General features: G+C 39.7%; 3 protein-coding genes, 1 long non-coding RNA gene, 1 other non-coding gene and 1 pseudogene across 9 annotated transcripts; 5 read left to right on the forward strand and 1 right to left on the reverse strand.

Moving 5' to 3' along the window:
• Window positions 1-40,514: 40,514 nt before the first annotated feature.
• LEMD3 (LEM domain containing 3) lies at window positions 40,515-84,937 on the forward strand. Of its 2 annotated transcripts, XM_039358646.1 has the most exons (14): window positions 40,515-42,114; window positions 47,494-47,522; window positions 48,092-48,155; window positions 56,536-56,603; window positions 59,450-59,521; window positions 65,364-65,443; window positions 65,634-65,782; window positions 73,845-73,946; window positions 74,180-74,282; window positions 74,427-74,605; window positions 78,185-78,266; window positions 82,475-82,580; window positions 82,662-82,740; window positions 82,884-84,937. In XM_039358646.1, exons 1-14 carry the CDS (start codon window positions 40,596-40,598, stop codon window positions 83,045-83,047), a joined length of 2,796 nt encoding a protein of 931 aa, XP_039214580.1. In that variant the 5' UTR covers window positions 40,515-40,595; the 3' UTR covers window positions 83,048-84,937. The 2 variants fall into 2 exon arrangements, with proteins under 2 accessions (XP_039214580.1, XP_039214581.1); XM_039358647.1 differs by lacking the exon at window positions 59,450-59,521 and having other exon boundaries at window positions 40,516-42,114; window positions 82,884-83,047.
• A 2,316-nt stretch (window positions 84,938-87,253) lies between these two features.
• Window positions 87,254-181,515, forward strand: MSRB3 (methionine sulfoxide reductase B3). Of its 4 annotated transcripts, none has more exons than XM_039358653.1 (8): window positions 87,254-87,531; window positions 92,310-92,453; window positions 94,845-94,971; window positions 126,220-126,328; window positions 140,230-140,307; window positions 143,464-143,492; window positions 167,977-168,074; window positions 178,598-181,515. In XM_039358653.1, the coding sequence occupies exons 3-8, from the start codon at window positions 94,896-94,898 to the stop codon at window positions 178,760-178,762; spliced, it is 555 nt and encodes a 184-aa protein (XP_039214587.1). In that variant the 5' UTR covers window positions 87,254-87,531; window positions 92,310-92,453; window positions 94,845-94,895; the 3' UTR covers window positions 178,763-181,515. The 4 variants fall into 4 exon arrangements, with proteins under 4 accessions (XP_039214587.1, XP_039214586.1, XP_039214589.1 ...); XM_039358655.1 differs by lacking the exon at window positions 87,254-87,531 and adding an exon at window positions 87,545-87,926; XM_039358652.1 differs by lacking the exon at window positions 92,310-92,453 and having other exon boundaries at window positions 87,256-87,531.
• On the forward strand, window positions 110,383-125,443 carry LOC120315006. Its single transcript, XM_039358650.1, has 2 exons — window positions 110,383-114,648; window positions 125,213-125,443. Exon 1 carries the CDS (start codon window positions 111,038-111,040, stop codon window positions 113,441-113,443), a length of 2,406 nt encoding a protein of 801 aa, XP_039214584.1. The 5' UTR covers window positions 110,383-111,037; the 3' UTR covers window positions 113,444-114,648; window positions 125,213-125,443.
• Window positions 147,597-160,674, forward strand: LOC120315008. The gene is made up of 2 exons (XR_005558582.1): window positions 147,597-148,813; window positions 160,449-160,674. It is a non-coding gene; the product is annotated as an uncharacterized LOC120315008 (long non-coding RNA).
• Window positions 181,516-271,566: 90,051 nt separating the features above from the next.
• On the reverse strand, window positions 271,567-271,669 carry LOC120315010. Its single transcript, XR_005558583.1, has one exon. It is a non-coding gene; the product is annotated as a U6 spliceosomal RNA (small nuclear RNA).
• Window positions 271,670-273,979: 2,310 nt separating this feature from the next.
• Window positions 273,980-274,097, forward strand: LOC120315009 (annotated as a pseudogene).
• The last annotated feature ends 14,261 nt before the right edge of the window (window positions 274,098-288,358 follow it).

Raw genomic sequence — 288,358 nt, forward strand, 5'->3', positions numbered from 1 at the left:
CTCCTGGGTCTTTTCCAGGGGGGGAGGGGGACCCTTTGGAGCAAAGGGAAGGGCACGAGCTGCTGCCCATCTCCACTGATGGAGCCACAAACGGCCCATCCCAGGGTTCCGCGAGAGCTCCGAACAAGAATTCTATGAGCCTACCTAATTACCAGGCATCCACGCCTACTCCAGCCAGGGAGTCACCCCGGGGGCATACTCACTTTCCACACACATCACACAGCACTCCAGTCACGGAGGATACCCGGGGGCATCCCAACAAATCATTCCCCGCAAGAGAGCTGGCACACAATTCCCAAGGTTGGCCTGACCTTACCCCAAATCTACAGGGGGTCAAACATACAGGGAGGTGGTCGAGGAACCAAGTCCCGACTACAACACCTCTAGCCCAAATCAGGGAGTAACTGAGTTTTGGGAAAGTACAGAAACCCACACAAGCCCGGACACAGAACGGGGTTCAGGGAATGGACAGCCTCCTGACAGGTCTTGGACGGACCTAGGAGGTTCAACAGAGACGCCCAGCAGTGGCTATCACTTCAAGGGGCCCGAGGGTCTACAGCTAGGCAGGTCAACCAGGTCACAAAGTGACAGAAGCCCTGGCCTGACGAGCCCGGTGGGCAAGCAAGCAGGCCAGGCATCGGGGCACAGTCCTTGGAAGGCACCAAGGCAAAATAAGGAGAACAGGCTCACATCTCCCTCCAGTCAGGGAACTCATGCTAGTAACCCAGAGCTGAGAAGGTCACAGAGAGCAAAGAAGTCTCCTAAATACTTAGAGGATTACATAACATTGCTGGCTAAACAAAAGCCAGGTAACGATAGGAGCACTGAGAAGCAGAACACTGCATAAAATAAATGATTATATGTTGGTAGTAGTTTTAGCCCGGGGGAAAGGGGTGTTATGTCCCGAGCCTTGCAAACGGCTCGGGCGTTTGCAGGCAGTCCCGGGCAGGTGCAAAGCTGCCCGGGACCAGACAGGCTGTCGCCAGCGCCGTGCGCATGCGCGGGTGCTGGCGCGGGAAAAGTATCGCATTTACCCGGGAAATGTCTATATAAGAAGCTGGGAGGTTTTGGGAGCTGCTGAAGCCATCTACTTGTAAGCTGAACGCAGAATAAAGAAAACTGAGAACTTCAACTGCTTCTCGTGTCTGCTTCCCGCCAAGGACTCAACAGGTACCTTTCGCCCTCGAAGGCAAGATCGATGCTGAGCTGGACAAATTGCTCCAGCATGGCATTTTAGAACCTGTAGACTCAAGTCTATGGGAAACCCCCATAGTAACGCCTCTAAAGGCTAATGGGGACATACGTATATGTGCAGACTACAAGTGTACACTGAACAAGGTGCTGCAGCAGCATTCTTATCCAGTACCTGTAGTAAATCACATCCTGACCTCCCTTAAACGGGGGCGCATTTTTGCAAAGCTTGACCTGGCACAGGCCTATCAACAGGTATCTGTTAATGAGGCAGCTGCTGAGGCCCAGACTATTGTAATTCACAGAGGGGCCTTCAAGGTCAAGAGACTGCAATTTGAGGTAAATGTAGCCCCTGGCATATTCCAAAGTGTCATGGAGAGCACACTTCGGGGTATTCCTGGAATCTGTCCCTATTTTGATGATGTCCTCATTGCTGGAGAGTCATCTCAAAACTTAGCAGAGAGTGTAAGGGCTGTCTTGCTTCATTTTCGAAAAGCAGGCCTTAAACTAAAGAAGGATAAATGTAAGATAGGAGTCACTTCTACTGACTTCTTAGGATTCAGGATAGATGCTCAAGGCATTCACCCTGCTGAAACTAAATTGCAAGCTATTCAGCAGGTCCCAAGCCCTAAATCTAAGAGTGAGCTGCAAGCCTTTTTGGGGCTATTAATTTTTTATCATGCCTTTCTCCCACATAAGGCTGCTGTGGCAGAGCCTTTACACAGGCTCCTGGACAAGCAGGCTCCTTGGCAGTGGACTAAAGTCCATGACAAGAGTTTCAATGTGGTTAAGGCCTTGCTCACGTCTAATGCTGTTTTAGCACATTTCAATGAGCAACTGCCTGTTTGTATCTTCTGCGATGCATCTCCTTATGGGGTGGGAGCAGTATTTAGCCATCTGAAGGCTGATGGGACACAGGTCCCTGTGGCCTATTATCAAGGACTCTGTCTTCTGCAGAGCGTAATTACGCTCAAATCGACAGAGAAGCATTGGCTATAGTGGCTGGCGTTACGAAATTTCATGATTTCTTATACAGCCGCCATTTCACGGTCTATACTGACCATAAGCCTCTGCTGGGGTTGTTTACCACTAACAAACAGACCCCACATATAATTTCTCCTCGTTTGCTGAGATGGTCCGTTTTCCTGTCAGCATATGACTATACATTGGTTCACAAACCAGGAAAAGAAATGGGTCATGCTGATGGCCTGAGCAGATTGCCCTTGAACCAATTGGAGCCTGATTCTGCTCCAGCTGTTAATATTCTGTCCATTCAGGAATTGCCTGAGTCTCCCCTCAATGCTAGGGATGTGACTGCAGAAACTGCCACTGATCACACGCTTACACGCGTGCTGACATGGGTGTTGTCAGGATGGCCTGACAAGTGCCCAGATACTGAGTTCCAAAACTTCTGGCACAAGAAGCATGAGTTTTCCACTTTCAAGGGATGCCTGTTATGGGGTAGCAGGATAGTGATCCCAGCCTCACTGAGGTCTAGTATCTTGGTCTCTCTGCATGAGGGACCTCCTGGCATAATCAGGATGAAAGTGCTTGCACGCAGCCATCTTTGGTGGTCTGGACTCGATAAAGCCATCGAGGCCGAGGTGCATGGGTGCCAAGTGTGCCAACCGTCTCGGCCTGAAATGCCTCAGGCCCCAGTACATAAGTGGGAGGAAACTCAAACCCCATGGTCTAGGGTGCATATAGATTACGCTGGGCCCTTTCAGGGGCAATTCTTCCTGGTTGTTGTTGATAGCCTTTCCAAGTGGCTAGAGGTTGTTCCTGTGTCCTCCACTACTACTGCCAGGACCATCCAGGTGTTGAGAGGAATTTTTGCATCACACGGCCTTCCAGATGTTCTGGTTTCAGATAATGGTCCTCAATTTACCTCTTCTGAGTTCCAGGCTTTTCTTCAGGCCAACCTGATCCACCATGTGACTTTGGCTCTCTTCCATCCATCCTCCAACAGATTGGCAGAGAGAATGGTGTGCACCACCAAAGATGCCCTCAAGAAACTGACTTACGGTAACTGGCATCACAGGTTAGCAGATTTCCTTCTTACACACCGCACCACACCATACACTGCCACAGGGAAGAGCCCTGCTGAACTCCGCTGGGGTCACCGCCTCATCACTAAACTGGACAGGTTGCACCCCGACAGGGTGGCTTCACAGGTGTCACAACCGCGGGCACCTAGGAGACTCCAAGTGGGCAATCCGGTCTGGGCACAGAACTATGGGCCTGGTCATCTCTGGGTCACAGCTGTGGTCTGCAAGGTCTCCGGGCCGTTGTCATATGAAGTTGCCTTGGGAGATGGCCGTGTTCTGCGCAGACACATAGACCAACTGCGTTGGAGACTGGACTCTCACTCTTCCGCTCCTGACTCTGCTCTGGGGGGGGGAGGACAACCATAACATGCATTCTGAGGTTCAGTTTCACTGGCCCAACAGGCCATCACTAGCCGATACTGAGGCTACTTGGGATTCATCCCAAGATTCCGCAAGTGCTCCAAATAGGAATTCAATGGATAGGGGGTCATCCCACACATCCATAATTACTCCAGACAGGGAGTCACACCAGGGTATCCACAGTATTCATATATGTCGGATAGTGCTCCAGACAGGGAGACTGGCCGGGGGTATCTACACAACCCACAAACTACAAGAGAAAAAGAATGCCAGCAGGAACACTTGCCACATTCTGCAATTGCTCTAAAAGGAGGTCAACAGCAAGGGGGGTTGCCATGCAGGTGACTCCTGACTCTTGACACCTTGGGCATGTGCTTGGGGGCTATGGAGTATTGGTGCACCTCCGCTACCCAGCAATCTCCATCTGCTGGCCTGGGGTTTGAGGGACAGTGGTCCCAAGAAGGTTCCATTGTGGACCAGGGGAATGCCACCTCTCCTAGGTATGCTGGCCTGGACTTAGAGGGTCCAGCCAGCCAGCAGATGGGTGGGTCAACTGGGTATTTGGGGCCACAAAGTCCTGGCCTGCCGAGCCTGGTAGGCGGACAGGTAGGCCAGGCAACAGCACCACGGTCACCTGGGAATTTAGGGCAGCAACGCCTTGGCCCACCCAGCCTGGTAGGCGAGCAGGTGGGCCAAGCAATCTCTCCTGGTCCGAGGAGGTCACAGTGGGCCAAGTGCCCACCCAAAAAGCTTAGGGAATTTGTGAAGTTGCTGTCAAGTTCAAAGGGGACTACTCATAAGGGCCCTGAATAAAAGGGCATGGTCATTTTGTATTATTTCCTGATTTCGGATACATGTATTCCCAAAACAAAGTGGAGGGAGTTTTGCCTGAGGGTAGCCTCGAATATTCCACATTCCGTGCATTTGATTTATGGAACTATATATCACTTCCCCAATGTAGGACGTATATGTATGTGCGCAGAAATGTTCCATCTGGGGGGGAGGGGTGTTGTGTCCTGAGCCTGCAAAAGCAGGCTTGGGATGTTGCATTGCATTCCAAAAGCTGCCCGGGATCAGACTGAGTGGTGCCAGCCTTGCGCGCATGCGCAGGGCGCGAAAACGCTCCGCTACTTGTTGCCATTGTGTCTGGGTCTCTGGACAGATAAAGAGAGGCCTGCATGCCGATTGCATTGTTGGGGTGTTGCTGTTAAACGAATAAAGAGCTGTTAACTGCACAATGAGTCTTCGTCATTCGCCCACGATCAAAGGACTTAATACCTACCAAGGGAGAAAAAGGTACTGATGAGCTGACAGGATAATCAGGATAATCAGCTTACCTATGTTTTGTTTTGTCTTATTTATTTCTCTAACAGTTAAAAAAATAATGATGCAGAAAAACCAGAGCATTTTACAAAACTACCTTTCCAGGTTACCTAGTTCTTTTGCAGTTCAGAAGGATTGAGTGTTCTATGTCATTTGTTGGCAAATAGTTTTTCATTCTTACTCATTCATATTTTGCATCAGAGAAGATGTCTTCTTTCTCCCTAATTTTTGCATCAGGACATTGTGAAGCAGATGGTACCAGCAGCTGTTCTTTTTTTGCTTGTGGTTGTTCAAGTTTGAATAGACAAGATGTCTATTAGACTACAGATGTTCAAGCAAAGTAAGTATATGTGTAATATATATATAATATACATATTTTACATGCTATATTTATATGTAACATGAAGCAGACAAGCAAGAAAATGAAACATACAATAAATTATCCAAGCATTCCTCTTTTGAACATTATTGGGCTGTTGCTTAAGTTAGTTGTGTGACTCAAGTGTCTTCCAAGCCAGCAGTCATGCTTTCATGACCTGTATTGCACAATCACCTTGTATTATTCCCAAGATGTTATAATGGCATTAAATTACTTACATAATGTGAAACCTTTCTGTATTTTCCCATATTCCTGCCATCCCTCTAGGGCAGAAATGTCGAACACAAGGCCCATGGGCCGGATGCGGCCCGCAAAGTGATTTCATGTGGCCTGCGAAGCCATCCTGGAAACAGTGAGGGAGCGGCCCCGCTGCCTTGGCCTTGGCCCACAATTTTGTGGTGGCCATCTATGCTGAAATGTATTCAGTCTTAGCTCCACAAGGCCATCTAGAAACGGCTTGGTGCCGCAGGTGCTCGAGGGCCAGGCTGGGTGTTTGAGCTCTGCTGCCCAGGGCTCTGGGCAGCCCACACCACCATCCAGCCCCCCGTATGGCCTGAGAGGAACAATGAGGCTCCACCAGTGGACCACGCCTTGGCACTTGCCCTGGTCCCACCCCCTTCTGCCAGAGACCCTCAGATCTGTCCCACTCCTGCCCAGGCCCCCACAGGCACCCTTGATGTGAATGATGTAGAGCTGGCCACGCCCACCCAGTAGGCCACACCCACTCCATCCATGCCCCCCCAGTAGGCCGCACTCACCCTGGCCACACCTACCCGGCCCCCCGAGGGCAACCGCAATGCTGATGCGGCCCTCAATGAAATTGAGTTTGACACCCCTGCTCTAGGACATGGGTTGGCAACCTGTGGCTCTGGAGCCACATGTGGCTCTTTGGGTCTTCTCCTGCAACTCCCAGTCCTCCTCCGCCATTTGCGGACAGAGACAGAGAGAGGCACTTGCACTTCCCTTCTCTCTCTCTCTCTGTCTCTCTCTGTGTGTGTAAAACGAGAGTAGCCTCATGCTGTTCTCTGACAAGCTGACAAGCTTATTGGACGGGGCCCTTTGCTCCGTCTCTGTAGGAAGCAGGAAGCAGCATCTCTCTCTCTCTCTCTCTCTCTCTCTCACACACACACACACACACACACACACACACACACACACACACACTTTTACTTACTTAGTGGGGGAAGAGGACTGGCAGACCAAGGGCATGAGAGAACCAGCCCAATAAGAATGTGTGTCAGCTTGTCGGAGAACAGCGTCAGGCCAGCTGGCCAGGTGAGCAGAATATGAGAGAGAGGGGGGAAGAGAGTAAAGAGAGGGAGAGAGAGAGGGAGGGAGAGAGAGAACTCATGCACAGCAATTTTATTTCTTTTTAATTAAACTCTTCAATCAAGCTTCCTCCTCCAGCATGCGCGCATGTGCACACGAGTTTTGCAGCTCCCAGTATTTTCTTTTCTGTGGGAAATGTGTCCAAGTAGCTTTGAGTGTTTAAGGTTGCCGACCCCTGCTCTAGGGGCTATTCCTCACAGTTGACCAGGGGATGGCTTTATTATATGATAATTTGACAATATGTTCATTGAACATGAAAGTAAATCAAGTTTGCCTACAGTATTATAAGCAGTCATGTCTTCAAGTTACTGCCTTTTGACTTTTGATTTAAAGAATTTTTTTACACACAGACTTGCTATTAAAGCAGTGAGGCCCTCTGCTGGTTGATCCTCCTAACAAATTTTTAGTTTTACAAATAACTTGATTCGCATACCTCAATAAAACTAACCAATGCCATAATTAGATTCTGTAATTGGATAGATTTCACTATAAGTTTATCCTCATCCCTTTAAATTGTTTCTGCTAACTTTTATAAGTGCATTTTTGGTTTTGATCTTAATTCTGCTTTAGATAGAAATCCCTTAAGCTGAAAATTCTTTTGGCATAGAATAGTATATGCATGCACTCTAGAGCAAAATGTTATTTTGGTCAGGGTAATTATTCAGAAACTATCATTTTCCGAGTTTCGTTACCTCAATAAATATTAATGCAGGTGCAAAACATATTTTGATATTTTAGCAACTTCTCTCTATTAATCAAAACCGATTACACTTAATATATATCATAGGATTTTTTTAGCTTTAAAACAGAAGATGCTATCTGTAAGAAAAAAAGTATATGAAAAAAATATTGTAGAAAAAAATGTATCTGCAGAATACCTACAATTAAGTGCTAAAAAATATTCACCATTTGATAAAAGAAACAGTAATTTTGAATAAGTGCACAAAACCGGTTCTCAGTTTTAACCAAGATATTATAAAGGTAAAGGATATGTTGACAATTTTACAAATTAAAATTTGTTGTTTTTATTATTTTGTTTTCATATACTTACACAAAGCACAATTAAACATGTATAATTTATGTTGTAATACAGTATTTGTCTGTAAAGAAATGTATAGGAGCCACCCAGAATTGTGTTCTGTACAAGATGGGTGGCCATATCTTTTAAATAAATGAACAAATAAATAAATAAAGCCAGAGGCCATCTATCTTGAAGTGAGTCTTCCTGACACCAGGAAGGGGTAAAGGTCTATAGAAAATTGCATAAGGGAATTTATAGTATTTTTAAAATCATGATTAATTTTAATATTATAATAATTGATTAAACTTGTATGCCACCAGACTCTCAATGATTCTGGACGACTCACAACAAAGAAATTACAATTACACCAATACAACATAAAAGATATAGATGATAAAAGATGATATGTGCAAGTGACAGATGGAATGCAGCGAGGGAGACAGATATTATGGGAGAGAGGTAGTTCCTCAAGTAACTGGGCCTTATGCCATGTAGGGTTTTATAATGTAGAAAAAGCCCCCTCCCCAAAATAAAATACTGCACAGAATAAGAAAAAGAAGTAGAATAGAATATTTCCTCTAAAGGAGAAGAGGAGAAAGGTCTCATTAACAAAGGCAGAAAGCAGTCGTCCCCGTCCCCCCCCCCTGCTTTCCTCCACTAAAACAGCCTGCAGGCAAAGCTTAAAGAAACTAAGTTTCATTCATAAAACAATGTATATATTGTAAAACCAGACTTAGCTAAAGAGATCTCCAAATAGACCAGAATAGATCAGGAACTGAAACTGATTAGGCCAACAGGATTAAATCAAAACAACAAAACATCTTAAGATTTGCATCTTCCCTCACCTCTTCGGCCAGCCACAACCCCACATATCACAAAGGAAATTTCAAAATAGCAAGCAAAACACAAACAAATCCAGAAAAAACACATTTTCATATAGATTATGACATATAAATCACAAAAGGTCTAAACCATATAAAAACTAACACATAACCCCAATGTGCCAGCTGCCACCAGGAATGCATGTTGTTACTGTTGTTACTGGGCCAATATACAGAAACCTCCTTTCCAAATGCAGCCTGCCTCTAACTTATTTTTTCCTTTGCCTGCCTTTTCTCCCAGCTTGGAATAAGACATGGACCGGATTTAATTTCCAACAATAGGTAATAGCTTAAATCACACCCAAAATGATTAAGATTTAAGATTATGATTCTTTCCTATGTTCATTTCATTACTGAAATGGTAATAGCAGTTGACAAGTGTGAAATTGGTCATCACTGCACAAGTTCACAGCTTTCAAAAGCCTTGCTATCTCTTCACATAATCAAGGAAGAAAATTACCTCAATTTTAGCTCCAATACACACAGAAACATCCATACTCACAGGCAGACACAACCAAACAGAAAAAGAGGTGCTCAAGCTGGAAATGTTTGCATTTAAAAACAACCCCTGAATTTACAACAAATTGGGACCCAAATTCTTTGAACTATATCAAAGATGGTGTTTACAGTAAACAGTACCTTTAGAAGGCAATTTCATCTACTGGAGGCACTTTTCAGCAAGCTCATATATTTAGCTATGAGTCACTGATAACAAAGTCTATATGCATCAATCAGTCCACTGAGACAGTATTGTCACAGTATTGCTTAAAGGCGGAAACTGGAGATTCGTCTATACCAATTTCTCTTACATTAGGACTTGTAAAGTAGATTCCTCATCTTCAAATTTAAATGTTTCATGAAGCACACAGCCCCCTCACATTATAATTAAGAGTCTGAACAGCCTACGTGGAATTTTTCAGTGACTCACTCATAAAATACCAAGTAAATCCAAGAGCTCAAAGTATCTGCTATCAAAATGTAACCCGCACATGTTCACTTTAGGAACAATTTTTATACAGTATTTAGTCTGCTATTTAGAACATGATATTATGCATATATACTCAAATTTCAAACTGATATATGTTGTGAAAGGACCTATTCTAATTGTTTAGGGTTATTTAATATTTTGCTTACTAATATTATGAATGAAAACAGTAGTTATAAGTTATTATTTTTATTCCTACAATAATTGGCAGTTTGAAATGACTCTTGGTATATAAAAAAACTATAAAAAGTTTAAATGTCTTAGTTTTCAAAGGTGATTGCAAGATTGAGATAAACATGTCTACCTTTGTAAATAGACAATTTCTGATATTAATAGCAGCTGAGAATGTTCAGAAAATGCAATATGAGCAGAATAATCCATTTCTGAATGTAATAAAATATTGTTTTTATTTGGTTGAAAACATTACGTATCAAGAGGTTAGGTATGCTTCCTCCTTTTGACTGAGTAATATTCATATTTGGGAATATATTGACAACTGTAATCTTCAAACACTTGTGATTCTAAAGCTTGCCACTAATATAGTCCTGTTTTTATAACCAGATTTCATAATTCTCATAATTTACTTATATACTGAAGGTGCCTATAATATGTTAACAGAACAACAATCTTATTTTAACAATTAAATTAAAAAAAACCAAGATAAAGTTAGCAATTTTTCAAGACAATATGGATGCTCTTTTAAAAGTGCGGTTTGGTTCTGGCAATTATCCTATAAAAGCTTAGGTGAAGGAGCATACCTTTCGGCTAGCACATCTTTTACAGTCAATACCATAACTGGAGTGCTTCTCCTGAGAAGAGATTTACTCCTGATCACTGCACTGTGAGGAATTGGAAGGAAGTTACCCCCAGCTGATCTCAGGACTCAGGTTGGTGGTAGTGACAGCAATTACAGTTTGAATACTAATACTGCTTGTAACTTTATATAAAAATTTCCAATTTTTATTAACTAGAAGATTAGCACCTCTAACTTATACTACCGGTATCCTACTGTAGTTGTTAAGAAAACCAAATAATTCTTTTCCAGAAGAACTTGCTATTTTATAAAATAGATATTTGCAATCCTATTCAGTTCTTCTATTGTTCTTCATCAAAATTGTTTCACTGAGCTATTTATTAACTATTATTTATAAAATTTATATGCTACTCATTGCACCAATAAAGTGACTTTGGGTGGCTTACAAAATGGTAAAAAAGCTAAATTACGACACCAAGCTGGCAGGAATAGCCAACACTCCAGAAGACAGGCTTAGGATACAGGAGGATCTGGACAGACTTGAACACTGGGCGCTATCTAACAAAATGAAATTCAATGGTGAAAAAAGTAAGTGTCTACATTTAGGCAAGAAAAACCAAATGTACAGGTATAGTATAGGGGGTACCTTGCTCAATAGTAGTAACTGTGAGAGGGATCTCGATGTCCTAGTGGACAATCATTTAAATATGAGCCAGCAGTGTGTTGCAGCTGCCAAAAAAGCCAACACAGTGCTAGGCTGCATTAACAGAGGGACAGACTCAAGATCACGTGAAGTATTAATACCACTTTACAATGCCTTGGTAAGGCCACACTTGGAATACTGCATCCAGTTTTGGTCACCACGATGTAAAGAAGATGTTGAGACTCTAGAAAGAGTACAGAGAAGAGCAACAAAGTTGATTAGGGGACTGGAGGCTAAAATATATAAGGTACGGTTGCTGGAATTGGGTATGTCTAGTTTAATGAAGAGAAGGACAAGGGGGGACTTGATAGCAGTGTTCCAATATCTCAGGGGCTACCACAAAGAAGAGGGAGTCAAGCTATTTTCCAAAGCACCTGAAGGCAGGACAAGAAGCAATGGATGGAAACTAACCAAAAAGAGAAGCAACCTAGAACTAAGGAGAAACTTTCTGACAGTTAGAACAATTAACAAGTGGAACAACCTGCTTTCAGAAGCGGTGAATGCTCCAACACTGGAAGTTTTTAAGAAGAAACTGGACAGCCATTTGTCCAAAATGGTATAGGGTTACCTGCCTGAGCAGGGGATAGGACTGGATGACCTCCAAGGTCCCTTCCAGTTTTTCTTCTTCTTCTTCTTCTTCTTCTTCTTCTTCTTCTTCTTCTTCTTCTTCTTCTTCTTCTTCTTCTTCTTCTTCTTCTTCTTCTTCTTCCTCTTCTTCCTCTTCTTCTTATTATTATTATTATTATTATTAAATATAAAAACAGTTAAAATTAATAAGACTTAAATAAGAACTGATAATGAGAACTGATAATGCCCAACAGGCATTCCCTTTATTAACGAGCATCAGCTAAGGAACAGCTTCCACAAATATAATCTATGATCAGTAGTTCTGGAAACGTTCCCAGAAAAACGTAATGTCAAAACTGGGGAAAACTCTAAAGATGGGTGTTTGCCCTGTGTCCAAATTAATGGGGACCAAAATTTCAGGGATATAAAGTGCACATATGCCAACAGAATTTTCACCACTTTATAAGGAATTGAGGTTCACCATGATACAGCAGATACTACTTGTATCATAATGTTTAGTTAAAGCAGGGGTGTCAAACTCAATTTCATTGAGGGCTGCATCAGCATTGCGGTTGCCCTCGGCGGGACAGGTGGGTGTGGATGGAGTGGGTGTGGCCTACTGGGTAGGCATGGCCAGCTCTACATCGTTCGTGTCAAGGGTGCCTGTGGGGGCCTGGGCAGGAGTGGGACAGATCTGAGGGTCTCTGGCAGAAGGGGGTGGGACCGGGGCAAGCGCCAAGGCATGGTCCATTTCTTCATTCCTCACAAAGGATGACACCTCCCCAGCATGCACCCAGGGGGCGGGGCCGACACAGCAGGGGCTGGTTCCTCGCTGTTTCTAGACGGCCTTGTGGAGCTAAGACTGAATACGTTTCAGCATAGATGACCACCACAAAATTGTACATTGGCTCCCGGCCAGCCTGGGCCAGGGCCAAGGCAGTGGGGGCCATTCCCTTATTGTTTCCAGGATGGTTTCGCGAGCCACATGAAACCACTTCGCGGGCCACATCTGGTCCCTGGGCCTTGTGTTTGACATGTCTGTGCTAAAGGATAGAACATAAAAATATAGATATTTGGTTGAATGTATATAAAATTACTTAGCTTTGAGCTAACTGAAAGCTGAAAATGTCTTTATCCTGAAATATGTACTGATGTAAATGAATATTTAAACTCATTAAAATTATCTCATGCTAAATATTGTATTTTGTTAAATTATACCTTGTTCAAACTTGTTATAAAACTTATTTTGCTAACTAGTTTTAAGGGAGACTGAACTGGTGCCAAACAAATCTGTGAGTGAATGCTTTCATTCTTTTACTAATTTTAAGCTCTTCAAAAATGGTACAAAAGTCCAGACTTGCCTTATGTATTTGCTTTCAGGCTTTCTTTAAAAAGCTTATATGTAGTTTGGCTCTTTCTTTGGTCTATTTAACAAAGCATTTCCTTTAGACCAGGACATCTAATGTGTTTCATTGATTGCAAATCAATTGTGTAAGATAATGGGGCAGTTTCAGCTTTCAGTTTTGAGAGATAAGACCTTTTTAGATAAAAGTGCAAGAGAAATTTATATCCATCCTCCAGATGTGTTACTGAATGTGACTCACAATTATGACACTATACTATAAAATATTACTAAACAACCATATTGAGTGCGATGAAGGCAGACAAGGACTATTACAGTAGCCAGCTCAGATGGACTCATACTTCTTTCCTCTCTCCTACTCCCCCCAAGCCCTTATTATTTGCCCTGCCAGAAGAACTGTGTTTGTTATAAGATAATATTGGTTGTATTTGATATTGTTTGTAATTGTTACTATGTAAAACAAGATACAAATAATTAAAATACGTAATCCAGAGGGAAGGGACTCAAAAAGTTCTACCTCTTGTCACTGTTTAAGTACATATCTTAAGTACATATCTTTCTGCTCACCCCATTTAGTTTAAGTAGGCTGGTTAGAAAGCATCAGAGTCCTATTCGTGTTTCATTTTTTCTTCTGAAAAATGTCCAGGGACTGTATAGGATTCAGAGGGATTCAGACAAAAGAATGAACAAGACAACTTGGACATTAGGGCGTCCATCATTCAAGAATATGGATGGCTGAATATTTATTGAGAATACTTATTAAGGAACAATTTAGGGTTATGTCCTATCCAGGAATAGTGTTTCATCATTCCTAGTTCTGGATAATTGGTTTCATCCAAAAAGTCCTATTGCTCAGACCACACTGCTATTTAAGACGCTTACTAACAGATGGTAAATTAGAATTTGATCAGAAAGTATCTATTATGCTAAGAATCAAGATATATTTTTTTCAAACATATTTTACTGTATATTAATGTGCGGACTTCAGTTCCCAGAATTTCCCAGTCACCAATGCTGATTGGGGTATCTTAGGAGTCTATATATCAAAGTTTACAAGGTTGAGAAACACTATATTAATGTTTAATTTCTGAATCATAATGATAAGCTCATGATTTATTGGTTATCACAATACTGTGACTACATTCCTCAACTTTCTCCTTGCTTAAGATGCAGTATAAGTACTTTGTAGGCTTTCATTTCACATACAATAGCAACACACTTTTCTCACAGCAATGTCCTGCCAACTGAAGGAAAAGAATGGATGCTAAAGGATGTTAACCAATATATCAAGGTTTCTAACACAGCCTTTTAAAACTTTTTTATTTTGCAAGTATCCTTTAAATAATTTTCAGGGAACTCTCAGTGAACTCCAACATCAAATCACAAAAAGTACAAAAACTTCACATTACAATTAAAGTCTAACCTACACAATGAACACTTTACATTTACAACAACAGCAAAGCAGCATCTGAGTTGTGGCACTAACAATTCTCATCACTGCAAGTGCTTGCATTGCTCTTGTAGAAAAATGTAAGAGACTTTTACGAAGTCCAGAGGGTGTAGCAGAGAGATTTATTTGCGCAAGGTTCAGAAGTGATTAACAACCAGCAATTCTGAACAAAGGGGGCGGGTTCAGACTACAGTTTTATACTTTCCATTTTTCATTTTTTATTTTTTTTCTTTTTTAGTATATATTATTCATTTTAAAGTTTATGTTATGTATATTATTTCTATATATATTATTACTGTGATTTTTATTATTATTATTAATTATTTTATAAATTGCAAATGTTATTTTTAAAATATTTGTTAAATAATCCTATATTCAGTTCTGGGAAGTCGGGGGGGGGTGGGGTGGTTGGGGAGGGGGGGGTGGATTTTTATTTGTAAAACTTTTGAAAAATTTCAATAAAAAAAAAAAAAAAAGAACAAAGAACCAAACATAGATCTACATTGTATTTCCTTCGGTTAGTTTCTCACAGGCATACAATGAAGAGAGTTTTGCTTCATACAATGTTTCCAAATGTCCTGCTCATTTGGTTAGTCACAGATTGCTTACACAGCTTTATTCCAGTAACTATGCAGACACATCATTTTTCCTTTAGTGATTTTTCATTATCATTATTCCACTTTATTCTACTTTATTCTTTATTATTCCCCCCTTTGGAAGTTTTCCAGCTTAAACTTCCATTATTCTACCTCTGATTCAGGATCTTTAGTGGGCACCATTTTATATTCCCATCTGTTTTGTTCCAGGAACCAACTGCCATTCTTGACTGTGAGAGTCACCAAATTAGTTATCTGTTCCACAGGAATCTGCTTTTCTTTCATTCTTTTCAAACAAGATGTGGTCTATCTCCTTTGGGTCTTGGGTATGCCACTTAATACATGACCACCACTTACATTTGACTGCGGAGACTGCACATCCATCTGGTGGGCACAAATATTTATGGTTTGGGATATAGCTGTGAATATGACTGATCCCTCCGCAACCAATAATTAGCTGCTTTGCAAACATCAAAGGTGACACTAAAACTGGAGTGTGGGTTGGATTTCCATTGGGAGATCCCTAACAGTGCCTGGTCCTTATAGCTACTTCTTGTTCTATGTGTTCTGATTTGTAAGGCTCAGCTGTCAGGATCAGACTTCGGGTTATAACACTGATATTGGACCCCTTTTCTACAGACTTTATATGTAGTTCTATTGTATGTACAGGAGCCAGGGGGACTATCTTGGCATCCTTCTGGTTTCACTGTATGATAAATCAAAGTCTTGGTTATCTGGTTTCCTTGTTTTGTAGTCTTGATGCAGTTTTGACAACCTTGGTTTCCCTGTGTTTTTGTTCTTTCTTTGTGTGTGCTACTCAATAATTTTCTATTACAGGACTTCCGGTGGCGACTGCTGCGCCGTTGGCAGCTTTTCTTTAGCCGCCTGCCCTGGGATTGTGTGAAAGCACGCAGGGACGGCGAATATCAGCTGTTCCACAGCTTGAAACCTCTCTCCTCTGAAGAGGAGGAGGAGAGTTTTCCACGGGTAGAGGTCAAGCTCCCCTGGACTTCCTTAATTATTTGGAGGTTGGAGGGTGAGAGCTCCCTCGGAGCCTGAGGTTTTTCTCCGCATTCCAGGACGCCTTTGTCCTGAGTTTCAGGAACAAAGCAAGACGCCGCTTCCACATCTGCATCTTAAAGAGACTTGTGAGTAAATTAAAAGCAGATGGAGCTGACCAGGAGAGATTAGAATTGTCAATGTTGGGACTTTAACTCAGGAAAAGGGTTAAAAGAATCTTCTCCACCTTTCAATTTCACTAAAAGCAAGAGGAGAAAAATGGCGCTGGAGTGTTGTTTCTTTGTTTGAAAGGACAGTGTTAAGAAAGACTTATATTCAGCAACAAAGTTTAAATATGTAACAGATTTTGGCTATCTATTTAAAAAGCAAGAATCTTTCTTTTCTTTTCTCTTTTTTTGGAATTAGCCTACTCTTTCCCTTTTTTTCTTCTTTTTTTTGTAATTGCTGATTTTATAAGAAGTGGTTTTAAACAGATAGAAAATGGCTTCAAAGCATCTCGGAATCCCTGTTGTCCCTAAAGGTTCAATCTCCTCTCTGGTAACTCAGATTGTGTTGCAAACTAAGCCTAAGTCACCCCCACCCTCTCCTCCACCACTGGCATTTACACTTAAAGATATACAAGATGCTTTGAAAAAAACAGCGCAAGAGATTAAAGAAGAGGTGGCAGAGCTTCTTGAGAATAAAAACAGGGAAATGAGGGAAGACATAGTGCTTGCATTCCAAGGGCTAGCCGCCCATATTGAATGTATAGATGACAGGGTGGATGAAGTTGTGGAAAATACTGCGAGACTAGAAAACAGACTTGGTAAAGTTGAAAATAAGATTGATACAACACAGGATGAAGTTACCATATCACAATATAGAGATATGGAATTTGCTTTGCGAATAAGAGGATTGAAGGAGAATCCGTGAGAGGATCTGAGAGAGGAGGTGGCAAGAGATATTGCTCCTATTTTGGGATGTGAACTTGAGAAATATTGAGAGAAATAGACAAAATATTTAGAGTCAATTCATGGATTGCGAGGCAGAGAAATTTACCTAGAGATGTGGTTATTTATTTCTCTAGGAGATCACTTCGTAATGAAATTATACAGGCTTTTTATAAGCAGAGATTTCAAATTGCACCCAAAAATGTTATAATCTTAAAAGAAATACCTCCAAAAATCCTTAGAAAAAGAGAGGATTTCGCTTTTCTGGCTGAGGAGCTTAAAAATTGACAGATTCAGTTTAGATGGGAGATACCTGTTGGAATAGTGGTGAACTACGCTGGGACACGTTATAGATTTAATACAATCTCAAAAGCAAAAGATTTTTATACTTCTGTCCTGAAAGCAGGTTCGCCACCATCTCCACGACCTAAGAGAATAGAAGAAAGGCCGGAAGAACAGCCAGCTGAAGGTGCAATGTCTTTGGTTGTAGGAGATTTACAGGCTGGACCTATGGAACAGTGTTTGGAGGTAAAAGGTGATCCAAAGGAACAGAGGATGACTCGTGCTGCGCATAGACGTAAAGAAAAGGAACAGCAGAAGGCTGATGTTGGATCCATAATACAAGGTTTGATTACTACAGAGCCTGTGGGAGGGACAAGACCGAAGAGATCATCAACAGCTGATCTTCAAGTAGTGTTCCAGAGGCTTCAGGCCATTAAGGATAGCAAAGTTTCTGACATGGAATGTTAATGGCCTGAATTCACCACAGAAAAGAAAGGGAGCCACTTCCGGTGGATCTCCGTTGGGCGATGGCGGCTACTTGGTAGCCGTCCTCCTGGGTAAGTGTAATGAGCCGCTATGAACAGCAGACATCAGCTGTTCAGCGGTTCAAAATCCCCCTCCCGGGCAAAGGGGGGGGGCAGAGGGTAGTCTGAATAGTGGTAGAGCCTCTTATGTACCCCCAATTTTTCTTTTTTGGGGGTGATAGAGTGCTCCCACGGAGTTCAGACTGTCTCCGCTTCCCAGCTGCTTTTGTCCTTGGGACAAAACAAGCCCTCGCAGCCACCTCCGCGTTTAAAGTGATCTAGTGAGTTTTTTTTAAGAAGCGGACAGAGTTGTTTAGAGGATTTATTTTTTTTGCTTTCTTTGACTTTATATGTATTTTAAATTTAAAGGTTTATTCTTTTGTTATAGTCTTTCTTTCTATTTTTTGCTTTTTGCTGAAAGGGAAAGTAAAATGGCGATCGGCAGACTTTTTAGCGTTTTTTTTTTCGGGAAGCTAGAATGGCGATCGGCTTTTTTACCTTCTCTTTTTTTTCTTTCTTCTTTTTAAGGAATTTTTGTTGCTTAACTTTCTAAACATTATTGTTCTGGTCTGATTTTTGTTTTTGCTTTTTGTATTTTTAAAAGGCAGGTTTTGGTTTTTACCCCCCCCCCCCTTTTTTTTTTTACTTTAAGGATTGGAGTTTACATTCTAATTTTTTTTATTGATTTTTTGCCTTCTTTGATTTTATTTTAAATTTAAAGGTTTATTGTTTTGTTTATAGTCCTTTTTTTTCTACTACTTGCTTTTCTGTTGAAAGAGAAAGCAAATGGCGATCGGGAGAAGTTAGAGTGGCGATCGGCTTTTTTTACTTTCTCCTTTTTTTTTCTTTTTAATGATGGATTTTAGAAGTATTATTATTGTTTTGGTTTGATTTGTTGCTTTGTCTTTTGTATTTTTAAAGGGCAGGCATTTTGGTTTTGGTTTGATTTTTTGTTTTGCTTTTTGTATTTTTAAAAGGCAGGCATTTTGGTTTTCCCCCTCCCTTTTTTTTTTTTTTTCCCCACTTTAATGATTGGAGTGTATACTTTAACTTTTTGTTTTGGTTTGATTTGTGGTTTTGTCTCTTGTATTTTTAAAAGGTAGGCATTCTGGTTTTTTCCTTCCCCTTTTTCTTTTTTTTTTTTTTTTTCATTTTAATGATCTGAGTGTGTATCTTATTTTTTTATTTCTTTTTCTTCTTTTCTAACTCCCTTTTTTTATTCTTTTATTTTTCTTATTATTTTAAAGATTTTTCTTTGAGGGAGTTATGATTTTTTTTTGAAGGAATTTTTGTAATTTTCAAGAAGGAGTAAAGTTTTTTTTTTAAGATGGCTCCAAAGCGTCCAGTGAATCTCACAGTTCCTAAATCTTCTGTGGCTCAGCCAACAACTGTGAAGGATATGCAACAAATGATGGAAAATTTTACAATTCAAATTAGGGCAGAAATGAAAAAGATTTTGGAAGAAAATAATAAGATTTTGAGGCAAGACATAGCTTCGGCTCTAAAAGGAGTTGCTTCTGTTCTTGAAAAGTTGAATTCCCATGTGGAAGAAGTAGCTGAAAAAGTGGAATTAATGGAGGGGAAAATTGAAAGTATGGAAAGAGAAATGGAAAACGAGATTCTTACGCTTCAATATGGTCAAATGGAATACGCCTTAAGAATTAGGGGCTTGGAAGAGTCCTTGCAAGAAGATCTGAAAGAGATGGTTGCAAAGGACTTTGCCGTAATTTTGAATAAAGAAAAAGAAGGAATACTTAGTGAAATTGAAAAACTATTTAGAGTTAATTCTGCGGTGGCAGTACAAAAGAATTTGCCAAGAGATGTGGTAATTTACTTTGGGAAGAAATCTTTACGCAATGAAATCATACAAGCTTTTTATAAGAAGAGATTTCAAATTGCTTCACAAGATGTTATAATTTTAAAGGAGATCCCACCTAAAATTTTAAGAAGAAGAAAAGAGTTTGCCTTTTTAGCAAATGAACTTAAAATGAGACGAATTTCGTTTAGATGGGATGTTCCGATTGGAATGGTGGTGAATTACCTGGGAATATGTTATAGACTTAATACTGTTTTTCAAGCAAAAGAATTTTATACTTCTGTATTGGGGCTATGTTCATCTTCATCTATTAAGTTCAAGACTTTGGAAGAAATGGATGTAGAATTACAGCTTGAAGACTCTAAAATTGGGCAACCCCTGTTTAAGAGATTGCAACATGTTCAGATTGAGGAGCAGGAGACAACCTGTGTAGTACAAAACTGTAAAGAAAAGCAGCAACTGAAGAAGAGTAATGAAATTTCACACCTAGTGATTGCTGATTCTGTGGGAGAAGCAAGACCCATAAATCCTTTGGAGCAATCTTCAAGGATGGAAGGGTCATTTGAGATGAAAAAGGGGAAACTTCAGCCTGAGGGGCGTCAACAAGTTGAGAAGAAGGGGCAGAGGAAAATCTGTGCAACATATAATTGTAAAGAAAAAGACCAACAGAATAAGGAGCTTAAGGAATCCCCACATGTACTGGCTTCTGAGTCGTTGGGAGACTCAGAAAATTTGGAGCAGCTTTTGAGGACTGATCCTAAAGCATTTGTTTTAAGCTTTATGACGAAAATGGACAATCGAGGCTGACAATAATAATATCAGTATGATAATGATTGGAGAATGAAAATGGATAATTGAGACTGATAAGGACTGGGTTTTTTGTGGTTGTAACTTGTCATTGATGAAGATTTGAATATCTATTGTGTTTATGGTGGATGGAATTTGTTATAGTGTTTTTTTGTGGGTGGAATTTAATCTGATAAGATCTAAATGAGTATAAAGGTGTCTTGTTTCTTTTTTTCCTTTTTTAAGTTTTAAGTAATGTATAAATTTGTGTTTTGGGGGAGTTTATGAAAATGATAATAATATTTATGATATTAGAAGGATTGGAGTATATTACAATGTCTTTAGTGTTTGGGTGGGGTTTTAATGTTTAAAGTTTTAAGTAATGTTCAGATTTGTGTTTTTGATTGATTATAAATGTTTCAAGTTCTGATTGTTTAAATTTGTGTTTTAGAGGGACTATAACTTGTTTAACTAAATGTATTTAGATTTGCTTATGATTTATGTTAGACTTTATATTGTAGTTATAGATGTTTAAAGAAAGTAGTGCTTAAAATTGGTTTTGGAAGAAATTTATGTAGAAGGATGGATAATATTATAAGTAAGGTTAGAAGATTTTTAGAGTATATTATAATGTGTTTATTATTATTTTCTAGAAATAATTCATTTAATTTAAGGTATTTAGGATTGTTTAGGATTTATAGGTGTTTTAAGTTTTATATGTGTCTTAAGTTTCTTTTCTTTTTTTTTTTTCTTTTGAAATATTTTGGATAAGCCTGTAATCAACTCTGGGAGGTTCAGGGGAGGGTTAGGGAGGTTTGGGGTTGGGGGAGGGTATGGGTGGGTGGGTGGGCTTGGGGAGGGGATTTATTTTGTAAAATGTTAAAAATTTTCAATTAAAAAAAAAAAAAAAAGAAAAGAAAGGGAGTATTTCATTATTTGAAACAACATAAGAATGATGTTGTTTGCTTGCAGGAGACTCATATTGCTTTAAAGGATCAAAAGTATTTGATTAATTCCCAGTTGGGATCACATTTTATAGCTTCTGCTCTGGAAAAAAAGGGGGTGTAGTTATTTATGTAAGAAAAGACTTATCGGCTAAATTAATTGATTCTGATATACAAGGGAGATATGTTATCATTGATTTAGTATTACAAGGCAAGAAATTTCTTATTATTGGACTATACGCCCCTAATCAACAACAAAAACAGTTTTATAAGTTGTTACATCAGAAACTAACTCAATTGGATTATAAATCTGTTATTATGATGGGTGATTGGAATGGTGTTTTAGATTCAAGTAAGGACAAGAAGGGTTTTTTAAAATCTTCCAATCATGTTAAATTACCTAAAGCTTTTTTTTATTTGAAGGATGATTTGGAACTCAGAGACATTTGGCGAGAACGGAATATGGAGGACAGAGATTTTACTTTTTTTTCGGACAGGCATCAATCGTATTCCAGAATTGACTTTTTTCTAATCACCACTGATCTTTTTTCTAGGGTCAAGAATGCGAAGATTTTCCCTAGAATATTGTCAGACCATAGTCCTGTATGGTTGGAGTTATCTGTTGAAGACGGGAATAGAAGGATTTGGAGACTGAATGAAAATTTATTTAGATATGAGGGGATCTCACAGAAATATAGAGAATATTTGAAGGAATTTTTTCTTTTGAATATGTATAAGGGTACCTCGATGGCAATGGTTTGGGATGCTAGTAAAGCTTATATGAGAGGGGTTCTGATTCATATGAACAATGCGCATAGGCGTAAACAGATGCAAAAATGTAAAGAGTTGGAAGAAGAGATTAAACTGAAAGAGAAGGCTTTTATTTTGAATCCATTGGACAATAGGTTAAAGGCTTCTATAAATATGCTTAAGGAGCAATTTAATATGTTAATGACTGATCAAATTGCAATTAACTTGCGTTATATGAAACATAACATGTTTTGTAATGCAAATAAGCCTGGTAGGTGGTTGGCTTATCAATTACGGAAGAAACAGAAGTCAAGGATTATAGAGAAAATAGATTATAAAAGTAAAGAGGTATATCAACAAAATTTGATTAAAAGGAGTTTTTAGATTTTTACTCAAAGTTATATGCTAGTGAAAACATACAAGCTTCTGATATAGATAAGTATCTATAGGCAGCATATTTTCCTAGACTTTCAAATGATCAACGGAATGAGATGAATTGTTTAATTACTTCTGAGGAAATTATTTGGGCAATCAAACAGTTAAAGGTTGGTAAGGCACCTGGTACAGATGGATTAACAGCAATCTATTATAAAATGTTATCTGAAGAAATGATAGAACCATTAAAGGAACTTTTTAACAGTATTTTGTTGGGAGCAGAGGTACCTCCATCTTGGAGAAGGGCTTTTATATTGTTGATCCCAAAGGAGGATCAAGATTTGACCCAGCCTAAGAATTATAGACCTATATCTCTTTTGAACACAGATTATAAGACTTTTTCAAAAATATTGGCAAATAGATTAATGCATGTTTTGAAGCAATTGATCCATAGTGATCAATCTGGATTTATAACTGGGAGATATATGAAATATAATGTAAGACAAATTGTTAATTTAATTGAGTATTTGGACAAGAATAATCAAATCCCTGCGGCTTTGATATTTTTGGATGCTGAAAAAGCTTTTGATCAGTTAAATTGGCAATTTTTATTGAGAGTTGTAGAGAAAATGTATTTTGGGGATAAATTTTTATATGCTCTTAAGGCTATATATCAACAACAATCGGCACAAATTATAATTAATGGGGGATTAACAGAAGCATTTAAAATTGAAAAGGGTACAAGACAGGGATGTCCATTATCCCCATTGTTATTTGTTTTAACAATGGAGATTTTACTAATTAAAATTTGTGAATCAACTACAATAAAGGGAATAAAAATAAATAAGAATGATTATAGGTTGAGAGTTTTTCCTGATGATTTGGTTGTGACATTATCTCAACACTCGGTAAGGGATTTGGTGGAATCATAACCCAGTATGGGAAAGTCTCTGGTTTTAAGGTAAATAATAATAAGACTAAAATATTACCGAAAAATATGTCTATGAAGGAAAAGGATATGTTAGCTAAATTGACAGGTTTTGAAATAGTGAAAAAGGTTAAATATCTGGGAGTATACATTACAGCTTCTAATGTTAAATTGTATAAAAATAACTATGAGACACTATAAGTGCAAAAGGATTTAAATGATTGGAAAAAAACTACAATTATCTTTACTGGGGAGAATCTCAGCGGTTAAAATGAATGTTCTTCCAAAGTTTCTTTTTTTGTTTCAAATGATACTTATTTTGAAAAAAGATGCCAATTTGGATGAATGGCAGAAGGGTATTAATAAATTTATTTGGGCGGGGAAAAAACCAAGAGTTAAGTTCAAATTATACAAGATGTACGGGAAAGAAGAGGATTTAGGTGCCTAATCTGAAATTATATTATGATGCGGTGGCTTTAACATTGATTAATGATTGGCTTAAGTTAACAAATAAAAATATACTTTCTCTTGAGGGATGGGATTTACTATATGGATGACACGCATATCTAATTTATGATAAAAAGTAGATCAGGTTTTTAAATCCCATATTTTAAGAAGTGCTTTATTGCATGTCTGGAAGAAGTATTATTATAGGTTAAATTATAAAATACCAATTTGGGGGATTTCTGGACACGCGATAGAGGGGGTATCTAGGGGTGTGAACTTGGATAGGATTTCTTATAAGGAATTACTTAGATTGGTAGGGAAGGATTGGCAATTAAAATTTTTAGTTGAGTTAAAGCAAGAAAATATTGTACATTCTTGGTTTCAGTATAACCAATTGTTGGTTAGGTGGAGCTTAGATCAAAAGGTTGGTATTACTTTAGGGGACGAGAATTTGATAAAACAGATTAAAGATTCAAATCGAGCCCACATAAAGAGAATTTATAATGTTTTAATAGAATTGGATTCTGAAATGGATTTAGTTAAAGACTGTATGATAAAATAGGCTCAAAATATTCAAGAATCGATTTCATTGGATACATGGGAGGTAATTTGGGTTAGAAATGTAAAATTTACTCAGGCTCAAAATTTAAGAGAAAATTTTTATAAAATGTTTTATAGGTGGCATTTGGATCCCAAAAAGCTGTCTTATATGTATCCCAATTTACAGCCCAAATGCTGGAGATGTGGTAGCTTGGATGCAACCTATTTTCATATTTGGTGGAATTGTAGAAATATAAAAGCTTTTTGGATTAAGATTTGGTGGAACATTCAAAAGATTTTTAAAAGAAAGATAAAGTTCACGCCACAACTATTTTTGTTGGGTGTTATTGTAGATTGTGATGCTAAAGAAACTAATTTAATGTTGAATTTTATAACAGCTGCAAGGTTATTAGTAGGGCAATATTGGAAGAAAGATTCTTTGCCTACTATAGAACATTGGACACTTAAGGTGTCAAATTTAGCAGAAATGGCAAAAATTTCTGCTTACTTGAAGGATCACTCACAAGAAAGATACATTTCGGTTTGGAGAAGATGGATAGATTATATTCAGAATAAATATGGGATTAAAAAGTTTCATTTAGCCTATGAGTAAACTTTAGAGTATTATTAATAGTTTCTTTTTAATTTTTTATTAGTTTTAGTATGGTTTAACAATATTGATTTGTTTATATTATGTTTATTTTTAATTTGTTTATATTCATGTTATAAGGGAGTTAAAGTGCATTATGGACTTGGTTACTTGTATAGTTGGGTATTTTTTTTAGAGTTTGATTGTTTATTTGTAACCCTGTACTCAGCTCTGGGAAGTGGGGGAGGGGGGGAGGGGTGGGTGGGTCTTGGGATGCATATTGTATAAAACTTTTCAATAAAAAATTTCTATTAGAGGGTTTCTGCAGTATGACCTCTCGTGTAGCCATTGCACTGATTTGTGTAGGAATGTGTGTGTATATTCCCCATGTTAAATAACTAGCAAATATTACAAGCTGTAAAATCCTCATATCTTCCACCGTGCATAGAGAGACAGCTTCCGGGGTGTCTCAGCAAGGTTGTAGTTCACACCGTGTGTTGAGAACCTGTTGCCGGTAGGGTTCGACAGGGTGTATTTCTTTTAAATTTCAACACCAAAGACTTGTCAGTCTTCTCCACCTTGTAAGTTACTGGATCTGCAGGTGCAGCTGCTTTCAATCTACTCCAGTGGATCCAGGACTTTCCCTCCAAGGTTTTCACTGCCAAAGGAGAACACATGACAACAGTATACGGTCCTTTCCATCTTGGGCTAAAGGGGTCTGATTTCCAGTGCTTTACCCATACCCTATATCCTACTTTGAACCCACGTGTTGCCGTGACCACTGGAGGGGGTTGTTGTTACATCATATAATGGCGCAAATTTGAAACGGCCAAATTATGAAGCTGTAACTGATGTAACAATTTCTGTTGATCTATTCCCCCTTATGAGCCAAGTTCGGCCAGCCTTGACTGTCAGATTTAAATAGACAAGGGGGATGGCCAAACATGAGCTCATAAGGACTAAGTTGTAATTTAGGGGGGGGGGCAGTCTGATTGCATACAAAACCATAGGCAAAACATCTGGCCAATGGAGATGAGTTTCCAAACAAAATTTGATAATGAAGAAGGTTTTAATTGTGTGATTACCATGTTCCACCCTACCAGCCGATTGGGGGTGGAAGGCACAATTAAATCTCCACTTAATTCCTAATGCTTGGGCTAAAGCTTTATTAATTTGGTGTACAAATTCAGGGCCATTATCTGATGAAATCCTAGAAGGGCAACCAAATTTAGGAATAATTTTTTTTAGAAATATTCTGGCAACCTGTATAGCTTTCTTATTTACAGTTGGAAGGCTTCAATCCACCCTGAATAGGTATCAATTATTACTAACAGGGCTACATATTTCTTACTCCTAGGCATATCAGTGAAATCAACAACGACATAGTCCATTGGAAAATAAGCGATTGGTTGTCTACCAGGTGGTACTACTGGTCCTTGGCGTGCATTGGTTTGGGCACAAATGGAACATTGAGAACATACTTGTGCTGTTAGCGAAGAAGCAAAGGAAAGATAGAAAAATCGTTCAAGCTGTTGTAATAATGCAGTTTTTCCCAAATGATGTTGCTTGTGGGCTTGAAAAATAAGTGGGCGAGCAAGCGCCAGAGGAACAGCAATGAGTCCATCGGGAAGGGTGTACCAGCCTTTAACTAGTTCGGCTTGTACATTTTGCTTCAACTTTTGGGTTTCCTCCTTTGTATATGTAGGATCAAGTTGTTCTAAGTAAGTGTCTCAATACATGAACCTAGTGACATCTGACTGGAGAGGGGGAGCAGCTCTTTTGGCTTCTTTGTCTGCCTTCTTATTGCCCTGGGTAATAAGGCTTGAGTCTTTTTGATGTCCAGGACAATGGATTATTGCAACTTTGGATGGCAATTGTGCTGCCTTAATAAGTCTTTTAATTAAAGTTGCATATTGGATAATCTTGCCTGTGGAGTCCAAATATCCTCTCTCTTTGTAGATTGCTGCATGTGTGTGGATAGTCAGAAATGAATATTTACTATCTGTATATACATTTAAAGTCATTCCTGCAGCTATTTCTAATGCTCTGGTTAGGGCATACAATTCTGCAAACTGTGCACCTGCTTGGCTAGGTAACTGCAGATTCTATAGTAGCAGTTTGAGAAACTATTGCGTAACCAGAGTATCTAATTCCTTGATCCATAAAGCTGGATCCATCAGTAAACCACTGAAAGTTTGGATTATGCAAGGGTTGGTCCATAAGGTCAGGTCTGCAAGAATATTGTAGTTCTGTTGTTTGCATGCAGTTATGTACAGGCATAGTTGAATCTGAAATTGGCATGAGAGTGGCAGGATTGAGAGTTGAGCACTGTTGCAGTGTAACTTGTGGATTTTCTAATAAAAGGGCCTGTATTTTATGCATCCTTTGATTGCTGATCCATAAATGTCCCTTATTGTCAATAATTGTCTGCAGGGCATGACTAGTATAAACAGTCACTGGAGCTGAAAAGGTTAACTTGTTTGCCTCTTGTAGTAACAGTACAACTGCTGCTAGAATTTTTAAACATTGTGGCCAACCCTGCAAGGCAATATCCAGTTGTTTTGACAGATAAGTGACTGGGCGGTTCCAACTTCCCTGTTTTTGGGTAAGAACTCCTAAAGCCACATTCTGTCTCACATTGACATAAAGTGAGAACAGCCTAGATATATCAGGTAGACCTAGAGCTGGTGCTGTGGTAAGAGCCTGTTGAAGATGTCTCATTGCTAGGGTCTGTTCCTGTTGCCACAAAAGAGGTTCCTTTTCTGGTCCCCTTAAAACTTGGTACAATGGTTTAGCTGTGTGAGAGAAGTTAGGAATCCAAATTCTACAGAAGCCTGTAATTCCCAAAAAGGCTCTAACTTCCTGTTTTGTTTGGGGTATGGGAATCTGTAACACAGCTTGCTTTCTCTGGGGGCCCAAAGTTCTTTGTCCCTGTGATAGTTCATAGCCTAAATACATTACAGTCTTTTAACTAATTGTGCTTTCTTTCTGGGTGTTCTGTAGCCACAGTCTTGTAACAATTGGAGCAGTCTGGATGTGTTTTCAAAGCAATCTTCCCTGCTTTGTCCAGTTATCAGAAGGTCATCTACATATTGAAGGCAACAGTCCTCTTTTCTGATTAACTTCAGATATGCCAGATCTTGGGCTAGAGCTTGACCGAAGCACGTGGGTGAATTCTTAAAGCCTTGTGGTAGCCTGGTTCAGGTGGATTGAGTTTAACCTGTGTTTTTGGATTAGCCCATTCAAATGCAAAGATTGGCTGACAACTCTCAGCTAAGGGTATTGTAAAAAATGCATCTTTTAAGTCTACAACTGAAAACCATTTAGCAGATGCAGGTATTGTGCTCAAAAGAATATATGGATTAGGAACAGGGTTAGGGTCAAATTATTCACAGGGCGTAAATCCTGTGCTGGTATCTACTGTCCATCAGGCTTATGAACAGGTAGAATTGCAGTATTCCAGGGTGACTGAATTTTTCTAATGATTTTTGCTACCAAGTATTTTTGGATTAATTCTTGAATGGCCATTGCAGCCTCTGAAGTACAATATCGTTGGGGCACTCTAACAGGATATGCCTGTGGCTTTAGTTCCACCATAACGGGCGTGGCATATTTTGCAAATCCAGGGGGATTGTTTTCTGCCCACAGGAGTGGAACATTAAATTGTTGCCAATTAGAATTTCCTGTTTCTTTTTCTGTCATTATCATCATGCACCATATATCTTCCACTGGGTGGCGCACTTGCATTGTTTTCCATGGTCAAAAGATATGGTCGCTTTCAACTTAGTAAGCAAATCTCTCCCCAATAACGGAATGGGGCATTCTGGGGCATATAGGAACTGATGTTTAATGATTCCTTGTCCCACTTGGCATGTTAGGGGTTCCAGGAGTGGTCTGGATTGAGTTTCTCCAGATACTCCCTGAATTTGGATGTTCTGTTTTGATTGCTTGCCAATAGATTTATTTAGGACAGATCTGGTGGCTCCCGTGTCAACTAACATCGGGACAATCTGTCCTCCCACCTGTATTTTAACAATAGGCTCCGGGGGTGGGGCCATAGAACCCTGTCCTCTTCAGTCTCCACATTCCATGTCGGCTAAGCCGATCATGTTTTCTTCTCTTTCTTTTGTCTGATTGGGATAGGCTGGATGCCCTCTTCCTTTGAAGCTTCCCTTGTAGCCTCTCTGGAAAGTCCCTCTAAATCCTCTTCCTTGTCCTCTTCCATGCTGGCGAGCTTGTCCCCTTGGTTGGCCATTCCTCTGAGGGCACTCCCTTTGCCAGTGTCCTTCCTGTCTACAGATGGCACATTGGTTGGGTCCAATATGCATTCCCCCCAATGCCACTGCTAACATTTCAACTTTCTTTTTCTCTTGCTGATCTGATTTACGCTCTTCCTCCTCACGGTTACGGAACACCTTTTGTGCTATTTCCATAATCTCTGCTATATTCTTCCCTAAGGCCCCTTCTGTACGTTGTAACTTTCTCTTTATGTCCGGGGCACTCTGGGTAATCAATTTTTCAATTAGGAGTGGGTGATTTTGTGCCAACTCCATATCAAGACCTATGTTTACTTTATAAGCCTCTGTCAGTCGGCTGAGAAAAGCAGTTGGTGATTCATTTTTTTCTTGCCAAATGCTAGTTACAGCAGCATAATTAACTGGACGGATGGCTGCTTCTCTCAGGGCTTCTAAACACAAAAGCCTGTAATTTTGCAACAAAATTACATATCGTTAGCATTCCAGTCTGGTCTCTGCTCTAAAGCTTCAGAATCTCTTTTCGCCTGATAATTTATTTATCTGTCGGAGTGTCGACAGATCAGTACTTTCAATTTTCCTAATCTATATTTTTCTCTGCCTTCCACATCAAGTAAAGTAGAGATAAGCTGTTGCATATCGTCCCAGGTGGGGTTATGCATCTGAATAATAGTTGAGAATAAATCAATTATCGCTTGAGGTTTTTCTGAAAATGGCCCAAATTGCTGTTTCCAATTAAGTAAATCAGTGGTCGTAAAGGGAACATATTGGAGTATTGGAATATTGGTGTTATTTGGTCCAGGGACCAAAACTTCTCTTAGAGGGGCTATAATGTCTTCTGTTTTGACCCCTGTTTTACTTCTAGTTCGACTAGAAACTGATGTTTTGCTTTCATCGCTATCCAAGTCCTGTTCTTTCTTTAGAACTGTTTTATCTTCTTTTATCTTTCTTTCCACTCCGGCTTCTGGTTGAAGATGGACTTCATTTCTTTCAACCAAAAGCGGGGGAATTTGCTGATGTATTCCCCCTTCTTCTCTTCTAGGAACATGGGGGGGGGGGTCTGGCAATTTCCTCCCTGTCTTCCTGGCTGAAAATCTTAGCTTTTGTCTGAGGCTTGGCTTTTTGGCTTGCCAAATATATTTTAGCACATTCTATCTGACACTTTCAGAAAGTGAAGAGGAACTAAAGAGCTTCTTGATGTGGGTGAAGAAGGAGAGTGCAAAAGTTGGCTTGAAACTCAACATTAGGAAAACCAAAATCATGGCATCCAGCCCTCTCAATTCCTGGCAAATAGATGGGGAAGAAATGGAGGTAGTGACAGATTTTATTTTTCTGGGCTACAAGATCACCTCAGATGGGGACTGCAGCCAAGAAATTAAAAGACGCTTGCTCCTGGGGAGGAAAGCTATGGCAAATCTAGACAGCATACTAAAAAGCCGAGACATCACCCTGCCAACAAAAGTGCGTATAGTCCAGGCCATGGTTTTCCCAGTTGCAATGTATGGCTGTGAAAGTTGGACCATAAGAAAGGCTGAGCACCAAATAATTGAGGCCTTTGAACTATGGTGCTGGAGAAGACTCCTGCGAGTCCCTTGGACTGCAAGGCGTTCAAACTGGTCAGTCCTAGAAGAGATCAACCCCGACTGCTCTTTAGAAGGCCAGATCCTGAAGTTGAAACTCAAATACTTTGGCCACCTAATGAGAAGGAAGGACTCACTGGAGAAGGGCCTAATGTTGGGAAAGATTGAGGGCAATAGAAGAAGGGGACAACAGATAATGAGATGGCTGGATGGAGTCACTGAAGCAGTAGGTGTGAACTTAAATGGACTCCAGAAGATGGTAGAGGACAGGAAGACTTGGAGGAATGTTGTCCATGGGGTCGCGATGGGTCGGACACGACTTCACAATTAACAACAATCTGACACTTTGCTAACCATCGAGGCTTTTCTGCAATATTGATCTGCCACTTGTCAATGTAGGGGTATTGGTCCCAATGACCACTTCCAGTCACAATTTGATGAACCCATGCCACAAGTTCGGGATTCGCCGATCCCTCCTTGGGCCACCTTATGCCAAAGGTGGTCCATTGAGATTCACAGAATCTTTTTAACATGGCTGGATTTGGTCTTGGGTTTCCATAATCCCTAGAAAAACCCTTTTTGAAATTTTCTAACATGCACTGAAGCGGCGTCTGGCCAACACCCTTCTTTGACTGTTTACCTCCCATTTCTCTCTAATACACTACCATCGACTTGAGGCGCTGGACGTTCCAACGGTCACTCTGCTGGAACTGCGATGGTTTAGCCACCCACACAATCCTACCTATTGAAGACTTAAGGACGCCACCTTTGCCTTCTAGGGGGTGATCAGTCCCCTTTTCTGATCCAAAAGGGATCAGGTTTCCCCTTTTACAATACTTGCCTGCAGGCGTTCCCAGACTCTTCTGTTGATTAAAGATCCGTCTGCTAACCTCGGTGGATCCTTGACTGAAATGCTTCGCTGGTGGGTGTGTTCCCTCCTTTCCCGTCGAGGTCTCCCCGTAGGCAAAAGCCAGGGAGCAGGCTTGAAGTCGTCATCGTTAAGAGAGGGGCTCTCCACCAGGGCAGTCCGTCAGGAAGGTCAACAGCCTATTCCTAAAAGTCCCGTTTGGGGGTGCCAGAATTCTTGTAGAAAAACGTAAGAGACTTTTACGAAGTCCAGAGGGTGTAGCAGAGAGATTTATTTGCACAAGGTTCAGAAGCGATTAACAACCAGCAATTCTGAACAAAGGGGGCGGGTTCAGACTACAGTTTTATACTTTCCATTTCTCAGGAACAAAGAACCATACATAGATCTACATTGTATTTCCTTCGGTTAGAGTCTCACAGGCATACAATGAAGAGAGTTCTGCTTCATACAATGTTTCCAAATGTCCTGCGCATTTGGTTAGTCAGATTGCTTACACAGTTTTATTCCAGTAACTATGCAGACACATCATTTTTCCTTTAGTGATTTTTCATTATTATTATTCCACTTTATTCTACTTTATTCTTTATTATTCCACTTTATTGCAGTGTGTGAAGGTTAAAAAAAGGTTTTCTTTTAATCATCTCTCTCACAGAACACTAGTCCCAATTGCTAGTGCATCATAATTACCATCTATTGACAATGCTCAGCACTGAGGCATTTTGTTTCATTCAGCCTTTAAGATGGGATGGGATGAGGTGGTGCATTCATCCTTATCGCCTTGGTCATTCTGCTGGTTTGGAAACAGACAGAAGCACTATATTGGACTGGTTCTGTACAGTTCAAATATGGGGTACCATTTTATAGTGGTTCTCTTCTCTGGAACTGGCTTCAGTGGGTGTTGGTTGGGGGAGAGGAGATAACTCCCAAGGCCCACCGTTTGTGCTGCAGGATATACTGTCTCCTCTTATTCAAACTTCTATATGAAAGCAGTGGGTGAGGTCATTTGTCACTCTGAGGTCCTGTACCATCAATTTTCTGATTTTACCCAATTTTATCTTTTGACTCCAAACTACCAGTTGTGCCTATCCTAGACTGGGAAGCCCTTCAGTAGTCACTCATGCTCTAATAATCTCAGCTCCATTATTGCCACAGAATCTGCAAGGGACTATTCTTGAAGACCACCAAGAAACGTCCATTGCCCAGGGAAAAAAAAGTTTCCATAAATATTTTTTTTGCAATTTTTTTTGATGTAATAGAGTAACAACATTCATAATATCACGTTAGATCCAAGATGTAAAGGCTACCTATTAATATGCCTTTTTCTTTAACGGAAGCCGATAGTGTTCAGGAACATTTGGTTGCGTAAATTCTCTATTTATAGTCACCGGCAAACCTTTTTTTGCTGCAGCAATTGTAAAGCTGAATACTTTGATTCCACCTGCCTAATAACACCATTATACAATCGGTTTCCCAAACCATCCCTTCCTTATCTCCATGAATTGCGTGTGCAACTGCTTTTTTTTCTTTTTTTTTTATTAAAAAGTTTTATAAGTTTTACAAAAAGAACAAACAATACAAAAACAAAAAACAACATATACAAAGAAAAAACTAAACATTACACAACAAAACTCCCCTTCCCCAACCCCCGCCCAAACACCCTCCCTTCCCCCCCGAGCTTCCCAGAGCAGAATATAGGCTTAATTAAAAAACAATTAAAAATTATGTTTATAAAAAAAAGAAAATATAACATTAAGATATATATATATATATATATATATATATATATATATATATATATAAATAAAAATTATGAAAAGGCTATATAATATTTTTTTTATATCCAGTTTAAATTGTATAAATTTTATCCACTTATCCCAAACAGCAAGAAATTTCTCTTGCGTTTGTTCCTTTAAAAAAGCCGAAATCTTTGCCATTTCCGCCAAATAAGACACTTTAAGAAACCATTCCTGCAATGTAGGCAAAGATTCCTTCTTCCAATATTGTCCTACTAACAGCCTCGCGGCTGTAATCAAATTTAACATCAATATAACCTCCTTTGTATCACAATCAGTAACTATACCCAACAAAAATAATTGCGGAGTAAATTTTACCCTCCTTCTAAAAATTCTCTGGATATTCCACCATATCTTAATCCAAAATGCTTTTATCTCTCTGCACGACCACCAAATATGATAATAAGTAGCGTCCATACAACCACATCTCCAACATTTAGGTTGTAAGTCAGGGTACATAAGAGACATTTTTTGTGGATCAAGGTGCCATCTATAAAACATTTTATAAAAATTCTCCCTTAAGTTCTGTGCTTGTGTAAATTTGACATTTCTCACCCAGATGGTTTCCCAGGTGTCCAATGGAACTGGCTCACCAAAGTTCTGCGCCCATCTGATCATACAATCTTTAATTAGTTCCGTTTCTGAATCCAATTCAACTAAAACCCCATAAATCCTCTTAATGTGGGTTTGTCTTTGATCCTTCACTTGCTTAATAAAATTTTCATCTTCTCTAAGAAAACCCACCTTACAATCCACCTTCCATCTATCTACTATTTGCCTATATTGGAACCAAGAATAAATAATATTTTCTTGTGCTAACTCTTCCCGTGATTTAAACTGCCAGTTTTGTCCATCCCATCTAAGTAGCTGTCTATAAGACACCATATCCATTTTAGCACCTCTTTTTATTCCTTCTATCGCATGCCAAGGTATAGCCCATAATGGTACTTTAAAATCACTTTTATAATATTTTCTCCAAGTCCTAAGTAAAGAAATTCTTAAAATATGAGCTTTAAAGACCCAATCCATTTTTTATTAAATATTAAATAGGCATGCCACCCAAAAAGTAAATCCCATCCCTCTAGATGGAGTATCTCAGGATTTGTCAAATTTACCCAATCACTAATTAGTGTTAGAACCACCGCATCATAGTATAATTTCAAATTCGGTACCTTGAGTCCACCCCTCTCACGGAAGTCTTGCATAATTTTAAACTTAACCCTTGGCTTTTTCCCTGCCCAAATGAATTTATTAAGGCCTTTCTGCCATTCACTTAGATTAATCTCATTCTTCAAAATCGGTAACATTTGAAACAAAAAGAGAAACTTGGGTAGAATATTCATTTTTATCACTGCAATTCTTCCCATGAGGGATAATTGCAACTTCTCCCAATTCTTCAAGTCTTTCTGTACCCTAACCCACAATCTTTCATAGTTATGTTTAAATAGTTTTGCATTAGAAACACATAACATCACCCCCAAATATTTTACCTTAACAATTTCAAAACCCGTCAAATTAACCAAAGTCTGCTTCTCCTGATTAGTCATATTTTTAGGTAGAATTTTAGTCTTATTAACATTAATCCTGAAACCCGAGACCAAACCATAATAATGAATCAGTTGTAATAACTTTACTGCAGAATAAGTAGGTTGCGACAAAGTAACCACCAAGTCATCCGCAAAAGCTCTTAACTTGTATTCTTTTTTGTTAACTTCTATTCCTTTAATTTCCTGCGACTCTCAAATTTTGATCAACAATATTTCCAATGTTAAAACAAACAACAACGGTGATAGTGGACATCCCTGCCTAGTACCTTTCTCTATTGTAAAAACCTCTGACAAACCTCCATTAACAATAAGTTGTGCCGTTTGTTTTTGATATATTACCGTAAGGGCTTGTACTATCTTTTCACCAAAATTCATCTCTTCCATTACTCTTAACATAAAATGCCAATTCAGTTGATCAAAAGCTTTTTCAGCATCTAAAAATATCAGCCCTGCAGGAACTTGGTTGTTCTTATCTAAATATTCTAATAAATTGATAATTTGTCTAACATTATTTTTCATATACCTTCCAGTTATAAACCCAGATTGATCTTTATGCACAAGGTGATGCACAACCCTCATAAGCCTATTTACTAGAATTTTTACAAATATCTTATAATCCACATTTAAAAGAGATATAGGCCTATAATTCTTTGGTAAAGTAAGATCTTGATCCTCCTTTGGAATCAATGATATAAAAGCACTACGCCATGAAGGAGGAATCTCTAGACCCTGTAAAATATCATTAAAAAGATCACCTAATGGTTGAATCATCTCCTCCATTAAAGCTTTATAATAAACAACTGTTAACCCATCCGTGCCCGGTGCTTTCCCTGGTTTCAATTGTTGAATTGCTAACGCAATCTCCTCCTTAGTAATTAAGCCATTAATTTCCTGTTTCTGATCCTCTGTCAATTTAGGGAAACTAGCCTCACTTAAATATTTATTTATATCTAAAATTTGCACATTGGTAGATTTATATAATTTTTGGTAGTAGTCCAAAAAAGATTTCTTAATCATTATTATTATTCCACTTTATTATACTTTATTCTTTATTATTCCACTTTATTGCAGTGTGTGAAGGTTAAAAAAAGGTTTTCTTTTAATCATCTCTCTCACAAAACACTAGTCCCAATTGCTAGTGCATCATAATTACCATCTATTGACAATGCTCAGCACTGAGGCATTTTGTTTCATTCAGCCTTTAAGATGGGATGAGGTGGTGCATTCATCCTTATCGCCTTGGTCATTCTGCTGGTTTGGAAACAGACAGAAGCACTATATTGGACTGGTTCTGTACAGTTCAAATATGGGGTACCATTTTATAGTGGTTCTCTTCTCTGGAACTGGCTTCAGTGGGTGTTGGTTGGGGGAGAGGAGATAACTCCCAAGGCCCACCGTTTGTGCTGCAGGATATACTGTCTCCTCTTATTCAAACTTCTATATGAAAGCAGTGGGTGAGGTCATTTGTCACTCTGAGGTCCTGTACCATCAATTTTCTGATTTTACCCAATTTTATCTTTTGACCCCAAACTACCAGTTGTGCCTATCCTAGACTGGGAAGCCCTTCAGTAGTCACTCATGCTCTAATAATCTCAGCTCCATTATTGCCACAGAATCTGCAAGGGACTATTCTTGAAGACCACCAAGAAACGTCCATTGCCCAGGGAAAAAAAAGTTTCCATAAATATTTTTTTTGCAATTTTTTTTGATGTAATAGAGTAACAACATTCATAATATCACGTTAGATCCAAGATGTAAAGGCTACCTATTAATATGCCTTTTTCTTTAACGGAAGCCGATAGTGTTCAGGAACATTTGGTTGCGTAAATTCTCTATTTATAGTCACCGGCAAACCTTTTTTTGCTGCAGCAATTGTAAAGCTGAATACTTTGATTCCACCTGCCTAATAACACCATTATACAATCGGTTTCCCAAACCATCCCTTCCTTATCTCCATGAATTGCGTGTGCAACTTCTTTTTTTTTCTTCACTTTGTTAACTGGCATCAGGTGAGAATTACAACCCCCCCCCCCCGAAGTACCGCACGAGCTGAACTTTCAGCGATTTCAGTAAGGAAACGACCCCTTTCTGCATGGGTTTCCAATTCCTACCAATCTCCGATCAGCATTTAAATTTGCCATGTCCTTTTTTGCCGCAGATGTCTGAATTTCGGATTAAAACGTCGCAAATAAACTACGCACTAGATTCAAAGAATCAATACGTTTCATTTGTTCCAATGGAGAGTGCGAAAGCCCTTAAGAAACCAAAGTGAATTTTAAAGGGTGCGTTCCGATGTTAATAACTAAACTCTTGTCTCTTTCTTTTTTTTTTTTTTTTTTTATTGAAATTTTTCAAAAGTTTTACAAATAAAAATCCACCCCCCCCTCCCCAACCACCCCACTCCCCCCCCGACTTCCCAGAACTGAATATAGGATTATTTAACAAATATTTTAAAAATAACATTTGCAATTTATAAAATAATTAATAATAATAATAAAAATCACAGTAATAATATATATAGAAATAATATACATAACATAAACTTTAAAATGAATAATATATACTAAAAAAGAAAAAAAAATAAAAAATAAAAAGAGAAGAGAGAGAGAGAAAGAAGAAAGAAGAAAGTAGACGAAAAATAAAGCATATATATATATAAAAAAAAAAATATATGAATAATAATACATTAAAAATGTATATATATAAAAAAGAAAAAGAAGAAAGAAAGAAAAAAAAACAATCATTACAAATTATAAAAAGGCTAAATAATATTTTTCCATATCCAAATTATGTTGTATAAAATTTATCCATTTTTCCCATACCGCAAAAAATTTTTCTTGAGATTGCTCCTTTAAGAAAGCCGAAATCTTTGCCATTTCTGCCAAATACGAAACTTTATGAAACCATTCTTGTAAAGTAGGCAAAGATTCCTTCTTCCAATATTGTCCTATTAACAACCTAGCGGCTGTAATCAAATTTAACATCAATATAACCTCCTTAGCATCACAGTCAATAACAATACCTAGTAAAAATAATTGCGGAGTAAATTTTACCCTCCTTTTAAAAATTCTTTGAATATTCCACCATATCTTAATCCAAAAAGCTTTTATATGCTTACACGTCCACCAAATATGGTAATAGGTAGCATCCAAATATCCACATCTCCAGCATTTCGGCTGTAGATTAGGGTACATAATGGACATTTTCTTTGGGTCAAGGTGCCATCTATAAAACATCTTATAAAAATTCTCTCTTAAATTTTGCGCTTGTGTGAATTTAACATTTCTTATCCAAATAAGTTCCCAAGTATCCATTGAAATCGTTTCACCAATATTCTGTGCCCATTTAATCATACAATCTTTAACTAGTTCAAGTTCTGAATCTAATTCCACTAAAACCCCATAAACTCTCTTAATATGGGTTGGCCTTTGATCTCTTACTTGTTTTAAAAAAATTCCATCTTCTCTAAGCCAGCCCATTTTACAATCCATCTTCCATCTATCCACTATTTGTCTATATTGGAACCATGAATAAGTTAAGTTTTCATGTGTTAATTCTTCCAAAGATTTTAACTGCCAGTCTTGGCCATCCCAACTTAATAACTGTACGTAAGAGACCTTGTCCATATTTACCCCTTTCCTTATACCTTCTATGGCATGCCGAGGTATAGCCCATAATGGTATTTTGAAGTCACTTTTATAATACTTTCTCCACACTCTTAGCAAAGAGTTTCTTATAATATGAGACTTAAAAACCCAATCCACTTTTTTATTAAATATTAAATAGGCATGCCATCCAAAAAATAGGTCCCAGCCTTCCAAATGAAGTATTTCTGTATTTGTTAAATTCACCCAATCGCTAATCAATGTCAATACTACAGCATCATAATACAATTTCATATTTGGTACCTTGAGTCCACCTCTCTCACGAAAATCTTGCATTATTTTAAGTTTCACCCTTGGTTTTTTCCCTGCCCAAACAAATTTATTAATACCTTTTTGCCATTCATCTAAATTACGTTCGTTCTTTAAGATAGGTAACATTTGGAACAAAAAAATAAACTTTGGCAGGACATTCATTTTAATAACTGCAATTCTGCCCATAAGGGATAACTGTAAATTATTCCAGTTTTTTAAATCCTTCTGTACCTCCATCCACAGCTTTTCATAATTATTTTTATACAATTTTACATTAGAAGCAGATAATGTAACCCCCAAATATTTTACCTTATCAACAATTTCAAAGTCTGTTAAGTTAACTAGAGCCTGTTTATCACCATTAGTCATGTTTTTAGCTAATATTTTGGTCTTATTATTATTAATTTTAAAGCCAGAAACACGTCCATATTGTTGAATCAATTGTAATAATTTCACCACCGAAGAAACAGGTTGAGACAAAGTAACAACCAAGTCATCTGCAAAGGCTCTTAATTTATATTCTTTTTTATTAATTTCTATTCCTTTTATTTCTTGAGACTCCCGAATTTTAATCAACAAAATTTCCAGTGTTAAAACAAACAATAACGGAGACAACGGGCATCCCTGTCTTGTTCCTTTTTCTATTACAAAAGCCTCTGACAAACCCCCATTTACAATAATTTGAGCAGTCTGTTTTTGATATATATTGGATAATACTTGTAATATATTTTGTCCAAAATTCATCTCCTTGATTAAACACAGCATAAACTGCCAATTCACTTGATCAAAGGCTTTTTCAGCATCCAAAAATATCAAGCCTGCAGAGACTTGGTTATTCTTTTCTAAATACTCTAATAAATTAATAATTTGTCTAACGTTATTCTTCATATACCTTCCAGTTATAAAACCCGATTGATCCCTATGTATAAACTGCTGCAAGATCCCCATAAGCCTGTTAGCTAAAATTTTTGCAAAAATTTTATAATCCACATTTAAAAGAGATATAGGCCTATAATTTTTAGGCAAAGTAAGATCTTGACTATCTTTTGGAATCAATGATATAAATGCATTACGCCAGGATGGAGGGATCTCTAACCCCTGTAATAAATTATTAAACAGTTCACACAACGGTTGGATCATCTCTTCTACTAAAGCTTTATAAACTCTTGTCTCTTTCGTTCCTCCTCTCCCCTTGCTTTGGGTGGTCCTAGGCCACGGTCTAGTGCGCACGCGTCAGTTCCTCCCGGCGGAAATCAAAGAGATAAGGAACATGGACAGCCATTACTCCCTGATTTCAGTAGACACCAGAATATGCATGGCAAATGAAAATGGGGAAATCTGTCCTTTCTGAAAAAATAAAAATGGATAGATTAAAAACTTTCTCTTTGACAATTTTTGAAGCAATGTTTACTACTGTGACGAACTACTCTGCAGTTCAAACTAAATTGAATGTCTGATATTAGTAATTTGAATGTCAATGAAAAATTCAGGAAGCGAAGTATACTATCATTATGATGCATTTAAACTCATGCTAATTATGTTAGGGGAAGGAGAAAGTTTTGAATCCTGTAAGATGGGCAATCCACATTTCTAATACATTCTTATGCATTTGCGGCCCCCAACATGGAGGTAATTGCCAACTGCAGTCGCGGAGCCAGAATTCTATTCAGGGAACGGTTAAGACTATATCCCCTGGGCGGGGACAGGAGCTCGGCGCGTGGGTAGGAAGCGGCCACGGCGGGTGTTGGAGAAGGAAAATGGCGGCGGCCACTGCCGCGCAGCTCACCGATGAGGAGCTTTTCTCTGAACTGAAGCGATTCGGTTTCTCGCCTGGACCGGTGACGGAAAGCACCAGGCCAGTCTACATTAAAAAGCTAAAAAAGCTGCGAGAGGAAGAGCGGACGTCCGGGGCCCACAGCGTTGTAGCCAACAAGACCCGGAACAGTAATAACAATACACCGGGTGCAGGCAGCGACAACGGCTTGGGAGCTCGGTTGGGCAGCCCCGAACTCTTGTCTTTGTCCGGAGTATTTGGCGGGGGTGGCGTCCGGGCCCGCGCAACTCCCTTCGGTGGAAGCGGTGGCAAAGTCCTGCTGGGCTTCAGTTCTGACGAATCGGATGTGGAGGCCAGTCCCAGGGGCCAGGCTGGCGCCGCTGCCAGCCGGAGGGAACGGGGTTCAACCTCACGTCGGGACCCGAGGCCTGCAGGCGCGTCTGGCGCCGCCTGCCTCAATCGTAGTGCCTTGTCAGAATCGCCGGCCCGCAGGAAGCCCAATGCCTGGTGGGGAGCGACGACTAGACGGGCTACGGTCACGGCAGAGGCTTGGAAGCAGACGGAGAGCGGGAGAGCGATCGGCGACGAGGAAGACGCCCAGAAAGAGAAAGAGGAGACCGAGCCCAAGCGGGAGCGATGCAAGACCCGAGCAGTGAACGGGAACAGGTTGCTCGCCTCCGGCAGCTCAAATATGAAGGGAAAGTATTCGGACTCGGAGGAAGAAGATGAGGTCGCTACCCAGCTGGGGCTAACAGAGGAATCCTTTACTCGCCACTATGTCTGCAGGAAGAATCTTTGTAAATCGGTCAGCCCCTTCTCCGCTCGCAAAGGTATTGCAGCAGGCGACGGCTTGCTGGAGGCGGGTCAAGGGCAAAGCTCTGCGGTTGGCAGTAGCTTTGCGGGGAATGTCAGGGTTGCCGGCTGTAGTAAAAACGCCGAAAGAGCGGACAGGCGAGAGGATGAGGAGGAGAAAGAAACACTAACAGCCGGAGAAGATGGCGATTATGTGGACTCGAATCCAATTGCTCCCCGTTACCGCGGCAGTTCTTCCAAGAAAACCAATCAGCTGTTATTGCCGCCACTGTTACCTGACATAGACCATAGCAAAATAACTGACTCCTTAAGCAGTAGTAGGAAACCAGCCAACAATCATATTCTCTCTGATGCAATTGGTGGCTATAATATTGAACCAAGCATTTACAGTGCTACCAGCACTCTGGCTTTAGGTGCTACCACCTTAACATCCACTGGAATTAATCACTCCAATCACACAGGTTCCAATCATACATATTTGAAAAATTCTTACAACCCAAAGCTTTTGGAACCTGAAGAGGATCTGTTACAGCAGTTTAAGAGAGAAGAAATATCCACCACAGGAAGTTTTAGTGCTCATTATTTGTCGATGTTCCTCTTGACCGCTGCATGTTTGTTCTTTCTGGTGTTGGGATTCACTTACCTGAGAATGAGAGGTTCTGGAGTAGCTGAGAATATGAGAATTGAGAGTAAGTATTAGGATGAAGAGCAATGTGACATTTGAATAAATAAGTGCTAAATTTTAATTGAGAAGCCTTATTGTACTCAAGTTATATATTATACTGATGTTGACTTTTAAAGTATATATATATTTAATGTTGATAAAGGGCTGCTTGTAAGTTAATTTTATTTGGTTACATCTTTGGATTGTGTTTGACACTCAAAATATGATATTGGTTAATGTCATTTAGAAAACTGTTTTAGTCATAAGATTTTCAAATGAAATATTTTAATTTATAAATGTATGAAAGAATTATATAGTATACATGTTTACATTGCAGCTGTATAATCAAAATACACAACTCCCTGTACTCCTTATGTAGTAGTTTGTAATGCATTATCAGGCACGTCAAACTCCAGACATCACACATGCGTGCGGTTTCATAGGGGGGGAGCAGAGGGGCTGGCAGAGGGGCTGGCAGCGGCCATGCGGCACCAGCCCCCACCGTGGCGCCATCGGATGGGTGGAGGGCAAGGCCGGGCAGTACGGAGTCCCGGCTGGGACGGCGGCAGCGGTTTTCTCGCCCTTCTCCTCTCTCTCCTGCTGCCCCCCAAGCGGCTCATGCGGGCGCTGGGGCAAGAGGGGTGCCTGGGGGGAGCAGAGGGGCTGGCAGGGGCCACGTGGTACCAGCCCCCACCACGGCTCCATCGGATGGGTGGAGGATGAGGCTGGGCAGTGCAGAGTCCCGGCTGGGATGGCGGCAGCGGTTTTCTCGCCCTTCTCTCCTTCCTCCTGCTGCCCCCCAGGCGGCTCGCGCGGGCGCCGGGGCAAGAGGGGTGCCTGGGGGGGAGCAGCCAGGCTGGCGGAGGAGCTGGCGGGCTGCACGGCACTAGCCCCCACCACGGCTCCATCAATGTACAGAGGACGAGGCCGGGCAGCGTGAGGGTGCTGCCCGGGCCGGGGGCGACGGGACCCCCGACAATGTAGCAGTGGCTGCCTCCCATCCTGCTCCCCCTCCCTGCTGGTTCAGCTGAGGACGCGGCGGAGGCCGGGCTGGGCGTGGCTGGGACCCCCGACGATGCTTCTGTAAGGGAGAGAGAGAAAGAGAGGAAATAGAGAGAAACAGGAAAAGAGAGAGGAAAGAAAGAGAAAGAGAGGAGAAATAGAAAGGGAGGAAACAGAAAGCGTGAGAGAGAAAGAGAGAAAAGAGAAAAAGAGGAAAGAGAGAGGAAAGAGAAACAGGGAGAGGAAAGAAAAAGAGGAAAGAGAGAGAAGAGGAAAGAGAAGAGAGGAAAAAAGAAGAGAGGAAAGAGAAAGGAGAAAGAGAAAGGGAGGAAACAGAAAGGAAAGAGAAAAAGGAAAGAGAGAGGAAAGAGAAATGGGGAGAGGAAAGAAAAAGGAAAGAGTGAAAGGAAAAAGGGAGAGAGAAGAGAGGAAAGAAAAAAAGAGAGGAAAGAAAGAAAGGAAAGAGAAGGAGAGAGGAAAGAGAAACAGGAAAAGAGAGGAAAGAGAAAGGGAGGAAAGAAAGAGGAAAGAAAAAAGAAAGAGGAAAGAAAGAGGAAAGAGAGAAAGAAAAAGAGAGGAAAGAAAGAGAAAGAGGGAGAGGAATGGCGCTTCTCCAACCAGGCTGGGCGGAGCGACCTTCCTGCCCCCTTTCCTGGCCAGCTGGATGGGGGATTGGGGGTCACCACAACATGAGGAACTGTAGTAAAGGGTCGCGGCATTAGGAAGGTTGAGAACCACTGCTTTAAGGGGTTTTAACAATTGAAGTTCTTGAGCAAAATGAACTAGTTAACTTAAAACAGTACTAATATGTTTTTGATAAAGTACAGTTGACTTCAGTATATCTGCGCAAAAAAGGAACTTTATGCAGCCTTTTCCTTTTTCCCAACTCAAGACAAAGTAGCATTTTCAAGTAAATTCTTACAATTGAATATTAATGGTATAATTCTTGGTTTTGAAAATATTAGTTTACCTTTGTTGCTTTATTATTTCAAATTTTTAAATGTTGCTTCCTGATAAGGGAAACATGTTGCTTCATTTTTTAAAATTTATGATTAGCATAGTAGAAAGATGACTTAAAAGTTTAAACCACAGTTTTTAATTTGCTGTTTGAGTCTTCAGGTGCATAATTATTTACAGAGATGAAATTATATTTGGATTTTGCATTGCTATATGCACTCATTTTAAATTATTACATATATCTTCTCTTAATCTAGAATTGTCTGTCCAAAGTATTTGGCTTAATAAATGAGATTTTAGAACTGTAATTGAATCTGTCTTCTAGTTCCATTTGAGAACATGAAAAAAATGTCTAATGCAGTAATGGATATTTATTACTTTCCTCCATGAGATCTCCTCTGTTGCACTTCTTTTCTTCGGTCTGCATTTGAATTTGTTTCTGTTTCAAAATGAGATATCCCCATATCACCACCTCCTTTCTCCCCTTTCCTTTCTCTTATCTCTTTTCTTATATTATCTTCATCTCTGGTGAATTGTTCTTTATCCACTGGCGGTTTCCCAGACTATTTTAATCTCATTCTTTTTCATGATTTCTTGAGAGAAATGTTCCTGGATCCCTCTATAACTTAATTGTGCTCTTCCCCCATTTTATCCAGAGCTCTTAAGGTAGTTGCCCTTCACAATTGATTTCTTATTTATCTTCCAGTGGCCTTCTTCTGTCATGTTAGTCATGGGTTGGAGCAAGTTATTTAACTGAAAGTGGTTTTTCAAGTTCTTAATGAAGTTCTGATGGCTGAGAGCAAACACCTTACAATGGCCCTAATCCTTTTGGATTTCATTCACTTAAGCATCAGATATTGATGCCTAGTTCCTTGGAAACAATTGGCTAAGCACTTGATTAGTTTGCCTTTGTCTTGCCATTTTTATTTTTTGCAGTACTGGATGGAGGATTAAATTGGACATTCCAAATATCAATCTTGGTTGCTATTTCAATTATTTTTTATACCCTTGTTTTGATTGTCCTGATTCATGATAAGGATTTTCAGTCACTGTTACAATGAGACTGTAATGCTGTTCCATTATGGTCAACCATGATGGACTATTTCAGCTTGGTGCTCTTTCTTATTGCCTCCAGTTAAATATGGAAAATATAGAGATTGTTGTCTTTCAACTCTTTCTCATCCTTTGCTGTGTCCTCAGTTTCTCCAAAACTCCTGGATTGCCCAGTTTCTTTTAACTGAGGTCTTAATAATCAGCTGACATTGAAAGAATAACCATTCAACTGAACAAAACCATTCAACTGAACATACATATTCTTAACCCTCTCAAGTTGTCCATTCCTGCATCCCCAAGGCCTAGAGGAAAAATCATGCTTTTTTAAAAAATAGACATTTGCAGTTAGGTAATGTGAGCAGTATGCTAATCTCCAGAGAGATGTTATTTTAAGGAGTAGGTTCAGCATCAGGGTAGGCCTTTTCCTGGATTCCAATAGATAACATTTCGTCAGTGATGGGACCCAAAACAGGCCAATCTTATTTGAATATATAGGATGGATAGTGCTGTGAGCCATAGTAAGTCATTCAGTAACTTAGCCCTATGCCGTGTAAAGCTTTCTACATTATAACCAGCATTCTGAAGTCAAATGGTAACCACTGTAATGCATATAGCAGTGGTATTGACATATAAATAGTCTTCATTTATTGACGACATTTGGGAGCAGCAATTCAATCACTAAGTGACAGGGTTGTAAAGTGAAAAGTCACTTGACCATGGCTGACATACATCAATTCCATCAGCAATTGCTAAGCAAATCACCGTGGTCATTAAGTGTGATGTCTTGTGACTACAACTTGTGACTTCCCCCTGGCTTTCTCATTGACTTTGTCAGAAATCAGCTGTGAAAGTTGCAAAAGGTGAACACATGACCATGGGATGCTGTAACAGCTGCAAGTTCAAGGACTGGTTGTAATATCCCTGTTACTACTGTTATAGTAAGCAAGGGCTACCTGCAGTGGGACTGCTAATGCTATAATATTTTTACTGTTTGTCTCTTTTGAGTGGTTTTCAAAGGCAGTCCCACTTACAGGATATTGCAGTAACCCACCAATGGTTGATCAAGACATGAGTGACCATGAGGAAGCCCTTAGTGCCAGAATGAGCATAATTGATAGAAAAGATGTACCTTTACAAGGCCTCCCTGGAGTCCAGGAAGTTGTCAAATAGAGTCCCAATTCAGCATCAGAGATGAAAGACTGCGAGCATTGGGAGAGCTAAATCAGTGTGGCAGGGATTTAATCTGAGCCTGTTCCTTCCCATTCAGACACTGGGACAAGACTTTAATTGCACTTCTCCCTATAATCCTGCTTTATTTTATATTTTATTGGGCAAAGTTTTCCCCTTTCCAAGATCACAGACTCCAGGATTTCAGGAACTTGCCCCATTAATACTAAGTTGACTTCTTTCCTTTGATACAATAAGTATCTGGTGGCCTTTATAAATGCTTTAAATATTTTTTATTTGGCTAGTAATGTGAGGCTTGGTTATTTCATTGTTTTATCACGACAATTGGTAATTTTCACATAAATGTTTATTTTGTGTGATGGAGTATTATAGGACATTTTTAAAATATGTGTGGTGGTGTTTCATTTGTTTTTGTTGAAAGTGTTGGTTTTATTGATTAGCTGATATAAATAATTTAATTGGGAAACATACTTATTGTGTTCTCTTTTTGATTTGTACTGAGTCTTGGTAAAAGTGCATAATAAATTATTACTAAATAAGATGTTTAACTGTAGGCTAGACTGAGAAAACAAAAATATTTTGGAAGAAGGCAATAACAGTGCTGTTGCCAAGAAAATAGAACGGGTGTGTTTATGAAATCACTAGCAGTCAAGTATGTTTTTAAGGTGATTTTAAATGTATGTTAATAGTTTAACATTTTTAGTTCAAATTGTAGAAATTATGATTTTGCCAAATAGACAACTTGCATACAAAACTCAACAGAAGAAGCCTAACTTGTTATAATATCTGATAATTGCATTTTATGTTCACTTTCTAAATTTGTCTACATTAGAATAATCAAATATGACTGTTACTAATTTATTAATTTAGACATCAAGAGTGAGAATTTGTATTGTCCTTGAGAATTATATCTGTGCAACTCTATATATGGTTATATTTTGCATGTTTTTAAAAATTTTGACTTGTATGAGAACTTTTATTTACTAGCAATACATATTTTGTTATTGAAATAAGGACTACATAATGGAGATTACCAAGATATGCTACAGAGATGCAGGATATCATTGAGACATCGACCTGTTCTGAATTCTATCATTCTGCTGCAAAATGTGATGATACATTTAGGAGCTAGTTGAATACTTCTGTAATATAATTACAATAATTGACTGGCATATTTAGTATATCAATTGTTTTTCATTTATAGATAATAATCCAACCATTGGGGAACCAAAAGTAAGTATGAATTAATAACTTTGGTAAGCTTTATTACAACTCTTATTTAAATTACATGGATTATTGACTTTAAAATTAAGTAAATTTACCCTACAAATTTTGCTGGTTGTATGATATATCACTTATAAGGAATTTATATTTTTTGAAATTATTAGTGATTGTGAAGAAGCCTACAGAAGTTAATATGTCTCTGATAACAGAGAATGCACATCAGAACATCACTTAAGTCATTTTATCTGGAATTTATGAAAATTCTGTATTTCAGAAATTAAGGTACATCTCTTTAGCAGTCTGCTGCAATATAGAACACATGAAGATTATATATTTATTTAACTTTTATTCTGGGTGTCTCACAGCAAAGAAATTAAAATCAATAAAAGATAAAAATAAAAGATGGCAAGTGTTACGTAGCGAGAATTCTCACACATCATTAAAGGCCTGGGTGAATTGCTCACCCATCATATGCTATAAAAATCCTAGTTGAAAAATACCATTTTGGATATAAATAGTCATAAAATTATGAATGATTTCAGAACAAAACATGTTAATTCATTTTTTTAATTTTCAAGGTAGACAAACCAATTCTCATGAACTGTTTATATAGACTTCATGAAAAGTTGGCTCAAATGGCAGGTAAGTCTTTAAAATTAATATATAGTTTAATTAAAAGCATTCAAATGTAAAGTATTTTGATACTTTCAGGAACAAAATATGAGACTAAACAATATGAATTTCTTACCTTTAAAAAAATATTTTTATTAAAAATAATTGCAATAGTAACAATACAAGCTAAAGAAAAAATAGAAAGTAAAAAGTCAAAGCAGAAAAGAATAGAAAAAAGTATAAACAATTTTAATAACTTCACTTCCTCTTAATTGACAACTAATGATCTCTTCATCCTATCTCCCATCACATTTCAGACCTGGGGTCAGCAAAAGTCCATTAAGCGTTGCCAGAAATAACAATATTATCTGTTTTAATCTTGATCAAATAAACCAACTTAGTATTACTTTCTTTTACTTCTAACAATCTTAATTTTTAGTCCATTCAAGTAATGTCATAGAACTTGATTTCTTTTTTACCCCTTCTCATGAGATTAATTCAAGCTTTAACAAACCTTTCATAAATCCAATATAAAAAAATTATCCAGATTTATTATTTGTAATTCTCTTTTGATTTTTAAAGCATCAACCAATTTCTTTTGTATATCGAATTAAACATCTTTTTCCTTGTTATTCTTGTAGCTGATCACTTGTAGAACCACATTCAATGTCAACACTGTCTCAGTCTTGACAGATAAACTTGTTCCTTTTCTTCTAAAACAGTTTTGGACCTAATCTACCCAGAGAAGCAAACATCACACTATTTATTGATATTAACTTCTAATTCTATTTTTTCAAAAGTATCTTCTAATATTTCCATTGTTTCCATATTTTGTATCATTATGTAGTTTTTAATTATATTTATATATTTTTCTCCTTTAATTAAAATCTTTTTTTCTAGTGTTCATTTTTTAAAAAAGTGTTTATTTCTTTTATGCCTTAGAATAAATTCAAAAGCTGATTTTCCCATGGGAAGGATTCTTTATAATTAATTCCAAAATCTTAATTTCAAACTTATGTGGGCTCTTAATCCATATATAACTTTTTAACATTAGTCTTAATTGATTTTTTGCTGTTTATTTCACAATTTTTAAGTTCTTACTACCATATGTAGTTAACGTTTTCATATAAGATTGAAGGCAGGTTTGGTGGTTAGACTTGTCAGTCTAAAGTTTTCTAATAGCTGAAAAGTAATTATAAGCAATATCTGTATGTTATTAGAAAAGAAAGTATACGAACTCAGTGTCATTTTAAAGTCACTGACTGCAGTTTGAGTAAGATGGCTATTCTCTCCTCTCCCAGGGCTCAGAACCCACTGTCTTATTGTCTCCTCATGAGGAGCAACTGTCTGGAGTACTTGTGCTGATTTCCCATCCTCTCTTTGTCGGTCCTCTCTTTGTCTGCAGAGGTTCAAAGAGCCCATCAGTTTGCCAGCAATTCATTCTTTGCAGTGATCTCCAGCTCCATTTTTTGTTATACTATCTTCAAAAGTCAAATTTCTTACTAAATTTTTGATGTACCGGTAATACAAGACACATTTTTGTTAATTATATTGTGAAAATATAATTTAAATGAAAATTAAATTAGAGAATAAGGTGTACATGTTGGATGGAGATGACTATAGAAAGCTCAGTCCTTAGTAAAGCACTCTCTTTATTACAACCACTTATCAGTCCTTTTAGAGACTTAATACCACTGATTTTGAGGAAGAGCAACTTATCTTGTGAATGTAATATTATTTAGTTTATGAGATTTGTTTGAATACTAGTAGCTCAGGTTGATAGCTGGGCTATTAGTTTGATCTCTGGGCTTGGTAATTAGCTTGCAAATGTTTCATGTCCGTTCAAGGGGACATTTTCAGTGCGGTTTGAATTGTGTTCAAACAACATCTTCATAGACATCCGATTCATGATAGAAACCGAGAACAACAATGAACTGCCATTCCTGGACATCCTTGTAACCAGTACCACCAATTTCTAACATCTGTATACCGAAAGACAACACACACAGACTAAATCCTCAACTTCCACAGCAACCACTCCAAATGCTACAAACAAAGCTGTGTCAGAACACTTTTCAGAAGAGCAGAATCCCATTGCAACACCACAGAAGCCAGATCAGCAGAACAGAAACACTTATACAGAGTCTTTGAGAGAAACGGATATCCACCAAACTTCATCTGGCGATCCCTAGACACAAACAACACAAACGCCCCAAACAACACAACAACTACAACAGGAACGGCAACAACCAAACGAATCACAATTCCTTACATACAGAACATTTCAGAGATAACAACAAGACGACTATGCCAACATGACCTCATAGTAGCCTTCAAACCAGTTGCAAGATGGACGCTATCAAAACCTAAGGAGCCAACAGAAAGAAATCAAAGATCAGGCATCATATACCAAGTCCAGTGCAACTACTGTGAAAAGAACGATGTGGGCCAAACAGGAAAAAAGCTGTTTACCAGACTACATGTGCACTCCCTGGCTATCAAAAGATACGACCCATTGTCCCTCATGTCTGTTCACGAAGACTCGGAAGAACACAAGTTTGATCTAACCGGGACCACAATTATAACCCAAGCAAAGTCAAGGAGAAAAAGAGAATTCCTCGAGGCCTGGTTCTCCACCAACCAATCAGTGAACAGACACATTGACATTGACTCCGCCTACCAACCACTGATAGCGAGAGAGCTGCTTCAACTGAAATACCAGAAGCAACATTCCAAACAAACCGAACACAATTCAAACTGCACTGAAGATGTCCCCCTGAATGGAGACGAAACATTTGCAACCTATTTATGAAGCCCAGAGATTAAACCAACAGCCCCTATTTAGTTCATTTATTACTATTTAGTTTATTTATATATTATTTAGTTTATTATTTATTTTTCTTGTTAAAGAAAAATACTTTTTTCAGTTTTTTTTTGAAGTTGCTGGTTCTACAGACATGAATCCCATTTTTAAAAAAATTGTGTTACCTTGTTTTTTTTAATTAACTGAAAACATTTATATTATAGTAATTGACTAATCTGTAGATGAAAAATGATTATAGTTATCTGCTTTTGAGTGAGAGATTGTGGAAGATTGGTAAAAGAATGAAAGAGAGTATACATAAACAATTGAGATAGCAGATACAAGTCAGATTGCAGTTATCTCATAAATGCAACATAGCCCAAGTGGAATGTCTATGGAGATTCTCTATCATCCATTTTGAAAAAGCACTTTTAGGACAAATCAAGTGGAAAGAAATCTGGAAAGAAGCATTTCAAATAATTTGAAGAAATTTCTCCTTAAACAAATTTGGATAGCCTTTGCTTCTTTGATCTTAGATGATTGCTGGGGGCTTGACAACATGTTTTATTATTCAGTTAGAATAGTTAAAAATACATCTTGTAGATATTTTGAGAGAATTAAGTTTCCCTTTGCTTTTGTAACCAGATTAGCATGCTTTTATATTAATATCCTAAAAGACTATTGTTAGAGAATTTTAATTTCTCTATTGGTAAAAAAATAAATCAGAAGCTCTCACAGTTGACTGCATTTAGCTGATTCAAAATAACTTCTTTATATCAAAATATTTACATTATCATATATTCTTCTTTATAGCAACATAGCTTAATTGAAGACTTCTTACAGAGACAGACCAGAGACAAAACTTGAGACTGGAAATCCAGCTCCTAACTCAATACTCTTTTGCACAGACTCAGTAGCACTTTCTTTACATTGGCTGACTGAGTTACCACATGACTCTTCCTGTTCATGAATATTCCAGCACTCCTCCCTTCATGACAGGAAGAGACATCAGACCTATAGATTTAATACATTTTCCATGGTGAACATTTCCCAATGGTTTAGTCATCATGTCTGCCAAATTATCCTCAGAAGAACAATGATGTAAACTAATCAATTTTCCTTTTACAGCTTCCCTGACATTACAGTACTTAATGTCTACATGTTTACTTCTGTTCTTCACCCTGTCACCAGTTGCCATTTTTATAAAGGCAGCATTGTCTTCAAATATCTTTACAGATTCTTTTACATTAATATTTAAATCTTGCAACAACTGTACATACCATGTTACTTCAGAACACAATTCAGATAAAGCAATAAACTCTGCTTCCGTTGTTGAAATAGCAACGTTTGTTTTCTGGACTTCCATCCAATCAGAGTCCCTCCAAACAATATTATAATCCCAGAATTTGATTTCCTTGTGTTTATGTCATTTGCATAGTCACTATCGACATAACACTTTAATTTCAATTCCTCAGTAATCTGTATTTGAAGACCCAAATTTATAGTTCCCTTTAAATATCTGAGAACCATTTTTACATCCATCCAATGTAACTTTGTAGGTGCAGCAGTAAAACGACTCAAAATGCTTACTGCGCAAGCTATGTCTGCTCTGGACCATTGTGATAGATATAACAAACTCCCTATTGCTGAGTGATATATCTCTTGATCACAGTTTTCACCTTTGTCCACACTTTAACTATTATAAAAATCCGCACTCATGGATGTGTGAGCAGTATTGCAATCTTTCATACTATATTTCTCCAATAACTGCTCGATTTTTCTCCTTTGACTGAGAATATAACCACCTTTTTCATTTTTCTGTATCTCTACACCGAGATAATTTTTTATTTATCCCAAATTCCTTAATTCAATTTTTTTTCCTAATTTATCAGCAAATTCTTTGACTTGTGATGCATCCTTTGCGATGAAGCAAAGATCATCCACAAATGATAACAGTAGACAATTCCCTCCTTGTAACTGTCCAGTATATATACAATTATCAGCTTTGCAACTTTTAAATCCAAGATGCTTTAAAGCAGTATCTAAACAGATATTCCAGTTTTTGGCTGACTGCTTCAGCCCATAAATAGCCTTGTTTAATTTATATACCATGTTAGGTTTTGCAATTTCATATCCTGGTGCTTGGATCATATAAATTTCTTCCTCTAACTCAGCATTGAGGAATGCAGTTGTGATATCAAAGTGCCAGATTTTATGCTTATATGCCGCTGCTAACGCCAGTGCTAATCTTATACTCTCACTTTTCACAGTTGGCGCAAATACTTCATCGTAGTGCACATTCTTTAATTGTGAAAAACCTTGTGCCACTAACCTGGCCTTATACTGTATATCATTATTTGGCAATACCTTTTCCTTATATACCCACTTACAACCCACAGCTTTGGTTCCCTGTGGCAAAGTCACTGATTTAAATACTTCATGGTCTCCCATGGATTTCATCTCTTTATCCATGGCTTCCTTCCATCTTTCTTGTTCAGCTTTTGATAATGCTAATATGTCTTTATAACTTCTTGGCTCATACCACACATTGCAAACCTTTACCTTGCTGGCAGAATACCTGTCAGGCGGAATTCCTGTATTACATCGCTCTGACCTACGTGGTATTAACTGCTCCTGTGTCTCAAGCCCTTCTGGCTTCATGTCTTGTTCAGCCTCTCCTCCCTGAACATGGACATCTTCAATCATCATTTTTTATCATTAGATGAGTTATTATTAAACAGATCACCGTCATTAAGTGAGACATACCCAGAATTTGCATTAATTCTGTCCCAATTTTGTTCTGCAAAATTAGCAGACCTTGAAATTAACAATTCTTTTACTTCCATCGCTAAAGCGATATCCTTTTGACCCTGGCTCATAGCCCACAAACCTGAGCTTTCTTGCCTTTTGCTGTCCTTTTCTTCTGATTACTTTCGGAATATGTACCCATGCGGTACTTCCAAAAATTCTCAAATGTGCCAGTGATGGCTTTCTCCCATATAGAATGGCATATGGAGTATTATTAATGGAGGAACTCCACAGCCTGTTAACTATATAATTTGCAGTCAATATGGCTTCTCCCCAATATGACCTGCTCATACCAGAATCCTCTAATAATGAATCTTTCATTGTTTGCAAAACACCATTCCTTCTTTCAGCTACACCGTTCTCTGCTGCTGTGTAAGGATTTGTACGTCTGTGTCTTATCCCCAACTGCCCCAACCATTGTTGGAATTTAGTTGACATAAATTCAGTACCTCTGTCAGTTTGCAACTGACACACTGTTGTCTGTACCTTCTCTCTACAAAACTTACCCACTGTTTGAATTGTTGTAGCACCTCTGTCTTACCTCTAAGCAAGTAGCAAAACGAATACCTGCTATAATCATCAACAATTACCAGTGCATATTTTGCTCCTCCCAAACTGGCTTGCATAGGTCCCACCAGATCTGCATGGACCAGCTCTAAAACTCTTTTTGTTTGTCTTGTGCTACATTTACTAACTGGGAATGCCTTTAACTTCGATGCTTTGCATACTGCACAGCCCAAATATGTTTTGCATCCCTTCAAATTTAGCCCTTCTGCAAAATCTTGCATTTGCTGCAAAACTTTAAAGCTTGCAAGTCTTCTATGCAGAAGATGAACACATGAATCATGCTCTGCAACATTCTTAAATATATGGGAACATTGAACCTTTTGTCCCTGCAATACATATAGATTATCTTCCTTTATGCCTTCTGCACAAATATTCCCATTCCTCTTGATGAGACACACCCCATTTACAAAAACGACCTCAAAACCTTGTTTGTCTAAATTAGACACACTTAACAAATTATGTTCCATCTCAGGTACACAAAGCACATTGGTAAACTTTGATTCCAAATATGGAATTTTTACATCACCTTTTCCAATGACTTTTCCTTTCTGGCCATTTGCCAAAGCCACAGCTTCTTGTGCTACTGGAACAAACCTGCAAAATAATTCAGAATCATTAACAATTGTTTGACTTGCCCCACTATCTATTAGCCACTTGTCTTTGTTGTTGCTATAGCAAACGTTTGTAACACCAAAATGTTCCTTTTGCAAAGCAATCCTTTTTGGTTGCACAAATGTCCTTTGCTGCAAACAGTTCCTTTGCAAATGTGTCTTTTCTCCACAAATGTAGCAATTCTTTTCTAGCTTAGCAGCTCTCTGCTTGCAAAATCTCTCCTTTGTTGCAATTTGATCCAGGTCCGATCTGCTTGTTTCTTCTTCTCTGGAGACTTGCAGTCTGGACCACCTCCTCAGGAATTTCTCCTCCTGATGGCTGCATCTAAAATGGTGTTTTTCTTCTTCATTAAGCAAACATGCCTTTAAAGTCTCAAACTTTTAAGTCTTGCTCTTCTTTACACTCAAATATCTTAGAAACTGTGTCCCAGCTTTTATCTAAACTGTTCAACACCAATAAAACCTTCTGGGACTCAGGGAATTTAATCCCACGTTGTTCTAAGTCCAAAAATAAACTTTGCATTTTACTTAAATACTGTTCCACAGATTCACCTGGTTGCAAGCAGGCCCTGTAAAGTTTTCTTGACAATTGCACTATATTGCATGCAGAAACATTCACGTGCACAGCTCTCAACTTCAACCAAATCTCCTTTGCAGTCTTTAAATTTGCGATATTTAGAAATTGTTCATCATCTAAATTCAAGATGAGATAAGCCATTGCTCGATCATGACTTTTCTGATCAACTGCTGCAAACACTTGTGGTGGATTTTCTACAATATACCACAGCTCTTTTGCTTTGAGCAAACGTTCCATTTTAACAACCCCCACAATGTAATTCTTCTGGCCCAAACGAGGCACACAGCTTTCCTTACATTCCATTGCAGCCATTCTGCTAATTCTGCCTTGTTTTTATCTTTCTAAACACAGGCAATTTCTTCCAGCTTTAAATTACAATGCAGTCCTTAGTAAGCTCTGGGCCCATAACCTGTTAAAGAATTTTAATTTCTCTATTGGTAAAAAAATAAATCAGTAGCTCTCACAGTTGACTGCATTTAGCTGATTCAAAATAACTTCTTTATATCAAAATATTTACATTACCATACATTCTTCTTTACAGCAACATAGCTTAATTGAAGACTTCTTACAGAGATAGACCAGAGACAAAACTTGAGACTGGAAATCCAGCTCCTAACTCAATACTCTTTTGCACAGACTCAGTAGCACTTTCTTCACATTGGCTGACTGAGTTACCACATGACTCTTCCTGTTCATGAATATTCCAACAATTATGAACAATACAGTATTACAGAACTACATTCAGATTTTATGCACTGCAGGTAGAATTTGTAAACAGATATAGATATATGCAGTATGATTTTCCCAATTACTCTCTCATCAATTCCAACATGTAGCCTAAATTTGCTCTGCTAAGGTGCCCTACCCATTCTGTCACTATTAGATGGAATACCATTTTTCATTTTTATAAGATTGATTTTGTTCCTACATACCTATATGTAATATAAAGTGCTCTCTCTCTGTCTCCCCCTCCCTCCCTCCCTCCCCCTCTCTGTGTAATATATATATATATATATTACAGTAAATAAAATGTATTTTTCCCAGGTGATCATGAATGTGGAAATTCTGTAAAGAAGGGTCTTTCCATCCAAGAAGCTGCTACTTATTTAAAAGTAAGTAACATTAATTTTAAAATGTATTGTTTACTTTTTAAAAATTATTTTAAAAACCGACAGTTAAAAATACTGATAGTATATTGCATGTATATATTTGCTTGTAAGAAATCATTTTGAATTTTTAAGTATTCATATTTAAGCAAAAGAAATATCAAATGTATAGGCTTTTTTAAAAAATTGTGTGTTCTTGTCTGATCAATTTATTCATTATAATCTATTTGGTATGGTGATAAATTAATAGGCCTAAATTCTGCAATACTTTAATCTGTAACTCTCTCTATATATTAAGTATATGCAAGTAACCTTCATTTTAAAGAAATATTTATTTATTACATTTCTATGCCACTCATCTGACTGTTACATTGATTCTAGGTGGCTTATAATAAAAATTAAAAGATGCTAAAAACAAAATTAGAATAAAATATTAAAAGTTAAGACCCACAATGATGGACAATCTGGGGATGAGAATCTTCTCTACCCCATTAACCACCCTCAATGTAGAAGGCCAAGCAACAGAACCAAGTTTTAGGCTCTTCTGGAAGGCCAGGATTGTGGGATGGATCTCAACTGTGATGGGAGATTATTCCAGAGGCTAGGGCCGTATATCTCCTTATTATAATTTCATTATCCAGATGAAGATAGGGACGGGATATACCAGGGGTAGGCAACCTCGGCTCCATGAGTCATAAAAGAGCCGGGGTTGCCTATCCCTGGGATATACAAAATGTTTTATTGTATTTTGAGTGCAAAGTTTCACAGAACACCTGCTCTGAGTACAAAGTCCTGTTTTAAGTACAAAGTAACTATTTCAAATGTTCTGGAAACATTTTGGCCTGCTGTCCTTCCAGTTTGAAATACTTCCCAAAAGTTTGAAATAGCACTTCTATCTGCTTTGCCCTATAATGAGCAATTCCACCTTTAAAATATGATATTTTGTAAAAATCCATTTGCCATACATTTAAAAGTGAAATAGTTTACACATCTTTACCAGAAACTATAAAATCAAAGTCCATAATATTTTGCAATAAAAGCTGTCTGTCAACCTCCAGGTGAAAAGCCCAACTAAGAAAAAAATCAGAGCCATTAAGTTTTATAATGTAATCTTTATTGAGCAGAATCATTTAGGTAGGTTCAAAGTGAAAGCTAGCTCTGAAGAAAAAGCGGGAAAGGAGCAATTCAAAGAATGAATATTCTCCTCTCCTCTCTGACAGTTCAAGTCACATTGCCCAATACATCTGTTTAATTGTTACAGTGAGGAAAAAAATTATTTGATTCTTTGCTGATTTTGTACGTTTGCCTACTGACAAAGAAATGATCAGTCTATAATTTGAATGGTAGGTTTATTTTAACAGAGACAGAATGACAACAACAAAAAATCCAGAAAAATGCATTTCAAAAAAGTTATAAATTGATTTGGGTTTTAATGAGTGAAATAAGTATTTGATCTCCTATCAGTCAGCAAGATTTCTGGCTCTCAGGTGTCTTTTATACAGGTAACAAGCTGAGATTAGGAGCAGTCTCTTCAAGGGAGTGCTCCTAATCTCAGCTTGTTACCTGTATAAAAGACACCTGTCCACAGAAGCAATCAATCAATCAGATCCCAAACTCTCCACCATGGCCAAGACCAAAGAGCTGTCCAAGGATGTCAGGGACAAGATTGTAGACCTACACAAGGCTGAATGGGCTACAAGACTATCACCAAGCAGCTTGGTGAGAATTATTCGCAAATGGAAGAAACACAAAATAACTGTCAATTTCCCTCAGTTTGGGGCTCCATGCAAGATCTCACCTTGTGGAGTTTCAATGGTCATGAATCAGCCCAGAGCTACACAGAAGGATCTTATCAATGATCTCAAGGCAGCTGGAACCATAGTCACCAAGAAAACAATTGGTAACACACTACGCCGTGAAGGACTGAAATCCTGCAGTGCCTGCAAGGTTCTCCTGCTTAAGAAAGCACATGTACAGGCCCGTCTGAAGCTTGCCAATGACCATCTGAACAATTCAGAGGAAAACTGGGTGAAAGTGTTGTGGTCAGATGAGACCAAAATCGAGCTCTTTGGCATCAAGTCAGCTTGCTGTGTTTGTAGGAGGAGGAATGCTGCCAATGTCCCCAAGAACACCATCCCCACCTGTCAAACATGGAGGTGGAAGCATTATGCTTTGGGGGTGTTTTTCTGCTAAGGGGATAGGACAACTTCACCAGATCAAAGGGACGATGGACAGGGCCATGTACTGTCAAATCTTGGGTGAGAACATCCTTCCCTCAGCCAGGACATTGAAAATGGGTCATGGATGGGTATTCCAGCATGACAATGACCTACAACACACAGCCAAGGCAACAAAGGAGTGGCTCAAGAAGAAGCACATTAAGGTCCTGGAGTGGCCTAGCCAGTCTCCAGACCTTAATCCCATAGAAAATCTGTGGAGGGAGCTGAAGGTTCGAGCTGCCAAACATCAGCCTTGAAAACATAATGACTTGGAGAGGATCTGCAAAGTGGAGTGGGACAAAATCCTTCCTTAGATGTGTGCAAACCTGGAGGCCAACTACAAGAAACGTCTAACCTCTGTGATTGTCAACAAGGGTTTTGCCACCAAATACTAAGTCATGTTTTGCAAAGGGGTCAAATACTTCTTTCACTCATTAAAATGCAAATTAATGTATAACTTTTTTGAAATGTGTTTTTCTGGATTATTTTGCTCTTATTCTGTCTCTGTTAAAATAAACTTATCATTAAAATTATAGACTGACCATTTCTTTGTCAGCAAAATCAGCATAAATAATTCCCCCCCCCCCACTGCATGAGAAGAAACTTTGGTTCACTAAAAGAACTCTTCCACAGCTCCAGCTTTCTCATGATGATAAGAACACCTGTGGATCCAAAGCTCTCCTCTTCTTCCTCCCCACTCTGTTGGTAAGCTAGAAGAATGCAGTGGTCCTAAAAGCAGTACGGTTCATTGCTTGACAGGTTGCCCCCCTAGAAAGGAAAGGGAACCTAGAAAACAAAAGAATACAGATCAAAACTTGCTAATCTTTTGCTCGCATCGGCCCCAGCTTCTGAGTTTCTTTGCGTGGAATCGCTTTACCAAACAATCTGCGCTTACGTGCTGTGCTTTCACCCATCTAGATTCTGACATTGGGTAACCCTCCCATTGAATTAAATACTGCAGTTTCCCCTTGTGGATTCTGGAGTCCAGGAGTCGCTTAACTTCATAATGTGTTTCCCTCTCCACCATTATTGGGGCTGGTGCTGCCTTCCCGACTGGTCTTAACGTGAATTCCTTCTATGGCCTTAGCAAATTGCAATGGAATACAGGATGCACTTTTCCCAACCACCTTGTCAACTTCAGTTCAACTGTCACTTGATTAATAGCTTTCACTATGGGGAAGTTTCAGATATTTTGTAGACAGATACACTTTATCCCCTACATGGAATGCTTCCTGGAGAGCCTGCTTCTTATCTGCCTACTTTTTCTGACTTTCGGCTGCCTTAACTAGAGCCTTCTTTGCGTCGCTCCAAACTCGTTGGAACGAAGTCATCAAATAGCTTAGGGTGCTCGAAGATGGAGGCTCTTGGGGGCATTCTGGCATTGGCACAAGCTCCATCCCTGTGGCCAGCTTAAATGGAGTGAAACCAGTGCTACTGTGCACTGCGTTGTTCTATGCCATTTCTGCAAATGGCAGCAACTCTGCCCAATTTGTTTGCTGGTAGTTGACATAGCAACGCAGATACTGCTCCACTATAGTATTGGTGCATTCCACAGATCCGTTAGTACTCAGATGGAAAGCAGAATAGCGCCCCTGGGATGATCCAATCATTCTCACAAACTCCCTCCAGAATTTGGCAATGAATCGGACCCCCCGATCTGAAATAATTTCTTGGGTGCTCTGTGCAGTCAGTAGATGTGTTGCAAGAACACCTTCACTAGCTTCTGGGATGAGGGAGACCGGCACAGGTGATGAAATGGGTTTGCTTCAAGAACAGATCTATCACAGTCCAAATCACGGTGCTCCCCCCCACTTTCTGGCAACTCTATGATAAAGTCCATTGCTATCTCCTCCCAAGGTCTGGTTGGGTCGGCTACCTGTTGTAATAGCCCTGGATTCTTCCCTGGCAGTCTTTTGCTGGCAGCACAGACCGCACATCTCCCACATAGTTTTCAATGTCCTTCATCTTTGGCCACCAGAATTGATGGTTAGTGAGGTGTAGAGTTTTCAGGAAGCCAAAATGCCTGCCTGCTTGGCATCATGGCTGCGTTGCAAAACTTGCAACCACAGGTGGTCAGGAACATACAGCTTATCCTCCTTCCACGCCAATTCATCCCTCATAGTCAATTCTGCCTGGTGAGCCATGAACCATGGGTGGGTCGGCAACTCTTCAGCTGCTGGACAAACGTATTGGGGGGGGGGGCGAGCTTCTCTCTCTTTCCGCCTAGTTGCTTGTGCTGCTTGCTGTCTATCGGGGACGACCGAACTCACCACCTCCTGCCAGGTGCTTTTGTACTGAGGCATGTGGGACAGGGCATAAGCTAGGAAGTCCCCCCCCCCAGGATGTACTTCAGCTCAAAATCAAATCTTTTGAAGTACTACACCCATCTGACTTGTTTAGAGGAAGGCTTGCAGTGGGTTTTCAAAGCCTCTAAGTTTTTGTGATCAGTCCAAACATCAAAGGAGTTTTTACTTACTTCCAGGAACTGACTCAGAATCAGCAACAGCCATCTTGCCGCAAAAGCCTCTTTCTCCCACACTGCCCATCTCTGTTCTATTTCATTCAATTTGCGGGATGTGTACGTGCACCGCTGTAAATCCCCCTTGTCATTCCGTTGAAGGAGGACAGCTCCCATGGCCACATCGCTGGCATCCGCCTGGATCACAAAAGGTTCTTCAGGGTTTGGGTGTTTTAACACAAGTTTGGCGATGAACAGCCCCTTCAATTTCTCGAACACCGCTTGGCATTCCATTGTCCAGCTCAAAGGCTGATTCGGCTGAGGTTTCTTTCCCCCCTTCCCAATCTTTAACAGCTCAGGCACGGCAATTTTGGCAAAAGAGGGGATGAATTGCCTGTAGAAGTTTGCAAACCCCAGAAAACTTTGCAGCTGCTTGCAGGTGCAAGGGGCTTGCCACTCCAAGATGTATTTCACCTTCCCCGGGTCCATCTCTATTCCATCGCACAACACGTGATAGCCCAAGTAGTCCAGTTTAGATTTGTGAAATTCGTATTTAGACAGCTTGGCATACAGCTTAGTGTCCAATAGCTTTTTTAGAACTTGCCGCTCAAGCAATGTAAATGTGGATATTGTCAAGATACACTAAGACCCCCTTGTAAAGATGTTCATGTAGCACCTCATTTATGAGTTGCATGAATACTGCGGGAAGCCCCTGTAGTCCAAATGGCATTACTTTAATCTGGTAACTCCTCAGGGGACAATTGAAAGCTGTCTTCCACTCATCGCCTTCTTTAATTCTCACTCGATAGAATGCCTCCTTTAGGTCTACTTTTGTGAATTTCTTCCCCTTGGCTAAGTGGCCTAGCATGTCCTTCATGAGGGAGGGGGGTACATGTTTTCCATGCACGCTGTTAATTCCTCGAAAATCCACACATATCTAAGCCAGTGATGGCAAACCTTTTAGAGGCCAAGTGCCCAAACTGCAACCTAAAACCCACTTATTTATCACAAAGTGCCAGGGCCGCATCAACATTGTGGTGCCGTCGGGGTGGGTGCACATGGCCACTGAATGGGTGTGGCTGAGGTGTGTGGCCATCTCGATGTTGCTTGTAGGGGGACGCCTGTGGGGGCCAGGCAGGATTGGGGGTGATCCAGGAGGTCTCTGGCAGGTGGGGCGGTGAGCAGGAGGCTCGTCCTGTGGGGTGAGGCAGAGCAGAGCGGGGTGCCATTGCTGTGGGGCAAGGTAAGGTGAGGCAGGGGCCGGAGTGGCTGCTGCCTGACACCATTGGTCTCCACACACAAAGGCCAGCAAGTCGGGGGCCGACACCATCCATCAGCAGCCCAGCCTGCCGGTCCCTTGAGCAGTGCATTCTGGGGCTCACAGCCTGTTGCCAATACTGGGCCAGCCCTCCAGCAGCAGGCGGAGTAGGGAAGGGGTGAGGCACATGATGCAGACAGCCAGACGCACCTACTCCATCCCATCTGTTTTTGCTTGCGGTTGGAGAGCAGGTTACTGCTGGTCATCTAGGCCCCCTCGCAGATCTTGCCCTTGGCCCACGCATGGAGCCTGTTTCTCTCGCGCACCCAACACACCTTGGCCCTGCCTCAGGCAGCCGCCGTCAACAGCTCGCGCAGGTCCATTAGGCTGCTGCCACCACCCAGAACAGCAGCCCCACCCAGCACAAAGGAGGCAAAGTGGCCGACTAGCAAGCTCGAGTACAGGTGGTAGAGCACGGCCACACCCAGCAAACCAAAGGCCACCGCGAGATGGGAAAGCTGAATCCCCATCGGTGCCATGGCCCCCCAATCCCAGCTAGGATTACGTGCCTCCCCCCAATCTCTGCTGGGCCTGGGTGGCCATGATGCTGATGGGGATCCGGCTTTCCCCAGTCAGGGTGGCCTTTTGCCTGCTGGCCCTGGGTGTGCTCTACTACCTTTATGCGGGGCTTCCTAGCTGACCATTTTGCCTCCTTCATGCTGGGCAGGCCTGTAGCTCTGGGCAGTAGCCTAATGGACTTGTGTGAGCAGCTAGTGGCCACGACGTGTGTGCCTACAGAGAGGGCTATGAGTGCCACCACTGGCATGCGTGCCACAGGTTCGCCACCACTGATCTAAGCGACCTGTCTTTTCTTTAGCGTACTGGGGCCGTGACTCGAGATTTCATGGTTTGAATAAACCCCCTCGCTAAGTTCTTGTCAATGTACTCCCTCAGCTCCTTCATCTCCTTTGGAATCATGGAATACATCTTTGGCTTGGGGAGTTTTACCTTGGCAGGATCTCTATGGCACAGTCCGTGGGGCAATGGGGGGGGGCAGGACGTCCCACTCCTCACTGAACGCTTCCAGGAATTCTTGGTACTCCCTCAGGATTGATTACAGTCCCTCCCTCCTCTTCCTCTGACACTCCCTTGCTGTGCTCAGGAGTTCTCTTCACCCACACCTTCTTGGGCTGGTTCCCCCATGATCTAGCTCACGGCTCTCTCCCAGTAGATTCATGGTCGCCATTAGCCACAGTAGGCCCAGGATCATGTCCTATGCCATCTTTGGGGAGCCCAGGAAGCAAACGGTCTCCTGGTGCTCTCCTAGTTGCAGTTGCACTGGCTCAGTCAGATGGGAAGCAGCTTTGCCCTCTATCAGTGAGCCATCAACCTGTTTGAACTTCCTGGATATTTTAAGCTTCCTCATGTGCAACCCCAACTTTTGCACTACCGCTTGACTAATTAAGCAAAGAGAGCAACCTGAGTCCACGAGGGCTTTAACCAATCCCCTTGCCCCTGAGCGGGATGCCTTGATGCCCACGCTAACCTCAAGGTGGTTAACTGGTCCACTCACCTTCGGGTCATCTTCTCCCTCGAAATCATTTTATCCCATGCCATATTAACAATAATTCTTAGCAAAAATTTGTTGGTCAGGAATGTTCTTCAGTCAAAATCTTTTGAGTCTGAAGTAGTTAGAGATAATACAGTCTCCAGCCCATGAAACTGCATTGTTACATTTTTGTCATCTTTTTCTATTTATAGTTTTCTTTTTTAATTGCTTATGTTAGATCGCAGTTTCAGTTAGCACAGCACATGTGAGCTCACGGTAACTACAGCCAGGTCCTAGTCACTTTTGTCAGCTTTTATAACTGTAATACTCACATTGATACCTTTGTGCTTCATTGAACCAATTTTCAGTTACTGATCTTGACTGAATGGTGATGAGCACAAAGAGATTGGGGCTTTGAGTAGACCGTGGTGATTGATAGTGAATATAGGAAGCTGAATTGGTCTCAGATTGGTGATTTATGCCTAGGTCAGACTAGATAAGGTTCAATGGCATTCAAAGGGGATCATATTTGCCCTCTTGTGCCCACATAGAGATTCCAGACTAATTTCCCATTTGACTTGTCCACTTGGCTCAGGCAGAATCTCTCCGACACGGGCAGGGCTGTGCCAAAATTTTTAATAGGATAGCCAGTGAAAGGAAACAGGGAAAGAAAGATTAAAAAAGTCCCTTTCAGTATTAAAGTAAACCTGACTGAAAAACAGCTAATTGCATACTCATTATTCACTTAGATCAGGCCTCTCAAACTTGCGATGTCATGTGACATCGTGCGACGTATTGTGACTTTTCCCCATTGCCAGCAATGGGGTGGGTGCGGTTTTGGCGTGACACATCTGGCCCATGGGCTGGCAGTTTGACATGCCTGACTTAGATCATCACCAAGTTTAGCTATGACTCTAGTTCATCACTAAATTATCAGATGGAATGGGTACATAGTGTTTCCTATTTCTTATAGGTTTCATTGTCTCCTTCTAAAGCCCATGTCCAAATCATAATCTGTAGCATTTGTGCACTGTTTTGCTCCTTCCTATATTTATGATGAAATATCTAGACATTAATGACAAAGTAACATGAAATATAAATGAATTTTGTATGTGTGTACATATTTATAGTTTTATTAAAATGCTTTATGTAGCATTGTTACATTATACCAGAATTTATTTATTTTGGAAATTTGCAACAGCTCTCACTACTGAATGTTTTGTATACAATGACTAGCGAATTCATGGTCTTTATTTTTATTTGATTTCCTTGCTTCTCTTAGAATTTAGGTCCAGACTATGAAAATGCATTTAATGAATCGTTGCAATGGTTATTAAATAGTGGAGAAGATGTTGGTATAAAGTAAGTCATTTTATTTCATATTTTTTCTAGAAATAGTTTAATTATGGATTGTCTTTCAAATCATAATACAATAAGATTATTATTAAAATTATTATTATAAAGCCATAGAAAGAAGAGGGAATGTACATCTCTGCAGCTTGTTTATGATCTGAATCATAAGTATAAGAAAAGGTTGAATTATCTTTTATAGGTATGTTGGTAACAGCTCAGATGAAGAGTCCATAACCAATACAACTGATATAAAATATCTAGTGTCAACTAAGCCACAGATGACCCTTACATGCCGTTTTCGACGTGCATTTATTACTGCAACCTGTAGATCATTCATTCTGCTGTTAGGTGAGTATTATTCAGTATTTTTATTCTTAAAGTTTAATTTATACTTGTGTGACTTAACGTTTCTTAAGTGTGATGGTAATTGACAATTCAATTTTTTGCAGTAGATTTCGTACCCTTTATATGAAAATAGAGGAAATTGGTAAGCATTGTGTTGAAACTTTATAGTGCAGAGGTCCCCAACCTTCTGGGCATCAGGGACCGGTGCTATGGAGCAAGGTTTTTCCACGGACCAGAGGGGGTGTGGTTTTGAATACTGCCTGCATCCTGAGGATGGAGCTTTCCTTGTTTGTGCGGCCCACTTGTTGCCATGCTGTGGACTGGTGCTGGCCCACAGATCGGAGGTTGGGGACCCCTGTTATAGTGTATAATGTGATAATTTAGATCCAAATACTAATATAAAAGAAAGGAATTATAAGGAAATAACCACATAAACACCTTTTTAGTAGTTTGTAAAATAGCACATATAGTGATTGCTGCCTGCATAGTTCAATGGAAATTAATCTAAGTGTGTTCTGTACACTTAAAAATACAGGTAGTCCTTGACTTGACTACTTGAGCCCAAAATTTCTGTTGCTAAGTGAGACACTTTTTAAGCGAATTTTGTCCCATTTTACAACCTTTCTTCACGCAATTGTTAAGTGAATCACTACAGTTGTTAAGTTAGTAACATGGTTATTAAGTGAATCTGGCTTCCCCATTGACTTTGCTTGTCAGAAGGTGATCATATATAATACCGGGACGCTGCAATCATCATGAATATGAGTCAGTTGCCAAATGTCTGAATTTTGATCATGTGACCATGGATGCTGCAACAGTCATAATTGTGAAAAACAGTCATAAGTCACTTTTTTCAATGCTGTTGTAATTTTGAACGGTCATTAAATGAACTATTGCAAATTGAGGACTACCTGTACTAATACTGAAGAAATTTAATATTTTTAAAATTTAAAATGTGATATTTAATGCCTATAATTCTTGAAATATATTTATAATTTGTGCTGTTGTATGTAAAATACTTTCTAATGGAGTATGCACGAAGTGGGGGAACTTGTTTTGAACTTGGGACATAATATCTTAACTAAAAACGTTCCATTAGAACATTTTAGTTGTAACAAAAAACTTGAAAACAGTTTGAATATTTGTTTTACTTCCTTGGTTTTCACTTGACAATCACATCAGTAGGCTGAAAGAATGGAAAAATTGGCAAAAGGGATGATGTAAAAAAAAAAGGGAAAAAAATCAAGTAGCTCTTACTGACAGAATAGAAATTAGTATTCCTCCCAGGAAGAGGCAATTCTCTCATATTCATCAATCAGCATGAATCAGTATCTCCCACCTTGAACATTCCACCCATTATTATGCTTTGGTTTTCTTTAATTGTTCGCTGCCATTATCATTTACTGCTAGTGCCTAACTGTGTGACTCGTGTTACTACCATGTTTCCCCAAAAAGAAGACCTGGTCTTGTATATATATATGAGTAATAATATTAAAAATATGAACCCTGGGTATATTCATGTTTAAAATAAAATGAGCACCAAGGTAGTTAAAACTATAAAAGTTTAATTTAAAAACGCCAAGCTTTCACCGTCACCTGCCGGCATCATCAGGGCTTAAAACACCAGAGAGTGGGAGAGTCTCTTATAAGCAAGCCAGAGTCTGCGCCCGGCTCCTTGATCTCGTTATCGGACCTAATTGGATAGATTGTACTCCGGTGATCCGTTTCTTCCTGCACCCCTTATCTACGTGTATGTCCTCATTTGCCTTCTTTTCCTTGGATTCTAGGGTGGGTGGGGCAACCTCCCTATCTCCCTGGTTGCCCCCCTCCTTTGATCCATTCTCTCCCTCAGGTTTGTGTAGTGGTTTGCATTTCTCTTTCCTCTTTTTCCAATCCACATCCATGCAGCTATTCTCTTTACGAGTGCTTTCCCTTTCTTCCCCAATGCCTCCCCCTCGTGCCCAGTTGTTACTAAGATGGTCATGTGTAACATTCTGGGCTGCCTGGGTTACAGCAGTAAATTGGGATAGTTCGGTAAGCTGTTTATCCATGTGATAAGCCTCGTAAGTATGGTCATGCACAGTCATCATGCACCTCCCCCCCTTTTTTGGTCTTCTGCATCCTTCCTCCACACGTTACAATCGGGATCACCGATGCGGCGGGAGGTGGGATTATGATCTCCTCGAACGTCGTGACGTTCTTCTGCTCCCCTCCTCCCTCCAATGCTTCTCGTTCTTGCATGCGTGTGGTACAGGTCTTTAGAGTCAATGGGTGCTGCCGATACGGGGTGCGGCAAGATGATTTCACAAGCCCTCCCCACGTGTTCTTCCATCCGGGTTCACTCTTCTCCCTACTCCTCGGGATATCCACCCACTCGTCATTACACTCAGTGCCGTATGCTCCATGCGTTCCTGATTCGGTTGGTGTTGCTGGTCGGGGGAGTCGTCCCGTCTTCTTTGGATCGGTCAGCTGCTTTCTCTCAAGCTGTAAGTGAGGTGTCAATCCTGATAATCTCCTCCCATCTCCATCTGCGATGTTTTCCTGCGCACCAATTGGGATGTCCCCGGTGTCCATAATACGGGGATTCTGGGCTTTGATTTTCGCCGCCCTCCTAGCCTTTTGGAAGCGCGTCAGTACTGTGGGGGTGGTGGGGGTTTTCGGATGTTGCTCTTTCCCCTCTAGGTTATCCACAATTTGTCGGGGGATTGGCATATCTTCCTTGGTTTCTCTACTGAATATGCCATTGAGCCGTCGGTAACGGGTGGGCAACTGGCCGCACTCCATGATCTTAATGCCAAATGTGCCGAGCGGAGGTCAATGTGCCGGTTAATGGAGTCACTATTGGAGAGCCATGCTTCTTTAAGCAGCCGGCCTCCCTTTGTATTGTCACTTGCCAAGACGCATACGTCGTTAAAATTAAAGCGGTGGCCCAATTCCGCCATATGTACCCATATCTGGGAGTGCTGTTCACCCTTTTCACTGCCAGTTTGTGTTCATGGACCCTGGTCTTCACTCGTTTGGAAGTCTCCCCAACATAGTTGCATGGGCAGTCCATACAATCAATTTTATATATGGCTGCCGACCTTTCCATGCTGGGGAGCGGGTCCTTGGGGCGCATAATAGTAGCATGTAGCATTTGATTAGGTCTGTGTGCTACTTTTATGTTATATGGAGCTAGGATTCTTGCTGTTGCCTCTGAGACATTGCAGATATAGGGGAGGGTGACACGTGTTGTCTGTGGCACTGGTTCGTCAGGTGGTGGGTTACTCTAGGATTCAGATGGTATACTATGCCGATTGATGAATCTTACCAGGTACCCATTGCGCTTGCATATCTGGAAAAGGTGGTTTCTTTCCTCCTTCTTTGCTCTGGCAGTGCTACAATGTGACTCCACTCGTTTGAATAAGGTTCTAACACAACTGACTTTATGGGCTGTCGGATGGTTACTCTTATAATGGAGAATCCTATCCGTACAAGTTGCCTTTCGGTATACCCTGGTGGTCAAAGATCCATCCAGTTGGCGTTGAACTAATACATCTAAGAATGCCAACGAGCCCTGATTTTCTTCCTCCATGGTGAATTGGATGTCTGGGTATACCGAATTCAAAATGCCCATAAAGTCAGTCTTGTGCTGCTTCTTGATGACTGCCCATGCAACTATGTTGGGGAGACTTCCAAACGAGTGAAGACCAGGGTCCATGAACACAAACTGGCAGTGAAAAGGGGCGAACAGCACTCCCAGATATGGGTACATATGGCAGAATTGGGCCACCGCTTTAATTTTAACAATGTATGCGTCTTGGCAAGTGACAATACAAAGGGAGGCCGGCTGCTTAAAGAAGCATGGCTCTCCAATAGTGACTCCATTAACCGGCACATTGACCTCCGCTCGGCACATTTGGCATTAAGATCATGGAGTGCGACCAGTTGCCCATCCCGTTACTGACGGCTCAATGGCATGTTCAGTAGAGAAACCAAGGAAGATATGCCAATCCCCCGACAAATTGTGGATAACCTAGAGGGGAAAGAGCAACATCCGAAAACCCCCACCACCCCCACAGTACTGACGCGCTTCCAAAAGGCTAGGAGGGCGGCGAAAATCAAAGCCCAGAATCCCCGTATTATGGACACCGGGGACATCCCAATTGGTGCGCAGGAAAACATCGCAGATGGAGATGGGAGGAGATAATCAGGATTGACACCTCACTTACAGCTTGAGAGAAAGCAGCTGACCGATCCAAAGAAGACGGGACGACTCCCCCGACCAGCAACACCAACCGGAGCATACGGCGCTGAGTGTAATGACGAGTGGGTGGATATCCCGAGGAGTAGGGAGAAGAGTGAACCCGGATGGAAGAACACGGGGGGTGGGGCTTGTGAAATCATCTTGCCGCACCCCGTATCGGCAGCACCCATTGACTCTAAAGACCTGTACCACACGCATGCAAGAACGAGAAGCATTGGAGGGAGGAGGGGAGCAGAAGAGGAACGTCATGACGTTCGAGGAGACCATAATCCCACCTCCCCCCCGCATCGGTGATCCCGATTGTAACGTGTGGAGGAAGGATGCAGAAGACAAAAAAGGGGGGGAGGTGCATGATGACTGTGCATGACCATACTTACGAGGCTTATCACATGGATAAACAGCTTACCGAACTATCCCAATTTACTGCTGTAACCCAGGCAGCCCAGAATGTTACACATGACCATCTTAGTAACAACTGGGCACGAGGGGGAGGCGTTGGGGAAGAAAGGGAAAGCACTCGTAAAGAGAATAGCTGCATGGATGTGGATTGGAAAAAGAGGAAAGAGAAATGCAAACCACTACACAAACCTAAGGGAGAGAATGGATCAAAGGAGGGGGGCAACCAGGGAGATAGGGAGGTTGCCCCACCCACCCTAGAATCCAAGGAAAAGAAGGCAAATGAGGACATACACGTAGATAAGGGGTGCAGGAAGAAACGGATCACCGGAGTACAATCTATCCAATTAGGTCCGATAACGAGATCAAGGAGCCGGGCGCAGACTCTGGCTTGCTTATAAGAGACTCTCCCACTCTCTGGTGTTTTAAGCCCTGATGATGCCGGCAGGTGACGGCGAAAGCTTGGCGTTTTTAAATTAAACTTTTATAGTTTTAACTACCTTGGTGCTCATTTTATTTTAAACATACATACATACATACATACATACATACATACATACATACGTAGCCTCCAAAAGAGGCACCAGGTCTTATTTTCGAGAGATGTCTTACTGCTTACCTTAGACCGCTGCAACCAGACCTGCCATGCCCCAACATTTGTTGCACTGCTGCCTGACTTCTGCGGCTGCTTGCGGCTGGATACCATGTGGCACATTGCATTGGTGCCACCACTCGTGGCAGGAGGCTGCATGGCTCATTGTGCTGGTGCCACCACTCATGCCATCACAGTGCAACACACTATCTGGCTTCCTCCCATGACCAGTGGTATCGGTGCAAAGCACCATGTGGCGTCATACAAGTGGCGGCACTGGTGCGAATGGCCACATGGCCTCCTGCGAATGGCAGCATCAGCACAATGCATCATGTGGTATCCTGCTGTGAGCGGCCACAGAAGAAATTGGGCAGCGGTGTGACGGGTGTCGGTATGTGTGAGGCATGCAGCGGTCCAAATGTAAGCTGGTGCGGGATGTGTGGGGCAGCTCCACCCGCATCCATATCCTAACTTAATTTTTATGTATGCATCTCGTCCCAAAACTAGGGCTTAATTTAGAAGGTACGGCTTGTATTAGGCGCATGTGTAAAAAATCAAGCTAGGGCTCATTTTTGAGATAGGTCTTATTTCGGGGAAACATGGTAAGTATTACATCAGCATAAAAATCAATGCCACCTACTCCCACTGCTAATATATTTTCAGACTTTGCTGATGCTAGTATATTAACATTCACAGCCCTTCATAAAAATAAATAAAACTATGCTCTATTTTCAGCTAGCAACTAAACCAATACAATTCCTTTTAGTTTCTAAAATTGACACTTTTCTCTACAGTAATAAAGCACAATAGCACGCAGAGAGTTCATGCCCAAAATGCAAGTATTTCATTTTTAAATGCACTCTGAAAGTTTCACATCAGCAGGCACAAGAACGTATACAAGTGTATGCAAAGGACTCTCAAAACAAATCAATTTTATCAGTATGGTCCTTTTGCCATTTTAAAATCCATTGTGACATTATATTAGAACACTAACAAAATCCATAGCTATCTAAAACCAGTATAATTAATGCTTTTTTGTGGGGAGGGGGACCACTACGTTGACTTTCCATAATATAAAATTGAAATTTTGTGAAGGTGAGCTTACCGGGTGAGAATATTCTGGGGAATCAAGTGTTAGAAAAGTGGAATTCAGTGTTCCCTCTTTTCATAGACTGGTGGAAGGAGCCAGCATAGTATTTCTCCATATAGCACCATTGACAACTTTAGTGCCTCCTGGGAGGATCTTGGCCTAGTCATTTTCAGATCAGATCATTTTGAACAACCAGCTTAAGTAGGCAATCCATAGGTGTTCCTAGAAATTGTATTTCACAATCTGCTTTTTTTATCTTGGTGCCACAGTGAAGATCTGGCCATCTAGATGTTTTAATTAACTTGATTTGCTGTGTGAGCCAGATTCTTATAGTATATATAAGTAGTTCTGGCCCACATTCTTCATCTGTGGGGTTCAGTAAGGGACTGTCTTGACTTGTGCCTGTATCAAGTGTGAATTAAATTTATCAGGTAGAAACATGTGATAGAATTTATTATTATAGTTTTCATGACACTTTTCACTTGGTGAGATAAGGGATGTACCCCTGCCTGATAGGAGTAGTAAGGTGGCTTTAGAGCAATCAGCTAGAGAAGACACTGGATTCTAAAATTTTCCATCTTAAAAAGGAATACACAGCCACAATCTCTGTGATCATTTATATGATGCACTCAATAACTACTTTAACTACTGTGCTGGTGCTCTGCTGTCCTTGAGACCAAGTATCTTGCTCTTAACTGCTAGTATAATATTATCTACTACCATTAGTTGCATTAAGATACTTTGGTGAGGACAGTTAAGCATGGTAAATAGTTCAGCAATAGTATAATGGCTAGTTCTCACACAAACTCTTGGTTGAAGAATTCCCTCAAATAGATAAATTGAATATATATTTGGAAGGAGAGGCGTTGGAGGCAGCAGAGAAAAAAAAATGTCTTTTTAAATTTTAAAGAGAATCTTTTCTCTGTGTCTATGTTGATATTTAATCATCCAGGTCATGGTTGTCCCAAAGGTGCTGGACTTTCTTGGTTTTTCCTTGGTTTTTCTCTGTACATTAAATTGCTTTAAAAAATATATATATAAACTCCAAAATTAAAATTCCATAGGATAGACCCTCAGGCAGCCAGACATGCATACAATTCAGCACAATAGTGAATCTAAGTGACAGATTGCTGGCAGCTGTTCTCATGATAGGTCTAAATCTTTCATTAACAAGAATTATATTCAGAGTGGTATTGATCATTTGCTGTTTATACGGCTTCTTTCATCTACCTGTTCCCTAGCACACTACCTCTTAATTATCCCACTCACCCTCAGTGAACAAGGCCAATGGATTTTTTTAAACATTACAAAATGCAAGGCTACAGTCCAATCAATAGAGGAGGGAAATATTCAAATTTAAATGGGGAGAACATTTTGGATTCAGGGTAGGTGCATTTGCTGTTACTCTTGGATGTTCTTTAAAGAACTTTTTCTTGGGTATCTATATGCTGCCAGCAGGTATAACAAGAGGATTTACATTGGATCCAAAGTGCTTTTTTCACTTTGGATCTAAATAATGACCAACTTTAGTAATCCTTTTTTTCCAAAACAGAATGGAATCCTCAAGCATTGGCACTCAGACTAACAGTGGTTTGTTCTAAGTAGGTGTTTTGACAATGGAATGCCAGAAATATTTGTTTCAAGCTAAACATGTCATTGAATCCACATATGTTCTAAGCTAAAAACTGGCATCATAATATTTGAACTGTTAGTTAGATGTTTCTGTTTTTATTTGGCACAGGTATTGGAATGATTTGGGGAGTCATAAAATATACGAAATATAGATGGTACAAAGAAGAAGAGGAGACTAGGGAGATGTATGACATGATTGTAAAAATTATAGGTAAGTTTTAACTAAGTTCTCAATTAATAGTGTGCTTCACTATTGGCACCATGTTGTATAAATAATTCTTGAGACTTTTCAGAAGTTGGACTGTGATAGTTTGTTCCATCCATACAGAAGATAATATGCATTTTGAGTGTCAGAAGTTAGTTTAAATACTTAAATACTTTTCATTAGATAACTTGTTGTGATGCCAATTTGATGTAGAAGTTAGTTAACACAATATTTTTCAGATGTTCTAAGAACTCACAATGAAGCATGTGAGGAAAACAAAGAATTACAACCATATATCCCTATTCCCCATGTACGAGATTCTTTGATTGCACCAAAAGACAGGTATGTACAAAGAGTTAAAAATATTTAACATATTAGTTTATTCAGAGTACCTCAAAGATGAATGTTGGAGAAAGATTCTTAATATGTGTTAATACTTAAATAAGTATTTTACCAAAATAACTTCTTTTTTATTTCATGTTTCAGGAAGAAAATGGAAAAAGTATGGAAAAGATCTGTTGATTTCCTTGCTGCTAATGAATCTAGAGTTCGCACAGAAACACAAAGAATGGGTGGTGCCGATTTTCTGGTATGGAAGTGGATACAGTCATCTGCATCATGTGATAAAATGCTAATCATGCCATCTAAAGTGTGGCAAGGTCAAGGTATGCAATACTGTATATTTATATTTTGTGAAGTGTTTTCTCTTTATTATAACCTTTAGTTAATACTAACTCTAGTTTATCAGTTGTAATGATATTGATATAATTTTGTATTTTTATATTCATTGTGTATGTTTCTTGAGTAGCCAGAAATGTAAATAGCCATGGTGTGTATGCGTTTTGAAAAATGATTTTTGTTTTCTTTGTTAGGTAAGTTATGTAGGTATGAAAACTGCCTGGCTCCCTGGGTTACTTCAGTAGATATCTATGTCTAACTCCCATTCGAGTTGTTATTCATCTATCCAACAATATATTGTCAAGCCACTGCTAAGAATCTTTCTAAGAATAAGCTAATTACAATTTATTAATTAACTTATTCCCTTTAAAGCCACTATTTTTCCTACCAATGCATTGAATCTTAAGACCAAGCTTAGGCTATAGTGATTGTAGTTTTTAATTAGATTAGCTGAGAATATTTATTATAATAGAGAAAAATAATATTGCATCCTTTTAAAATATCATTTGTTTTCACCACAAAATATGTCATATATATCATATCATATTTGACAAAGGTAGAACTCAAGGCCCCCACCTATTTGAAAAAGTGTACTTTCTGCCTGTCTATTTTCTTTTAAGTTCTTCCACTTCTAACAGTTCTGTTTTGGTTCAAGTCATTTATAATAATATTTTATAATTATTATTTGCAATTATAAAGGATTGTTTCATATGCCAGGATATATGGGAGGAAAGCTAATGTATACAGTACTACAGCCACATTTCTATTGTATCAATTTCATTAAATCACAACAATGCTGTCTAATAGTGTTACTGAAAATGTAATAGTATAGTTTTGTGGTGGCGAACTTATGGTACGCATGCCACAGGTGGCATGGAGAGCCCTCTCTGTGGGCGCATGTGCCGTCACCCCAGTCCTAAGCCTTCAGTCCTGTCCGTGAGCAACCTGCATCAATACTTGCACAGGGTAAGGTTGCTGCGTCCGCCCCTGCCTCCCCCAAGCATTTTTTTACTAACCTGCCTTTCAGCTGCATTCCATTTCTCTGTTCACTTCTCAGTTTTGCTACGTGTTTGTGGGACTATTGGTAAAAAAAAAAAAAAGCTCTATCAGACTTTCTAACTTCTTGCGAGATCTCAAGAAGTTAGAAAGTCTGATGGAACTATTTTTTTTTACTGATAGTCCCACAAACACGCAGCGAAGGCTGAGAAGCGAACGGAGAAACAGAATGCATCTGAGCAGGGGCAGGCACAGCAACCTTACCCTGCATGGTGGCAGGAGGGTGGGGCATGTGGCCTTCCCATGCCAGGCCAGCCCCTGCAATCCTGGTGCGGCCGTGCTGGGCGGCGGTGGGCAGGGCGTTGAGGTGGGGACTGGCAGACTGACCAAAGCAGCAGGTGGAGTGTGGAGGCTCGGGGAGGGAGGGTGCTGAAAGATTGCGAAGTTGTAATTGATTGACCTTTTTCCCCCCCAAAAAAACTTCCTTTGTTTTCCTTGCACGTGGCAGCGGGGCAGATTGCGAAGGAGAAATGGCACAGGGCTAGGAGTCAGGTAAGGAAAGAAAGGCATTCTGGGGAGAGCAAGGATTTCTTTCCTTACCTGCCCCACTTGTTCTGAGGCCGTTTTCTGCTCAGACGTGTTGCTCTTGCCAGTGGCCCGACCACCCACTTCAGCACCTTCCCTCCCCGAGCCTCCAGTGTTCCACCTGCTGCTTTGGCGGCTCTGACAGAGAAGAGAACTTCACAGCTCTGCCTACCGAGCCACCAAAGCTGTAGCTCAGGGGTCCTCAAATTATGGCCTGACCTGTCTTTTTATCTGGCCTGCCTCAACCTCCTGGGCAAGCCGTCCAATCGCGAGGAGAATGTGGGTGGATGGTGGCGAGAGCCCCAGCCAGTGGCAGGACGGTGAATTGGGAGATTTTTTCCCAGTTTCTCTCGCACGTGCCAAAGGGCGCGCTTGGGCTTTGGCCACATCTCCTTCCTCTCCTTCCTCTCCTCCTCTGACCTATTCACATTTTTACCTCAGGGCCGGGCTGAGAGGCTTAGGCCTCGGTTGCAGCCTCAGCCTCACTTAGGGCAGCCAAGCCTGGTGATGACAATGCCATTGCTGCTGCTGCTACTGAGGCAGGTCCCTCACTAGGCACTACAGAAAGCGAGGCCCAGCCTCCACCACCGCTGCCACCATGCCGGCCAAAAGGAAACTGGTGCCGCCAGCCCTCAACATCACCCCCACCATCGCCAAGGGACCCAGCCCCACTAGCAGTTGGAGTGGGGCTGCTGGAGTGGGGCGCCGGTTATGGGTCTTTGAGGGAAGTGGGCGAAGGGCGAGGTATTTGTGAGGGGCGGCCGGGGTGAGCGAGAAAAAAGGAGGAGAATTTGCTCCTGGAGGGTTATTTCGGGGTTGTGAGGGGTTGGAGCTGAGGCGATGAAAGATCGGGGAAGCCGCTGGGAGGGAGGATGCGGTTGGCCTTTGGAGGAGCATCCTGATCCATGAATGGGGTTGGTGGTGCCGCATCCAGGTGAAACCTTGAGAGGTAGGCAAAGCTGGAGGTGGTGGAGATGATGGAGCAGCTCAGAGGAACCGGGAGTGCCGGTGCTGGTGGTTGAGAGAAACTTCATTGGGCTTTAGGGTCCAGGAAATGATGGAGGAAGGATGGGGGCATTGGGATGTGCCCCATGGGAAAGAGAAATGAGGCCCTGCCAGGCAGGTTCTTCTGCCCTGAGACAATCCGGAATGCCAATCAAGGAGAGTATTTCTGGCTCAGAGTTCAAATTAAGGATCCTTGGGGGGGGGGTGTCTCTGACGGTGGTGGTTTTCTTGCAAACGTTTCAGGACTAAAAGTAGGATAATAAGTGAACTAATGATGTTACCTAGTTTGGGTCATGAGACGTCTACAAGAAAGACACAAAGCTCAGAGAGGACCAATCTACAACCGTCCTCCTCTTCTTTTCTTCTCCTCCACTCCACAAACCCCATTCTCTTCTGCCACTCCTGATGTTACCTAGTTTGGGTCATGAGATGTTTGCAAGAAATGCTGAATGGAAATGGCACCCCTGCCATACCCCCTGCCTCGCCCCGCAGGATGAGCCTCCTGTCCACCGTCTCACCTGCCGGAGACCCCCTGGATCTCCGCCAACCATGCCCGACTCCCACAGGCGTCCCTCCCCACGAGCAACATCGAGGTGGCCACCCCCACCCCGGCCACACCCACTCAGTCTGCCATGACCATTGCAGCCACGCCCACCCAGTGGCCTTGCCCACCCTGTGGGCCATGCTCACCCAGCACCCGACGATAAGTGGGCTGTGGGTTTCAGTTTGGGCACTCGGTCTCTAAACGGTTCGTCATCATTAGTATAGTTAGTAACATATGCATTGTATTGAAGATAGTGGTATCTCTAACAGTAATCTGAAATATGTGCTATGGTAGTGAATTTATATAGTTTCATTAATTTACTCTGCATTGTGCATTAGTCGTCTTATAATTTATGTAACCAGTAGGGACTAGATTGGTTTTAAAATATTTGATATGGAATAATACGATTTATTGCTAACATATGTATATTTGGTAGCATTTCATTTAGATAGAAGAAATTCACCACCAAACAGTTTGACCCCTTGCTTAAAGATTCGCAATATGTTTGATCCAGTAATGTAAGTATACTTTTTTCTTTACATATATAATATTTTCATGTTTATACAAATAGAATATCTATTTAAATATAGAATAAATTGTTTAGGAAAGGAGAGATAGAACAGAATTGTATTTTGATACTCTGCATTCGTTTTTTTTACTGAACATCATACAATGGCAAAAAGTTTGTGAATCCGTTAGAACCATCAGTAATTCTGCAGTTCTGTGACCTACAATGTAAGCTGAATTTCATCTCAGTCCTAGATGAGAAATTTCTAGTTAAATAAACAAAACTAATACAGACTAATATGTGAATACAGTACAGATTCAATATTAGTCGACTTGTTGAAAAATGTATACAAAGCTTTAGATTTAACAAACTTTATCTAAACCAAATCTTTCCTGGCTCTGGATCACTCCTGCACATTGGCTTGGAGGAATTTTGGATTTGGAGGTATTTTGGCCCATTGCTCTTTAAGTAAATTTTTTTAGTTCATGGGTATGTTGCAGTTCTCTTACATACAGAGTTCTTATCAAGGTATGCGACATCATTGCAGTAGGACTTAAGGGTAGAGCTTTGTCAGTTTTCTTTGAGCGTATGTATGAATATGCACATTTGTACTTGCGCAGATGAGACTTGACTGTGTGTTCACCAACATGCTTCCAATATAGCTTTCGAGAAGACACGTTTGTTTTTCTTGTTGGAGCGTCACTCCTACAATTCCCTGATATGCCAGGCTGGGGGGTTTCAGAGAAAGATATTGGGGATGTTTTTTTCCCACTTTTAGCTAGATATGAAACACCCATTTTGTTACCCCCTTCCAGATATACTATTGTATTCCCCAAGTATTGGCCTTAACTGACACAACCAATCTTAAAATCAATACAGCAATATCTCATAAAGTTTGTATAGTCTTTACGTGTAGCTTTTATAATCCAATATGTTAGAGAATTTTAATTTCTCTATTGGTGAAAAAATAAATCAGAAGCTCTCACAGTTGACTGCATTTAGCTGATTCAAAATAACTTCTTTATATATATATCAAAATATTTACAATACCATACATTCTTCTTTACAGCAACATAGCTCAATTGAAGACTTCTTACAGAGAGATACAGAGACAAACCTGAGACTGGAAATCCAGCTCCTAACTCAATACTCTTTTGCACAAACTCAGTAGCACTTTCTTCACATTGGCTGACAGAGTTACCACATGACTCTTCCTGCTCATGAATATTCCAACACAATAGGTCCCCCTATAGCCATGGTGGTGAACTTATGGCACACATGCCACAGGCGGCATGCAGAGCCGTCCCTGTGGGCACGTGCGCCATTGCTCCTCTCCACGCATGCGGAGTCCGGGAACAGCTGCAAGAGCTGGGCGGGGTGAGGGAACCTATAATAGGAGCAGTTTTGGCGGGAGAGTGAGTGAGGGGCCTTTGGAAGCAACCAGTGATGGGTTTAAAATCATTTAACAACCAGTTCTCTGCCTCACCTTCCCTCCGTCTTGGTTGGGTTGGGCTGCTCGGGGAGTCTGCTGGGCTGGGGGCAGGAGGGTGGCGGTCATCAGGTCCTGGCTGGGGGAACGTGAGGGTCTGGCTGGGGGGGGGGTGGAGTGCCAGGATGCCTCCACAGAGGAAAGCTGCCCCCCTGCCGGCCGAGCCTCTCATCCACACTGCAGTCACGTAGGATTGCATAGAATGGGCAGCGGCTGGGGGGGCAGCTGGCAGCGGGGAATCAGAGCTGCCATCTCCCTTCCGCAGTGCAGCCCCATAGACATGGGTGGAGACAGCCCCGGGATAGCCGGAAAGGAGCCCTCACCTGGTGTGGGCCCTGTCTACACGGTGGCTCTGAAGGGGATGGCGGTTGCTGCTCCTCCTGCTGCTCTGAGCCCCTTGACTCAGAGCGGCGGCGGTGATCCCTGCATTGCCAAGCCCGGCCAGCTACAGATGTGGAAGCAAAGCTGTGCCGACCAACCTCACGTTGGTGGGGGCAGTGGAAGGGGAAGGTGAGCTGTGGCACACACCCACCCTCTCCGCTGCCGCCCTGTTCTGTCCCAGCCTACGTCCGTCCTTGTTACTTCACAAGAACAAACCCCTCTTAAACAGTAGGCTGGGAAAACCAACTTCTTTTTATTTCCAAAACAGTCCTGATAAGTTTTTCTCCAAAACAAAAAACACAGAATACTTTCCTAACAGATAATTGGTTACAAAAGCAAATAGAGCAGAAGTTTAAACAGGAAATTCACTGATAAAACAAAACAGACCATGATCCTTGGAAGTTCTTTACAAATGGCTGCCTTCAGCAACCAGCACTGCCCACACCTTCCCTTTTTATAAAGCAGTCCCAAGGCGTGGCTTCTCAATGCCTTCTCCTCCCCTGGAGTTGTCGTATTGACTGCTGCTGATCTGCTCTAGCTAATCATCTGTGTCTACGAGCATCAATCATGTCCATAAGCTGTGAATCCTCCAAATCCGACTCTCTCTCCCCACACAGCTGAGCTTCATCCATAACACGAGTGGAGGGGCCAGGCTCTTCATCAGACCATGAGTCTTGTAATTCATCAGAGCCTCCCTCTGACCCTGATGGCCCTCCAAATGCCTCCTCCACCTCCTCCTCAGATTCCCCAGACTCAGCTGTTGGGAACACAGGCTGGCACGGATTCATGACACACCCCACATCGTCCCGCACTCAGAGCCTGGAGGCGCACCGGGACAATGTGGGGCAGCAGCGGCAAAGAGTGGGCGCATGCCAGATCCTGCTTTCCCCCTCGCCCCCACCAGCGCGAGGATGGTCAGCAGAGCTTCGCTTCCGGATCTGCTGCCTGACACTATCAGCTCCTGCACAGAGGCAGCGAGCACATGGGGGCCGATGGTGTGCGTCAGCAGCCACAGTATGCTGGCTGTCCTACATAATAGCAGACTGGCCACAGAGCCTCATCAGCATGGGCGGAAACGGCTCCGGGACAGCCGGAAGGAAGCCCTTGCCTGGCCTGGGCCCATCCACTCGAAGGCTCTGGCGGGGGTGGCTTCTACTGGTGCTCCAACCGGTCAACCATGCAGGGAAGCAGGAGGAGATGGAGGGGCTAGCCGGGGGTCTGGAGCCGCCTTGGCTGCTTGCTAGTAGCCCAACACAGCGGATTCGTGCACCTCCTGCTTTGATGGGGCTCTATGGCCATTCCATTATGCAGGACAGCCAGCATGCTGTGGCTGCTGACACATACCATCGGCCCCCATGCGCTATCTGGCCTCTGTGCAGGGGCCGATAGTGTCAGGCAGCAGCTGCTCCGGCCCCTGCTTCGCCTTGCTTTGTCCTGCAGTAGTTGGCACACCCGCCCTGCCTTGCCTCACCTCACCCCGCAGGACAAGCCTCTGCTTCATCACCCCACCCCCCAGAGACCCCCTGGATCTCCCAATCCTGCCTGGCCCCCACAGGCGTCCCTCCCCACAAGCATCATTGAGGTGGCCACACCCACCCAGTGGGCCACGCCCACCCAGGACCCGGTAATAAATAAATGGGTTTTGGGGTTTGGTTTCGGCATTTGGTCTCTAAAAGGTTCGCCACCATTACCCCATAGCTTTGTATTACTTCCATTTTAATGTTATGTATTTCTGTCCCCCATAAAGAATTAAAATGCCGCTTCCGTTTCTTTGGAAGAGTGAAGCAGCAATCTCCTTCCTTCTCACGTTTAGGTTTTTTTGCTTCTTGGGAATTTGTCTTTTCCAGGAAATTCAGTTGTAAACTAATAAAGAAAGGATCAGTATTCTCACCCAGTTACAAGCACGCTGTTTACGATCTGCTAATTAGTGCTTTCTTTTTTCGGTTATCAGTAGCTTGGACTGGCCACAGAATGTGATTTGGAGGGCTTTCCTCAGATCAAATGGATCTAATTTCATCTCTCTGTGATCAATGAGAGTCCCCTCCTTCTTCATTGCCTCTCCTGGGCCACTTTAGACCCCTTTAGGATCCTTTGGCAGGATGAAACCAGCTGTGGGGGAGCAGAACTCCATTTTCCCTCAGCTGCAGCACCACGACGCAAGCCGGAAGTTTACCCTTTTCTTAATACTGCTCATTAAATGCTGCAGATCTATGTGAAGGCTATTTTTGAATGCTACTTTATCTTTTTACCTTCTTAATTACTATTGATTTCTATTTTAGTTTGCTGTAATATTTTGAATACGTTAAGATACAAGCATTAATAAACTTTTGTGTGTCATGTGTTTTTAGGGAAATCGGTGATTATTGGCATGTGGCTATTCAAGAAGCAATCTTGGAAAAGTGCAGTGATAATGAGGGAATAGTTCACATAGCAGTGGACAAAAATTCACGGGAGGTAAAAAGTGACTTAAGACAGTTAACTCGTATATTTAGTTTCTTTGCTGGATGTCAACCAAACTTTTATTTTTTCTTCTAGGGCTGTGTGTATGTCAAGTGTTTATCTCCAGAATATGCTGGAAAAGCTTTTAAAGCATTGCATGGATCTTGGTTTGATGGTAAGAAGTTCAACAGGAAGCATCAGTAATCGTTTAATAAAAATATTTCAGATGAAAGTGTTTTTATAATGCTTGTAAAATTAATTTTATTCACATTGTATTTTTAAAATGATATTAATGTTTTAAATTATATTTTGCTACAGGCAAGTTGGTAACAGTAAAGTATCTACGATTAGATCGGTATCATCATCGTTTTCCGCAGGCTATTGCTTGCAGTGCTCCTCTGAAGCCATCAAATAAACATATGAACTCAATGTCTCATCTTCGTCTCCGGACAAGCACAGCCAACAACCAAGGAAACTCCTGAGACACTTATTGTACTAGAACTGTTGATTTGCAGCAGGAGGTTTTCCTGTCTGGCCTTGTCTTCCACTTTTACTACTTTTTGTATGTTAACATCTACATTAATCATTTTTCAGTCTCATTTTTTAGAATGTCTGAGTAATGGGTAGTACTGAATTAAAAGAAAATTGGCTATAGAATATTTTAGACCCCAAGCAAATCAACATATTATGTTTTGCATGACAAATGTTGAGTTTATTAAGCATTTTCAGATGTGGCTGAATTTTTGCATCAACAAGTGTATGATAACAGTCCAAAAGCATGGAGATGTATTGTATTTCCATAATTTCCTGTGAAATAATCTTGTGGGTATTTTATAACAAAAGCCACCTACAATTTCTGATGGAAGATGAATAGATGTGTTAATTTCTGTCCAGGAATTAGTTTTTGTTGCTGCAAAGTTTTATTTGTGTCAGTCTGGAGACGGGAAAAATGCTGGCTTTAGTAGTTTTGGAGCAGAAAACAACTGAATGCAGATGTGCTGGTTTTGTATATAAATATTGGTGGTGGCAGCACCAGCAAGTAACTTGTAAAGATGTCTGCTTCAAAGCAGTGAATAAGCTCCCTATTTTATTCATAACCAATGTTTTATTTAATTTGGCTGTATTATTATCCAAGGGCCAAATACCTTGAAGTATTAGATACAAGTTAAATATCTTTTGTAGGTTTTATATTAAAATATATGGTTATGATTTTTGAATGGTCTAATATTGTTACTGTGATAATGGATTCAAAATCATGTGAGCAATAAGTAATTGGCAGGTACTCACTTTGTGAAAAGTTATTTACTACAAAAGAAAATTTCTTACAATATAATAATGGGGAGTATTTCTCAATTAAAATTTGCTGCCTAAATGTGCCCAAATAAAAAAAAATGCACATAAATTCTTGTTAGAAATGCAGTACATAAAGATTTTTATATGTTCTATATTAAATGTAAGCATTGTTTACACCTTTAAAATTATACAAAAATATGAAACATTTTGAAACATAACCTGAAAATATAAAATAATTTGATATAGTAATTCCTGTTGAAGCAACATAATGTGTTGATCCAGTTGAATATCATATAGGTGAAGGGATGGAAAACCATTTAAAAAAAAAAAACAAAAAAAACCCATAGTCCAGTTTTTATTGTAGATATGACCCTGCAGCATGAACTTGCACAAATAATGCACGTTTTCTTATGGCTAAATCAACATGACACACATTTGTGTAATGAAAAATCCTATTGTGCCTTATCCTTGTGCTTTTTTTGTGGGCAACATATTTAATAATGGACTGTTTCTTATCTAGAAAAAAAGGTTGTTTTTTGTCTAGGATGCTAACAAATATATGTAATATAATCGGCCACACAAAGTTCTGCTCTCAAAGAACAAGTACATATTTTTGACATGAGAGTAGATTTTGACAGGCCTGTTAGATTTTTCATGAACTTACTATATACATATACAAATATGTATAATATACATGTATATGTATTTATGTGTATATAATCAGGTTTTGCTGTATTTGTGCATCATAGTGATTTATTGTTCTGATCTTAGTAATCATTTTGTGACCTATTGCAAGTGTGAATGTAAAATTAAATTGTGGTAGTTTAAAATGTTGCCTTTTGATGCAGATGCATCTTTCTTCTTCTAAACAATGTTTAAACTCTGTACATTGATTATAGTAAACTGTACCATTATGTAGCCTATTTTACCATTAAAATGTTGACCAGTTTTTGTCCCTGCAAGTCAGGTGGGAATGTGTATCATACCATGGACACTTCGGAAAGTCAAATGTTTGTAATTTGTCCTGTAAAAACATAAAAGCAAAACAAAACCAATTAAAGATTTATTAGGGCTTTTTACAACCGTGTCAGTTCTTTGGATCTTTTAACATCTAAGGACGATAATAGTTAAAATAAATTTCTTCAACTTTTGCACTGGTTGGATGATTGTTACACACAAAATGACAACTACATTTTATGTGTATTTTAAGTGTGAACATCTACTCTATTATTATATCTTCTAATTACTAATAGCCAATTCTGAAAAGTAGAATAATGTGAGAGAATCTCAAGTTGATACCTTTAAGATCACATTGCTATAACTTATTCTTCATTCGCAGAAATTAATTTTTACATCTAAAATATGTTTACAAGATGTTTAGAAGATTTCTATTCATGCTAATTTTGGAATTCCTTATGTGAAATATTCAATAGATTTTTTTCTAGATTTCAAGCATTCCTAGATTTCCATCCTAATATTAATGGAGGATGTGGATAAATAAGTTGAAAGGTTGATGTGGAATGACTTCTTGCATACAAGTCCAATCGGATTTATAAAAGTTAATAGATTGAATTGGATGATGGAACTTAAAATTATGTATTATATAATTACAAGAGGTCACTTTAAAAACAACCATAGTAACAACCTTTCAAACTGGTTTCAAATCTGATTTTGGTTTTGAAAGATCCTTCATAGATTTGTTATAATGAGAATTGAATAGGTGGCTCTGGAGGCCTATGCTGTAATCATAGCATGGTTGCACTGAATGTTGTGGGACTTCTAGGATTAAGTTAGATTGTTAGGGATTGAGAGTCTCTTTTTCATTAATTGCCAAACAAAATTCCAATTCTTGAATCATTTCCTGGACATATTTTCCATTTGTTTCAAGTTGATTACTCATATTTGATAATCAACCTAACAAGCCTTAAATTGGGTGTCAAACTGCCGGCCTGCAGCCCGGATGCCTCACGCAGAAGCCGCGCCCACCCCATTGCCGGCAATGGCAACGTCGCGAGTTTGACATGTCTGCCTTAAATGGTTTGGAACTAGAATATCAGAAGGACTATTTCTTCCATGTGAATCTATTATGGGAGACCCATAGCCATCTAGAGTGATTGTATCCAAGTGGTGTTGCTGTTTTATAAGGTTTTATCTTGAAAACTTACTGATAGAGCTCCAATGAAAATTGGCTTTATTTTGCTTTTTTATGATGGCATTTAATTTACCTTGATCATGTCAAAAAAAGCTAAACCTTGGAAGGATAGCAATTTGAGTGACAAGTTAGTAGGAAATCCCAGAGCTGAGGGCTAGACTGGGACATTGGAAAAAAAATACCAGAAGAATGCAATGACAAAGCATTTGGATATTGTGAAAAAAAAACAGGAATTGAAACTTTTAACTTTGTTTTAAACTAGGGATATATGAGTGTGGGGTGGATTGCAGTTAACCTGTGATACGTTGGGAAATAAGAGTGTAGGATCAAGAGAAAAACACTGGTTTAATGTAAAATTAATTAAAATTAAATATTTAAATATGCAGAAACTTCTGCTTTTAAAAGAAACAGGTGTTTATGTTTTTGTCCTAAAATCTTACATGATAACCACAAACCAGCCAACCATGTTATGATTCATCACTGCTAGAAACCCCGGTCATGAATAAATTATGGTTAAGTGTAGCCATAGTCTAGTCAGAGTAGATTAGGATGTGATTACAGGTAGTCCTGGACTAAATACCACAATTGAGTTGAAAATGCATGTTGTTAAAGTGAGACATTTGTTAAGTGAATTTTGCCCCATTTTACCACCTTTCTTGCAACCTTAAGTGAATCACTGGAGTTGATTAGTTATAACATGGTTATTAAGTGCATCTAGCTTTCTCATTGACTGGTCAGGTCACATAAGGTGATCATATGACCTTGGGACACAGCAATGGTCATAAATATGAACCAGTTGCCAAGCATCCGAATTTTGATCACATGATCATAGGGATGCTACAAAGGTCATAACTGAAATGGTAATGTCACATTTTCCAGTGCCATTGTAATTTTGAACTTTCACTAAAGGAACTGTTGTTAAGTCGAGCACTACCTGTATCACACCACTGAATTGGCAACAGATCTCTGAATTAAATGGACTTTGGTCAAATATTGGCAAAGTATCAGGAATTCGTGTGTTACATTTAGATGGAATCATACTTGGACCTAACATTAGGTGGGGGGAGAATTGATTCTACTAAAGTTCTCTATAAATTTACATACGGGTTCTATGGGTTCTAAATTGCGGCAACTGAAAACAAACCGAAAGCCGGAAGTAAAGTTTTGCTGACCGACATGGATTTGTAAAGCCCTGGAAACACGTGCAACCCCCCCCCCCTTCGCACCGTTGCAGTCTCTTTCGGCTCTATGCTCATATTTGGAGCTGACTGAGCAGCTGCTGTCCAAGGAATTTCCCGTCATGCCTTTTGGAGAGGCTGCCTGTGCTGTCCTTTTGCTGGACCGTGGGGGTGGAAGGTGCCTTTGACCCGAAGCGGCTGAGGAAACAGTAGCTATCTTTTTTCCTGCCAAAGCTCTGTTGCTTTATTTTTCTGCCTCGCCTCTCCATGCGCGCCGAGCTTCCCTTGCTCCTGAATTTATTCTGCTTGGCGGCGGCGGCGGTGGCTTTTACGTAGATACCAGGTAAGGTAGCCGTAGTCCTTCGCAAAGGCAACGTTACCTTCCTGTGTACTCGGATTTCTAGATTGTTCGATCCGGCCTGCGGCGAATTAAAATTAAAGGGCGGTGGCTTGGTGGAAGCGCTTTGTGGCGAGGATGAGCAAGGAAAAGAAAAGGTGGAGGAGTCCTTCTACTGCCGTGAGAGATGTATTCCGTCCAGCAGCTGTCCAAATAATCTGCTTCCGAGAACCCTGTCAATATCCACAGGACATATTTCTGATTAGACAAACATAGGATTGAGATGGTACAAGCCTCCAATCTGTATTTTGGATGTATGTAATCAAACCCCGGAGTACCTGTATTGCATGTAAAGAGAATTAGGCTGAATCTGTATGGATGGTGGCTGCAGCTAAATTCAGGTATTATATGATGGTGTTCAATATGTAACCAATGTAGAAATCTTGACTGCTTTTTATATTCGGCTTGGGAATGGGGGGCGTTTCTTAAGATTTTTTTTCTAAATTAGTTTGCTTTGGGAAGCCAGCCACCTTTTTTTTTTTTTTAAATCAATTTCTTCTGGATGGGGTTGGAGATGTTGCATCACTTTTAAAGCAAATAATCTCCTTGAAGGTCCATATAAAGTATTAGCATTTGACACACAGAAATAAGGTCACTGACAGTTTGCCAGATTTGAGGGTGTGATGAGGGTATGTTCCAACTAGCCATGCAATGTTGGAATGCTAGATATAAATCATGCTATTTTTTTCAGAAACTTTTGCTGCAAAAAGTTTGTTACTAATTCAGCAACTTTTGCTTGTCTGTAGGGAAGAGATTAAAGTAACTGTCTAGAGTTCACAATGAATGCTAGAGTTCTGAGTTGATGCAAGTTAACAAAGGGGATTTCTGTGTAACAGAATCAACTTTTAATATAATCTAAATATGTTTAAGGTAGTTGGACCACCTTAAATAGTGCTTTCCAGTTCTCATACTAACTATCTGTTTTCTTCTGATGCCTTAGGTTCACCAGAGATAATAGTTTATAATTAGCTGATTATTTATAGCCATGTTTTTGCTGGTTAAACCACAATTGACTGAGTTTGTGCCATACAAATAAACCATAATTTACAAACAGTAATAGATTCATTTAATGTGGTACGGTGAAACCAAACAAGCCACATGATGTCTTATTACAGGGTTAGCCACAAGTTTTGGGCCAGGATCTTATTTGAATTTTTATAAATATTCAAATAACCATAGAAAGTATGTTCTCCATATGAATATCATGGTAGGCACAATCAATTTCAGAGCAGTTGATTTCTAGAATTCCATTTTTTTCTCAGGCTGTTCTGTTTAGTGTCAATGGATCTTTGCAAGGACAACATGCATTCCTGCAGCATGACAACTTTCTATTTTTTAGTTAATATTTTAGTTAAAAATAGTTAAAGTATTTTTTTTAAGAAATCAAGGTTGGAGAAGAAGAGAGCCAAGTGATTATAAAGGCAGCTTTCTGAATGCACATTAATATCTATGATCAACATGTTGTTTATCTTTTGATTTAATACTCCTATGCAAACTGAGTTATTTTGCTTTTGAAAAATGTTTTCTATAATTATGTCATGCTGCCTCAAATGTATTTGGGAGAAAGTAGTTCCAAAATTACTCTTTGATGCTTGATAGTTTAAGCAAAACATTGTTCTCATGTTATTTTAAAAATCTAATTATCTTTTATTGAATTATATTTCAATATAAATATAAATGTATCAGAAGGCTTTTGATAATTGGATAATTTATTATTAAATTTATATGCCACCAATCTCACTATCGAGCAATTCTGGGCAGCTTACAGTAGCACAAATCCATTAAATTTTGAAAAATTGGGGAAATAATATATTCCTCAAACAGAGATTTTTTGCTATAATTAAGAGAATACTAGATTTTTTTATATAAGTTCTTCAAACACCATATTCATTGTTAACTTCTTAAAGATATGTTGTTTTCCTGGATCTGAAGGAAAAGATTATGTTTTTTGCTCTAAACTGACAAACCAATGCAAAGCTATTTATTTTTCCTGTTTGGAGGTGAAGGTCAGAGTTATAAATGCAAAGTTTTATGGCAGGCAACAATTAATATGAAATAAATTAACCAGTCTGCTTTCTACTACTGGTTTCTCAAAACTGTTAAAACTAACATCTGTTTACATTTGAATAAAGTTCTTATTTATTTATTTAAAATAAAAAGTTATTTTAGTTTTTGCTATATTTCAAATCTTGTAGTTTTTTGCCTGTATGTCTTCTGCCAGGCAGAAAACTAACCACTTTTTAAATTATTTTAGTTAAATTGAGGCTGTAACAGTTGCTGTTGGACAGACAGTTGGTTCATGCAGTGAGTGTAAAAAAGCAGATAGTAAAACAGTAGAAAACAACTTGCTTGGCAAGGATGTCTCCCCCCATTGTGCCATCTATGTGGAAAGCTGTGAGCTTTCCAAACTACTAGTTTGCACTGTCTAAAAATATTCAGTTGGACATTTGCTTTGGTGTTCAGAGCAATGAAAGAGCTATTCCTATGATCTGACTTGTTTATCAGCATCCAGCTCCTAAATGTCTCTACTCCTCTTTCTCCTCTTTTGGGAAGAGAAAATCTATACTATAGCATCCATCATCAGCAACAGAAGTTTGTTGTTAATGCCTGAGATCCCAATTTAGCGCTTTAGAATTGTAATTATAAATTGTTCTGTGATTCCATTTTAGATAAAAGATATAAATAAGATACTGTCTTGCGTGGTACACTATGCTTGTGTACACAGGTATTTACATCAGGCCACCACTTGATATTATTGAATCTGCCAATCTTGGATCCTGCTTGAAAACAGGATGTAGTATGAAAAAGTAGCCCTTCTCAATAATAGTCCCCACTTTATGGAATGCTCTACCTCCAGAAGTACATGTAAGCCCCTCTTGCTACAGTTCCATAAACAAGTTGAAACTTTTGGACTGCAGGTGCCTATCTGGGGGGTTTCTCTTTGCTTTTTCTATGGTTACTTTTGAGTTTTGACTCAAATTTATAAATGATTTATTTATAGTTACCATATTTTTGGTTTTCTTGACGAAGTCCTTTGCAATTGACACAATTGTATGGTAAGAATAAATAACTGCTGCACATGGTTTGGTATATAGTTAATATTTATTTATTTATTTATTTATTTATTTATTTATTTATTTATGAGACTTATATACCGCTTTAAGTGCAAGCACTCTCTAAGCGGTGTACACCAGTAAGCAATGTATATATATATATTTACATTGCCCCCAACAATCTGGGTCCTCATTTTACCTACCTCGGAAGGATGGAAGGCTGCGTCAACCTTGAGCCGGTGAGATTTGAACCGCTGACCTGCTGAACACAGTCAGCTAAAGTGGCCTGCAGTACTGCACTCTAACTGCACTTCTAAATCTCTGATTTAGAATAGGTTTAATGCAGGAGATACCAATGATATCAAGTATCCAATAAGGTGCTTAAAATAATACATTTGACACTGTCACCATATTGGGCCTTTAGAATAAGGTTTAATGCAAGAGATGCCAAAGAAGTTAATTCAGAGGTTTTTTTAAATCATCTGGCTGCCTATGAGCTTTTTGCCTTTACTACCCTTTGTACAAGGAAGAAAAGTATTTTATTTGCCATATGAAATAAAAGTGATAAGTTATAACTAAATCATTTTGTCAGTTTTTAAAGCACTGCTTGATCTTCTAGTGTTTATTATTCTTAGGTTATAGTTATCCTGACACACAGTATCAATTCTCATTCTAGCTGCTGGTTGAAATAAGGCTTTCTGTAACTGTGCCAAGAATAGGCCGTATGTCAGCTCTTACCCTTTGATGGAATGAGTGAATTTTGAAAGGGAATGCAGGATGAAACACACAAGACAGTTTTAAAAGTTTCAAACAAAAGTTTTACAATTAAATTTTCTTGCAGAATGAATTTTTAGAAGGTCCCATCACTCAGGTTAAAAATACTTAGTGATTAGAAAAAGTAGTTCTATTTGACTCAGTGAACATGAATGATTTTTCTTGCAAATATCTAGGAGGAAATCTGTGTTAGTCAATGTGGCAGAATATCAGATCTGGTGTATATTTTCAGATTTAATAATTTTTTCTAAAAGACATAAGCTCTAATGAGGGAATGTTATTTTGTAGACTGCAATTTATGCATTTGATATGCAGTTATGCAGTTCATGAAAGTTTATACTTTTAACAAAATTTCTTAGTTGGAAAAGGTGCAACCAGATTTCTGATTTTTTTTCTTGCAGTAATACCTAGTAGTAGTTGCATGTAACATTGTAGCACAGAGCAACTAATCTATTTTAAAACTAGGTGTGGGATTATTTTTAGGTGGGGAAGGATTTAAAACATTATCATCCACGTACAATTTGAAGTGGTATTACCTCATTAAAATGTTCAGTTATCTTTCATCACAGGATGTATTCTATTTTTGAAACATTTAATTTTTTTTTCCATGGGCAAGTCAATCAACACTTTATTTTTTTGTTTTGCATTAACTTGCAAAAGCTGTTTTATTTAGCTTTAGCAACACAAACTTGCTATTTGCACTTTTTTGCCTGCTAATCACTAGGAGGTGATCTGTTTCTGGTTTAATGAAGAGAACAGCTTTAGTCCTATATTGCTAAGTAAAAGTGTCCTAGAAACTCCTTCTGGGGCACCCAGCTTTTTAGAGGTAGAATTCATCCTTGTTCTTTTCCTGACCTGAAGAGTGATATCACTGCCTTTTTCCCTGTTGCACTGTAGTTGCTTGAGTCACAGGCTTTGACACAAGCCAAATGGCTGCAATTGGTAGGCGTGCAGGCTGCCTGGTGCTACAGTTGATGAAACAGAATAGGAAGACCTTTTATGATCAGCTGCTGGAGCCCAGTAAGACTACAGCTTTGCTAGGTAATTTCATTTTCACTGCACACTTCTCTTTCTCAAAGTGAAAATACATTTTTATTTGCTTACTTGGAATGCGTAGACCTTTTTTATTAGCTGATTTTCTTCTCCAAGAGAATGGTCTGTGTGCATGATTAGGAAACAAAAAATCATTGTGCAAGTTGTTCATGCAAATGACATGTTTATTTAATCCTTTTTTTCAGGCTATTGGTTGTAATGTTTATCTTTTCTTGCTCATTATTATCTGTACTTCTGCTTCTATAAACATTTGGCTCTTGTCCTTTGAAGTAATTTAATCCAAGTAATATTTTATTCAGATACACTCTAAAGAAAATTAGTAATTCAAGATATAATGAAGAAATTATCGCATGAAAGAAATTGAGGGATGGGGATAGCACTCCATGTACCCATCCAATATAGAGATTTGGACCTAAGGTTGTATAACAAGAAGGCCATTTATGCAATAGATTTTTGCTATTTCTTCCCCAGAAATCTTGCCCAGAAGTTTTTGAGTAAACTTCCCAAACAGCTTGTGGAGAGCATAGGCTTCTGTACTATAGTCAATATATTGATTTCTGGGAAATTTTTAAAAAGTCAAATCAGAGAGCAACAAAATAAGGAAATAAAATAATGCTTTAATTATTCCTTGGCAGCAAAAAAGATTCCAGCAGCTTGAGCCAGTCTGTTCACAGCCAGTCATAGACAGTTGCCAACAGAAAACAAACTGGTTGGGCTGGCCCAAATCAAATCAAATCAAATCAACCTTTATTGTCAAAGTACAACATGTGTACAAGACGTGCTTTCAAAATGTATGGGCACACACAGTGATGTTGCTATGAATACTCCACCTTTGATCAATATCATATTGCAGACACGGGTTTCTGCTATGATGTCATGCCAGGTATAGCTTTGTTGCTGACCCCTCTGGGCAGATGATCTACAGTTGGAATGTGATCTCATTTGCTACTGTTGGCATTTATTGATACCATTCTATTGGGTTTTTTTTAAAAATAGTCTAAGGCTGATTATTGCATAGCAAGTTCAAGCTGAAGATACTCAGCTCAAAGAACAGTGCAAATGCAAGGTAAAAAAAAGTTAGCTGCTTAGCTGGTACAAGGCAGCTGCTGATCCCTTATCGACCACAGCTTGATAATGGATGATTTTGGAATATCTGTTAATGCACAGAAGGAAAAGAGTAAGAAAAGTAAGAATATAATAAGGAAACAAAGTAAACACATAGACACCTGACTTCATAACAAGCATAAACAATTTTAGTATCTCTTCACCCCTCATAGTTTTAAGTCAATGAAAGTCCATTGAGGTTTACCAGAAATAACTTATCTTAACCTTGATCAGATAAACCAATTTTATATTCCTTGCTTTTAGTTCCAACAGTCTTACTCTTGAACTTATTTAAACAATATTGTAGAATTTGATTTCATTTTTTCTTTGTCCCTTCTTACAAGATTCCTCAAAACTTTAACAAGCTTCTTTTATAAATCCAGACTAAAAAACATTCAGCTCACTCTTGATATATTATTGGTTTATAACAGCTTTCCTGTTTACAGCCTACAAATCACATTTCTGTACTGATCTGGCTTGGCCAATTATCTAATAGAAAATAAGCAAGAGAAATAGGTAGCACTTTCAAATAAGAATTATCAGTTTTTGATATAAATATATTTGAAACTTTGTAGTGCATTCTATTATGAACAAACATAAAATAGATGGCTGCAGCACAAGAAATTGTGTATGATTCTTATACAATGTACTTGTCCACTAGATGTTTCTGATGGGTTTTCATCTTTGTTACCTTTATTATTATAAATTGTTTTTAAAAATATGTTAACTCAGCAAGTGATCATTATATATAACAGTTTTAATATGGGGCCTTCATATAACTTTTGTTAGGCTGATTTTATCCATTCTTCTGAGGAGTTCAGTCCAGTGCACATGGGTTTCTTTTTTCATGTATAAAGAAAGCTCTTGCTGCATGCACAGTTGAAGAAAGTATTATTAAAAAATGGAACTACTTTAAGGTACTAATTGTTTGTGTAATAGTAAGTTCCCTATTTTGAAAACTTTTAAAACTTAGATACAAACTAGCTATAAATAATAAATGAACAAAATACCATGTTTATTTCTGAACATTTTATGCCATCATTTTCAAATCATTTTCTTAAAATTGTGTATATATGTTTGTAAATTGCTTTATTTCTTGGGAATAATTGCTAGATTGTTGTGCAAGAAATGAGAGGAACTCATTTAATATATGTGTATTTGTATTAAGCTTGTATGTTTCCTTTCAGAAAAAAATCATAACCATCATTTTTGCTATGAATCTATCTAACTTGTTGAAGTTTTAATTTTATTTTCATCTTTTTTCCCCTTACTCAGCTCTTGCCCCTGTTCTTTGCCTCTGGTTGTGTTGGTGACGATATTACAGTGATGTCTGCATTCAACCTACTGCATTTGGTGACAAAGAGCCAGCCAGTGGCCCTGCAAGCCTGTGGGCTTCCCTCAGGTTGACTGGGTGCTACTTGTGGTTATGCATATGGAGGTTCTTTCTACTAGAGTAGGCATCTCTGCTACAGGAAATAATAGGCTGTGGTTTGCTAAGGAATCAGCTTTTTAAAGACAACTGAAAGTCTTTCAAACTATATTGTACATCACAGCTTTTTTAAAACAATAATTGGTAACAAGGGTTAGCATTTTAGCTTCTATATAGAGTTTGATAGTATTCTTTAGTTCATAAACAAATAGGCACTTTGCTTTTTTAAAATATAACAGTAGCCTTAAATAGTCTAGCATTATATTTTTATCAAGAGTTACTACAATCATGTTTGCTCTCAGGAAATGTTCAGTGCCATTTTAAAAAGAATAATAAATCAATTGAAAGCAAACTTTATACTATCTATCTATCTATCTATCAGACCTATCAGCCTGACCTCAATACCTGGGAAGATCCTGGAAAAGATAATCAAACAACGAATCAACGAACACCTAGAGGCAAACAAAGTCATTACTAAAAGCCAACATGGGTTTGTCAAAAATAGATCATGCCAGACAAATCTTATTGCATTCTTTGACCAAGTGACAAAAGTAGTGGATCAGAGGAATGCTGTGGACATAATTTACTTGGACTTCAGTAAGGCATTTGATAAAGTAGATCACAACCTACTACTTGACAAGATAGAAAAATGTGGGGTAGACAGAACCACCACCAGATGGATCCGTAGCTGGCTGACCGGCCGTACTCAGCGAGTGGTCCTCAATGGAACTGCATCTATATGTAGGGAAGTGTGTAGTGGGGTGCCCCAGGGCTCTGTTCTGGGCCCAGTACTCTTCAACATCTTCATCAACGATTTGGATGAAGGGATAGATGGGGAACTCATCAAATTTGCAGATGACACCAAGCTGGCAGGAATAGCCAACACTCCAGAAGACAGGCTTCAGGTACAGAAGGATCTGGACAGACTTGAACACTGGGCACTAAATAACAAAATGAAATTCAATGGTGAAAAAAGCAAGGTTCTACATTTAGGCAAGAAAAACCAAATGCACAAGTACAGCATAGGTGGCACCATGCTCAATAGTAGTAACTGTGAGAGGGACCTCGGAGTCCTAGTAGACAATCACTTAAATATGAGCCAGCAGTGTGCTGCAGCTGCCAAAAAGGCCAACACATTGCTAGGCTGCATTAACAGAGGGATAGAATCAAGATCACGTGAAGTATTAATGCCACTCTACAATGCCTTGGTAAGGCCACACTTGGAATACTGCATCCAGTTTTGGTCACCACGATGTAAAAAAGATGTTGAGACTCTAGAAAGAGTACAGAGAAGAGCAACAAAGATGATTAGGGGACTGGAGGCTAAAACATATAAGGAACGGTTGCTAGAATTGGTATGTCTAGTTTAACGAAGAGAAGGACAAGGGGGGACATGATAGCAGTATTCCAATATCTCAGGGTCTGCCATAAAGAAGATGGAATTAAGCTATTTTCCAAAGCACCTGAAGGCAGGACAAGAAGCAACGGGTGGAAACTAATCAAGGAGAGAAGCAACCTAGAACTAAGGCGAAACTTCCTGACAGTGAGAACAATTAATCAGTGGAACAGCCTGCCTCCAGAAGCAGTAAATGCTCCAACACTGGAAGTTTTTAAGAAGAGACTGGACAGCCATTTGTCCGAAATGGTGTAGGGTTTCCTGCCCGAGCAGGGGGTTGGACTAGATGACCTCCAAGGTCCCTTCCAACTTTACTATTATTATTATTATTATACTTGAAAATTTTCTTGTAAAATTATGTTCTAGCCCACTATTTTGCTCTATTTCTTCAGTTTTTGGTCATAACTTTATCTTTGTATTTGTTAGTTCTGCAAATCAAGCATAAACCTCCTTGAAATGCACAAGATAAGGATAAATAATAGTGCTGTTCAACACATTCATAAAAGGTAATCCACACAGCACATTGATGCATGTGAAGAATCACTCTTCAAAATGTTGGTGCAGCCTTATTCTCTGGAAGGACTGTCATGGTTTTGGAAGCTTCCCCTCAATTTGCATGTCTGTGAACATATATAGGCAACATTTCCACTTGGGCTACCAGTGAAGTAGCTAATAACACTTTTCTACCATGGTATCGTGTTGGATGTTCCAGATAAAAGTATGGATGTAAGAGCTCATTAATGGTAGAAGGAGAACAAGCAGTGGCCAAGCACATTTCATAGCAGCTTTCTCAGTAGAGAAAGTTCTCTTCCGTTTTATTTATTGATCAAATCTTTATACTGCCCATCTTCCCTTCAAGGCGACTCTGGGTTGCTTATAAGTTATAAACCAAGTAAAAATAATTAAAATATTAAAACATTAAAATCTACAAAGATTAAAATATTATTAAAACTGCTAAAACTGAAACTGTGAGAGTAAGAGACGATCGGGATAGGGAATGACGTCTTTTTATCCCATCAGTCACCTTCAGTAGTGAACACTCCCTCAGGGCCCCAGGCCAACCGGCAAAGTCAGGTGTTAATACTCTTACAGAATGCCAAAAGAGAAGGGGCAATTCTCACCTATTGAGATAGAATGTTCGACAATGATTGGGCCAAAGCGAAAAGGCTCTTCTGCTTGAACCTGCTTGCTTCAATTCCTTAGCAGACAGGATCCATAGCAGACCTCGTCTACTGCCACAAGTGGAATGGACTTGTCCCATTGGGGAAAGATGGCTTCTCAGATACCCTGCATCTGTTCTTTATGATATAAATAGTTATAAAGACAGATTATTCTGAGAGATTGGAACTGATAAATGACATGGCCAAGAAATTGGCTTAGATAAGCACAATATATATTATTCATATATTTACAGTTTTTGAACTAAGAAATTAAGAGTACATTTAACCATTTCATTTTAAATACTATGTATACATATATATACTTTTAGGTAGCTTTAGAATTATTCATGTAATACAGTATATCTTTTTTTTTTAAAAAAAAAAAAGATAACCCCTTCATATAAATAAATACATTTATTTTGTCCCAGGTTCACCGTAATCTACACATTTTGTTTTCTTCCAAATGTTATTTAAAGTGCAAACTATTTTTATGTCATGCACCTATTTTTTAAAAAATCTTAAATTTTTAATTGCTGAAATTTGAACATATATTTTACTAATGAGGTAGAGAAATTTCAGTTTAAAAGACCAATAGTTCTCAAATTCCAGTAGAGGGCACTAATTAGGTATTCTTTTTCATATTACCGAAATACTGTTCTGTAATACCCAAATCTTAAGTCTAAAGATTTAAGTCTGAATGCATTTTTTTGTATTTTAGCTAGAATATATTTAATTTAGTAGTTTTAAAGATCTTGAAAAACAGCAAATTAATAAGTAGCATTACTATTGTAGTGCTGTGCCTTTAAAATAATTTTTAACAATTCTAGTAAATTATTGTTTTGAGTTCCAGTGTTTGTTAACTTTGTAATTTGGAAGGTAAAAATCAAACATTTCTTTCTGTGATTTTGTCTTCCAGTAAACCTTTACAAATTTTGAATTTATGCATAAACCTACAAACATTTTCTGTAGCAGAGTGCCACATGTATAGGGGAGAAAAACTTAACTTTGCTTTGCTGTGAGTTTGTATTGTATGAGCTGATTCATCTCTAAAACTATACCTTTTCCCCCTTTTAACACTGTTCTTTGCTTTCATCACTTTTTGCATGCAGTAGAATGCTTTCTTTATCTGCTCTTTAAAACCTGTAAAAAGTAATTACATAATTTTAATTAAATTAATGCTGAATATGTTTTGAAAGACACAAGTGCTTTCTAACTCCAAAGTAATTGATTTCTAAATAAATATTTAGATACAGTGTTGTGTATTTAATTGGCGGAATATTTATGTGCTGTTTGTAAAACAATGTTCACAGTTAGAATTGCAGTACATCTATAGGAAGGTACTGGGCATATCACGTTAATTGTTTGATATTGTATATGTATTTAATATTAAATTTTGTATCTATGCAACTTAATTATATTTCATCTATACAGTGTCCTTATCTATGGCTTTAAAATATGCTATTATTTATTTTTAAATTATTAATTGCATTTATGTCCATCTTTTATTAATATACCTCATGACATTTACAACAATATTATACTGAACACTAATAAAACAAAAATAACTGGAATATTATCTCCCCCCCCCTTCCGCCTGGATTGGCCTTCTGGAAGGCCCTCAAAACATCAGACTTGGGGACTCCAAGGAAGCCCATTAAATGGTTACAGTATATTGTATATAGTTAGAGTGCATTCTCCTCTGTCTTTTTATTGTTGTGTTTTAAATGAAGGGTTTAATTTTTAATTGTTTTAATAGTAGAAAACTATGGTTTTATTATACCACCCTAGAGTTCCATGCAAGTGAGATGGCAGCCATATAAATATAATAAAATAAATAAATTAACAGAAACAAAAAAAGATGAAAAACCAGACTTTTTACCATACTTACAGAACCCATTATCCCTTCTTGAATAAACCCATCTTTATATGCTGAAATGTCAGTAGTGATACAGATAATAACTAAAATACATTTTAGTGGATTTACCAGAGAATTATGACATGGTTAATATTAACACTAACTCCATATTATGTTAGGATATTTCAAATTTTTATTCATTTATCAACAGAACCTTCTGTTATGTGCTCCTGGCTACTTTCCTTCGTGACCAGAGGCAAGCTCGCCCGACCAATAACCAGCCAAGACACAGTGAAGGGCTTTTGTTTCGTTTATTGCAATAAGCGGGGAGAGAAGCTATCAAAGCTTGGTTCTCTCCAAAGTTTTAACCCAAAATATCTCCTTCTTTTATTCATCCCTATCACCGGCCGCTACAGCCCTCCTCTTTCCCCATTGGCTGAGGTTACACTCTTTCCGTCCGCCTATACACATTTCCTGATAACATACTAAATCATATTCACTTATACAATAAGAATAAGAAAAATTAGACATGTAAATGGTTATTTTAAACTTAGTATATATTTATATCTCCATTTTAAACAATAAGTTCTTTTCCTGCTTTTCAATTCAGTGTGCCTCTCTTCTTATCTTATTCAGCTTATTTTCCTATTCTCCATTCAACCTTCCTGGCTAGCCATTTCCTATATATTTTTATAGCTTCTCTTCTTCCTTTCTCAGACCCAACTATTTTTGCCTATATGGTTTATCTTACTTCCTTAATGTTATCTCTTTCTGACTCTCACTATCTGTATTTTTCTTATTCAATTAGTTTCCATTGTATTGTAGATTTAACTGTCTCTGAAGATTTATCATATTGATGTATATTTATCAATCCCCCCTGTATTTCTGTATACTCTGATGAATCTTCATTTTTGGCTATATTAGATAACATAAATTGAATCTGTACATCTTCTCCAGAGATGTTTTTCGCCACTGACCCTAATGTTTTGGTGCAAAATGAAACACAGCAAGGTAAACTTTGGAGACAAACACAACACATAATACCTATCACAACTATAAACACTAGTCCTATAAATATTTGTTTTAACCACCCAAAATTGGGAAGCCAATTTGTTAACCAACTCCAATCACCCCACATATTTTCATACTTTTGTTCAGGAGCTTTGGCCACATTCCTGATTCCTTTTGCAATATCCATTCTGCTTCATGATTATCATCTACCTTTAAATCCCACAAACAAATTTTTACCTTTATTTCCCAGGCTGTTCTGGTGTGTTGTCTTCAGTAATATTAGAAGTAGAATCCACCCTTCATGATTATTACACAGTATTTCACACCCACAAATTGATCCACAATTAAAACAATAACAATAATCACTAGCTATTACAGAGGTAACACATCTACCACCTAATTCTTACAATGTACAATTCTACATTTTCAGTTTCTAATGGTATGACGTCTGTCTCAGTTATTCATTTTATTTGTAACAAAACTTTTATTTCTCTGATGAGTCACCACCAACATCTTTGTTCTTTGTCTGGGGTCACCTGAAATTCTAAAAGAGATATTCAAAATAGGTAGAGGTTCTGGTCCACTACCCATTTAAGTCTTTTTAAACGTGGCTTTCAGTCCTTGTTCTGAAATAACCGTCCACCCTCTTTCAGGTCCAGTCACCACCTTTGCTCATGTGTAGTGAGTCCAACCCTTCTCAGCCCTCCGGACAGCAGATATAACATAAGGAACTTCCTTTCTTTGGTTGTAGAAGTTCCTCCTTTCATTTACGTATCAGCACACACTGTCCCGGCTGGATCTTATGGACTGGAAATTCCAAAAGGAGTTGTTTGCGCCACCAAGCCTTCCTGTCAAAGAGAAGACAGAGACCCCAGTACTTGTTCTACATTTAGCTATTTGTCTCCCTTCTTTGGGAGCCTTAACCCTTTATTAACCCTTTTACATATCAAACATCCCTCTGTAGCCCTTTGGGCTATCCCATAAATTCCAAGGGTAGCATAGAATTTCAAATATATTTCTACCTATGCTTTAATTCCCCAATGATTCCCCTCGTATAGTTTTTGGATCACCATTCTTGCAGTACCTTGTGATAACCACAGAATCCCCTTAAGACCATTTTTGTTGTTTGGTAATTATAAATTACTATATCCTTAATCCTTTTACTATCTATTTTCCTTTCCCCTTCAACTATAATATATTCTAGATATTTTACCTCCTTTCATACCAATTGGGCTTTATTTGCTAAACACCCTCAATCCTTTCTTCTGCCAAAAAGTTGCTTTCCCATTTCTTTATAATTCCTAGAATAAGATCTTACAAAACTGGGAAGCTACATAAAAATGTATTTGCTTTCACAGCTTAAAAGTGGAGGAAAGAAAAGAAAGAAAAAAAAATCATTTGTCCTGTATCAGATAGACTACACTTGTCCATGGAAGCTCTATCAAAAATTGTCACATTTTTCTTTCTCCTCCCCCTTTCACCCTGATTAGATACCATGTTACAAAAATATAACTCAATAAACTTATTGTAAATAACACATTCAGGATTTTAAAAGGTAAAGCACATAGGCTCACCAATTAGCATTGGGCCAACATTTCTGGAATGCCTTTTGTCTCAGGCAAATAACATTCAAATCACTCTTGTGGCAGCACATCAAAGAACACCAGGATAGCTAAGAAGACAAAAGATTGTCTCCCCCTTCCCCCACTCACTAAACCAGACAGAGTAAAAATTTATACAAAACTTTTGCTTGAAACAGCCCTCAGGAGGAAAATTGCCATAACATTTACATAAGTGGCTTGTCAATACCTTCCTCCTAGGGCTGAACAAAAATAAATCAGCCCCAAAACACTCAGCCAACCCTCATGGCCAAAGCAGGATTTGAACTCAAATCCAGCCTTGCAGCCTGTGGCTATAACCCTGAAACCAAATTGGATTTCTATAAAGATTTCCCTTCCCCTCCTTGGCTCCAAGGAAAAGGAAAACAAATTGGACACATACAGTATGCAGCAATTAATCATCTTTTCTGCTGTAGCAAGGAGTCCCAAAGACACATATTTATCAGATGTTAAATAAAACTTCATAAGATTGTTCCTTTGACAAGAATATCCTCAAATGCATTATTAAGGATAAATCCAAACTAAAATGCAAAGGAAAATCACTGAAGCATACCACACATACAAAAACAGAATATCAGAGTTGGATGGGACATTAGAGGTCCTCTAGTCCAACCCCTTACTGAAACAGGAAACTATCCATTTCAGACCCTATCAATTTCTAACCTCCTCCCAAAAACCTCCAATAATTAAGCATCCACAATTTCTGAAGACAATTATCCTACTGATTAATTATTCTCACAGTCAGGAAATTTTACCCAATTTCTGTTCTTAAAAAAAAAAAACACATACACACAAACAAACATGCAGACAGAAACTGCCTCTCCCTCCTTTTTCTTCTTCTTTTTTTTTTCTCCCTCTCTTACTTTTCCAAGGCAGAAATTCTTGGGTTAAAAAAAAAAATTCTTGGGTTAAACAAACTAAACGTGTTTAAAAGGATTGCTCAAAAATTTCACCCCCCTTCAATAGCCCTTCCACCATGGGCTTTAAACCCATTCTTCCTTCCAATGTAATGTTATACTGTATCTGGTGAATTACTTCACCAGGGTTCTTTAAAGTCACCTTTAAAGGATCCATGTGTACCCCTCTTCTATTGCCCTCTTGGGCCCATATAAGAGGGTCCACTTTTCCTTGAGCTTCCTCACTCAAGGTCATAATATTTACAATTATTTCTCTTTCATTCCCCATAATAACAATCCCCAATTTACCAATTAAGTACCCCCTGGCCAAATTGCAGCTCCCTTTAACCAATACAAAGTTCAGGTCCTTTTACTACTGTCTGGACCATAGCAGGTCCTTTTACTACTGTCTGGACCATAGCAGATTTAAATATTGTTGCTTCTACTACATGTCCCCAATTCCCTGATCCTTAATCTTCCCTTTCCCAATATGCATTCCTGGAGGTAAAAGTTCAGGGTAAATCTGGTGGCTCCAGAATCCACCGAATACACCCTTTCCTCCTCCAGGGATCCAACCTTTAAGGTTTATCAGGGGTTCCTAAAAAGCTGAACCAGAAAACAGTTTTGTCCCCTGACTCCCCTAATCTTCAAAGTTCATCAATTGAGTTAACTCCTCCTGTTCCTTTCTTTTAGGACACTCATTTTTCCAGTGCCCTTCCTCCTTACAGCAGGCACATTGATTTTTCCCTAATCTGGGTCCAGAGGAATTTTCTCTTAGGGGTTTGTATTCCCTGGTGCCAACTGGCTGTCCTCACCCCCAGCCTGCCTTACTGATTTCCTGATTACTCTTCCACATCTTCTTTACTGGCCTGTTTGCAATATCTGAGCCATGATTTTTATCTTATCTTACGTTTATCTCTCTCCTCTTCTCTCTTCGCATATACTTTCTGAGCCTCTTTTACTGCTAATAAATCTTCTGTTGTTTTAGTTTTCCATGTGTCTAATTTCTGCATTTGTACCCTAATACCTTCCCATGCTTTCCATTGGTCCTAAAAACATTTCTAACCTGTTTTCCTACTTCAATAGGATCTTATATTAGTTTGGGCAATTCTTTCCTAAATTGCCTGATTTCAAAAGCTGTTAGGGGGGACAATTCCCCCCCCTTGGAGAGAGGTTTTCTCCTCTCTTGTTACCTTCCAAACTATAGGAACCTCAAGAAATACATAGCTTTCTACTTAACTCTTTCACACAAAATAGCAGATCAGAGTTCTCGCCTTTCATCCTGGCCAGGCATAAAACTTCACACAGCTCCTTTCTTTCTCTCTCTCTCTTTCCCTCTCTTCCATTTGATTATTTCCATTCTTAAACCTTCCATTGTCCTTCTAATTATAAGAAACTACCCTTCTTCACCCTTTCTTGCTTTTACATCAGACACAAAAAAATCCAAATGCTTCACCCCAGGCAAAACAATCATTCTTATTTTCAAGGAGCTTTTTCAAAGCCAATGAGCTCCATTTCCCAATTTTCCTTTTGGAATAAGGCCTTGTTGTTTTGTATATTACTGTTAGAGGGTCTCTCCCTCCCCTCCCCCAGGTCTTTAGAAATGAGTCAATACAAACACACAAACATACAGACCATTAAACATCATTTCAAGATCTTTAAATCTCCACTTTTACTCTTTTAGGGCACTTGTAGCTTGTTCTCCAGGCAGTGGGGAAATGCAAGGAGCGTTTCTGATAGACTTTAACCACTGCCTATCCATTCCCCACCGCTCTAAGCCAAGCTGAGAAGCCCAATTTAATTTATTGGCTGGCCAAACATGTACTTAGGCCAGGTATAGCAAATGCCTTGTTTAAAGCATTGACTTAAAACACTTCAACATTCTCCCTAAGGGATTCCCATCTCCTTAAGGGATTCATTCCAGAATGTAAATACCTTTCCTCTTTTTCCTTATTGGCCGGCACACTGGCCGGGGAGGCGTCCCTCCTCTTCAAACTCTTATTGCCCATTAACACCTCTCTGATATATAGATACCCCTCTGGTATCTTACCTGTCAGGCTGAGTTGAAGTCCTTCCTTAGGTCTGCCGACTTTCCCTTAGGTTTTCACTGGATCCTGGCTTTCCATCTCGGGATCTCCAATTCCTCCTTGTTTGAGCAGGGGCAATCCGACCTTTAGGGCTGGGAAAAACTTACCCAGGTGCGCACTCCCCTTTTGAATATCCCCGGCTGCCAAAGATGGAATGGATGCAAATCCCGGAGGAGCCCCCAAGGCTGTTATGTGCTCCTGGCTACTTTCCTTCGTGACCAGAGGCAAGCTCACCCGACCAATAACCAGCCAAGACACAGTGAAGGCCTTTTGTTTCGTTTATTGCAATAAGCAGGGAGAGAAGCTATCAAAGCTTGGTTCTCTCCAAAGTTTTAACCCAAAATATCTCCTTCTTTTATTCATCCCTATCACCGGCCGCTACAGCCCTCCTCTTTCCCCATTGGCTGAGGTAGTATGAGGTTACATTCTTTCTGTCCGCCTATACACATTCCTGATAACATACTAAATCATATTCACTTATACAATAAGAATAAGAAAAATTAGACATGTAAATGGTTATTTTAAACTTAGTATATATTTATATCTCCATTTTAAACAATAAGTTCTTTTCCTGCTTTTCAATTCAGTGTGCCTCTCTTCTTATCTTATTCAGCTTATTTTCCTATTCTCCATTCAACCTTCCTGGCTAGCCATTTCCTATATATTTTTATAGCTTCGCTTCTTCCTTTCTCAGACCCAACTATTTTTGCCTATATGGTTTATCTTACTTCCTTAATGTTATCTCTTTCTGACTCTCACCATCTGTATTTTTCTTATTCAATTAGTTTCCATTGTATTGTAGGTTTAACTTTCTCTGAAGATTTATCATATTGATGTATATTTATCACTACTCATCTCTGTGCTTCATAATGCTTATTGAACTGGATGATGTACATACAGTGGTATCTTGGTATTCATTGTTAATTGGTTCCAGGAGGCGTATCAAGTACCAAAAACAATTGAGTACCTAACAAATTTTTCCCATAAGGATTAATGTAGCGAATCACAAGGAAGTTGACCTTGAGAAGTTCAAGCTTGTGTGTTGAGTACCAAATAAATGATGAGTACTGGGACAAAACTTTTGTATCAAAATGTGTTAATTACCAAATTTGACGAGTTTCAAAGCAGTTGAATACCAAGATATCATTGTATTGGGATGTATGCTCTAGTTGAGGAGTCCTCTATGTCCTACATTCAGCTGGCTACTAGTGGTTACAGCAGCTTATGGCTTTCATATGCACCAATTGATTTTCATATAAAGTATATTCTTATATATTTAAAATAGCTAAGGATCTTTATTTTTTGCTGGAAACTAAATCTGTAATAGTATATGAAATGCATTTATATATAGTTATATGGCATATAATTTGTATTGTATATTTCTTTAAGACACATTTTATTCATGACTTTAAGGGTAAAGAGAGTAAAGAGAGTTTTAAGAGCTGTAGTGTCCAGGAAATCACTGAATCAAGACAATTATCTGCAAAATACTCACTACTTACATCTTTCCTACATATTGGACCACTATCTTCTGTGCCTATGTGAACCTTTGCTATTTTTTACTAAACTTTTCCTCAGCATAGCACTCCCCAGTTGTATTCCCAAAACATCATGATACCAGATTCCACAAAGCAACATGCACATAACTTTGCTCTTCTCCTTCCTCTAATTTAAATTGTCTTAAATCTGCAGTATTGAATTTGAAATAATGTGCGATAACTTGCAAACATCTTGGTATATAATATAGAAAAGGTCAAATGTTTTGCAGAATTTTAGAATAATATCAGCTTTTAATTGAGCTAACCTAGGTTGCCCTGTAACCATAAATTTAATTTTAAACAACATTAACTTAATGAATACAGTGATTCTCTTAATTTTATATACTTCTCTTGCCTATATTGAACTTTATTGTAATGTGTCTGATATTTTGGTCTTTGCTTCTAAACAAAAAACATTAAATACTTGCATGGGAGACTGCCTGAGAATACTAGAGTGGTAAGAGAATTGAAAAAAAAAAAAACCTTTAGAAGGCAGAAGATAATTACTTCTATTTTCTTGCCACATGGATATTTTTATGAAATATAAGTCAAGTGTGACTTGAGATTTTCAGTTACTTTTTTAAAAATAAACTAAAGCAGATTCAGTAATTAGTTCATTGTTTTGATCTCTTGAGCTGTAAGACATAAAAATAAGTGCTTATGAGTTCTTCTGTGAGTTAACAAGTCTACGTTGCAGTGGCTGCTCATATACTTGGAAGAAATTGTCAGCTTATTCTCAATTGTAAATATTTAGCAGTAATTATTTATAGTTTTATAATCTTGAGTATAGTCTCAACTTTTTGTGAAAACCCTATTTACCTTATTTGACCTCATTTATTTGGCTGTTAAATTTAACTGAACTCAAATCTATATATAAACCCAGGATTATAAATACATGACAAGAAGAATTTTCAAATCCTTTTTCTCAAGAATTTAGCAAAGAACAAGCTTCCATATTTCCCAAAGGGCCCCAAAAGTGGCTTACGAATTTAAAACATGGGAAAAAAATGTTTTCTCCAGCATGATGACAGAAGAATCCACCTCCTGCCCAATCAGACCAAGTTGTCACGCCTCCTCATTATCTGGGGACCTCCCAGTTTTCTTCTTGGTCTTTGCCCATACAGATGTGATTTCTTGACTCTCTCTACGTTGGAGCAGGTCTGATAGAAAATTTACTCATTGGTGGATTCTTTAAAAGAGTTTAGCAGCTTAGTGAGAGTTTTGTTTCCCCTCTGTAAGGATTTGCTGCATTCCCCTCCTCAGGGTTAGGTTAAAACTTTCCAAGGAAAGGGTGGGTGGGTTTTTCACTTCCCCAGATTCAGTATCCTGCTGAATCAGCAAACAAACCTTGCCCTAAACAGTGGGGGGGGGAGGTTTAACCTGTACGCATTTCAAAGGGGTTGTTGAACTCAGTTTCGCGTGCGTGGTTCCTTTCCTTACTGCTTTCATTTTCGCAGCCTCGTAGCTTCTCCCTGGCCAGGCTCGGCTAGGGACTCTTAGCGGCCGCCATTTGAATTTCAAAAGGCCTAATCTTACTTCTAAGCACCTTATTATTGCTGCGACAAGGGAAAGCCCGACGGTGGCCTTACAATCACTTAAAGCCACCGCGGAAGCGTTAGGAGCCTGTGGGGCAGCGGTAAAGCCTTTTGCGCCTAACAGCTGTTAGATGCAATCCCCTGCTTCACGCACTGGGCCAAATAGCAGATTCCAATTAGCCTCGTTTGTGGCAGTCACTGGTCCCTTGCACTGCAGCATTAATTCTATCCCTCACACCCCCCCTTCTTTACCCCCCTCCCTCCTGTTATTCACTCCAGGGGAACATTCACAGAGCCCGCCATTTGGAGGCTCAATCCCCCTGGCAGTCACCATTTAGAATTAAAAAAATAAAATAAAAAATATTTTTTTAAAAAAAAATCTAAATTGAATGCAATAACGGGGGTGGGGGTGAACTACAAATGTTAATTGTATTAAACTAGATTGATTAACAAAATTGCTGACTCTTTCATCTGAGTCTTAGTTTCAGCCATCACCTGATCCAGACACCAGTGAGCAAGAGTGTGGTACCAGCAGCTCTGGTTCTTCAGCTTGGTCGCCATATTGCCTGTCTGCCCCTTCTGCATCTGGTGGTTGTTCCAGCATCCTGACCATCGCCACTACTGTGGGACACGTGTGATTCTTCTCCACCCAATCCACGTAGGTAAGTCCCCCACAGGGGCCTCTGATGTCCCTTGCAGAACGAATCAGGCCAAAGGCAACTTTGGGTTGATTTCGATGGAAATGGCAGACCCTTCTGAGCCACGTTCCTTGGACATGGACATCATTCCCGCCTCAACTGAGCTGGCACCCGAGCCTCCTTCAGGTAAGGCGAGATCCAAATCTAAGCATGGCAGGAAAGCTGGCGCGGCGAGCGACAAACTGGCTGAACGCACCCACAGAGCCCTGGAGAAGCAATTCTCCCGGGCCCAACGCTTGTCTTCTGAAGGAGGTCTCACATTGCCGACCTCCGCACCACCGGACAGGGGAGAGCCTCAACCATCCACATCCAGAGTATGGTTGCCGGAGACGGGGCATCAACAGGTCCCAACTTGGACCCTTGGTCAGGTAGGCTCACCCGTGTTTGGGGAGAACTTTGCCTTGCCAGGTTCGTCTGCAGCGCCCACTGCTGCCAGTACACCACCTGCTGCAGGGTTAAGGGTTCCACTAGAGCAGTCCGTCTCCGACTAGCTCCAAATGTGGATATCACAGGCAGTGTGCCAAGCCATGGCATCAGCGAGTCATCAACAAGCCCCCTCCGTTCCAGGACCATCCTCTTCTTCGGCACCAACAACTGCCGCGAGGCCTCTACTGGATTAATCAGGTATGGTTTCTCCCTCCCAATCCCCTGATTCGGAACCAGATGTTTTAGATTACGGGGGAGGCAAGGACAGTTGGTCGGATTGCAAGGAACCATCCATGGCGGAGCTTTTTAATACTTCACTATTTCTGGCTTTGTTATGCAGAGCGTGCGAGGCAAGTAAGCTTTCCCCTCAGTCGGTACCAACCCCTCAGCCTTCCTCCGATCAGGAAACCAATCCTTTGTTTGCTGTGCCTGTAGACACGCACCTCCATATCCCTTGTCCACAATTGTTCTTCCAAAATGTTCAGGATCAGTGGGAATCACCAGCAGCCCAGCCGTCACAGAGCGCGTCTGAGCGCAAAATGGTAGACATGCCTAAGGGATTCGGAGACCTACTAGAGGTCCCAAAAGTGAATGAATCGCTGGCACTGCTATTCTCCACTGCCAGCCTTCTAGCTGAGGTATCGGACGCCCTTAAGGCAGAGGATAAAAAATCTGAAATGGCCTTACGCAAAGCGTGAGGGGATACCACTTTTGCTATCCCCCCATACGTGGGGCAGATCCCACGAATGGCTGAATACACGGAAGAAGGCTCCTGACACGGAGGTTTTCTTGGGGTGGGACTGCCCCGAACCGAAGTCCGGGAACTACTTTATTGATTACAATATGCAAATAAGCATTGATTACATGTGATACATTTGTGCCATACATATAATTTCTTGCTGCGCCATAAGCTTAAAACCACTCCCATTACTTAGTCTCAGAGCATGTCAAGAGTACATGACATGTTTGACCTATATTGCCCACCTGGCTACACAAAACAAAACCATGTGGTTAGTGCCTTCTCGAGCTTAGTTCTGCATAACATCCTGTTTAACTGTCATGCGGTTTGCCATTTGTGTTACGAGCTAGCGAGCTTTGCCGCAGACATTTCCTCTAGAAAGGGCAAAGAAAGGGCAAGGAGGGGGCGAGGAGGGGGCTACAACTCCAACAAAAGCGCACTTGGCATGTGCCTGGGCTGTGAAGGCAGCGACGGCCACTTCCTTCTTAGCAAGAATCTCTATCACCTGACTGCGTCAGCTGCGGGATAGAATCCCGCTTGAGGAAACTAGAATGCATCAGGACCTAACAAAAATACTTGCCACATCTGAATACATGGCTGATGCCTCTTTGTATTCAGCCAAACATTCAGCCCGGGCTATGGCTTCCAACGTGGTGGCTAGGAGACTCCTGTGGCTAAAAAATTGGAGAGCCGAAAGTAAGCATAAGTGGCACGCGGCCACAGCCTCTTTCAAAGGTGGCAAATTATTTGGGGATGCACTAACGCCGTACTTAGTTGAAAATAAGCAGAAGCAAAAGGTGATCTCCCACGTGGCAAAGAGGTCCACAAGACGGTTCATCCCTTACAGTCGCCGGCAACCCTTTCGGGCAGGGACAGCAACAGAGTCGGCACAACCGTACCAACCGGTCGCTCCCAAACAGGAGCGCTCACTGGACAGGACAGTTTATAGAGACAGGTCCAAATACCAGCCACAACCCAAACATTCCTTTCGTGGCCGAGGTGGTCGGTCCTTCCGCCGAGGCAAATGACTCGGAGGGAAATCCCCCCATTGGTGGTAGGCTCACTCACTTTACTCGCCAATGGGAAAACACGACCACAGACTCCTGGGTGTTGCATACCATAAGGGAAGGCCTGTCCCTGGAGTTCAAATCCGTTCCATTCAATCACTTTGTGTCTTGCCCAGCCATGAGAAACCCAGTAAAGAGGGGACTCATGGAGGACGCTATACAGCATCTACTAGCCATCAAGGCGATAGAGGAGGTTCCCTCAAGCCAGGCGGGGCAGGGATATTACTCAATCCCGTTTGTAGTCCCAAGGTCTTTGGGGGGATGGAGGGCAATCCTCGATCTCAAGGGATTGAATCTTCACCTTCATTACAAACGGTTCAAAATGCAAACACTGCACTCCATCCTAACCAGTATCAGGCGGGGAGATTTATTAATATCCATAGATCTGAAGGAGGCATACCTCCACATCCCTATTCTCCCAGCTCATCACAGGTACTTAAGATTCTGCTATCTCAACCGCCATTTTCAGTACAGAGCCCTTCCTTTCAGCCTCTCTTCAGCCTCCAGGGTCTTTACCAAAATCCTGGCAGTGTTGGCGGCTCACTTGCAGCTGGTCCCAGTCAGGGTCCAGTGCTACTTGGACGATATCCTGATCCAGTCCCTGTCAGTCTCAGCCGCCCATTCGGACTTGACTCTCACTATACAGACTCTTCAGGTCCACGGCTTCCTGATCAACTTCAAAAAGAGCCAGATGAATCCATCTACCCGTCTGCTTCACCTGGGAGCAGTAATAGACACGGAATCGTGTCATGTGTACCTGTCAGAGGAGAGACGCAGGAGCATCAGGGACTTGGCTCGCAAGGTACGCAGGGACAGAACCGTGGCATTAGCCACGCTTTCTCAGCTCCTGGGCAAACAGATCTCATGTATAGCAATCGTGCCGTGGGCTCGGCTACATACCCGGGAGCTTCAGTGGTTTCTTCTCCCATACCAAAGACAGCATACCAGTACGTCCAACAGACGGGTTTGGGTTCCCCATCAAGTACGGTTTTCCCTTGGCTGGTGGACTTCATCAGCTGTCAGCAAAGGGACCTTGTTCAAACAACCCAGCCGCCTTCAGGTGACCACGGACGCCAGTCTCTTTGGCTGGGGGGCTCACCTCCAATCCCGGATAGCTCAGGGTTGGTGGTTGCAAGCAGATCTCAAACACAACATAAATTGGTTGGAGCTCAGCGCGATTTATCAAGCTCTTCAAAACTTCCACACAGAAGTCAGGGGCCAGCATTTACTGATTCAAACAGACAACGTGGCTGCAAAGGCCCACGTGAATCAGCAGGGGGGCACACGGTCGAAATCCCTCATGACAGAAGCCCGAGCATTGGGCACCTGGGCAGAGAAATACCTGCTCTCCATCAGAGCCGAACACATTTCGGGGGAGGGAAATCGACAGGCAGATTTCCTCAGCAGGTCGACAATAGATCATTCGGAATGGATGCTTCATCCAGATATCTTCAGGGAGATATCAGCCAAATTCGGCAGTCCGATCATGGACCTGTTTGTCTCCCCGGAGAACGCTCAGTTTCCCAGATTCCTTTCCCGGTTCCCTTCTCGGGGAGCAAAGGGAACGGACGTGCTTCACAGCAGGTGGCCACAAAGCCTATTGTATGCCTTCCCCCCATTGCCTCTACTTCCAGCAGCAATCAGGAAGCTCCTGGAGGAACAAGCGGAGGTGATCTTCATTGCCCCTTACTGGCCCAGGAGACAATGGTTCGTGGATCTGGTGAGTCTTTCATTTTCAGCTTCATGGAGGATTCCCGACAGCCAAATAAGGCTGATACAGGGAGATCTACAACATCCAGATCCCCAATGGCTTCAACTGACCGCCTGGCACTTGAACGCTGCACCCTAACCAGGGAATCTTACTCAGTGGAGGTGATTGCTATGATACAGGCGGCCAGGAGACCGGCAACAAACCGGCTTTATGACCATACATGGAAGCATTTCTGTCAATGGTGTGACAAGAAACACGTAAGTCTATCACAGGTGACGATTCCCAGGGTTCTGGAATATTTAATGGAGGGCATCAACAAGGGGTTGGCACCCAACACTTTGTGCAGACGGTTAGCAGCCCTGTCCTCAATTTTGTCATGGGACTCCTCGGGCTCCTTATCAAGACATCCAGCCATTCGGGCTTTTCTTAAAGGGGTCTCAAATACCAGACCGCCTGTAATTCACAGGTATCCCTCCTGGGACCTACCCCGAGTGCTTCAAGCTCTAACATCTTCTCCTTCTGAACCACTCAAAACGTGCTCATTACAACATTTGTCATTCAAGGTCTCCTTTCTCATAGCTATTACCTCGGCCAGGCGCATTTCAGAGTTAGCGGCCTTGGTTAGAAAAGACCTGTGCACGTTCCACGAGGATAGGGTAGTTCTCAGGCTTGACCCTTCATTTATTCCAAAGGTTAATGGAATTTAAGGAGGTTATCCTCCCAAATTTTTGCCCTCACCCGTCACATGAAGTAGAGCGACGCTGGCACACTTTGGACGTAAGGAGGGCCTTGCGATGTTATATCAAACACACTAAGCCCTTCTGTAAGTCGGAAACCCTATTTGTGTCCTTTCAGCCTTCGTCTATGGGGCAAAAGGTTTCGGCTTCCACCATAGGAAGGTGGATAAGGGCCTGTATTTCAAACGCTTATGTCTCTCTGGCCTTACAAGTTCCTCCTCATGTGACGGCTCACTCTACCTGCACTGCTGCTGCAACTGCGGCGTGGGCAACACAGGCGTCCATTGAGGACATGTGCAGGGCGGCGACGTGGTCGTCGCCATCTCCATTCATTAGACATTACCATTTAGACAAGTGTGCTTCGGCTGAGGCCGCCTTTGGTAGACGTATCCTACAACAAGTAGTCACACCATCTGGGGGCCCGGCCCCTACTGACTACCACCCTTAGGGACTCGAGAAGCTTTGGTACGTCCCATTGGTGGATTCTTCTGTCATCATGCTGGAGAAGGAGCGTTGGCTTACCTGAACGCCTTTTCTCAGCATGATGAAGAAGAATCCACGCCCTCCCTTAGTAGAAGTCAGTCAGGTCCAGGTGGGATGGTCGTTCTGTTAGTTATTGTTACTACCTGCTTGAGAGTCATCACATCGTACTGTTGTCAATGGCTTTGCCCGTTGATGAAAACTGGGAGGTCCCCAGATAATGAGGAGGCATGACAACTTGACAACTTGGTCTGATTGGGCAGGAGGACTGAAATAACCCATTGGTGGATTCTTCTTCATCATGCTGAGAAAAGGCATTCAGGTAAGCCAACACTCCTTTTGGTGGACATTTGATCATAAAGTAATATTAAAAGCACCAAATTGTTTCAGAGCTCAAGGATAATCTAAAATGTTGCTATGGCTAGATTTGTTCTTTTATCTTAAAGTTTATTTTAGATTTTAAAAAAAGTAATTGTAAGTCACCAAGAACTGTAGTACAGTTATTCCATATAAGCATTTTTAAAAAAATTGTTCTTCTGTTACCATTTGATTTCTTTGTTCATTAAGTGGTATAGTCTATTTGTCGCAGCAAATAAGATAAGAAAAGATAGTATAGTATGTTTTGTGCCCTGAAATAGAATAGACAACAAAAATAAAACAAATAGCCTCTTTATAGACATGGTATATGAGCAAGGGTTGTAATGAATTCTTAGTCTTATTCTATATCAGTGGTTCTCAACCTTTTTAATGCCGCGACCCCCCAATCGGTCGTAAGTCGAGGACTACTCAACCGGTCGTAAGTCGAGGACTACTCAACTGGTGCAGCACCGTTTACAGAATGGGACTTTTGGCAGGCTCAGCAGGGCAGAGACAACCTGGACAATTCCAATTGGCTTTTGAAAGCCAATAGAATTAGACTCTATACAAGAGAGTCTATTCTATTGGCTTTCAAAAGCCAATAGAATAAAAGGGAGTAGCACAGCTAAGGAAAAGTGGAAAAAAATGGCGGACTGCGTTGTTTGGCGACCCCCGTGAAATGGTCGTTTGACCCCAAATGGGGTCCCGACCCACAGGTTGAGAACCACTGTTCTATATGATAGCATTTGTGGGAATTTTAACATTGCTTTCTAACAGAGCAATCTTTTTTACTTTCAAGTAAAAGACTGTTTCATAGTTTGAGGGTATAAGTTTCCATTATTTGAGTTCTTAAAATAAGCAACTGAATATTATAAAACACATTTACTGTTAGAAAGTTATGTTTATATTTTAGGTTCAAAAAACCAGGTTGTAGAAAATTTTCCTAATTTGGAAGCTGTGGTCTTCAAATTCTTCTATTAAAGTATGTTCTGCAGAAATAAATGTAGGCCTTGCAGCAAAAAGGCTACTTTTAAAGAATGCTTAGATTAAAACTAATGTATAGTCTGAGAAATAAAAATATTTCTTTTCAGGACCTTGCAACCAACAGCTAAGGTTTTGTACTATTGTGCATTATGTACACAGATAATGTTGATGGAGACCAGCACATACTGACTTTCTTTTTACATGGTATAAAGAGGAAGAAAAAAGAAACAACTTTACTTAAAATTAAAATTACTTTTTTGTGAACACACTTTAGTAATGATTGAGGGTAAAAAAGCAGAAAAGCACCCAATGTTAGGAAATTGCAATTCAGTACCGTGTAATTTAAACCTGCCATTTCTTTCCTTGTACTAAATTACATACAGATGGATTGCTCTGGTCATTCTACTTTGAAAATACAATTGTTTCTTTATGAGGGCATATATCTGTGGTTAAAAAAAAAACCTTTTGTAGAGCTGTAATCAAGCATAAATCCCTCAATAACTGGGAAAAAAGTTTATTTTGAAAAATGTTATTTGCTCAAGCCAAATATAACTGCTATAATCTCTTAAACACCTGTATGCTTTCAGAAAAAAAATCACTATACATATTTATAGCCTAAAATATTTGGAAATGATGAAACTAGGATGTTCAATATTTATTTATGTGTATCTGTTTACATTTATAAGTCTATACTTATATCTCTTGTTGCCTTGCCAGACTAGCCTATATTTTGTTATTTTACCAAATAATGAGAGAGATAAATGTCTAAGATGAAAGAGCAATTTTAGAAATAATCTGCCTAAATTCAAAGCTGATTGTTTCTCAGATAATATGTAAAGAATTGCAATCTTAAAAGTTTAATAAAGAAGAGTTTTTGTTCATAAGCCATATGATTAATGAATTCATCTAAGATTCACATCTTAACAAATGCAGTATTGCTGAATACTTTTGAAAAATAAAGAACATAACTTTTGCAGAATGAAAATATTTTATTTTCATTTTTAAAGATTTTTTAGGTGTACAGCTGCCTCCATTAAATATTAGAAATATTCAGGGCTTTTTTGTCATAGAATGCACAGAACAGGTTTCTGGCACCTTTTTTTGACGGATTGTCAACTTCTGCTGCCCCTAACGGGAACGGTATATGGTTAGTTCCAGGGCACGACTTGCGTGCTTGCGCCTGGCAGACTTGGCTGCTGTCTCCTGCATGGGCTGTGCTACTCCCTCTGTTGGCTTTCGAAAACCAATAGGAATTGCCCAGACCTGGTGGTTAATGGCTGTCTCTGCACTGCTGAGTGTGCCAAAAGACCCGGCCAACAAACGCTGCACATCCAAGTTGTCTGCAGCGGAGGCGAGTTGGCGGGAACTTTGCATCCCTCCCTGCAGCCCAACCACACTGTCTCCTTGTGAGTGAGAGGACTGGGGGTGGGAAGTGGGGAGTAGCACTTAATTCTGGATAGAGGCTCAGATTGGGTCCCTGGAAATATTACATGCACTTTGTGCATGGTCAGAAGCCTCTTCTTTTTTTTTTCTGGGGTCTCCGATATAGCCCTAGCTGCGGTACGCATGCCAGAGATGGCACTCGGAGCCCTCTCTGTTGGCACATATGCCGTCACCCCAGAAGAGTTTGCCAGAGTAGCGAGCACATGGCATTTGGAAGTGATGGGGCAGGAAGTGAGCGAGCTCCGTTACTGGCAGCAGCTTCCTCAGTGAGTGCCCCACGGCACCCACCGTCATGTTTCCATTGCACAGCCTTCCCAAAGCTGAGGAGAACTGCAGTTCCTGTGCTGCTAGGCTGGTCTGGTGGGTGGCATTGCCTTCCGCCTTTTCTGTTGCTGCATTGGCAGCTGGTGTTGCCCTCCCAAGAGGAGGACACGGTGATTGGTTGGCCATGTCACAAATAGGAATTGATCATCCCCAAACCCCACTGCTGTCAAAGGAATAGGGAGAAGAAAGAGGGCAATTGGCCAGGCACCGAAGCCCCACCAAAAAAAGTGGAGTCTGTGTGTGCGTCTGCCTCCTGCTCAACCCGTGTCAGCCAGGTTCTCCATGGTACGCTACAGCTGATTGGTGGCGGCTGGCCAGGCACCGAAGCCCCACCAAAAAAAGCGGAATCTGTGTGCGTGTCTACCTCGCGCTCATCCTGTGTCAGCCAGGCTCTCCATGGCACACTGCAGCTGATTGAAGGCAGCCAGCCAGGCACCAAAGCCCCACCGGAAAAGGCGGACTCCATGTGCGCACCTGCTCACACTCACCCTGTGTCAGACAGGCTGTCCATGGCGTGCTGCAGCTGATTGGAGGCGGCCGGCTAAGCACCAAAGCCCCACCGAAAAAAGCAGAGTCCATGTGCACGCCTGCCTTGTGCTCACCCCGTGTTAGCCAGGCTCTCCATGCTGCACTGCAGCTGAAAACAGTGGAGTCTCTGTGCGTGCCTGCCTAGCCCGCATCAGCCTTGCTCTCCACGGCGCACTGCAGCTGATCCGAGGTGTGGAGAGCATGTCTGACGGGAGTGCGTAGCAGACGTGCACAGACTCTGCTGTTTTCGGCACTTAGTGCCTGGCCAGCCGCCTCCAATCAGCTGCAGCATGCCGTGGAGAGCCTGGCTGACACAGGGTGAGCGCGAGGCAGGCACGCACATGGACTCTGCTGAAATGTTGATAATGTCAAAAAAAAAAAAAAAACAACAACCCAGCAATTTGTTGTTCTAAAATGGGTCTTTTCTAGCTTTCCTTTAAACACAAACTTTATATAAATCATCAGTATTGTAACACAATCTTTTCTTTATTTTTCTCTCAAAATCTACTTTTGGATACAAAAAGCTATATTTTAACAGCTTATATACTGTTTATAAAAATAAATTATTTAAGGATGTGCAACTATATTTTCTCATATTTATCTAATGTTACTTTTGCATCTACTTTTTTCAATCCATTTTCTTTCTGTTATTAATTCCCTAAGAATAAGAAATGTAAATTGTAAGCTCCTCATAGCACAGTTCAATATCATTATTAAAATACACTGGGCAATTGTGGACATATTCATTCATATTCATAAATAGATTGAATTGTAACACTTTCCCCCTCACCTAAGCCTGTTCTCTTGTGTGTATAATTTGAACATTGCCAGGCCATTTTTTTATCAGCAGTTGTAAAGAAATAGAAACAAACTGTTTAACATATGTATTAATAACAATTTTTTTTGCAATTCATTATCTTGTCAGTAACATGACTCCATCAATTAAACACATATGTTAAAGGCAGCATATGCACTTGTATTAGACATCTATTATCTCCCACTGCTAGTCCTTCAAAAGGAACCCAATATATGTCAGACTATATACCGTAAATGCCGGCGTATAAGATGACTTCCGCGAGTGCTGAAATCGGCGCCAAAGACGGGGGTCGTCTTATACGCCGGAAATACTGGTAGTTTCCGGCGTATGACGTTCTAGGAATGCGGCCCGGCTATAAAGACGGGGGTCGTCTTATACACCGGGTCGCCTAATACGCCGGCATATACGGTATGTAAAAGTTGTCTCCTCCTCTATTAAAGTGCAACACATCATTTTCCAAGTAGACAAAAAAAATAATATTCCATCTTTACTATACCCACCTGCAGTATATAAACATGGGGGAGCTATCACATAATTTTTCACCCCTATGGCAGCCTACTATGCTGTCTTCATGATTAATTTGATAAAACAGAATTAAGTTTGATGAAAATAACCAATTATATTGACAGGGATGAATTAATAGCATCCATTTTGGGTTATAATAGCATATTCACTTGAACCAATTTGCTTGTATCTTAAAATGGTATGTACAAGCCATCAATAATGTGGTTGCTAATATAGGTAAGTTCAGCTTATGAGCTGTTTGTATTTAAGGAGATGCTCACAACAAATTCTAGTTTATTTGGTGAATGCCTGAAAGATGCATTACTTCATCTAAGCCAAAAACAGATGAAAAAAACTAAAGGCAATTATGAATTAAACTTGGCTCAAATCTTTAAGATGCAGCATTAGTAAGAATGTCCCAAGGGTGAAATTACAAACCATCTGCAATAAATTCAGTGTTTTTATTCTGGCAGGAACACTTGATAGTAAATCAGATACATCTCTGCTGAAACACTGGTTATTTCAAATGGAAAAGGTGATAGTTATTCCCCAAACAAACCAGGTTTAAATGTTTGAAAGTACATTCATGTTTTGTAAGATATGATTAACAGCAATAATAAATCTAATTATGCTATGCATATTTATGTTAGCCAAACCCTGGAGCAGTAGTAGAAAACTTCTATCACAAAGGCAAGCCCTTTAAGATATTTTCAAAGAAACAATGGAACTCTTGGCAGAAGCACTGGAAATATAACTTAAGTTATGTGTAAAAAAAAATTCAAAGTATGAATGTCAGCTTTCATGTATTTCTTCAATTTAAATCACTACTAAAAAAACTAGGAAACTTAAAAAAAACATAATTGCAGGACTGATTTTTTGATTATTTTTTAATTTTTAGTGTAAAAGTGTGGCCCCAAATTTAAAAATGAAAAAAAATCACTAATTATTTTTCAACCACCGGTCCTGCTAATAAGAAGGCCAGAATATTAACAGACACAATGACAGAACACACGGAAATAATGACACCTGTTGATATTTCTGAATCTGTTCTTGAGAAGCAAAGCCAAAGTACAAATGACTGGCCGGACTGCTGGACCTATGATCAAAAAAAAAGATTTTTGCGTGAAAAATGAATGGCTCTCTGTTTGCAAAATGAAACTTGGCTGTACACCTTGCAGAAAAGTTGGAACTCTTGGAGTTGAAACAAAAATGGGAATAAAACTTTCCAAAGAATGGATCAACAATGAAATAACCTATTCTGGCAAAGATAGGAAGCAACAGTTGAGCTCACTTGGAAAAATTTTTTTTGATCACAGAGAATCTGCTGCACATAAAGCAGCATTAAAAATAGTTGCTGAAAACGAAAAAATGACTCTTGAGAATGTTTTTTAACGTCATTATCTCACGAAAAAATAACTGCAAATTTTTTTTGAACTGCATATAAAATAGCAAAGGGAAATCAATCATTCCATCATTTTGAAAGTGAAATTGATCTGCAAGAACAGAACGGAGTTGAAATGGGTTGTATTCTTCATTCTACAAATGCGTGTATTAAAGTTAATCATGTAAGTGAAGAAATGAGGAAAGCTGTGGTTAAAGAAATTGTTCAATTCAATAATAAAACTTCATTGATAATTGATGAATCAATCACAATAAGCAAAAAAACCTACTCTCATAGTATATGTTTGATGCTGTATCAAAGGTGTTAGAATGAATTCGCCAGTAAATTTGTTTTTGGACTTGGTAGAACTTGAAAAAGTAACAGCAGAAGGAGTATTTGATTCCTTAACTCCAATGTCTTCACTCTTATGGAATGTCAGAAGATTATTTAAAAATATATTTGGTTTCTCTGGCATGCGACCGCGCTGCTGTGATGATAGGATGTAAAAGCGGAGTGAAAAATTTGCTGTCAGAACGTTTTCCTTCTATTATAGTTTGGCACAGTGCTAATCACAGACTAGAATTATCAGTAGGTGATGCTGCCAAGGAAACTTCAGGAATAAATAGATTCAAATCATTTATTGATAAACTTTACGTCATATACCATGCTTTGGCAAAGAATAGTAGAGAGTTGTATTTATGTGCAGAATAACTGGGGGCCAAGCTGCTGAAAATTGGAAGAATTTTAAGTACCCGATGGGTGTCTCTAGTTTGCATACAGTTTTGGCTGTGTGGAATAATTTTAAATCCCTTGTGTATCATTTTGAAGAAGTAATGCATGATCCTACGAGGGATAAAAATGATAAATGCACTTATAATGGCTTGAAAAGAAAAATAACATCTACAGAATTTTTATTAGACCTAGGATTGATGTATGACGCTCTCCAAGAATTATCAGAATTAAGTTTGGACCTACAGGACAGCAACATGGACCTGTACAAGGCAAATAAGAAAATAAAAATACTGGTACAATTTTTTGAAGAAAGAAGACAGAACTTTGGGGCCTATTATAAATGCGCTGTTGCTGCTGTACATGATCTTTGCTTTCATGAAGTTTTACTTCATGGAAAACATTCAAGAAAGGATCCTCCCATTGACCCAAGTATATTTTATACAATATTGAAATAATTGAAAAAAGATGTCTTGATAGCAAAGACGATGAGTTGGCATATTGGTCTCGCGTACTTGATCAAAAACATTGGCCTGAAGATGTTAATACTTAACTGACATTTGGAGAAGTGGAAATTAGAAACTTGTCAATCAGACTACAACTAAATGAAAGAGAAATGATTCGTGGATTCTGTGAATACATTCTTGAAAAGACATAACCAGAAAATCTGTTGCATTTGATACGGACTCTGAATACTATTCAAGTGAATGTGAACGTGGGTTTTCGCAGATGAATCTAATTGCCACCCCAACAAGAGCTTCATTAAAGATTAAGACACTTTCAGCAGTTTTGTTCATCAAAGTTGTCGGACTGCCTCTGTGGTTACTCAGAGGATGACATTCGGCCATAGATATTAACAGCAAGGAAAGGAGTCGAGAAGATTTGCTGGATGAGAATTGGACAAAACTTTGCAATTTAGTATGAACATTTGCCTTAAATACAATAAATTTATGTTAAGAACTGAATACACACACACACACACACACACACACTGTATATATAAATATATAAATAAAACATTAAGAAGATGTGAGTTCCGGCACCTTTTTTTTTTTTTTACAAAAACACTGGAAATATTCATATTAAAATTTTCATTGACTATCTTAATACTTCCTCTATGGAATAAATATTACTTTGAAACTGTAGGCATCAGTTATTTGGTTCATTCTCTAAATCATATTGTCTTTTTTAATTTCAGCTAGAGTGCTGCATAAAATAGCGTATTTCAATTTCACATTCTGCTAGTTCTTTTCATTATGTTTGGAGATAAATAAAAGAACTCATCCCTAAAATATTCTGCTGAGGAGCAGATATATATAATCCTTCTCTGTGTACAATATGCCTTATCTATTTGCTGCTTAATTTTTAATTGGATTTCAAAAAATGCAGATTATTGTGCCTTGGAGAGGAAATAGAGCAGAGGAATGCATATTAGTCTCAGCTCCTGCATATATGATCTTTAAATTATTCCTTATCAGGAGTAAACTCAATAAACTTCCTTCAAATTCTGTTAATCTATGTGCTGAGAGATCTTTCACGACATTAAATCTCTCCATATTATTCTGTTATATAGTAAATATGTAATTAATAAACTTTTAAAACGGGTCAAACTCAATTTCACTGAGGGCCGCATCAGCATTGTGGTTGCCCTCGTGGGCCAGGTTGGTGTGGCCAGGGTGGGTGCGGCCTACTAGGTGGGTGTGGTCAGAATGGGTGTGACCTATTGGGTGGGCGTGGCCAGCTCTACATTGTTCGGGTCAAGGGGGCCTGGGCAGGAGTGGGACAGATCTGAGGGTCTCTGGCAGAAGGGGGTGGGACCAGGGCAAGTGCCAATGCATGGTCCACTGGAAGAGCCTCACCATTCCTCTCAGGCCATGCGGGGGGCTGGATGGTGGTGTGGGCTGCCTGGAGCCCTGGGCAGCAGAGGTCAAATGCCCAGCCTGGCCCTCTAGCACCAGTGGCACCAAGCCCAGCCCCACTTCCTCAAGGGGGTGCCCAGCTACACTTACCTCCTAAAGGCTGCTGCTGCTGTGCTTGTTCTCCTTAGCCAGGTTGCTCATGATGGGTACGAGGGTAAAGTCAGAGGGAGGCCCATTCCCTCTCCATGGAGGAGACCCGGCTTTGTATCCAAGCTTCCTTAGCAATAGGATGGGAGACCCCCAGGATAGGCCAGGAGGAGGGGGCAAGGGGATGGTGAAAAGGCAGCAGGGCAGGACTAAAGCAGGACTTCCCTCAGACCCTCCCTCTCCTTCTTTCCTTCTTTCCTTCCTAAGTACAGAGTGGTGGGAAAATATTTGAGATGAGGGAGGGAGAAAAACAGGCAAGAAACACAGCTGGGGAGGTGTTACCCTTCGTGAGGAATGAAGAAATGCACCATCACCTGGAAGTGGCCAGCACATGTCCCTCACCTTCTTCACATATCTGAGTGGTGGGCTCTGGGGGAGCCCACCACTCATACCTTGAGCAGCGTTAGAGTCAACATTACCTACGCAATGCTGCTCAGTCCGCAGCCTGCCCAGTTTCGGCAGGCAGCGGGGCGCTCTCCAAGAAGAGCCGGCGGTGCGAAGCTCGCCAGCTTTCCACCTTGCTGCCTGCTGAAACTGGGCAGGCTGAGGGCTAGGCAGCATTGCACTTCTCATCAGTTTCGTGCCACCCGGCTCAGCTCTTAGCGCTGTGAGGAGAGTGCCCCGCTGCCTGCCAAAACCCTTCTGCCGGAACCCATCAAGTGAAGTAGGCGAGGGCCATTTGCTGGCTACTTCCAGGTGCATTTCTTCATTCCTCTGAAAGGGTGACACCTCCCCAGCATGCACCCAGGGGCTGGGGTCGATGCGTCATGGGCTGTTTCCTCACTGTTTCCAGATGGCCTTGCGGAGCTAAGATTGAATGTGTTTCAGCATAGATGTCCATCACAAAATTGTACATTGCTCCCAGCTGGCTTGGGCCAGCGCCGTTCCCTCACTGTTTCCAGGATGGCTTCGCGGGCCACATGAAACCATTTCGCGGTCTGCATCTGGCCCCCAGGCCTTGTGTTTGACATGTCTGTTTTAAAAGAAACTTATTTAATCCAATTGTAGGCATTAAGAGCTTCTTTAACTATTTTATGCTTATCAGTTTCATTAGATAAAAAGATTTAATTTTGTAAATATTACTTTTCAATAGCTATCATAACTAATATTTCTAGAAATATACATTTTACTAAGCTCTAGAATTCTTAGTCTCTTATTTAAGTTCCTAATTTTTTAGTTGAATTTTCTGAATGCATGCCTATCATATTTATTGCTCTTATATCCAGGAATTTTGCCTTGGTTTTGTACCTATATTGCATCACAATATTTGCCTCAAATTCATTTGAGTTATATGCCATTGAATTTAAGCAAACTTTGGTGGTTGTAAACCATAATCATAACAATTCAATAAAATAGAAAGGGTAATAATTGAAATACAAACAATGGTATAAATAAACTACATAGTACAATAAGAAGATATACAAAATCAGGAAGTTGGTGTCCCATTAGTCTTTAGAACAGCGGTTCTCAACCTGTGGGTCGCAACCCCATTTGGGGTCGAACGACCATTTCACGGGGGTCGCCAAACAACTCAAGTCTGCCATTTTTTCTCCTTTTCCTTAGCTGTGCTACTCCCTTTTATTCTATTGGCTTTTGAAAGCCAATAGAATTAGACTCTCTTGAATAGAGTCTAATTCTATTGGCTTTCAAAAGCCAATAGGAATTGTCCAGGCTGTCTCTGCCCTGCTGAGCTTGCCAAAAGTCCCATTCTGCAAACGGTGCTGCAAGTTGTCTGCAGCGAAGGCGAGCTGTCTAGAAGTTTCCACCCCTCCCTGCTGAGCAACTACTAAAAATGTAAGTAAAAGAGGGCCAGAGGTGGGAGGCCGGCGGGCGCAGGGAGGGTTGCTGGCGCGTATGGGGCCCGGCGGGTGCCTTACCTCCCTTGGGCTGGGCCAGCTGGTGGCCCAGCCGGTGGTTGGCCTGCTCCGTCTCTGCCGCTTGCCAGCTACACCTCGGCCGGTGCAGGGGGCGGCACCACACATGCGCGGTGCTCCCGGGCATGGAAAGTCCTCGACTTACGACCGGTTGGGTAGTCCTCAACGTATGACCGGTTGGGTAGTCCTCGACTTACGACCGGTTGGGTAGTCCTCGACTTACGACCGGTTGGGGGTCGCGGCATTAAAAAGGTTGAGAACCACTGCTTTAGAAGAAATGTCTACTATTTTAAGCTCACAGCCATAACACTCAAATCAAAATATATCCCTCAACCTGAAAAAAAAAATGCTTTAAGTGGATGGGGTTTAAGTAAGAATCTAAATCAGTGATGGCGAACCTTTTAGAGACCGAGTGGCCAAACTGCAACCCAAAACCCACTTATGCATCGTTGAGTGCTGGGTGAGTGTGGCCCATTGGCTGGGTGTGGCACATTGGCTCAATTTCAACTTTGCAAGATCTTTTTTTTTTCTCGCAAGATGTTGAAATTGACTGATTGAACCTTTTTTTTTTTTTTTTGCACATGGCGGCAGAGACCTAAAGTGAAAAGGTTTTATAAAACCCAGCTGAAGGCCTAGGACTGGGGCGACAGCGTGCGTGCCCACAGAGAGGGGTCTGAGTGCCGCCTCTGGCACCCGTGCCATAGGTTCGCTACCACTGATTTAAATAATACCCTGTTTTTTTCAGCAGCTATACTTTTTGAAGTGTAAGATGTTAAAATATGCTTCAAAATTAATGAGAAATTAACAACCATTGGCAATATTTTAAAGTGATCACAACTTCTGGTTAAACGTAATATGCCCTTTACCTTTTACCTATTTACAGATGTTTTATAGAGTTTTATACTAAAATGTACTGATTGAGAAGTCCTGAGGAACAGAATATTAGGCTCCAGATTTTACCTTCTAGCAAAGGATAATGTGACGGTCAGAACTCACAAACATATGTGTGTTGACTTTTCTGCATAGTGAAAGCTTTGGCTGCCTCACATTCTTTTCACATGGAGTCACCTGCTTGGGTACAACAGCCTTCTAAAAGTTGGGTTTGGTAGAACGATCCGCTTGAATCTCTCTAATGCATTAGGATGCAATCTAGCCATTGGAAAAGTGAATGTACTATAGAAGCTGTATTTGGCTAGCATGCAGTTACTCAGGATTTTAAATTGAAAAGACGCCTTTTTCCATATTTTATCTTTTTGTAGGGTCGCGTAGGGAAAAAAAGAACTATAAGGTGACTTTTTCCCAGGAAGAACTGAGAAAGCGGTTGACACCCTTGCAGTACCATGTTACTCAGGAGAAAGGAACTGAAAGGTATGGCAAGGGGGTAGGTGGTAATCAAAAACAAGGGGATGCTCCTTCTGTTTCACTATGTTGTAATTTTCTCTCAAGTGGTTTCAAGTAATTCTGTTTTAGTTTATCCTGAATAAACTGAAAAGCCAAAAAATTGTAGCATGGGCACTAAGTTCAGCAATTTGATCATTGTAACTTGGTTATTGTGACTTTATGTTTATTGTCTGCTTTTACTTTACTACAACTAGCACAGGTCATTTTGTGCAACTAGCACAGATCATTTTTTGTTTTGGGGAAGGAGATTTGAATTATAATGGAAATAATGTTTAAGGCAATTTTTTTTTATTAAAAAAGTTTTATTAATTTTCCATTTTTACAAACCTTCATGTATTTAAGGAAGCAACATGGTGGTTGGGTAATACATAATCCAATAACACGCTTATCCATACATATATCAGTTTACATCATCAAAAATTTCCTCTTTGTTTCCCTTAGTCATTATACCAAATTCAAATTAGTAGGTTGCTAGTTATAACTTAATCATTTAAAACATTTATAAACAAATTTTAGATTATATATCTCCAAATCCTGTTTTTAACTTTTGTCTGGTTTCAATTAAAATATTCCAGTTGGCTTACTGTCCAATAATGTTTAAGTTTCAGATAGCCCACGGTTCCCTTAATTCATACAAAATAATATCATATTTAAAATACACTTATTATTTATTCCAGTAAATTCTTAATTTATTTCACCATCATATTCTAATTCTCATTTTAATATTGCTTACTCATAAAATAATCTTTATCCTCTAAATCCATCTTCTGTTTATAATTCAAAACAATTATTTAAGTAACTAATTTATTTCCCTTATAAATATAGAACCTAACTATTAAATCCAATAATATCTTTTAAAATATCCTTGGCTCATTACATAAAGTTTAAAGCTCTTCCCTTAGGTATCACACAAAGAAAACCATTTTTTTTTTAGTCTAACTCTGGCCTTCCTTTTATGCCAAGCCGACTTCCATAAAAAGGCTTTTAGATCCTCAAGTGGCTCTCCCTTCCTTCCTGGATATATCATTTGAAATAGGGGAGACCATCCAATCATCAGCCTATCAAGGAAGCCAGTCCCTTCACAGTCATTAAATTGTTGGCCAAATGGTTCTTCTTCTGGTTTCAGCTGGAGTAAATAAAAATTCATGTTCGATGTTGTAGTTGTTTTTGGATCATCTAGACTATCTAGAATCTCAGTGTATTGTCATAAATCCTCTGCAAGTTCCATTTTAGCATTGCTTTGTTCAGTTTCTGTTGCTGTTATAGTTGTAAAGTCTTTAAGTGAGGTCAAAATTTGAGTGTTAAAGTTCTGAGTAGATTGTTCCTGGCATTTTTAAAATCCACTTTGTTATTAGTTCCTTCTTCTGTTGCTTTTTGAAGTGTGGATTCCTCTAATGGGGTTAAAGCTGCGTTTTGTGGCTTTAAAGTAGCATGTAAGTCTTTCATTATAGAATTCATTAGCTCAGTAGCCTCTAGATTTTTTTCAAGTATAAGTTTGGCATAAGGCTGTGGGTGGTATTCCTCCATTTCTGTAATGTTTACAGTCCTTTAGTGGAGGCTATTTTTAGTAAGAGTCAATAACTGTCCACCTCCACTATAAAGAATTATTTTCACCACCAAGCTGTTTCAAATTCTTATCTTTTGGTTGCCATCAAGGACAAATTTTAGTCTCAGAGATCTCCCAGTCAGAAAAGATTTATTCCACTTGCTGTACCAGATTTCACCACTAGATGTCCCCAGTGACATACAAAATAGGGCTTTTTTCCAGTTCAGGAGAGGAAACAAAGAACATTCCCTGCCCCCCCCCCCCAGTTAACAAAAAAGTAAAGCAGTAAATTTTTGTCGAGATACAGAGCTTTTAAGGAGCCCAGTATCCAAATATTACAAGTCCAGGTAAGTGGTCATTTAATCTTGTTGTTCCTTTTGTGTATGTGTGTATATTTCTTGGCTTTAAATTCCTGGAGTGAACAAAAGCTGCGCAATTCAGCTGGGGGAAAGGGGTATTTCAAAAAGTTTTTACAGGAAAATAGTTGGGAAAGAGAAAAGTAAAAATAGGGTCTCACCCAACTCCTCCAGTTGCTTCTTCATGCTTAGATGGTGCTTTGAGCTTTCGGCTGGTTTGACTAAGTGAGCGGCCATGTTAATGGCCACTCTTTTCCTCTTCGGTCCTGAGAGTTACTGCAGATCAAATGGAGAGGCTCCCGCCCCTCCGCAATCCAGCAAGAGTCCCTCCCAACGGTGGTCACCTTTCCAGGGCAACTTTCGACCCTTTCCAGGGTCTTCCAAAGGAGAAAAACGGACAGCGGGGAGAGGGATCTCTCCGCATCTCCGCCAGTGTCGAAAACCAGAACTGGAAGCCTTTAAGGCAATATTTTTGAAGTGGTCATTGTAAATATCAAAGAGAAAAGAGAATGTGGTATAATTTCATTTTTTTCCTTTCTATTTTTTGTTAGTTTGTTTCTTTTCTTGGAAACTTTTGGGTAGAAAATATTAATTGGGTCATTAGGTAGCTTTTATATTCTGACAGAAGGTAAGGTGAAATAAAAAAAGATGGTTCTTTTTCAAGGATAATAATGAATATAGTTTATAATAAATATAGTTTATTCTATTTGATTCATGAAAAATAGATAGCTCTGCTAAGTTACTTTTGAATCCTTTTGATTCAATAAGCTTAATAATATGCTTAAATATTCAATTCACAATTCATAATATTCTATTTTTAATTAGACTTGCTGAATGGAGATCTCTGGGTGCTAAAGCTCCCTATAGCTCTAGACATGGACTGCTGATTATGCACTTTCACCAGTGAGTTTAGACTGTATTCCTGCCCAATCAGATCAAGTCAGCCAAAGTTGCCACGCCCGTCCTGGACCATAGAGATCCCAGTCTTGACTTGATCTTGCCCAGGACAGACATGCAGGTTTGGCTCCTAGGCAGGTACAGTGTCCATTGGTGGATTTTCTTTTCCCCAGTAGCTGTGCAGGGTTGTAGTGAGCTAAATTTGATTTTATTCCCATTTTAAAAATTGATTGCCATTACCAATTTTCCACTCCTCTCCCATTCAGGAACTTGGAGTTAACTCCTAAGTCCCTCTGATTGGGGGCTATACACCAGTTCTTGTTAAGGAAGGGGCTCCTTCCTCCCTTTCCCCCCCACCCAAAACTTATCAACTCGCTGGATAGATGGGGACTAACGGCTGTTAGCCCCAACCAGCTGAAAAGATCAAAAACTTCCATCGGAGCTTGCGGCTGCGGCTCCGGTGACCGTTTTTACGGAGGAGGCTCACAGGCCTAAAATACCTCCCACAGACACTAGAGCACCTTCTCGGCTCATTCGGGGTCCGTTGGAACTCCGCGGGCTGATCCAGGTCAGCTGTGCATTTTCGGCTCATTGTTCACGTCGGTTTAACGATCGCCGTTTTTTCGGTCCGGGAAGGGGGTGCGCATGCACGAGAGCAGCGCCGATCAGCTACACTGCGGCTATTCATTGGGACCTATCTGGCGGTTTTTCCAGCCTCTCTTCCACACAAGCCGCGCTACCTTCCCAGAAACGATTTTCGGTTGGCCTTGCCTCTAGGAGTCAGTCTTCACGTGCGGCTGCCATTTTGGGACTGCGTGCTCTAAGTGGGCCTTTCGAATTCAGGGACTAAAGAGGAAGGGGATCCTTCCTCTTCTTCACTGAGACCGTTATTTAGAGCGAGGGCTCTCGCTGGGAGGGTGTTTAAAAGAACAAGCACGACCAGAGCAGATTTACTGCAGATTAGCAGGCCGCCATTTTATAGGTGGCCGCCATTTTGTATACAAGGTAGGCCCATTCGAACTGAGGCCTGCGCTCAGGGAAAGGGCCTAGAGGCTCCCCTAGAGAGCAATCTCTCCTTGTCACCAATCCCTCAGGCCTCTAATTCCATTTGCAATCTGATTGGATTGTTGGCAAAAACATCCAGGTTTTTCCTGGGTTCCCTCTTCAGGTTCTGGTGTCTCCTGTTTCCCACATTGTCAACATTCACACAATTTGGCTCCATCCGGATTCCAGGCACCCCTTGTAGTGTGTCTCTCCTTATCTGTGTAACAACTAGAGTTGGATTCCAGGCGCCCCCAGTAGTGTGCCTGTCCTTATCCGTGCACAGCCATAGTTGGGTTCCAGGCGTCCCCAGTCGTGCGCCTTTCCTTATCCATGCAGAGGCTGTACCTGGGGTCCAGACATCCCCTGTAGTACGCCTGTCCTTACCCAGCATGAAATACCCTCCAGATACCAGCCCCCCCCCCCATCGTGTTCCTGTGCTATCGGAGAATGGAGGAATCTACTCTTTCCTCGAAGGGAGCCTTGCCATCCTCATCGGGTCCACCTGGTCCAGAAGGCATTGATAAAACAGTTGCCACCAAGGTCAGATCTACCACCAAATCTTCCAAAAGAACAAACAGGCCAACAGGAGACACCAAGCCTTAGAAAAGGAGTTCTCCAAGGTGCAGAAAAGAGCCAGGTTGGAGACACCTCAGACCGGAGGGTTAGCCTTTGACTTACCCCTGGGGGCTCCAACCTCCCCTCTGGTGATCTGGTCTACGGGGGAATCCTTACATTCCCCTGTGCAGTACGGGATAGGTGAATTTCCTTCCGTTTCCCAATCCTCTGCTGCATGGGTGCCTCAGGGGGCTCCCAAGGCCACATTCACCCCTACTGTGGCAGGGCTCTGCCCTAGCGAGCCAGTCCCCTTCCCTATGGAGGATCGCCTAGCCTTACTGATCGCACAAGCAGTAGACCAAGCCCTTGATGCTAGGGCTCAGGCTTCCAGACCAGTGACTACCGTTCCCCGTCCTATCCAACAACCGGGGACTGAGGCCTATTACAATCCCTCCTCTCCATCTGGGTCATCAGTTTCTGAGGATTCATACCTCAACCAACCTGCCACAGAACAGGAGGTTCAAATGTCTGAAGAGGAGGAAATTCCTCCAGAGGCTCCTTCATTCAGTGGCCTCTTTAATCCTTCTTTCTTTATCACCTTACTACGTAAGGCTACATCCACCGCCCACCATGGACTGGGAACTTCATCAACAACAACTCCCATTCCCCCAGACTCGGAGGCAGACCCGAACTTCGTCGAACCAGTCACAGCTCAACACCGCATCCCTTGTCCTTCTTTGTTTGTGATCCAAATGTGTGGGCTTCTCCCGCTTCTCTTCCCCTCCCAGGTAACACTGACAAAAGGTTGTACAATGTTGCCAAGGATCTGGAGAAGGCTCTGGAGGTACTGGCTGTGGACGAACCCTTAGGGCCCCTAGTATCGGCCACCGCCATCTCCGGGGACTTTTCTGAGGCCCTTAAGGCTGAGGATCGCAAGTGCGAGTCCACTTATCGGCTGCATGGGCGATCAGGGCCACAACTTCCGCTTCATTTTTCAATAGGGCCGCCCTCTGCTGGCTCCGGCAACTTCAAGCCCAGATTCCAGTGGAGGATATCCGCACACACCAGGACCTTAGTAAGATGGTGGCGGCCACTGAGTATGCATCAGACGCAACCCTCCAGGCCGCCAGGTTTTCATACAGAGCTATGGTGTCCAGTATCACTGACCGCCGCATGCTTTGGTTGAAATACTGGCAAGCCGATGCTAAGTCTAAGTGGAAGCTGGCGGCTGCTCCATATCAGGGAGGTAACTTATTTGGGGATGCCTTAAATCCCTACTTAACGGAAAATAAGGACAAACACAAGGTCCTTAATCATCTCCTCAAAAGTTCAGACAAACACTCCAATTATTACCCACGAAGACAGTCCTTTCGTGCAGGAGCCAGATACACTTACACTCAGCCCTTCCACCCCTTCCCGGCCAGGCAGGATAGGCAGAAGAGACAGCCTGACAGGCAAATTCCCAGACCCAGACAACAATCCCAGGGCAAGCGGCCCTTTCGAGGGAACAGCAGGCCATTCCGCCATTCCAGGTGACTCTCCATCAGTACCTCCCATAGGGGGCAGACTCTCCCTATTTGCCCACCAGTGGGAGGCCACCACCACGGATGCATGGGTGCTCAACACCGTTCGTCACGGTTTTTTCCTGGAGTTTATCTCCAACCCCCCCAAATCGGTTCCTCTCTTGTCATACCCCCGAAACCGAACAAAGAAAAGGCTGATGAACGAAGCCGTTCAACATTTATTACACATACGAGCCATAGAACCGGTACCACTGGACCAGAGAGGTCAGGGATTTTACTCCATTCTCTTTGTTGTTCCCAAAGCGTTAGGGGGATGGAGAGCCATTCTAGATCTCAAAGGCTTGAATTTTCATCTTGCATACCGCAAATTCAAGATGCAAACGCTCCGCTCCATCTTGGGAAGTGTAAGAAAGGGGGACTTCCTGACATCTATCGACCTCATGGAGGCGTACCTTCATATACGTATCTCTCTGGCCCACCGTCGGTTTCTACGGTTGCATACAAGGGACACCACTTCCAGTACAGGGTGCTCCCATTTGGCCTATCATTGGCTCCCAGGGTGTTTACCAAGATCCTGGCGGTTCTGGCAGCTCATTTAAGGATGATACCAGTCAGAATCCAATGCTATCTGGATGACATATTAATCCAGTCATCGTCCACCCGGTTCGCCGTGTTGGCCCTCGAACTGGTGGTAAAGGTGCTCCAGGACCACGGGTTCTCAGTAAACTTTCCCAAGAGCCACTTGGTCCCCACAACAAGGCTATTACACCTCGGGGCCATCATAGATACAGTGGAGTGCCGGGTGTACCTATCACAAGAATGCCAGGAGAGCATAAGGGACTCAGTCCTCCAAATACGCAGGGGTCGGACAGTGACGTTGGCCAGCCTCTCCCAATTGTTAGGGAAGATGATCTCGGCCATAGCAATCATCCTAAGGTCCAGACTCCACTCCAGGGAACTACAATGGTTCATGCTCCCCTTCCAGAGGCGGAACCTCAGTGCATCCCAACAAAGGGTAAGACTCCCACAACAGATGTTGCGCTCCCTCATGTGGTGGCTATCGCCAGCCATGCTCAGAGGGTCATGCTTCAAGGAGCTGGACCGGAAAGTACTCATGACCGATGCCAGCCTGTTCGGCTGGGGAGCACACCTTCGGTCGCAGTGGGCACAGGGCCGTTGGTCCAACTCAGACCTCCGGCACAACATAAATTGGCTCGAACTACGAGCCATCCACCTAGGACTCTGTCACTTTCACAACCAGATGACATGCCGCCACGTACTGGTCCTTATGGACAATGTGGTAGCCAAGGCTCACATAAACCCTCAAGGGGGTACCCGCTCTTGGACTCTATTGACTGAGTCTCTCTTACTGGTATCCTGGGCAGAACACAATCTGGCCTCCATCAAGGCCGATCATATTTCAGGGGAAGCGAACACCCAGGCCGATCTTCTGAGCAGTACAATGGTAGATCACTCGGAATGGCGCCTCCATCCAAAGGTCTTCAGAGAAATTTGTCACCGTTTCAGCCTCCCACTTCAGTTGGGCATCCTTGTCCAATGCCCAACTGACTCACTTCTTTTCCAGGTTCCCATCTGTAGGGGTGGAACAGACGGATGCTCTTCGGAGCCCATGGCCGCAAGGTCTGCTTTATGTTTTTCCCCCTCTACCTCTTCTCCCGGCAGTAATACGCAAGCTCCTTCGAGAGCGAGCAATGATACTCCTGATGGCCCCATATTGGCCAAGAACTTGGTTCGCTGATCTGATGAGCCTCTCCCTCGCAGACCCTTGGCGGATCCCTCTGGAATGGGTCTCTCTCAGCCAAGGGGTTATTCTTCATCCGGACCCCCAATGGCTCCAGTTAGCCATATGGCACTTGAGCGCTCAATCTTAACAAGGGAGCTTTGCTCGCCAGGGATCATCACAGTAATCCAGTCCTCCCGCCACCCTTCCACAAACCGCATTTACGAGGCCACGTGGAAGAACTTCGGATTATGGTGCTCCAGCCGACAGTTGTCACTCTCGGAACTCACAATTCCCCATATCTTGGACTACTTGCTAGACGGTCTGGAGAGGGGCTTGGCGCCAAACACATTGCGCAGATTGCTGCGCTTTCCACGGTCTTCATATGCGACTCAGCTGGGACATTGGGTCATCACCCCTTAATCTGCTCATTCCTTAAAGGGGCCACTAACACCAGACCCCCTACCGTGCACAGGTACCCTTCGTGGGAGTTACCACGGGTCCTCCAGGCTCTTACTAAGTCACCCTTTGAGCCCCTAAGGACGTGTGACCTTCGCTACCTGTCCCACAAGGTGGCATTCTTGGTGGCAATCACCTCGACAGGACGCATCTCCGAATTGGCAGTGCTCTCGATCTGGGATGTGCGTTTTCCACCGGGATCGAGTGATTCTCTGACTCGACCCTACCTTCGTCCCGAAAGTCAACTCTCTCTAGATCACAGGAGATAGTGCTGCCGGATTTTTGCCCCAACCCATCGCATGCTCTGGAATGGCAATGGCATAGTTTGGATGTCCGCAGAGCATTTCAATTCTATATTTCACGGACAGCGGAATTCCGCAAATCAGAAGCCCTCTTTATATCTTTCCACTCTTCCTCCAGAGGTCGGAAGGTTTCCTCTTCCACAATTGGCAGGTGAATTAGAGCATGCATTGCCGGAGTGTATCAAGCTGAGTCATTGCCGTTTCCAAGACGGGTAACTGCCCACTCCACATGGAGTGCAGCTACTTCAGCGGCCTGGGCTGCCCAGGCATCCATTGAGGAAGTCTGCAGGGTGGCCACATGGGCTTCACCATCTTCTTTTATTTGGCACTACAAGATCGATAGGTTTGCCTCCGCGGAGGCTTCCTTTGGTAGGAGGGTTCTCCAACAGGTTATTCAGCAAAGTGCCACGCCGGACCAGTCTGTTTCCCACCCTCAGGGACAGTGGGCTTTGGTATGTCCCATTGATGGATTATCTATCTCCAGTGGTGGAGAAGGGGCGTTGTCTTACCTGAACGCCTTTTCTCAGCATGGAGATGGAGAATCCACTCCCACCCTTGTAGGTCATCTAGGCCTAGGTTTAGTTTTGAGAGTCACAACGTCTTGCTGTCAGTCAATGGCTACGCTTGAGTCAAGACTGGGATTTCTATGGTCCAGGATGGGAGTGGCAACTTTGGCTGACTTGATCTGATTGGGCAGGAATACAGTCAAAACCCATTGGTGGATTTTCCATCTCCGTGCTGAGAAAAGGCATTCAGGTAAGACAGCGCCCTTCTAGTACAGGAGGCTTCAGCCAAGTCATTTTCTGTTGTGTACAGTATTAGCACAATGATGTACTACATACAAACAGTAAGATATTCAGTCATTTAAAAATAACTGTATAAAAAAGCACCTCATAAAAAGAGCACTTAGATTTTTTAGAGGAATACAGCTGATTTTTATTACAATGACCTCTTAGCCTTTTAAATGGGTAACTTAGAAAATTTTCTTAAAGCAGTAATGCTGTTTTTCAAATAAAAACATTTCTGACTTTCACCTAGTTTGGAATTCAGCTTAGACCACCATCCAATATTAAAATTGATTCATTTTGTAGTATTATATACTGTCTTCCACTTGGATCTTACACTACTGTGTTATTTGATAAGGTATTAGGCAAATACCAAAGAATCAAAGTTTAAATGGTTAATTCTTCTCTTTCTGTTTCTAACTATAATTATGATGTATAATAGTCTTTTCTGTAAATTGATTTACCTGAACTAAGAAAGTTTCATCTATGCTAGCCACGATCAATTTTTAAAATTCCATTTAATTCCATATCTTTTATTTTTATGTAATGTAAGTCTGGTTAATGATCAAAATAAAATATTTTTATTTTGGTTTAACATAAAGTAAATAAAGTATGTTTTTAAAATGTTATTAGGATTTTAAAAAACAAATTTTTATCATCTAAATTTACAGTGGAAATTTTAAAACTTAATTGAAAATGTGTTGAAGAACAGCTTTTTCATCCAAGAGCCATATATGTTTATACTTTAAAACACAAGCTTATAGTAAATTAAAAGAAATCTCATCCTCAAAGATTCAGACATGAAACAGTAAAGGAAAATTTGTATCTCAGCTGTCAAATCTAATCTATAAATCTAGGTATTACCGTATTTTCCAGCGTATAAGGCGACCCGGCATATAAGACGACCCCCGACTTCGGCGCCGATTTCAATGCTTTCGAAAGTCGTCTTATACGCCGGAAAGTACGGTAGGTAGAGACAACCAGAACTTCAGAAAAATCAAGCTCTAAGGCAGTGGTAGTCAACCTCGTCCCTACCGCCCACTAGTGGGCGTTCCAGCTTTCATGGTGGGCAGTAGGGGTTTTGTCCAGTACTGAAGCACTTTCCTTTTTTTAAATTTAATTGACTTTTTTTAAAAAAATTTCATAGCATTATTTAAAAACATTTTCATTAGGTTTTCATAAAATTCCCCTTGACAATTTAAATTTCTGAAAATATACTATTTGTATCGCCCGCGCATAAGTTTAGTTCACGTTATGTAAGTGAAACTAAATGGCGCTATAGTGTGACCGCAAACAAAAGAGCCTCATCTCAGAATAGCTAGCGCATCTCCCCCCACACCACCCAACTGTAACTGACAAGCAGAGCTGGTAGTCGGCGCCCCCCAAACCCAATTCACGATGCGTGAGAGACATGCGCAGACGACGATACATAGTGCAGGCTCTTTTGTTTGCGGTCGCACTGGTCAGTATGCAGTTAGATTTGTGAGAGTGAGCACGTGCCTACAGCTTCAAACAAAATATTATGAGTCCATGTCTCAAAAAAAGAAATACGCTCGTGGTTATTTGCCAGAGTATCCAAAGATGGGTTTTATAGAATCTGTTGTAAATAAACAACATCCAATGTGTTTATTGTGTCATAAAACATTATCCAATGAGGCAATGAAGCCAAGTCGATTGCGAGAACATCTTTCTACAAAGCATCCAAATGATAAGGACAAGCCCATTGAATATTTTCAGGAAATATATAAAAAAATTCAAAATCGTTCAACAATCATTGCATCATTTAAGAAACAACATGCAGCGAACGAAGATGGATTAATTGCCGCTTATCGCATTTCACAATTAATTGCAAAAAGTGGTAAAAGCTGTAGTATTGGAGAAACTGTAATAATACCCTCTATAGAAGAATTTATCTCAACAGTAATGCATCAGGATATACCTGAAATTTTAAAAACATTGCCCCTAAGCGATAGCACAGTAAAGTGACGAATTGAAGAAATGGCAGTTAATATTGAAAAAAAACCTTGATAAATATTCTCCAAAACTCTTCATTTTCCATGCAATTGGACACGTCTACCATTGCAGATAATAATGCTTTATTGATGGCATAGGTATGTTATTTTGATGAAAACAATACATTATGAGAAGAAATGCTATTCGCAATAAATCTCATTACAGATACAAGAGGATTATCTATATTTAATACTATGAAATCATACTTTACAAAAAATAATATTACTTTGTTGCATGCGCTACTGATGGAGCACCATCAATGGTAGGTTGCTATCGTGGATTTGTTGCTTATTTGAAGGAAGAAATGCCAAATGTTTTATGTATTCATTGTGTGGTGCCCAAACAACATCTTGTAGGAAAACATCTAAGTACAAGTCTCCATTCATCATTAACTATAATAATTCGATCCATAAACAAGATCAAATCCAATGCAAAAAATGATAGAATGTTTCGACAGCTTTGCCAGGACAATAATGAAGATTTTATTATGTTACTTTTGCACACAGAAGTTCAGTGGCTTTCAAAGGGTACATCTTTGGCTCGTTTTGTAGCATTATATGATAGTGTCATACAATTTTTTGAAAGTAATAATGAGACCAATCTGTGTCAACTGTTAAAAACAGTAAAGAATGATGCCTTTTATTTGGCAGATATTTTCAAGAGATTTCATGATGTCAATTTGCAGCTTCAAGGAGCTAGTAAAACTCTTATAGGTTGCCAAAGTATTGTGTCATTATTTATTGACAAACTTGAACTACTTCGTTATAATCTATTGAAGAGAGAATTTCATCAGTTTCCTGAATTATCATCTATAAAAGATGATGTAACTCCAGAGGATATTGACAGATTTAGTAGCCACCTCAACGAACTTAAATTGGACATTGGAAAACGATTTGAAGATATTTTGAAATTGAAGGTGTATGACTGGGTGAAAAATCCTTTTACCGCAAATATTGAAGAGGCTGATACAACTTGCCAAGAAGAACTGTTAGAAATTAGATATGATGAAGAAAGTAAACATAAATTCGATAGTGGTGGATATGAAAACCTAAAAAAATGCCTGTCCTATATCCAAATATGTGGAAAATGATATTCAGTTTATTGATACCTTTCCCTACCTCATATCTTGTGGAATCAGGCTTTAGTGCTGTTAATCATATTATGACCAAAGAAAGAAACCGCCTGAATATTTCCGAAAGAGGAGACCTTCGTTTGTTCCTTACAAAAATTGAGCCAGATATCTAGTATTTAGTTTTGCAGCATCAGCCTCAGGGATCTCATTAATAATTTAATTAATTAAATGTAATTTTATCAGACTTCATGCTTCTATGTACGCGAAGTATAAATAAAAAGATAGATTTAACTACAGTAAGTTGTTTTATAAAGATTTATTCTGCCAAACTTAGCGAAAATCCGACATAAAGTATTTGGTAAGTAATTATTATTATATGCTTTAACTTGCTATAACTCTGCTTTATAAATTTTATAAAGTAAAGTTACTTCCCTACTTTATAAATCACCATTACTGTGGAACCGGTGAGTGGTTAGAAAATTTTACTACTAACAGAGATACAAAAGTGGGCGGTAGGTATAAAAAGGCTGACTACCCCTGCTCTAAAGAGCCAATTGGGAATGGGAAGATTCCCCTTTCAGATGGGCTTTTAAAAAGAGGTGATTTCATTTTGTCTGTCTTCTGTGAGTTTTTTTTCCTTTACAGGTGGAAGAATTAGAGCCAGGAAAGCAGAAATTTCAATCCCCCAAAGTCTAAGGGGGGGGGATCCAAGATAAATTATAGCAGTCTAGGGCAGAGGTCCCCAACCTTTTGGGCACCAGGGACTGGTTCTGTGAAGAGAGGTTTTTCTGATGGGGCTTTGTTTGTTTGTGTGGCCTGATTGCTGGCATGCTGTGGCCCAGTACCAGTCCATGGACCAGGGGTTGAGGACCACTGGTCTAGGGGATAGTAGCACTAGACCTGTGTTAGCATTTCCCCCCCCCCCCCAAAAAAGGAAAATTATTTGAGATCAGTGTCTATACTATTTCTTCTGCCTGTAAATGCAGATTAAACTTGCAGAGTTATGGTTAAATTGCCCAGAATCTACAAAAACTAAAATGCATTTCTTTATAGATAGTCCCCAACTTATGACTGGTCACTTATTGACCATTCAAAATTATGGCAGGCCTGGAATAGATGCTTCATGGCTTATAAGGCACTTCTGGCCATCATAAAATGTAATGCCACACCCACTTCTCACAGGCCTGTGACTGTATTACAGAGCTTGTGAACCATCTCATCTTTATAGTTGAATCTCTTGCAGCCATGAGATGTTTTCTGCTGGGGTCTACAAAAATTGTCCATTTGGAAGAATGGCTTTGCACTTAAGATGACAGGTTCCCTTAATGACCATGATGATTTCACTTAACGATCGCTGCAAAAATGTCATAAAATTGGGTCCAGGGTTGTGAGTGCCTCAGTTTAAATACCATAACAATTTATGACTGGAAATTCAGTGCCAATAGCAGTTGAAAGCCAAGAACTCTCAGTAGTTGACTATTTCTTATCTCTTTCATTTTGCCTTGCTCAAAAGAAAATAGAGTTATGAGTTTGTAAGTATGCATACTAAATAGTTATTTCTGTCTTGTGCTCTAGTGCCTTTGAAGGAGAATATACATATAATAAAGCCCATGGAATATACAAATGTGTTGTTTGTGGAAGTCCTTTATTCAAGTAAGTATATTGAACAAAATAAATGTGCAGTTTGTGACGTCTGACTAGTTTGGGAGAACATTACTATTTGACTGTAATTACTAGACAGAAGTGCGTAGATATAATTTGTCCTTTTAAGCAATATTGGCTTAGAATTCTGGGTGCTTTCATCAAGGACAGAAATTATCAGAGATAGGGACTCCCTCAAATAACTTGATCTGTCCCTTGAAATTTTTTACCAATAGTAACCTACCCTTTAATTACAGAGTTGAGTATACAGAATACAGAATTTAATTGTAATTACAACTAAAACTAACTATATCAAATCTGATGGCTTGATCCATGATGAACTGGTTGAGATCCAAATTGTATACTCAATTGTGAACAATGTTTTTGCTTTACATCAATTGATTGAAAAATGCATACTCAAAATTGGCCTTCCTCAACTTTAAAGGATCATTCAACTTTATCTCTCTGACATTGTTATGGAGAAATCTTTCAGCATATGTAAATTGACAAGCAACTTTTCTTAACCCAACAGCTGTCTTCAGGCATTTAATTCAAGATGAGGTGTAACACTCAGGTTCTCGAATAGTGTGCATTGAGAGTATGGTAGGACAAGTGTATTTTGGCCCCAAATTTATTCAACCTCTATAATTGAACTCCTGGACTCACCAGATTTCCACGTACTAAGACTGTGGGTAGCAATATGTTATTCTGTTTGGGCAACATAATGGTTATTTCCTGTATGCATGTTGTGCTAAAACATGTAGTGAGGATCATTGTCTATTACTGCACCCTAAACAGTCTGGACATAAAATTACCAGGAATATAAAATTATTATTTTTGCCAAATACAGAATATAAAGTAGGAATACAAAGTAGGATGAGAGGATGCAATATACAATACATTGCAGGCTTCGAGCATAGTATATTATGTTGTATGTTTATTATAATCAGTTTGATATAGGAAGATGGGAAAGAATGAGAGGGAGCCTCTCATGTTATAGCCTTGGGCAGATATTCTCTTATAGCCTAATTTATCTCACAATTGAGAGTTGCAATTGTGATGACAAAATTAAGGGAGATAGCTTGCATTGTATCCTTGGAGGAAAGGGATCATAGAGATCTTAACAAATACTTAATAATTGAAATCTGCCATTAAGGACATCATTTTGTGCATTATTCATAAAATAATATTCATATCCATTTACAATAGATGAGTTAAAAGATAATTTATTTTTGTTCCTTTGCCATTAACTAGTATACTGCATTTTTGTCATTAGCTGTTTGAAAACCAAATAAGTAACAATAGTTAATCAGTTCTCTATCTAGGACCAGATTCTGAATGCCTTTTTTAATCTGCTTGTCATTTTTCATGTTTGCTTTAATACATTTTTGTATTTAAAATGCACCACTTCCATGCTAATGTGTGTATTACATTTCTACAACATGGTAATATTGATTTTGTATTATGTTCCTGATATTTGGGATTACTAAAATGTGTTACCAGTTGAATGTTTGCTATTTGTGAATTGTGGAACATACTGAGATTTCTCTGGAAATGTCATGGAAAAATAATGTTCTGGTTAGATTGAAATGATTATGCTTTATAGAATTTTAGCTTTTTATTATTTTGTTTTTCTACATAATCATTTATATTATGTGTGTGTGTGTGTGTGTGTGTGTGTGTGTGTGTGTGTGTGTGTATAGGGGCTTTTCCTTTGAAAATACTCATACTAAAGTAACATTTTAATGCACACTCTTATATTTTGCTTAGAAGCTCTAATTCAGGGGTGTCAAACTCAATTTCATTGAGAGCCGCATCAGCATTGCGGTTGCCCTTGGGGGGCAGGGTGTGTGGCCTGGGTGGGTGCGGCCTACTGGGTGGGCGTGGATGGAGTGGGTGTGGCCTACTGGGTGGGCATGGCCAGCTCTACATCGTCAAGGGTGTCTGTGGGGGCCTGGGCAGGAGTGGGACAGATCTGAGGGTCTCTGGCAGAAGGGAGTGGGACCGGGGCAAGCCCCAAGCCATGGTGCATTTCTTCATTCCTCACAAAGGATGACACTTCCCCAGGATGCACCCAGGGAGCGGGGCTGACGCAGCAGGGGCTGGTTCCTCACTGTTTCTAGACGGCCTTGTGGAGCTAAGACTGAATGCGTTTTGGCATAGATGGCCACCACAAAATTGTACATTGGCTCCCAGCCAGCCTGGGCCAGGGCCAAGGCAGCGGGCGCCATTCCCTCATTGTTTTCAGGATGGCTTCACAGGCCACATGAAACCACTTTGCGGTCCACATCTGGCCCCCGGGCCTTGTGTTTGACATGTCTGCTCTAACTATAAAATAATAATTTTTTGCTTCTCTTCCATCCCATATACAGACATATCCCAATGGTTTTTAATTTGTGATATAAATCTGGCTGAGCATGCTCACTAATTGGTTTGAGAATTAGATCTAGACATTGCTTCTTACAGCTTGTTCAAATAGGCCTTGTCACTGGGTTAGTTCTGCTTCACAGCACTTCAGGAGCATCTTGAAAGTAATTACCCAACTTACATTTTCCCATAGCTGATCTGACAGCTTCAAAGGTATTTGAATATAGGACAGTTATTCATCTATATCTGAAACATGATATTGTCAGAAAGGCTAGTTTTCTCTCTTTTTCCCTCTTCTTCATTATTAAGTATAGAGCTTTTTGGTAATAAGTGTAATGCTTAAAATACTGTATGAGACAACATGTAGCAGAAAGTTTATTTTTATTTTTCAGTAAAAAAAAAATCACAAGCTGATATCCAACTATCTGATAGGAAATAAAACTTTTTTTCGGAATGGGTTATATTAAAGAAACCAAATAAAATAACTATCCAGTGGTATTCTTAGGGGAATCCTTATCAAAGTATAATAGTACAGTTCTAAAACAGAAATATTTAAAATGTGCTGTTTGTAATTCTGACATTGGATTTTTCACTTGGGTGTTTCTTGTTGCTTTTATCAATCTAGTAAATGAAAATATTTGTTAATAATATTTCTAAAATGAAAGTAAGGATACATTTGGGTCAAGTATATTAACAAAGATTCCATGGCTGTTGCTTGAGATTTATTATTGGGGATTTTTTTGAGATAAAAAGCTTTTTATAGTTACATGTATGTCATGTCTTCATTTTGTTTTGTTTTAGATCTGAAAAAAAGTTTGACTCCAATTCAGGTATGTTTAAAATCTTATGTAAAACATACTGTTTTCACTTTTCAAAATATGAATTTATCAGTTAATGTTTAGTTTTAACTTTAGATCTGGAGTACACGATTTTAAAGTAATCTCAAGTTTCAGGATGCTACAATGGATTTAATGTGAGTGGATTTTTTTTTTGTTAGTTCCATAACCAAATTATTATTTAATTTTATTCTTTTATATTATATGACTCTGCGGAAACCATGTCAGTTCTGTATCAGCTTTTCAGTGATATGAGCTGAGCTAAGTGAACACACTTAATAAAAATATATATACAGTAGGTTTCAGGTTATAGCAATTAGGACAGGGATTACCATTGGTAAGTGATGTGGTTGTAAAGTACAGTGTCACATGACTGTATTTCTTAGCAACAGCAATGCAGGCAGTTCTGGTTGCTGTTGTAATCCCAAGGTGTGCATGCTATTTATTTATTAGATTTTTATCCCACCTTTATTACTTAACTATTTAGTAACTGAAGATCATAACATTTTTATTTAGAAAACTGGCTTGTGGCCCCTCATTAGTCACAAAAGCATTCTTAAAAAATAATTTAATAAATAGAAGTAGGTGGTTGCAAACCTTGCTTATGGGTGAAAAAAAATACCTATTTTTGTTAATCATAAATTAGAGTCTTATAAGTGGCCATACTCTTTTTCCCGAAAAATAATACACGGTCTTATATTTTTCTTACCTCCAAAAGAGGCAGTAGGTCTTATTTTCAGGGGATGTCTTATTTTTTTTTCCTGATACCAGCCTTGCCTTGTGGCGGTGGCACTAATTGCCCTATCAGGGCAGTAGCCTGTATGGCTGCCGGTCCACTTCTGCAGCCATTTGCAGCCGTTCATAGATAGATAGATAACCTTTATTGTCATTTTTTTACTGTAGGCACAATGGCACACATTAAAAATGAAATTTAGTTGTTTGCTCTCAAAGTGTACACATACATTGTTGTTGTTGTTGTTGTTGTTGTTAATTGCGAAGTCGTGTCTGACCCATCGCGACCCCATGGACAACATTCCTCCAGGAATGTACACACAAAATGTGTGTTATGTACACATACATAACACACATTTTTTTTAAACAAGTTTTATTGGTTTTTTCATTTTACAGACAAGTGCTTAAGAAACAACGCGGTGGCAGGGCAATCAATTGTCCATACAACAAAGTTATACTCATAAAGTTCAAATTAAATCATTAAAAAACCCCTCTCTTTTCCCTCTAATAAGATATTATATTCAAATTGATATATTTCAATACAACTATATCAGTCATAACAATCTTCAATAGCCTTTCATCTAAATAAATCCACAAATCCAGATCCTGTATGAAGCTTACTATTTCAATTACTATATTCCATATTTCTGATCTAAGTACATAGTTAACACTTTGGGAGTCTCCCCTTTACCTTTTTCCTTAACATATTCAATAAACGTTTATTAATATCATTTCTTCTTTTTCACTATTCCTCTTCCATTACAAAGTGACTATCAGATCTAATATACATAAAGAAAAATATATTAGTTGATATCAGATTAAGAAAAAGAACAAAGAAGAAAAAACAAAAACAAAACAGAATAAAAGAAAGAAAGAAAATACCTTTCTATTTCTATTATACTTTATAATCTAACAATCAATCCCTCAATATCCAAATCACATTTCTTTAACCTCCTCAAAGTTACTATATCCAAAACAGATTAATACATAGACAAACACCTTATTACTAAGTTCAGACCTTTAATTAATTTTTATTCAATCTAACATCTTATTTAACTGTCTTAAGCCATAAATCAATCCATATCTAGTAAGCCTTTTAAACTCATTACATAAAACCTTAAATCAGATTCTTAAATCTTATTCTAGCTTTCCTTTTATGTCAAACAGGTTTCCATAACAACGCCACTATATCAATAAACAAGTCATTTTTTATGTCTTGTAGTATCCTTTGAACCAAACAGAGACGTCTTCTTTTCTGTTTTAGAGACCTAGCTCCTTTGTAAATAATCCCTTGTTGTTTGGAAAAGTCAAATCTCCACGTTTGAAACTGTTGAATGGCCGGCTCAATTATGTCCAACTTTGTAGCTAATAGTTGTTTATCCAAGCTACCATAGTTCTCAGTTCATTGGGCTTGTCTGTCCATTTCTGTTAGTTTTAGGGTTGTAAGTGGTTTAATTATAGTCCTTTTTAATTCCTCGGAGATCTCATCAGCATGCGTATGAAGTAAAATGGAATCTTCTTTACCTTTGGTTAATCCCGCTTCTATTCTTTCTTGGTCCATAGAGTGCTCAGACAAAGTCTGGGAATCAGTTTGAAAGTTCAAAGCAGAATTTCTGTTTTTTATTTCTATCGTAAATTCTTTTATTTGCAAATGTATTTCATCAGTAGCTTCATAACATTTTTCCAGTATAAGTTTATAGTCAAGTTGAACCAAGGGTTGCTCCATTTCAAAGATAATTAGAAACAATCTGTATCTTTAATAGAGGCTGTGTTCAGGGAACATTTAATCAGTGTCCACCCCCACCAGTACAGCTGTTAATTTTCTTTATATTTTCCCTTTTATGGTAACCTGAAAGTCAAGGTCAGTCTAATCCTCAAAAGAGAAAGTTGCAATTTTAACATTTTCCACAAGGTGTCCTCAGTACAATGTAAAATCTTCTCCCAGAGACCAGGAATCTCATAAACAAGATCAGGAAACACAGAAAAAAGAGGAATTCAAGTCCAATAGCAAATTCAATATTCACACAATTTTCCAAGACCCCAAAGTGAAGGAAAAAAAATAAAAATAGGAAAAAAATCACTTTAAATTAATTCAGTCCATTTAACCTTCTTTTTCCCACACTCACAAATGCCGCTTTCTTAGAGTAGGGAAATCATTTCAAAAGTGCTTTTTACAGGCACAAAAGAAAAAAGAAACCCAAGAGAGGGAGGAAAAAAAGTCTCACCTGGCTCAGCCATGGTGGTTCCTGTGCTTAGATGTTCTTCTGACTTCTGGTTACAGCGGCAAGATGAACGGCCATTTTACTGGCCGTTCTTTCCACCGTTGGCCCAAAGGAGCAATCTCAGTCCTTGGAAGAAGCTGCCACTCTCCCAATGACAACGAGGACTTCCTCACCAGTAGCCGCCCCTCCAAGATGGCTTTTCGACCTGATTAAGAGTCTACCGGCAGCAGAGAATCAGCTGGCGAGGAGAGCAGTCTCCTCGCACAGTTGCGAGCGCTGCGATTCGGAACCGGAAGTCCCATAACACACATTTAAACATACTATATACAACATATGTATATATGTTACATATAAGTAACATATAAATATTAATCACTGTCCATCTTGAATATGTAACGGAAGGAGGAAGCTTTAGAGTTCACAAGGTTAATACTGTACGGAACAAAACTGACTAAATCTGGATGTTCTGCTTTGGATACCATGAAGCCTCCCCCCAGAAGATAACAAAGAAAACAAGTCATGAAGAGGATGTAATAATAACAATAATAAAGTTGGAAGAGATCTTGGAGGTCATCTAGTCATCTAGTCCAACCCCCTATTCAGGCAGGAAACCCTATACCATTTCAGACAAGTGGCTGTCCAGTCTCTTCTTAAAAACTTCCATGTTGGAATGTTGAAGCATTCACAGCTTCTGGAGGTAGGATGTTCCACAGATTAATTGTTCTAGCTGTCAGGAAATTTCTCCTTAGTTCTAGATTGCTTCTCTGATTAGTTTCCATCTGTTGCTTCTTGTCTTGCCTTCAGGTGCTTTGAATAATAGCTTAATTCCCTCTTCTATGTGGCAGCCCGAGATATCACTGCTATCATGTCACTCCTCATCCTTCTCTTCATTAAACTAGACATACCCAGTTCCAGCAACTGTTCTTTATATGTAATGTCCCAGACAATCTTGCAGACCCTGCTCAAGCAACTGCTTATATGCTATGTCCTGGATGGAAGGGAGGGGACTGCCAATAATCTTTTCAGCCATCTTCACCACTCTCTGCACTGCCTTCCTGTCTGAAGCAGTGATGCTTCCAAACCAGACTGATGCTGTATGACAAGATGCTCTCTGTAGAAAGTGGTAAGTACAGGGGAAGGAAGATGTGCTTTTCTCATGCAGAAAATGTAGACGCTGTTGTGCCCGCTTCACCAATGTCTTGCTGTTGAGCAACCAAGCCAGCCTACTTGTTAATTGTGCACCCAGGAATTTGATGCTGGTAACTATCTCCATAGGTGAATCATTGATACACAGAGGAGTGAAGCTGTGCCTGCCTTTTCTGAAATTGACAATGATCTCTTTGGTTTTTCCAATGTTTAAAAATAGGCTGTTTTCCTTACACCAGTTCACCAAACCCTCAATCTTCTTGCATTGTCATCTTGAATAGAGCCCACTACTGTTGCATCATCCACAGACCTCATAATATGGTTGGTGGCAAACCTAGCACAACAGTCATGAGTCAACAAGGTGAAAAGCAGCAGACTTAGGATGCAGCCCTGAGGAGAATCTGTGCTCAAGAAAATGGTGTTAGAAATATTTGTTCCAACTTGCACATACTGGGACCTGTTAGTAAGAAAATCAAAAATCCAGTTGCACAAAGGAGTGTTTAAGCCTAAAAAGGGCCCAGTTTGTCTACTAGATGCTGGGGAATGATTGTGTTAAATACTGAACTGAAGTCGACAAACAACAAACGCACCTGAGTATTTCTCTCCTCTAAGCGCTCCAAGGTCAGATGGAGAACAGAAGGAGGAGGCTGCGTGGCCCGCCACGCTGTACCACTGTCACAAGGCGAGGCAGGTGTGGAGGGGATGGAGCTACCCCAAGTGCCCCATAGAGGCCCAAACACTTTTCGCCAGAAGGAGACTGGAAGCTTTGTCTGCTTGCAAATGGGGCACTTGGAAACTGAGCGGTTGACTCCATTTCCAAGCACCCCATTTGCAAGCCGATGAAGCTTCCAGTCTCTGTCATTTCTCTGTTTTGCTTTCTGCATTGCAGCCCTCTCACAGCTGACAGCAGGAGGGCTGGGCTGAGCTGGGTAGGTCAGCGGAGCGGCGAGAAGTGTGGAAATGCTCTGTGGAGGGGATCTTCTAAGGTGGTGGTGTCTTTTTTTGGTGTGATGAGAGCGGACGTGAGGATGAAATGAGATGGTTTCGCTCCCTGTCCTCCAAGACGTATCAGGGACCGAGAGGCACCCCCGCCCTATCAGGTGTGGCCGCTGCATCTTAAACTGTTTTCCTGACTGTGCTGCTGACAGGGAAGATGGGCAAGAAAGCATCACCAGTGCCGACATTCAGACATCTGCCCTGTTATTTCTTGGCCAGGTAAAAGAGGCAAAGTGAGTCTTTTATGTACAAGCCCTTCCCTGTGCAGTCTATATGGAAGGGGGGGCGTCAAGGTCCCGCACCCCCTCTCTCCCCTCTTTAAATGGTTCTGGAGTTTTCTTGCTACTTCGGCTTGGACAGACTGGGGGAGCTCCAGGGCCGGCTTTGGAGGTTGGCTGTGCTGGCGCATTAGATGGGGAGTCATCACAGAAGGCAAATACATAAAACCGTGCTTTTCTTACTCACTCTCTTCCTGCCTCTAGCACTCAAATCCGATGGGTGAGGGCCTTTGGATTCACCTGTGCGTGGATTGTTTTCCAAAGCTGCTGGTTGGGATTTCCAAGCACCCCATAGGCATCCAAACATTTTTCACCCAGAGGGACACTGGAAGCTTCGTCTGCTTGCAAATGGGACACTTGGAAAAAGAGCGATTTGCTTCACTTCCAAGTGTCCCATTTGCAAGCAGACACAACTTCTAGCCTCCCTTATTTCTCTGTCTGGGTGAAAAGTGTTTGGGGTGCCTATGGGGTGCTTCGAAACCAAGCAAATCCCTCAGTTTCCAAGTGCCCCATAGGCATCCAAACACTTTTGCCCAGAGGGAGACTGGAAGCTTCCTCTGCTTGCAAATGGAGTGCTTGGAAACCGAGTGATTCGCTCCATTTCCAAGCTCCTATTTGCAAGTTGACAAAGCTTCCAGTCTCCCTCTGGGCAAAAAAGTGCATGATGCATCCGGATCAACTGCCTCCCCACTGGACATTGCCAGCCCCCACATGCTCGCTGCTGCTTGTGCTGGCCACACCAAGCCCCCCGGGCTTATTTTTGAAATAGGGCTTATATTAGGCCCACCCCAAAAAATCAGGTTAGGGCTTATTTTCTGGGTGGGTCTTATTTTCAGGGAAACACGGTACCTATCAAGGCATACCAAAATGTGCCCGTTATTGTTCGCATAGTGAAAAAAATCTATGATATCCACATGAGACCAACCAGTGCTATTGGTCTTCTGAGTTTCTGTGAGAGCTGATAATGATGGAGAGAAGAGCTGTAGAATGGATTTCTTCCATCTGGCCCATTTGCTATGGGCTGCAAGATGGACAGTATATTATGAGTTTTTGCAAAGCATGGCGTCAAGCTTCATCATATATTCTCCAAAAGCATTTAAGGTGAGAATGGCATCAGAACTCTTGAATTTTATATGAATTATGGTTGTTCTAGTTTTATGGTATAATATTAGAGTTCTATATCATTTTAATCAGAAATATTTTCTTATTGAATGGATGAAATATGTGTAAATAGCTCTGTTTCAGCATGCTAGTCCATAACAGTGATTGTCTTTTCCCCTTAACTAATCCTTTGTAGAAAGGAAATCTCAGAACTAATTATTATTATTTAGTACATGATGAGAAAATGACAGAAGAGAAGTAAACATATATACACAGTCCACATAATTATATATAAAACTTATATGTGGTATGGCAATGGCCTCATAACTGGATTGTCAGGATCCCAAAACCTCTGTGTTTTCCCTTGTGTATATATTCTACTTTTGGGGTCTGCCATTCTGCTGGGGGGAGGGGGAGCTTTGGATAAACTTCACTTTCTATTTTCCCTCTCCTGCCTCTATCCTTGAGAAAGGAATGCGTCTCCCTCATCAGGGAGACAGTTACAAAGAAATGAAAGCTGGAGAAGACCTTGAGATGCACGCCAACTGTGCCAGTTACCTGCACATATCCCACCTGTGGATTGGCTAAATTTCTAATGGATATTATGATTGTGGTGGGAGGAAGAATATTGCTTGCTTAACTATACCATTTGCGTGGGATTTTCCCCAGATCTCGCCTTGACTTCCCTACTGTCACTGATCCCTAATAAAAGTATCCTTTTGAGACAATACCTGTTTCAAGAGTTCTGCTTTCTTGAGTGGTTAGTTGAAGTGGGTTCTTACATGGATTGTCAACTCTACAATGAACCTGGCTGCAGCCATTTTGGCCATTCTAGGTTGCCACATGAAAGGGTGAGGGGACAGAGTATCTCTATTAGTCAGTCTAAACAGTATTATGTCCCATGGGAACCAAGGTCATTCTATCACTTGGAAGAAGAGGGTTGGGCATTTTGTTAGAAAGCCTGCCAAATTGCTCTATTGGGTAGAGTAGTTTATTGCATAGCAAGGGGAAATTTTACTTTGTATTAGTGTAATTCCTTGAAGGGAATTTCAGACTTGGTTTCACTTTTGATTGATGTTTTATATCCAATAAACATGTTATTTTGAGGAAGTTTCAAGCCTCGGCGTTCTGATTTATTTTGTTCTATCAGAACCATGACATGGATGTCTAATTCAGCTATCCAGGTGATTGCCTCAGGCGTTGCTTCATGCAGTTGTTCTAGGGCAAAGGTTCCCATCCCCATCTGTGGACCGGTACTGGGCTGCAGCATGCCAGCAACCAGTCCTCACAAACAAGCAAAACCTCATCCATGGGATGCAGGAAGCTCACAAAACCATGGACTCTCTGGTCCATGGAAAAACCTCTCCCCACAGAACCAGAGAATGCATGTTATGAGCAATCTTGCACAATATGTTTGTCAATCTTGCATATCAGGACCACAATCACAACAAGGGGAATCTTTCCATCCCCACTAATACAGGGCAGAAGCACTTCTTCCAGTATCACACCTAAGTCTGTTCAATTTCGATCAGACAGAGCAAGGCAGGTCAAAACCATGTGGCTTGGTGGAGGGATCTCTAGTGATCAAGCCACAAGAAGGTACCTTGGACCATTCCTTTCTCCAGGCATTCTCAGGGTTAAATGAGTAGATGTTAAATGAATAGCTGTTTTCCAAGCTGGCCTGTGGGATTTCAATCTTGTGATAGGCTATACATTGTCCTGGTGAATAGGGAGGGCCTTGTTCAGCATCCATGACCATAGCTGAATGAGAGCTTGTTGCCTTCTAATGTGAGGTGGTATGACATTATTATGTATTGATAATCTGTAAGCTTCTGAAAAAAACCATCTTTGTCGTTCTAAGTTGCCATATAAGTTGGGGGGAAGGGGGGAAGAAAACGAAAGTATGCTAGACTAAACACACAGGTCCCGTGGGGATCAAGGTCATTCCCACAGGTGCTGGAAGGAGGAGCAAAGATGAGTTGCAGAGCCTGCCAATTACTTTCATTAGGTAGCATGATTTATAGCAAATAGAGTGGAAGGGAATTTTACATTTAGTTACATTGAATTTCTAGGGAAAAATTTAGAGTTGGTTTCACTTTTGACTGCCAATATTATGTATCCAATAAACATGTACTTTGAGGAAACTTCAAACCTCAGAGTTCTGCTTTATTTTGTTTCATTAGTCAGAACCCTGACATTAAACCAACTCTCAAAAACCTTTTTACTGCTCTAAGATAGAGGGCTATCAAGGAGCGATCCTAGGGGTCTTGAGCCCCGACCTCCTACCCGATTCCTTTGGGAGGACAGTAAAGATTCAGGGAAGATTCTAGGATAGAGAAAAAGGGAAAGCAATGCTAATCCCAGCGCAGCCCCTGCAGATGGAACACAGATGACTGTCCAGGCTGGGGAGGGAGGTCCACTGACGAGGGCACGATCAAAAGTCCGTGCAGACATATCTGACAGGCCAGCAATGTGGGAGGAAGCTCTAGCTGTCAGGGATCTTTACTGTAAAGAGGCAACCTACCATATGGTGGAAAAACGGTGTGAGAACCATGAGATTAGGAACAGGGCCCCTTCCTCCAACTCATGACGGCAAAGAAAAGGGAAGCCACCCCCACTGAAGCCGGACATGAACCGACTGAAACTTTGAAAATTGCAGCTGAGTGGTTGCCCAGGGTCCAACTTATTCCTAAAGAATACCAGGATCTGGCCGATGTGTTCAGTAAGAAGGAATGTGCTGTGCTCCCCCCCCCCCACTGAGCTACTGACTATACAATAAAGATCCTTCCAGGAGTTAAATTCCCCAAGCCAAAAATGTACTCCATGACCCCAGAGAGAATACATTGACAAAAACCTGGCCATGGGTTTCATCCAGCCATCAAAATCAAGCATAGCTGCATGGATTTCAAAGGCTTAAACACTGTTAGCATGGAGAATATATACCCCCTTGGTGAAGGACATGTTAGCTAATCTAGCTAAGGGGAGGATCTTCACTTAAACTAGTTCTGCGGGAAGCTTGCTACCGAGTAAGAATTAAGGAGGGGGATGAATGGAAAACCGCCTTTAATTGCCCACTGGGAAGTTTCACTTCAAGGTAATGCTCTTTGGTCTCCAGGGGATTCATTTTATAGCCTGCCCTGGTCTTCCCTCTGCTTAAAGACTAGCAAAGCTGTTTTTAAAACATCTACTGGCTCCATGGAGCGCCAAAAGAATTATATTGGATCGAGGGGTCCAGTTCACTGCCAAATTTTGGAGGGAGTTCGTGAAGCTGATCCAATCCACCCAGGGGCTCAGCTCAGCTTTTCATCCAAGTACGAATGGAGCTGCTGAATGAGCTAATGCAGTGGTGGAGCAATACTTAAATGCTATGTTAACTATCAACAAACTAACTGGGCTGATCTCATGCCTTTTGCTGAAGTGGCATACAACAATACTGCACAGCAGTGCTGGATTTACTCCTTTTAAAGTATCTACAGATAGGGGGTTTATACCTATGCCTGAATACCTTCAAGAAGCCCCCTCCTCATAAACATTAACTGAGTGAGTAAAGACGCTGCAGAGGGCTTGGGCATACATTGTGCCTTAGCGAAAGCCACAAAGATTCAAAAGGAGCAAGCAGATAAGAGATGATCCCCCAGAAACCATTTCATATAGGAGAGAGAATCTATGTCTCAATCAAATACTTAAGATTAAAACTGCCTTGTAAAAAGCTGGGGCCTAAATTTATTGGTCTTTTCCCCATTGTAAAGATTATTAACTCTGCCATGGTTGAGCTAAAGATCCCACAACTATTGGGAAAAGTACATCCAGTTTTTCATTGCAGTTTGTTGAAACCAGTTAAGGAATCAACAGTGAGACCAATACCTGAAACCGCCTGAGATCCCATTATACTTTTATTTTATTATTATGAAATAAAATGAATTCTTGACTCCAGACTTTATAAAGGGAAATTACAGTATCTAGTTCAATGAAAGGGTTGCCCTTTGTCAAAAGCTACGTGGGTGAAGAGTAGAGATATAAAGACAGTGAGGTTAATACAAAAGTTTCATGACAAACATCCCCCAAAGCCTAGGGAACCATCAGGAAATAGAGGATTAGCAGAACATGTGTATCTATACTTGTTATCTTTCAGGAACTACTTTCTCTTTAGGGGAGTCTGACTGTCAACTTCTGAAACAAGCCTGGCTAAAGCCATCTTTGTCATTCTAAGTTGCCACATAGGTTGGGGGGGGGAAATAAAAGTATGCTAGACTAAACATGGAGCGGTCCCATGGAAACCAAGGCCATTCCCACAGGTGCTCAAAGCAAAGACTAGTTGCAGAGCCTGCCAATTAGGTAGCATGATTTATAGCAAATAGAGGGGAGGGGAATGTTACATTTAGTTACATTGAATCTCTAGGGGAAAATTTAGAGTTGGTTTCACTTTTGATCATGCCAATATTATGTATCCAATAACCTATAAATTGACTATGGCGACTGCGTATAAAGAAAATATGTACAAAATGTTTTACAGATGGCACATGTCTCCTGAAAGATTAGCTAAAATGTTTAAGGAAGGTCTATGAAATGTTGGAAATGTCATCAGATACCAGGTTCCTTCTACCATATGTGGTGGACGTGTGTAGAAGCTAAAACTTATTGGAATATAATTAGAACATGGACAGAAAAGATGATACAACAACGGATAGAACTAAAACCAGAAATATTCCTGTTGGGTATTCTACCAGAGAAATACAATAAAGAAAAAACATATTTAATTATTCATGTAATTACGGCAGCCAGGATTGTGTTTGCACAAAATTGGAAAGCACTGAAAGCCCCCCCCCCAGAGGGAGAGGTGATTGGGAAAATATTGGAATGTGCAGAAATGAATAGACTAACAATGACAATTAAAGATAAGACAGATTCAGACTACTATGAAATTTGGGGAACTTTTTATGATTGGCTGAAAAGAGAATACAGTTAAAAGATAATTAACATCAATTTAGATGGAAGAAGAAGGAGCAGATAAGGAGGGAGACCCAGGCGACACAGTATTGAATAACTGCAGGCTGTATAAATGTTTATAGAAGTATATATCGAGAAGGTTAGATAAATAGAAGTATTAATCTTATTGTATATAAAACAGATAGGGAAATTTGGAGAGAGGAGTTGCTCAGACATTACCCCTGAATTGTATCTGAAGAGAGATGAAGAAAGGAGAGGAGAGAGAAAAGAGTAAAGGAGGGGAGAAGGAAGTAGGAAGGTTGGAGGAAGAGGAAAGGGGAGGAGAGTGGTGAAGGAGAGGAGAGGAAGAAGAGGGAAGTAGGGAAGAGAAGAAAGGGAGAAAGAAGGTAAAGAAGAAGGAGTGTGGATACGGTGAAAGGGGAAATGGGCGAGCAACACCAAAGTTATGTGTATGTATTTATTTCATTTTGTTAAAAGTATCTGTAAGTGAGTGTGGAGGGAATGTATGTTAATATCTGATAAGTATTGTGGTATATGTATGGGGGAGAGTTTGGAAAAATAAAAAACTATTAAAAAAAATAAAAAAAAAATTATGTATCCAATAACCGTACTTTGTGGACTTCATATTCCTATGGGTTGGAGAATTCTGGCTGACATTTCTGATACCCTTTTTGTGTATGGTAGGGTTAGTTTTTGCATGGTATTTGGCTGTGTGATATGTTGTCATTTGGGTACTATGTGTCGGAATACGAAGTTTTGGTGATAGCCATTACAGAGACAGATGTCAAGCAGTCTTTTCTCTACTGCTTTTCTTAGTGTGCTGCTGCAGTGTGTCCTGGCCCTTCTGAAGAGGGTCTGGACACAGTTTCTTTTGTGTGTGGTGGGATGTTTGCTTGCTAAGCTGAGAATCTGATCCATATGTGTGGGTGTGCAGTAGACGCAGATTTCCAGTTCTCCATAGTCTAGTCTCCTTATGTCAACATGAAGGAATGGGAGTCTGTTTCCTCTTTGCGTGTGAATTTTGTCCCAGGGAATATGTTATTGAGTAGGTGGTATGTGTTTGATGATGATGAAGTTGTTATCGACATAGTGTGCCCAGAATTTTGGTTGCATGGTGGTAGAGCTATGGATTTGAGTCGTTTTATTACTGTTTCTGATATTAGGCCTGATATGGGTGAACCTGTTGGGGTACATTGTACTTGTTTGTAGATTTTCCCATTGAACTTGAAGTATTTGTTGAGGCATAGATCTAGGAGTTTCATGATGGTTTCTGTGGACATGGAGTGTTCTGTAGTAGCATCACTTTTGTGGGCATGGTGTTTAGTGAATAGATGGTGTATTGTTTGTTTAGCCTGGTCAATGTCAATTGAAGTGAAGAGAGTAGTGACATCGAAGGAGACCATAATTTCTTCCTTGTTGATCTTGGTGTGTTTGATGCATTGGAGAAATTGTTCTGTGGAATTTATTGAGTGGGTTGAATCGTTGATCAGGTGTTTGAGTTTCCTCTTCAGGGTTTTTGCTAGTTTGTACATCAGTGTTCCAGGTAGAAACACTATTTGGTGTAAGGGGATCCTGTTCTTGTGTATTTTGGGGAGTCAATAGAATCTGGGTGGGGAGGAGTCTTGTAGTTAAATGTGATTTTTCTCTAGTACAATTAGCTGTTTCCCCCCCCCCCATTTTTCTTAGGTTGTCTTTTATTTTGTTCTCTAGCTGTTTGGTTGGATCATTGTGGATTATTTGGTAGGTGTTGGTGTCACTGGAATGGTTTTCAGTTTTCAGTAGTCAGTTTTATCCATGACTACCGTCAGTCTGCCTTTGTCTGCCGGTAGGATGATGATGCTTTCATCTTATTTCAGTGTATTTAGTGCTCTATTCTTCTTTTGGCTGAGTGTTTCATTTTGTCTGTTGCGTTGCATGTTAGAGATGATTCTTTGACTGATGTCATCTTGTGTTTCTTGGTCCAGGTAGTGCATTTTTAGAATGGATTCGAGATTGGCAAGGAATTCAGTGGGATCAGCATCTTTGTGGTTGAACTGAAGCCATGTGTGAGGATGTCTTTTCATTGTCAGATACAGAGGTCTGCTGGATAGATTTCTGATCCATAGTTCTGAGTTATTGTCTTGTGATTTTGGTGTAATGGTATTGAGTTTCTCTTGTAGTGAGTTACGTTTTTGGGTTTATATTACATTGTAAAATACATTTCAGGAACTTCACTGAAGGCTGGTAATTTGCATACATTGAGTGGAATGTGGCTTCTTCTGTTTTTGTTAGGCTTGGTTGGAGGCACCATTTTTTGAAGTAGTCATCCAGCTTCTGGAGATCTTGAGAAAGGATGTTCTCCGCATCATCTCAGTGCTGTTTTGTGAACATAATATAACAATAACAACAACACTGGTTTATTTTCTTATAATGAAAGCATAATCTACCACAATTACTTACAAAGACTTCAGTTTGTTGATTTTAACCTTGAGCCCTGGAAACATAGTACTGAAATACTGAAAAAAATACAGTCTACTCACTGAATTGAACCTGAAAATCTGACTTTGAAGTGAAAACAATCATCAATAGTTACCATGCAAATAGATATAACAAATTGCTGGTGATGATATTTACTTTTGTGTCAGAGACATCTTTTGCTGAAAGAAATTGCATATTGATATTTTGTGTAGAAAAAATATTTTGTGTTTTTAAACTTTTAAATATTCATGTAGTAAATGTGCTATTTTAATAACATGAATGGCATGGTAAAAATCCATATTAATGGATATTCCATGAAGATCTGACACGGAAAAGATATATTTCTGTGGAAGTCCAGTGCCTTCAGGGAAAAAAAATTGAATTATTATAAGTATACAATGAATCATTGATGCTGGCTAGCAGGAATTGTACTAATGAAATCTTATTTAGAATAGAGTGTTCCACACATCTTTCACTTGTTATTTTACTTTGATTTTATTATTTATTGTATCCTCTTAAGTGTAATTAAACCTAACTTAGTATGAAATATTTATAGTGTTGTAAGTAGGTAACATGAGTAGATTTATGTTTATTTCTCTCTAGATAGTGAAAGTAGTTGGTATCCTTAGACATTTGTCTTGGCGAAAATAAGCAAAAATTTATAGATATGTACTTTTAAAATAAAGGGGGCATTTCTATATTCATATGTGCCAATTTTTCTATTATTTTAAAATCATTAGGGAAGGAGGATTAGCACTGTACAAAATGGAGCACATTTTGCCCTAAAGATTTCATTGAAGAAATAAGCTACATACTTTTTACACCATAATTATATATGTATTTATTGTGATGGAATGTGCAGCTGATGGAGAAATGGGATGGGGGGAATGTTGGCAGTAGTGCTGTAGCTTCCCAGGGATAAGGCAGCACATTCCAGAGAGGGGCTCAAGGCAAGAAACTGTGCAGTCTTGAAATGGATGGTGGAGGGATGAAAATGTTCACAATAGTCATACCCTATACCAAGCTACTGTATATCTGTTAGGTTAGAAGTTTATAGCTTTAGTCTGTTAAGATTCTGTCTATTAGGTATAAGCAAATTAAAATCTGGACTCAAGTGGATCTCACTGTGGTCTCTGGGGCATGGACCTGGTATTTACTTAGAAGTAAATGCCATTAGTCTAGTGGAGCTTGAATGCAGCAAAACAAATCATAGCTTGTTGCATTTTTGACTTACAATCACAGTTGAGCCCAAAATTTCTGTTGTTAAGTGAGACATTTTTTAAGTGAGTTTTGCCCCATTTTATGACTTTTTTGCCACAGTTGTTAAGTGAATCACTGCAGTTGATAAGTTAGTAACCAGGTTATTAAATGAATCTGGATTCCCCATTGACTTTGCTTCTCAGAAAGTTGCAAAAGGTGATCACATGATCCTGGGACACAGCAGAGGTCATAAATATGAACCAGTTGCCAAGTATCTGAATTTTTATCACATGATCATGGGGATGCCACAACTTTGTAACTATGAAAACCGGTCATAATTCACATTTTTCAGTGCCTTTATAACTTTTAATAGTCACTAAATGAACTGTGTTGTAAGTCAAGGACTGCCTGTAGATTTGTACTTTTTAGTAATAGTTTTGAGACCTGTGAACAATAAAATTATAAATATGTGGTAATCTTATGCAGAGCATTATTCTTTTGATAGCTAAATGTAAGTACATGATTGTATTTAAGTCCATCCCTAAATCTGTATTTGGTTTCCTAAATTTTGCAAAGAAGACAATGTTCTTCCAGTACTTGCTGGAATTCTCATTCCACACCAGTAGGATATAGATGTGTTATGGATTCTTAGGGGCAGTAGTGAATGTATACATTATGCTTGTGGGGACCTACATTTTAAAAAGGTATTTATTCCTCATTGATTTATTTCTTCATGATACTTAAATACCAGATAAAAACAGGTACTTTCCCAGGGATATGTCAGATATTGGAATGATGGATTGGGGAGGAAGGGATTTTTGGAGAATTAAAAGGGTGTCTATACTCTCAGTTACATATGTGTAATGGGCAGCTATATAAAATGAATAAATGTGGAGTAGCAATGCTTTCAATTCTTACATTGCATACATACATACGCTGTGCATGTAAAAGTGATAACAGCACTTTTCTGGAACTAGTTATCTAGAGACATTATGAGCTTGCCTTCTGTAAGGATCCACCTCACTTTACACCTTAAAAAGACAGAACTCTTGGAATATCTTTTCCAACAGGCATCTTTATTAAGAGAAAATGATTGCAGGCATGCTAAACAGGATCTGAGAAATTCTCTCCCATCCTTCAATGTTTTAAGCATTCCCAAGCAGCCCCCCACCCCACAGTTCTTCTGGGCGACGATCCTTGTTCTCCCCCTTTTTCCTTACTGCCAGCAAAAGGGAGACTTCAGAGAGAGTAGATGAAAGGCGATGGCCATATTGTTATGGTCAGTTCTCTTGGTGAGAGTCAACATCCAGTCCTTTTGAAGTTTTAATAAAGGAAGTGAGAGCCATAAAACTCCCCTGCTCATCCCCCTTCCCCTTCGTAGTATGACAGAATCCAGAGAGAGCAGAAATGGGTTTTTCCCAGAGTTGGTTTTTCCCAACTAGAAATGAAATATAATTGGATTCTGACACCTTCATTACATGGGTTCATTAGTTTGAATGTTTTAATTTGCAATGAGCAAAGAATTTAACTTACAGCATAAATAGACCCTTCCAATTCTATAATTTGTAGATTTATATATACTTGATACATTTTACTTAATGGCCATCACAATATGTGACTGTAATGGGAAGACTTCATTATCCTTGTATCTTTAGGTCTACCTGTATAGCAACAAGTAAAAGGTAATAACTAATTTCTATTTTTAATGATAATTGCTCCTGCAGTGGAATTAGAATTAGTTTAGGTATACTTCTGTTACTATGGATGTTTAATATTTCAAAATCCAATATTATGAGAATCCTAACTTTTTAATGCTCTCACAAATGTTAATGAGTAGCTAATGTTCGCATTTTTGTTCTCTTTGTGTGCAGATTATTTTTAAATGGATTGCAAAAGTATATTGAAAGTTGGAAACTGAAGGGAAGAAGGTGGATCGTTTAGTCTGAAATCCTGCCAAGTTGTTCTATTGGACAGCATGAGTACAGGGGAGGGAATTCTTACATTGTATTACTTTGATTATTGGAGGGAAAGTTTAAATCTAGTTTCACTTTTGATCGTGCTGATATTATGTATCCAATAAACATGTTCTTTGAGGAATTTTCCTGCATTGGAGTTCTGATTTATTTGGTCTTATTGATTGGAACCTGGATCGGGTGGGCTTGGGGAAAGAGATGTGGCAAAAGTCATCACCAATCATTCCCAATTTTCTCTAGACAGCCTTTACAAAGTTGTAAAGCAGCCTTTACCACTTTGCAATGTTCAAAAATAGTGTCTTTTGATATGTAAATTTTGGAAGTGATTGCCAAGAGCATTTCAACAATTCTTACTCATGCAATGAAATAATGCATTTCTAGTATATATTGATAAAACTGCTGGCTGTTACTGTCAGATGTGAAGAACATTTGAATATAAGTGTTAGTTGATGAAGTTACATGTACATTTAAAAAATATTTTTAATTATAAAAAATGATAATTTTAACTGACCAAAAGACTGCTTTGTTGATTCCATTTATCTGTTATCTCTTTATCTGATAGCAGAAGTCTATAAATACTCTAGGAAGTTTCAGAATATTGTTGTATTTTATGAAAATACACTAGAGGAAGAGAAGAGATGCTTTATTTTGGGGCAAAATAACAGAATCAGCATTAAAACATTAGTGATATATCAGAGTAAAAAATTGTTCTCTTTATATTTTATATACAGTATTTTAATATATTTAAATTGGAACTGAACTCTAAGAACTGTGAGGTTTTTTTTCCAATAGGAGACTGTTTCCTACTCCTGCAAATAGGTAATTTCTGCAAAGAAAAAATAACACCTATGTGATACGCCATTATAGTATAATAGGGAACATCTTAATATATAAAAACCCTTGGAATAAGGAGTTCAGCCTATCTAAATCTGTTAACTTTGATATGTCTTCATCTACAGCTCCCACCATCCTATGGTGGTTACTAATAATAAGAAATCCGTGGGAACCTTTATGTTGATGAAATCTGAATCAAATAATATTATGGGAACATGTTCAGATCATTTGAGACACTGAGGTCCTTGTCTAGAAAAGCAGCAAAATGAGATGGTACAAGTTCCCCCCCCCCATGTCATTCATCTCTCTCACACACATACACACAACCAAAGAACCTTGTGAAACCTTAGAAGTAATCTATTACTACATGAGCTTTAATTGATAGCAACTTATTTCATGAAGGGCATTATAAATAAGTACAGAAGGAGAGATAAGAGGAAAAAGAGTGATGAAAGGAGAAGTAAAATCAGAATTATTTCAGTTATGTAGTAATTATAAACAGCAGCAATTAGAACACAAACATTTGTAAGCTGAATAATTAGCTAATATAATTACAGCCTTCCTTGTTTAGTTTTTTTAAAGCTCCATTATGCTGAAAAATTCCCTAAATTAGAAGATCACTGCAGCAAATTGAGTGAAGAATTTTTCTTCCTGTTTATTTGCAGGGAGTTTTGATACAGCTTTATTTACCAGTCATCATTAAGGAAGTCCACTGCAGTTGTAGTCTGTGATCACGGTAACTTCAGTATTGTTGGAACTGTGTTACAGCCTCTTTTCATTATCTTAACCAGGAATGTTTCATAATTATTCAAATGGCTTCTGTTTATTACAGCACTTACAAAGATAATTTAAATTGCTATAATAAACAAAAGCAAAGTTGCCTCAATGAATCAATAGTACATTAAAAAATCTATGCAAAAATTACAGCTGTATGTTACATTTTTCATATATTCTTTGGGAATCTTTCCATGGCAGATAAATGATGCTTCAATCATGGAAAGGCATTGCACCCTAATGCATTTCTTTATAAAATGGATATTAAAACATTGTCTGAAGTATGCAAAGCTAAATGACTTCAAGGTTAATTGCTAACATTTTTTGTGTAGTGGACTTAAGCATTTAGGCCATGAGTTTATTTTTAAAATTGTGCATCTTTGAAGGATCTTGTCACCAGGTGGAGACAGGAGTACAGATATGAAACATTCACCTTTTGTAGAACATTTGCTAGATTCCATTTAGAATTTAAGTTGTTGCCATGAGATGGAGGCATCCTATGATAATTTAGATTTTCATAAGTGTAATAAGCTTCCAGATGCTACTGCATACATTATTCCACTTGTAATGAATAATTCCCCAGTAAGAGTTAGAAATTAGCACTGATTATGATTTCTTTTTGGAGCCCTTTATTTCATGTTAGAGGCTGCCACTACCTACCAGAAGCTAATTTATAAATTTTACTTTTCTTCATTCCTTTTCATGAAAGTGAAAAAAACCTGTGGCCCCTCAATTATTTCTGAACTTAAAGCTGTATGTGGTTGTTCCTCCATCCCTTCCTTAAAAATAAGGTCAGATTAAAGATTAGTCAGAGAAAACAAAAAAAAAAAAAACACAAAAATATGATTCCTCTCAGCCTCAAGAAATTTATTTAGAAACTATTTACAAATGTTGAATAAATGGGATAGAAAGATAGTCGTCCTTTTAAAATTGAAGATAGATGTTCTTTAGTGAATCTTACTGATTTTACATCTGTAGATTCCATCCTAATGATTAAAATGATAGAACCCAGAGAGATTTTAATCTTTTTTCACAGAGATAAACAGGAGAGTTTTATCTATTCAAGATATCATGAATTGTATGAGATATTCTTCACTATAGCTTTAGCACAGTGGTTCTCAACCTGTGGGTCGGGACCCCATTTGGGGTCGAATGACCATTTCACGGAGTCGCCAAACCATGCTGTCTGCCATTTTTTTCCCTTTTCCCTAGCTGTCCTACTCCCTCTTATTGGTGGCCACACCCACTTGGGGGTCACCACAACACGGGGAACTGTATTATGGGGTCACGGCATTAGAAAGGTTGAGAATCACTGCTTTAGCATAATTTGTGTTTTATTTATTGACGAAAATTCCGTTTATTTTGCCATTATTGCTGAAACTGGAGAGATTTCTCAGTGTATTAAAATTATTAAATTGTTGAGATGTTTTTTTACCATATATTTGGCATGGAAAGACCACATTTTGTCTAATATAAATTGGAGCTACTTACTATTGAAGTAGGATAGTTTTGCAGTATTGGATTCTGGATCTGTTCTTTGGTTAGTCAAATGGTATGATCTATATTCAGGGCTTTTTTTGTCATAGAACGCCCAGAATGGAGTTCCGGCACCTTTTTTGGATGGAACATTGTAGGGTAGGCAAGGCGGGTTGTATAACGTGTGTGAGTTCCAGCACCTTTTTTTTTTTTTAACAAAAAAAGCACTGTCTATATTGTATGCATATAATCTTTACATACCACCTTCACATGTGGTTATATTTGTTTAGGATATTTTTCTTGAAAAGCTTTCATGGTTAAATCTTCTGTGCTATAATGTCGTTCATACTGTTTCGTTATTTCATAATCAATAGTCAGTTTTCATCTATAATCATAAATTAGCTACCCATAATTAGTTTTGTTAATTTCTAGTTACGATACCCATTTGACAGAATTCAAGCACAAAGAAGTAACAAGCAAAAATACCATCTCTGCTTAGAGATGGAAGTGGAAGTGATTTTTACCTGGAGTTGATCTGGTAATGACTTGTGAAAAACTTCAAATTAATCATATTGTTGAAATTATTTTAATACATTTCATATTTTGAAACTGCTTATCTCTCTGAGTATTTTGTTACTCCCAAAGTTTGAATTCCACTGAATTAAACCAATAAATTGCATGTTTGTAATTTGTAAATAACTGAATCAATTAAAAAAACTGATTAATTTTGGCTAGAACATATTCCTAGTCATTACATAGAATAATTGCAGTAGTTTAAAAGAGAAAAATGTTGCATTCATGTTAATAAGAAATTTCTTCAAGGATTAAGTTTTTCTTTGATTTAACTTGAATGATAAAAGTTAATTGTCTTGTGTGGAGTTGATACTGTATTTTATTGATAAAATTCTATAACATAAACTTTAATAACTGCAGAGGGGCCTCCAGAGACAATATTTTACTGTGAATAATCTTAATTATACAGACTACACTTTTATAGCATCCTGGAGTAAGACAGTATGTGAGATGTTTTGGGCAGTATGTGAGATGTTTTATTGAACTACATTTTGAGATAGCAACAAAAATATTATTCAAGATCAAATACTTTAGGATTGAGATTACTAGGTCGCTAGTAAATTTTAAAAACTGAAACATTTTAAAATGACACTTCAAAATTATAGCTTAAGGTTATAATTCTACACAATGCCATTCAATTCCTTTAATGCTGAAAATCGATAGCTAACTCACGTTTTTAGAAGATCTAAAGTAACATAGGACAGGGGTCCCCAGCCCCTGGTCCATGGACTAGTACTGGGCCACGGCATGCCAGCAACCAATGTGCACAAACAAGCAAAGCAGGATGCAGGCAACATACAAAACTGTGCCCCCTCCAGTCCGCGGAAAAACCTCTCTCCATGTACAGTAACTGGTCCCTGGTGCCCAAAAGGTTGGGGATCTCTGACATAGGAGATAAAGCAATAGTTTAGCTAGAATGATGCCAATTCAATAGCTTGCCTGAAATACAAAGATATATAATTAACTACAGAATTTTAACCAGTGAGATAATGAATAGCATGTTGGAGTGAACATAATATTATTATTCTATAATTTTGCAACATGTATAATATTTTGTTATTAAAGCTAATTAATTAAAACAATAAAGCTTACTAAAGCTACCATATTGTTGATAACTTTATAAATATTGGTATTGTTAAATGAAGAAAAATATATGTTCATTCTTCAGGAGTGTTCTTGTTGCTATTGTCAGCCTTACTTAATTGAACAAGGGACATATAAACCTTCTCATTGTATAGTCCATGTTAACTGTATTTTAAAACAAGTTTAATTTTTAAAAAAAGCTAACAATCCAGGCAAACTGTTTTTAATAGAATTTCTAATAGTACTCTATAGCCACTTCTTTTGGTGTGCCACAGGGCTTAGTACTGCTATCCTTTTTAACATCTACATGAAGTTGTGGGTGAGATCATTCATCACCATGGGTTGAAGTATCATCAGTATGTGTATGATACCCAATTCTATATTTCCACCCCTGGTGATCCAAATGATGCTTTTACTGCCCTCTTACAGTGCCTGGAGGCTGTTGGAGTCTGGATGTGGGACAACAGGCTTTGACTGAACCCTGGCAAGACCAAATGTTCTGGATGGGTAGCACAATCCCAAACAGACCTAGTATGCAATTTAGGGGTTCTCCTGGACTTGAAACACCTGATTAATGAGCAGGTGGCAGTTGTGACTAGGAGAGCCTTTGTGCAACTTCGTGTTGTGGGTCAGTGGCACCCTTTTCTGGATTGGGATTCTCTGTGCTCAGTCTGTCAACCTTTGATTATCTCATTTTTGGACTATTGAAACACTTTCTCCATGAGGCTACCCTTGAAGAGTATCCAGAAGCTGCAGCTGGTACAGAACACAGTAATGTGGGCAGTTCTTGAGGCTTTAGGGTGATCCAAGTTACACCACTGTTCCATAAGCTGCACAGGTTGCTAATTTGTTTCTGGATCCACTTCAAGGTATTGGTTATCCCTTCTAAAGCCTTTATGGCATGGATGCAGATTATCTGAGGAATTGTCTCACCCTGATGGAATTAGCCCGCTCCACGCATGCTGGCAGGAGTGGCATGCTGAGGATCCTGTCAGTTAAGGAATTTTGGCTGGTGGGGGCCAGAAAAAAAGCCTTTTCTGCCATGGCACCGCCTTCTGGAACATCTCCCTCCCCCTGAGGTGAGACCCACACCCACCTATTTTGACCTTCTGTACTATAACAATGAACAATAGTACAGCTAACATAGTATGTTCTATTCTTGTAAAAAGAATAAAACAATAACAGATTGTGAAGCATCAAATAATGGGAGCTTATAGTACAGATTCATTGCCTAGATTTGTAATTTATTATTTGTAATAATAGAAATAGAAATATACATGAGCCTACATAAAAAAAGGCAAACCATTTCTGTGTTATTGACCAGAAAGCTACCTGGAAATATTTATATAGTTACCAATAGCTAAACTTGACTGGAAGGAGACATTATCTTTTTAAAGATTGGGATAGTAAATTTTTAAAGGCTTGGAGCAGAATCCGAGTGAAAAAGTCTGCAACAGACAGTAATTGATTATTAATATCAAAACTGGAAAGAAACTCATCTGAAGTATTTCTGCAATATAACTTTTCTCATAAGAAGGATATTTTCTCAATGTATTAATACTAGTTTTTGATGTTTGTCACTTAGGTATAATGAAGACTTTTTAGAAAGTTTTCTCAATACTGAACAAGTTTCAATCTGTTTGCATGATAAAGGCATTCTTCTTCCAAACCCTATTGTCTGTTATAGCAGTAGATAAGAGAATCAATCCGGAAGCAATTATTGGGGACCCCTTTCCTCCTCAGAAATATAGGATTGCTTTTCCTTGGCTCTTTTCCATTGAGTGGCAGGAATGGAGACATCTCTAGTGGTGCTGTCCACAACCTGACAAATGTGTCATTTTGGTGTTTGTCTTCAATGATTTTATAGAATTCTATATGTGCTCATCTAATATACCTTGTAGGATACATTTTAGGTTGTAATCTTAAATCATTAGTTTTACATGACTGAGTAGGAATGCAGTGTTTCCATTAGTTTTTGTATAGGAGCTATACTATTCCCTTTGTAGAAAAAAATGGTGAAGGTGAGTGGAAGATATGAAGCATGTTATTTACACTGTCTTTTTGGCTGTATTGTATAAACCCAGTTCATATCAAAGTTGCATGTAATGGCTATAATGTTTTTAATTTTTTTGATAGAAGAGAAAAACAACTGTTCCCTATTAGCTCCTGTTAGAGAAATGTTGGTCCTTGACATTTTCCCATATAAAACCTGCCAGAATGACATGCATTTCTAGTCATTCCCTATGTGCATGAATAGGAGCACATAGAAATGTATATGCTACACCAGAAATCTTGTTTTTAAAAGTAGAAAGTGATGGAAAATTAATGGAGTGCTTGAGAAAACCCTTTTCTCTCACTTTGATAAGAATGCTGTGTTTTGGAGGCCTGTTAACTTTCTGTTTCTTGTTTAGATTCTTCAAAAGTGGGTATTTTAAAATGACAGTTATGAAAAAATATAATTCTTTAGAGGGTTCACACATTTTTAGACTATACAGGCCTAAAATAAGACAAGAATAAATAGTACAGTATTTCACAATGTGAAAACTTACTGCTTTGCTTTGCCTGTTCAATGTGTTCATCCAGAGTATAGCAAATGCCTGAGAATCACTTTTGTGATTAAAACCGTCAAAAGTTTATTTAACTCTCAAATCATTCCCGATTAATTTCTTGTCTCTTTATTTTTCAGGTTGGCCTTCATTCTATGATGTAATCAATTCTGACACAATTACATGTACTGATGACTACTCATTTGGGATGCACAGAGTTGAGACAAGCTGCACTCAAGTCAGTTTAAAAATAACAAAAATGCTATACTGTTAAAGATATATTTTTTTTGTACCAGCTCTATTTCATCCATTTACATAGAAAGACTTGCAAACTCTTAATTACCCCAAAATTAACAATTGTCTGACTAGTCATAGGCACGACAGCTGGTAGATATAAAAAATTAAAGTCTAATGAGAATCTATATTGTTATCTAGGTTAAACTTTATTTAACAGTGTGTACGTATAGTGAGGGAAAAAAGTATTTGATCCCCTGCTGATTTTGTACGTTTGCCCACTGACAAAGAAATGATCAGTATATAACTTTAATGGTAGGTTTATTTTAACAGTGAGAGACAGAATAACAACAAAAAAATCCAGAAAAACACATTTTAAAAAGTTATAAATTGATTTTCATTTTAATGAGTGAAACAAGTATTTGATCCCTTCGCAAAACATGACTTAGTACTTGGTGGCAAAACCCTTGTTGGCAATCACAGAGGTCAGACATTTCTTGTAGTTGGCCCCCAGATTTGCACATACCTCAGGAGGGATTTTGTCCCACTCCTCTGCAGATCCTCTCCAAGTCATTAAAGTTTCAAGGCTGATGTTTGGCAGCTCGAACCTTCAGCTCTCTCCACAGATTTTCTGTGGGATTAAGATCTGGAGACTGGCTAGGCCACTTCAGGACTTTAATGTGTTTCTTCTTGAGACAATCCTTGCTGTGTGTTATGGATCATTGCCATGCTGAAATACCCATCCACGACCCATTTTCAATGCCCTCGCTGAGGGAAGGAGGTTCTCGCCCAAGATTTGATGGTACATGGCCCTGTCCATTGTCCCGTTGATGCGGTGAAGTTGTCCTATCTCCTTAGCAGAAAAACACCCCCAAAGCATAATGTTTCCACCTCCATGTTTGATAGTGGGGATGGTGTTCTTGGAGTCACAGGCAGCATTCCTCCTCCTCCTAACACAGCAAGTTGAGTTGGAAGGGACATTGGAGGTCATCTAGTCGAACCCCCTGCTCAGGCAGGAAACCCTATACCATTTCAGACAAATGGCTGTCCAGTCTCTTCTTAAAAACTTCCAGTGTTGGAGCATTCACAGCTTCTGGAGTCAGGTTGTTCCATTGATTAATTGTTCTAACTTTCACCCAGTTCTCCTCTGAATCATTCAGATATTCATCGGCAAACTTCAGGCGGGCATGTATATGTTCTTTCTTGAGCAGGGAGACCTTGTGGGCACTACAGGATTTCAGTCCTTCACAGCATAGTGTGTTACCAATTGTTTTTTTGGTAACTAGGTCCCAGCTGCCTTGAGATCATTGACAAGATCCTTCCATGTAGTTCTGGGCTTATTCCTCATCTTTCTCATGATCATTGAAACTCCACGAGGTGACATCTTGCATGGAGCCCCAGACCAACGGAGATTGACAGTTATTTTGTGTTTCTTCTATTTGCAAATAATCGTACCAACTATTGTCATCTTCTCACCAAGCTGCTCCTAATCTCAGCTTGTTACCTGTATAAAAGACACCTGGGAGCCAGAAATCTTGCTGATTGATAGGAGATCAAATACTTATTTCACTCATTAAAATGCAAATCAATTTATAACTTTTTTGAAATGCATTTTTCTGGATTTTTGTTGTTGTTATTCTGTCTCTCACTATTAAAATAAATTAAAATTAAAATTATAGACTGATCATTTCTTTGTCAGTGGGCAAACATACAAAATCAGCAGAGGATCAAATACTTTTTTCCCTCACTGTAAGTGACCCAAATCAGAAGGCTTAGAAATTGTCCTTCAGGCAAATATCCTTTTGAGGTTCCCCTCTGAGCTCTGTTCTCTTAAATCTAAATGGAAAATGTGGATGGTGGGTGTTACTTACATGTTGCGGGTTTTCACGCGCCCAGCGGTCTCCCATGGGTGTTGAAGAACAGACACTTACACGTGGTTTCCTCGGGATGGGAGCCTCGAACAAAGACGAAGCATCCCTTTTATTGTGTTATCAGAAGGCGGGTTTATAGGCACCTGGTGACCACCTTACACCAACCACATTTGTTGTGACACAGCATATTAGCATATTACACGTGCTAACTTTGTTTTGCACACGCTACTATACAGCTGTTGCACACGGCACTAACAAACACCAAAACAACATTCCCTTGCACCGCACGGCACAAACTTGTTTTTTCACTTTTGACTTCCGCATACCTTGGCCTACTGCAGCTGATGACTCAGCCTAACAGGCCAGATAACCCAATGACTCCAACATCTCCTACTTTTCTGTTTTATTTAAAATAAGGAGGTTGCGCTTTATAGGAAGTCATCCTCAGTGTCGCTTGGCAAAGTGAAGGCTGGTTTAGTTAGCAAGGTTTGCTGAACTGCAGTGATAGGTGTAGTTACTAAATTGACCTGTTGGTGGGTGAACGGCCTGAAGGTGGCTGATCTGAAACAAAAACTGAGGGAGCAAGAAAGCCCAATGTACAACGGCCGGACCACCGTGGGGGTATACGTTGATATGCCCGCCAGCCACAAAGCATCCATACATTACTTAATATATTTGTAGTCGTGTTGGAGCTTTGCACAGTTTGGCGAGCCATGGCTCTTACAATACTGCAAAGGAAGAGTGTGGACATCGTGTCTGTGTTGCCGGGGTGACATCCTGTTGATAGCGAGCATCCAGTTATTTGATAGGTACACATATAATCAGAAAAGTCATCGAGGGGTTCAAAAAGAGGAATTTTCTTAAATGGATGTGGTCTAGTCATGTTGTTTGAAAGTTGAAATGTGATGTTACAATATGGGTATCTGCCTACTAAAACAGAGTTTTTAGCAGTGTTCTTATATTCCCAACAAAACGCTGCTTTTTCCTGGATTCTGCTTCCTATTGTATATACCGTATAATTCACCATAGCATTGGAAAGAGTCCCTCTAGACCAGGGAAATTGTTTCCAACCAGTTGTATTAAAAGGCACCGCATGCATAAAAAGTCCCCCCTCCTCCAGGGTTGGAATATGCATGCACATCCAACACTCAGTCTTGTTCAAAAGGCGAGAAATATTCTGCACATCTTTCATAAAAGAGTTGTGGGCCCAGGGTCCATGGTCATCTGATGTCTGGTTAGGATGGTGGAGATTGAACCAAATAAGGACGAACACAGCGAGCTGGAGTCCAAATGATTTTGCCATGATCATCTACTGCAGCGTAGCCTCTCCCCCAGGTGATAAGCTCTGCAGGACCTTTCCACGTGGGGTCTGGAAGCCGTCGATAGTAGACTGGAGGTCTTGAAGTAGGGGGAGGGACTGTTGAAAAATGACGATAGGCAGCTGTTGATGGTGGATCGCCCGTCAGATTTAAAAAGTTCAGTGTATAAAGGCACAAGTTAAGAATGTTTTGCACTGCTGGGAGGCCAGGGGCGATTTTCCCCTTTTCATTTAAATATCGATTGAGAGCTGTTTTTAATGTTTGATTTGCTCGCTCAACCAAGGCTTGACCTTGGCTATTATACGGAATGCCAAATTTATGAACAATGGACCATTTTGTACAGAATTCTGCAAAAGCAGAGCTAATATAAGCAGGTCCGTTGTCTGACTTAAGTTCTTTGGGGCGTCCTAACAGTGCAAATGACCGAATACAGTGATTGATAACATGTTTAGTGGCCTCACCCCTCTGGGGGGAAGCCATAATAAAGCCAGAATATGTATCAATAGAAACATGAAGATATTTCCACGGGGCAAAAGGAGGATATTGAGTAACATCCATTTGCCAAATTTGACAGCTCTCCAAGCCACGAGGATTTACTCCAAGTGGTGTTGAGTGTGCTTGCTTGCTACAGGTTGGACATTGCTGAACGATGGCAGCAGCTTCAGCAGCTGAAAGAATAAATTGTTTGATTAATGCTTTCTTATTCTGATGGAAATAGGAATGACTTTCCCAGGGAGTTAAAAAGGTGAGTGGCATATTAAGAGGTGTTTGTGAGGCGGCAGCATCGGCAACATCATTGCCTTCTTGGAGTGGGCCTGGAAAAGGCTGATGGCTACGAATATGGGCAACAAAAAATGGGTGCTTCCGACCATTTATGAGATGTTGCAAGTCCAAAAATAATGTTAACAGATCCATAGAGACATTTGGTGCTAAATAAGAATCAAAAATGGTTTTGACAATTTGGGTAACATATAAACTGTCCAGGATCAAATTAAAAGGTTGATCTTTAAAATGAAAAAATGCCATTGTGGCTGCCACTAACTCAGAGCGCTGAGCTGACGTCTGTGGGGGGGGTGATTTTTGTACACCACTTACCCTCCTCTTTCCAAGCACAGGCTCCATGAGTCTTGCTGCCGTCTGCAAACACCGTTATTGCTTCTTTTAAAGGGAAAGAAACATAAGGAGATTGCCATTTAAATGGGACTGTTTTTAATAAAAAAATGCGAGGATCTGATGGTGGATGACAAGACACTTCTCCTGGCCAATCAGCAAGTGCTTGCTGCAAAGATTCATAATTGGCCAACAAACTTTCCCAAGCCGTTAGCGAACAAGGGATATATAAAAAGGATGGTTCAACACCCCCTAAAGCCTTTGCCCTAAAACGAGATTTTGTTATAAGCTGAGCAAAGAGCGTATGTTTCTGTGAAATGGTGTTCTTTGGGGTGTGAGATAAGTGGATCCATTCTACAATCATCATTTTTTTGTTAGACACGATCTGAGCCAAAGCTGCTGTAGGAAGGTCAACAGTGTTGAAAATTAGCATAGAAAAAGGCATATTGGGCTGAACACGATCGACCCATACTTTTGACAATGCATGTTGAATGATGTCACAGGTTTTAAGTTGTTGTTGAGTTAACACGATCTTATCTCCTGGATTTTTTCCCTGCGTAAGAGCAGAGAACAATGGAGCCAATTGAGAGGTGGTTAGTCCCATGTAGGGACGGGCCCAATTAATTGATCCTAAATATTGTTGAAGTTGGACTAAGGTTGGGCATGGTGGAAGACACAACTTAGACAGCTGAGGCTCGGCGTGTGAGGCTAAAAGCTTATGGCCCAAGTACAGAAAGGGGTGTTTAAGCTGAATTTTTTCAGGTGAAATAAAAAACCCATTTGTTTGAAAAATGGAGGTTAGAACAGGCAAGGTTGCTGATACTGTACCTGAGGGCCCTGGAGCTGCCACTAGAATATCATCCATATAATGGTAAATTTTAAAATGAGGAAACTTGTCCCGATATGGTCTTAAAACCTGATTGACAACATATTGACATATTGTAGGACTGTTTAGCATTCCTTGAGGCAAGACAGTCCATTGATATCTGGCTGTGGGCTTGGAGTTATTCATTTCAGGCACAGTAAAAGCAAATAGGTGTTTGTCTTCTGGGTGTAGTGGAATAGAAAAAAATGCATCTTTTAAATCTATAACCATAAGGTCATAGTCTTTTGGTATCAAATTAGGATTAGGTAAACCGCATTGGAGCGCTCCCATGGGGCGAATGATCTTATTGATAACCCGGAGATCACTTAAAATTCTCCATTTTCCAGATTTTTTCTTTATGACAAACACTGGAGTATTATAAGGACTCAATGAGGGTTCAATGTGTTTTAACTCTAATTGTTGATCTACCAATTGCACCAGAGCGGCTAATTTTTCTTTGGTTAAAGGCCACTGATCCACCCAAATTGGGGTGTCAGTCAAGAGGTTTAACTTTATTAATTGAGACATCTTAATCCAAAATTAATTTTGCATTGAACTGACTCATCAAATCCCGACCCCACAGATTAGTATGAAGTGGAAGAATGACAGGTTTAATGTGGGCAGTTACTGATGTTTCTTCTGAGGTCACAGAAAGCCAGTGTTTGCTCACACGTGCGTGTTGGACTCCTCCCACTCCCCGAACCGACGGTGCGCTGTCGGTCTGCCACTCAGAGGGCCACTCCTCCTCTCTTATGACCGATACATCACCTCCGGTATCTAGAATACCAAAAAAGGAGCGTCCATTGACTTGAAAGGCCATAGAGGGGTGGAACTTTTGAATTTCTTGCTCAATGGCCAAAACTTGTGGTTGTTGGGGCACAGGGACGGCAGTTGCCACTACTGTTCCCTCAAAAACAGTCATGGGAGTGTTAGGGGTAAATGCCAAAGCGACTGATGTAAAGTCAGCTGGGTCTTTCAAAAATGGCATAGCCATTACTCCCTGCATAATAAAGTCACGGTGAGGAAACACTAACAGAGGGGTGTCACAATCAGGGGGAAAAGGGACAGCCGGCTGGATTGGCAAAAAATATGACAGCCCAAATAAACCTGTGGTTATTGTCTCAGAGGCCACCAGGACAAAATGATAAGGTTCAGCCTTTGAGGCGGGGCTAGCTGAATGCCCCAGCTCTAGTTTCCCGGTTCCTGGGAATCAGCGGGCATGGGGTTGGAGCGACACTGGTTTGCCCAGTGAAACCCCTTTTTACAGCGCGGGCAGACAGTTTTTGGTCTGGCTCCTACTCCCCTGCTTTTATTTGCACCCCCTCCTGGGGCCCGGCACTGATTTTTAAAATGACCAGGCTTCCCACAATTAAAACAGTTACCAGCTTTACCCTCAGTTTGCCCATTACTTCCTGCTTTTTGTAAGGCCATAGCCAAAGTTTCCATGTTAAATGCATTGGTCCCCACAATTCTACAGGCTTGAATATATTCTGCCAATCCTGCATCAGGTTTGCTCATTAAGGGCTGCAGGATTCGTTTGCAGTCCTCATTGGCATTTTCAAAGGCAAGTTTCTTCAACAATTCCTCGCAGGCTATATCATTTGTGATTTCCCTAGAAATGGCCTTTTGTAACTGATCCACAAATTCCCCATAAGACTGATTAGGCCCTTGAAAAATCTTTACAAAAGAGCCTTTTGTTCCCCTTTGTGGGTCATCTACTCTAGTTAAAGCAGCTTTAGCAGCTAGAGCTGAATGGGAATAGAACAAAGGGTTCATTGCTTGTTGATTCCCCAGGTAAGTGTAATTCCCACTTCCAGTTAACTGGTCTACAGTGGGTGCATTACGGCCAGGCCAAGCTGAAACGATCTTTTGACATTCCTTTTTCCATTCTGATTCCCAAACCACATATTGAGAAGATGTTAAAATCATATTGAATAGCCCTTTCCAATCTTCAGGCAACAAAAAAAAACTAATAGCCATGTGACCTATCAGACCCAAGGTATAATGGCTAGAAATCCCATAATTTGATGCAGCTTGCTTAATTTCCTTAATATTTTTTATAGGAATTGTTTCATATCTGCGATTGCCTGTGATGGGATCAATAAAAACAGGCGCACAAATTTGATATTCTTCAGGTTGCAGTTCCCCTTTTTTATAAGCTTCGGCCAGTGCCCTGGAGATGGCGCTGGCCGGGGAAGGTAGCACGTTGGGGTTTCTTTGTTCTTTTCCTCCTTCCTGTTTTGGCGCGGAAGGTTCAAAAGACACATCGGCTTGATAAACTGCCAAAGAGGACTTTTCTTCTTCACTCTGTCCCTTTTTTAACTCATTGGGCTTTTCAGAGTCATAAACTGCCAAGGAGGATTTTTCTTCTGCACTCTGTCCCTTTTTTAACTCATTGGGCTTTTCAGAGTCATAGGCAGGCGGGGAGTCTACAGGCTTTTCAGAGTTATAGGCAGGAGGGGGGTCTACCCTCCCCTTCTCTGTTTTCATGGCATCTTCATGGATTTGGAGACATTCAATTACAATTCGCCATGTAGACAAAATTTTTGCAGGGGCACGAGGGGATTCATGAAAATACTTTCCTAATTTAACCCACACAGACATTTTTAGGGATCCTCCTTCGGGATATGCAGGGCAATTTTGATATACATATTTTAAGAGGAGGATCAAATCCCTTTTAGTGGGAAGCGGCAAATTTTTCCCATTGTTTTTCAAAATAATTATTGATGACTTGGTCAATTCCCTAAGTTCTGAGAGGTGCGCAACCTGAGGCTTAGAGAATGTTGTCCCCATACTCACGGTAATGTTTTGGGAGGGTGCTTCGTCTAGCTCTGACGACCGGCCCTGAGTTGCAGTAAGCTCTTCCGCTGAGTGAGTAAGAGGAGACGTGCTCAGAAACTTGAATCACGTCGGGGTCACCATTTGTGGGTTTTCACGCGCCCAGCGGTCTCCCATGGGTGTTGAAGAACAGACACTTACACGTGGTTTCCTCGGGATGGGAGCCTCGAACAAAGACGAAGCATCCCTTTTATTGTGTTATCAGAAGGCGGGTTTATAGGCACCTGGTGACCACCTTACACCAACCACATTTGTTATGACACAGCATATTAGCATATTACACGTGCTAACTTTGTTTTGCACACGCTACTATACAGCTGTTGCACACGGCACTAACAAACACCAAAACAACATTCCCTTGCACCGCACGGCACAAACTTGTTTTTTCACTTTTGACTTCCGCATACCTTGGCCTACTGCAGCTGATGACTCAGCCTAACAGGCCAGATAACCCAATGACTCCAACACATGTTATGAATAGTTGAGGAAGAGTACTGACAGAAACCCAGGAGTTATTCTCATGTATCTTACTGCTTATCTTCAAGTTCCTTCTGCCAAAATACTTGAGTGATCATGTTAAATATTGTTTTCCATTATATGTCTCATTCTAATTCCTTTGACTGTTACTATCATCTGTCTTCCATAGCATTAATGGCTGAATACAGACTTATCAGGGAGAAAAGTTATTGAGCAAAATAATAAATCCCAGAAACAGGAAGATATGGTTAACTATAAAAGAACACAAAAGAAATTTGACTGAAAGTCATACGTAGAAGCATTTAGAAAAGAAATGCAATGGTGAATAAAAATTCTAACTCAGTTTTTTTATTGCAGTTGAATTAGTTTCAATTGAAATTTAAGTTTGATCTTGGTTTTGTTATAAGTTTTCTAGATCGGTGTGGTCTAGAATTACTTAAAAATTGATATTAAGGTAATCATTTGTACAAGCTAGGAAGTGGGCTTACGTATTATAGAGTCATTTTCAGTTTTTCTTTCCAGAGCTTTCCTACTAGCAATCATCATAAACAAATCATAAAATAAACAAATCAGTACTAGTAGAACTACACTCTGTAGGCAAAAGTCTACATGGGGAGCTCTGATGTATTTATATTTTTTTTCTACTTAAGACCTTCAGTTAAATTATTTGTGTGTATATAATTAACCACTTTGACATATTCCTGTTTTTGGGATTTGTTTTTCTGCTTTTCATTCCAAAGCAATCAGAAGGTAGCTTGCAGTGGTATATAATAATAGCACATTATTATAATAGGCTATTTAACAGGACAGTAAATCATAAAGTAGCAGATTAGTAGATAGAAACATCAAGAAAAATCATTAAAGGGTTTCATTAATTAAAAGCATAGATAATAAGATATATTTTGTATGCTATTATGTTAGTTTCCAAGAAAAAATAGAAGTCCAATATAGCTAAAGTAAAAATGTTGTCTTGATATAAAATAAATTTGCTAGACAATATAGGTCTGTCTCTGGAGTAGCAGTTCCTAGCTGGGAGCTATAAAAGTTTAATTATATGAACAATACATATTAATATGTTTCAAAGCTACCTTTCTTTGTGTATCCTACAGTTCTTTATTGTACTAGCAAGGTGATATTTATAATGAAACATTTTGCCTCAAAATGACATATTATTTATAATTTTCTCTGTATAAAAATTCTGTTAAAGCTTTTGAGTACTCAGGGATCTTTATTTATTTATTTATTTATTTATTTATTTATTTATTTATGAGACTTATATACCGCTTTAAGTGCAAGCACTCTCTAAGCGGTGTACACCAGTAAGCAATGTATATATATATTTACATTGCCCCCAACAATCTGGGTCCTCATTTTACCTACCCCGGAAGGATGGAAGGCTGAGTCAACCTTGAGCCGGTGAGATTTGAACCGCTGACCTGCTGAACACAGTCAGCTAAAGTGGCCTGCAGTACTGCACTCTAACTGCTGAATCTAATCTCCTGAATCCTGACAGAACTCTATGGAATAATCCTACACTTTTCTTCCAACAGTTATTTTAGTTTCTGTAGGACCTCTTCATAGAGTTAGTAAGTCATCTACAGGAAACACTTTTAAATTTTGTAATGTTACAGTGTCTTAGTATTTACTTATTGTAGTTAAATATCCTCTTAAGAATTAATTTCATTTGAAGAGGACAGAAAAGAACAATATGGTAATCTTAAGACAATGTTGCATCTTGCATTACTCTCATTTGTATTGTTAAAGAAATGACCCTTTTGTTTGATACGTGGATAAGCATATTCACTTTGTACGAATTGAAATCAAACTGTAAACATTTGTTTAGAATAAGTTTCTCAAAAACTAAATCAAAAGGAACAAAGACTGAAGATCAGCACTTTAAATCCCTGTATTAAATTTAATCCAATTTAACAAGTTTAAAAATAAAGCCATGTATGTTAACTTTCAAACAACGATACATGTACCTTAAGTTTTCCCACTAGATTTTCTACATTTAAGAATGAACGCAGGTTATCTTCTTTTCTTTCAGTGTGGTGCTCATCTTGGCCATATATTTGATGATGGGCCACATCCAACTGGAAAACGATATTGCATAAATTCAGCTTCATTAGCTTTTGAGCCTGCAGACAAGAATCATGCTGGAGAAGACAATACCAGTTCTACATCTGCACAACCAGATAAGACGGATCTGTAATGGGAATCTGTTGTTTAAGATTGTTTTCCTAGATGACATGGAAAGAATATTTCTAAATGGTTTTCTATCTTACATACTATTTTTTAAAAAACATACAAAGATACTTCTCAGTATATAGTTTTTTTCCTGATCAAAATGAGACATACTAATTCCTTTTTCTTATATAACTACACATAACTATTTCACAACTTCTATGCTTTGAAGCAGTCCCATAACAACATGTCTTTTGGCACTATGATATTGATTACGGTAAATGCCGGCGTATAAGATGACTTCCGCGAGCGCTGAAATCGGCGCCAAAGACGGGGGTTGTCTTATACGCCGAGTCGTCTTATACGCCGGAAATACTGGTAGTTTCCGGCGTATAAGACGACGTTCTAGGAATGCGGCCCGGCTATAAAGATGGGGGTCGTCTTATACGCCGGGTCGCCTATTACGCCGGCATATACGGTACTTGCATTTTTCTTATAATAGGTCTGAATTATATTCCTTCATATTTTTCATTCAGTACACAACCGTAGCAAGAATACAGTTTTCTAATGGTACTTAGGCAATTTTGTTTTGATTTACACATATACTCAACTAACTCTCTGTAATTATTGTACCATTCCATAAATGAGGCTGTATAATTTAATATAATCAAGTTTTATCTTGGATTTCTGCAGAAGTATACATCTATATAAATGGCAACAATACACCCTGCCTTCAGTTAGATAAATACTATTTAAAAATAAATAAATAAGATCATATTTATATTGGGACTGCCTAGAAAAGATAGCAGATTTATTCCTTTATGTAGCAGGTGGCTTTCCCTTGGAACAGCTTAAGAGGCCAGAGCAGTCACAATATACTTTTAAAAGCTGTGTATGAAGACTAGTAATCATAGATCAGTTGTTTCCTCATATTTGTAATGAGGATTTTAAAAATCCTCATTGTATTTTTATCCTCAAAGGCTCAAAAGAGGACTCATAGACTAGTTTACAAATGTGGGGGAGATTTTTTATTTTTTACTATTTTGTGATCTTATGTAAATATAAAACTCAGTATTGCCTTATCAATTAGTGTTGTCCTGGGAAAGTTAATACCTCATTAAATGGTACAGATCTTCCTGAAATTTCCTTTACAACGTTTAAGCGGCAGGGTGTAAAATAGATACATGGAAAGTCCTATTTTAAACATCAAATTGCTCTGCCTATATTGCCTTTTTATTACCACTTGGGAAATAATCACTTAGGCTGTATTCTCTTACTCCTTTTCAACTTATATGTTAAGATCTACTATCCTCAGTGCATAAGAATAAAGAGACAATACTTTTTCATAAACAATAAAAACCATAGCAACGAGTAGTCATACCCAGTGAAAGATAGTGGTCTATGGTAAAGTGTTAGTATGAAATGTCTGATCCTATTAAGAGTGAGCGGATTTGCCTTAAAGAGGAAATGCTGAGTATGAAATGTGGCCATTCCCAGCTGATCCATGGGATCTCTAAGTTGTTCTCTTTCTTTGGAAAGCCATTGGATTTGCCATGGAACTTATCCTGGGTCTCCCAAAGTTGGTGGGAACATGACACTGTCCTCACTATTGATTTAAAAAAAATTAAAAGGTCAGTACTAGGACTGGCAAAGAGACAACATTTTGTCTTTCAGCCGTGATAAACATAATTTGTGAATTTGTCTCAGATTTTAGTATGTGTATGACAGAAATAAATCTCTTGCAAGGATATGCCTACTTTTTACTTCATGTTACAAGGAAATTGGTATGATTGCTGTGAAAATTAACTGTCATGCTTGAGAATAACAGCATTTTATGAAATATAACATTATCATACTATTTAAGATAATTTTACCATAATTCATTATCTGTATCAAACAGATTACCTGTATCTGGCAAACAAAATAGTTAAAATTGATATCTATTAGCCTCATGCATCTTAACAGAAAAACAATTGAATTATAGATTGATATGGGACCTAGGAATACATAAGAATTTGTAGCATCATTCTTAGGCATGTGATTATCTTCTCATTTATTGGATAAATCTTTCTGCCATTTGTTCCTGTACTTCTATTAGAAGTTAGTTTTCTCCAGTCATATTTTCTGAAATGAAATCTCTGATTTGTAACATCAGTGAAAATATTGAGCATTAATTTTTGAGATAACTTGCAGTTAATGTTTTAACCTATTTCTCTGTTCTTGTTAAAGAAACATATTCTTCATACTCTAATAAGCAATAATGTAAGCTTTTCATAAGTTGATTTATATTTACAGTTTATGAAATGCAGTGAATTGAATCAATATTGCCACATATAGGTGTGCTATCAGAGTATAACTTCATTAATAAATGGAAGGCATGGATATTGATCATTTTGTATTAATAATATCTACTAGAAATAATGTGAGTGTGACACTTACAGTACTGCAAAGCTCAAACTATTACTTTGTTTATGGCTTTGATATAACTTGGATATTATTGAGCACAATTTATGACTGGGGAGTCCGTTGGTGTCTCCTAGATATTTTGTACAGTGTGACAGAATAATTACTGAATGCACATGTTTCAGTCTATATTATATAAGAGTTTATACAGATATTGAGAAAAAAAGAGAATGGTTATTTTAGTATATTTGGAACTTGCCATCAGAACTATTTTTTGCTTTTAAGACATTAGGTTTTATTCAGTGAAGATATCTTTTAATATGTTTGCTGAACACAGATATATAATATTTAATTTATAAATAAATATTTCCTATATTCTCTCTTTTCACTCATTATTTTTCTATCAAGGATGTTCTGTATCTTAGATTCCATGCGGGGGCACTCTGGTACTAAGCAGTCATTATAACGGATGGGGAACAGTGGCCCGTTTATGACTTGTAGACTTCAACTCCCAGAATTGAGTTGAAGTCCACAAGTCATAAAAGGGCCATCGTTCCCCACCCATGCATTATAAGGAAGTAAAGCAAATTGATAATAGAATATAATTCGCTGCACATGTCATGATCCCAGGAATATATTTCATGTTTTTAGTTGTAACTGAAGGGAGGAACAATTGAAAAAACTACTCTAATTTTATCTTAGAGAGGAAAAAATATAGAAAATTAAGTTACTTATTTGTCACTGAAATCAAAATGTGCGGGTTTTCACGCGCCCAGCGGGTCTCCCATGAGTGTAGAAGAACAGACACGAACACGTGGTTTCCTCGGGATGGGAGCCCCGAACAAAGCCGAAGCATCCCTTTTATTGCGTTATCAGAAGGCGGGTTTATATGCACCTCGTGACCACATCACACCAATCACTCTGTTGCAACACAGCATATTAGCATATTACACGTGCTACAGCTTTGTTTTGCACACATCCCTATACAGCTGTTACACCCGACACCAATAACGCACCAAACACATTCCTTTGCACCGCACGGCATTTCTTGGTATTCTCCCGAACCTCTTGATTTCTGACTTTCTTATACCTTGGCCTACTGCAGCTGATGACTCAGCCTAACAGGCCAGATAACGCAATAACTCCAACATCTCCTCCTTTTCTGTTTTATTTAAAATAAGGAGGGAGCATTTTATACAAAGTCATTCTCAGTGTCGTTTGGCAAGGTGAAGGTCGGTTTGATTAGCAGGGGTTGCTGAGCTGCAGTGATAGGTGTAGTCACTAAATTGATCTGTTGATGAGTGACAGTTCCTGAGGGAAAGTTTTTAAACATCATAAACAATGAGGGCAAACATTGAATACAACAACATATCAAAACTAAAATAACTACAATAGTTATAATAGCAGAAACCAATGATCGCAACCAGGTTCTGTCGGGTAGCCAAGACCATAGGGCATCCCAAATGTTTATTGCGCCAGATCCGTCGGATTGTAATGGATTATGACGAACCATGTCTTCCATATGCTCAGTGGTACCTGTGATATTGGCTTTATAATCAGAGATATAAACACAACAATGAGAATGGATTAAGGCACATACTCCTCCTTTCGAGGCAAGGATAATGTCTAAAGCATAACGATTTTGCAGAACAATCTCTCGTATTTCTGCCACTTCCTTGTTTAACAATTTGGTAGTCTGAATGGTAGCGTTGAACATGTGCCTAGTCCAATTATTTAATGCATAGATGTCTCTGTAATTCACGGCTACCCCCAGAGGTGGAATAAGAGATCGTACAATTTGCGTTCCTGTATTGCCGGGTCCTCCCAGGCCATTTTCAAGATCTCTTCGATTGCACAAACGGCCTGAAGGTGGCTGATCTGACACAAAAACTGAGGGAGCAAGAAAGCCCAACGTACAACGGCCGGACCACCGTGGAGGTATACGCTGATATGCCCGCCGGCCACAAAGCATCCAGACGTTACTTAATATATTTGTAGTCATGCTGGAGCTTTGCACAGTTTGGCGAACCATGGCTCTTACAAGATTGCAAAGGAAGAGTGTGGACATCGTGTCCGTGTTGCCGGGGTGACATCCTGTTGATACCGAGCATCCGGTTATTTGATAGGTACACATATATTCAAAAAAATCATCAAGGGATTCAAAGAGAGGGATTTTCTTAAAGCGATGCGGTCTAGTCATGTTGTTTGAAAGTTGAAATGTGACGTCACAATATGGGTATCTGCCTACTAAAACAGGGTTTTTAACAGTGTTCTTATATTCCCAACAAAACGCTGCCTTTTCCTGGATTCTGCTTCCTATTGTGTATACCGTATAATTCACCATAGCATTGGAAAGGGTCCCTCTAGACCAGGGAAATTGTTTCCAACCAGTTGTATTAAAAGGCACCGCATGCATAAAAAGTCCCCCCTCCTCCAAGGTTGGAATATGCATGCACATCCAACACTCAGTCTTGTTCAAAATACGAGAAATATTCTGCACACCTTTCACAAAAGAGTTGTGGGCCCAGGGTCCATGGTCATCCGACGTCTGGTTAGGATGGTGGAGATTGAACCAAAAGGACGAACACAGCGAGCTGGAGTCCATATGATTTTGCCATGATCATCTACCACAGCGTAGCCTCTCCCCCAGGTAATAAGCTCTGCAGGACCTTTCCAAGTGGGGTCTGGAAGCCATGGATAGTAAACTGGAGGTCTTGACGTAGGGGGAGGGACTGTTGAAAAATGATGAGAGGCAGCTGTTGATGATGGGTCGCCCGTCAGATTTAAAAAATTCAATGTAAAAAGGCACAAGTTAAGGATGTTTTGCACTGCTGGGAGGCCAGGGGCGATTTTCCCCTTTTCATTTAAATATCGATTGAGAGCTGTTTTTAATGTTTGATTTGCTCGTTCAACCAAGGCTTGACCTTGGCTATTATATGGAATGCCAAACTTATGAACAATGGACCATTTTGTACAAAATTCTGCAAAAGCAGAGCTAATATAAGCAGGCCCATTGTCTGTCTTTAGTTCTTTGAGGCGTCCCAACGATGCAAATGATCGAATACAGTGATTGATAACATGTTTAGTGGCCTCACCCCTCTGGGGGGAAGCCATAATGAAGCCAGAATATGTATCAATAGAAACATGAAGATATTTCCACGGGGCAAAAGGAGGATATTGAGTAACATCCATTTGCCAAATTTGACAGCTCTCCAAGCCACGAGGATTTACTCCAAGTGGTGTTGAGTGTGCTTGCTTGCTACAGGTTGGACATTGCTGAACGATGGCAGCAGCTTCAGCAGCTGAAAGAATAAATTGTTTGATTAATGCTTTCTTATTCTGATGGAAATAGGAATGACTTTCCCAGGGAGTTAAAAAGGTGAGTGGCATATTAAGAGGTGTTTGTGAGGCGGCAGCATCGGCAACATCATTGCCTTCTTGGAGTGGGCCTGGAAAAGGCTGATGGCTACGAATATGGGCAACAAAAAATGGGTGCTTCCGACCATTTATAAGATGTTGCAAGTCCAAAAATAACGTTAACAGATCCATAGAGACATTCGGTGCCAAATAGGAGTCAAAGATGGTTTTGACAATTTGGGTAACATATAAACTGTCCAGAATCAGATTAAAGGGTTGATCTTTAAAATGAAAAAATGCCATCGTGGCCGCCACTAGCTCAGAGCGCTGAGCTGACGTCTGTGGGGGGGTGATTTTCGTACGCCACTTCCCCTCCTCTTTCCAAGCACAGGCTCCGTGAGTCTTGCTGCCATCAGCAAACACCGTTATTGCTTCTTTTAAAGGAAAAGGAGCACAAGGAGATTGCCATTTAAATGGAACTGTTTTTAATAAAAAAAAACTTCTCCTGGCCAATCAGCAAGTGCTTGCTGCAAAGATTCATAGGTGGCCAACAAACTTTCCCAAGCCGTTAGCGAACAAGGGACATATAAAAAAGACGGTTCAACACCCCCTAAAGCCTTTGCCCTAAAGTGAGATTTTGTTATAAGCTGAGCAAAGAGCGTATGTTTCTGTGAAATGGTGTTCTTCGGGGTGTGAGATAAGTGGATCCATTCTACAATCATCATTTTTATATTAGACACGACCTGAGCCAAAGCTGCCATAGGAAGGTCAACGGTATTAAAAATTAACATAGAAAAAGGCATATCGGGCTGAACACGATTGACCCATACTTTTGACAATGCATGCTGAATGATGTCACAAGTTTTAAGTTGTTGTTGAGTTAACACAATCTTATCTCCTGGATTTTTTCCCTGCATAAGAGCAGAGAACAATGGAGCCAATTGAGAGGTGGTTAGTCCCATATAGGGACGAGCCCAATTAATTGATCCTAAATATTGTTGAAGTTGGACTAAGGTCGGGCATGGCGGAAGACACAACTTAGACAGCTGAGGCTCGGTGTGTGAGGCCAAAAGCTTGTGGCCCAAGTACAGAAAGGGGTGTTTAAGCTGAATTTTTTCAGGCGAAATAAAAAACCCATTTGTTTGAAAAATGGAGGTTAGAACAGGCAAGGTTGCTGAGACCGTACCTGAGAGCCCTGGAGCTGCCACTAAAATATCATCCATATAATGGTAAATTTTAAAATGAGGAAACTTGTTGCGATATGGTCTTAAAACCTGATTGACAACATATTGACACATTGTAGGACTGTTTAGCATCCCTTGAGGCAAGACAGTCCATTGATATCTGGCCATGGGCTTGGAGTTATTCATTTCGGGCACAGTAAAGGCAAATAAGTGTTTGTCCTCTGGGTGTAGTGGAATAGAGAAAAATGCATCTTTTAGATCTATAATCATCAGGTCATAGTCTTTTGGTATCAAATTAGGATTAGGTAAACCGCATTGGAGCGCCCCCATGGGGTGAATGATCTTATTGATGGCCCTTAGATCGTGCAAAAATCTCCATTTTCCAGATTTTTTCTTTATGACAAACACCGGAGTATTATAAGGACTCAATGAGGGTTCAATGCGTTTTAACTCTAATGTTGATCTACCAATTGCACCAAAGCGGTTAATTTTTCTTTGGTTAATGGCCACTGGTCCACCCAAACTGGGGTGTCAGTCAAGAGGTTTAACTTTATTAACTGAGGCATCTTAATCCAAAATTAATTTTGCATTGAACTGACTCATCAAGTCCCGACCCGACAGATTAATATGAAGCGGAAGAATGACAGGTTTAATGTGAGCAGTGACTGATGTTTCTTCCGAGGTCACGGGAAGCCAGTGTTTGCTCACGCGTGCGTGCTGGACTCCTCCCACTCCCCGAACCGACGGTGCGCTGTTGGTCTGCCACTCAGAGGGCCACTCCTCCTCTCTTATGACTGATACGTCAGCTCCGGTATCTAGAATACCAAAAAAGGAGCGTCCGTTGATTTGAAAGGCCATAGAGGGGCGGAACTTTTGAATTTCTTGCTCAACCGCCAAAACTTGCAGTTGTTGGGGCACAGGGACGGCAGTTGCCACTACTGTTCCCTCGAGCACAGTCATGGGAGTGTTAGGGGTAAATGCCAAAGAGACTGATGTAAAGTCAGCTGGGTCTTTCAAAAATGGCATAGCAGTTACTCCCTGCATAATAAAGTCACGGTGAGGAAACACTAACAGAGGGGTGTCACAATCAGGGAGAAAGGGGACAGACGGCCGGATTGGCAAAAAATACGACAGCCCGGATAAGCCCGTGGTTATTGTCTCGGAGGCCACCAGGACAAAATGATAAGATTCAGCCTTTGAGGTGGGGCTAGCTGAATGCCCCAGCTCCAGTTTCCCGGTTTCTGGGAATCAGCGGGCATAGGGTTGGAGCGACACTGGTTTGCCAGTGAAACCCCTTTTCATAGCGCGGGTAAACGGTTTTTGGTCTGGCTCCCACTCCCCCACTTTTATTAGCGCCCCCCCCGGGGCCCAGCACTGATTTTTAAAATGACCAGGCTTCCCACAATTAAAACAGTTACCGGCTTTACCCACAGGTCGCCCATTGTTATTTCCTGCTCTTTGTAAAGCCATAGCCAAAGTTTCCATATTAAATGCATTGGTCCCCACAATTCTACAGGCTTGAATATAGTCTGCCAATCCTGCATCAGGTTTGCTCATTAAGGGCTGCAGGACCCGTCTACAGTCCTCATTAGCATTTTCAAAGGCAAGTTTTTTCAACAATTCCTCTTGGGCTATTCCATTTGTGATTTCCCTAGATATGGCCTTTTGTAACTGATCCACAAATTCCCCATTGGGCTGATTAGACCCTTGAAAAATCTTTACAAAGGAGCCTTTTGTTCCCCTCTGCGGATCATCGACCCGAGTCAGGGCAGCTTGCGCAGCAAGGGCTGCATGAGAATAAAGCATAGGATTCATGGCTTGTTGAGCGGCCAGGTGATTAAAATTTCCATTCCCTGTTAGCTGGTCTACTGTTGGCTGATTACGGCCACGCCAAGCTAAAACGATCTTTTGACATTCTTTTTTCCATTCTGATTCCCAAACCACATATTGTGAAGACGTTAAAATCATATGGAATAGCCCTTTCCAATCTTCAGGCAACAAATAAAAAGTAGAGGCCATGTGACCTATCAGACCCAAGGTATAATGGCTGGAAATCCCATAGCTTGATGCTGCTTGTTTTATTTCTCTAATAGCTTTCATGGGAATGGTTTCATATCTGCGATTGCCTGTGGTTGGATCAATAAAAACAAGCGCGCAAAATTGATATTCTTCAGGTTGCAGTTCCCCTTTTTCATGAGCTTCGGCCAGTGCCCTGGAGATGGCGCTGGCAGGGGAAGGCAGCACGTTAATGCTCCTTTGTTCTTTTTCTTCCTCATTCATTGGCGCGGACGGCTCAAGAGGCACATCAGCTTGATAAACGGCCAAGGAGGATTTTTCTTTTGCACTCTATCCCTTTTTTAAATCATCGCGCTTTTCAGAGTTATAGGCAGGCGGGGGGTCTACCATCCCCTTCTCTGTTTTCATGGCATCTTCATGGACTTGGAGACATTCAATAACAATTCGCCATGTAGACAAAATTTTTGGAGGGGCTCGAGGAGGTTCATGAAAATACTTTCCCAATTTAACCCACACCGACACTTTTAGGGATCCTCCTTCGGGATATACAAGACAATTTTGATATATATATTTTAAGAGGAGGATCAAATCCCCTTTAGTGGGAAGCGGCAAATTTTTCCCATTGTTTTTCAAAACAATTATTGATGACTTGGTCAATTCCCTAAGTTCTGAGAGGTGCACAACCTGAGGCTTAGAGAATCCTGCCCCCATACTCACGGTAATGTCTTGGGAGGGTGCTTCATCTAGTCCTGACAACCGGCCCTGAGTTGCAGTAGGCTCTTCCGCCGAGTGAGTAAGAGGGTACCAAGAGACGCGCTCAGAAACATGAATCACGTCGGGGTCACCAGTTGCGGGTTTTCACGCGCCCAGCGGGTCTCCCATGAGTGTAGAAGAACAGACACGAACACGTGGTTTCCTCGGGATGGGAGCCCCGAACAAAGCCGAAGCATCCCTTTTATTGCGTTATCAGAAGGCGGGTTTATATGCACCTCGTGACCACATCACACTAATCACACTGTTGCAACACAGCATATTAGCATATTACACATGCTACAGCTTTGTTTTGCACACATCCCTATACAGCTGTTACACCCGGCACCAATAACGCACCAAACACATTCCTTTGCACCGCACGGCATTTCTTGGTATTCTCCCGAACCTCTTGATTTCTGACTTTCTTATACCTTGGCCTACTGCAGCTGATGACTCAGCCTAACAGGCCAGATAACGCAATAACTCCAACATCTCCTCCTTTTCTGTTTTATTTAAAATAAGGAGGGAGCGTTTTATACAAAGTCATTCTCAGTGTCGCTTGGCAAGGTGAAGGCCGGTTTGATTAGCAGGGGTTGCTGAGCTGCAGTGATAGGTGTAGTCACTAAATTGATCTGTTGATGGGTGACAGTTCCTGAGGGAAAGTTTTTAAACATCATAAACAATGAGGGCAAACATTGAATACAATAACATATCAAAACTAAAATAACCACGATAGTTATAATAGCAGAAACCAATGATCGCAACCAGGTTCTGTCGGGTAGCCAAGACCATAGGGCATCCCAAATGTTTATTGCGCCAGATCCGTCGGATTGTAACGGATTATGACGAACCATGTCTTCCATATGCTCAATGGTACCTGTGATATTGGCTTTATAATCAGAGATATAAACACAACAATGAGAATGGATTAAGGCACATACTTCTCCTTTCGAGGCAAGGATAATGTCTAAAGCATAACGATTTTGCAGAACAATCTCTCGTATTTCTGCCACTTCCTTGTTTAACAATTTGGTAGCCTGAATGGTAGCGTTGAACATGTGCCTAACAGGCCAGATAACCCAATAACTCCAACAAAAATGAAATGTTTATTCATCAATTAATCATTGTAATTATCATAAATGGAATTTGATACTATTCCTATAGCCAAAGAACTATTAAAAGATATAGATATTATTTCTCCAATGCAGATGGATTGATTTTTATTATATAATCCTAGAGGTTTAGCTGAGATTCAGTCATGTTTACTGTGGACTGGGTAGAGAAACATGGTCTGTATAAAATTGCTGAATTACAACGCCAAGAAACCCTAGCCAGATTTAATGGAACTTATTGTCAGCAATATCTGGACTGGAGGATCACAGGTTTCTCATCAAGGCTCAATGAATTCAAAAGGATAGGTTTGTTTAGTATTAAGTCCACAAAGTTTGCTTAGCATTACAAAAAAAAAACAACAATTATTAGTATTATTGTTTTCAGCAAGAATATAAAATTTTAAAGAGTAAGAAGCCAACTACAGGACATTTGTAAAAGAAAATCTGGCATTGTTTATATGTTTAATGCTTTGATATCCATGGAATCAGCTGAAAGAATCACTATTTAAAAGGTTAGACATTAGTTAAGAATATACTTTCTGAGAAACAGATAATGTGGGTTCATATTGCCCCCAACTTAAAAAATATATTTGAGCTGACAGTTGGATTTGTTTTAGAAGTTCTGTTGGATGTCTTCAGAATTATTTAGAGTAAAGCATAAATAACATTGTGAAATATTTTATCTTGGTTATTTTTAAAACGTTCATATAAAAGAACTAAACTATGTATGTATGCTTTTCAAGAAGCTTTATTCTTCCTGGACAAATGTTTTCATAATGTTTTTATTGAAAAGACCTCTCAACGTTGTGTGCAAATAGTTGAAATAATTTCTAAAAATTCAATCAACATTATAGCTTATTCATCGTTCTACATTTGAAATCTGTGCAATGTTCATTCATTAATATCATATTCATGAACTATGCCTGTATAATTAAGAATGCTAAATATTGTCATGATTTTCTAAAAGTCTGAAAGGTTTTTGAACTTAAAAGATCTGTTAAGTTTGGGGCAGGCTATTAAAATATATACTAAATTCAAAGTGGCTTTTAAAATCCCAAGGAAGAAATCATTTATGTTTATTTTAATTTAATACTTTTTTAAATACTTTGGAAAACCTTCTATTCTGAAAAGTGGCCATAATCTGAATGTTGTGCTGCACTGAACAGAGAGAATAACATTAGAATGTAATTGTAATCCTTTGTTGGATTGGAAGCTCAAACATGGGCAAGTGAAGGAGGTGCCTCTAAAGAAATAGATACAATTTAGAATGTAGACACAAAGTAATGTGATCACAAATTTCATCTTAAAAGTATTTCTAAACAGCTGTGCATTATTCTTTATAATACTTGCAGGCACAGCCAAAAGTATTGGTATCCTTTCCCTAAAGAATTCCAATTTGCTGTGAAATAAATTGAAACTGACATAAGTAAATGGTGTCCATCTTTCTTAATCCATAGAGAGATATTTTGCTTTTGATGGATGGGTTAACATATTTTCTCTAAATAAACCAAGACTTCATTAATCCCTGTTCTATAATATCCATATAGATTACTGCAATGATTTATATGCTGTATATCTTTAAAGATGCTCTGCAGACTTGAATCAGTATAGCATTATCCAAGTAAGAATGTTAACCAGAACTTTATGGCTATTTTATGCCAGTTCTGCAGTATCTTTGGTTGGTCCCAGTACACTTGCAGACCAGATTCAAGTTCCTAACATTAACCTAAAAATCCTTTGTGGCTTGGGGCCCCAATATCTGAAGGAAATAACTTCCTGAAAATTCCAACCCAAACCATAGAATTGGCCAGGCACCAGCTCTCCTTCCTTGTTGAGGTTTGGAAGCAGCTGTACAGCAGGATACCACCTTCTCAACTCCCAGTTTTCAGATGCTTTCCTTTATAAGGGACATCCAGTGGCTTGTTTTCTTTCTAGGACTAGACAAACATTAAAATAATTATTTTTAATATATAACATATACCCAACATTCCACAATAGAATTCTGCATCTAATTATATTTACCTTATTTTAATGTCTTTGTGCTCTGTACTTTTACCCAGTGTTTTTATTTAACATTTCATTGTCATTTTAAAGTGATTGCAAGTTGTTCAAGGAAAACATTGTTTGAAGATAACAATTAAGATGTTTCAATAAGTAAAAATAACTAAGTATTGTTGCATCTACTATTAGGCAAAGCGAATATGCTTTGATTTGTGTCATAAAAGGGCAGCATATTTATTGTTCATGAAACAATTTATTTGTAATTGTAAGGGAGGGAGAGAATAAATTAGGATTCCAATACTTTCCACCTTAAATGCTAAAATAAACTAATAGCAATAGCACTTAGACTTATATACCACTTCACAATGTTTTACAGCTTTCTCTAAGCCAGTGGTTCTCAACCTGTGGGTCGGGACCTCATTTGGGGTCGAATGACCATTTCACGGGGGTCGCCAAACAACACAGTCCGCCATTTTTTCCCCCTTTTCCTTAGTTGTGCTACTCCCTTTTATTCTATTGGCTGTTGAAAGCCAATAGAATAGACTCTCTTGAATAGAGTCTAATTTTATTGGCTTTCAAAAGCCAATAGGAATTGTCCAGGCTGTCTCTGCCCTGCTGAGCCCGCCAAAAGTCCCATTCTGCAAACGATGCTGCACCAGTTGAGTAGTCCTCGACTTACGACCGGTTGAGTAGTCCTCGACTTACGATCGGTTGGGGGTCGCGGCATTAAAAAGGTTGAGAACCACTGCTCTAAGCTGTTTTACAAAGTCAGCATATTGCCCCCAACAATCTGGGTCCTCATTTTAATGGGCCTTCAATATTTCTTTCCTTATCTGGAGTGGACATTCATTGTTTGTTGTTCTGCAGCATGTGTTGGGCTGATTAAACCAGAAATTTGGTAATATTTGAGAAGGGAAATTTGTAAATCTTTAACTACATTTTTATTTAGCTAGCAACCAATTTCAATGAAATCGAAGTATAATATCAAGATCTACAGGGAAAGTTAAAAATGCAAGCCATAGGAGCTGAGATCTGACTGAGAAAACCAGATTGTTCCAAGAGGTTATCAGCATGGAGAGCAAAAGAGAAGAAACAAATATCCTTAGTGATTCTTACTGCTTTGCAAGGCCCATGTAGTTGGTGCCTCTTTAGCCCACCTGGTGTTTGTTAATGTGAAGGTAGCTCTGTCTCCCAAGATGCCTGCCCCTTAGCCTGGAGCTCTGATGCTGCTCCAGCCTTTGTTCTTTGATTTGGTGGTGTCACAGGTTGTGGCTTGGGGTCAGGGAATTGAACTGATAGGTTTATGGGATGTGCAAAGCTTAGGACTACAACATCTTCCACTGTCTCTGAACTTGGCAGCTCCACAGAGTCCTGGTATTCGTCTTTAGATATCTATCATTCTGAGGAACTTCCAGCTGAGATATACCCCAACACAAACTTCCATTTGAGATATTTTGATTCACTCAACATCCAGTCAGTTACTTGTAGTCTTAACAGTAGTTATGATGATTTTCAAATCTTCCCTCATGTACAAAACAACAACTATTTCGTTTTTGTAAAAATCATCTTAAAAGAGGGAATAAAGTAGCAGAAGTCTGGCTCACTTTGCTAATCAAAAGAGATAATAACCTGTTTGACGGATCAGTAGTACCAATTTATATCACAGTTATAAGAATGTAAATATTGCAAGGGGTGGCCCAAAGGAGCTTTTTCAAAAAGTTACAACTGAAGAAGTTTCTTGGATGAGAAGTGAAATGTTTAAAAAAATAAGAAAAAAAAACCAAGTAAGTCCAGTTATCTTTTGGAAAAAAGCACCTTTGGGACAATCATGACCTGGATGACTGAGAATCTCCAGTCAGGGAGTGCCAGAAATGCCAATGCCCAATAACTGTATCATCTCAACTGGAATTTCCAGTTCAAAAAAGATAAATTGTAAATCACAGCAGCAACACCTTCTTTTAAATTTGTAAACCTTTAACTACATTTTTATTTAGCTAGCAACCAATTTCAATGAAATCCTGAACATGTTATCCTATTTTTTTATATATATAATTTCTAGAAAGTGAAATAAAGAATCTCAAAATTAAGCTTGGAAACTTGTGATTCAGCTATAGTCTTGGCAACTATTGAGATTGATATACATTTGAAACTAGTTTCAGTATTGTGTACAACAGATCCACTGAACTTATTGTGATTTAATTATCCTATTGATTTTGATAAAGTCTGGACCTAGTCGTCAAATACCTAATTTTGTTCTTCAAGTACTTGTGCACAAATTTATACTGTACTGAGACTGCAACAGTTGTGTGCATTTTTGTATCCTCTGGACATATTTGGATTCATCATATTCTATAATATGTCAAACTTTCAATTAAATCATACAATATAACAGCCTGTTTGCCTGTCTGTTAACATCTAAACTTTAAGCATGACATATTTAAGTGGATTTTGCCAAGACTACAATTATTTTCTTTCTCTCTTCTTGAGATTTCAGGTGGAAGTAGCTGTAACTCTAATTATCTAATCCAGAGGGCCCCAACCTTTTGGGCACCAGGGACCTGTTCCACGGAGAAAGGTTTTTCCACGGACCAGAGTGTGTGGTTTTGTGTGCTGCCTGCATCCCACGGATGGGGCTTTGCTTGTTTGTGCAGACCAGTTGCTGGTCTAACCCTAACCCTAACCCATGGACCAGGGGTTGGGGACCCCTGATCTAAGTTGTTATTTGCTTAATGAACTTTCCTGCACAACATAAAATTAAATCTGGGGGATTGAAAAGTAACTGGAAATCTCATGCTTCAATCCTTTCTCCTCGGTCTTCCGGTGGTGTAGCGCTGGCGATGGCGGCTACTTTGTAGCTGTCCTCCTGAGACAGCGTTAAAACCCCTGAGAACAGCAGGCATCAGCTGTTCCGCGGTTCAAAACCTCCTTCCCGGGCCAAGGGAGGGAGGGGAGTCTCACCCTGAATAGTGGTAGAGCCTCTGAAATCCCCAAAGGAGTTTTCTTTTGGGGTGTAAGGAGTGCTCCCACAGAGTTCAGGGTGTCTCCGTTTCTCAGGTGCCTTTGTCCCTTGTTGTTTGGGACAAAGCAAGACGCTGCTCCCACCTCCGCGCTTAAAGAGAACTGGTGAGTTATTTAAAAAGCGGACAGAGCTGATTAGAGGATTTTATTTTTTGATTTTATTTGGATTTTAAGTTTGGATTTTAAGTTTAAAGAGTTACTTTCATTTTCTCTTTTTTCCTTTGTTGAGAGGGAAGTAAAATAGTAAATTTGAAGTTTTTTTTTTTTAAGGAGACGGAACGGATTTTGTCTATTTAATTATTTCCTTTTTTTCTCTTATTACAATGATTTTTTTTTGAAGGAGGATTTGGGTTTTTGGAGTTAATCTCCCTCTCTTTTGTTTAATTCTTTTTTTCTTTTTTTTCTTTTTCTTTTGTATTTTTTAAGAAGGAGGAAAGAAGAAACAAAATTTTTTTCTTTTAAGATGGCTTCAAAGCGCCAAGTAATTTGACTTCCGGTGGTTCCAGCGACGACGAATGGCGGCGTTTTACAAAGCCGCCCGTTCCTGGTGCGTGTAAAAGCCGCGGGACTTTGACAATCAGCTGTCCCGCGGCTTGAATCTCCTCCCTGGGAAAAAGGGAGGAGGAGAGCTCTCAGGTAGAGGTAAGAGCTCCCCTGGATTCCTGTTATTTTGGGGATCGGAGGGTAGAGCTCCCTCGGAGCCTGAGCAACTCCGCGTTCCAGGGAGACTTCATTCCGAAGTTTTTGGGATGAAGCAAGTTGCCGCTTCCACATCTGCTTTTTTTTCCAGCTGCTTGTGAGTATTTGAAAGCAGACGGAGCAGACCAGGAGAGACTGTGCTTAAGTTTGATGGTGCCTTTAACTTCAGCAAGTTTCCTCTTCCTTTTCTTTTGTTCACTTTCCCTTTAGAAGAAAGGGAAAGTGAAAACTAAAATGGCGATCGTCTTTCTTGCCTGATTTGCATTACAGAGTAAAACCTGGATACAGATTCACTCTTTAAATACGGAAGTAAGAATTTGGTTTTTATTCTTTCCTCTTTTTTTCTCTATTTTTTTTCTCTCTTTTTTTTTAAGAACACTTAAAAGAACTGTGCCCTTTTTTTTTTTTCAATAAGAATCTTTCTTCTTGGAACTTAAGAAAATGGCTTCAAAACGTCTGCCTCCCGCCCCTAAGGTTCCTATTTCTTCTCCAATGCCTCAGCCTGCATCTCAGAAACCAAAATCACCTCCACCTTCTCCTCCTCCTCCTGCAATTTCTCTTAATGATTTACAAGATGCTTTAAAACAGCATGCCTTGGATATTAAGGAGGAGGTAAAAGATCTTATAATTGCAGAGAGGGCTAATACAGAAGAATTATTGGAGAAAAAGAACAAACAAGTAAGAGACCATATCCTTCTGGCCTTTCAGGGCCTAGCCCTGCACATAGAAAGGATTGATGACCAGCTGGAAAAGATTACTGAAAATGCATCAAGGATGGAATTTAGAATGCAGGAGGTAGAGAACAAGATAGAAATTACACAGGATGAACAAATCATTTCACAATATAGGGAGATGGAACACGCATTGCGTATCAGAGGCCTGAGGGAGAACCCTCAGGAAGACTTAAAGATGCTTATTGTGAAAGATATTGCTCCTAATATTGGTTGGCGGCCTGAAATAATTGAGAATGAGATAGAAAAATTTTTTAGAGTTAATTCACGGGTTGCTAGACAGAGAAATCTACCAAGAGATGTGGTTATTTATTTTTCTAGAAGATCTATCCGTAATGAAATTATACAGGCTTTTTACAAACAAAAGTTTCAAATTGCTGATCAAGACGTGATAATTTTAAAAGAGATACCTCCAAAAATTTTAAGAGCCAGAAAAGATTTTACTTTCTTGTCTGATGAGTTGAAACATCGTCAAATTCAGTTCAGATGGGAGATTCCAAGAGGAATAATAGTAAATTATGAAGGGATACGTCACAGATTAACTACTGTTTCCAAAGCAAGAGATTTTTATCAGTCTATCTTAAAAGCAAGATTGTCACCACCTCCACAAATAAGGATGACGGAAGAGTCTCTTATGGCAGGAGCCTCATCAATGATGGTTATGGAACAAGCTGCACCGAATTCTGACATAAAAGAGCAAAGGATGACACGAGCTGCCCATAAACGTAAAGAAAAAGAGCAGTTGCAGAAGAGTGGTGAAAGTTTGGTTGTTACAGAGCCTGTGGGAGGGGCAAGACCAAAAAGATCTTCGACAGCAGATCTGCAGGCCATGCTCCAGAGGCTCCAGGCCGGTGGAGATGGTCAGGTTCCTGACCTGGAATGTTAATGGCTTAAACGTGCCCCAGAAACGAAGAAAGATTTTCCATTATTTGAAACAACATAATAATGATTTGATATGTTTGCAGGAGACTCATATAACTTTAAAGGATTCTAAATTCTTGATGAATTCCCGTCTGGGCACACATTTTACTGCTCCAGCCCCTGGGAAAAAAGGGGGAGTGGTAATTTATGTGAAGAAAATTTTTTCAGCTAAACTAATTGAGGCTGATTCTGAAGGAAGATATCTTTTTGTGGAATTATTATTACAAGGCCGAAAGGTTCTTATTGTTGGACTATATGCTCCCAATCAACAACAGAAACAATTTTATAAGTTGCTGCATGGCAAGATATCTCAGTTGGATTATAAATCGGTAATTTTGATGGGTGATTGGAATGGGGTTTTAGACCCAACTATAGACAAAAGAAGTTCCTCTAAAACTTTTATTCAAACTAAATTACCTATGACTTTCTTTGATTTGAAGGAAGAATTGGAGCTTATTGATATTTGGCGAGAAAGGAATACAAGTGATAGAGACTTTACCTTTTATTCTGATAGACACCAGTCATTTTCAAGGATTGATTTTTTTTTGATTACTAGTGACTTCCTCCCTAGAGTGAGGAAGGTGAAAATTTTTCCTAGAACATTGTCAGATCATAGTCCGGTGTGGATGGAGTTATATTCGGAAGACGGGAATAGAAGATCCTGGAGATTGAATGAGAACTTATTTAATCGGGAGGAGTTCGTACAAAAGTGTAAAGAACATTTAAAGGACTTTTTTACTATAAATATGAATAAGGGAACATCGATGTCTATGGTGTGGGACGCTAGTAAAGCATATATGAGGGGAATTTTGATTCAATTGAATAAAGTTTTTAGGGAAAAAGGGTCACAAAGACGTAGAGAAATAGAAGAAGAGATCAAATCAAAAGAACAAGAGTTGGTTCTTAACCCTACTGATAATAATTTAAAGGTATCTATAAAGATGCTTAAGGAACAATTTAACATGTTGATGGCAGATCAGGTGGCTACCAATCTGTCGTATATGAGACATAATACTTTTTGCAATGCGAATAAGCCTGGGAGGTGGTTGGCTTATCAGTTACGAAAGAAACAGAAAGCTAGAATTATAGAGAAAGTAAAATATAAAGGTACTGAGGTTTTTCAGCAAGATTTGATTAAAAAAAGCTTTTTGGACTTTTACACAAAATTATATTCAAGTGATAATATAAGGGGTTTGGATATAGATAAATATTTACAATCAGTACATTTTCCTAGACTTTCAGAGGAACAACAAAATGGGATGAATAGTTTAATTACTGTGGAGGAAATTGGCTTAGCTATTAAGCAGTTAAAGGTTGGAAAGTCTCCTGGAACAGATGGACTGACTTCTAGGTATTATAAGATTTTATCTGAAGAAATGATAGAGCCACTAAAGGAACTCTTTAATAGTATTTTGTTGGGTATGCAAGTTCCTCCTTCTTGGAAAAGAGCTTTTATATCACTGATTCCGAAGGAAGATCAGGATCTTACAGAGCCTAAGAATTATAGGCCAATTTCATTATTGAATGTTGATTATAAGATCTTTACAAAAATTTTGGCAAATAGATTAATGCAGGTTATGAAAGACTTGATTCATAGTGATCAAGCAGGATTTATAACAGGGAGATATATGAAACATAATGTTAGACAAATTATTAACTTAATTGAGTACTTGGATAAGAATAATCAGATTCCTGTGGCTTTTATCTTTTTGGACGCTGAAAAAGCTTTTGATCAATTGGACTGGCAATTTTTATTTTCTTTGGTAGAGAAAATGAATTTTGGGGATAATTTTTTACATGCACTTAAAGCTATATATCAGCAGCAATCTGCACAAATTGTTGTAAATGGGGGATTGACTGAGAATTTTAATATTCAAAAAGGGACAAGACAAGGATGTCCATTATCCCCATTGTTATTTGTTTTAACATTGGAAATTTTATTGATTCAGATTCGGGAATCGAAGTTAGTTAAGGGTGTAAAGATAAGGAAGAATGAGTATAAATTGCGGGCATTTGCGGATGATTTGGTTTTAATTTTGGAACAGCCGAATCAGGCGATTGATGGTTTATTAGAACTTATAACACAGTATGGGAATGTTTCTGGTTTTAAAGTTAATAATTATAAGACTAAGATATTATCTAAGAATATGTCAGTTAAAGAAAGGGAAAGTTTGATTAAAGCCACAGGTTTTCAGATGGTAAAAAAGGTTAAATACTTGGGAGTATATCTAACTGCTTCAAATGGAAAATTGTACAAGAACAATTATGAACCACTATGGGCAAAAGTCCAAAAGGATTTAATAGATTGGAAAAAATTGCAATTGTCATTGTTGGGGAGAATTTCAGCTGTAAAAATGAATGTTCTACCAAAGTTTCTTTTTTTGTTTCAGATGATACCTATTCTTAAAAAAGAGGCAAATTTGGAGGAATGGCAAAAGGGTATCAATAATTTTATATGGGCCGGGAAGAAACCAAGGGTTAAATTTAAGATATTACAGGATGCTCGAGAAAGAGGGGGACTTAAGGCACCCAATTTGAAATTATATTATGATGCAGCCGCCCTAACTTGGTTAAGTGATTGGCTTAATTTAACAAAGATGGATATTCTTTTTTTGGAAGGTTGGGATTTAATATATGGTTGGCATGCATATTTAATTTTTAATAAGAAAGTTGATCGGACTTTTAAATCACATATTTTGAGGAATGCCTTACTTCGTGTTTGGAAGAAGTATTATTATAGATTAAATTATAAAATACCTATCTGGGGGATTCCCAGACATGCAATTGAGGGAACCTCTAAGGGGACAAATTTTGATAAAATTTCATATAAAGAATTGTTAATTTGTTCTGGTTCGAATTGGCATTTGAAATCCCTAGATGTATTAAGGCAGCAAAATATTCTACAGTCATGGTTTCAATATTTACAAATAATGGATAGATGGACTGTAGACAAGAAAGAGGGAATAACACTAGAAGATAGACAATTGGTTATTCAGATTAAAAACCAAGGTCCGGCTCATATAAAAAGAATATATAATGTTTTATTAGAGTTAGATTCGGAAACAGAATTGGTTAAAGATTGTATGATTAAATGGGCTCAGAATATACAGGAGCCGATTTCATTGGATTTATGGGAGATAATTTGGATAAGAAATGTTACATTTACACAAGCTCAAAATTTGAGAGAAAATTTTTATAAAATGTTTTATAGATGGCATTTAGATCCTAAAAAATTATCTTGTATGTATTCCAACATACAGCCCAAATGTTGGAGATGTGGCAATAATGATGCGACATACTTTCATATTTGGTGGAATTGTAAAAAAGTAAAGGCTTTTTGGATTATGATTTGGTGGAACATTCAAAAGATTTTTAGAAAGAAGATAAAGTTTACTCCTCAACTATTTTTACTTGGTATTTTTGTTGACTTAAATGAAAAAGAAACTACTTTGATGTTGAATTTATTAACTGCAGCAAGGTTACTAGTAGGTCTATATTGGAAGAAAGATTCTTTGCCTACTTTAGAAGAATGGATATTTAAAGTATCTAGTTTTGCAGAAATGGCAAAAATTTCTGCTTATTTAAAGGATCATACACAAGAAAGATATATTACTGTATGGGGAAGGTGGATAGATTATATTCAGAAAAAATATGGAATTAAAAAGTTTTATTTATTTTATGAATGAATATCAAATATTATAGAGAATTGTTTTATAAGTTATGGAGTTAAAGGTTAATTATGATATTTTTTTTTCTTTCTCTCTTTTTTTTTCTTTTTTCTTAATTATTATAATTTTCTTTTTCTTTTTTTTCTTAACCCTGTATTCTGCTCTGGGAAGTGAAGGGAGGGGGGGTGGGGGTGGGAGGGAGGGTAAGGGGGGGTTCTCTATTTTAAAATTTTATTGTATTTTTATAAATGATTGTATGTTTTAAAAAATAAAAATTTTCAATATAAAAAAAAAAAGCGCCAAGTAATTTCCACAGTTCCTAAGGTGGCTTCTTTGGCGATATTACCAGCGCAACAACTTAAATCAACATTATTACCTTCTCCTCTTGCACAGTTATTAACGGTAAAAGATTTGCAAGATGTAATGGGAAATGTTATATCTCAAATTAGGGGAGAAGTGAAAGAGATTTTAGTGGAGAATAACAGGATCTTGAGGCAAGATATAGTTTTGGCTTTAAGAGGACTTGCTTCTGTTGTTGAAAAGTTGGATTTTCGTGTTGAAGAAGTTGCAGATAAAGTGGAGGTGTTGGAGGAAAAATTTGAAGGCATGGAAAAAAAGATGGAAAATTCACAAGATGAGATTCTTATGTTTCAATATAGAGAGATGGAACTCGCTTTAAGAATCAGAGGCTTGAGAGAAAATTTGCAAGGAGATCTGAGAGAGACGGTTGCAAATGACTTTGCTGTGATTTTGGATAGAGAAAAAGAGGAAATATTCAGAGAAATTGAAAAAAATATTTAGAGTCAACTCTTGGGTTGCAAAGCAAAGAAATTTGCCAAGGGATGTGGTAATTTACTTTGGGAAAAGATCCCTGCGCAATGAAATTATACAAGCTTTTTATAATAAGAGGTTTCAGATTGCTGCACAAGATGTTATAATTTTAAAGGAGATCCCATCTAAAATTTTAAGAAGAAGAAAGGAGTTTGCTTTTTTAACAGATGAACTTAAAAAGAGGCAGATGTCTTTTAGATGGGATATTCCGATTGGAATAGTGGTGAGCTATGCGGGGATACGTCATAGACTTAATACTGTTTTTAAAGCAAAGGAGTTTTATACTTCGGTCCTGGGAGCACGCTCATCACCACCTCTTAAAGTTTTGGAAGAGAAGAAGGTAGAACAGCAGTCTGAAGAAGCTGTATTGATGAAAGTTGGAAAATTACAGACTGAGGGGTCTCAACAAGTTGAGATGAAGGAGCAGAGAATGACTCGGGCAGCATATAAACGCAAGGAAAAGGAACAACAGAAAAAGGAGGTACAAGAATTTGTTTCTGAGTCTGTGGGAGAAGCAAGACCTAAGAGGTCTTTGGTGCAATTTTCAACGGCAAATCTTCAAGCAGCTTTCTTGAGGTTATTGGATAAGAGAGATGGGTAAAGAATGTAAAGATTGTTCCAAGGTTATTGACAGATTACAGCCCATTGCGGATGGAGCTGGTCATTGGAAAAGAGGAGAGAAGATTATGGAGACTGAATGAAAACTTTAGATAAGAAGTGTATGCTTAGAAACTTAAGGAGCATTTAAAGGAATATTTTGTTTCAAATATGTAGGGAATTTCAATGGTATAAGTAACGCTTATATGTGTGTTTTTGATTGTGATGATAAAGAAAGATGGATAAACTTTATATAATATAAGTATGATATTAGAAAATATTGTTTAGTTTTTTGAATAATTTATACTTAAAGTTTATAATATCATAATGGCGGATTAGATTCCAATTAATTTACTTTATATGAAATATGATATTTTGCAATGTTATTAAGTTAGGGAGATGATTGGTTTATTAATTGTGAAAGAAACAGAAGTTGTGAATTATAGATAAAATAAATTATAATGGTAAATTGGTAGGATTGTAACGACAAAGAAATTATCTTAATGTTAAATTTAATTATAGCGGTATGGTTGTTAATAGGATAGTATTGGAAGAAGGGTGTTTTTTCTTCTTTTTCTCTTTCTGTTTTTCATACATAATGGAGTTAAAGTATTTAATAATTCGTTTATTGAATGTAATTATATTTGGTTGAGGTTTATTTGAGTTTAAAAGTTTTTCCTTTTAAGCTCTAGTTAACCCTGTATTCAGCTCTGGGAAGAAGGGGGGAGGTTTTGGGGAGGGTTGGCAGGGATTGGGGAAGGGGTTTTTTATTGTAAAATTGTAAAAATTTATATAAAAAAAATCCTTTCTCCTCAACATATAACAGTTGGTCGCTTTACAGCCAGAACTATGATTGAATTTCTAAGGTTCAGTTAACTGAAAGAAAAATATATGTTCCGTCATGCCATGTGTTTACCTTTGCATTTTATTATTTTATAAAACAATATCATTAAGCTGCCTTTCATGCTGATGATTTTTACATTTTCATTTATTTGATAGTGATCTCTAATTGAGTTATAAGTTATAAGCATGATGCAGTTAATAATCAATATCAACTCCTTCTTGGTCCATTCTCCTTTGCAGAAGTAGGTTGAGAACAGGCAGTACTAGCCCATTAATTCTAAATAACAAGCCAAATATAGTTGAGTATTATAAACTGGCAATAGAATTTAGAGTAGCATATTAGCTTGAGGGGTGCAGAATAGGGGGGTGCAGAATAGGCTGTATATTTGTGCACATAGTTCCATTCTTAATAGCTTGCTACATGCTTCATGTCCTCTATCCTCTGATATTGTGAAGTTATTCTGTCAAATGGAGAAACCAGCCCTTGAGTTCTTTATATATTAGCTTACTTTTCTGACTTAATTTCTACACTTTTAAAAGGCCATAAGGGTAGAGATCTATTTAACCACACTGTCATACATGGAGTACTCTGTACAGTTTAAATAGCTATAGCTTTTTAAAAACAAGGTTTAGTGCTGAAACAGGTGCAGAAGAAAGTTGGAGCAACTTAGAAAAAGTTGATCTTTTGGTGCTTTGTAATAGGAAAGAGTGAAAAGTATGTTGATACGTGATATGGGTATAAAGATTTTTCACAGTATGAAAAAATAAATAGAAAATTTTCTCTCCTTTTTAAAGAATAGTAGAAACCAGCATTATTTTGGATTCAGAACAATCTTGAAAACTGACAAAAAGCTCATGTGTTTTGTCAGATTCTCTACAAGTATTTTTACTAATTTTATAGTAATGAATTCTGGCAAGTTAGTTCTACATATTAAACTTATGACATTCACAACCACAGATGAGAAAATGACCAACTGCTACATGGCCATGAACTTAAAAAATTTCATAAATTTATGGAGAACAAAGTTATTTATGGCTATTTATAATTAGGACTTACATACATCACTTTGAATGCCAGTAGTTATAGAATCTGGTGGGGAGTTGGTGTTACACTTATATTCTTCAGATGGATTTCCTAAGGCATGTGGTGGATTGCTGTAGGAAATGGAATGCTGGTCTAATATATATATATATATATATATATATATATATATATATATATATATATCCAGAAAACAAAATTGTAACTCTGCTTTCCATCTCCTCTCTATCCCTTCAGACTGCCTACTATCCAAATTTATTTGTCTTTGTTCTAGGTTGGTGAGAACAGTTTCAAACAATATTATATTATTATATTATAATCCCCAAGCATTTTTATTTTCTATGAATTCCTAAATACAAAAATGAGTGACAGGTTCCAAAGAATTTAGATTATTTATTTATAGATCATTTATTTATAGATCATCATCATAGATCATATATCATCCTAAAACCAGAATGTAAAATTATAGAATTACAACAATCCCAGCACAATGCTGCAAAATGTTATAATCATATGAGGAACTGCAATAGTAACAGCAAAATTTTGCCAGTCTTAAAAGTTATCATTGATTTATAATCTAATCAAAAGAATAAAACTGCTTATGAATTGCCATGGTAGTTGGTTAACAGTAACTGATTAATCTTTGCATCACACTGAATAACTTTTATTTCACTTTCCCCAGAAGACAGGGCAGAAACATTCTTGCAGAAGGATACCATTAAATCTTCTTGCTCATAGTGCTGAAAGCAACTGTCAGAATCCAATTATATTTCATCTCTAGTTATCAATTATAGAAAACCCCATTTCTGTCTTCTATGGATTCTGTCATACGATGAAGGGAAGGGGGTGAACAAAGGGGCTTTATGGCCCTCACTTCCTTCGGTACACTTCAAAGGAACTGGATGTGTGTATCACCAAAAGGACTAACCATAACAATGGGGCTATTACCTTTCATGTAGTTTTCTCTGAAGTCTCCATCCAGCCGGCAGTAAGGAAAAGGGGGTGGGAGTGTAATGCCTGAGACTGTCGCTGGAAGAAGGGGGTGGTTGGGTGGGGCTACTGGGGAACCCCTTAAAACCTTGAATGGGAGAGCTTGGACCCCAAGTCCTGTCTAGAACGCCTGCAACCATGTTCTCTTAATAAAGGATGCCTGTTGGAAGAATTATTCCAAGAGTTCTGCTTCTTAAGATGCAAAGTGGGGTGGGTCCTTACATTAGACAGGACTTGCAAAATTAATCCACCTGGAAGGGAGACCCTTGCCGGGGGATTTTGCAAAAATTTACCATGTCAGACAATGGAGCAAGAAAGGGGGAAAACTCCCTGGAAAGAGAACCGCTGCCCCAACTGGAACCTTGCCGGATGTTGGGATCCGAGAGGTCAGATTCCTCAGGAGAAGAAGTAGTGGAGATACGGGACCACAAGCCTCACTGGTCAATGGGCGTTGGAAAGAAAAGTGAGTGGGGAAAGAAATCAAGAAAGGTGACCCTGAGATGGGGGGCCAAGCAACCAGAATGGAAGCAGGAGATGGAGAAATCCCTGCATGCAAGTGAAGACAGAAAAAGCTGGGCACCGTACTCAGAATGGATCCTGGAGAAAGCTATTGACCTGATGAAGAGAACTCTCAGCTCCCTAGGAGAGGAGAATCCTGAGCCCTACGGCCGCTCCAGCTCCTGGAGCCCCAAAGGGAGAGACACCGAGGGGGAAGTGGAACCTGCAGCCCCGGGGACATCTGCTGATCCAGTAGTCCCCACCCCCTACCGAACCACAGATGGCGATCTGGATGGAAGACACTACCACCAACAACAGAGGCACTGATCCATTCCAAGACATCCGCCGTTGGAGGTGAAATTCAAAGGGGAGCCAACACGCTTGGGGTTTTTCCTAACCCAAGTCCTTAGCTACATGGAGGAATACGGGCAAGACATCCCCAGCGACAAAGCCCGCATCCGGATTGTGCAATCTGCCCTGGACGGAGCGGCTGCAGATTGGGTGGTGAACTTGCACGACTCCAATGCCCCAGAACTCAGTGACTTCAACTATTTCATGTCCTCTCTGAGAAGACGATTTGAAGACCCCCTGGCTGATCACAAAGTCCGTGAAAGGATAAAATTGATGAGGCAAGGCAAACGCCTGGTGGCTGAATATACACAAGAATTCCAGGCCATTGCCAGCAAACTGAACTGACCAGAAGACATCCTCCTTAGCCATTTCAAAGACGGACTAAATTATGACCTATATGACGCTTGCCTGCCCCGAGGGGATCCACACCAACTTGAGGAATGGTACATCTTGGCAGAGGAAGCAGAGATCGACATATTGAAGAGACACCGCCGAGGAAAACAATGGAGCCGCTTCCCTCCTGAGTTGACACACGAACCAGTGAAACCATTGGCCAAGAAGCAAATGGGGTGTTTCAAGTGCAGAAGAGAAGGGCATTGAGCTGTAGAATGCCGCTCCAAAGCCCCCCAGCACAACCCAGACAGATCCCCAATCAGCAAATCTGGAAAGTCTTCAGCTAAGCCAAAAGAAACTGCCATGAGAATGATGGAAATTGCGGAACCCCCCACCTCTGCTCATCAGGGGGAAAGAACTCCAGCCTACACCGCAAGGCTGGTGGATGCCTCAGATGACAGCTCAGAGGGTGAACCCCTGGTAAGTGGACGCATCACACCCATCCTCAAGACAGTGACTATATTAATTCCCCCCATGGGCGAAGCTGTGAAGGTGAAAGCCTTAATAGACTCTGGCTGCACCCGCATCCTCATTAGCCCGACACTAGTGGGGAATCTGGGCATTCCGTCGAGGAGACTGGAACAACCAATCTCATTTGGCCAGTTAGATGGATCCATAGCAGGGGGGGTGCCAGCTACCCTAGCCACTCTACCAATACACCTGTCCCTGGGCAAACAAGAGGAGGACATAACATTTGTGGTGACCCCAGGCATGGAATGCCCAATGATCCTAGGGATGGAATGGTTAAAAAATGGAACCCCTGGATAAATTGGAGGACGACAGAAATCAAATTCCCGAAGGGGGACCCTATGGACTTAAAATCCCAATGGGGGCTACCAGAATCAAGAATAGAAAAAGCATCCATGGGAGAGGAAAAGGGACTAACAGAAATACCAGAGGAATATAGAGACCTTGCTGAAGTTTTCAGTGAGGAGAGGGCGGATGAGCTCCCCCCACACCGACCCACAGACTATACCATTGAATTCAAGCCTGGGGCAAAACTCCCGAAGCCCAGATTATACTCCATGAGCCCAAAGGAGAAGGAGGAAATGGAAAGATTCATAAAAAAAACCTAGAGAGAGGTTTCATTGAGCCAGCCAAACCTAAAGTGGCTGCCCCGGTCCTCTTTAGAGAGAAGAAGGATGGCTCTTTACGCTTATGTGTGGATTATAGGGCTCTGAATACAATCAGTGAAAGCAACCTATACCCTCTGCCCCTCATGAAGGACATGCTGTCACACCTCTTGAAAGGGAAAATTTTTTCTAAACTAGATCTAAGGGAAGCTTACTATCACATGAGAATTAAGGAAAGGGACGAATGGAAGACCGCATTTAACTGCCCCATGGGGTGCTATCAATTCAAAGTCTTGCCATTTGGATTACAAGGGGGCCCTGCAGTCTTTATGCAATTAATCAATGACGTTCTAAGGGAGCACCTGTTTAAGGGGGTCCTTGTTTACTTAGACGACATTCTTATCTTCACCAAAACAAAAGAGGAACATGTCAACCTTGTCAGAGTGGTTTTAAAGAAACTGCAAGCCGCCCACCTATATGCCAAACTCTCAAAATGCGAATTCCACCAGGAAAGGATAGACTACCTAGGTTATCGCATATCCCCCCAGGGCATTGAAATGGACCCAGAGAAGGTCAGAGCAGTATTAGATTGGGCACCACCCCGCACAAGAAAGCAACTACAAAGTTTCCTGGGCTTTGCAAACTTTTACCCCCAATTCATTCCCTCATTTGCCCAAATAGCCTTGCCCCTCACTAACTTACTAAAAACGAAGGGAGCATCCTCAGTAAAACCTAGCCAGCCACTAACATGGACAATGGAGTGCCAAGCAGCGTTTGAGAGACTAAAGAGACTTTTTTCTGCCAAACTAGTACTAAGGCACCAGACATGGACAAGCCCTTCGTAATACAGGCAGATGCAAGTGATGTGGCAGTGGGGGCTGTTCTATTACAAGAAAACGATGATGGAATATTGCAACCCTGTGCATATACATCCAAAAAACTCACGGAAACAGACCAGCGCTGGCCCGTATGGGAGAAGGAGGCATACGGGATACGTTGGGCATTACTCATGTGGCAACAGTTGCTGGAAGGCAACAAAATCCCCTTCCAGGTGTGGACCGATCACAAAAGTTTGGAAGCCCTGAAAGCGCCCAGGAAACTCAATCCCAAACAAGCCCACTGGTCCCAGCATTTTCACCAGTTCCAATTTAAGCTCAAACATTTACCAGGGAGAAATAACTTCCTGGCAGATGCACTATCTTGCATGCCCCAATATAAAAGTGCACAAACCACAGACTCTAAACCAATGATGGCAGAGTCACAACTGGCAGCACCAGTAACCACAAGAACCCAAGCTAAATTAAAACCACAACTGGACAGCCAAACTGGACTTCAATTCCGAAAAAGTTTGGAAACAGATGAATGGTTCCAGAAAAACAAAAATGTGTGCACAATGAGAGATGGGTTGCCTTGGGTAGGGAAAAGTTATATATACCAACAACCCAAAGTGTCACTTTCATGCAGCTTTGCCATGACACAAAATCAGCAGGGCATTTTGGATTTGTAAAAACTTTACACTTAATTAAACGGCAATTTTGGTGGCCATCAATAAAAAAGGACATAGAAAGTTATGTAGCCAGCTGCCCAAAATGTGCAACTGCAAAGAGGTTGCAAGGGAAATCGCCAGGACTATTACAAACAGTGGCAAATCCCTCAGCCCCCTGGAGGGAAATAGCCATGGATTTTATAGTGGAATTGCCAGAAAGCAATGGAAATACTGTTGTCTGGACGGTTACGGACTTGTTTTCCAAACAGGTGCACTTTATCCCTTGCCAAAAGATTCCCATTGCAAAAGCCTTAGCAAAACGTTTCGTCCAGCACATTTACAGATTGCACGGGGCATCTTTGATAGGGGAGTGCAATTTACGTCTGCATTTTGGAAGGAATTTTCATCCCTCTTAGGGACCACTCAGGGACTGACATCTAGCCATTGTCCACAAGGGGATGGACAAACAGAACATTGTCATTCAGTACTTGAGCAATATTTGAGATGTTTTTTGAATTTCCAGCAAAATGTTTGGATGGACTTACTTCCTTTTGCAGAAGTTGCCTACAATAATGCAGTCCACTCCAGCACAGGTTACACTCCTTTTCAAATAGCCAACGGTCAAAGTTTCAACCCCATGCCAGAATTAACCCTAAACAAACCAACGATCCCATCACTGAAAGAATGGATAGAACAATTACAAGACACCTGGCCAATAGTTAGAAAAGCACTAGATGACGCTAGGCAGGCATACAAAGCACAAGCCGATAAAAAAAGGGTTGAGCCTACACCATTCATTACAGGAGAAATGGTGTACTTATCTACAAAATACCTAAAGTCCCTACAGCCCTGTTAAAAAACTTGGACCAAAATATATAGGGCCTTTTCCAATTAAAAGAATCATAAACCCAGTAACAGTAGAATTAGAATTACCCAAAAATCTCAGGCAAATACACCCAATTTTTCATTGCAGCTTGCTGAAAAGAGAACGTCAGTCACCTCTACGGCCAAAAATCCCCCCCCCACCTCCAATCATGGTGGAGGGCGAACAACACTTCGAAATAAAGGAAATCCTTGACTCTAGGAGATATCATGGAGCGACTCAGTACCTAGTTGCCTGGAAACACCTCCCTCCCTCACAAAACAAATGCGTCCATAAACGTCATGTCAGAGCCCCAAAGCTATTAAAGAAGTTTCATACAGAATATCCTAACAAGCCTGACTAACTTTTATACCTGTTTTGTTTTCTTTCAGGTCGATCTGTCTTATTTTTGAGGGGGCAGGATGTCAGAATCCAATTATAGGATGTCAGAATCCAATTATATTTCATCTCTAGTTATCAATTATAGAAAACCCCATTTCTGCCTTCTATGGATTCTGTCATACGATGAAGAGAAGGGGGTGAACAAAGGGGCTTTATGGCCCTCACTTCCTTCGGTACACTTCAAAGGAACTGGATGTGTGTATCACCAAAAGGACTAACCATAACAATGAGGCTATTACCTTTCATGTAGTTTTCTCTGAAGTCTCCATCCATCCAGCAGTAAGGAAAAGGGGGTGAGAGTGTAATGCCTGAGACTGTCGCTGGAAGAAGGGGGTGATTGGGTGGGGCTACTGGGGAACCCCTTAAAACCTTGAATGGGAGAGCTTGGACCCCAAGTCCTGTCTAGAACGCCTGCAACCATGTTCTCTTAATAAAGGATGCCTATTGGAAGAATTATTCCAAGAGTTCTGTCTTCTTAAGATGCAACCTATTGAACCTGGCTAAAGAGAAAGGTCTCTGATACATTTGGGGGAAATGTTGATCAAGCCATTGAAAAAAATGGCCTTAGAATTAGCTTTTGGAAGAAAATAATTGCCTTCTTCATTGATCAGCATTTTCTTATTTTAATCATGAAACCTGAGAACCATATAGTGTGAATGATTGAGGATGGCTCTCAATATATCCCCCCCCCTCCATTCCCATTCAAAAACAGTTGAAACAGGGCTGTATTCTGGCATCTAGTCTGTTTACTTTCTACCTGGTGCAAACATGGTCAAGATCACTGTTCTATGTTGATATATAACTTGCTGTTCTGAAAATGAATAGTGAGATTTTGATGAAGATTTACAAAAAGGTCTGAGCCCTAGCTGAAAATGGTACAGTATAAAAGCAGCACATTGAGATGCGTTGTAATAAAGAGAGAATGTATGAGGATCAAATCATAAAATAAATATATGAAGGAAAAATGAATGGCTTGAGATGAAGAGAAAGACTAAGAAAATTGTGATTTGGATGGAGTTGATAAGAGATAAAGACCAGTGCTGAAATAAACTAGACTTACTTGGATTTCCTATCATCGCCATTATTTTGCTTACTGATTGTTACTCCTTTGTTATTTTGCTTACCCTGCATTTTATCTAATATGCTTATCCTAAAAGAGTGTAGCATGATATGTATGAACATTTGAATCTTGGTACTTGCAGACAATAGCTGCATCAATATGTATAATGATATTTAATATTTTGCTAAATATTCATTAAAAAGATCTTGGTTTATTCATCTGAATGCAGAACCACTTAATTCATTGATAAATGATTTTCGATGCCAGTTATTAAACTTCTCTCTTTTCTTATGCTGTCTTCCACCCTGGACTGAAGAATCTCTTTAGTAATGACCCTGTTTCTTCCCTTAACTGTGTTATAGCCTTTCTATGTTCCCAAAGACCACTGGACATTCCATCACAAGAACTGTTTTAATTCTTAAAAGTTATTTCATTCCATGGGTAGAAATTTTCACACTGCTTTATGGTATGTTCACGCTGTACCAAATGTTTACTTCAGCAATTGTGGTAAGACAAGAAGAGTAGTTTGGGATTGGGTTTCCTCCTCTTTTTACTAAATAGGCTAGCATTCATTCACTCCACCCCTCACAGACAATAGTTAACAACAACATAAATTATTTTCAATAATATGAGTTCCATAGATGCCCTATAGTAACTGAGCATTGCTATAAAGACAGATTAATAATGAATAATTTCTCAGAAATTACAAGAAAAAATGAGGAGACATATAGATAGTATTTGCCCATTTCCATCTTGTACAGATTTTTATATTTTAGGATTATAAGCTATCTTTGTCTTAAAGAATTAAGGAAAATTACTGTAGTTAGATAATGAAAATACTGTTATCCTTCCATATGCAAAAAAGATACTCCAAGGCAACTGACATTCAACCCTAAAACCAACAGTTTAATTTTTGATATATACAAAACACATATAGATTTAAATCTCATTTACAGCAGGAGACAAATGACTGTGGCTTCTTCCTTGAATACTGTTTGCTATGCTTTTATTCATCATAAAGCTTAGCAGATTGTAGAGTGTGACTGATTTTGGCTGACTTAGAAAGCTAAACAGAATTGAGCCCAGTTAGCATCTGGATGGGGAACCACCACCTTGGAAGAGCAAAACAATAGGTCAGACTAATAAATAATACAGGACAATCTATGCTTGTAGTTGTAGTTTACGATGATGCCAGCTTTATGGTTGCCATTCAAGGAGGGGGGTTGTTTTCTATTATATTCTGTTTGCATAAACTAGCTTTTCAGGATGAAACAGTAAAGGTCCATAGAAGAGTTGGGAAAAATGCCTCCACCTCAGTGGTGGGATTCAGCCAGTTCGCACAGGTTCGGTAGAACCGGTAGCTAATTTTTTTGTTGCCCAGGCTCAGAATGAACTTCTGGAAGCAGCATCCACACAGAGAACCGATTGTTCACATATTTGAATGCCACCACTGCCCCACCTCCATAACAAGAAAAAAAATCCTTGAAATGAGCACTTTTGTTACCCGTATATGCTTCTTTGCATAAGTACCACCATTTGCTACCCACTTTGCCAACAGTGGACAAGCTTCTGAAAGCCAACACCAGAGAACTCCACACTTTGTCTCTTTAACCTGATCTTGACAATCCTTTCCTCTTCATTTGAGTCAGATACCCATAAAGGTTATACACTTAAATACTTAATTTATGTCTCCCCCCACTAGACTTTTTTACAAGCTAGAAGGTCCCAGTTTACCCCTCATCTCATAGATGTGGTGATTGTGCCTGCTAATCACTTTAGTTGTCTTCTTTCCTACTTTCCTCAACAATATAATAATAATAAAGTTGGAAGGGACCTTGGAGGTCATCTAGTCCCAACCCCCTGCTCAGGCAGTAAACCCTATACCATTTCGAACAAATGGTTGTCCAGTCTCTTCTTAAAAACTTCCAGTGTTGGAGCATTCACTGCTTCCGGAGGCAAGTTAATTGTTCCAACTATCAGGAAGTTTCTCCTTAGTTCTAGGTTGCTTCTCTCCTTGATTAGTTTTCATCCATTGCTTCTTGTTCTGCCTTCAGGCGCTTTGGAAAATAGTTTGACTCCCTCTTCTTTGTGGCAGCCCCTGAGATATTGGAACACTGCTATCATGTCCCCCCTCATCCTTCTCTTCCTTAAACTAGACATACCCAATTCCAGCAACCGTTCCTTATATGTTTTAGTGTCCAGTCCCCTAATCATCATTGTTGCTCTTCTCTGTACTCTTTCTAGAGTCTCAACATCTTTTTTACATCGTGGTGACCAAAACTGGATGCAGTATTCCAAGTGTGGCCTTACCAAGGCATTGTAAAGTGGTATTAGTACTACACATGATCTTGATTCTATCCCTCTGTTAATACAGCCCAGCACTGTGTTGGCTTTTTTGGCAGCTGCAGCACACTGCTGGTTCATATTTAAATGATTGTCTACTAGGACTCTGAGATCCCTTTCATAGTTACTACTATTGAGCAAGGTAATCCCTATACTATATCTGTACATTTGGTTTTTCTTGCCTAAATGAAGAACCTTTCTTTTTTCACCACTGAATTTTATTTTGTTAGATAGCGCCCAGTGTTCAAGTCTGTCCAGATCCTCATGTATCTTAAGTCTGTCTTCTGGAGTGTTGGCTGTTCCTGCCAGCTTGGTGTTGTCTGCAAATTTGATGAGTTCCTCATCTATCCCCTCGTCCAAATCGTTGATGAAGAAGTTGAAGAGCACTGGGCCCAGAACAGAGCCCTGGGGCACCCTACTACACACTTCCCTCCATGTAGATGCAGTTCCATTGAGGACAACACGCTGAGTATGGCTGGTCAGCCAGCTACCAATCCATCTGGTGGTGATGCTGTCTAACCCACATTTTTCCATCTTATCGAGTAGTAGGTTGTGATCTACTTTATCAAATGCCTTACTGAAATCCAAGTAAATTATATCCATGGCATTCCTCTGATCCACTAATTTTGTCAATTGGTCAAAGAATGCAATAAGATTTGTCTGGCATGATCTGTTTTTGACAAACCCATGTTGGCTTTTAGTAATGACTTTGTTTGCCTCTAGGTGTTTGCTGATTCATTGTTTGATTATCTTTTCCAGAATCTTCCCAGGTATTGAGGTCAGGCTGATGGGTCTGTAATTTCCTGGGTCCATTTTTTTCCCTTTTTTGAAGATGGGAACTACATCAGCTCTTTTCCAGTCCTCTGGTAGTTCCCCTGTGCTCCAGGATCTTTGAAAAATATAGTTCAGTGGTTCTGAGATCACATCTGCCAGTTCCTTGAGAACCTTGGGGTGTAATCCATCTGGTCCTGGTGATTTGAACTCGTCTAGGTTGGACAGGTGCTCACTTACTGTTTTCTTGCCTATCTTAACTTGTGTTTCTATTCTGTTTTTTATGGCACTATTTTTGATAGGTTGGTCTGTTTTTTTCCCTTTGTGTAAAGACAGAAGCAAAAAACGAGTTAAATAGTTCTGCTTTCTCCCTATTGCTTGTCATCTTCTTGCCACTTTCATCCACTAATCATTTCCTTCACTTTTTTCTTGTTTTTTACATGTTGAAAGAAGCTTTTTTTGTTATTTTTGACTTTGGTCACACGCCTTAGTTCATTATGAGCCTTAGCTTTCCTCACTTCATCTTTGCAGGCTTGGGCTCTTTGCTGATATTCTTATTTAGTTATGTGCCCCTCTTTCCACTTTCTATACTTGTTCTTTTTATCTTTCAATTTATCAGAGAGTTCTTTATAAAGCCATGCTGGTTTCTTTTGAGAGCTGTTATTTTTCCTTTTTGTTGGTATTGTGCTAGACTGGGCTTTTATTATCTCACTTTTCAAAATTTCCCAAGCTTTTTGAGTTGTTTTCCCCTTGAAGATTCTCATCCATGGAATCCTTCCCAAGCCCTCTTTACATTTATTGAAATTAGCTCTTTTGAAGTCCAAGACTCTAGTTTGACTGTGTTCTACTGCTTGTGCTTCCATAATGTTGAATTCCAATATTGCATGATCACTACCTCCCAAGGATACTGTGGCTTCAACACCTTCTATCATTTCATCTCTGTTAGTGAGAATTAGATCCAAAATGGCTAATCCCCTAGTTTCCTTCTCTACTTTTGGGGAGACAAAGTTGTCTGCTAGGTTTGTCAGTAATCTGTTTGATCTTCCACTTGGTGCAGAGTTTGTCTCCCAGTTGATGTCAGGGTAGTCAAAGTCCTCCATTACTATTGTGATGTGCTTCCTATACACCTTAGTAAGCTGACTACAAAAAGTTCATCTATTTCCTCTGGTTGGTTGGATGGCCTATAGTATACACCTGTGGCAATGTCATTTTCTCCAGCATGATTGGATGGAGAATCCACTAGTGGGTTGTCTTAATCTTCCTGCTCAAATGAGACTAAGTCTGGAAAGTTGCCATGCCTCTGCTGTGCTAGAGCACCGCAGTTTACGACTTAGTCTCTTGCTCAGCAGACAGGTAAATTGTGCTCTTTTCCAGGATTAGCAGCAGGTTGTATAATTCCTCGTGGATTTTCTTTCCTTTAGACCTACATCACAATACTTAAGATTGAATCTGGACATTTCACCAAAGTTTTAAAATTGGATACCTTGAATTTAGTCAATTACAGGAGGTCACATAGATTGGGACTGAGGGTAGTTCCCTCCCGACCTTCAAGGCTCCCTGCAGGCTCAGCCTGTCAATGATCACGGATGGCTGTCTTTCAGCGCGAGTCATTCCGATGGCTCAAATTACACCAGTTGATCGGCGCGGAGCTGGAGATAGCATAAACAGCCACAGACTTTTTCCTTCACTCCGACGGAGTTAGCTGCAGCCGGAGGTGAAATTCCCTCAGCAGACTGCTTGCCCGATTCTCCAGAACAGCTACTAGCTCCGTTGTTCGCCTCTGCCGATCGCTGCCTTAATGCAGTGCCAGAAAACGCTTGTGCTTGACAGGCTCTTTCCCTCTCTCTCAGCCCCTCAGCTGTTTGGCGCAGCGCCGGAGGCCATCGTTCCAGCCAGGGCTTGCTCAGTTTATTGGAGCCATCCATTTGAGCGTGAAAACGTGCGACCGCCATTTTGGCGAGGCACAACAGCTTAATTTACATACTTGGCAAACAGCTGCGATCTATAGATAAGCCTAGCGGTGGTTAAATTGGGCACGAATTCAGCGTGGCCGCCATTTGTCTGCACACACAATAGCAGCTTGACAGACTGATAGCTCCCTTTGTATCAGTTCTGGGGAGGGCAATCCAGCCCGATAGGGCCACATTGCTTGAGAATTTGTCCCCTATCCCCCACCCCTCCAGTAGTTTGATTCCTCGACAAAGTCCTATCGCTTGGAGGGAGGAGACCGTTCAGCGGCCTCTTACAGCATTGGGGGTCCTCAGTCACTTTTTTGGGCCTTACTATAGTACCTAATGCTATCAGCCACTGATACCCAGGTGAGCATTCGTTGGGGCCATTCTTGTCCCAGGTTTGGGCTCAGGGGTAGTGCCTTTAATCTCCACCGTAGGCAGGTGTATCTATAACACTTGTCTCCACCAAGATGTCAGATAATTCAGTTCCTCAGTCCTCCCAGGGCATTCCTGACTCCCCCGCCAGGAAGAAACACAAGTCCTCCACAATGGAGGCAGCGGGGAGGTTGAAGGCAAAGCCAAGGCTCAGTCCAATAGGAAGCCCTCAAAAACTACTGAAATGGAGGCCAGTAGACAGCACCTGGCCTCAGAAAGAGGGTTCTCCAAGGCACGTCAGCTGACTCCAGGTGAGGCAGATATTAACATGCTTGCTCCACCTGTGCTGTTGCTGTTTGAGCCCCAGTTAGTTTCATCTAATCTGGCCCCACAAGCCTGGTCTCCTCAAAGGGAGGCCGTACAGACAGAGCCTATTATCCCTAGCCAAGGTCTAGAACCACAGAGGGTTTCCACTCCAGGCACATTACACTTAGGAGTGCAGGCTACTTTTACACCTACTGCAGCAGGTCTTCGACCCATTGAATTGCAGGTAGCATGGCCTGATCAATTTCAGGCGATGATGGCCCAGGCTTTCACTCAGGTTATGGCCTCTTCCGTGTATCAGCGGGCACAACAAGAAACTGCAGCTCCATCTAGATCATTCCCTCAGTCAGAGGTCCCTGCATTTTCTCACTCGGCTTCTTCAAGCAGATCCTTTCAGAATGAGGAATCAGACTCTGATGATTTTGAGACGTCGGGATTACTCCTGTCTGACAATGAGGAGACCTCCCCTTCGGATCCGGCACCTCTCACTGGGCTGTTTGACCAATCACTATTTGCTTCGCTGTTTCTCAGAGCATGCACTTCTGCTAACATCACCCCGGAACAGGAGGCTCAACGGTTCCTTCGACATCCAAGGACCCGAATCCATTGTATTCTGAGCCAGTAGTGCAACAGAACCATATTCCTTGCCCTCCCTTCTTCCGCAACACAGTTCAGAAGCAGTGGGCAAACCTGGAATCCCTCCCCACTCTGGGGGTCTCAGAGAAAAATATCTTTAATGTCTCTCCCTCCTTTGCATCCTTACTAGAGGTCCCTCTAATAGATGAACCGTTAAACTCTCTTTTTTCTAATTCCACTGTTCCAGGGGACATGGCCGAAGCGCTTAAGACAGAGGACAAGAAATTTGAATCTACCTTTCACAGATCCCATCAGGCTTGGCATGGTCGGTCAAGGCTTCTACATCCCTGGCCTTTTTCACCCAGGCCTCCATCATATGGCTCCGTGAACTCCAAGATCTGATTCCCCCTGACCAGGTTCGCATCCATCAGAACCTGGGTAAGTTAGCAGCCACATCACAGTACATGGCTGATGCTTCCCTCCATGCTGCAAGGTATTCCTCATGGGCCATAGCAGCAGACAGCCCATAGACTTCTATGGCTCAAGAACTGGCGTGCGGACCTGAAGGCTAAGTGGCGTCTGGCTAGTAAGCCTTATGGTGGGGGACAGCTCTTCAGTGAAGCCCTCAACCCTTATCTAGTAGAGGGCAAAGACAAACGCAAAACTATGATAAATATGAGTAAGAGAGGGGATAAGTGATCAGGTGGCAGAGCTTCACACCATTATTTTTGCAGGCAGTCCTTTCGTCCAGCTTCTAATTGGGACTGGCCTCAAACCCCTCATGCCTTTCCCAGAAACCGGATCATCCATAGGACCACCCCACACCCAGGGCCAAAGCACAATTCCAGACCAAGCTGTCCTTTTGAGGCTCAGGAGGACGTCCTTTCAGAAGGACTAAGTGACTCCCAGGATGCTTCTCCCATAGGGGGTCGACTGTCTCTCTATGCCAACATGTGGGAAGCCACCACCACAGACTCCTGGGTGCTAAATACCATCACTCACAGTCTAGCCCTGGAATTTTGGGCCAGTCCTCCAGAGCATTTCTGGTCTTGCCCCATCCCCAAGAACACGACCAAAGCGGACCTCATGTTAGAGGCTATTTCCCATTTGTTGCAAATAAGGGCCATAGAACCAGTTCTGGAGAATCAGAAGGGGCGGGGGTTTTACTCCAATCTTTTTGTCATTCCAAAGTCTTCGGGGGGCTGGAGAGCAATTTTGTATTTAAAGAGTCTAAATTACTACATAACTTACAGGAAGTTCAAGATGCAGTCGTTCCAATCAATCCTAGCCAGCATCAGGAAAGGGGACTTCCTTACATCAATAGACTTAACGGAGGCTTACTTACACATTCCAATCCTCCCTGGGCATCGCAGGTTCCTCAGATTTTGCTGTGCCCACCAGCATTTCCATTACCGAGCTCTTCCATTCAGTCTTTCCTCGGCCCCCCGAGTGTTCACAAAGATATTGGCAGTGCTGGCCACCCATCTGAGACAAATTCCAATACGGGTCCAGTGTTACCTGGATGATATCCTGATCCAGTCTCCATCCTTCCAGCAAGCTCAATCGGACCTAGCCCGCACCATCACGGCCCTTCGGGATCATGGGTTTTCTGTCAATTTGGGTGCGGTCTCCTTCATTTGGGTGTGGTCATAGACACAAACTCTTGTATGGTCTATCTGTCACAGGAACGACAGAACAGCATACGGACCCTATCTCCTCGGGTCCAGAGGAAGAGGGTGGTCACCCTAGCAAGGTTGTCACAACTCCTGGGGAAGATGGTGTCCTGTATAGCAATTGTACCATGGGTACGCCTTCATGCCAGGGAGCTACAGTGGTTTTTACTCCCATTTCAGAGGTTACACATCAGCGCTTCCTCCCGGAGGGTTCGAGTTCCGCATCAGGCATTGAACTCCCTTCGGTGGTGGGCCTCCCCAGCAATGGCAAAAGGCACCAAGTTGAAGGAACCTGTAAGGATTACCCTGACCATGGACGCCAGCCTCTTTGGCTGGGGTGCACACCTCCAGTCAGAATGGGCTCAGGGTCAGTGGTCTCAGACAGACTTGACAAACAATATAAATTGGTTGGAGCTCAGGGCCATACATTTAGCCCTATGCCACTTCAGTAGCAGGGTGGCAGGGTAACATATCCTGGTGCTCACCGACAATATTGCTACAAAGGCTCATGTGAACAGACGGGGGAACCAGATCCAGGCCTCTCATGCAGGAGGCCCATTTGTTGGGGACTTGGGCGGAGGTCAATCTTTGTTCCATCAGAGCGGAACACATCTCTGGAGAGGCGAATCAACAGGCGGGCTCCTTGAGCAGGTCAACAGTGGACCACTCTGAGTGGCACCTGGACCCCAGCTTGTTCAGGGAGATCGCGGACAGGTTTGGTCATCCTGCATTAGACTCTTTGCCTCTCCAACCAATTCCCAACTCCCAAGATTTTTTTCCAGGTTCCCATCTCCGGGAGCAGAAGGGACGGATGCCCTCCGCAGCCCCTGGCCCAGGGGGCTGTTGTACGCCTTTCCTCCCCTGCCCCTGATTCCGGTGATGATCTGCAAGATCCTGCACGAACGGGGAGAGGTCATTCTGATTGCCCCACTTTGGCTGAGATGCCCATGGTTCACCGGCCTGGTGGAACTCTCCGTCTCTCCCCTGTGGAGGATTCCCTTGGGTCGCATCGCCCTCAGCCAGGGAGTCCTACAGCATCCAGATCCTCAGTGGCTCCAACTAACCACTTGGCTCTTGAGTGGTGGGCCTTGATCCGAAATTCATATTTGTCGAGGTTGATCGCCATGATACAGCAATCCAGGCACCCCTCCACGAATAGGATTTATGATGCCACATGGAGGAGCTTTTGTCTCTGGTGTTCAGACCACAAGGTGGAGCTGTCGGACATCACCATTCTGATTGTTCTGGAACTCCTGATGGATGGGTTGGATAAGGGGTTATCTCCAAACACCAGTCGCAGACAGGTTTCAGCTCTATCCACGGTGCTCTTGTGTGACAATTCCGCCCCCTTTGCACACCACGCTATGGTGTGTTCCTTTCTGAAAGGGGTGACTAACACCAAACCTCCAGTGGTCTGCCGTTATCCCTCTTGGGCATTATATTAAACAGACTTCTGCCTTCCGTAAATCCGAGGCACTGTTCGTTTCCTTTCAGCCCTCGTTCATGGGTCAGAAGGTTTCCTCCTTGACCATAGGCAGGTGGATTCGGGCTTGCATTGCCCAAGCATATTGGTCGCAGTCGTTGACCATTCCTGGTCGCATCACTGCCCATTCCACCCGCAGTGTGGCTATATCGGTGGCTTGGACTAAACAGGCATCTATTGAGGAGATCTGCAGAGCGGCAACATGGTCCTCGCCTTCCTCGTTTATCAAACATTGTAGAATTGACAAATTTGCCTCCTCGGATGCCTCGTTTGGACGGAGGGTGTTACAGCAAGTAGTATCTACCAGTGGGACTCAGGCCCAAACTATCTCCCCCCTTAGGGACAACAGGGCTTTGGTATGTCCCACTAGTGGATTCTCCATCCAATCATGCTGGAGAAGGGGCATTGTCTTACCTGAATGCCTTTTCTCAGCATGATGATGGAGAATCCACACCCTCCCTTTTAGTATCTGTTTGGTCCTCTGTCCAGTATAGGATGAGCACACATGTCGGACTAATGTCTGTACCTTGCCTTCATTGCAAACTGGGGTGCTCTAGCACAGCAGAGGCATGGCAACTTTCCAGACTTAGTCTCATTTGAGCAGGAAGATTAAGACAACCCACTAGTGGATTCTCCATCATCATGCTGAGAAAAGGTGTTCAGGTAAGACAACGCCCTTTTTCTCCCTTTTATGTACTCATTGTACTCATGTACAATGTACTTATGTGTACTCATTTTATGTACTCATTGATTTGATTTGATATATATGGCTGCCTATCTCACCATAACAGCTCTAGTATGTAAAGCATAATCCCTAAATAACATCAAAACAGCATAAAAAATCCTACAAAGATTGTAAAGATAAAATCAATCTATAATAAACTCAGAATCCCAATAACATGGGCTCCAATTAAGTACCCGACCCACAAGCCCAGAAATACCCCTCCCCCTATCTTCAATATTTATGAAAGTTTTGCAGAATTGGGGTTAATGGAATCACAAAGGGTATGGTATTACTAAGGACATACACTGACTGAAAAGGCAGGATATATCTTAGTTCAAATGTGACCAGAACTTACATTGTTCCAGATACAGACACAACACAAATTTGAATAAGAGAATTAAAGATATTATAGTATTGACACTTTTATTTAGCACTGTTTCCTAATGATACTTGGCATGCATGTTGTTTTTTTCACAGTTGCTGTACACTTTATCAACATCTTCACTGAGGCATCCACTATGACATCAGGATAGTTTTCTTAATTATATAAATAGCTACTGGCGGATATACATGAACAGATAGGCTTTTGCCCTAATGTAAAATGGTTTACCCTAAAATCATTTTACACTTACATAAATTGAGATACTGTAAGGAACCACTTCAATTCACATCTTAAGAAAGCAGAACTCTTGGAAACAGTCTCTTCCAATAGGAACTTTTATTAAAAGAAATTGATAGTAGGCATAATAGACAGGATCTGAGGGATTCCCTTATACATCAATGTTTTAAAGTGTCCCTAAGCAAACTCCTCCCCACATTCCTTCTGGCCGACTCAGGCTGGCAATTCTCTAGGTCTTAAACCCATGAAAGATAACATCAAACTGGCTCCACGATCATTCACCAGCTCTCCAGAGTTTATTTTGACGATGGAGAAATAAACCAGGTTCCGGAGGTCTGTGTCTTTTCACCCCCCCTTTCTAGTTTCCCGGTAAGGAGGAGAAGTTCAGAGGGGCATAGGATGAAAGGCTACATTGTTATGGTTAGCAGACCCAAAGCAAATCAACAAAAGGTTACTTGTAGTGAAAGTAATAAAAAACCCCATGGGAGTTTCTGGTGGTCAGCGACGATGATGGCGGCTACTTTGTAGCCGTCCTCCTGGGATGGCGTTAGATCTGCGGAGCACAGCGGACATCAGCTGGCCCACGGCTCGAAATCCCCTTCCCGGGCGAAGGGAAGGGGTAGAGATTACACGAATAGAGGTAGAACCTCGTAACTTCCCCTGGATTTTTTTTTTGGGGGGGTAGAAAGAGTGCTCCCTCGGAGTTCGTGCTTTCTCCGCCTCCCAGCTGTTTTTGTTTCTTCAGAAACAAAGTGAAACGCCGCTACCATCTCCACGCTTAAAGTGTTCTGGTGAGTGACCTTTAAAGCGGACAGAGCTGTCTAAAGGATTTTACTTGGAATGTAGTGTTTTATTTCTCTTTTAGTTCATGTTGATTTCTTTTTCTTTTGTTTTTTGTTGGTGTGGAGAGTGAAAGTAAGATGGCGCTTTGAAAGTGCTTTGCTTTTTTTTTCCGGAAAGAAAGAACGGACTTAAATGAAACGTATGGACTGCTTTCAAGCTTTTATTTTCTTTTGAAAGCATTTTGGAGGTTTTGAAGTTCTTTTCTTGCATTCTCCCTGGTCTTTTCTTTTAAACCTTAAGGATTTTAGTATTTTCTTTTTCTTTTTTTTTTAAGAAGAAGAAAGAGAGAATAAGATTTTGAAAAATGGCTTCAAAGAGGCAACCAGCTTCTATAGTTTCTAAGGTGGTTTCCTCTCCTGCAATTCTAACAGTACAACAACAACTTAAAGCTACACCACCAGTACTGCAACTTAAAGTTACACCTCCACCTTCTCCTCCTTTGCCAGGCTTATCTGCACAAGACATCAAAGATATAATGGGAAATGCTGTATCCCAAATCAGAGAGGAAATGAAGCAACTTCTTGAACAGAACAAGTCTGAAAGTAAAGAGGAAATGAAGGACCTTCTTAAACAGAATAAATCTGAAAGTAAAGAGGAAATGAAGGAGCTTTTAGTGGAGAATAATACTATTTTGAGGCAAGACATAGTAACAGCTTTATCAGGCCTGGCTTCTGTGGTCGAGAAGTTGGACTCCAGAGTGGAAGAGGTTGCAGATAAAGTAGACCTCCTCGAAGATAAATTCCAAGATATGGAAAAAAAGATGGAAACCTCACAAGAGGATATTCTTATGTCTCAGTATAGGGAAATGGAGCATGCTTTGAGAATTAGGGGTCTGAAAGAAGATATGAATCAAGATTTGACAGAGATGGTGCTTAATGATCTAGCTGTTGTTCTGAATAGGGATAAAGATGGATTATGTAGAGAAGTGGAAAAAATTTACAGAGTTAACTCCTGGATTGCAAAACAAAAGAATCTGCCAAGAGATGTGGTGATTTACTTTGCAAAGAGATCTCTGCGTAACGAAATCATACAAGCTTTTTATAATAAGAGATTCCAGATTGCTGCCCAAGATGTCATTATTTTAAAGGAAATCCCATCCAAAATTTTAAGAAATAGAAAAGACTTTGCCTTTCTAGCTAATGAACTTAAAACAAGACTGATGCCATTCAGATGGGAGATTCCGATGGGTATTGTTTTGAGCCATGCGGGGACACATTACAGACTTAATACGGTTGTTAAAGCCAAAGAGTTTTACAATACGGTCCTGGGAGCAGGCTCATCTTCATCTATGATTCAGAAAGCTCTGGGCGGCAAAGAGGTGGAACAGCAGTCTGAAGGATTAGGTCTGATGGCTGCTGGAAAGTCACAGGTGGAATGGCTGCGCCAAGCAGAGGTCAAAGAGCAGAGAATGACTCATGCAACACATAGACGTAAGGAAAAGGAACAACAGAAGAAAGAAGTTAAAGAATCTTCTCATGAAAGTGTCTCTTTGCCGGTGGGAGGAGCAAGACCCAAGAGTTCTGCAACACATTCTTCAATGGCAGATCTTCAGGCAGTCTTCTCCAGGCTCATGGTCAAGGGAGATGGCAAAGTTCCTGACCTGGAATGTTAACGGCCTTAACTCCCCCCAGAAAAGAAAGAAAATTTTTTATTACCTAAAGCAACATAATAATGATATTATTTGTTTGCAGGAAACTCATATTTTACTTAAAGATCAAAAATATTTAGCCAATGCTCGTCTGGGATCTCATTTTGTATCTCCTGCCCCTGGGAAAAAAGGGGGTGTGGTTATTTACGTTAAGCAAAGTCTACCAGTCTGTCTGGTAGAATCAGATCCTCAAGGAAGATACGTTATGATTGAACTTGGTTTATATAGTAAGAAAATACTTATAGTGGGACTGTACGCACCAAACCAGCAACAGGAACAATTTTATAGATTGTTACATCAGAAAATAACTTTGCTGGACTATAGATCTGTGATATTAATGGGAGATTGGAATGGTGTTTTAGATACACAAAGGGACAAAAAAGGTTCTTCTACCTTTTTTAAACAGGCCAAATTACCTAAAGCCTTTTTTGATCTGAAAGAGGACTGGGAGCTGAGGGATTATTGGCGTGAACGTAACCAAGAGGAGAGAGACTTTACCTTTTTCTCAGATAGACATCAATCTTTTTCCAGAATTGACTTTTTCTTGATTACAACTGACTTATATAATAGGGTAAAGAATGTAAAAATCTTTCCTAGGTCATTGACGGATCATAGTCCAGTTTGGATGGAATTGGCTGATGAAAAAGAGGAGAGGAGATCCTGGAGGGTGAATGAGAATTTATTTAGACAAAAAAGGAATGTTCAAAAATTAAAGGAGTGCTTAAAGGATTATTTTGCTTTAAATATGCATAAGGGAATATCAATATCAATGGTATGGGATGCAGGTAAAGCTTTCATGCGTGGGATTCTGATAAAAATGAATAATGTCCATAGACAAAAGCAGATCCAGAAACGTAAGAAACTGGAAGATGAGATTAAATTAAAAGAAAAGTCTTTGATTCTAAATCCTTCAGATGAAAAGGTTAAAGAATCTATAAAGTTGCTAAAAACACAATTTAACATGTTGATGGCTGATCAAACCTCAACTAACTTATTGTTTATGAAACAAAATACATTTTGTAATGCTAATAAACCAGGGAGATGGTTGGCCTATCAATTAAGAAAGAAACAGAGACAGAGAATTATAGATAAAATAAATTATAATGGTAAATTAGTGTATCAGAAGGAGTTGATCAAGAAATCTTTTCTAGATTATTATCAAAAATTATACAAGAGTACCAATGTACAAATTTTAGATATAAATAATTATCTAAGTGAGGCTAACTTTCTTAAACTAACAGAAGATCAGAAACAAGAAATTAATGGTTTAATTACCAATGAGGAAATTGTGACAGTTATTAAGCAATTAAAATTAGGTAAAGCGCCGGGTACGGATGGTTTGACATCCATTTATTATAAAACCTTAGTAGAAGAGATGATTCGAACTTTATGTGAGCTTTTTAATAATATATTACAGGGCTCAGAGATTCCTCCATCATGGCGCAGTGCTTTTATATCCTTGATTCCAAAAGAGGACCAAGATCTTACTTTACCAAAGAATTATAGGCCTATATCTCTCTTAAATGTAGATTATAAGATCTTTGCAAAAATTTTAGCTAATAGGCTTATGAGGGTTTTGCATCAGCTTATACATAAGGATCAATCGGGTTTTATAACCGGTAGGTATATGAAAAATAATGCTAGACAAATTATCAATTTATTAGAATATTTAGATAAGAATAACCAAATCTCTGCAGGGCTGATATTTTTAGATGCTGAAAAAGCTTTTGATCAATTGAATTGGCAGTTTATGTTAAGAGTAATTGAGGAGATGAATTTTGGAGAAAAATATTACAAGCTTTTGGTGCTATATATCAAAAACAAACGGCACAACTTATTGTTAATGGGGGTTTGTCAGAGGTTTTTACAATAGAAAAAGGTACAAGACAGGGATGTCCATTGTCACCATTACTGTTTGTTCTAACATTGGAAATTTTGTTGATTAAAATTCGAGAGTCGCAGGAAATAAAAGGAATAGAAGTTAACAAAAAAGAATACAAGTTAAGAGCTTTTGCAGATGACTTGGTGGTTACTTTGTCTCAACCTACCTATTCTGTAGTAAAGTTACTACAACTGATTTATCAATATGGACGGGTTTCGGGTTTTAAAATTAATAATAATAAGACTAAAATATTATCTAAAAACATGACTAATCGGGACAAGCAGATTTTGGTTAATTTGACTGATTTTGAAGTTGTTGATAAGATAAAATATTTGGGGGTTACTTTATCTGTTTCTAATGTAAAATTGTATAAGAATAATTATGAAAGGCTGTGGGTCAGGGTACAGAAAGACTTGAAGAATTGGGAGAAGTTACAGTTATCTCTTATGGGAAGAATTGCAGTGATTAAAATGAATGTCCTACCAAAATTTCTCTTTTTGTTTCAAATGCTACCTATTTTAAAGAATGAGGTTAATTTAAATGAATGGCAGAAAGGCATTAATAAATTTATTTGGGCAGGGAAAAAACCAAGGGTAAAGCTTAAAATTATGCAAGACTTCCGTGAGAGAGGTGGACTCAAGGTACCGAATTTGAAATTATATTATGATGCTGTGGTTTTAACATTAATTAGTGATTGGGTAAATTTAACAAATGTAGAAATACTCCATCTGGAGGGTTGGGATTTACTTTTTGGATGGCATGCCTATTTAATTTTTAATAAAAAAGTGGATCGGGTTTTTAAATCTCATATTATAAGGATTTCTCTACTTCGGGTTTGGAGGAAATATTATAAAAGTGATTTTAAAATACCATTATGGGCTATACCTTGGCATGCGATAGAGGGGATAAGGAGAGGAGTTAAAATGGATAGGGTCTCTTATACACAGCTACTTAGATGGGATGGCCAAAATTGGCAGTTAAAATCTTTGGAAGATTTAGTACATGAAAATATTACCTATTCATGGTTTCAATATAGACAAATAGTGGATAGATGGAAGATGGATCGTAATATGGGCTTGCTTAGAGAAGATGAAAATCTTTTTAAACAAGTAAAGGATCAAAGACGAACTCACATTAAGAGAATTTACGGGGTTCTAGTGGAACTGGATTCAGAATCAGAACTAATCAAAGACTGTATGATTAAATGGGCACAAAATTTTGGTGAACCAGTTCTACTGGATACCTGGGAAACTATCTGGGTGAGGAATGTCAAATTTAAACAAGCCCAGAACTTAAGGGAGAATTTTTATAAAATGTTTTATAGATGGCACCTTGATCCACAAAAAATGTCTCTTATGTATCCTGACTTACAGCCTAAATGTTGGAGATGTGGTTGCCTGGACGCCACTTATTATCATATTTGGTGGTCGTGTAAAAATATAAAAGCTTTTTGGATTAAGATATGGTGGAATATTCAAAGAATTTTTAGAAAGAGGGTAAAATTTACTCCACAATTGTTTTTGTTAGGTATTGTTACTGATTGTGATGTTAAGGAGGTTATATTGATGTTGAATTTGATTACAGCCGCAAGGCTGTTAGTAGGGCAATATTGGAAGAAGGAATCTTTGCCTACCTTGCAAGAGTGGCTTTTTAAAGTTTCTTATCTGGCGGAAATGGCAAAGATTTCAGCTTTCTTAAAGGAGCAATCGCAAGAAAAATTTTTTGCCGTATGGGAAAAATGGATAAATTTCACACAATACAAATTGGATATAAAAAAATATCATTTAGCCTTTTTATAACTTGTATATAAACTTTGATATTTTATAGATTGTACTTTTTCTCTTTTTTCTTTTTTTAATCTCTTTTCTTCTTTCTTTTTTCTTCTTTTTTAAGGACTTTTTCTTTTTAATAGTTATGTTTTTTTTGTTATATATATCTTATTGTTAATTATTTTATAAGTTGTTTAATTATTTTTTTAGGATTTTTAAAATTTTAATTAAGCCTATATTCAGCTCTGGGAAGCTCGGGGGGGATGGAGGGGGTGGTTTGGGAGGGGTTGGGTGAGGGTTGTTTTGTTTTTTTGTTGTTGTCTTTTTTGTTTTTTGTAAAAACTTTTAAAAATTTTCAATAAAAAAAAAACCATGCATGCCCTCCTCCCCCTTAGTAGTATGACAGAATCCAGGAGAGAGTAAGAATTGGTTTTATATCAGAGAAGATAGGTAGAAATGAAATACAACTGGATTCTGACATCCTGCCCCCCCTTAAAAATAAGAGATATCCACCTGTAGAGAAAACAAAACAGGTATAAAAGTTAATCTGGCTTGTTAGGATACTCTGTATGAAAATTCTTTAACAGCTTCAGGGCTCTGACATGACGTTTATGAACCTACTCATTTTGTGAGGAGGGGGAAGTGTTTCCACGCTACTAGGTATTGAGTTGCCCCATGATATCTACTAGAGTTCAGGATTTCCTTTATTTCAAAGTGTTGTTCTCCTTCCACCATGATTGTCGGTAGGGGGAATTTTTGGTTGTAAGGGTGACTGTTGTTCTCTTTTCAGTAAACTGCAGTGAAAGATTGGGTGTATTTGCCTGAGATTTTGGGGTAATTCTAATTCTACTGTTACTGGATTTATGATTCTTTTAATTGGAAAAGGTCCTGTATATTTTGGTCCATGTTTTTTACAAGGTTGTAGGGATTTGAGGTATTTTGTAGACAAATATACCATTTCTCCTAAAATGAATGGTGTGAGTTCAACTCTTTTTTTATCTGCTTGTGCTTTGTATGCTTGCCTAGCTTCGTCTAAGGCTTTTCTAACTATTGGCCAGGTGTTTTGCTGGTTCATTTGGGATTAATGAGCCGAGGTGGCGCAGCAGTTAGAGTGCAGTACTGCAGGCCACTTTAGTTGACTGTGTTCAGCAGGTCAGCGGTTCAAATCTCACCAGCTCAAGGTTGACTCAGCCTTCCATCCTTCCGGGGTAGGTAAAATGAGGACCCAGATTGTTGGGGGCAATGTAAATATATATATATATATATATATATATATATATATATATATATATATATACATACATACATACATACATTGCTTACTGGTATACACCGCTTAGAGAGTGCTTGCACTTAAAGCGGTATATAAGTCTCATAAATAAATAAATAACTAAATAAATTCTGTCATGGGATCGAAACTTTGACCGTTGGCTATTTGAAAAGGAGTGTAGCCTGTGCTGGAGTGGACTGCGTTATTGTAAGCGACTTCTGCAAAAAGGAATAGATCCGTCCAATTCGACTGCTGGAAATTAAGAAAGCATCTTAAATATTGCTAACGTACTGAGTTACAACGTTCTGATTGACCGTTCCCCTGAGGATGATGACTAGATGACAGTCCCTGAGTAGTTCCTGATAAAAATTCCTTCCAAAATGCTGATGTAAATTGCACTCCCCTATCAGATATAATGCCTTGGGGTGACCCATGTAATCGGTAAATGTGCTGCACGAAATGTTTCACCAAGGCTTTTGCGGTGGGTATCTTTTGGCAAGGGATAAAGTGCACTTGTTTAGAAAACAAGTCCGTAACCGTCCCGATGACAGTGTTTCCATTGCTTTCTGGTAGTTCCACTATAAATCCATGGCTATTTCCATCCAGGAGGCTGAGGGATTTGCCACTGTTTGTAACAGTCCAGGCAATTTCCCTTGCAACCTCTTTGCAGTTGCGCACATTGGGCAGCTGGCCACATAACTTTCTATGTTTTTTTCATGAATGGCCACCAAAATTGCCTTTTAATTAAGTGTAATGTTTTTACAAATCCAAAATGCCCTGCTGATTTTGTGTCATGGCAAAGCTGCATGAATGTGACCCTCTGTGTGGTTGGTATATATAACTTTTCCCCCGCCCAAGGCAGTCCGTCCTTGATTGTGCACATGTGTCTATTTTTCTGGAACCATTCATCCGTTTCCAAAGTTTTCCAGAATTCAATTCCAGTTTGGCTACCCAACTGTGGTTTTAATTTAGCTTGGGCTCTGGTATTTACTGGTGCTGCCAATTGTGATTCCGCCATAAGTGGTTTAGAATTGGTGGCTTGCATGCTGTTATATTGGGGCATGCGAGACAGTGCATCTGCCAGGAAGTTCTTTCCCCCCAGCAAGTGCTTGAGCATACAGTGGAACTGGTGAAAATGTTGGGACCAGCGGGCTTGAGCTTCCTGGATGTTTTCAAAGCTTCCAGGTTTTTGTGGTCTGTCCACACCTGAAAAGGGATTTTATTCCCTTCAAGGAATTGGCGCCACGTAAGTAATGACCAACTTATCCCATATGTCTCTTTCTCCCACATAGACCAGTGCTGTTCCATTTTGGTGAGTTTGTTGGATGTATACATGCATGGCTGCAATACCCCTTCATCGTTTTCTTGTAACAGTACAGCCCCCACTGCCACATCACTTGTATCTGCCTGTATTATGAAGGGTTTATCCATGTCTGCATGCCTCAGTACAGGTTTGGCAGAAAATAATCTCTGAAATACCACTTGGCATTCCATTGTCCATTTTAGTGGCTGGCTAGGTTTCACTGAGGATTCTCCTTTCATTTTTAGTAAGTCCGTGAGGGGCAGGGCTATCTGGACAAATGAGGGAATGAACTGGCAGTAAAAGTTTGCGAAACCCAGGAAACTTTGTAGCTGCTTCCTTGTGTGAGGTGGTGCCCATTCTAATACTGTTCTGACCTTCTCAGGGTCCATTTCAATGCCCTGTGGGGATATGCGATAACCCAGGTAGTCTATTCTTTCCTGGTGGAATTTGCATTTTGATAATTTGGCATATAGGTGGGCAGCTCGCAGTTTCTTTAAAACTACTCTGACTAGGTTGACATGCTCCTCTTTGGATTTGTTGAAGATAAGAATGTCGTCTAAATAAACCAGGACTCCCTTAAATAGGTGCTCCCTTAGTACCTCATTGATTACTTGCATAAATACTGCGGGGGGGGGCTTGTAGTCCAAACGGCAAAACTTTGAATTGGTAGCACCCCATTGGGCAATTAAATGCGGTTTTCCATTCATCCCCTTCCTTAATTCTAACACGGTAATACGCTTCCCTTACATCTAGTTTAGTGAAAATTCTTTCTTTCGAGAGGTGGGATAACATCTCCTTCATGAGGGGTAGGGGGTATAGGTTGCTTTCACTGATTGCATTCAATAGGTAGTAGTCTACGCATAAGCGTAAAGAGCTGTCCTTTTTCTCTCTAAAGAGGACCAGGGTGGCCACTTTAGGCTTGGAAGGTTCGATGAACCCCCTTTCTAGGTTTTTATTTATGAATCTTTCCATTTCCTCCTTCTCCTTAGGGCTCATGGAGTATAGTCTGGGCTTCGGGAGTTTTGCCCCGGGCTCGAATTCTATGTGCCATCCGTGGGTCGGTGAGGGAGGAGCTCATCTGCCCTCTCCTCGCTGAAAACTTCAGCAAAGTCTCGGTATTTCTCTGGTGTTTCGGGTAGCCCCTTTTCTTCTCCCATGGATGCTTTTTCCATTCTTAATTTTGGTAGGATTCCTTGGGGGGTTTAAGTCCATAGGATCCCCGTTCAGGAAATTGATTTCTGCTGTCCTCCAATTTATCCAGGGGTTCCATTTCTTTAACCATTCCACCCTTAGAACCACTGGGCATTCCATGCCTGGGGTCACTACAAACATTATATCTTCCTCATGGTTTCCCAGGAATAAGAGGACTGGTAAAGTGTTTAAGGTAGCTGGCACCCCCCCCCCCCTGCTATGGACCCATCTAACTGGCCAATTGGGATTGGCTGTTTTAGCCTCCTCACCAGAATGCCCAAATTCCCCACTAGCGTTGGGCTAATGAGGCAGCGGGTGCAGCCAGTCTATTAATGCTTTTACTTTGACAGCTTCGGGCATGGAGGGGCTAATATAGTCACTGTCTTGAGAAGAGGTGTGATGCATCCACTTACCAGGGGTTCGCCCTCTGAGCTGTCATCTGAGGTGTCCACTGGCCCTGCGGTGTAGACTCGAATTCCCTCCCCACGTTGGGCAGAAGTTGGGGGCTCCACAGCCTCTCTTGCTCTCATGGTGGGTTCTTTTGGCTTGGCTGGGGACTTCCTGGATTTCCTGGTCAGTGATCAGTCTGGGTTGTGCTGAGGGGCTTTTGAACGGCATTCTATGGCGTGATGCCCCTCCCTCCTGCATTTGAAACAGCCCATCGGCTTCTTGGCCATAGCCGGTGGCTTCACTGGCTTGCGCGTCAGCTCAGGTGGTGAGCGGCCCCATGGTTTTCCTTGGCGGTGCCTCTTCAGTGGTCGATCTCTGTGTCCTCTGCCAGGACATACTATTCATCGAATTGGTGTGGGTCCCCCTGGGGCAGGCAAGCGTCATACAGGTTGTAATTTAGGCCGTATTTGAAATGGCTACAGAGGATGTCTTCCAGCCAGTTCAGCTTGCTGGCAATGGTCCAAAATTCTTGTGTGTATTTGGCTACTGGGTGTCTGCCTTCCCTCACTGTTTTGATTCTTTTATGGGCTTTGCGATCAGGGGGTCCTCAAAACGCCTCCTCAGAGAGGACATGAAACGTTGAAGTCATTGAGCTCTGGGTCATCGGAATCGTGCAAATTCACCACCCAATCTGCAGCCTATAAGGGAATCCCTCAGATCCTGTCTAATGTAAGGAACCACTTCAATCCACATCTTAAGAAAGCAGAACTCTTGGAAACAGTCTCTTCCAACAGGAACTTTTATTAAAAGAAATTGATAGTAGGCATAATAGACAGGATCTGAGGGATTCCCTTATACATTGATGTTTTAAAGTGTCTCTAAGCAAACTCCTCCCCACATTCCTTCCGGCCGACTCAGGCCAGCAATTCTCTAGGTCTTAAACCTATGAAAGATAATATCAAACTGGCCCCACAATCATTCACCAGCTCTTCAGAGTTTATCTTGACGACAGAGAAATAAACCAGATTCTGGAGGTCTGTGTCTTTTCACACACACCCCCTTTTCTAGTTTCCCGGTAAGGAAGAGAAGTTCAAAGGAACATAGGATAAGAGTCAAATGGTTCCATTGTAATGGTTAGTAGAAGCAAATAAACAAAAGGTTACTTTGTAGTGAATGGAGGAAGTGAAAGTAATAAAACCCCTCTGCATGTCCCCCTTCTCCCTTGGGAATATGGCAGGACCCAGGAAATAGTAATAATTGGTTTTAGATTAGAGGAGATAAGTAGAAAGAAAATATAACTGGAACCTGACAGATACATTTGGCATTTAGATGACTACAGTAGGCAATGAATTTAAAAACATCTTCATGATCACTTTTGATATTTACCACCTCAGTTGTTTAGCATTGTCCACTGGTTAGTCTCTGCTTCAAGCTATACATAAATCAAACATCCAAATAAAACAAAACTAGACAGAGCCATCACAAGAGGACATAGCAATACATCACAATCAATGATGCAATCAATGGACAACCAAGGTCTGCCTAGTTTTACAGACAGTATATCAAAAACAAGCTATCTTCAGAAAACTGATTATACTGATCTGACACTAAAAATACAATGAGTATAGTCTAAAACTGGATAAAACACGTAATAAAATCAATTTTAAAAGATTATTAAAAAGATCTAAAATGATTATTTATGTTTCTGGCGAATCCCCAATGCTGCTGCACAGAATCTGGCCACCTGTGCCACATCTCTGCCTGCTCATCCTTAAGCAGCCAATTATGAGTTAAAAAAAAGTTATAATACAGATTTTTGGGATTCTAATTGCAAAGCTTATTCTATATGATCAATTATTCTAATTTTTAAAGCAACCTCTAGCGATTTCTAGCACATGTATTTATTTATATGACCAATATATCATTTCCTGGATCTTTCTTGGGTCCCTGTTCAAACATTTGTGTCATGGTAGATGTTCTGCAGTCCCTTTGCTAGGGAGCCTGATCTGATGGACAAATTATATCTTTTTTGTTAAGAAGAGGGCAATTTCACATTTCTTTAAGGATTCTCAGGTGAGTATTATCAATGCTTCATGATATACACTTTCTAAATACAGCCTAGAATATCTCAGTTTTCTTCAGATACATTCCTTTTCTGAAAATGTCTATATAGGCTCAAGAATTTATCCTGTATCTGTAGTAAAGAGAGAATAAATTCAGGTTCTCTGCAGACTATTATTTATTTATTTAATAACAAAACACACACACACACACAGAGAGAGAGAGAGAGAGAGAGAGAGAGAGAGAGAGAGAGAGAGACTCATGTCACAATCAAATGACTCTGGGTGGCATAAACCAAGTTAAAAACAGATATACAAATTAATATTGTTAATATTAAAAAAAATAAATTATAAAAAGCACAAAAAACAATAAAAAGAAATTAGGCAAAAAGGAAGTGTTGATTATCCAGGACCCATCTCTATATTTCACCAATCCCCTGGGACTGCTGATACAACAATATTTCACCAGTCCCCAGGTCTTGGGGGAACCTCTGGACAGCTAAAAGGGGTGAAGCCAATTTCACCTTGAGGGAAGGGGTGTTCTATAAAGTGTGGGGTACAGCAGAAAAGTCTGTATCTTCCTTGACTATTCCTTTCACTTTTCATGATTTAACAGCACAATGTCTTCTCTGGTTAGCTGGTTTTATGCTTTGAATAAATTTAAAGGAAGTTCTTATTGTTTATCTCAGTGAGTTTTGCCATATGCTCCTCAGATTTAGATTCTCTCTCTTCTCTCTCTTTGGATTTTTTAAACGTTTAAAACTTGAATGTTTTTTTTTCCTGCCACAGCTTATGTTCCTTTCTGTTCGCCTAGTTATGTCAGGCATTCCATTTCCTGAATAAAATCTTTGGAACTTTTAAAGCTTCCTGGACACTAGCAGAAAGTTATGCTGGCTTCTGCCTTGATTTAGTTGTCCCTTTTTTCCATTATGGAATACATTGTACTTCAGCTTCAATTACTGTGGTTTTACACAAAAATAAATAAAATTTTAATATCAATATACAGTTATTGAAATGTGCATCTGTAGAAAAAGGTTTCACCAAGTGCAACCATCCCATTCACACGATGGTGTTATTCATGCACAGAAACTGACTGCATGGGATCAAGTTACCCTCAAATGGCTGCCATATGGCTCTGGCTGCAAATATCTATAAATAAAAAGCAGTAGTTTGATTGAAAAGCAGAGCTGAAAGTTCTAACTGGAAGAATTAGCTGAAATGAATGGATAAGACAAAACAGGAGAGAGACCAAAGACTGCCCAAAAGCATTGATTAGACCTATCCAAATAATCTTTTAAAACACATGGACAAAATTGTAGGCTCTTGCAATAGATTATGTTAAAGTTCATGTTGAAGTGACAGGCCTTAATGAACTTCACTACAACCCAAGAGAATGGAAGGCAGTCATTATTCCAGAAGTACCTCCATCAGTGCCTCCATCAATGAGTGTCAGAAGAAAAAACCTTTTCCCATATTCCTGATAAGCAAAGCTCTGCAAGGGAAGGGGGGGGGGTCAGGAGGATCCTCACATCCTATCAAGACTTTTGATGCGTGACTTTATACCCAGACAAGCAGCACTTTAGTGCTGCAGAATCTGTGGTCTTCAGGATGTATTGAACTTCCTGTGCTGAGGTTCAGCTAGCATAGCCAAAGAGGAAGAGTATTTCCATTTCATCAGTGTCTGGATAGCCACAAGTTCTGCATCCCTTCCCAGGCTACTTAGGGCTTTAAAAAGTAATACTAAAGTTGCATTTTGCAGGAAATGGCCATGGACGCTCACACTCTTTTAAAAAGATTTCCACAGGGATGTGGAGAGCAACGGTATCTAATAACCAATGAACAGCTGCTATGAATTTGCATTTTGTTCTATACATTATTTATGAAGTGAACTAAATTTTTGTGGCTTGTGGCTGCATTTTTTGGAAGGGAATTATTTTCACTTCTTGGGAGCCAAAGAGGAGGTATGGTGATCTCATGACATTATAAAGTAAGTAGAGTTAATGTTCAGGTTAGTTGGGTGGTTGGTAATTGGGAGGTTCCATTTGTTTGAGGCTCCAGGTACATTTACCTGTGAATTTTGGTGTATGATTCTGGGAGTCTTGTGGGAGGGGGTTCAAAAAATCTGCTCAGAGGCATTGTGTAAGTCATTAATGACAGGTTATGCAGAATGTTCCAATAACTCATTCTAATGCTCCCAATTTTGGAGTTTAATGTTTAATTCCTTGCGTGTATATGAACCTGATTTTAAAAGGGTTGAACATTCTGGAACTATTACGAAGAGTTTTAAAAATAATGCCCCACATGATCCTGCCTATGGTGGTGGTTGTACAGGTGGTCCTCGACTTACAACAGTTCATTTAGTGACCATTCAAAGTTACAATGGCACTGAAAAAAGTGACTTATGACCATTTTTCACACTTATGACTGTTGCAGCATCCCCATGGCCATGTGATTTACATTTGGATGCTTGACAACTGGTTCATATTTATAACAGTCGCAGCGTCCTGGGTCATATGATCACCTTTTGTGACATTTTGACAAGCAAATCAATGGGAAAACCACATTCACTTACAATTGTGTTACTAATTTAACAACTGCAGTGATTCACTTAACAAATATGGCAAGAAGAGTTGTAAAATGGGTCAAAATTCACTTAACAAATTTCTCACTTAGCAACATCAATTCTGGATTCACTTGTGGTCATAAGTCAAGGACTCCCTGTATTGCTATTCTTTGAGTTAATTTATATGTTATTTTGCATGGATATTTTAGTTGATTTATTTATGTAATACCAGGGGTCCCCAACCTTTTGATTCCATGGACCAGTAATGGCGGCTTCGGCAGCAGGGGGGTGATTTCATGCACACAGCCTAAATCCCGCCCATTGCAAATGAAGCTTCACACGTTTGCCCATCGCTTCGGCAGCCCAGTAGTGATCTGCAGCCCGGGGGTTGGGGACCCCTGTTGTATACCACTATTATGTACCTCTTTAAAACCCACTATAACTATTTTCTAGGGTCTGAGCAAATTGGTGAGAAATTTGGCTGCCAATTGCATTGATTTTACTTCATTTAGAAAGTAAAGTAAGCAATCATGCTTCAATTTACTGTGTTTTGAAAGTCTGAAGACATAAGTATATCTACAGATAAAGAAAGGCTATATGAGTGAGAGACTAAAAGAACAGCCAGGATAGAATATGTAATATAATAAAAAGTGTGACAGAATAAAAGAATAGCTCTTCTATCTGTGACAATTTATAAGACTAAGATCAAAAATTGTGTACAGAATATAGAAAAATCAATCTCAAAGTGCATTCTTCAATATGTCTCTAATCAATGTGGAAGCATCTTATTTATTTTGCTTTAACAATGTCAACGTGACTTCCTCACTGACTTACAAATAAGCAGCACATCTCTTCTTCTCCAACAAATGAATAATTTGGAAATACTTTTTCTACATTAGTTGAACTTGAATAGTTCCATTAGGTTTAGTTGATCAACACTGCAAATGTCAACATCTGCACATTGATACCATCTGAGCAGAGTAGGAGTACCCGGATGGAACGTTTCCACCAGAGCACTGTCATAAGCAGATAGATTTTACAATTAACAAAGAGAAGAACACTAGAAAAAAAAATTCTTCCTTTGAATGTGGGTGGCTTAATTTAACAGGAGGTTTGGGTAGACCTGAGAAGATACCAAGTGTGCTTGCTAAAGTTAACAACATTAGTTCTTCCTTTGTATATTGTAGGTTCCAAATAGTCTCCTACAAAATGAAAAGGGCCTGTTTTCAAACAAAGGGTAGTTAAAACTCAGTGTACAGTCATAAGCAAAACACTGAGATGGATGCTTCTATACTTGGGACATACAATCTATCTTTGTAGTAGTTGCTTGCAATTTGCTCCATAGGGCAAAGGGAACTCAGCAGTAGCACCTTCATCAATTATGGCAAGACCCTGGGGTTTCTCTGTCGCTTAGTAATCAACTCTGTCTCCTAGCTGTCTTCTTTTCAATTATTCTCTGCCTTACTATCTAATCCTTCTTGCCATCACCTAACTATCATCTGCCATCATAAAAACTTGACGTGCTGGCCATATGACTGTAATTGCAGCTACTTGTCCTTCGGTTTAAAATTAAATATATTCTCTTAGCCTAGCTGTGATTAATCAGCCACACTCTTGAGTGAACACTGGCTGATGAAAGATCTGTCCCCCTTTGCCCCAGTGTTCCCATAATTGGCTAGGTATCCCCAAAGAATCAGCTGATTTGCCCAAAGCTAGGAAAACACTGTGTGCGTGTGGCCACAGCCTTAACTATCGTGTTCAGAAAATCATCATAAAGGCTACAAATCACCCACAATTCTGCCACAGCACTGTTCCTGAGAAAAACATTTTTTGCCATGTTGGATATTTAACTTTCATTCGCTACCATCACTACATGGACAAAAATGCTACAAGTCAAACATCTGAAAGGCCACAGATTGTTCCATTGTTCCATATAGTAAGCTGTATGCAAACAAACAATATACAATAGTGACAGACAAGGTTTGTAGGTGTCAGAATCCAATTATATTTCATCTCTAGTTATCAACTATAGAAAACACCATTTCTGCCTTCTCTGGATTCTGTCATACGATAAAGGGAAGGGGGTGAACAAAGGGGCTTTATGGCTCTCACTTCCTTCGGTACACTTCAAAGGAACTGGATGTGGACATCACCAAAAGGACTAACCATAACAATGAGGCTATTACGTTCATGTAGTTCTTTCTGAAGTCTCCATCCAGCCGGCAGTAAGGAAAAGGGGGTGGGAGTGTAATGCCTGACACTGTCGCTGGAAGAAGGGGGTGATTGGGTGGGGCTACTGGGGAACCCCTTAAAAACTTTAATGGGTGAGCTTGGACCCCAAGTCCTGTCTAGAATGCCTGCAACCATTTTCTCTTAATAAAGGATTCCTGTTGGAAGAACTATTCCAAGAGTTCTGTCTTCTTAAGATGCAAAGTGGGGTGGGTCCTTACATTAGACAGGACTTGCAAAATTAATCCACCTGGAAGGGAGACCCTTGCCAGGGGATTTTGCAAAAGATTACCATGTCAGACAATGGAGCAAGAAAGGGGGAAAACTCCCCAGAAAGAGAACCACTGCCCCGACTGGAACCTTGCCGGATGTCAGGATCCAAGAGGTCAGATTCCTCAGGAGAAGAAGTGATGGAGACATGGGACCACAAGCCTCGCTGGTCAATGGGCAATGGAAAGAAAAGCGAGTGGGGAAAGAAATCAAGAAAGGTGACCCTGAGACGGGGGGCCAAGCAACCAGAATGGAAGCAGGAGATGGAGAAATCCCTGCACACAAGTGGAGAGGGAGAAATCTGGGCACCATACTCGGACTGGATCCTAGAGAAAGCTATTGACCTGATGAAGAGAACTCTCAGTTCCCTAGGAGAGGAGAATCCTGAGCCCTATGGCCGCCCCAGCTCCTGGAGCCGCAAAGGGAGAGACACCGAGTGGGAAGTGGAACCTGCACCCCCGGGGACATCTGCTGATCCAGTAGTCCCCACCCCCTGCCGAACTACAGATAGCGATCTGGACGGAAGACACTATCACCAACAACGGAGGCACCGATCCATTCCAAGACGTCCGCCATTGGAGGTGAAATTCAAAGAGGAGCCAACCTGCTTGGGGTTTTTCCTAACCCAAGTCCTCAGCTACATGAAGGAATATTGGCGGGACATGCCCAGCGACAAAGCCCGCATCCGGATCGTGCAATCTGCCCTGGACGGACTGGCCACAGATTGGGTGGTGAACTTGCACGACTCCAATGCCCCAGAGCTCAACGACTTCAACTGTTTCATGTCGTCTCTGAGAAGGCGATTTGAAGACCCCCTGGCTGATCGCAAAGCCCATGAAAGGATAAAAATGATGAGGCAAGGCAAACACCCGTTGGCTGAATATACGCAAGAATTCCGGGCCATTGCCAGCAAACTGAACTGACCAGAAGACATCCTCCTTAGCCATTTCAAAGATGGACTAAATTATGACCTATATGACGCTTGCCTGCCCCGAGGGGACCCACACCAACTTGAGGAATGGTACGTCTTGGCAGAGGAAGCAGAGATCGACATATTGAAGAGACACTGCTGAGGAAAACAATGGAGCCGCTCCCCGCCTGAGTTGACACACGAACCAGTGAAACCATTGGCTACATCCAAGAAGCAAATGGGGTGTTTCAAGTGCGGAAGAGAAGGGCATTGAGCTGTAGAATGCCACTCCAAAGCCCCCCAGCACAACCCAGACAGATCCCCGATCAGCAAATCTGGAAAGTCTCCAGCTAAGCCAAAAGAAAATGCCATGAGAATGATGGAAATTGCGGAACCCCCCACCTCTGCTCATCAGGGTGAAAGAACTCCAGCCTACACCGCAGGGCTGGTGGATGCCTCAGATGACAGCTCAGAAGGTGAACCCCTGGTAAGTGGACGCATCGCACCCATCCTCAAGACAGTGACTATATTGGTGGACTCAAGGTACCGAATTTGAAATTGTATTATGATGCTGTGGCTTTAACATTACTTAGTGACTGTGTTAATTTAACAAATGTAGAAATACTCCACTTGGAGGGTTGGGATTTACTTTTTGGATGGCATGCCTATTTAACTTTTAATAAAAAAGTGGATCGGGTTTTTAAATCTCATATTATAAGGATTTCTTTACTTCGGGTTTGGAGGAAATATTATAAAAGTGATTTTAAAATACCATTATGGGCTATACCTTGGCATGCGATAGAGGGGATAAGGAGAGGAGTTAAGATGGATAGTGTTTCTTATGCACAATTACTCAGATGGGATGGTAAAAATTGGCAGTTAAAATCTTTGGAAGATTTAGCACATGAAAATATTACATATTCATGGTTCCAGTATAGACAAATAGTGGATAAATAGAAGATAGATCGTAATATGGGATTGCTTAGAGAAGATGAAAATCTTTTTAAACAAGTAAAAGACCAAAGACGAACTCATATTAAGAGAATTTATGGGGTGCTAGTAGAACTGGATTCAGAACCAGAACTAATTAAAGAATGTATGATTAAATGGGCACAAAATTTTGGTGAACCAGTTCTACTAGATACCTGGGAAACCATCTGGGTGAGGAATGTTAAATTTACACAAGCCCAGAACTTAAGGGAGAATTTTTACAAAATGTTTTATAGATGGCACCTTGATCCACAAAAAATGTCTCGTATGTATCCTGACTTACAGCCTAAATGTTGGAGATGTGGTTGTTTGGATGCTACTTATTATCATATTTGGTGGTCGTGTAAAAATATAAAAGCTTTTTGGATTAAGATATGGTGGAATATTCAAAGAATTTTTAGAAGGAGGGTAAAATTTACCCCACAATTGTTTTTGTTGGGTATCGTTACTGATTGTGATGCTAAGGAGGTTATACTGATGTTAAATTTAATCACATCCACAAGGTTGTTAGTAGGGCAATACTGGAAGAAGGAATCTTTGCCTACCTTGCAAGAATGGTTTTTTAAAGTTTCTTATTTGGCGGAAATGGCAAAGATTTCGGCTTTTTTAAAGGATCAATCGCAAGAGAAGTTTTTTGCGGTATGGGAAAAATGGATAGATTTTATACAACATAAGTTGGATATAAAAAAATATTACTTGGTTTTTTAATAACTTATATATACATCTTAATATTTTATAGATTGTATTTTTTTTCTTTTTCTCTTTCCTTATATTTCTTATTTTTATTTTATCTTATTTTACTTCATATATATATATATATATATATATATATATATATATATATACACACATCTTTTCTTCTTTTCTTTTTTATTCTTTTTTTAAGCATTTTTCTTTTTTAATATTTATGCTTTTTTACATATATATTATTGTTAATTATCTTATAAGTTTATGTAATGTATTTAGATATATTTATGGTTTATACTTTTTTAATCTTTTTAAAAGATTTTTAGAAATTTTAATTAAGCCTATATTCAGCTCTGGGAAGGTTGGGGGGATGGAGTGGGAGGGTTGGGGTGGTTGGGTAGGGTTGTTTTTTGTTTTTTGTCTTTTCTTTTCCCTATTTGTAAAAATTTTAAATAAAAACAAAAAGACAGTGACTATATTAATTCCCCCCATGCCCGAAGCCATGAAGGTGAAAGCCTTAATAGACTCTGGCTGCACCCGCTGCCTCATTAGCCCGACATTAGTGGGGAATCTGGGCATTCCGTTGAGGAGACTGGAACAACCAATCTCATTTGGCCAGTTAGATGGATCCATAGCGGGGGGGGGGTGTCAGCTACCCTAGCCACTTTACCAATACACCTCTCCCTGGGCAAACATGAGGAGGACATAACGTTTGTGGTGACCCCAGGCATGGAATGCCCAATGATCCTAGGGATGGAATGGTTAAAAAAATGGAACCCCTGGGTAAATTGGAGGACGACAGAAATCAAATTCCCGAAGGGGGACCCTATGGACTTAAAATCCCAAGGGGGGCTACCAGAATCAAGAATAGAAAAAGCATCCATGGGAGAGGAAAAGGGACCACCAAAAATACCAGAGGAATACAGAGATTTTGCTGAAGTTTTCAGTAAGGAGAGGGCGGATAAGCTCCCCCCCCCACCGACCCACAGACTGTGCCATTGAATTCAAGCCTGGGGCAAAACTCCCAAAGCCCAGATTATACTCCATGAGCCCAAAGGAGAAGGAGGAAATGGAAAGATTCATAAAAAAAAACCTAGAGAGGGGTTTCATTGAGCCAGCCAAGCCTAAAGTGGCTGCCCCGGTCCTCTTTAGAGAGAAGAAGGATGGCTCCTTACGCTTATGCATGGATTATAGGGCCCTGAATACAATCAGTGAAAGCAACCTGTACCCTCTGCCCCTCATGAAAGACATGCTGTCACACCTAATACCTCAGTATTAGATTGGGCACCACCCAGCACAAGAAAGCAACTACAAAGTTTCCTGGGCTTTGCAAACTTTTACTGCCAATTCATCCCCTCATTTGCCCAGATAGCCTTGCCCCTCACTAACTTACTAAAAACGAAGGGAGCATCCTCAGTAAAACCTAGACAGCCACTAACATGGACAATGGAGTGCCAAGCACCGTTTGAGAGATTAAAGAGACTTTTTTCTACCGAATCAGTACTAAGGCACCCAGACATGTATAAGCCCTTCGTAATACAGGCGGATGCAAGTGATGTGGCAGTGGGGGCTGTTCTATTACAAGAAAACGATGATGGGGTATTGCAACCCTGTGCATATACATCCAAGAAACTCACGGAAACAGAACAGCGCTGGCCCGTATGGGAGAAGGAGGCATACGGGATACGTTGGGCATTACTCACGTGGCGACAGTTCCTGGAAGGCAACAAAATCCCCTTCCAGGTGTGGACTGATGACAAAAATTTGGAAGCCCTGAAAGCGCCCAGGAAGCTCAATTCCAAGCAAGCCCGCTGGTCCCAGCATTTTCACCAGTTCCAATTTAAGCTCAAACATTTACCAGGGAGAAAGAATGCCCCAATATAACAGCGCGTGAACCACAGACTCTAAACGAATGATGGCAGAGTCACAACTGGCAGCACCAGTAACCACAAGAACCCAAGCTAAATTAAAACCACAACTGGACAGCCAAACTGGAATTGAATTCCGGAAAAGTTTAGAAACAGATGAATGGTTCCAGAAAAATAAAAATGTGTGCACAATGAGAAACGGGTTGCCTTGAGTAGGGGAAAAGTTATATATACCAACAACCCAAAGAGTTACATTCATGCAGCTTTGCCATGACACAAAATCAGCAGGGCATTTTAGATTTGTAAAAACTTTACACTTAATTAAACGGCAATTTTGTTGGCCATCCATAAAAAAGGACATAGAAAGCTACGTAGCCAGCTGCCCAAAATGTGCAATTGCAAAGAGATTGCAAGGGAAATTGCCAAGACTATTACAAAGAGTGGCAAATCTCTCAGCCCCCTGGAGGGAAATAGCCATGGATTTTATAGTGGAATTGCCAGAAAGCAATGGAAATACTGTTGTCTGGACGGTCACGGACTTGTTTTCCAAACAGGTGTACTTTATCCCTTGCCAAAAGATTCCCACCGCAAAAGCCTTAGCGAAACTTTTCGTGCAGCACATTTACCGATTGCATGGGTCACCCCAAGGCATCATCTCTTATAGGGGAATGCAATTTACATCTGTGTTTTGGAAGGAATTTTTATCCCTCTTAGGGACCACTCAGGGACTGACATCTAGCCATCATCCACAAGGGGATGGACAAACAGAACGTTGTCATTCATTAGTTGAGCAATATTTAAGATGTTTTATTAATTTTCAGCAAACAAATTGGACGGATCTACTCCCTTTTGCAGAAGTTACTTACAATAATGCAGTCCACTCCAGCACAGGTTACACTCCTTTTCAAGTAGCCACCGGTCAAAGTTTCAACCCCATGCCAGAATTAACCCCAAACGAACCAAGGATCCCATCACTGAAAGAATGGATGGAACAATTACAAAACATCTGGCCAATAGTCAGAAAAGCACTAGATGAAGCTAGGCAGGCATACAAAGCACAAGCCGATAAAAAAAGGGTTGAGCCTACACCATTCATTACAGGAGAAATGGTGTACTTATCTACAAAATACCTAAAGTCCCTACAGCCTTGTAAAAAACTTGGACCAAAATATATAAGTATCATAAACCCAGTAACAGTAGAATTAGAATTACCCAAAAATCTCAGGCAAATACACCCAATTTTTCATTGCAGCTTGCTGAAAAGAGAACGTCAGTCACCTCTACGGCCAAACATCCCCCCCCCACCTCCAATCATGGTGGAGGGCGAACAACACTTCGAAATAAAGGAAATCCTTGACTCTAGGAGATATTACAGAGCAACTCAGTACTTAGTTGCCTGGAAAGACCTCCCTGTCTCACAAAATGAGTGGGTCCATAAACGTCATGTCAGAGCCCCGAAGCTATTAAAGAAGTTTCACACAGAATATCCTAACAAGCCTGACTAACTTTTATACCTGTTTTGTTTTCTTTCAGGTGGCTCTGCCTTATTTTTGAGGGGGCAGGATGTCAGAATCCAATTATATTTCATCTCTAGTTATCAACTATAGAAAACACATTTCTGCTTCTCTGGATTCTGTCATACGATGAAGGGAAGGGGGTGAACAAAGGGGCTTTATGGCCCTCACTTCCTTCAGTACACTTCAGAGGAACTGGATGTGGATATCACCAAAAAGACTAATCATAACAATGGGGCTATTACCTTCATGTAGTTCTCTCTGAAGTCTCCATCCAGCTGGCAGTAAGGAAAAGGGGGTGGGAGTATAATGCTTAAGACTGTCATTGGAAGAAGGAGGTGATTAGGTGGGGCTACTGGGGAACCTCTTAAAACCTTGAATGGGAGAGCTTGGACCTCAAGTCCTGTCTAGAATGCCTGCAACCATTTTCTCTTAATAAAAGATGCCTGTTGGAAGAACTATTCCAAGAGTTCTGTCTTCTTAAGATGCAAAGTGGGGTGGGTCCTTACAGTAGGATTTTAAGAGCAAGAGATCCTGTTTCTATACAATAGCAAATGTCCTAATGAAGTAAACTACGTACATTCTATTGTCAGTTTTCCAATATATCTTGAAAATATGGATATGGAATTTTCCACATATAGTGAAATCTTGGCATATTGGGTAATAAATATTAATGTGAAGATGATTTCAGAGCTGTATATCTTCTACAGACATCTGATTTTCTAACATTACAGAGTGCGGTCTTCTCTGCATGGGCTGTTTTCTTGCATGTATTTGCAAAAACGCAAGCAAGAAAAAGTAAATTTTATTCTGAAAATAAAGGAGGTTTTGGGGGAGGGGGGAATATTATGTGGAAAATTGATTTTTTTTATTATTTTTCTTGGCCAAATTTGTTCACTACAAACAAGTTTTCAAGGTGTATTATTTTTTTCAATTGTTTTGCAAATATAAACGGCTCTGTCCATTTAATTTTCTCTAGACCAGACATGTCAAACTCGTGACATCACATGACCTCGTGCAACATATCGGAGCTTTTTCCCCATTCCCAAAATGGGGTGGGCACGGTTTCCTCATGACACATCCGGCCCACAGGCCAGCAGTTTGACACCCCCGCTCTAGACATTCCTTTCAGATTCAGAAAATATGACTGAAAGATTTTGCTAGGTAACAGTCATTATCAGGAATCTTAGGTAAAGAACATTTGTCTTTTACAAAAAAGGAGAATTAAGTTTACATCCCACAACTACCTGTATCCATCTCTCTCGCACACATAGGCAGTAAGAAAATATACTGCAAAGAGATCTTTCTATAATGTCTACTCAAAATCAATCAGAATCAAGACAAGGTAGAATAAGAGTCTCAAATACCTTGTGGGAATTAAAAAGCATATTTCAAAGTAATGGGATAACCTTGGAGCTAATTTATCTTAAACGCAACCCAGGAAACTCAAGTGAGAGATTTTTAATAGGACCTCCTCCTCCTCCTCCTCCTTTTTTTTTTTTTAAACAATTTTATTATTTTTCCATTTTACACCAACAGAAGCTTAAGAACCAGTGTGGAGATATGGTGGTCAATTACAAAGAGAAAACAATAACATTATATATATATATACAATTCACACAATATTTCTTACAACTTCCCTCTCTATGTAGAAATTATAATCAATTAAATTCAAATAAATTCATTAATATATCTAAATATAAATTTCCTTAATCAATAAAAACTTTCAACTGTTCAATATCAACATAATAATCAAATTAATACACTCCTATAGCCAATTCATTCTTTAATATGTCGCTATATATAAATTAAATGCTTAAATCAGAACCAATGCTCTCTGTCTATTTAAATTATTGGAATCTCATTAGTACATTTCTAACACATATTTTCATTAAGTATATTGCCAGATATAAATTTCATTAATCAATAATCTTTTACGAAAGCTCCTTATCTATCCTGAAGATCCTGTTTTAAACTTTATTAATTTTTCCAAATATTTAAATTTAAGCTAACCTAATTACTTAAGTATTTCAGGGCCTCCAAATTTCTCTTATTTAAACATATTAGCTCCAAAACTAAATTCCTACATTTCTCAACTATATTTCTATTCTTTTTCAATAATTCTCCAATTATTAATTCCATCTCATTCCAAAACAAAAACCACTAATGGGAAAAGAAAAAAAGAAAAACATACACACACAAAAAGAACACATATTCTTGCTATACTTCAACATTACATTCTAAATCACTTCATAATAACCTCCCATTTAGCACAAACCAAATCCAAAACAGTTCAAATCGCTATAAAACCTTTATCATCCATAATTATCATCTCAAATTTAATATTTATATCTTATTCTGGGTTTCCTTCTATTCCAAATAAGTTTCCATAGTCGAGTCTCTAGTTTCACAAATAGCTCTCCCATTGTCTCCTGCCACACTGTGCATAGGAACAAGAGATCTCCCATTATTCATTTTTTTAGGCTGGTATAAGAGTTACAGTCATTCTGAAAAGCTCATGCCAAAACATCATTTCCCATCTTTTTCAATGTTGCATAAACTTTAGTTGGAATCCTTTTTTTGGTATGGTCCTCTTTAATCAAGTTTTGCTCTTCTTCCAATAGTTTTCCTTTCTCAGAAAGTCAAATGGTGTAAGACGCTAAGAAAAAGACGCAAGCATGTCTTGAGCAGAGGTTTGAAGCTGTAGGACACAGCTTGACAAACTCTGAGTTTATTGCTTCTTATATACTTGTTACATACACCAGCTTAACTATTAGTTGCTGACAAAGGTTTTTTCATTGGAAGCAACTATTTTCTAGTAACACATTACATGGTCAAAGACCAGGTAAGAACAAATACAGGAAGATGAAAGCAGAAGGAACTAACAAAGACAGGAATTTTTTAATTTTTTAAAACTGAAGTTGGAACACACACAGATATAAGACAGGTAGAGAGTAGATTTTTCATAGCATATGATTCAGAAAGATAAAAGTCTGTCACTTGTGTTACATTAGCTAATTGCACCCAAATATTATATTTCATCCATGATTCTAAAAGATGAGGTGGGAGAACTTGAGCCCCCACACAACAATTAAGAAGGAAAGAGAGGCAAAGAATGACTAAGGAATTTGCAGTCAAAACCACAAATATGGCAGCACATAAATTCTCTGGTGTAGGTTCTTTTCCCTGTTGCCGCAGAACCTCCTGCACTTTGGATGTTAGGTTCTTCACATCACCCCAGGTCATTGGCCGACTGCGATGGTGAGAGCAAAAGGGGCATTGTGCTGTCTGAAGAGTCACCTGCTTCATTTCTGGTATTGGGTTCTGGACTTGATGCCATGACATCTTTGGCTGTCGCACACACCGGGATGGAATCCAGAGAGGGCCTGTAGGAGCAAGGACAGCAGCATAGCCTCGCCCCCAAGTTAGTAAGGGAATTGGACCTAACCAGGTTTTATCAGGCAATTGCCAATAACATACCAATGGATTAGGGAGCACAGCTTTCTGCTGAAAGTGACGCTGGTAGGCAGTAGTTTTTTTGAAAAGAAATATTTAGCTGATTTAAAGTTATTAGGACTTTATTGACTTGATGAGTTATCCATGCCAAATTAGGTACCCTTGATCCCTCCTTTTTTATTTGTTTGTGAAGGCAGTCCTTAAAGGACCGATGTGTATGTGAGAAATAAAGGATAGCTGCTGTAAAGTTAAAAACAAAGCCATAAGGTTGAGGTCGATCCTGGGCATGATGTAAGCACCTGGAAGATTAAAAATAAGTTGGCACACAATGAGAGTCAGAGATTAAGTTAAAAGGCTTGTTGAGAAAAGGTGTGGAAAGCTAAAATAGCAGCAGATAATTCTGAGTGTTGTGGTGAGGATTGCACTGCAGTGTAAGACATTTTCCAGATATCATCATGAGGATCCTTGTAAGCAATTGCTCCTCTCGTTCGTCCTCCATCAGAAAAAACAGTAGGAGCTTGTGGCAAGGGAAAAGGAGAAAGCAGTGGGCAGACAGGAAAGGAAAAAGTCATTAAACAAACAAGCCGAGGATCTTTAGGCAAATGATATGAAATACAGCCTATATAGTCAGTTAAAGAGCACTGAAGAGATAAGTTATTCTGAAAATAAAATTGAAAATCAAATTTTGGGATAGGAAGAACAATATTAATTAAATCAGTCCCATTTCAAGGACAAGCTCGATTGTGTCCTAAGGTTATTATTTCAGCAACAGCCTGGATAAAAGATAAAACATTTTGGGATGGGATAAGTAAAGCCATTCAATACAATACACTTTTTGCGCTTCTAACACAATTAATACTCCTGTAAGTAGCTTACTAGTAAGAAATATCAAAAGTGTTAAGTGACAATTCTTATGTGGAATTCTGTCCACAAATTGAGTACTCAAGATGTCATTAATTTGCTCAACTGCGGCAATTGCTACAGGTGGAACTACAATGAGATCTCCAGGTTGTTTTCCTTTGGTCAATAAGTCAAATTCCAAGTTAATCAAATACCATTCAGATGGAAACAAATTTCTATTAAGTAGGTTAAACATTTACAAAACTTAAGTAAAACAATTCAGAGTCATTTCTTTTGGTTGATGGATATATAGGTCTAACTAAACAATTTAAACTCAATATTTTCCCCCCCAAAAAATTGTCCAACAATTACTGTCTCCTCTTTCGAGTAAAAATTTATAATCTGAAACTGCAAGAGTGGGTATTAAATTTCATCTTCATTCGCAAACCAGAATTCTAAGCAGAGAGGAAAAAAAGTTTAAAACGAACAGCCCCCCCTTCTTTCTTTCTGTCTCTCTTGCTCTTAAAGCAACACAGCCAGTTAAAAAACAAAAGAGACAGAACAATTTTTTGTTACAAACTTCTCATCACTAAAAAATAGTTTTCTCTCCTTCACATGCATTTTCCATAAATTCTCTCACACATTCTCCATGGGACTCTTCTCATGCAAACACTTACTATTACTTTTCAATTTACTTTTACAACAATAAAATCTGCAGTTTACTATTTCTTTCATAGCCTGGGAGGGAGTGGGTGGAATATGGGGTTTGAGGGCTAACACACACTTAGGTATCAACAAATTAATTCATTCACTTTCATTCTAACTGCTTGCATAAACAATTCCACATACAAATATTTCATTTCATACTTTTTCCAGGCAAACCATTTATTTTTAAAAAAATTTTGTGTGATGTTATCAGAGAGGGTTTTGACCCTCTTCCAAATCTTGGAAATAACACAGAACAACACAGACAAACATATATACACTATTAAAACAACATTTATTTAGACATATGGCTTGTCCTGCAAGAAGCGAGAAAAATCATGAGATGATTCCAACCAAACATGTGGTTTTTATAGGGCCCTTTAACCATCTCCTATTTTTCTCTCCATTTCAAGCCCAAGCATAATGTTCTGGGTGGCCACACATATACATACATATACATAAACAAAACACACACATATCAATTGGGGTTTGAGGCTAAAACAGGCTTCCCCTTTTAATTAAAAAGGAGGGGAACATTTATTGTTACTTCCAATTTATCCCAGCAACTTCAAAAGACATTGGGGAAAGACTAAAAGGAATATTGAAGGTGTGAAGGGGGAGGGAAAAGTAGCAGCCTCCTCTTCTCACCTCTGACAAAGGGGAATTGAACAGAGCCAGATTAAAAGGAGAAAAAAGGAAGAAAAAAACTTGCTTTCAGTTCTTTGAATTTTTTTTTTCTTCCGTGGCTTTAGTTGTTATTAGATAAACTAGCCAGCCCGAGGTTTACAAAGTTTTTCAATGTTGTCTTGTTAAAGATTATTTATACTTCTACACATCAACACAAAGCACTACCAGACATTGTCTGACAGGGTTAAACTTAACAGCTACTTGAAGTTTCAAAACATCCCAATTGTTCAAAACACATGGCAGAGGAGTACATTTTGATTTAATTTGTTTCTTTAAATTCCTCTGACGATTCCCCATATATATTTTTTCTACTTCAAGATTGTTCCTCTAATATTTTCCTTACGGGGGTGTATAGTGCCTGTAAGGAGGCAAAAGAATTGGCCTCTTCAGAAGGAGCTGAAAATCCAATTAAAGATGCTTTTGGAGGCACAGTTTTTACTTGATCCTAATCAGGTGTGGGGCTTGTAGTTAATTGTTTCCACTGCTTGATGGCACTGATGCCATTGATGTAATACCTGTACTGGAGCCTGAGATTCAAGATGTAAAGTATGCCCTATCTTTTCCCAATCTCGTAACCTAAGCGTCCAGCGCTTAGGATATTAAGGGGAATGTTTCCCTACCTCATCCACCAGCTTCCTTATGTCTGCCTCAGGCACTTTCATGCCTGATTTGTGTAACAGGAATCTGAGTTCCTGTACATGTTTCTGTTGGTGCTGAGATAGATTACAACCGTTACTTACCACTGAGGGGTCCCATAGGACGAAAGTGCACTTAGGGGTCTATCCCAGATGCTGGTAAATATATTGGCTGTTGCTCCCTCAGAAGGGGGGGCTGTCCTAGTTGCTCCATGGGGGGCTGTCCCTGTTCAGGGGCCAGATGTAAGACACTAAGAAAAAGACACAAGCATGTCTTGAGTAGAGGTTTGAAACTGCAGGACACAGCTTGATAAACTCTGAGTTTATTGCTTCTTATATACTTGTTACATACACCAGTTTAACTATTAGATGCTGACAAAGGTTTCTTCATTGGAAAATGTCTTCATGTAAGCAACTATTTTCTAGTAACACATTACATGGTCAAAGACCAGGTAAGAACAAATATAGGGAGATGAAAGCAGAAGGAACTAACAAAGACAGGAAGAGATAGGAGAAGGAACTAAGCATATTATCTGTTTAGGTAGGTGAGGCATTAAGTCAAAAGGGTATGACCTTCTGGCTGCTTCACTGGGACAAAGGTATCAAAAGGTTATGAGGGGGGAAAGCATGGTAGTTTGCTGCATGTGCATTTTCCCCCACAAAATGGTATCTGCAAATCAGCTTGACCTTTCGAAGTAAGCTCCTCCATTTCCATATTATAGGACAAAATGAAATTCAATGGTGAAAAAAGCAAGGTTCTACATTTAGGCAAGAAAAACCAAATGCACAAGTACAGCATAGGTGGCACCATGCTCAATAGTAGTAACTGTGAGAGGGACCTCGGAGTCCTAGTAGACAATCACTTAAATATGAGCCAGCAGTGTGCTGCAGCTGCCAAAAAGGCCAACACAGTGCTATGCTGCATTAACAGAGGGATAGAATCAAGATCACGTGAAGTATTAATACCACTCTTCAATGCCTTGGTAAGGCCACACTTGGAATACTGCATCCAGTTTTGGTCACCACAATGTAAAAAAGATGTTGAGACTCTAGACAGAGTACAGAGAAGAGCAACAAAGATGATTAGGGGACTGGAGGCTAAAACATATAAGGAACGGTTGCTAGAATTGGGTATGTCTAGTTTAACGCAGAGAAGGACAAGGGGGGACATGATAGCAGTATTCCAATATCTCAGGGGCTGCCATAAAGAAGAGGGAATTAAGCTATTTTCCAAAGCACCTGAAGGCAGGACAAGAAGCAACGGGTGGAAACTCATCAAGGAGAGAAGCAACCTAGAACTAAGGAGAAACTTCCTGACAGTGAGAACAATTAATCAGTGGAACAGCTTGCCTCCATAAGCAGTAAATGCTCCAACACTGGAAGTTTTTAAGAAGAGACTGGACAGCCATTTGTCCGAAATGGTGTAGGGTTTCCTGCCCGAGCAGGGGGTTGGACTAGATGACCTCCAAGGTCCCTTCCAACTTTACTACTATTACTATTACTATCTGACCATTTATATCAAGGCTTATTCCCAGTATTGACTGCAAATCCAACTGTACATTTGCTTCTTCCGTCTCATTAAGCCAGTGCTTCTCAAATAGTGGGGCGGGCCCCCCAGGGGGGGCGCGAGGCTCCGTAAAGGGGGGCTCATTTGACCTCGGCAAATACTGTCATATTGGACGCACATGACACACGCAAAGGACCCGATTGGATAGACAGTCGCGCGGGGGAGCACGAAATGTTTTCTTCTTCCTAGGGGGGCATGACAGAAAATAATTGAGAAGCACTGCATTAAGCTGAGAACAAGTCTTTTGAATACAAACTACAGTTTCACTTAAAGCTTGTGCTTGACTTTGTCGATGTAAAGAAATCTCCTTTTTACAAGCAATTATCATCTCCATGTTTTCTAAGATTTTATCCAGAATATATTTATAAATAGAGTCTGAACAGGTTTCCTCCATTTTTATCATATTTGAAGACATTCTGTTTTTGGGGGAGACTATATTTAAACACAGTCATTCAATATCCATCTCCTCCCAAGTTTCTTAGTCTATTTCCTTTATGCAAATTCCAAGAGAAAAGAAAAAAAAATAACAAGAGTGATACGTAGTTTCAGTAGAAGATGTCCCCCAACAAGTACTCAAAGTTAATCAAATAATCAGTCTTTTCGGAAAAACCTAAAAAATAAGAAAAAATAATACTCTCCAAATGCATAACCTCTTAAGTCTCTCTAAAAGAAAATTTTGGGGGGCTCCAATGTATTCAAAAATAGAATCAGTCATTAAAACAAAAATAGGTTTCATCCTTTTCTTAAGCTTGTCCTCCCCCCATTTAAAACGCCGCTTCAACAAAAAGGTTGAATAATTCCAGAAAAAAAAACTTCACAGGAAAAAAAGAAAAAGAAAATAGAGGTAAAAAAAAATCTCACCGAATCTTCCAGATGGTGGGTCTGCTTGCTTAGATGATCTTATGGCTTATGGTTTGCACAGCTAAATGATCGGCCATTTTACTGGCCGATCTTTACCCTGTCGGCCCAAAGGAGATACTCAGTGCACAGAGGATGCCACCGCTCCTCTGCAACTATCCAAGAAGCCTCCTCAGTGGTAGACGCCCCTCCAGAGCATCTTTTCAACCCTCTAAGGGGTCTACTGGCGGGGGAAACTCGATCAGCAAAGGGACGACGCCCTTCGTTCGACCGCACCGCCACAAAACCAGAATCGGAAGCCCTTCTTCTTCTTCTTCTTCTTCTTCTTCTTCTTCTTCTTCTTCTTCTTCTTCTTCTTCTTCTTCTTCTTCTTCTTCTTCTTCTTCTTCTTCTTCTTCTTCTTCTTCTTCTTCTTCTTCTTCTTCTTCTTCTTCTTCTTCTTCTTCTTCTTCTTCTTCTTCTTCTTCTTCTTCTTCTTCTTCTTCTTCTTCTTCTTCTTCTTCCATATCTGTTATAGAATGTTGGCGATCCTGTTTTTATCGGCAGCTGCATGAAAAAATGCTGCTGAGTTTTGTCCAAACAAGTCCCTTAGATTTTGAAGCCATGATGTTCTTCTTCTGCCTGGACCTTGTTTGCCTTCAATCTTTCCCTGGAGGATTAAATGGAGTATGCTGTATTTTTCTGGGTGTCGCATCACATATCTGAAATATTCTAATTTTTTAATTGTTTTGATGATTTCCCTTGGCTTTCCCAGGCAGCTTATCACCCCCTCATTTCTGATCTTGTCAACCCAGCTTATACGTAACAGCCGCCTGTAAATCCACATTTCAAATGCTTCTAGTCTCTTCAGGTGGTCTTCTGTGAGAGACCAACTCTCTACTTCATAGAGCAGAATAGAAAAAATATCTGACAAGCCTGATTTTCAGTCTTAGGCTTATGTCGTGACTGCAGAAGACCTTTTTCATTTTGAAGAATGCTGTTTGAGCTTTCTCTATCCTTGTCTTTACTTCAGTGGTCATGTTCCAGCTTTCATGTAGATTAGGATCTCCTTGGGCATTCAGAAATAGGCAGACTCAATTCTGTCAAAATGCTATCTGTTGTATGCTTGGACTGTGCTGTTTAGGGTTTTAAAATTTTGAATGGGTTTTGAAACCTACTGGCATTAGTTAAATAATCTTAAAATACTTGCTATCCTGCACACTTTAGCTGCTACATTTGTATACTAAGTTATAGCTTTTGGGTTATGTGCAAGAAGCCTCATGTAGAGCCTGAAACAGTAGTCCAAGTGAAAGGAGCATAATTACCAGGGTATAATTGGCACACCAGTCAAGCCTAGGCAAAAGCCACTCTGATCATGACTTCCACCTGTTTATACAGAAGTTTAGAAGATTACTAGGAATGTATAGCTGTATATATAACATTTACTCTCACATGTAAAGTATGGAATGATTAGACAAAGATATATGTCAAAGACGATACACCATGTTCAATGTTTTTTTAATTATTTTTTCTTTTCTTTTATATCTAATAAAATGTTTAATAATAATAATAATAATAAAGTGACTTATGACCATTTTTCAACACTTATAACAATTGCAGCATCCCCATGGTCATGTGATTTACATTCTTTTTTTAAAACAAGTTTTATTTGTTTTTTAAATTTTACAACAAAATGCTCGAGAAACACCGTGGTGATGGGATAATCAATCATCCAAAAACAAAGTCATATATATATAAAACTCAAATTAATACATTAGACGTTCCCTCTCTGTTTCCCTCCAATAGTATAACATATTTAAAATAATCCATTTCTAGATTACATTTATATAGATCCAAATCCTGTTTTAAGCTTTACTAATTTACAATTACCATAATCCGATTTAATCTTAAATAAACATATTATTAGCACTTCGGGTACCCCTTCTAAAATACACATAATATTCCAGCAATAACTTTCTAATATTTCCAGATGTATTCTAATTCTTAATCTAATAAATCATTAATTTTATCACAAATCTCTCTTATTTCTTCTTCTACTACAAAATAATTATCCTAATTAAGATAAAAATATTACTCTAATCTATGTATATATAGTCTAACAGTCAATCTATTTCTATAACAGAACAAAGCAAAACAAAACATAAAATTATTTCAGTCCATTAGGTAGGATTTAAATCTCATCCAAATAATTATCATATCTAAAACACACATATTATTACACAAAATATCATCTTACTAACTTGACATAATTAATTGTTAGATCAGTCTAAATCCCTTAAATCAATCCGTATCTCTACAAAGTCTTTTTAACCCATTACATGTAATTTTAAGTCTCTTTTTTCAGTCTTATTCTGGCTTTCTTTTTGTGCCAAGCAGGTTTCCATAACAGAGCCTCTATTTCAGCAAATAGGTCTCCCTTTATTCTTTGTGATGTCATTTAGGTCGATGGAAGATATCCCATCCTCTATTTTAGAAGCCTGACTCCTTTGTAGTTAGACCCTTGTTGCTTTAGAAATTCAAGTCTCAATGTTTGGTTCAGCTGAGTAAAACATTCAGTTGTATCCAGTTTTATGGTTAACAGTTGGTTATCAAAGTTATCATCATTCTCAGTAAGTCATGTTTGTACATCAATTCCTATTATTTTTGGAGTTGTATGTAATTTGATTAAGGTTACCTTTTTTTGGTGCTCACTTCGGCAGCACATATACTAAAAATTGGAATGATACAAGGTTAGCTTTTGATCCTCAGAGATCTCAATAGGATGCTTATGAGGTAATATAAATTCCTCTTTAATATAAGTTAATTCTTCTTCTGGTGTATTTTGGCTTATAGGATAATCAGTTGAAGTCTGGAAGTCAGTTTGATGGTTTGTAGTAAGGTTTCTGACTCTTATTTCTATAGTAATCTCTTTTATTTTAGCACATACTTGCTCAGTGGCTTCATGAATTTTTTTCCAATATGAGTTTACAGTTTAGTTGTAAATAGGGTTTCTCCATTTCAATAATAGTTAGAAGCAGTCCTTTTATCTTTTAGTGGAGGCTATATTTAATAAGGGTTAACCAATGTCCACTCCCACAGTTTCTAACAGCTGCATCAACTTCTTTATCTTTTCTCTTTTATAATAGTTTGAAGGTCAAGCCAACCTCATCTCCAAACAGAAACAGGCAATTGCAGTATTAGGTTTCACCACAAGATGTCCTCAGTGGGTTACAGAATCTTTCTCAGACACCAATAAAATGAATTTTCCTTTTTTTTTCAGAAAAAAGCTCTATAAAAGGGTTTTTTTGGGACCCCAGTTAGAAGTAAAATATAGTCATTAAAGTTAGTTATTCTGTCCTTTTATTCAGCGCTTTTCTTCCCATGCAAATAAACGCTGCTCTCTCAGGGCAGGGAAATAGTTCCAAGAGGGCTTTTTACAGGCAAAGAGAAAAATAGGGCGAAGAGGAAAAGGAAGGGCCTCACTCGGATCATCCGTGGTGGTTCTTAACACTTAGATGTTCTTGTGACTTTCGGCTGGTGCAGCTGCATGATCAGCCATCTTGCAGGTTGATCTTTGCTCCGTCAGCCCTAAGGAGTCAGCTGGAGCAACGGGAGAAGCTGCAGCCCTCCCGCAATCACCAGAAAGCCTCCTCATTGGTGGTCACTCCTCCAGGGTGACTTTCAACCCCCTTTGGGGTCTACCGGCGAAGGAGAATCGGCCACAGTCGCAGCAAACCGGAACCGGAAGTCATGTGATTTACATTCTGATGCTTGACTACTGACTCACATTTATGACAGTTGTAGTGTCCTAGGGTCATTTGACTCTCTTTTGCAACCTTTTGACAAGCAAAATCAATGGAGAAGCCAGATTTACTCAACAACCATGTTACTAATTTAACAACTGCAGTGATTCACTTAACAGATGTTGCAAGAAAAGACGTAAAATGGGACAAAACTCACTTAACAAATTTCTCACTTAGCATCATAAATTCTGGACTCAATTGTGTTCGTAAGTTGAGGATCTACTTGTATATTAATTTGAATTTAACGCAATAGTTTAATAATTTGGGGTGTCCACATTTTTTTAAAATGTATTTCTGTTGGAGCTGTCAGTTATTGAAATTGGCGTCCATTCTGTAAAAAAAAATCTTTAAAATGTTACTTGTAGATGAATGACTGGACTACAGAAATTCTCCATGCCTTTCTGCTTGCTAAGAGATTAGTCCTTCCTCTGCCTTCAAACCAGGGGAAAGGCTATAAAGATGGTAGGAAAGAATCAATTACAGAGGATCCTAAAAGAAATGGATTATCTGGATTTCTTACAGTAAGGACTGGGTCTCATTCATGGAACTAAAATAGTATTGTCTTTCAGTGGGACAATGTATCACTTTTGCCTTTGTTAATGGGACAAATAATATTAGAGCACAAAAAATAATAATAAAGCCATATCAAAACATATATTTGGCTTCTCGAATATATATATGTATATATAAAATTGTGCATAATAGTTTTAATAAGATGACCATATTTCATTATAATCATTCGTACAATTTTTTTTCTGTAATGCTTGTTCATAAATCACAAATAACACTGGGTCTACTGATTTACTTGTTTTGCATTATATTTTTATTGTTTCTATATTATGAGCTACCCAGTGACATGGTTCCGAAAGAAAGCAGATTTTCAAAGAATTTTGAGGCTTTTTCCTCTAAAAGAATCTTTTATTATTCTGCATAGCTTCGGCACTAACAAAGTTAAGCCAGAAACTGAATCCTCCCTCCCCCAAGCATCTGTAACAAAGCATAACTCACTCCTTCATTTTACAGTCATCAATCACATTCTCCAATTAATGTGAACCGTGAGGTGCCCCTCCCGTTGCAGCTGAGCTGACCTTGGCCACACTGTGCCCAGACATTGTTATGGTTAACTTGCATACTTTCCCACCCCTTAACCTACTGCTATCTGTCTGAACTCTAGAAATGCTACTCGGCTAAATAAAACAGGTTTGCTTCTTCATATATGGCAAGCAAGAACATACGATGTTAGCAGTCTTGACATCCGGCCCTCCTTACAAAAAGAATAGACCCTGGAATATAGACATAAGTATAGGTTAAGGGTTATCTTTCGGTTTGTTGGGGTGTTTAACATGAAACTTTTTGATCAATCTGTCAGCGTTCACTTCACTAGATTTCACCCATGTGGCTTCAGACAATGGGTCTCCCTTCCATTGTACCAAGTACTGTAGTTTCCCCTACTTTCAGGTAGGTCCACTATAAAGTCCATAGCTATTTCTTCCCAGGGTTGAGAAGGGTCTGCCACAGGTTGCAGTAGCCCAGGAGTTTTTCCCGGGATTCTTTTCGTTGTGGCACATACAGTACAACTTTTTACAAAGTTTTCCACATCCTTTTTCAGCCCCGGCCACCAAAAGTGCCGGCGGGTGAGGTGTAGGGTTTTCAAATATCCAAAGTGTCCAGCCTGCTTTACATTGTGGCTGTGTTTGAGAGCATTTAGACGGAGCGCTTCTGGAAAATATAACTTCCCCCCTTTGTAAGCCAAGCCATCCCTGCATGTTAGGGACGCTTGATTATCTTTGAACCATTAGTCAGTGAGGAGCTCTCGTTTTATTTTCTTCACTCCAGGGTCATCAGGATTGGGGACCCTGCGAGGGGTAAGTTGAGCAACAGTTTGTGAATTGAGAATAATTGCCTCGTTAACCTGCTCTCGTTCGCTTTTGTACTGGGGTAACCGGGATAGCGCATCACATTCTTTTTCATTGAACATCTCCGCCAGGTCCAAGTATTCTTTGGGGATGACTGGTTCACCTGGAGTCAGTGAGGCGGCCATGTGCGCTCGCTCATTGGGTGGCTTAAGATGCCCAGTAACATCTGTTGAATCAATGGGGGGATCAGGCCCTATAGGTAGTCTCACAATTCTCATTCCTTTCTCCCACCAGATAAATGGCTTCCATTTGTCCAACCAGGCTAGTCCCAGGATCAACGCCTCGGTCATTTTTGGAGCCACCAGGAAGCGAATAAACTCCCAGTGTGCACCTATCTCTAGGCGTAAGGGTTCAGTTACCTGTGTAATAAGAGTCCCTCCCATCAGGGAGCCATCGGCTTGCTCAAATCTCATCGGTTTGGAAAGCTGTTTTGCCCTTATGCCCATTTTCATGGCAAACGCCAGACTAATAATGCAGCGGGTACATCCCGAATCAATTAGTACGTTTAAGTCTATTTGTGCCCCAGACTTAGGGATTACAAGTTTGGCGGGCAGTGAAAAAGGCAGGATTTGTTGACTCACCATTGGGTCGTTTTCTCCTTCATCGTCGCTATCAAAGAAGGGAAGAGCAGGGGCAGGTCCACCTGGAGTCTTGGCATCCTCCTGTGTGTGGGGTGTAACCTGGGCAACTGGTTTTTGCGTGAGTCGATTGGATTTTTCTCTCGTTAGCCGCTGAGCAGGTTTCTTTTGCATTGCCGCGGGTCTCGGTCTGCTCTGCTGTTGAGGGTAGGCGACTGGGCAATTTGCTGCTCGATGTCCCTGTTGTCCGCATCGGAAGCATGCAAGCGGTGGCCCCACAGGTGGTCTGGGTCTATCGGTAGGCATAGTTGTTGGGGGTCTCCAGGGGGTTGGTTGTCGTCTGGATCGTTCTGGCATTGGTTCAACTCCAGGAGAGGGAGGCTTCTTATAACGAGAGAGCTTAACGTCCAGCTTCACGGCCGTCTGGTACCACTCCTGCAGTCGATCAGGTACTTCTCGATAGATGCAAGCCTGAGAGAGGTGATCATCTAATCCCTCGATAAAGTAGTGGATGAGGGACTGCTCAGGCCACCCCTCTATTCGACCTGCCATCTTGCGGAACTCTTGCACGTACTCCAGGGCAGGCCTCCCTGCTTGTTTTATTTTGTGAATTTGTCCTGCTGCTTTGAGGCCGATGGATGGGTCTTCGAATCGTTCTCTCAGTCCTAAGAGAAAGAGATGGGGATCTTCCAAGTCAGGGGCTTGCTCGCTGTATAGATTGTTCAGCCATTCAGATGCTTCTCCCTCCAGGTTGGCCGCAATGACGTCAACCATGGCCCCTGGTTCCGGATAGAGATAGGCCCAGCGATTTAAATGAGAACGCACTTGGTTGAGGAAAAAAATCAGCTTCTCTGGGTCCCCATCGAACGTTGCTTTGAAAGGTGGTGCAAGTGCAGGCTGCTGCGGACCCCACCCGGGTTGCTGTTGGCCCCATCCGGCCTGTCGATCCCATTGCTGCTGGGCTCTCTGCTGTTGACGTGGTGCCCCCAGTTGCTGTAGGCCCCATCCGGCTTGTCGACCCCGTTGCTGCGGGGCTCTCTGCTGCTGGGCAGCGGGAGCTGGTGGTGCCCCAGTTGCTGTTGACCCCATTGCTGTGGGGCTCTCTGCTGTTGACGTGGTGGTGCCCCCAGTTGCAGTTGGCCCCACCCAGCCTGCTGATCCAACGGCTGCGGGGCTCTCAGTAGTCGGCGTGGCGCCCCCTGCTGCAGTTGGTTCCACCCTGCCTGCTGATCCAATGGTTGCTGGGCCCTCTGCTGCTGGGCAGTGGGGGCTGGTGGTGCCCCCTGCTGCTGCAGGCCTCCCAATGGTGGTTGTGCAAGCGGGGGTGGTGACGCCCTCTGCTGCTGTAGGCCCCTCAATGGCTGCTGGACATGTTGGGCCTCCCTCGTCTGCAAGCTCACTGGCTGTAGCTCCCCTGGCTTTGGCACTAGCCCGAGCTGTTGCAAGGCCTCTATTATTTGTTGTAGGCTTGGAGACGGCTGATCACTTATCTGTGGAATTTGCTCAATTTCACCTTGCAGCAGGGGCCCCAGGCTGGAATCTCCTCTCTGTGTGGGGCTAGAGGCTCTGGCAGGGGTCCCCAGGGGTTGAAAAGCCAATTGATCTGCAAGGAAGGGGCTGGGGGCCTCTCTCAATGGGAGTTGCTCTTCGCTTTGCACTTCTAATTCTTCAAATCTTTCTGCTAGGTATTCTAATGACCCACTGCAAGCTGCAGGTGGGTATTTCCACTCACCCGAGTCTTCAGCAATAGATGGCCGGGCAGCTCTCCATTGTTGGGAGGAAGGTGATATGTAAGCATCCCTTCGCCGTGACTCACGCTCATCTGCTGGCAAGGCTGTGTGGAAACTTCCGGAGCCTTTGCTTGGCTTGTCCCAGTCTGACGACCAAATCAGCTCTCCTGATAGTTTTGGCCTTGCTCCCAGCTGTGGAGTTTGCCAGAGTTTCTTCTCCACTGTCTGGGTAGCTGGCCCCTCCCTTCCTGGAGAAGCTGCTGCTGCTGTTCCTCCTGGAGAAGCTGCGGCTGGGGGGGTGCCGGCCTCAGGCACTTTTTTCCCTTCCATGGCAAAATCTTCCCCTTCTCTTTGTCAGCTGTCCCCGTTAGCTTAGGGATAGTGACTGGGGTAAGGGACCCCTAAATGAATTTAAAAGTTTGTGGTTTCTGGCTTGATGACATGGTTCCGAAAGAAAGCAGATTTTCAAAGAATTTTGAGGCTTTTTCCTCTAAAAGAATCTTTTATTATTCTGCATAGCTTCGGCACTAACAAAGTTAAGCCAGAAACTGAATCCTCCCTCCCCCAAGCATCTGTAACAAAGCATAACTCACTCCTTCATTTTACAGTCATCAATCACATTCTCCAATTAATGTGAACCGTGAGGTGCCCCTCCCGTTGCAGCTGAGCTGACCTTGGCCACACTGTGCCCAGACATTGTTATGGTTAACTTGCATACTTTCCCACCCCTTAACCTACTGCTATCTGTCTTAACTCTAGAAATGCTACTCGGCTAAATAAAACAGGTTTGCTTCTTCATATATGGCAAGCAAGAACATACGATGTTAGCAGTCTTGACACCCAGAGTCAATTCTGAGTTGGATAATGCTTACATTGAAATACATACATAACATATATATAAAAAAAGTTCTGACTCCACCCAACAAACCAAAGATAAGAAAGTGGAAGCATCTACAGGGGTAAACCAAATCAGGCAAGACAATTGCTTAATGTGTATATCACATACATTTTATATATATATAAAGGGGGGGACTTCACTAATACAGTCCTGTTCATCATCTTGACCCTATCCTCCCTGCCCTGGATTCTTCTCTCTGTCACTTTTATTCTGTCCATGATCACGTGGACTTCATTTGACCTCATAAGATTGGATTCAACTGTGTCTGTAAGCTGCATGGTACAACAAATATTAAAATATTCAGAAGGCCAGGAGTTATCAGTGTAGAATTGGATTTCCCAGGTATTACAGGTATTGTTTATCTTTCATTCTATCTAACTCACACGGATATCTTTCTTAGCAGTCATCACAAGTGATAAATACAATGAATTTTGTTGCTTGAGTAATTCTTTTAGATAAAATAACAGGTTTCAGATATTCCTTTTCTTTCCAGAAGTTGAAACACTGTTGTTCAAGGGATATGCTTGCTATTGGATCCCACTCCTCCTTTTTAACCCCCAAAGCTATTGGAGTCCATCTTTTTCTTTCCCAGCTCTTGTAATGGCTGGGGAAGCCAACTGCTGTAGGGAAAGTAGAGTTTTAACTACCTCTGCCTTCACTCTATTGTATTGTGGCATTTGTGACAAAGGGTCTGCTAGAAAGTTCTCCCCCCCCCCCAGGCAGGTAGTGGATGAAGAAATTAAAATGGTGGAAGTGCTGGGCCCAGCACACTTTTTTAGGAGACAGCCTTCTGGCTTTTTTTCAAAGCTTCCAGGTTTTTATGATCAGTCCAAACCTGGAAAGGAATTTTGCTTTCTTCTAAGAAATGCCTCCAGGTCAAAAGGGCCCATCATACTGCATAGGGTTCTTTTTCCCAAGCAGCCCACCATTGTTCAGTCTCTGACAACTTTTTGAATGTATAAGTTCAGGGCTGTAAGTGGCCCTGCTGATTTTTCTGCAATAACATTGCCTCCACTGCAACATCATTAGCATCTGCCTGGATCACAAATGGCTTTTCTGGGTCAGGGTGTTTCAGCACCAGTTCCGCAGAAAAACGTCTCTTAAGTTTCTCAAATGCTGCTTGGCACTCAGTGGTCCACTTTAGTGGCTAGCCAGGCTTCGGTTTACTCCCTCCCTTAGTTTTCAATAAGTTTGTGATAGGGAGTGTGATCTGAGCAAATGTGGGGATAAATTGCCTGTAAAAGTTGGCAAACCCCAGAAAGCTTTGCAGTTGCTTTCTGGTGCAGAGAGGAGTCCATTCCATGACAGCCCGCACCTTCTCTGGGTCCATCTCTACCCCCTCATGGGAAATGCAGTAGCCCATAGTCAATTCTGTCCTTATGGAATTTGCATTTTGAAAGCTTAGCATACAGTTTAGCAGCTTGGAGCTTTTTCAAGACTGCTCTGACCAATTTCACATGTTCTACTTTAGTCTCGGTGTAAATCAGGATGTCATCCAAATACACCAAAAACCCCTTGTACAGATGCTTGTGGAGGTCCTCGTTGATCAGCTGCATGAACACAGCAGGGGCTCCCTGTAGCCCAAAAGGGAGCACCCTGAACTGGAAGCAGCCTAAAGGGCAATTGAAAGCAGTCTTCCATTCTTCTCCCTCTTTAATCCTGAGGCAATAATAGGCTTCTTGCAGGTCTAGCTTAGAAAAAATTCTCCCTTTCACCAGGTGGGCTAACGTCCCTCACGAGAGGCAAGGGTACATATTTTCCACTGATACTGCATTCAAACATCTATAATCCACACAGAGGTGAAGAGACCCATCCTTCTATTTCCTGAATAGGATGAGCTGCCACCTGGGGTCTGGCAGGTTGGATAAAACCTGCAAAGTTCATCTAATTCTCTAGGGGTCATCAAATACAACTTCAGCTTTGGCAACTTAGCCCCAGGGACAATCTCAATAGCACAGTCCATAGGTCGGTGAAGGGGAAACTCATCCGACCTCTTCTCACTGAAAACCTTGGCTAGGTCTTGGTACTCTCTCGGGATGCTCTGAAGCTCTTGCTCACACAGCACGGAGGGAAATTCCTGTTTCGGACCCACTATCTTATCTCCAGCAATCCCAGGGGAGGTGCCCTCCTCCTGGGGAAACTTAGCCAGCCTTCTCTCAAGCCGATTAAGGGGTTCCATTTCTTTAACCAAGTTAAATCCAGTACCAGGGGCCATTCCATGCCAGGAGCCACGATGAAAGCTAAAGTGTCTGAGTGGCTTCCCACGGTTAGTCCCAGGGCTTGGTTACAAAACTGGCTGGGATGCCTCCAGCTACGGACCCATCAAGCTAGCAAAAAGTGATGGGATCCTTGAGTTTCCTTAGGAGAGGCCCCCAACTTCCCAACTAAGTTGGGGTTTATCAAGCAGTGCGTGCAGCTCAAGTCCAGCAGAGCAGTTAGGGCCATTTTCCTGCCTGTGCCCAGGACTGTCAGTTCTAGGGGCATGATTATGGGGTCAATTGGCCCACTTACCAATGGATCATCATCATAATTGCTTTCTGATGTTCCCGACCCATCGTCCAGTGGGGTCAAAGCTCTACCCCCGGCTTTTGGGGTTCGGGGAGCTCCACGACCTCCGAAGACTTCAGGGTGGTATCTTTCAAGTGCTGGGTGGACTTGCTGATTGGCTTTCTCCTGGAGACCTGATCTGACTTTCTGGTTGGGCCACAGCGTGATGCCCTTCCTTCCTTGCTGCTCTTGAAACAGAGGGTAGAACAGCGGTTCTTAACCTGTGGGTCGTGACCATTTCACGGGGGTCGCCAAACAACGCAGTCCGCCATTTTTTCCCCTTTTCCTTAGCTGTGCTACTCCCTTTTATTCTATTGGCTTTTGAAAGCCAATAGAATAGACTCTCTTGAATAGAGTCTAATTCTATTGGCTTTCAAAAGCCAATAGGAATTGTCCAGGCTATCTCTGCCCTGCTGAGCCCGCCAAAAGCCCTAGTCTGCAAACGGTGCTGCAAGTTGTCTGCAGTGAAAGCGAGCTGTCTGGAAGCTTCCACCCCTCCCTGCTGAGCAACTACTAAAAATGTAAGTAAAAGAGGGCCAGGGGTGGGAGGTAGGAGGCCAGTGGGCACAGGGAGGGTTACTGGCGTGCATGGGGCCCGGCAGGTGCCTTACCTCCCTTGGGCTGGGCCAGCTGGTGGGCCAGCCGGTGGTTGCCCTGCGCCGTCGCTGCCCCTTGCCAGCTATGCCTCGGCCAGTTCAGGGGGTGGCACCACGCATGCGTGGTGCTCCCTGGCAGGGAAAGCCCTCAACTTATGACCAGTTGGGTAGTCCTCAACGTATGACCAGTTGGGTAGTCCTTGACTTACGACCGGTTGGGGTCGTGGCCTTAAAAAGGTTGAGAACCACTGGGATAGAATGTGGTTGGGTTGTGGAGGCTCTGCCAGACTCTCCTTTTCTCTCAGGCTGGCTTTGTCCCTCTCTGGTTTCATGGGATGGTATAGGTTTTGAGTCTGTCAACTTCTGGTTTTGGTGGCAGATGGGACGGATGGAAAAAGCTGGCATGCTGGCTTCCCAGTCCGATTTCACTTTGCCTAGCGATCCTTAAAGGGTCGGAAAGTTGCCCTGGAGGGGCAATGAAGAAAGAGGGAAACTCCAGGAGCTCAGATCAGATGGCAGCCAATTGGAGTGAAAGGAAGAAAGCCTCTGGAAAGGCGGAGGAAAGGCTGCCAGATGAGCCGACGCAGAGGGGAAGTGAGGAGCCGAAGTTTAAGTGCTCTGCTAAACAGCTGACTGTCAACAGTGTGCTAAGATGGGTGAGCCAGTGCTTTATTCCTTCTCCTTGTGGATTATAAAACGTTGAGCCCATGATGGGGAAGAATTAAAGGCAAAGACCCCAGAAGAATTAACTTAAAAGTGGCAAGTAACTACAAAGGGGAAAAACCTTTAAAGAATATTAGACATTGACAAATGAGTGTATGAGGACATCTAGTGGTGAAAGAAGAAATGACAGCATAAACAAATACTTGAAAAACTCTTTTGACCTTGAAAAATCAGCACCTGCAGAAAACAAAATGCTTTGGTGTGAGATTACAAGGGAAGAGACTCTTTATAGTTAAAGTTGACCTTGGCTAAAATTAAACAGAAATTATTTGGAGAAAGTCAACTCTTTGTTTCACAGACTTGACTGGAGGAGGTGGATTGTTCTGAAACAGCTGGCTCCTTGCTACATTCAGGACTCTATTTTAAGATTGTTGGCTGTAAAATGAGTACATCCAACATTACTAGACTTATGAAGAAGACCTCTTCTGCGCCCTCTGTTGGACAATCCAGCCCAACAATCCAGGGATCTATTTAAACAATGTTGCAGCATGAAAAAATAAGCACTGCCCAAAATGAAATGCAGGCTTCATTAAAATTGATTCAAGAGATGATGGAAAAAAACCAAGGAGTGACACAAAAAAACCATGAAGAAACACAAAGTAATTTTGAGAAATTAAGAGAAGAAATTTGGATATAAAGGCAGAATTTGAAGTTCAACTCCAAATGATCATTAAAAATGAAAAAAGAATTCAGAAAATGGAAAATAAATCAGAGGATATTGATAAAAATGGAAATGCTATCACAAGAAAGCTGACTGCAAAAGGCATAAACTTTAGATGGTTAATGCCGGAAGGCATCTTAATAAACTGGAATAATACAAGGTACCGATTGGATTCAATTTGGAAGGCAGAGGACTTTGAAGTAAGAAATCAAGCAATTCTAGATGAAGGAGTGTATCAACGACAAAAGGAGAGCAAGGAACAAAATCAAACAGAAGAAACAGCCCAAGGAACTACTATACAAGTTGGAGAACAGAAAGAGAAAGAGGAACAAGAGGGTGAAGGTGAAGGAATGGCCAGAGAACAGAGGATTATGAGAGCAACTAGATCTAAATATAAATAATGAAAATGGAAATGGAAAAAAAATGGAATCTTTTCAATGAATGTAAATGGACTAAATTCTCCATCAAAAAGAAACAAAATTTTCAGGAAACTAAAGAAATTGAATACAGATATAATTTGTTTGCAAGATATATATATATATATATAAAAACAACATCATAAATTATTGGAACATCCAAAAATTGGGAAACTTTACTATGCATCAACACATCAGAAAAAAAGAAGTGTTGCTGTATATATATATAAAAGAGACAATAAATTCTAAAATGCTGTACTCAGATGAAGAAGGAAGAATTGTAATGGTAGAAATATATTTACATCAAAAACAAATATTGTTAGTAGCAATCTATCCACCCAATAATAACCAAGAAGAATTCTATCAAAGCCTACATAGTAAAATAATAGAAATGGAGTATCAAAATATCTGTCTCATAGAAGACTTTAATGCGATAGTTGATGGAATAAGTGATTATAAAAGCAGCAAAACAGGGAAAACTGGAAGAAGAATACTTCCTAGGACATTTTTTGAGATGACAGACGAAATTGGAATACAAGATGTCTGGAGGGAAATTAATCCAGAAAAACTACAATATATTTTTTATTCAAACAGCCAAAACTCCTGATCAAAAATCAACATGATTTGGATAACGTCTGAATTGAGGATGAATATACAGGAAATTGAGATAGAAATAGGTACATGGGCAGATCATAGTCCGTTAAAAGTGATATGGAAAGGAATACAAAAAAAAAAGACCAAGATGGACTTTAAATCAATTTATATTAAAAGAAAAAGAATGTATAGAACTAGCGAGAAAAGAAATGGAGTTCTTCTTTAAAGAAAATAAAGAGGAAGAAACAACTTTACAAAATGTATGGGATACAGCTAAAGCATATTTTAGAGGTATAGCTATAACATATATGGCAAAGAAAAATAAACAGAGAAGACAGCAATATGTATTATTCAAAGAAAAATTTGGAAAATTAGAATCAGAACTACAGAAAAATCCACAGAAAAAGACTTTTTTAAATTAAATTTTTTAAAAATTTTACAATAAAAACCCCTTCCCCAATCCCTCCCAACCCATCCCAAAACCCTCCCCCGTTCTTCCCAGAGCTGAATACAGGCTTAACTAGATCTTAAAAGAAAAAAAAGTTTTAAACCCAAATAAAGCTTAAGCAAATATAATTACACTCAATAAACAAATTGTAAAATACTTTAACTCCATTATATATTAAAAACAAAAAGAGGAAAAACAAAAGAGAAAAATAAAAAAGAAATAATAAGAAAAAAATAAAAAATTAAAGAATAATAACAATTACACTTCTAAATAATATCTTAAACTTATATAAATTATTCAAAAGCTAGATAATATTTTCTTATATCATACTTATATTGTATAAAATTTATCCATCTTTTCCACACCGAAAGATAATTCTCTTGCGATTGATCTTTCAAGAAAGCCGAAATTTTTGCCATTTCCGCTAAATAGGAAACTTTAAAAAACCATTCTTGCAAGGTAGGCAAAAATTCCTTCTTCCAATATTGCCCTATTAACAACCTAGCCGCAGTAATTAAATTTAACATTAAAATAATCTCTTTATCATCACAATCAGAAACAATACCCAACAAAAACAATTGTGGAGTAAATTTTATCCTTCTTTTTAAAATTCTTTGAATATTCCACTATATCTTAATCCAAAAAGCTTTAATATTTTTACATGACCACCAAATATGATAATAAGTAGCATCCGAGCAACCACATCTCCAACATTTAGGCTGCAGGTTTGGATACATACGAGACATTTTTTGTGGATCAAGGTGCCAACTATAAAACATTTTATAAAAGTTTTCCCGTAAGTTTTGGGCTTGCGTGAATTTAACATTCCTCACCCAAATAATCTCCCAAGTATCTAATAAAATTGGTTCATCAAAATTTTGTGCCCACTTAACCATACAATCTTTAACTAGCTCTGCTTCTGAGTCCAATTCCACCAAGACACCGTAAATTCTTTTAATGTAGGTTCGACTTTGATCTCTAATTTGTTTTAACAAATTCTCATCCTCTCTAAGCAAGCCCACCTTATAATCTATCTTCCACCTTTCCAATAGTTGTCTATACTGAAACCATGAATAAATAATATTTTCTTGTGCTAATTCGTCCATAGATTTTAATTACCAATTTTTACCATCCCACTTAAGTAATTGTATATAAGAAGTAATATCCATCTTAACTCCTCTCCTTATTCCTTCTATTGCATGCCATGGAATAGCCCATAATGGAATTCTTGAATCACTTCTATAGTATTTCTTCCAAACCCGAAGTAAAGAAATTCTTAAGATATGAGATCTAAAGACCCTATCAACCTTTTTATTATAAATTAAATAGGCATGCCATCCAAAAAGTAAATCCCATCCCTCCAAAAGGAGTATATCTACATTTGTTAAATTGACCCAATCACTAATTAATGTTAAGACCACAGCATCATAATACAATTTCAAATTCGGTACCTTAAGTCCGCCTCTCTCTCGTATATCTTGTAAAATTTTAAGTTTTACTCTTGGTTTTTTCCCTGCCCAGATAAATTTATTGATACCTTTCTGCCACTCATCTAAATTTGCTTCTTTCTTTAAAATAGGTATCATTTGAAATAAAAAGAGAAATTTTGGCAGAACATTCATTTTAATCGCTGCTATTCTCCCCAAAAGGGATAATTGCAGCTTTTGTATTCTAACCCACAGCGTTTCATAATTATTTTTATACAATTTCGAGTTGGAAACAGATAAAATAACACCCAAATATTTTACCTTATTAACAACCTTAAAGCCTGTCAATCTAACCAATGTCTCCTTATCCAAATTGGTCATGTTCTTAGGCAATATTTTAGTCTTATTGTTGTTAATTTTAAAACCTGAAACTTGTCCATATTGATTTATCAATTGTAACAATTCCATTACAGAATAAGTTGGTTGAGATAATGTAACAATTAGATCATCTGCAAAAGCCCTTAATTTATATTCTTTTTTGTTAATTTTTATTCCTTTTATCTTCGATGATTCCCGAATTTTAATCAATAAAATTTCCAAAGTTAACACAAACAGCAATGGAGACAATGGACAACCCTGTCTAGTCCCCTTTTCAATTGGGAATACCTTTGATAAACCTCCATTAACTATAAGTTGTGCCGTTTGTTTTTGATAAATAGCTCAAAGGGCCTGTAAAATTTTATCTCCAAAATTCATTTCCTCAACCAGTCTTAACATAAATTGCCAATTTAATTGATCAAAAGCTTTTTCAGCATCTAAAAACATCAATCCTGCAGAAGTTTGATTGTTCTTATCTAAATATTCTATTAAATTAATAATTTGTCTGACATTATTTTTCGTATACCTTCCAGTTATAAAACCAGTTTGGTCCATGTGTATTAATTGGTTCAACACAACCATAAATCTGTTAGCTAAAATTTTCGAAAAAATCTTATAATCTACATTCAAGAGAGATATAAGTCTATAATTCTTTGGTAATGTAAGATCTTGGTCTTCTTTTGGAATCAGAGATATAAAAGCTCTGCCCCAAGACAAGGGAGTCTCTAAACCCTGTAATATATTATTAAAAAGTTCCCTTAGAGGTTCTATCAGCTCATCTATCAAAGTCTTGTAATAAATTGATGTCAGTCCATCAGTACCAGGTGCCTTACCTAACTTTAATTCTTTAATTGCTTTCACAATTTCCTCCGAAAAATATGGAACGCTTCACGAATTTGTGTGTCATCCTTGCGCAGGGGCCATGCTAATCTTCTCTGTATCGTTGCAATTTTAGTATATGTGCTGCTGAAGCGAAAAAGACTTTGAAAAGAGAAATGGAAATTATAAAAAATAGACTAAATTTGCTGGACTCAGAAAAAGTGACAGATAAAGAGAGCAAAACAGAATTTTTTTTGAAAATGCAAACAAACCAGGAAGATGGTTAGCTTACAAACTTAAAAAACAGAAAGAGAAGAAAATGACATACAATTTAGTAGATGGAAAAGGTTCTTTACAATTTAAAAATGAAGAAATAAAAAAGATAATTAAGGAATACTACAAGGAATTGTATGATAAAGAGGAAACTTCAAGAGAGAGAATTGTTCAATACTTAGAAGGAAATAATCTTCCAAAAATCCCAGAGACATTTAAAACCATGTTAGAGGAAAGAATTACAATGATGGAAATATTAGAGGCCATAAAAAGACAAAAAAAATGGGAAAACACCGGGTCCAGATGGATTACCAGCAGAGCTATATAAACACTTACAAGATATACTAAGTGAACCATTGAAAAATGTTTGTAATGGACTTTTGTTAGAAACTAAACTTCCAGCCACGTGGATGGAAGCAAATATTACTCTAATGCCAAAAGAAGATTCAGATTTGACACAGATTAAAAATTATAGACTGATTTCGCTGCTTAATGTAGATTACAAAATTTTTAATTCAATAATGGCTGAGAGACTGAAAAAATACTTAGTTGAATTCATACATCCAGACCAAAATGGCTTTTTACCAAAGAGACAAATTAAAAACAACTTAAGAGTGATAATGAACATATTAGAATATTATGAATTACATCCAGGGAAACAATTGGCACTAATATTTCTAGATGCCCAAAAGGCATTTGATAACGTTTCTTGGCAATTTAGCAACTACAAATAATGGACTTTGGACAGGACTTTATAAATATGATAAAAATAATATATAATAAACAGACAGCCAAAGTGATTGTGAATGGAGATTGTATGGAGAGCTTTGAGATAAGAAAAGGCACAAGACAAGGATGTCCATTATCCCCATTGTTATTAATTTTCACTCTGGAAGTTTTAAATAGAAATATCAGGCAAGATATAGAAATTAAAGATGAAAAATATAAATTACAAGCATTTGCTGATGATTTAATATTTATTCTAGAAGAACTTTTGGAGATGGTCCTAAACTACTGGGAAAGATAGAACAGTATGGAGAAATGGCAGGATTAAAAATAAATAAAGAAAAAACTAAAGTAATAGTCAAGAACCTCACAGATAAACAAAAAAAAAAAAAAACAAAAGCTAGAATTAGGATGAAAACATTACAAGATACTAAGGAAAATGGAGGTTTTGGGTTACCAGAGTAGGTTCTGTATTATCAAGCATCTATTTTAACATGAGTGACAGAATGGATAACTCTCAGAAACAAAAGGTTGTTATATTTGGAGGGTCATGATTTACAATTGGGGTGGCATGCTTTTTTATGGTATGGGAAAAATCACTATATAAGGAATGCATTCTTAACAATATGGGAAAAAATTAAAAGTAAAATATAGATGAAAATTCCAAGGTGGTTGTCAACTTTGGAAGCATTTGTACATTCAAACTTGGTAGATTTTGAAAAAACTTGGACATACAGAGATATTCTAAATCCTGAAGGGAATTTAAAATCTAAACAAGAACTGGAAAATCAGGGTATCAACTTGTTGTGGTGGGCACATTTACAACTGCAAAGTAGATATGAAAAAGATGTTAAATTATTTGGTTTTTACAAAGAACAAACTGTATTTGATAAGATTTTGTTAACTTCAGATGAGAAACAATTAAGAAAATGTATATTTTTTGTTAATTCTGGAAATGGAAAATGAATAAGTTAAAGAAACAATGATAAGATGAGCGAAAAATTTTGGTTATAATATAGAACTAGAAAAAATGGCAAAAGTTATGGGATAGAAATTACAAATTGACAATGTCAACCTCATATAAGGAAAATTTATATAAAATGTTTTACAGATGGCACCTGCCACCAGCAAGACTAGCAAAAATGTTTAAAAATATGTCAGATAGATATTGGAAATGTAAAAATAAAAGAATTATTTCTTTTAGGTATAATTACAGAGAACTATGACAAAAATGTATATATTTAACATTACATGTATTAACAGCAGCGAGAATTGCATTTGCACAGTATTGGAAAAATGAAAACACCATCGAAAAAAGACATAATCAGGAAAATTTTAGATTGTGCAGAAATGGATAGGCTCACACTGAAAATGAAAGGGAAAGAAGAAACAGAATATTTCCAAACATGAAATAATTTCTATAAATGGCTGGAAAAATGAAGTAGAGAGTAGAAATGGAAGCTGTATTTCACTTCTTGGCCTTTTGGCTAAGATCAAGTGTAGTATCTATTCTTATCAGTTTAATATCTGATATGTCCTCTATTTGAGGACTACATATTAAATGGATTTTTGGAACTTACTCAAACTAAATTACCCAAAACTTTCTTTGATTTGAAAGAAGAGTTGGAGCTTATTGACATTTGGGGAGAAAGGAACATAAGTGATAGAGACTTCACTTTTTATTCGGATAGACATCAGTCATTTTCAAGGATTGACTTTTTTTTTATTACTAGTGATTTCTTTTCTAGGGTGAGGAAGGTAAAAATCTTCCCCAGGACCTTGTCAGATCATAGTCCGGTGTGGATGGAGCTACATTTGGAAGATGGGAATAGAAGACCCTGGAGACTGAACGAAAATTTGTTTACTCAGGAAGAGTTTGTACAAAAATGTAAAGAGCATTTAAAGGAGTTTTTTGCTTTAAACATGAACAAGGGTACATCGATGCCCATGGTTTGGGACGCCAGTAAGGCGTATATGAGGGGAATCTTGATTCATTTAAATAAAGTTTCTAGGGATAAAAGGTTACAAAGACGTAGAGAAATAGAAGAAGAGATTAAATTAAAAGAAGAAGCGCTTGTTCTTAATCCAACTGATAATAACTTAAAGGTTTCAATAAAGATGCTTAGGGAACAATTTAATATGTTGATGGCAGATCAGGTGGCTACCAATCTGTCTTATATGAGACATAATACTTTTTGTAATGCAAATAAGCCTGTGAGGTGGTTGGCTTACGAAAGAAACAGAAAGCTAGGATTATAGAGAAAGTAAAATATAAAGGTACTGAGGTTTTTCAGCAAAATTTGATTAAAAAGAGTTTTTTAGATTTTTATACAAAATTATATTCAAGTGACAATATAAAGGGGTTGGATATAGATAAATATTTACAATCAGCACATTTTCTAAACTTTCTGAGGAACAACAAAATGGGACGAATTGTTTAATTACTGTGGAGGAAATTGGTTTAGCTATTAAGCAGTTAAAGGTGGGAAAGTCTCCAGGAACAGATGGATTGACATCGAGGTACTATAAGATTTTATCTGAAGAAATGATAGAGCCATTAAAGGAGCTTTTTAATAGTATTTTGCTGGGAGCACAAGTTCCTCCTTCTTGGAAAAGAGCTTTTATATCACTGATTCCGAAGGAGAATCAAGATCTCACAGAGCCCAAGAATTATAGGCCAATATCATTGTTAAATGTAGATTATAAGATTTTCACTAAAATTTTGGCAAATAGATTAATGCAGGTTATGAAGGATTTGATTCATAGTGATCAATCAGGATTTATAACAGGGCGATATATGAAATATAATGTAAGACAAATCATAAATTTAATTGAGTATTTGGATAAGAATAATCAGATTCCTGTGGCTTTTATATTTTTGGATGCTGAAAAAGCCTTTGATCAACTAGATTGGCAATTTTTATTTTCATTGGTAGAGAAAATGAATTTTGGGGATAAGTTTCTATATGCACTTAAAGCTATATATCAGCAACAATCTGTACAAATTGTTGTAAATGGGGGATTGACTGAGACTTTCAATATTGAAAAAGGGACAAGACAAGGATGCCCATTATCTCTATTGTTATTTGTTTTAACGTTGGAAATTTTGTTGATCCAGATTCGAGAATCAATGGTAGTCAAGGGTATAAAGATAAGGAAGAATGAGTATAAATTGCGGGCTTTTGCGGATGATTTGGTTTTAATTTTGGAACAACTGAATCAAACGATTGATTGCTTATTAGAACTTATAACATAGTATAGGAATGTTTCTGGTTTTAAAGTTAACAATTACAAGACTAAGATATTACCTAAGAATATGTCAGTTAAGGATAGGGAAAGTCTGGTTAAAGCTACAGGTTTTCAGATGGTAAAAAAGGTTAAATACTTGGGAGTATATTTAACTGCTTCAAATGGAAAATTGTATAAGAACAATTATGAACCATTATGGGCAAAAGTACAAAAGGATTTAAAGGATTGGAAAAAATTGCAATTGCCATTGTTGGGGAGAATTTCAGCTGTAAAAATGAATGTTCTACCAAAGTTTCTTTTCTTGTTCCAGATGATACCTATTTTAAAAAAAGAGGGAAACTTGGAGGAATGGCAGAAGGGTATTAACAATTTTATTTGGGCTGGGAAAAAAACAAGGGTTAAGTTTAAGATTTTGCAAGATGCCCGAGAAAGAGGAGGACTTAAAGCACCTAATTTGAAATTATATTATGATGCAGATGCTTTAACTTGGATAAGTGATTGGCTTAATTTAACAAATAAGGATATTTTTTTTCTGGAAGGCTGGGATTTAATGTACGGTTGGCATGCATACTTAATTTTTAATAAGAAAGTCGACCGGATTTTTAAATCACATATTCTGAGGAATGCCTTACTTCGTGTTTGGAAAAAGTATTATTATAGGTTAAATTATAAAATACCTATCTGGGGGATTCCCAGACATGCAATTGAGGGAACCTCCAAGGGAATGAACTTTGATAGAATTTCGTATAAAGAATTATTAATTTGGTCAGGTTTGGATTGGCATTTAAAATCGCTAGATGTATTAAGGCAAGAAAATATTCTACAGTCATGGTTTCAATATTTACAAATAGTGGACAGGTGGACTGTAGATAAGAAAGAGGGAATAACATTAGAAGATAAACAATTGGTTATTCAGATTAAAAATCAGAGCCAGGCTCATAAAAAAAGAATTTATAATGCTTTATTAGAGTTAGACTTGGAAACAGAATTGGTCAAAGACTGTATGATTAAATGGGCTCAGAATATACAGGAACCAATTTCTTTGGATTTATGGGAGACAATTTGGATTAGAAATGTCAAATTTACACAAGCTCAAAATTTGAGGGAAAATTTTTATAAAATATTTTACAGATGGCACCTAGATCCTAAAAAATTATCTTGTATGTATTCTAATATACAGCCCAAATGTTGGAGATGTGGCAATAAGGATGCGACATATTTTCACATTTGGTGGAATTGCAAAAAGGTAAAGGCTTTTTGGATTATGATTTGGTGGAACATTCAAAAGATTTTTAGAAGGAAGATAAAGTTTACTCCTCAATTATTTTTATTGGGTATTTTTGTGTATCTAAATGACAAAGAAACTACTTTAATGTTGAATTTATTAACCGCGGCAAGGTTACTAGTAGGTTCATATTGGAAGAAAGATTCCTTGCCTACCTTAGAAGAATAGATATTTAAAGTTTCTAGTTTTGCAGAAATGGCAAAAATTTCTGCTTATTTGAAGGATCATACACAAGAAAGATATATTATTGTATGGAGAAGATGAATAGATTATATTCAGAAAAAGTATGGAACTATAAAGTTTCATTTACTTTATGAGTGAATTTTATAGTAAATGTTATAGAGATTTGTTTATTATGTTATTGGAGTTAAAGGTTAAGTATGATATTTTTTTCTCTTTTTTTCTTTTTTCTTTTTCTTTTTCTTTTTTATTGTCAACTTTGTCATTAATAACCCTGTATTCTGCTCTGGGAAGTGAGGGGAGGGGGGTTGGGGGTGGGTGGGTGGGTGGAAGAGTGGGAGGGTAAGGATCATATAGATATGGTAGTTTATAAGAAAGGTGCGGCTTGGGCATTTCCCCTATACTGCGTTCATGTGTTTGAGAGGGATGAGAGGAGAAGAAGGTGTAGGGAGGAAGTAGGATGGTAAGAGGAGAAGGGGAGGGGAAGAGAGTAGGAAGGGAGGAGAGAAAGAGGAGGGAAGTAGGGAAAGTTTTAGAGAGGGTGGACGCGGCCTGGGGGGAATGGGCAGGTGGTACCAATGGTTATGAATTTATTTTATTCCAAAATTGTATTTTGTATGATGTACAAATGGAAAAAAAAATAAACTAGAAAAATGGCAAAAGTTATGGGATAGAAATTACAAATTGACAATGTCAACCTCATATAAGGAAAATTTATATAAAATGTTTTATAGATGGCACCTGCCACCAGCAAGACTAGCAAAAATGTTTAAAAATATGTCAGATAGATGTTGGAAATGTAAAAATAAAAGAATTATTTCTTTTAGGTATAATTACAGAGAACTATGACAAAAATGTATACATTTAACATTACATGTATTAACAGCAGCGAGAATTGCATTTGCACAGTATTGGAAAAATGAAAACACCATCGAAAAAAGACATAATCAGGAAAATTTTAGATTGTGCAGAAATGGATAGGCTCACACTGAAAATGAAAGGGAAAGAAGAAACAGAATATTTCCAAACATGAAATAATTTCTATAAATGGCTGGAAAAATGAAGTAGAGAGTAGAAATGGAAGTTGTATTTCTATTAATATTAAATATGTGAACCCAGACAACACATTGTTTATTAAGTACTAAAGATCTGTAACTATAAAAACTTAAATATTTATTTGAAAAAAGGAAACTAGCTGTTCAGATCCAATGGGCTGCCTTAATTTCCTGAATCAACGCCAGTCTTTTCATCACTCGTAAGCTGATCAGGCACCGGGTGCAGCCTGAATCTAACAGGGCTGTGAGGGTGTCTTTTACTTCTGAGTAGGCACTAGTATCTCTACCCTGGCAGTCTTCAGGGTGATGGTGCAACTTTACCATTGCTGTCACTCTAGTAAAAGACCATATTGGAGGTCGGAGTTCCCTCCCTTTCGCTGGACTGGGGAGAGACCTCTACAACCTGCTACATGACCCACATCTTTTCCTTTGGCTTTGCTGGCTGTTTTTCCCCCTTCAGTTGGGTTGGAGTCTACAATGCAGATGCTGGATATGGAGCCAGGTAGTCAGCTACTCTGTGGCCTTCCCTTTCTCATTGGGAGCAGGCTCCCGGGATTCGTCGGAGCTTCTTCCTGGGACCCGAGGGGGTACCTCCCTTCCCCTTTGGCCTGAGGGTCATCTTTTGGCCACCCGGCGGGGCCACTCTCATGGGCAGCATGCTGTCAGTATTCCATCAGGTCTAGCTCCACATTAGTGGCCAGCTAGTACCATGCCCTGAGATGGTTGGGAACCCCCAGGGCAGGTAGTTATGGTATAGCTCCCAATTCAACCCATCCCGAAACTGGTAGACTAGCAGGTGTTTAGGCCATTCTCTCAAGTGGGCTACCAGGCTGCAAAACTGTTGACTGTACTCTGCAACTGGCCACTTCCCTTGCTGAATGGAGTGGATCCTGGCCTCTGCTCAGCTGGTTTCCATGGGGTCCTCAAATCTGTATCACAACTCCTGCATGAGGGTGTCCACATCCATCAGCTTGGCTGCTCCTTCATCATAGAGACACACTAACCACTCCACTGCATCCCCCTCTAGGTTCGAGGTGACTGACCCACATGGGAAAGTTTGTTGGGGTGTAATGCACCTTACTGTTCCAAGTAATTCCACACCTGAGTCAGGAAATAGGACTGTCAAACTTCACCCTGAAGGGGGGAGGCTCCCAGTCTTGCCACCCCAGCATGTAACCTGGTGGCAACCCCACCATCTGTGGGGCCACCTTCATGGGGGCTCTTGTTACAGCAGGAGGTGGAGAGGCCTGCCCTGGCTCTGTCAGGTGGGGTTGCCATTGCCCCTTGCTGTGTGGGTCCCGTTGTCCCTGTCAGGCTCAACACCAGTTGCTGCTGCAGAGGGGAGGATGATGCAGCCCCTGTCCCAATTCCTGTCATCACCGACTGTGGTGATGTGGAGCCCTGGACCTCCAGCCTGCTGAACTTCTTTCTGAGTTGTTCCAGCAAGGGGTTGCAGGTTGAAACTCTGCTGGCTCATCCCATTCAGCTGCTCTCCAGGCTTTCCATTTGCTCCTTCAGACCACCATGATCCCAGGGGGAACCAATGGGCACTCCACTTCCACTGTCTTTTTCACGCTGCTTGCCCATTGCCCTTTGGCCCAGAGTAAGGGGCTCCCAACATCACTTCTCTTCCATGCATGGGTGACTACTCCAGTTTCTTAATCCTCTGCTTGGGGTACATGCTGGCTGGCTGTTCCCTAAGGCCCGCTAGGGCCACTGTTGGCACCTCTTGGAAGGGGACTTCTCCCAGCTTTGCCCTGCCATCCGTCTTCTTGCCAGTTGCCAACATTCCTATATCGCAGCTTTCCTGGAGGGGTCCAGGTAGGCTGGTTTAATGTCAGATGTCCAGCTAGTGAATCCAAGAAAGGAACTCCTGAGACATTGTTCTTCCCAAAAGTAACACTTTTATTGAATACACTACTTTGGCACAAAAGAAGCAAAACCTGCTCTGAATTTCCCACTCAAAGGTCTGTATAATTAAACATGGGTTCCCCTTTTGTCCAATCACCTATGCTCCATTTGTAACAGGAACTGTCTGGATTGTTCAAACACCTGGGCAGCGTGTCCTTGAAGGGTGGAGCATGGTCTCACAATCTGCGGATGGATTCTTGGCATTCCATACCCACCCCAGACGATTCAACCCCCCAGAGAAGAAACTAGGTGAAAATCACTCTTGACAACTATTTCATAGCGAACAATTTGAATCACTACTTGCTTTACATTCTTTTTTTTTTTTATTAAAGAGTTTTATAAATTTTACAGAAAATAAAAGACAATACAAAAACAAAAAACAACATATACAAATAAAAAACAAACATTACCCAACAAAACCCCCCTTCCCCCACCCCTACCCAAACCCCCCCTTCCCCCCCCAGGGCTTCCCAGAGCAGAATATAGGCTTAATTAAAAAAAAGTTAAAAAAATTTATATTTATAAAAAAAAGAATATAAAATAGAATATATATATATATATATAAAAGTTAAAAATTATGAAAAAACTATATAGTATTTTTTTATATCAAATTTAAATTGTATGAATTTTATCCATTTATCCCAAACAGCAAGAAATTTCTCTTGCGTTTGTCCCTTTAAGAAAGCCGAAATCTTTGCCATTTCCGCCAAATGAGACACTTTAAGAAACCATTCCTGCAATGTAGGCAAAGATTCCTTCTTCCAATATTGTCCTACTAACAGCCTCGCAGCTGTAATCAAATTTAACATCAATATAACCTCCTTTGTATCACAATCAATAACTATACCTAACAAAAATAATTGTGGAGTAAATTTTACCCTCCTTTTAAAAATTCTCTGGATATTCCACCATATCTTAATCCAGAATGCTTTTATCTCTCTGCACGACCACCAAATATGATAATAAGTAGCGTCCATACAACCACATCTCCAACATTTAGGTTGTAAGTCAGGGTACATAAAAGACATTTTTTGTGGATCAAGGTGCCATCTATAAAACATTTTATAAAAATTCTCCCTTAAGTTCTGTGCTTGTGTAAATTTGACATTTCTCACCCAAATAATTTCCCAGGTGTCCAATGGAACTGGCTCACCAAAATTCTGCGCCCATCTAATCATACAATCTTTAATTAGTTCCGTTTCTGAATCCAATTCAACTAAAACCCCATAAATCCTCTTAATGTGGGTTTGTCTTTGATCCTTCACTTGCTTAATAAGATTTTCATCTTCTCTGAGAAAACCCACCTTACAGTCCATCTTCCATCTATCTAATAATTGCCTATATTGGAACCAAGAATAAATAATATTTTCTTGTGCTAACTCTTCCCGTGATTTTAACTGCCAGTTTTGTCCATCCCATTTAAGTAACTGTCTATAAGACACCATATCCATTTTAACCCCTCTTTTTATTCCTTCTATTGCATGCCAAGGTATAGCCCATAATGGTACTTTGAAATCACTTTTATAATATTTTCTCCAAACCCTAAGTAAAGAAATTCTTAAGATATGAGATTTAAAAGCCCAATCCATTTTTTTATTAAATATTAAATAGGCATGCCACCCAAAAAGTAGATTCCATCCCTCTAAGTGAAGTATATCAGAATTTGTCAAATTTACCCAGTCACTAACTAATGTTAAAACCACCGCATCATAATATAATTTCAAATTCGGCACCTTGAGTCCTCCCCTCTCACGGAAATCTTGCATAATTTTAAACTTAACCCTTGGCTTTTTCCCTGCCCAAATAAATTTATTAAGGCCTTTCTGCCACTCAGTTAAATTGATCTCATTCTTCAAAATCGGTATCATTTGGAACAAAAAGAGAAACTTGGGTAGAATATTCATTTTTATCACTGCAATTCTTCCCATGAGGGATAATTGCAACTTTTCCCAATTCTTCAAGTCTCTCTGTACCCTAACCCACAACCTTTCATAATTATTTTTAAATAATTTTGCATTAGAAACAGATAGCATCACCCCCAAATATTTTACCTTATTAACAATTTCAAAACCCGTCAAATTAACCAAAGTCTGCTTCTCCCGACTAGTCATATTTTTAGGTAAAATTTTAGTCTTATTAACATTAATCTTAAAACCCGAAACCAAACCATAATTATGAATCAACTGTAATAATTTTACTACAGAATAAGTAGGGTGCGACAAAGTGATAACCAAGTCATCCGCAAAAGCTCTTAACTTATACTCTTTTTTATTAACTTCTATTCCTTTAATTTCCTGCGACTCTCGAATTTTGATCAACAGTATTTCCAGTGTTAAGACAAACAGCAACGGTGATAATGGGCAACCCTGTCTAGTACCTTTCTCTATTGTAAAAACCTCTGACAAGCCTCCATTAACGATAAGTTGTGCCGTTTGTTTTTGATATATTACCATAAGAGCTTGCAATATCTTTTCACCAAAATTCATCTCTTCCATTACTCTTAACATAAAATGCCAATTCAATTGATCAAAGGCTTTTTCAGCATCTAAAAATATCAGCCCTGCAGGAACTTGGTTGTTTTTATCTAAATATTCTAATAAATTAATAATTTGTCTGACATTATTTTTCATGTACCTTCCAGTTATGAACCCAGATTGATCTTTATGCACAAGGTGGTGCACAACCCTCATAAGCCTATTTACTAAGATTTTTACAAATATCTTATAATCCACATTTAAAAGAGATATAGGCCTATAATTCTTTGGTAAAGTAAGATCTTGATCTTCCTTTGGAATCAATGATATAAAAGCAGTACGCCATGAGGGAGGAATCTCTTGACCCTGTAAAATGCCATTAAAAAGATCACCTAATGGTTGAGTCATCTCCTCCAATAAGGCTTTATAATAAACAGCTGTTAACCCATCCGTACCCGGTGCTTTCCCTGGTTTCAATTGTTGAATTGCTAGCGAAATTTCCTCCTTAGTAATTAAACCATTAACTTCATGTTTCTGATCCTCTGTCAATTTAGGGAAACTAACCTCGCTTAGATATTTATTTATCTCTAAAATTTGCACATTAGTAGATTTATATAATTTTTGATAATAATCCAAAAAAGATTTCTTAATCAGTTCCTTCTGAGAAACTAATTTACCCTTGTAATTTATTTTATCTATTGTTCTCTGTCTCTGTTTCTTTCTCAATTGATAAGCCAGCCATCTCCCTGGCTTGTTAGCATTACAGAATGTATTTTGTTTCATAAACAATAAATTGGTTGCAGCTTGATCTGCTAACAACATATTAAATTGTGTTCTTAACAACTTTAAGGATTCTTTAATACTTTCATCAGAAGGATTTAAAATCAAAGACTTTTCTTTTAATTTAATTTCATCTTCCAATTCTTTACGTTTCTGAATCTGTTTTTGCTTATGACAATTATTCATTTTTATCAAAATCCCACGCATAAATGCTTTCCCTGCATCCCATACCATTGACATTGAAGTCCCCTTATACATATTCAAAGCAAAATAATCCTTTAAACACTCCTTTAGTTTCTGAACATTTTTTTCTTGTCTAAATAAATTCTCATTCACCCTCCAGGATCTTCTCTCCTCTTTTTCTTGAGTCAACTCCATCCAAACTGGACTATGATCCGTCAAAGACCTAGGGAAAATCTTGACATTCTTTACTCTATTATATAAGTCCGTTGTAATCAAAAAGAAGTCAATTCTTGAGAAGGATTGGTGTCTATCTGAAAAGAAGGTAAAGTCTTTCTCCTCTTGATTACATTCCTGCCAATAGTCCCGTAATTCCCAGTCCTCTTTCATATCAAAAAAGGCTTTAGGTAATTTTACCTGCTTAAGAAGAGGAGAGGAACCTTTTTTGTCCCTTTGTACATCTAAGACACCGTTCCAATCCCCCATTAGTACCACGGATCTGTAGTCCAGCAGATTTATTTTTTCATGTAAGAGTCTATAAAATTGTTCCTGTTGCTGATTTGGTACATATAGTCCCACTATAAGTACTTTCTTACCATATAAGCCCAATTCAACCATCACATATCTCCCTTGGGGGTCAGACTCCACCAGACAAACTTGTAGATTTTGCTTAACATAGATAACAACTCCCCCCTTCTTCCCGGGAGCAGAAGATACGAAGTGAGATCCCAGACGGGCATTAACTAAATATTTCTGATCCTTAAGTAAAATATGAGTTTCCTGTAAGCAAATAACATCATTATTATGTTGCTTCAAATAATAAAAGATTTTTTTCCTTTTCTGAGGAGAATTCAATCCATTAACATTCCAGGTCAAAAACTTTGCCATCTCCCTTGGCCCGCAGCCTGGAGAAGACACCTTGGAGATCTGAAATTGCAACATGTGTTGCATGACTCTTGGGTCTTGCTCCTCCCACCGGCGGTGATACATTTCCAGGAGAAATCTCTTTGGCCTCTTTCTTACGTTGCTCCTTCTCTTTACGTTTATAAGCTGCACGAGTCATTCTCTGCTCTTTAACCTCCGTCTGGCGTTGCCATTCAGCTTGCAGCATCCCAGCAGAAACCAAACCTAATGCCTCAGACTGCTGCTCCGCCTCTTTGCCACTCAGGGATTTCTGAACAGGTAAAGTTGAGCCTGCACCTAGGACTGAAGTATAGAATTCTCTAGCTTTATCAACCATATTCAATCTATAACGTGTCCCCGCATGGCTCAAAACAATACCCATCGGGATTTCCCATCTAAATGGCATCGATCTAGCTTTAAGCTCATTAGCTAAGAAAGCAAAATCTTTCCTGATTCTTAAAATTTTTGATGGGATTTCCTTTAGTATGATGACATCTTGGGCAGCTATCTGAAATCTTTTATTATAAAAGGCTTGTATGATCTCATTACGCAGAGACTTCTTCGTAAAATAAATCACCACATCTCTAGGCAAATTCTTCTGCTTAGCAATCCAAGAGTTAAGCCTGTACACTTTTTCAACTTCTCTGCGTAATTCTCCTTTGTCCATATCCAAAACCACAGCCAAATCAGTAAGGACCACCTCCATCAGATCTTGATTCATATCTTCCTTGAGGCCTCTAATCCTCAAAGCATATTCCATCTGCCTGTACTGAAACATCAGAATATCTTCTTGTGAAGTCTCCACCTTCCTTTCCACATCTTGAATTTTATCATCAAAGGAATCAACTTTATCTTCAACTTCCTCGAGTCTTGCATCCAGCTTAACCACCACTGTAGCCAAACCTGAGACTGCTGCAAGTATATCTTGTCGCAAAATATTATTGTTATTTTCCAATTGATCCTTTATCCCACTTATCTCTTCTTTGAAGTCAGATTTAATTTCTGATTTAAGCTGTGTAGAAAATTGCTTCATTTCCTCTCTCATTTGAGCTACAGCCTCTCCCATTATACCTCTAGCCTCTTGTGCTGAAAGTCCAGGCAAAGGAGGGGAGGGTGGTGGCTGTGCCGGTGGTGCGTGTTTAAGTTGTTGTTGTGGTTGTGCAGTAGAAGTTATAGGGGAGGAAATCACCTTGGATGTTGTAGAAGGCGGCTGTCTCTTTGAAGCCATTTTAAATGACACAGTTCTCACTTCCCTTCCCCCCCCCAAAAAAAGAGATGAGGGGGAAAGAGAGAAATTTTTACTTTTAAAAGAGGCAGCAAAAACACTATAATCCTTGAAAATCCAGAGAAAAAAGACCAAGAAAAAAAAATCAAAAAAGAGGATTCAATACCAAAAGCAAAAGTAAAGTCCAGTCCTTAAAAGGAGAAAGTAAAACAAAAGACAAGGGGAAAAAAAACTCCGTCACTTTCAAAACGCCATCTTAATTCCTTCTCCACAGTAATAAAAAAAAAAGGAGAAATAATCAGAACTAAATAAAAAATAAACACCTAAATTATATAAGAAAAAATCCTTTAAACTGCTCTGTCCGTTTTTTAGGAATTACTCACCAGATAGAAGCGGCAGTTTCTTTTGCTTCCTAGGAAGCAAAAACAGCTGGGAGGCGGAGACAGCAAGAGCTCCGAGGGAACACTCCTTTCACCCCCTCTAGAATTAAATCCAGAGAGGGTTCAGGGGTTCTACCTCTACTCTTGTACTCTCTGTCCCTTCCCTTTGCCCGGGAAGGGAATTCCGAGCCGCGGGCCAGCTGATGCGCGCTGCGCTCCGTGGCTCTGACACTTTCCCAGCTGGATGGCTAGAAGATAGCCGCCATCGCTGTCGCTCCGTACCGGAAGCCCCTTTACATTCTTAATATGATTTGGAAGTGATAGCTCACAGAATCGCTTGCTAGAATTGAACTCTTTCAACCTACTGCCATTCCAGATATATTGGACTACAACTCTCATCTTTCAAGTCAACGTGAATTTTAAAAGTTAATTAAATTGCAAATTACAGGAGCACCAAGTTATAGACCCATTGTGGACTAATCATTAGAGTGTTGGTTTAGAATTGGGGAAATCAGATTAAGATCTCCACTTGATAATTAAGCTCATTTCGTGTTTTGAAACTTAATATCACAGCATGATAGATCAGGAGGGACCTTAGATATAATTTAATCTAACACCTTACCTACTATGTAAATGTATCTGTCAGCCTAGGTTACTTCACAGAATTGTTATAAGATGTAGTGAGTGAAGGAAGGGAAGGGAAGATCTCATTCCAAGGGTTTCAGGTACTAGAAATGTAAAAGAAGAAATGTTTTTATTATCAAAACTAACCTGTGAAGCCAGGTAAGAGACAGGGACATCCGAAACCCACAAAAATTATACTTTAAAGAACCAAACAGGATTTTGCTTTTGTGTTTTATTTCCATTAGACTTGTTCTCCATAGCAAATGAAGGCTCTGTCCATAGAGTTGTGGATTTTGGAGATCAGTGAATTATATATCAATTTAAGGAGAAGTAAAGCTAGGTATGATTGGATTACAGAAAGAAAGATGGATTTAAGAACAAAGGAGGGATATCAAGAAAAAAGAGAGAATTTGAAATGCTCATAAAGTAACTGTCATGGTTCCGATAGATGAGACCAATTAAAGCAGAACAGGCTTGAGTTTTCCTCTAAGAAAATGCTTATTGGTTACAAACTGTTGGCACGGTCAAAACTGAAACCAAGATTAAAGCTCCTTCCAAAAGCAATATTACAAAGCCAAAATTCCCACCCCATAACCTATGAAATCAACTTTGTGTCCCATTAGAACAGTTTGGCGGGCTTTCTGCCACTAGGCTCAACCCCTCAATCAAGAGAACACAAATGATATTGGTTCCCATGGGACAGAGAATTGTTTAGGCTAGCATAAAATGTCTCATTCCTTCTTCCTCCAATCTTGTGGCAACCGAAAACGGGCAAGTTGGCTTCAGTCAGGTTTGTTGTAGGTTTGAGAGTTGGACCCCCTAAAGAGAAAACAAATCCTGAAAAAAATAAAAGTTGCAATTAGGAATCTCCTCAAGGGTTTTGAGGATGCTTATCATAAAATTTCTTTACCAATCGGTCTGCCTTGACGTCTGTACTTTTCACCCAAGTAGCCTCTGATAAAGGATATCCCTTCCACTGCACTAGGTACTGTAATTTCCCTTTGTATAACCTAGAGTCAAGGATTTGTTTAATTTCATGGTCCTCTTGAACTAAAAGAGGACCAGGTGCTTTCTTAGGAATTGGTCTCAATGACAATTCTCTAAGAGGTTTTAGCAAACCTCAATGGAAAACAGGGTGAATTTTTCCAAGTAAGCGAGAAAGTTTCAACTCAAATGTTGCAGAATTGATAATTCTAATTATAGGGAAAGGGCCAAGGAATTTCAGTCACAATTTCTTACTGGGCAATTTAAGGCTAAAATATTTGGTTGAAAGATAGACCTTTTCCCCCACCTAAAACGGTCTCTGACCGTCTTGCATTAGAGCTTTTTTTACATTAGTCCAAACAGTTTGTCACGATGTCACACACTGGTCTAGTGTTTGTGAGATAGGTGGTTCCTGGCATAGGGATGAACTCTCGGCCAGTTGCTATTTTAAATGGAGTAAGTCCAGTACAGCTGTGCACAGTATTATTATAAGCCATTTCAGCAAAAGGTAGGAGATCAGCCCAGTTAGTCTGTTGGTAATTAACATAGCATCTGATGTATTTTTCACCATTGTGTTAACTCTCTCAGCTGATCTATTTGTGCTCGGATGAAAAGC

The sequence above is a fragment of the Crotalus tigris genome, unplaced genomic scaffold, assembly GCF_016545835.1.
Source record: "Crotalus tigris isolate CLP2741 ecotype Arizona unplaced genomic scaffold, ASM1654583v1 scf7180000019050.494769, whole genome shotgun sequence".
Classification (NCBI taxonomy): domain Eukaryota; kingdom Metazoa; phylum Chordata; class Lepidosauria; order Squamata; family Viperidae; genus Crotalus; species Crotalus tigris.

Excerpts from the sequence above, each read along its gene's own strand:
- LEMD3 (XM_039358646.1), top strand. The coding sequence starts at position 40,596 with ATGGCGGCGGCCACTGCCGCGCAGCTCACCGATGAGGAGCTTTTCTCT. Across the intron at positions 42,115-47,493 it reads TGAGAATATGAGAATTGAGA|ATAATAATCCAACCATTGGG; the intron begins GTAAGTATTAGG and ends TTTCATTTATAG. Across the intron at positions 65,444-65,633 it reads GGAGAAGATGTTGGTATAAA|GTATGTTGGTAACAGCTCAG; the intron begins GTAAGTCATTTT and ends TATCTTTTATAG.
- MSRB3 (XM_039358653.1), top strand. The coding sequence starts at position 94,896 with ATGTCTGCATTCAACCTACTGCATTTGGTGACAAAGAGCCAGCCAGTG. Across the intron at positions 126,329-140,229 it reads CAGGAGAAAGGAACTGAAAG|TGCCTTTGAAGGAGAATATA; the intron begins GTATGGCAAGGG and ends CTTGTGCTCTAG. Across the intron at positions 168,075-178,597 it reads TTGAGACAAGCTGCACTCAA|TGTGGTGCTCATCTTGGCCA; the intron begins GTCAGTTTAAAA and ends CTTTTCTTTCAG.
- LOC120315006 (XM_039358650.1), top strand. The coding sequence starts at position 111,038 with ATGGGAAAACACGACCACAGACTCCTGGGTGTTGCATACCATAAGGGA.